At 44.3% G+C, this 288,358-nt stretch overlaps 13 protein-coding genes and 2 long non-coding RNA genes across 39 annotated transcripts; 10 read left to right on the plus strand and 5 right to left on the minus strand.

Annotated features, from left to right (window-relative positions):
• Positions 1-233: 233 nt before the first annotated feature.
• Positions 234-53,128, minus strand: LOC118509614 (putative mediator of RNA polymerase II transcription subunit 26). 3 transcript variants are annotated; one of them, XM_036050440.1, is made up of 7 exons: positions 52,853-53,128; positions 50,308-51,461; positions 36,440-36,788; positions 33,906-34,895; positions 33,554-33,653; positions 3,203-4,203; positions 234-3,121 (listed from the first exon to the last, which is right to left on the minus strand). In XM_036050440.1, the coding sequence occupies exons 3-7, from the start codon at positions 36,611-36,613 to the stop codon at positions 2,810-2,812; spliced, it is 2,577 nt and encodes an 858-aa protein (XP_035906333.1). In that variant the 5' UTR covers positions 36,614-36,788; positions 50,308-51,461; positions 52,853-53,128; the 3' UTR covers positions 234-2,809. The 3 variants fall into 3 exon arrangements, with proteins under 3 accessions (XP_035906333.1, XP_035906331.1, XP_035906332.1); XM_036050438.1 differs by lacking the exons at positions 234-3,121; positions 3,203-4,203 and adding an exon at positions 4,429-11,370 and having other exon boundaries at positions 52,853-53,031; XM_036050439.1 differs by lacking the exons at positions 234-3,121; positions 3,203-4,203; positions 52,853-53,128 and adding exons at positions 4,429-11,370; positions 52,685-52,846.
• Positions 53,129-53,206: 78 nt separating this feature from the next.
• On the plus strand, positions 53,207-54,479 carry LOC118509616 (NADH dehydrogenase [ubiquinone] iron-sulfur protein 3, mitochondrial). The gene is made up of 3 exons (XM_036050442.1): positions 53,207-53,454; positions 53,544-53,612; positions 53,695-54,479. Exons 1-3 carry the CDS (start codon positions 53,388-53,390, stop codon positions 54,348-54,350), a joined length of 792 nt encoding a protein of 263 aa, XP_035906335.1. The 5' UTR covers positions 53,207-53,387; the 3' UTR covers positions 54,351-54,479.
• Positions 54,452-56,152, minus strand: LOC118509615. The gene is made up of 2 exons (XM_036050441.1): positions 55,469-56,152; positions 54,452-55,407 (listed from the first exon to the last, which is right to left on the minus strand). Exons 1-2 carry the CDS (start codon positions 56,015-56,017, stop codon positions 54,538-54,540), a joined length of 1,419 nt encoding a protein of 472 aa, XP_035906334.1. The 5' UTR covers positions 56,018-56,152; the 3' UTR covers positions 54,452-54,537.
• A 664-nt stretch (positions 56,153-56,816) lies between these two features.
• LOC118509782 (eukaryotic translation initiation factor eIF1) lies at positions 56,817-61,080 on the plus strand. Its single transcript, XM_036050922.1, has 3 exons — positions 56,817-57,297; positions 59,307-59,464; positions 59,659-61,080. Exons 1-3 carry the CDS (start codon positions 57,270-57,272, stop codon positions 59,803-59,805), a joined length of 333 nt encoding a protein of 110 aa, XP_035906815.1. The 5' UTR covers positions 56,817-57,269; the 3' UTR covers positions 59,806-61,080.
• A 3,618-nt stretch (positions 61,081-64,698) lies between these two features.
• On the plus strand, positions 64,699-110,065 carry LOC118509621 (la-related protein Larp4B-like). Of its 11 annotated transcripts, none has more exons than XM_036050466.1 (8): positions 64,699-65,785; positions 68,222-69,014; positions 95,642-96,440; positions 96,581-96,830; positions 96,912-97,052; positions 97,137-97,490; positions 97,572-101,304; positions 102,984-110,065. In XM_036050466.1, the coding sequence occupies exons 1-8, from the start codon at positions 65,093-65,095 to the stop codon at positions 103,403-103,405; spliced, it is 7,185 nt and encodes a 2,394-aa protein (XP_035906359.1). In that variant the 5' UTR covers positions 64,699-65,092; the 3' UTR covers positions 103,406-110,065. The 11 variants fall into 11 exon arrangements, with proteins under 11 accessions (XP_035906359.1, XP_035906360.1, XP_035906364.1 ...); XM_036050467.1 differs by lacking the exons at positions 64,699-65,785; positions 68,222-69,014 and adding exons at positions 69,844-69,982; positions 77,514-78,419; XM_036050471.1 differs by lacking the exons at positions 64,699-65,785; positions 68,222-69,014 and adding exons at positions 69,865-69,951; positions 77,514-78,419.
• A 6,996-nt stretch (positions 110,066-117,061) lies between these two features.
• On the plus strand, positions 117,062-117,960 carry LOC118509795. Its single transcript, XR_004905941.1, has 3 exons — positions 117,062-117,649; positions 117,716-117,815; positions 117,891-117,960. It is a non-coding gene; the product is annotated as an uncharacterized LOC118509795 (long non-coding RNA).
• A 1,047-nt stretch (positions 117,961-119,007) lies between these two features.
• LOC118509775 lies at positions 119,008-119,878 on the minus strand. Its single transcript, XM_036050914.1, has 2 exons — positions 119,219-119,878; positions 119,008-119,129 (listed from the first exon to the last, which is right to left on the minus strand). The coding sequence occupies exons 1-2, from the start codon at positions 119,876-119,878 to the stop codon at positions 119,088-119,090; spliced, it is 702 nt and encodes a 233-aa protein (XP_035906807.1). The 3' UTR covers positions 119,008-119,087.
• Positions 119,879-119,957: 79 nt separating this feature from the next.
• Positions 119,958-120,854, minus strand: LOC118509794. Its single transcript, XR_004905940.1, has 3 exons — positions 120,269-120,854; positions 120,103-120,202; positions 119,958-120,027 (listed from the first exon to the last, which is right to left on the minus strand). It is a non-coding gene; the product is annotated as an uncharacterized LOC118509794 (long non-coding RNA).
• A 1,458-nt stretch (positions 120,855-122,312) lies between these two features.
• On the plus strand, positions 122,313-155,422 carry LOC118509635 (mitogen-activated protein kinase kinase kinase 12). 6 transcript variants are annotated; one of them, XM_036050534.1, is made up of 7 exons: positions 122,313-122,782; positions 130,731-131,462; positions 145,025-145,600; positions 147,121-147,315; positions 148,651-149,316; positions 149,390-150,859; positions 152,395-155,422. In XM_036050534.1, exons 2-7 carry the CDS (start codon positions 131,341-131,343, stop codon positions 152,885-152,887), a joined length of 3,522 nt encoding a protein of 1,173 aa, XP_035906427.1. In that variant the 5' UTR covers positions 122,313-122,782; positions 130,731-131,340; the 3' UTR covers positions 152,888-155,422. The 6 variants fall into 6 exon arrangements, with proteins under 6 accessions (XP_035906427.1, XP_035906428.1, XP_035906430.1 ...); XM_036050535.1 differs by lacking the exons at positions 122,313-122,782; positions 130,731-131,462 and adding exons at positions 132,951-133,130; positions 134,387-134,764; XM_036050537.1 differs by lacking the exons at positions 122,313-122,782; positions 130,731-131,462 and adding exons at positions 132,951-133,130; positions 134,473-134,764.
• A 379-nt stretch (positions 155,423-155,801) lies between these two features.
• Positions 155,802-159,213, plus strand: LOC118509690 (ADP-ribosylation factor GTPase-activating protein 1). Of its 6 annotated transcripts, none has more exons than XM_036050746.1 (7): positions 155,802-156,223; positions 156,290-156,415; positions 156,479-157,071; positions 157,142-157,256; positions 157,328-157,438; positions 157,710-157,769; positions 157,935-159,211. In XM_036050746.1, the coding sequence occupies exons 2-7, from the start codon at positions 156,356-156,358 to the stop codon at positions 158,526-158,528; spliced, it is 1,533 nt and encodes a 510-aa protein (XP_035906639.1). In that variant the 5' UTR covers positions 155,802-156,223; positions 156,290-156,355; the 3' UTR covers positions 158,529-159,211. The 6 variants fall into 6 exon arrangements, 5 of the variants coding, with proteins under 5 accessions (XP_035906639.1, XP_035906641.1, XP_035906640.1 ...); XM_036050748.1 differs by having other exon boundaries at positions 155,811-156,223; positions 157,328-157,405; XR_004905918.1 differs by having other exon boundaries at positions 155,812-156,415; positions 157,935-158,872; positions 158,980-159,213.
• A 20,099-nt stretch (positions 159,214-179,312) lies between these two features.
• Positions 179,313-200,778, plus strand: LOC118509636 (mucin-2-like). 2 transcript variants are annotated; one of them, XM_036050541.1, is made up of 22 exons: positions 179,313-179,606; positions 193,778-194,050; positions 194,115-194,240; positions 194,303-194,389; positions 194,475-194,684; positions 194,747-194,947; positions 195,430-195,474; positions 195,550-195,741; positions 195,807-195,923; positions 195,988-196,257; positions 196,328-196,534; positions 196,598-196,744; positions 196,820-197,005; positions 197,074-197,226; positions 197,304-197,501; positions 197,581-197,694; positions 197,757-197,978; positions 198,051-198,170; positions 198,242-198,331; positions 199,559-199,747; positions 199,809-199,907; positions 199,979-200,778. In XM_036050541.1, the coding sequence occupies exons 1-22, from the start codon at positions 179,604-179,606 to the stop codon at positions 200,243-200,245; spliced, it is 3,516 nt and encodes a 1,171-aa protein (XP_035906434.1). In that variant the 5' UTR covers positions 179,313-179,603; the 3' UTR covers positions 200,246-200,778. The 2 variants fall into 2 exon arrangements, with proteins under 2 accessions (XP_035906434.1, XP_035906435.1); XM_036050542.1 differs by having other exon boundaries at positions 193,781-194,050.
• A 1,266-nt stretch (positions 200,779-202,044) lies between these two features.
• Positions 202,045-208,183, plus strand: LOC118509681. The gene is made up of 2 exons (XM_036050724.1): positions 202,045-202,469; positions 206,099-208,183. Exons 1-2 carry the CDS (start codon positions 202,378-202,380, stop codon positions 207,753-207,755), a joined length of 1,749 nt encoding a protein of 582 aa, XP_035906617.1. The 5' UTR covers positions 202,045-202,377; the 3' UTR covers positions 207,756-208,183.
• A 15,097-nt stretch (positions 208,184-223,280) lies between these two features.
• LOC118509742 (mucin-2-like) lies at positions 223,281-227,040 on the plus strand. The gene is made up of 2 exons (XM_036050873.1): positions 223,281-223,498; positions 225,962-227,040. The coding sequence occupies exons 1-2, from the start codon at positions 223,496-223,498 to the stop codon at positions 226,823-226,825; spliced, it is 867 nt and encodes a 288-aa protein (XP_035906766.1). The 5' UTR covers positions 223,281-223,495; the 3' UTR covers positions 226,826-227,040.
• Positions 227,041-231,674: 4,634 nt separating this feature from the next.
• On the plus strand, positions 231,675-232,875 carry LOC118509740 (mucin-2-like). The gene has a single exon (XM_036050870.1). The coding sequence runs from the start codon at positions 231,928-231,930 to the stop codon at positions 232,813-232,815; it is 888 nt and encodes a 295-aa protein (XP_035906763.1). The 5' UTR covers positions 231,675-231,927; the 3' UTR covers positions 232,816-232,875.
• A 2,904-nt stretch (positions 232,876-235,779) lies between these two features.
• On the minus strand, positions 235,780-261,715 carry LOC118509633 (YLP motif-containing protein 1). Of its 2 annotated transcripts, XM_036050525.1 has the most exons (6): positions 261,473-261,715; positions 259,803-259,994; positions 240,754-241,132; positions 239,764-240,677; positions 237,464-239,691; positions 235,780-237,387 (listed from the first exon to the last, which is right to left on the minus strand). In XM_036050525.1, the coding sequence occupies exons 2-6, from the start codon at positions 259,818-259,820 to the stop codon at positions 237,042-237,044; spliced, it is 3,885 nt and encodes a 1,294-aa protein (XP_035906418.1). In that variant the 5' UTR covers positions 259,821-259,994; positions 261,473-261,715; the 3' UTR covers positions 235,780-237,041. The 2 variants fall into 2 exon arrangements, with proteins under 2 accessions (XP_035906418.1, XP_035906417.1); XM_036050524.1 differs by having other exon boundaries at positions 237,464-240,677.
• Between the last annotated feature and the right edge of the window lie 26,643 nt (positions 261,716-288,358).

The raw sequence follows: 288,358 nt of genomic DNA on the forward strand, positions 1-288,358 counted from the left end.
AGCTATGGCAGACCTGAGACCTCTCGAGAAGAAGAAGTTTTGTATATGACATCTTACAAAAAAACACTCTTAAACCCCAATCTACTGAAATACAGTGCAGGACAATAGAATAAGACCACCTAAGGTTTTTTTTTTATCAAAACAGAAAGAAGTGTGTTTCTCAGCTTTGCTAGGTACTGTATGTAAAATATTTTTTCTCTTTGTATAAGTAATAAAACACACACACGACCCCCTTCGGACCGAATCATTCATTCCATAGTTCCACTGTAAACCGTCAGTTTATTACGTGCCAGCTCTCGCCGGTGGAGGCGCATCCCTCTAGCACGTGGCTACACAAATACACACATAATAACGTTCTGCTCCACCAAGAAACCAAATCCCAACCATACGAATGCTGCTGTTCTTATGTTTCATTTCCCCCCCGGGGCTTTTATTTGCTTGGGAACAGATGATTTCAATTGTTTTATAGTCAGATTAAAACACCCGGTCTACAAGAGTGAGAGAGAGAGAGAGTCTTTTTCACTCTACAACTTCCCTGCCGATGTGTGCTATGTTGATCGGTCACATCATTCAAACAACGTAAAAAGATCACATCTTTCCTAGTATTCTCACAGGGTACAAAAATAGGGTTTTGCTCGCTACTTGTTCAGCGTACAGTTCTACGGACATTTGCATTAGTGCGCGGGTGTGGTCTAACGTTAAAAGCATCATTCCGGAAGGGGTTGGTAACAGCATATGCAGTTCTGTGTGTGTGTATATATATAGGTTGGTCATCTATCCATTTAAGCGTCCGTTCAAATCTATCTCGGCGTATGATTCGCGGTTTACATTAGCAGGTATTTCTTCTAAAGCTCCGCAATGCTGGGACGAGGAAACCAACTGTTGAATCTACACCAACACCCGGCACAATCCAAATTCGGATCGCTCTAAGCGCTATCGGTTAATTCGCTCCGTCTGTTTCCCCGATTACAATATGTTTCTTAATTTGTTATCTCACTTGCAATTCATATGTATACATTAGCATCAGTTTCGTCCCGCTCGCTCGATAGTTAACCTCAATCTGATGGCTTGTATTTTGTGTGTGTCTGTGTGTGTATGTATATATATACTCATTTAGCTCTATTTGCTTTTTGCCAAGCCTTTACTCCCACTTGTTATCGTTCTGTATTTAGTATGGACGAAAAATTTGTACGTTCTGTAAACCACACTCACACTCAATACAGTACACTCAATACATATTGAAACTGATAGCTAATAGTACAGCAACGACCAGCCACGTTCTGTTTCTGTTGTGAACCAACAAATCTTCAGGACCCGGGACCCAGAAGGATGAATGAGTGCGCGCTGCATTGTGCGTGGTGTGGTGCCCTAAAGAATTTCGCTTTTCAAAATCGTTTATAAAAATATCCAACACAGTCCTAGTGTGTACGCGGTTGCGAGGACACCGAGGACAGCGGTTGGTGGGCCAGCAACATGGCTGTCCTCTTACTTAACACTTAATCCTCCTAGCTGGATCGTTACCGGGTGATAAGAATGAATGATACGCGTAGACAAACCGCACGCCCTTCATCAGCACGTTTTGCAACAATCTCCTGTATTTCTTACAGACACGCGCACACACACATACGCACATATATACACACACGCATACATTTGCACGTCCGCACAATGCATTCAAATTTTGTCAGGTACTGTTCTATTAAATGGTAAAAATAGTTAGATTTATTCATGTGCAAACGTGTCACGCAGCACATAGCACACGTCGGCATATATATATGAATATGTATATGTGGTATATATCGTATATTTGTTTACGGTATATGTATAGGGGGTTTCTTACTCTTTTTTTCTCTCTCTCTCTCTTTCTCGCTCGCTTTTGAGTTCTTAATTTCACATTCATCCATTTAACACTACAGACATCAACAACTATTGTGGTACGACGGCGTAAAAGTTCTTCCTTCCGAGTTCGAGATATTCATTTTTTTCGTCCAAAAGCACTAGTACGAAATACACGGGCACATTACTACCTACTGCTAACTACTACCACTAACACACTAATAACACTTCCGGAACGCCGGTCAGCATCCCAGCCGGGGTGAATCTAATACAGTGCTCTGTGGACAGAGCAGCACGGCCAATCGCTAAACACGATATGAATGCACCCGGACACATGTGGCTACATCGTTTGCACAGTCGTGCGTTGGTAACTGTTCCCCTGACAACGGGATTTGAGTATAAGCGCACAAGTGGGGCGCAAGGATAAGCCACTCGTACAAACACAATCTCTTGGATCTATAGACAAGATCATCAGAGACAAAAAAGATGTCCGCCCCCGTTGGCGCATCTTCTGAACTGGCAACTCTTATTCCTTTCACAAACCTGACCACACACACGCACACGCACACACAGCAAGACAAACAGCAAGATCCCTTTCGCCCTTTTGCACAGAAGTTGGCCATAGCCTACTTGCTAAAAACATGCTTACATAACATCAATATGCATTCGTTGGGATGTATCTCCACAATAGTCATCTGAAAGGGCGATTATCATTAACAACGCACACACACATACATACGTAAACACACACACACATATGCTTAACATCGTAGCAAAAAACAACACCACTTTAACATCCTACCAAGTACACAATTGTTGAGAATCGAACCACAGAAAGGGTATTGTTCTCCCAATGAAAAAAAAAAATGGCTACACGCTTCGAGGACGCGCTAGTGCCTGCAAAATTCTAACCCGGCAGACCGGAATCCGTTTTGTACCAATGTTCCAAACAAATGTTGTACGCGCTCCACTATTACATCGAGCCCGATTTGGCGTAGTGCCGCAAGCTTGACTTTGTCCCACCGCCACCACCACCACTGTCGTTGGTGGGGGTTGGATTTTCGGCCGACTGCCGCTCGTGGTACTCCTGGAAGCAGGGCACGATGCACAGATTGGTCTGACATTCCGGACAGTGGTACTTGGTTTTGCGGCGCAAGATACGCCCGTGCGCATCGATCGTGTTCCAGCAGAAGTTGCAGCCGAGGGCCGGCCCTTCCCGCACTACCGGACAATGGCTCGACCGTGGATTATCCAACCCCGGTATGTCGGACGAGCGGGATGAGGTCTGCAAAGGAAAAGGGGGGGGGAATTTAGATGGCTGCTGGTCGCTCGCACCGCTCGCTTGCCATTTAGCGGCATCCCTTACCAATGGAGTTGATATCGACCGGGAAAGTTCTTCACCCTTCACCCGGATTGTACTGGTCGGTGCGGACGTGATGGTGGTGGTAGGATTGGGCTGCTTTTCACCGGCATTGCTAACGACACTAACGGGCGTGCCGATCGTTGGTACGGTAGCGGGTTCGGCCGCCGGTACGATCACTACCGTCGGACCGGAACCGGTACGCTCGATGCTCGACTGTAGCTGAATCGTTGGAACGGCACTCGTCGGCGTACCGGCACCTTCCTCGTCCGAGTCCGTCTTCAGCGAGGAGGAGGGTGTTAGGTAGTGCGTCGATCCACTGCTACTCGTGACCAGCGTCAGGGGCGTCGAGCTACCGCGCTGTCCCGTGCCGGGATGGGAGAGCTGCCGCTGCAGGGTGTACGTTTGCAGTGGCTCAAACGTTCCGCCCGTACTGCCTCCGGCTCCGTGGTGGCTGCCGGCGGACGTTTGACTCGGCAGCAGCGGATGCGAATGTTGCTTCACCAGGTACGGTTGCTGGGCGGTGGGCACGGATAGCAAGTGGGCGCCGTGCGACGACCGATCGCCCACACCACCCGCAGCCCCCGGACGGCTTTCGCCCGACGACCCGATCGGTCCACCGATGACGGAGATGGACGACGATAGGGGCAGGATCGGTTCGGACACCTGGCGCTCGAAGCGATGGTGCGACGGCACGGTCAACAGATGCTGGTGCCCGTACTGGGCCGTCGGACTGTTGTCATCCGACGGTGTGTCCGGTTCGTACGGTTGCTGGCCGGTCGAGGACGAATCGCTTTCCTTCTTGATGCGCTGCTGGCGTATCAGCAACCGGCCGCGCTTCGCCACCGGCGCACTCACGATGTGACCGACGGGTGTTGCAGAAGTGCCGGACTGTTCGCTGCTGCCGAGGCTTCCGGTACCGGTGGACGATTCGGATGCACCGCTCGACGTCGACGAGGACGACTGACCGGGCACTAACCCAAGCGCCATACGTGCCATGTCAGCCACTAGCGAGAGGAAAAAGCGAGAGAGAGAGCAAAAGAATGAAATAGAAAAAAGAATAATAAATCTGTCCGTTTTTGGAGTAAAAATTGGAGTAATGAAAAAGGAAGAAAAACATTTGGAAATTAAAGGAAAAGCAGGATGGAAAGAGTTAATTCAGCCTCTTGTTAAATGTTAAAACATCGGTAAAAAACTATAACAAAAAACAGCAACAGCAACAACAACAGATGTAAAGAGACACATACTTCAGTTTGCTTCAATTTATTTAAATTACTCACATAAGTAAATACTTATTTACTTCACAGAACGTGTGTATGTTGTGTGTTTGTTTCTCTTCTAGCGATTCATGCTGTCCTGTACTTGTGTAGTCGTTCCGTTTTTTTTTTCGTCTTCATTTTCTTCCTTTTCCTCATTTTGCTCGTTTTTGTTCTGCTTTTGCTGTTGCTTAATGGATTGTTCTCTGGTATGTTTGTGTTTGTTTTATTACTTTTCCCACTCTCTCTCTCTCACTTTCGCTTTCCGTTTTTTTATCTTTTTGTTTTGTGTACACACTGTGTTTCTTAAACAAACTGATACGGAGAATGGCCTCATGTTTTGTTTACTGCTTTAGTTTACTGCTTTGACTCGACACCATTTTGTTTGCTCTTCTCGCGTATGTTTGTGGTGGTGTGTGTGGTATTGCTTCTTTCCACAGGACCTTCTTACCACCAATCAATTTAAATTAGGATTAAATTGTTTTTTTTTTCCCACATCCCCTCCCCTTTGACTATGCGCACCTTTCCACCACACCGGAGCGTGGAGAGTCGGGGCTGATTTCCTGTTTTTGTTTCCCCACGTTCAACTACTCCCGTTTTGTTTGTTTGACTGTGTACGTGTATTTCACTTATATATTACAATAAACTTACCAGTGGTCTATTGATTTATACAAACGTTTTCTCTCAGTTTTTTGCATTCTTGTCTTATCTTACTTACACAGCTCTTGCCATTTTGTTTGTGTGTGTTGCTCAAAGTCCGCCCCGACTGTATGCCACTGTAAATGTCTTTTTGTTTCGTCACAAAATGCTTTTGAATGATATTTGTTTTCACCTGTTTGTTTTCTTGTGTTTTCCCGTTTTTCCTTTTTCCACTTCAGTTTTGTGTGTGTCTGTGTATCATTTCTTCTGTCTGCCCGCTAGCATTATCGATTGTGTGAATATGTGTCTTCTTGCTCGTGTTTTACTATTGTAGGTGTGCATGATTAGTTGACTACTTGTCCATAAACTCACGCCCAGCAATGACCGTTATGATTTTGTGTGTGTGTGTGTGTGTGTGTTTGCTTTCGTTTGATCGTTTTCACTCGATCTTACCCTTAACTCTTAATTTAGCAAGACTGACTTTATTGGTGAGGCGTATGAACTGGGGTTCACACTTTATCAAACACCTCACAAATATACACGTATAAACTGGCTAAAAAAGAGTTAACAAAAATACTATTTCTCCCATTTGGATTTGGATTTATTTTACTATACAACGGGTTTTCGTTTTATTTTCTGCTTCTTCTTCTTCTTGACTGCTTTCATTCCTTTCGCCTTGTTCGACACTTTCGCTCGTTTTTCCGCTTTCCAGAGCCTTTTTTTTATCTGCATCAGCTTGGGTTTTCATTTGCTTGCCTGCCTTGCCCTTTTTCTTTTCATCTCTATTCGCTACTCCATTATGTTCATTGTAATCACTACTTACTACTATTACTACCACTAATATTACATCTATCCTTTTGCTTAAGTTTTTTTTGTTTATTTTGCTTCCTTCAGCATCCTCGGAGCTGTGGAGCTGGATTTTGAAAATGTTTACACTTGACTTCTTTAATGCTTAAATACATCATGATGTTTTGTTTGGAAACACGATATTTTTCACTCGCGACTATACACTCTCACACGCTTTATACCGGGCTCATCTGTCCGGTTAAGCGTTTCCCACCCATTCGAATCAAGTCTCTCGGTTCTAGCCCCCGTTTAGAATGACAAACATAAATAATATTTTACACGTAAGTGATCACTTGCCTTACACACATACAACGTACAAGAAACACGCACAAACATACATGCACACACGTACACGCACACTCATACACACATATACACATGGAAGAAGCCGAGAGAGAAGAGCGTGCCGTGTGGCAGCCAAAAGGAGAAGAATTCTGCCCAGGAGATACCCACTAGAAAGGAGGATTGACTTACGCAGATGATGAAGACCATCACGCCAGGTCAGAGACCAACGGTCAGATTTAAACAGCACTCGACACGGCAAATGGCTACCAAGTAGGAGAGAGGTCGTATTGCCAGGCAGGTAGTTGTACAGGGGAGAGGGCTGACGTTGTCATCAGGAGGCTAAGAACAGTACACGTACTACTGCGTTGTACTGCGTCCGACAACCAAGCAACATTTGAAAGCTGCCTTTGAGTTGCGACCAGCTCGAATCTGAAGTGGGAAATACAAGCCAATCAAAGGAAGTACTTCCTCGAGAGAAAAAGGAAACCCCCCCCCCCCTTGAACCTGTCGAGCGTTGTATGAACCGTTAAGCTTCAGTGTCTTATCAAACAACTGTTCCCGACACACAACCCACCATCGGTGCTGAGCTTCACATCTCCAGTGTTCCAAATATCGTATCTGAACCGATTACAGTCGACAGGATACTTAAGATCCCTGATCGACCCGGAACGGATGGTCGATGGCAGATGCGTTGGAGAGCGTGAAGGCTTTCCCCTGTATTTGTGCAGGGTACTGAGGAGTTACCTACTCCTGGGCCGCATGCTGCAGTATGAAACGGACGTCGGGGGTTAAAACGACCAACATTACAGCATTCCATGGAGTTCCACAGGAATCAGTTCTTGGTCATCTATCATCTAGAAGATGATCATACATTAAGACTATGCAGACCGCAAACGGATTGAAGTCATTCATCCCACACAAACATATGTGGGCCCAGCCGCAGCACAAGGCGCCTCCAAGCTAAGTCAGAGAAGCAGTTTAAACGAGCTGTTCGTAAGCTGTATTGACGATTGGCCTCGCATGTTGCTAGTGCCTACCGTACTATTTCGTACCAAGCTGCCTTCTCGAAGAGCTTCTGGAAGGCACGTACGGGGGGAACCTATTATTTGAGTTGTGGAAACCCCCCTCAGGGTGAAGACGACGTACAAGCGAGCCCGGACCCAGACCAGGCGGTATAACAGATGTCATGTACTGCTGGCCGCGATTCAACCCAGAGAGGCCATTTTGACCCAGGTTTCATCGTTGGCGTGGCCTCTTCAACCTACTCCATCAGTAAAACAAAGGCCCACCGGATTGGCCAGGTAACTCGGGAAGCTAGTCGACCGTGAGGACGCTAACGCTGTTGCTCAGGCTTTCAAGCCAAATGTTTAACGAAGAAATGTTTAAGGAGGCGTTTACATTTGGCGGTTGTGGGGAATGCTCTAGTCCTGGTAGCTGCCCTGTCCCAAAGGAAACCACCCCGGCGTACCCGTGCTCCAGTTTACTGGTAGAATTCGTCGATTGCAAAGCTGATCAGATTACATGACAGCCCGCAGAAAAGTAGAGCCTGAGAGATGCCCGAGCAGTCCGATCCGACTTGAAAAGAGAAATCTCTCTTTTGAAGAAGAAATCTCTCTTTGAAAGAAAGGTGAGCACTCGGCGACACTTTCTCCAACTATGTGCAGCAGAAGCTCAGAAGCCATAGGGGTGGTTTGCGTTCAAAATGACAATGGACAAAGCAAAAACCCATGAACCTATCGAGCGCTGCCCATGAGGAGCTGTGCTGAGGAGCTACCTTGAAGGACGCAAGCCGCAATACGACACGGAGGATGGAATTAAGATGAAGAGCAGGTGTCCTACAGGGATCAGTACGTGGTCCCACTCAGTGGAGCATTATGTACAACGAGGTATTAACCCTGCCACTTCCTCCAGGAGCCCAGCTTACCGGCTACGCTGACAAAATCGCCCTGACAGTCACAGGCGAGTCTATTGCGGATATCGAAATGATAGCCAAGGATGGTAGTATTGACGAATGGATGAAATCAGCGAAGTTTGTTATTATTGCACACGCGAAAACGGAGTTCATACTCATCAGCAGCCAAGGAGGTGCCGAACACATTGAGTCCACCAGGAGCCTGAAGTACCTTGCAGTCATTATCGACGACCGACTAAAGTTTAAGGAGCACCTAGAGGAGGTCTGCAAGAAGGCTACGCAAAACCTCAAACGCACTGGCGGCATTCACGCCAAATATAGGGGGACCCCGACTTGCACTGTCCATCGTCTTCATGCCGACGTAGCGGTATCAGTGTTGAGATACGCTGCTCCAGTTTGGGCGCATATACTCAATGAAAAGCAGCACCAAAACGCCGTTAGAAGGGTGCCCAGTCGCTTGGTCATGCGTGTTGCACTATATCCTACGAAGCAGTGTGTGTGTGATTGCGGGCATGGTACGGGGGAACCTCTCACTGGAGTGGACAGAAGAGCTACAAGGGCAACAGCAATGGTCCTTTTCACATATCCTGCGTGCCCTTCGGAACTGGAGACGGCGAAACATGTAATGTTCAGTGGCCCAAGATTCCGAGAAGAGCGTCAACAGCTGAACAACCTGTGTGGTATGGAGGTGACGCGCTTCAACCTGGTACAGCTGATGCTACAAAGTAGTGATCAGTGGGAAGCCACCTCAACGACGTTGCGTCTGATACTGACGAAGTTGCAGAAAAGGTGGAGGGAGGACCTGCAGAATGGCCGTGCATAAGTGTTACGTGTAAAGTGTTGTGCGTAAAGTGAATGTTTCTGTACGTGAGCGAACTTCAGTGTTGTTCGTGCAAAAGCGTTTAGTTGCTAGCACGTTTCAGACAGAAAGACAGTAAATGCGCACTGAGTGCCACAGCGCTGCCCCTCCCATGAAGTAATACCGCGAAGTAAGCCCGTGGAGGGTTCGAGGAGAGTTAAGAATCCCATGTCGCCCAAGTTGGGTGTCTAAGAAGATTTTAAACTCCTTTAAAGAAAAATACATACACAGATACACACATGCGAACGGGGGGAAAGGGGACAGTTTTGATCTATTCGAACGATTCTGGAATTTTTTTGGGCTTTGTCATAGGTATCCTGTACAACTGCCATATAGCACAACGCAGAGCGCTCTTCGAGCACCGGGGAAAGATTCGTCACGATTAGGAACTAAATTGAACACGGAGCTATTACGTCCAGATGGAAAATATCCCATCAGTAAAAGGGAAATTGTATATGCTCCATTTTGGAACGAAACAAAACGAAAGGTGCAAATATGGCTACAAAAACATGCACATAACGTACAGTAGAGAATTGCTGAGAAGAAACTTATTCTTGCACGGAAATACAATGATCTCATCGTATTGATCGTACTTTCCACGTTACATAGGAACACGGCCAGAAGCGATCGGAAAAGAACAAGGACAGTAGGACGCGGACCCTCCTCACTATGTACAATACTCAAAGTCTCTTACAGCCTTAGCAATTACACATTCCCTGTGGCTTCAGTTGCTGCGCACCGTGCACTGAAAGGGGGCAGAGTGGTTGGTCTCAGGTTTCTGTCACCTCCGTCGTGTGACAGCCACCGAGCGATAGGATGGCACCAGAATCACCTCCACCAGCGTCACCACCACCACCGCCACCAACATCACCAACCCCATTATTGCTCACGGTCACAACACGAAGCCACCCGTCCCCTTACATGGAGTTAAAGTTGAGACCCTGCAGGTTCACCGCGCCCGTATTCATGTTCACCGTAGCCGTATCCGGATACCGCTGGCGGGTCATCTGATGCAGGCTGGCCGTGGTCGTAAAGTCGACGTGCCGCGTATCGAGGAAACCCATCACACCCATCGGATGACCGTGCGGGGGACACATCAGTGGGGTGGTGGATGAGGCCGCCACGACGGCGGCGGCAGCCGCTGCTGCAGCAGCATTCGTCGTATCGTTGCCCTGCTGTTGCTGCGCTTGCTGCTGCTGGTGTTGGGTTTGCTGTGCCGCAGTGACTTGCTGCTGCTGCTGCTGCTGCTGGCTCGCTTGATGTTGCTGGACCTGCTGCTGTTGCTGCTGCTGCTGTTGCTGCTGCTGCTGCTGCTGCAGGGACATATTAAGCGCAGGGGAAGAAAGGGCCGTATCGTAGTGCTCCATCGAGGCGTTCTCATCGCCGGGCGGAGTGGTGGCCGTCGGCGGTGGTGATATGTTCGGTTCCAGCTTGATGCGATTCTTGATGCTCGGCCGGCTGATCGGGTAACCGCGCTTCTTATACTCTAACCACAGCGTTCGATTGTTTACCCCGTACAGGCGGGCGGCTTTGCAGAAACCGATACCACCGAACCGGACCGCTTCGAGCGCTCGCAGAAAGTTTTCATCACCCTGCGGATTGACGGACCGTTTTCGCTTGACCGGCTGCACCGTTCCGGTGCCGGTTCCGGCTGCACCCGCTCCGGCCGCTCCACCGGCTGCTCCGTTGCCTGCTCCACCAGCGCCACCGCCGCCCCCAGCGCCGACCGCCGTTGCACCATTGCCACCACCGGCCGTACCACCATTGTTGCCACCGCCCGTACCCGTTCCACCGTTGCCATTCCCGCTGGCATTCGTACCGCCAGACGCACCGGTCGGCGTCGCACCGAGCGGTGATTGATTCGGCGTGCCCGTACTGTACACAAGCCCCGTCGCTTGATCGCTGCCCGTTTGGGGGGACGTCGGTGTGGACAGGTTCGACGATTGGTAGCTGTTAACCATATTGTTCGGGTTGACCGATATGATCTGGGGCGAGAACGGATGCTGATAGATTTGTACCGGTGTCGTCGGTTGCGGCGTCGTGGCGTTCGAGTTGGTGTTGGACGCGTTCGCAAGTCCACCATTGTTTCCGCTGCCCGTCCCGCCCGTTCCACTGCCCGGCGCACCACCGTTGGCCGCACTGTTTGCACCATTGCCGGCACTGCTTAAACCTTGACTATCACCCTGGTGCTGTTGTTGCTGATTCGTTTGCTGATGATGCTGCTGTTGCTGGACCTGCTGCTGATGTTGATGCTGTTGCTGTTGTTGCTGCTGCTGTTGCTGCTGTTGTTGCTGCTGTTGCTGCAGTCCTAAATTCGTCTGACACGGCGCAAGGCCAAACCGCGAATAATTCGTATCGATTACCGTCCATTGCCCACCTGGGAACGGAAAAGGGAACAAGAGAGCTTTGATTATTTATTTGTTTTCTATTTAATTTTCGAAACGCGCGCATTCTGTCCTTTCTATCTTCTTTACTCCTCTTCTCTCCTTTCGCTTCGCCATTTTGCTTTTTCCTTTTACCAACTTCATGAAGCTCATACAAGACAAGAGATTAAAGGTTCTTTTTTTGTGGTACTCATTTTCTTCTTTTTTTTTGTTCCTTTGATACAATATCAGTAAACAAATGAAAGCTGTTCATATCCCGGGGAAAAGGGAACGAGAAAAAAAATGCAGATTCACGCCACTTGTGTGAGTGAGTGTATGGGTTTTCTGTAGTAAAAGTAGTAGCAAAACAGTAGCAACAGTGGAAGGAAATGGGGGGTCTCAAACCGTGCGTATAACCGTTTGGGCTTCTCTGTTTGGTCATGTTAAACGGAACAAAAAAAAGCTAATGCTAAAATATAAATTTTACCGAATGCCACGTGGTTTAATCATTAAAAAAAATTGTTTTAAAGTTTAAAAACAAGAATCGAAAACGAAGATCAGCAGAACCGTTAACTAAACAGAATAAAGAGATAAACGTGACATTAAAAATTAAAAACTTTATACCTTTAACGTAAAACGAATTTTACTTTCGTAATATTTAAAAAAATAGCTATAACAATTGTATTGACTTAGATCAAAAATATTAAACCACAGCAGAAGTTTGCTAAACTACCAAGAAAACTTTATTCGGTTCCGGAATTCTATTCATTTTGTACATGCTTTTGCTCTACCGTAAGCAGGAAAAGAAAATAAACAAACAGAACGAACCAAACGGTACACAAACGATACGCTAGGAAAAATATGTATATAAAATAGAAAAGAAAAAAAACAAGTAAACTACTTGTACCGGGAGTGATAGAATCCAAAATTGAAAGAACAACAGTAGTAGCAAACACAACAAACCGAATCGGGAAGGAAAAAAGAAAATTAACGTGCACGATAACGATAAGGTTAACGGTTGCTAATAAAAGGATCAAATAGCAGTAGGACTCGCTCGATCAAACCGCGCGGAAATAATACATTGGACTCTTCCGACCGTTTTGTTTTCTACCACTATTTCTGCTTTTTGTCTGTTTCGTTTCTCCTTTTTTTTAACTTATTGACTGCTTTACAATTCGTCCGTACAATGTCACGCTTCCAGTAATAGATTCGAGTGTAAAATTAAATAAAAAACAAATAAATACAGGTATCGCTTCTGTTCGATTTTCACGCATGGTTTATTAGCCGCGGGTGCAGCACATAAATATGCTCGCAATATCGCGTTGTTTTTCATCATATTGTTATTTTTTTTTGTTTGTTGATTTGATTCCATTTTTTCATCTTTTAATGCGTTTTTTTTTTGTTCATAATACCCGAGCTCTCTCTGTCTCCTCTTTCGTTGCACCAACAAAATTTTGTTTCATTTGTATCATTTAATATAGTATTACACATAGGATTTTGATTAAATACGTTTTTTTGTTTAAGATTTTGTTTGATTTGTTTGTTCTTTTTTTATACACAATACAATTTAAAAACGAAAAATAACAACACCACAACAAAGAGAGTAAGGTTTGTTAGAGATTGATATGACGTGCATTATTTCAGGAGCTATTATTAATTGTGATAATAGGGTTTTTTTTTAATTTTCGCTGAAAGATGGTTTAGCGCGTGTACTTAGTCAGTAGAGTAGAGGCAAAAGGGCACACATTATTGGATTGGTGAGTTGTGTGTGTATGTTTGGAAGGGGCGGCGAACAGTGGTTTACATGAGAGTGAGAATGTGAGAGCTTGTTATATGATTTTAATTTTGCCTTTCCTTTATCTGTATGCTAGTATGTGTAAGTGTGGCTTTAGTTTGTTACGTTGGGGTTTTCTTCTCTGTTTTCTGTTTTTTTATACTTATTTAATCAACTTTTTTCAGCTGCAAAAACGTTTACATACATAGCCGAGAGAACATTAGCAACGATTATGCGGCGAAAAACATCGATCGAAACGATTCTGTTTGGTGGGTAGAATTAAAGTATAAAAAAGCGAAAAATAAATCATGGAAATGTGAACGATACAACAAAGAAAACGGAAGACAAGCCGAAAATTAAAATCACAAAAAGTGAAACCAAACCAGCTAAGCGTATTTTCGTAGCGTTTCGAAAGAACAGCAAAGCAGAACGACATGAGAAAATGGAAACATACAAACATTAAGCCATGCCAACAATTGAACAACAATACAGCTAAAAAAAAACACACACACACACACTCAAAATGCAGCTCGAGATGCAAATGATGAAAGGGCAAACTGTCGAAATCAATTATGATTTTAAATAAAATGACACACGAATCCTCCCCCTTTAGGCGCGCGCGATGTAACGCGAAACACAATAAAGGAGCTCTGTGTGAGTGACGTGGACAATTATTGCAGTGCTGGCTTTATGGTTAAACGGAGGCAGGAAAAGCGTAGAACGGCATACCCCAACCAACCATAAAGTCATAAAATATTCAAAATGGCAAAAACAAAATTCTCGCACACTTTATGCACTTTGGTGTATTGTCAATGAGAGGAGGAGGATGGGTACTACCACTCTTTTCCCCTGATCAACCCGGAATCGAGTTCGATGCAACGAGTTCGGGTCGATTTACTGGTGCAGCGGGTTCTGTGAGTTTCACTCGAGCTACTTGCATCCATGGATTATACCGAGCTCGTCGAACTCGCGGACTCGACTCGAACTCGTTGGAGAATTTGAAACACGACCCGAGCCCGCTTCATGCCGCTTACGGATGGCTCCGACCCGGTAGGTTCAGGACGACCCGCCCATCACTTGTCTGTGAGTCTGCAGAGCCGACGACGATCGGTAATAAAGTGTGCGACAAAGGACACACGGTATGGTAATTGAAGAAATTAAATTAGCAAGGAAACGCCGACCCACTCACAACGTCGAATATCCTTCGCCCTTGGTTCGATCAACTGACTGAGTTCCGTTGAAAGCAAACAAGCAACAAAACGGTGCACCAGAGTAAACGGATGTTCGGTATAGCCTGATAGGGAGCGTTCGGGAACACACGATCAGGTGTAGCTGCTAAAGCGACCGGAACGAATCGGAATAACTGCTCATCCGACCCAGGACCCAGGAGAACAAGACAGACTGGACGCATGACACTGTGAAGACCTCCGGGACGTGACAGATCCGGGCGCATAGAACCGATAAGCAGTAAATCTTACACACATCCACATTCGCCATTCCATTCAACAGGACCAAACCAAACCTGAAGGACCAGGAAGACTGGTGCGCCTTCCAACGGCTGAGCGATAAAATCCAATCCTAATTACGACACACCGGCAACGCTCTCGTTCCGCTCTCCGATACCCGAGGCACATCAACGGTACCAAGACTTTCCATCCGGTTGATTGCACATTCATCTCATTAGAAAATGCTTCTCGGCACGCATACACGACACACAGGTCCCAGCAGAATGGCGTTGTGTGTTGCTTGCGACTCCGCCGAAAGGCTTATCGCACCATTCGCAGTCCTCACCAGATCCCAAGAAATCATGATTAATTTGCTCGGCACGGTGGCGCTGCTGCAAGTAATGCTGGTGTGAGATGGTGGGTGCTGTTGTTTTGGTTCCTGTTCCTGTTCACAATATACTCCCCGGTCATCACCAGCTGTGGGTTGACATTTGGGGGGTGGTCATAAATTACGGACGGACTAATCTCTTCCCTTGGCAACAAAAGCATCAAACGCACAAGCACGATGACAATGGGATGTGCGATGTCCTATCAAAGTTATTATCATAGACTTAGACGTACAGTTGAGGACTAAATTTGGTTTAAACCGTCCAGATCAAAGTCTGAAATTATGTTTTTCATTATTAAAAGTATTAAAAATTCTACTAGCTTCAAAAAAGAGCTAAATGTCAAATGAATTCACTAAAGAGTCTCGCAAGTTTAGAACGTTAAATCGTGTGCATCAGTTAGTCCGGAATAAATACGCACCCCCCAGAGCTGCCAATAAACAAAACAGCTTCCCATTCTCGTAAAGCATTCGAACGATAAAAACACGGAACGAGGACAATCCATTTGGAAAATACTGTGGCAGCTCCTTACCGTCGCATCGTATCCTACTCCACACCACAGCAGAGGAGCTGAGCACTCACCCGGAATTAAGCTTGCATCCTGGAGGCTGATTTTCCACTTAACGTAGCGATATAGCGATTGCGAGGAACCTCTTCGCACACACTCGAGGGTGAAGTTGTCGGGTTGCCAAGTGCAACCGGAACGTCCCATCGAATAGGAATATTGGCGACGACTGGTTCAACGACAGATACGTACGTCATAGGGTAGGTACAGCTAACAGTTACACCGGCAAATGATTTATCGGTTGGAACTGCGTACATCGTAAACATCAACATATATCATAGCTGATTGTAACAACAAAAAAACGACGACGAAAAAAATGATCAAACAACATATCAACTGACAGATTGATGTTTTTCACTCTAAAATAAAAATATTGAATGTTTTATTAAAGGTAACTTAATTATTCATTTCAGTTGATATTCTCAACCAATGACTAGTTATAGCAAATGCGAAAGAAGACAGTGCAAGAGTCCTGATATCATAATTGCACAGGATTAACGTCAAGTTAGTCATGTCTGTCATTCTGATTTCGGACTAGACTAGACTTATTGACACCATGTAACAAGATAGTCAGCTCAGATTTTATACCAGACCTTGCCTTGTGAAGAGTAGTGAAAGGAAAAATTGAATCGCAGTGGGGACTCAATTTTTAAATATCAATTTTAATACGGTCTCGAATGCCAGAATCCGAATCCGAAGAAACTCTTTCTTCCAAGTCCAATCTCACTAGGATTCTATTCGGATCCCACTTGAATCGAAATCGAATCCCAACCGAATCCGTATCGAATCCCAATAGAAATTCCCAATCGCAATCGAATCCTAATCGAATCTTAATCGAATCCCAATCGAAAACGAATCGAATCTAAATAGAATCCCAATCAAATCCCAATCGAACTCCAAAAGAAACTCAATCGAATCCCAATAGAATCCCAATCGAGTCCCAACCGGAATCGAATCTGATTCGGATCCCTATTTATGATCCAATCCAACTCGAATCTAGAGATAGGATCTCGGAATATTCCGAATCTCGAGTCTCACAACACTAGTGAAGACCGTTGCCGCTTTCGTCTTGGACACCAGACCCACCGCTTAAGCACCAAAAGACATCACAAATCAAGCGTTCTCTCCTCTCTCCTTAAGTTCCAATCCTGAAATTGTGATATCATCTGATAGGACTGCGTTGAATGCAATATATAGGTTCTTGTACTTTGATTATTCCAAAATATCTTTATCTATTCACAATTTGTTTAGTGTCCACAAGTTTCAGTACTTGTGTTGTCAAACTGGTTTATCAAACTGAATATTTAGATCAAACAACTTCATGTGGTAAGAAACTGAGAGCATCCTATCTAATCTAAGCTTTCGTTTCACCCACACAAAACACTATTGTTCATTCATGTTGTCGGTGGGTTAGGCAGCTGAATTAACCATTCAAAAATGGTCTCCAGATAAGGGATTAGAAACCTTCCATCATGAATGGATTCATAATCCTACGCTTCGCGGACCGTTGCGTACCCGCTCCAGCCCAACAAACCCGTTTTGCGACGAACCATCCACATCGCCTGCTCATAAGCTGCAGCTGATACCATCTCCAATGATAAAGGTCTAAATTGAGGAAAAATGATTTGAAACCTTAAAAGGCATCAAAGATACGTCGCCAATTGCTTGGTGGAAAAGAAAAGGCAAAAAAAAGGACTTGGCCTAATCCGTTTGCCAAGAGAACCACCACCCGTAACACACATTTTGATCTCGTTTGATAATCTCGTTTGAATCTCAAACAGCGTTCTTCTTGCACTCGCCTGGTCAAGCCTTCTTTAAAGCAACTCGTGTACTACTGACGTTGGCAGACTTTATACAATCTAGAGCCTTGAATGACGCATTCAATGGTGATATGAAAATTGATGAAGGTAAAAATGGAATCTCTACTGCATTTGAAAGGATTCAAAAAATGAATGTTAAATTACAAAAAATCCAAAACAAAAGCAATTCACAGAATAAAATGTTGTGGCGTCGTCTGTGTGCTATTTAATCAACACGCTTCCATTACATACACTCTAACTGAAATTGCGCTAAATGGCTGCACCTTTCATTCGAGCTGGCTAATAAATTGCTCAATCTACCGTGTGTGAAGGCAACGACACAGGCAGCGTTGATGGACTGAGCTTTCATCCTTAATTCTTATTCGCTCGAGAAAAAACACACACACAAGTGTGGCAGAGCTTTGCAAAAACATAAAAAAATCCTTTAATTCATTGCTAAAGCCTTTTCCTCTGCCCAATTTTCACCCTTGCTCGCTGGTCCCAAATTGATGGAGCATTTACTTCCACCAACCAATGTCCTTTTGATTCCTCTCTCCAGTTCGAGGCCTTTCATTCACAAACCCATTCCTCACTCGAGGTAAAACTCGAAGGGGGTTTTCCTCACGCAGAGAAAGGAAAACAGGGTATTCCGGTTCGCTCTACCCATCACCATCAACCACCGTGGCTTGCTCACTAATCAATGCCCCCCCGCCGCTGTTGGAGCCGCGGTGACGCAAACAGGATCCTGGAGAAGAAATCCAACTTCACAAACGTCAACATCAGCAACACGAAACCGGCACGAGCAAACAAACGCTCAGTCCTCTCGGGCTCTCACCGGTGCAAAGTAAAATTTTCATTTCCATCGAAACTGGGGGTTGTGTTCGAATGACATCGCCAGGGAAGAGGGAAGCTGTAGAGGGCCGGAGGGGATTACCGTTCCTTCCCGTGCACAAGGTTGACATTTTGTGCTGGGTGTGTATAGGTGTCCGTATCGGGCAGTATTTGTTGCCATCAATCTGGCAACCCCCCCACCCGACGCCCCCATCTGGATAGGGCGGAAAACTTCGAAACGAAAGGTCGCACGACGCTTTTTCCATCGGTGTGGTAAATGTATGGGTTTCGCTCCCCCTTTAGTAAGTATATGTTTTACTGGGTGCGTGTGTATGTGTGTAAGGAAACGCTTCCACAAAGTGCAAGGATAGCGTGAAGGCAACGGAAAATCAATACTGGAAAACATCAATCAATGTGTCAGGAACGGTGGAGCGAAAATCGAAAGAGTCGATTCAAAAGCAGGCTGCTGCTGCTGGGTCGGTTGGTTGGTATGCTGGGGAGTGTTGAATAATTTTCTCGCCACTTGACTTTTCCTTCAGATTGGTTTTTAATAGTTCTTCCCCTATTTCTTCACTTTGACATTTATAATTCAATTATTTCTAGTTTGGACTGTTCTGGGGTTTGTTTTTTTGCTTAGCCGGTCTGTAATATTAATTGATCGAAAGGTTTCTCCACGTGCAACAAAGCAACTTGCATCGGTGCGTTTCGAATTTTGCATTTAAATGCTTCACAGGGAGGGAGGGTGGAATCCTCGTGCATAACCATTTCATGCATTTATGCTTTTAATATTAGTTCCATTGCACTTCCCGTCGCGGTAAAAGGCGATACATCATCATCGATCAATCTTAGTTTCCTGCTATTAATGTGAAAATATTCTAATGAAAAATCAATTGAAAGTTGCATTTGCATTGTTGATTAGCTCCACTAACATCACTTAGCGAAATTTTTCCAAAGATAGTGGAATATTGCAACAGCTTGTGGAACTTTGCAACCATATAATGGAATCTTGCATACAGTTACAGAAGCTTTGTAGTATTGAAAACAGTATCGGAATGGCACCTGTTACGTAGGAAAATTTGACGAGTGAAGCAATACCTACTTCTTGTAGTTGCATGTATTTTACCAGATACACGAACTAGTAACGGTATCGGTATCAGTACCTGTAGCTGGACATCACATGTGGTTATTTTGTCTTGTCTTGCCCCTCTTTCAAGGCGGTTAATTTAGGCCGGGTTTCGAATCATATAATGGAACTTTTCAATCACTCGGTGAAATGTTTCAACCGCTTAACCGGGAATATTACAACCCCATTGTGGAAAGGGGCAATCCGGTGGCCGAGGCGACAGCGGAGCCGGTCTTCACACGACAGGGCCGGAGTTCAAATCCCATCCAGACCGCTTCCTCGTACTGACTACTTTACTATGGGTAAAATTAAGTCACAGAAAGCCAACAATGGCAAGCTGAGACCTCCCGAGGTTGTAGTGCCAAGGAAGAAGATGAAGATTGTGGAAAGTTACACTCATGCCATGGAACCTTGCCATTTGCAGTTAGGGGAAATTTGCAACTCGGCTGTGGAAATTTGCAACTAGCCGTGAGTTAAGCAAGTAGTTATTAAAGTAACATTTCCGTAAAAGCGACTCAAATGTGCAATGTTGTGATTGAAGTTGAAAATTTCCACAAAAAGTTCCATTCCCTGTATTGCGAACTTAAACTATTAGAACGATTAAACTAGTAGAAATTAAATATAACGTCAGCTTTAATATACAGCAAATTCTAGAATGTTTATTTATTCTCAAACTTCCTAACCAATGTGGCCAAGTTTAAGTTTTACTCAAACAAAAAAATAAGCTGCAGACACATCGTTTCCTCTTGCTTTCCGAAGTATCACGCGAACGACCTAACATTCCATTCCCTGTTACGATGTTACTATCGATTGAATCAATATTTCAGACAGTAACACGTTGCTCAATGACCACAACAACCGTCCACCGGGTGTGTCCTTGTGCCATTGTGGCCACTTTACACAGCATAGAACGATTGGACTATGTGTGTGTGTGTTTGTGTGTAGCGGGAGCCTTGACAGCGCACCTTAGAATAGCTGGGCTGTCAGCAATGCGTTTTTCTTGGCTGGATGGATAAAATCTCGGAAAAGGGTGAGAGAAAGCACGTCCATGCTGCATCCTTGCTGGAGAAACGGCAACCTCGAGATAACATTCCCACACACACACACACACACACACACACACAGAAAGGGAAGAAAGTGATACTAAAATATTCAATTTATTCGTTCAAATCCGGCCAGAAATGAATATTATGCAGCAGCGTGCACCACGGAAAAGCACGGGACAAAGAAGATCCAGATCGGTACGACGATGAAAAAAGGCAAAAGCCGAACCGACCGAACAAAACTATAGCCCCGGTGTGGAAAAGCATGGAAACAATAGTGATTGGATCAATACAAATCGGTGGACGGGCCCGGCCAGTGCAGATGGTAGCAGTGGCAAAGCACGATGAAATATGTAAAATATTTACAGCGGGGAATAGATAGCATCAGGGGCTAGTACATCGGAATTGCATTTGAATGCTATCACTTTAACGAATCTATTACCATTTTACCATTCCCCCTTATGATGGTAAAAATCAAATACTACCCTTCATCCATTTTCCCTCATAATGCTATTTTATTTTACTTATTAGTAAAAAAAAAGGAAATAATGCTCCGATTGCTTCGAGCTTATTGAGTTCGGTTGAATTGATTTTCTTTTTAGTATTAAATCTCTGTCTTGTTATCGAGATACACACGAAAAAAAGGCCTGCAAAGATGTCTTTTAACAGAGAGAAAAAGGTTCGACACATTCCGCGTATTCGAACGTCTCTACTATCGACGAGGGTGAAAAGCTCCCAAAGAAAAAGAAAGGGGAAGGAAAATCAAACGAACGAACCAAACTAATTCCACGCCCGATCCATGCCACTCTCAATTTAAATTGAAGAAGGTATGGTTTATCGACCACCGTTCGCGTGTATATTGAAAGCAAACACAGCATCCGTAATTTGCTTCCCGGTGTGACTTGTAGGCCTTTGACTTCGATTAACCGAACTCTCTCTTTCTCTCTCTGTATCTCTCCCTCTGTCAGCTTCAATAGCGTCCACCAATACCAATCGTTGGTCGTCTGCCGTTTGGTCCCGGTTTGGTACAGTACAGCAGAACCCAATTAAAATGGATGTCCATCCAAACCTATCATCCCTCCGGTGATGTCCTTCTCTCTCTCGCTCTCTCTCTCTCTCGATGTCTCTCTAAACCTGCATCCTGCTAATTCCACCATCGCAAACCGTTGCGAACGCTTGCGACAGCATTCACAGTTTTGACTTTCACTGTAGAATTTTGGTCCAGGACATGCGACCATAACCTAAAACCAAGCACAAAACAAAAAAAGCAGAACACGGACACGATCCATCTTGATTGGAATGGAGACCAGCAATAAACCCTTACAGCTCGTACCGTAACTCTGCTGGTATGGTAGAAGTCGCCGTACAACACTGGCTCGCCCAATAGAGTCGTCCTCCACTGGACACAATGGATTATAGAGCACCAAAAACTGTCGACACACGACGCGACGCACCCGGACACCTTGCGACCGTTCAATTTAAAATCTTCAACGGACGCAACTGCAACTGACAGTGACCGCGCATTCGAGAGGAATCTATGGCGAAAGTCAAGTTCTTTGGACCAATTCTATTTCCAAAAGCATTGTTTCGAACGTTTGTTCTAGTGTTCCTGGTTCGTCGATCCACTACTAGCAACAGCCAGCTTGTACTCTATCGCAACTGAGCGTAGAACAATAACCGGCACACTTCGAGGTATTGTTATGCTGGTTGGTGCGATGGGTTCAAACGACACATCTACGCACTGTAAAGCAAATGAGCGAGCAAAACACCAACTCCTTCATCAACTTGTTTTTTTGGCGTTCCAGGAACATATGATAAATCATGTCAATCCTACACAGGATACTGGAACAGAGCTCAATTGGGAAACATTGGAAGGAAACGTGTTTTTGCTGATGCTCCAAGTGATCCCAGTCCCATATCTTTTTTGGTAGTTCTGATAGAACTTATTTTTTTTAAAAGGTTATTTAAGGGTTTAATTCCTCATTTTTGACGACTACAAGGATCAACATGAAACGGATGTAGATTTCCACGAGCCACCCTTTTTACATATGCAGCTGCAACCGGTTGAGTTTGCATAGCTTCAACAATAGCAAAACGAGGATAATTGCTCGACGGTGGGATAAAGTTTTTCATTGTCGATCATACGTTTGAATCATGAAAGAATAAACGCTTTCCTTAGAAACCTCATTATGAGCTTTTTCTGGACATGCAATGAGTCCTTACGCCGAACAGCTACTACGCAACAGGGTTAGTGAAACTCTGTGACTAGTTGTATGTTTTGGGAGAGGTTAAGGTCTAACGCCTCCAATGTTTTTCGCCCAAAACAATTTTTTACAGGGTTTTCTGAGAACTGTTGACGCTTTCCCAAGGTTTCTTGACGGTGTCCTAAATATTTGTCCCAGGATTGATTGACGCATTGGCATATATTTTAAAGATGATCCAGATGTTTTTATTACCGGATTTTCAGTTTTAAATTTTTTTATTATTCAACAAGAACGGCCTGCCGTAATGCTGATTTTTTCTAAATTTTATAAAATGGAATGAAATACTTGCTTTGTTTGCAGGTAGGATTTTCCTACTTGGTAATAAACACATAAATAGTTTAAAAATATGGGAGATTAATAAAAATATGTATATTGACTGACTAGAACGTCATTATTGTACATATTATCATTTGTTTTATTTTTTGTAGAAGAAAACAGATGTTTCGAAACTTATTAACAAGATTTCAAAAATATTTAAGAAACCGTAAAAAACATGGCACGATCACAAGAAATTATTAAATAAAAGGTTGAAATACCCTGTAAATGAAAAATCTTATATTTGCTCTATATTTTACAACGTCATACCGAAAACCCAGTTTGCTTTTCATAGCTCCAGGTTTATATATCTAGTGGTGGGAGCCGAAATGAAATTATGTCCTCTGAGCCACTCAAACTAAACGACATTGCGTTACAAAGTATTTCGATACTAAAATCTCATCCACGCACACACAAAAACACTCCCGAATCGACCCTGAAACATTTCCATAAATTATGAAACCGGGGCTAAAACCAACATCAGCGGCACCTCACGCTTTACCGAACCATGATTATGCGACAAATTATACGTTCGTCACAAACACCGTTCGCCACCCCTAGCCTCGTGCCGTTTGGTTCATTGATTTTCCATCCCCCATTCGAGGCTTAATTTGATAAGAAGGCCAACCGCAAAGCAAAAAAAAATGGAATCCTTTCCGTCGCTATTTAAACGTTGCTTGTACAGTATAAACCCTACCTTGCGTTCGATGTACAACCGCTAGCGATTGACCATCAACGAGCTTAGCCTTTGTTTTACCTTTAAATATCCTCTCACTGTACTCCTCTTGATATACGCAAAGCTTATTTCCGTACTTTAATTTGTATTTTAATGAGCACTATGTTTGGGCTACTATCGTGTAACGCTTCCAGCAGGAAGACTTTTGCTTTAAACTACACCGGTCAATACCAAAATGGTTGAACAAAACATTATAATACCAGTAATGATAGCGTTCTCAGCGCAAAGAGAAAGGTGGGTTAAGTGGCGCGCCAAGCGAACATGAGCATTTATTTGTCCCCTGAGGAGCAGAGCACAGGAACTGAAAAACATTTCAATCAAGCTTCCAATAAGACACACCCACGCACACAAGACCAAATACATGGGCGGAATGAAATGGGAGCAACGGAACGGCACTGTATCCTTTATCTCACCCGGCAGATGCCCTTCAGTGAGCCATTCCAACAACAACAAAAAAAAACCATCTAGAATTGTACCCTGCGGGAAAGCAAATGGCCAGCACACGGAAACCCGAAACACCCGGAATGGAAATGAATAAAATAAAATCAAATTAAATCCACCGATGGAGGCGCCTGGTGGCGGATAAGAAAAAAAAACGCGCGCGGCTGGTTCTATTTTTCCACTTCGCCGCGACCCCGATTCTGGAGCATCTGGTGGAGGTCCGGAACCGGTGGACCGGTGAAGTTGACATTAATGTCGCTTATTCGTTAGCATTCGCATGGTAGATCAGATCGCGTAGAAGGGCGTGGAGGCGGCCGGCTTCGTGTGGTGGTGTGAATAAAATAAACGACCCTAGCCAAATAATAATCCTTTTCGTGTTTTCGTGCACAATGCGCCAGGTATGGATACGCTACGCTCCGTATTGTCACCTATCTGAAAAGTGTTGATGATGTACATACATCACGAAGCGAGGAATCGTAAGAATAAATTTGGAAAATTGATGAAAAATTGAGCAAGAAAAATAATATCTAAATAAACTTTATTTAATTTGCTGACATCACAAGAGCAATTAATATTAAAAAAATACACCAATTGTTGGATCGTTGGAAATAATTTTTAATCATATGGGATTTAAACAAAATACCGAACTACTTTTGGGGTTTCAACAAAACCGTTTAAAAGCAACGAAACAAGCACTACAACATGGGTGGTACTGTTGCGTGTGTGTGTATCGTGTCTTCGTGTCAGCGTAACATAAACATAATATAAATACACTCTTGAGCCAATTTAATAAAAACGCGTCCATCGACGTCCACGTTCGACGAACACCCTGCCGGTACCACCACCACCACCATCATCATCATCATCAACACACGTGTATCCCGTGATTTTAATTACATTCGCTGGAATAAATTATTATCCTATTTTCCATTTTCCGTTCGCCTGTCCGGCGTGTAGAGGATTTTACCGGGATTTTTTTTCTTTTCCTTAATTGTATATTACCGACCAATCCCATTGTATTCTGATCTCATTTTACGAACGTTAAATTTTAATTGCATTTGGACGTTTTTTTTAAATGTATCACTCAAAAGGTTCATTGATGTGTTCAAATGTAGACCAATAGAATGTATTGTTGCTTTATAAAGTATAAAGTTTCAACAAGATTCATATCGACCGATCGGAGAACCGATTTCAACTCAATTTTTGATGGAGACAACATTCGAAATCAATATCAGAACAATCAATACAATTATTAATCTAGACAAAAAACAGTTACAATTTCCGCGCTAAATCATTTTTCTTTTACAAACAACCAGCTTACAGTGTCTGGCGGTTATGGCTCTTCCATACGCCTAGAGCATGTAAAATTTATCATTTCGAATCAAGGACAGACCGTAACACTGCACCAAAACAAAAACCGTCCTCATTTCCATCACACCCCGATAGCACATAATTCAAATGCACACCATCGTCCGACAGACACAAAATGCACATAACGTTGGAGTTACGGTCGCGAAGGATTTGCCTGACGTGTGTCCAACAAAAGGGGAGACAACAGAACAACAGAACCGCGGTGTGCTCATTTCGTGGCTTCTGCGGCTATATTCGGGCTTGACGGCTACAGGACCTTACTTCCGATTTTCCCATAAGCTCATCATTATAACTTATGGGAGTAGGTTTACGGTGAAGAAGCGAGTTACAATCACCTTTCACGATGTCCTAGCAATTCTGGTATTAATGACAACTTCCCATACGAATGTGTCTGTCGCTCGCGAGATCAGTCACACACACGCCTTACTGATCTTGATATATTCAATATGATAAGTCCTACTGGGAGGAATTAGATTGGAAATCCGCGACGATGGTACAGCAGGTGATAGTGGGAAATTTAAGTACAATTATTAACTATAAAGTTTGGTGACACAAACACCAAAAACAGGACATCACACACAAACCAGAAGAGAAAATGGATGGTAAATTGGAGTATAAAACACGACCACCTTCTCTTGCATTATCGTACATCAATGTCCAACACATCCTGCAACGCATCACCCCGTGCTGACATAGCGCGACACCGTGTACTTATCTATGCATATATTTGTGGGTATGTAGCTCGTTATCTGTGTCCGCACATTACTGCTCCCTCTTCCAACCGTCATCACCGTCTTCGAACAACACCGAATGCAACCGAAAAAACCGAATAAAAAGAATGCACCACGATGATGCATAATAAATTAGTACTGAAGCTATCCATCGTCAAACGATTGGTGCTGGCGGATCGCAAATGAGCTACTTCCGGCGAGGTAGAAATCCGATCGTTAAAAACAAACGCAAACGAACACAATTGCAAAATGTCACACTTCCAATACCACACATACGCACGCAACACGGGAGCGAAGGCACCGGATGGTGTGTCCGGAATTTCAGAACGTATGATACAGGAAGATGACAATGGAACAAAAACGGTGTCCATGTTGTGTGGTAGTGTAAAATGAATGTGCCAAAAAAGGAGTTGAGGTTGCGCATCAGTACGTGGCAGATACTTCCGGTGCTGCTGCGAGTGATGATTGATCGATACGATGACTGAGCGCGATTGATAACAGCTCATTTTAAATATTATCTTATTGGGATATAAATATTTAAGAGAAAAGTGAAAGAGTTGGCAATATAGCAAATGTCTATAATAAAATATTTTTTAGTCCATAACACACACAATTTATGGACTCTTGGAAACTTGTTATAAAATAAAACAATTTACGATTAAACATGGATGTACCGATCTTAAGATAATACAGGGTGTGCAAGCTAAATTTTTGCTAACAGTTTTGTTTACTTTTTACAACCCGTAGTTGACTTAACATATCCAAACAAGCGATAGTTCATTTGGAAGCTAACAACGCGTGTTAACAGTGAGTAAAATGTCGAGTTTATCAAACAAATGGAATTCGCCAAATGACTGATGACTCGTGCCGGACAACCGAATCGGGACACCATGACGTTCCTTGAACACCGTAAAGTCAAATCGCAGTGAGAGAGATATCTGCAACGAGGGTTTTAAGAAAGAAGGACGTCCATTAGATTGCGTTTGACTGACGCATTCCTATTGAATTTTCCGTACAAAGTCCTGAGCGTTTTAAGAGATTCCAATAGAACATCCAGCAACAACAAACTGGAATTAGTCATTAAAATAATATCCGTCTTAGTGACCAGGAAGGTGAGCAGAGATTATTCGAAGTTTTGGAGCCAGATCGATGCCGTTACCGATGCAGAGGGTGGCTATTTCCTACCTGCTACTCTTCATGTAAGAAAAGTGTTTGAAATGATTTATTTATCTTAAATTGGTTTTTGTTCCCCCCGTGAACTATCACATTCGGCTTGAAGACCCTGTTTGTGTATTTTGCAAAGGATTAGTGATGGGAAAGTTAAAAAAATAATGGAACTAGATACTTTTGGAAAAGGAACGAAACGGAACTGGCAGGTTCTGGCTCTCAAATGGAGGGCTCTGCGCGACCTTGTGAAAGGTTCTTTCCTTTCTACAGGATCTATCCTTTCATCAAGTTCTTTCCATTTGCCTAGTTCTTTCCAAATCCTCTTCAGCACGTCTCCCGTGTTTAGAACCCAGACCATCCAGCTACGGGTAAAATGAAGTCAAAGTCCTTTCGAGGTTGTAGTGACAAAGAGGAGGAAGTTCGTTCCTTTTGCTAGTACGATTCGGTTTTTTTTCTTTTTCATGGAAATGAATAATTAGAAAACGCTATAAAAAACTGATATTGCACAGGGATGCGCTCTGAAGCGTAACAGGATGAATATATCAAACCTAATTTCATGAACCTGTGCAAATATTCGAACCTACTTCCGACCGTTCTTTTCCAGGAACGAACCTACCAAGTTTAATTTGGAAAGCACACCATTACAAAATACACACAATTAATTTATTAATTAGCCCATCTTTTCGCTTTCAGGTCACGTTTCATGTTAAAAAAAAACTATTTGATATTTCAGACAGTAGCTAGGAACGAAATTTAACATTTTTATTTTTATTTTACAATAAACATTGTTATGTTATTTTAACAAAAAATCATTAAACATCACAAATATAATCACTAGTCAAAAACAAATAAAGCGAATGTCAGGTAAGCGTCATAACTCTTCTCTCTCTCTCTCTCTCTCTCTCTCTATTTACCACTATTCATTGCCAAATGAAGCAAATATAGTGGATTACGTGCGTGTACCACACGGTTGCGTGCCGATATTTATCACTCACGGCACACGAATCGAACAGCAAATTGAACAAACAAACAAAAAACCATTCACAACAAAACCGTATTGCAAACACTCGAGGTGAAGTGTTTTCCTCTGGTTCCATTTCCCGAACAGTGGTTGGTTCGCTTTTCCATGTCACATTTCACACGATACATTTCTAAAGCTTGTCACATTTAAATTCCTTTTTTACATTTTATCTACAATTTCAATAGCGACAATGTTTTTGTAAACTTTTTTTTCGATTCTATCTTCCAAATGGTTTAATAGCCATTTGATAACAATCGACAATGATAGGGGGAAAATGTTTGCCGTTTTTGCTTTGTTTAAGCTCAATGAAACGGTTTTCATTCGTTTTTCCACACCGAAAAAAGAAATATAGATAACATCGATGATCAACCGTATTGGTGTGCTGATAGATCGCTGATTAGAGAAAAACGTTTCAATTAAAACAGCAAATCGTTTGCTTAATTGGTCACAATAAATAATGTGAATTGAACTGATGACAACGGGTTAGTGCTGCTGCCTGTTTGTGCATTGTTTCATTTCCCGAAACAGTAGTCAATTTAACGATTTCTTTGCATTTCTTTTGCTAGTTGGGTTATAATTTACTCTCAAAAGAAGAGATAATTTACTCTTCTTTAATCCGTGACTCGTTGTGGAAAATGTGTGGACCAGTCTCTATAAGTTTTTCCCGATCCTGGTATACGCTGATTGCAAAGACATCATTAGTTTGTAGCTCTCCTATGTAGAAGAAGCTTACCAAAGGATCGAGAAAGTGGCATTAAGCGAGGAGAAACCCAACATGATTGGTGGCACCACCAGTGGGCCTACTAATAGACGCTGATATATACAGGGATGATGTACAGATAGATGACCGCACCTTCGAAGTCGTCCAAAACCTTCACCGAACTAGGGACAAAAGTCAGCACCGACAACACCATGAGAAGAGCGCCAAACGGCCCAGTTCGTAAGGACGTCCACATGGACAAAAGAAGTGTAGTAGACACACACTGAGATGGAGTAATGGACGTTGATGCGTTCACCAGAATGTCATGACGACGGCACTTGCCGACCGCACGTGAGCAGTATGGAAGACTTCTGAGGAGTTCATTTTTGGTTTGGAGATCTAGAAATGATTCACATTTAATACCACACTTCACATCTACTCAACAAATCGTAAGCATTATTCATCACCTGCATTAATAAAGCAAGTGAAACTCCCGTAAATGTTATACAAATTTGCATTTTCCCTAGCAGTCTTCGCTATCTACTTTTCGGACAAACAAACAGTACAGCCATTACTCCATGGCAATCGTTTCACACGGGTGCATCACTTACATTATTCAACGGTAATGCTATCCCTTACTGTCGAACCAACCGAGTTCTGGACCGGAGCGCACACCAATCGATCGATTCCAAATGCGATTGCAACGAAAACGCGACCTTCGGAGCGCTATTTTATTGAAATCCGATGACAGCCTCACCGGCCACCTTCCCAAACCCGATTGAGCAGCAGGCGTGAAAATGTGCTACTACAGTCGCTACTATCCAGGCGAACGAGGAGGATGCTTGATGCAGGGAAAGGTTATTACAGCCGCCTCGAGTTGACGTAATTTAACCAAACCAAATCCCAAAGGAAGGTTTCGCATCGTGTGTTTCATGAAATACGCCAATCCTGCGGCCAATCAGGATCATGATGACAGTAAACTGGGGGCAATGGGAGAGCGTACGGGGCAACAATTTTGCATTTCGTTTGAGGTGTGTGCGTCTGTGTTAAGTAAGCAGGAACATGCAAGGCCGGCACCACCTACCTACCTGCCACCTGCGCACGGATTTTCCCAACCTGCCATCAACAATCATTTAGGGAAACACCGTTGCAACACCATTAAATGACCGTTCCCTATCCGTACCCGAATTCGAGCGCGGGTTTGGGAAGAGGACAATCGCGGATAAATTCAATCCCAACCATCACCGAAATCGGTTGGCAGCAGCACGAGGCAGCAAGAGAGCTGGGCCGCTTAATGGTGCTGATGACTATTCGAAACGAATTTTAATCAGTTTGCATTCCACGCATTCTATCCAAACAATGCAAAAAACGAATGCAATCGAGGTGATTGTGAAGCGCCGAGGACGGGCGGGAAAATGCAATATAAGCCAATGCCCACCACCACTCTCTTTTCCTTTTCATTTACAAAATTACACACACACACACACACACAGCCGGACGAGAGTGTGGAGTGGAAAAAGGGAAACTTTTAAAATGAAAATTGTTTATCGTGCGCAGTGGTGCAGATTTTGTGGGTATTTTTGTTTATCTTGTTTGCGCGTGTTTTTTTATTTGTCCTTCGTTTGTTTTTCGTTATAGTTTTTATTTTTCCATTACGTAGAGATTTTTCTTATGATAATCATGATATAGGATTTAACCTTAAATCGATTTTCGATAAAGTTTTTTTTAACCAAATATTTACCAAATAGTGCTAACTAGTGGGACGGTCCGGTGGCTGAAAGGATAACGGCGACGGTCTTCACATGGCAAGACCTGGGATCAAAACCCATCCAGACCGCCTCCCCGTACGTAGGGCTGACTACTATACTACGGGTAAAATTAAGTCTCAAAAAGCCAGAAATGGCAGGCCGAAACCTCACAAGGTTGTAGTGCCAAGGAGGAAGAAGGATATTTTATAATGATATGAAATTGGGCGCTATACGGTGGCTCATAAGATGCGAATGAGGTCTCATAGACCCAAAGACTGTATAAATAAATGAAAAAATACGATGGCTGAAGCGGCACTGGTCTTCACACGGTAGGGCCGAGCGTCGAATCCCATCTGGACGCTTATTTTATTTGTAGTTAATTATTAGTAGGAAAGTTTGGTAGTTACATAGTACCAGAGTATGTTTAAATCAATATATAACAAAAGGATTTATTTTTTTCAAAACTACTTTCCGATACCGTGGCTTTTATAATAGCAAAAAATGTCACCTTCGCTTCCAATAATTCGCAAAGAAAAACTAATTAAACTGAATCCAATTGCACGCTAATTAAAATTGTAGCCAATGAAGTGGCAGGCGTAGCATCCACCAAAATGGGATCAACATAATGGCGACTCATGATCGAAAATCATTCGCAGCTTTCACGTTTCCAATCGTTCATTAGTGCATCCTCTTCGCCGGCACTATTGAGAAGGAATTGGTGTGTTTATTTTGTTTTTTAAACGTAACAAAATAATCAGAAATTTTATGGAAGGCTATTTTTTCATAACTATTTATATACATATAATCGAAATTCCAGCAGAGCAAAGAAACAGAACAATGCATATGCACCGTGGAGAGCGACTAAATCAGGTCTTTAACAACACAGACATTAAGGCTCGGACTCGATTCGTGTAACTCACCCCATCAATAGAACGCATCAAACAAACAGTTAAAATTGAATTTGTTTTGTAGACCATATTCATTTTAATGTTTGCTTTTTTTTTGGTGCCATGGAAAATTAATTTTCATCAATTTGAGCAAAAACACTCCCGCTCCTTAAGCTTATTATGCTGCACACATACACCCCCATGTGACACACATGGGTTCCAATCAATCGATGGCCAGTAAGGGAGGACCCCACCTCCCAACCATCACGTCACGCTCGCTCTACCTTACCGCTTAATACATTTTTATAATCTATCAGCACTCCGACTTTCCGACATTAATTGCATTTTTGTGACGAAACGCAATTTGCCTCAACGCCAGCAAGCATTCTCACCTGACAGGCGGATTATTCCTGTCGGGGTACACGCACACACACACTTCAGTGTAAAATGAAACCAAAAAATTGCAAAAAGTCTACTAATGAATGAGTGGCAAATAAAAATAGAATGAAAAATATGTTCAGCAAAAAAAACGGCGGTAAGCACACTTCCATAGCTGGAAGCTTCGACATGCAGGCATTACAAGTTTCTATTATTTTAATTAATAAACTATAAACCCATCGCATTGACATTTTAATAGGAAGCAGTTGGTGTGTGTGCGTGATAGTATGTAGAGATAAGTAGTAGGTAGTGTGTTATAGGGTATATAACTCAATTCGTGGCGTGTACACGGTGTTACAACAGCCAAAAGGAGCATTCACTGTAAGCATATCCATCATTACAGCGTTATCAAATAATTTGAATCAGCTACGAGCTGTTCCATAGTCACGGAACAACAGTTGAAGCTTCCGTATTACGAGTTTTAGGAGGTCGTGCAATCAAACCGTCAATCTTATCCGTCAAATTCCATACAAACTTGTTTGTACGACAAATCGTATACGACCGAGCAACCGACCGAACTGACGATCGTTTATAATCTCTTTACAACGATCTTCTCAATGCTGGAGGAAGATGAAACACCTGGTGACATAGCATTGTGAAACTCTAATCTAATGGGTTGGAACCATTCGTCTAAACAGTGTAAAAAGTCTTCGAAAAAGTCGTCCATATGACACTCACTCATCATTCAGAATAGACTACAGCTGCTCAGACTTGTAACATCTGATCGTTGCACCACAATTATGGTCCTTGCTACTTGCCGAAGGATGCCCTCACCCCGAAAAAGGAATCACTATAAAAGTTTTATGATCGTTGCCATCCGACGTTAAAAATGTCCGATTTTAAAGTCAAATTTTTGCGTAAAGTGTTGCTTTAAAAGTTGTCGAACTATCTCTCCGTCAACCGCCCGCCACGAATGAATTTAAAAACCCAATCTAATCCGTAGAAAACCAAAACGAAACAGAGGAAGATAATATAAATAACCAACAGATGCACACTTGTTAGTACCATAATACGAGCCATGATGAATGTTAATGTAATGAAATGGAAAGTGGAATGTTTAGGTGGAAGAATGATTCAAACAGCTGTAATATTTGACGATACAACCGCACACACACACATAATATCAAACGCACATCCAAATACATCGCATAGCCATTGCCAATCAATGAATGAACGAAAAGCAGCACCAACAAAGAGAGAGAGTGTGTGAGAGGCTGAATTATAATAGAGACGGAAACTAGACGGGCGAGGAGGATAGAAAGGTTCCAGACAGACAGACAGGACGCGCACCGGGAAGCAGAGTATGGTGCTACGTCCAGTGATGCCTTTCCAGGTACACAGATGGCGGCAAAGGATCACAGTGTGTTTGTGTGTGTGTGTGTGTGTGTTTTATTGCAGATTTTCCGACTTACCGGTATGTTGTGATTGCGATTGCGTTATGTTCACGGCGGTCGGTGTCGTCGAAATGTCCATCGGTATGGTCTGCGTGACCCCACTGAGGTCTTCCGTTTTCTAGGGAACGCAACAAAAAGGAAAGAAGGATGCGTTAATGCGTGTTACGTCTCTTTTTGGGGTTGCGATGCGATCAAGCACATGATGTAGCGCGATTCTGATTCTGCTGGTCAAATAGTTTGCCATCTTGACTACTTATGCCGCGCTGCAGCGTAAATAGCAAATAACGCTCGCTAACGACCTGGCCAGACTGTAATCAGACGTAGCTACGTGCCGTCACCACCCTGGGCCAACCCCGTCGCTATTACGTACGATAATGCTCGGCATGTGGTGTCCCGTCTCATCGACGCTTTCCTGCGACGATTCGTGCTGCTGCTGGTCTACGTCGGAGCTGGGGCTTTCCTTGATGATGCGGATATTGTTACCGGCGGCGGCAGCTGCTGCAGCAGCGGCAACAGCGGCTGCAGCGCCTATCGCTAACGCGCCATGCCCCGCCGTCGCCGTACCGTACGATATGTTGTCAACCTGCTGCTGGATGTGTAGATGCGGCACCAGGTTCAGTGTGCTCGGGTCCGCACTCGCACCGTGCTGTTCTTCCGTCTGCTGCTGCTGCTGCTGTTGCTGGGCAGCGGCTGCCGCTGCTGCTGCGGCTGCTACGGCAGCGGCCTGCTGCTGAGCCGCGACAACAGCCGCCTGTTGTTGCTGCTGGTGCTGGAGCCGATCGGTCGATATGGAACCGGACCCAGTGGACGTCTTTCGTAACCGCTTTCTTCGCGCTGCAGGCGACATGTTGGTCGTGGGGGAAGGTGATCGTCTCAGCTGCTGGGTTTGCTGATGTAGCTGTTGCTGCTGCTGCTGCTGGTGTTGGTACTGCTGCTGCTGTTGCGTTTGTTGCTGATGATGTTGTGCCTGCTGTTGTTGCTGCTGCTGTTGTTGCTGCTGCTGTTGTTGCTGCTGCTGCTGCTGTTGTTGCTGCTGCTGCTGCTGTTGCGCTTGCTGCTGAGATTCGGCACTGCCCCATATCGCATCGCCCGTCGCACCGGGTATAACGTTCGCCGCCTGTATCAGCTCGGACGGATCGAGTTTGCTCAGATCCGCCTTACACACGGCGGACGCGTCCGGCATCTCTGCCAGACCTTTGATTTTGAGCATTTCGGCCGTCTTGAGCACCTGGGGTAGCTGTTCGGTCGACACGTTCACCTCCCCATAGTACATGAAGTCTACCATCGTCTTAAGGTCGTTGTACTGCACGTCCTTTAATATCACGATCGGATGTTGGCAGGGATTGGCGGTGAATAGGGACTGAAGAGGCAGAAAGAAAGAAAAAAATACGAAAGAAAGTGTAAGTTATTAAAGATATATGAGGTTACCAAAGGATTAATGCTCTTCCTAAAAAAATATGAAGCAAAATGGTGAAAAAGATTTATCACTAAAAATGTGCAATGGGAACGATGAATCTTTTTGTTTTCCACTTCCGTTCCCAGATGTCAATATCTTCATCACCCGAATGAACAGCAATTCTACGCAACGACGTTACCCCCTGTTTGTCCTTTCGTTCCGTTTCACGCAACACTACCCCCTAGCCAGCCACGGTAGAATAACCCCTTTTAATCTGTGCACCCTTCATAGACCGTTAGAATTTCATGCATTTCGAACCCTGAAATAAACAGATCCTGCTCTCCCTCGGCAACCCTAAGCGGCTGTGTGATTGTCAGTTGATAAAAATTGTACGAATTATTGCACATCCTGGAATACCTTCGGAAACTCTTTGCAACAGACCACTGCCACGGTCTACTCCAGGTGGTGAGGTTGTTGATTAAATAACACGCTGCTTGCAACGCGTGTCGAAAGATGGCACACGGGATAAGGAAATTGAAGGGAACACACAACCCTTAGGAACAAACACCCTTGTCGCTTTTCTTCTTACTTCATTTAGTTGATTTGGGGTGGGAAACAGTGTGCAGCATATTTGGGTGTCGTGAAGGGGCTAGAATTTTTCCCCGCAGGAAACATTTCATATGCCAGTAAAGTTGAAACATAGTTGCAGACAAAATCACACATCCTACTGACATACTGGAGCAGAGAAATGGACAAGATCACAACAAAAATCAATAGTCTGCTGCGTTCTAATGCGTGGGAGGGGGAGAATTCGTTTTACATTTAAATTTAAAGTAATCCTACGAAACAACACAATGTTCAGCAACACTATTTATTATCCCTCGTTTACCCGTCAAACATGCTCATGCGCTCGGAGAGCTAGATTAATTAGCCAAAAGGCTTCCAGCGTTCGTTGTCATATGCTACCCTCACACGCCATTTCTATCTTTGGACAGACAAAGCATGCACATTATCCTGCGCTCCTCGGAGGTTTGTCATTAATACATGTCACGGTTGAAGACAACCACAACGCACGGCGTAACCGGGCAGGCACCGGCATAACCGAAGACGTACCCCAAAAAGGGTAATTGACGCAATTAACCAAAATCAGACAGCCTCCTGGCACGGGGTGCAAGAAAGTTAAATGCCACCAAAGTTGCATGTGTAGCATATTTTCGCATTTATTTCCTCTACCAGCAAGGGTCTGTTGCGTTACGACGTTGAATGTTATAAGAACGATATTTTGATACAAACTTTTTGCATGAAAATGATTTTGTGTTCACAGCCCCTGAATGGCTGCAAATATTTTTATACAGGCCATTCTGGATAGTGTACATCTTCAGTTTGATATTGTAATGGACAACTGTAAAGTCGTACTGTTGATCATGCAAAGTGTACATAAAACGCTCAACTACCCTTAAAATAGTCGACATTAGGGGCGCTTGGGCGAAAGAAAACAAAAATCTTACCTGAAAGTAGGAACTGCACGCCGACAGGACAACCTTGTGTGCCTGCAGCTGCCGTCCCTCGGCGGCCAGCGTAACGTCGACCAGGCTCTCATTGTGCAGCAGCGTCGAGAAGACCGAGATGAAGTTCGGCTGATGGTTGTTCCACCGTAGACAGTACTGCTGCACGGACATCATTCACGAGCCGTTCTGTTGGAAGGCGAAGAAGCAGAGTTTCTACGCTGGCTGACGTCCGGTCGGCACTGCCTGCAGGGTGGTAGTGCTCCAACCGTACCACGATACGTCGTACCGCGGTGTGTTTGTGTGTGTATGGCAAAACTGAATTGTTTATATACGGTTGCGTTTAGCAAATCTGAAATGGGAAGAAAAAAAAAACAAAATTTTAAATAGATAATAACATTTTTATACAGAAATACGTTAAACGGTGCTGATACCTAACGCACAGCCACACTTAAAAATAATTTTAAAATTTCTGATTGCATAATTGCAGGCGTTGATTGCATAAACTTATGTACCCGGTTCGATAAATATGTTGACACATAATTTAAAATGGTTTGCATATTTTATATTGCTATACTACATACCCTAGCCAAATCATACAGTGATAGGCGTGAAAGCAGTGATTAACAATATTTATAATCCATCAGGCGCTTAACAAGACTGCCATCAATCATGCTCCCAACTACGGGCACAGCAATGTGGGAAAATGTCATCCCCCTTCAAATTAATGCGCACTTTTAATTAGTGCAACTCTTTACCACAAAAGAACAAACCTGCCTGCCATTGACATTAACACACTGGAGAGACAGCTACCAGCGCCGCGTCAAAGTATACGCCATGACAACATCATCCACGCAAGAAATCGCAAAGATGACGACATCGGTTACCATTTCTACCGGACGGACGGGATGGTATTTATGTAGCTTTGCTGTTTCCAACCGCCGTGCCGAAAACACGTACACCCATACCAAAACAAAAAATAAGCGATAAATAATATATCATCATCAGCTGCTGCTGCTGCTGTTCGAAAGAGCGACAACTCACGCCAGGCAACTCGCAGCAGCCGCAGCAGTATGCTTCTCAAGAGGACGATGAGTGAGAGAACAGCTTGGCACGCAAAGAAGAGAACGAGTGAGCAATTCTTGGTACAGCAAACGGAAAAGAAAAACACGTTGGAACCCAAACCACTTACTCATAGCACATCCACAGCAATGGGGAGGCTTTTTTGCATGAGAAAAGTGGTCGTAGAACAGAACTAGAAAAAGGCAAACCGAAAACGCACCACACCTTTATGTACCCATCGGGTAGCGAACTGAAGGCCATATGGTACGGCGAGAGGTCACGGCATTTTGAAAGTCAAGGTAAATGCGGCGTTTTCGGTTGGTGGAAAAACGAAATGAAGGAGCCACAATTTTCCCATCGCCAAACGGGGCATAAACACTCCGACACATGATGTCATAGGGGTAAGTTTAGTAGTGGAACTGTTTCTTTTTTTTTTTGCTGTTCCTATTGCTTACCGCTTAACGTCATTGCGATTGCCAACAGAGCTTACACGGGGTCTCGTTTGCAAAGGTCTGACGTAAGGGTGACAGAAGCTCAACCAAGGGGGCCAAAGAGAAGAGCGGGAAAACGGTTCGATTTGAACGAAAGATAAACTCAAAACGTGTCGCACTCGGGGTTAGAGATTGCTATCAATAAATCGTCTGGATGGGATAATCAATAATCCTCAAATTTGAACACACACACACACATATATGCAGCGGAAAAAAGGGACGCGGGAAAAAAGGTGAACGACTTTTGTGAGTAACAGTTCGTAACAGGGGACAGGGAGCGATGTCACGGGTGTTTACACGATCGATCGAGAATTAAGATAAATGTTTTTTGTTTGTTTTGCGGTTGGATTAATTAACTACGTCACCAAGATTACAAATTTTATACTGAAGCATGAATAAGCTTTTCCGAGGGGTGCGATTTTTTGTACTATAATCCTAATTCTTTTTATTTAATCGTTTCCCAAGATAAGGAAACGAACCAAACAAACCTAATCTTTTCATGTTACACCTCTAAGTTAATTGCTGCAATCATTTAAAAACAAACTAAATTGCAGTTCGAATAATATTATGCATTATCGCCACTTATCTATTTCTTTTTGGTTTTGATTTTTTCCGTTTGTTATCATTTCTATCTGCTGTTTAATATTTTTCGTCTTCTTATTTATTCACTTTTTAAACAATATGGCGTCATAACATCACACTCAAAATATAAATAAATGAAAATTTATTCACTTCTTATATTTTATCACTTATTTATTTGTTATTTGTTTCTACAGATTTAATTTACAATCTTTATTTTTAAGACAGGAGGGTTTGTTGTCATTGTTTATTTGTGTTATTGCAAATATCATACTAACTATATAATGTAACGAATTAATTTTTGGAAATGAAGTAAAAATTATTGTTTTACGGTTCATTTTAAAGCGGCTCATATTTTCTTCGTTTTTTCTTTTTGATATTTCGTTTCTGTATGTATGCATTTTATTTTCGTAGAACTTTATTTCGACAAAGTGGCGTTTGCTAATGCATAGGTTCTCTAAACTGATTTTTCATCACACTCTAGTGTTTTTATTCTTTTTCTTTCTTGGCCTCACGACGCCTTAAGGTCATGCCTGCCATTCTGGTTTACTAGACTTATTGATATCACATAGTTGGATAGTCAATCCTCGCTATCGGGGAAGGGTGCAGATAGGATTTGAACCCCGGTCCTGCCGTGTGAAGACTGGCGCCGCTGTCGCATCTACCACCGGCCCGATTCCAGCGTTTTTATTAAGTTGAATGTAATAAAATATTTTCATTTCCATTTGTTTGACACTAAATCTCCAAGAGGTGTTGAGTTATAATGGCATTTTTCCTTGACTTGATATATCCGTAGCTGGATTTGAAATCCTCAAATGAATGTTGATCGGAGTTGGGACCGTTCCATAGATACAGCGAGGTCGATATCTCCAATGAGTGCACTAAACTATACTAAAACTTGACTTAAACCCGGCAAAAATTTCAATAACCCAAAAGAATTAAAACTGTCAGGATCTCTTACAAATTGCCCAGATCCAGTGTCACTATTTCTGTACTTCACAATACATCCCTTAAGACAATCATTAAGTTTTTACATACATAGGAGCTATAAATTTAACTCGGATAAATAACTTAAAGATTGAAATACGATTAACTAAAGCATACAGTGTTAGAAATTCGATTGCTAGTGTGACGACCCAAACTAGTATTACGGATTTGATTGTTCGGTAAACGTTCTCATGACATGACTAATCTACCGACTGTCTTGTTCACTGGGCAATACTCCGAACCTCGTGCAGCTTTTAAAGCTTCTTGTTAGAGTGACTGTGCCAATATCTTTGCACATAAGCTGGAATAAAAAAGCATTGCAATACTTTTCTATTCAGATGGAACGATTTTTGTCAGCTCTTAACAGAGTGAAAGGGTCCAGATGGGTGTATGTGAATCTTTTTTTTCTTCACTTAACGACCTGCTAGGTAATGTGTGTCATCTAATCGCTAACTAGAATTATTAATACCACGCAGTAGGAAATTCAGTCCTAATTACGAGGGGTACGGTCCGGATGAGATTTGAACCCTGGTAATGCCGTGTGTATTCACATTTACAAACATACAATAAAATATCTTTGCTAATAGTGATAAACGAATTCGGATAGCCCTCTCCATATCTCATTATTCAAATTGAGAGTTGATTTAAACTTTGACCACCAAAATCCGTTCCCGCGCGCACATTAAAGAAAACAATCCACAGATTCGCCCGAGTCTGATAATCATCGTCAATTTCAACGGGTGACTAACATCAGCAAAAACAGTCACGATCGCGATGCCGTTCACTGACGATGCTTCTATTACGTTTCTATTACCGGAGCGGACGCTTGCCAGCCGGATGGAAAAGGTAAGGGAGAGCTGTTGACAGACGAGGGACGGTATTTGAACCTTGAAAAATGGACACGGCCACAGTGGCGATTGTGTTGTATGCGCACACGCGAGAACGCGCATACAACAAACTCCATCGCGCGAGCCGCGACTTAAGCCCGTTGACGTCATCGGTATGGCGTCGCGAGCGCGTAGTAAGTCATCATCATCATCATCATCAACAACGGTCCGCTTCACACCGCCATCGGCTACCATGGATGGGGTGTGTAGTATGCGTGTGTTTGCGCATTTGCGAATGAGCGTCCCAAATGGTTGTTAAACAGACGGCTCCACCACTGTAGCGTCGTTGTAGTGTAAAAAAAATAGGCAAGATTACGAGGCAAGTAACGCCACACAAACACACAGTATCGTCGCGTGATAAAGCCTCGAGCTGAGTAAATGCACATTCGTCACGTTATCGGAACCGAACCGGGGAAACCACCCGCACGAGTCAGGAGAACTTGGGAGGATGTATGCAAGAGCGGGAGAAAAAAAGAAACAGCTCAACGATCCACTAAAAACCCCTGAGGGTTTGTAAATGCCGTACGCAAATAATACAATCAATTGATTGTTGTTTCATCATAGGTGCTTTCGCATATTCTCCGTTTTATGTTTAATACAACACACCAACAAAGTAAAAACAAACCTATACAGAAAACTAATCACTCTCTTCTTTTTTTGGCTTAACGACCTCTTAGGTCATACCTGCCCATTTCTGGCATACTAGACTCATCGATACCGCATGGTTGAATAGTCATTCCTCACTACGGGGGAATGGCCCAGATGGGATTTGAATCCGGTCCGATTCTGTCGTGCGAAGCCCGCTCCGGCCCTACTAATCAGTAACGTATGCATAAAAATAAGTAGAGGAAAATCAAAATCTTAAGAACAGACCTCACTGAAGTCTACCCAACACAGTCTTTCGCATGCTACTTAAGTTAAATGGAAGTTCTCATCTATTGAAGTAGAGCCCAACCATGTACAATCAACCGCTCATTCTTAAATATTGTCTAATGCACAAAAATGGACATCTTCGACAGGCCGGTATCTTCTCCACCGTTCGGAAAGATGCTCCTGGGGACTCCTGGGATTAAAGATGCTGAAGCCACCAAGCCTGCAGATAGTCAGCATCAGATTCAGACACATTTTGTTCGATGTTACAAAAATGATTTCATTCTAGACACTCGCTGAAGTACTGGAACAAGCATTTTACTTTACAATCTGTGCATCGTTCTTCGTAACTAGCGTTTTGAATGGAGATGTTTCTTCTGGAGGATCTGGAGTTATTGAGGATGGTCCTGGAGGTTATCAGTTCCAAGCCTCCAATGAGGCTCACAATAGCAACCCATCCTTCTGTGGCTATGGTAGTAAAGGACCCTGAAAGAATTCCATCCTGCGCTTCACCTAACATGAGATGTTAATCGATGTCTTTCTAGCAAATCCGGTAATATTTGCCAGGATACCAAAATAATTTATCTAATCATCATCAACGAAACGATTATTAAAGTGTAGCTGCAGCTCTGCCATGTTCGTCAAGATTTTCAGCATAGTATCTCCTCGACTTAAATCGCTGTTGTCTGTGGGGATATTACTGAGCTAATTTGGACCGTCTTTTCAAGATCCAGGACTATTTTTAATGCATGCCTTCAATGGCCAACAAAATAAATAATCCATAATAAACGCACCAACTGTCTTAAGACTGTTAAGACACTATATAATCATCAATTCCTAATACAGCTTCTTACAGAGCAATTTAGAGCTTATTAATTTTTCGCCACTTTGTCGACTCCTCAGCATTGTTCCTACATTCAATAATCCTTCGAAAAACCTCACGCAATCAGCAGAGTACTCAATGCGGAAGCAATTAACAGCAATAAAATTGCCTCCGGTACAGGTCCCAGACCGAAGCACGATCATGATCTTCCGATGCTCCCTCAGAGCACAGAAAAGCACCAGGAAAACATGCAACAAATGCACGCATCGTCCATTGAACGACGAGCAGACACAATTAATATGAAACCATCGGACAAGCACATCACGGCCCGTAAAACGATAACGAAAATTTCATTACGTATAATTATGCTTTACAACTTGTTACCCCGGCAGCATATACGATAAGAACATACGGTTTCATATTTGTTCGGGCGTTAATTTCTTGTAGCAAACATCTCTTTCTGATCATTTTCACACAGGTCTTAAAGGTTTCTGCACGCCACACCGCACCTGGGGCGAATTTATCGGGCAAGATGCACCGCTCGCACATCACATTAACGCCAAAAGTTACGGAGACGATCACGACGGATCTGCTTCCACGAACGGGGTAGAATAGACTATAAAAATCAAAACTCTGCATTCTAATCTTCCAGGCGAACGATTCCAGAGGCATAAATTGATGTATTTACCTACCACCTTACACTTAGTCTATCCTGCGCCAGCGCATCATCAGCACGGACGCCACAAACCGTTCTGCGCGCGTTGTGATTGATCGTCCGAATTAATAAGTTGAACCGATCTGCCTTGGTGCAAAGTGGCTCGACGGTACCGATATAATAATGGGATAATTATTAAATGCAAAACGGTGCAACGTTACGAAACAAACGGTTCGTACATTTCCCACCAGCGTTGGGCGCGCTCAGGAGGAGGATTCGGACACCGGCAGCACCATTGCTCCCTCGCAGCCCTCTGCACAACAAACACGTTTTGCGAAACAAAAGCACACACCGGGGCGACAAACAAGGCGAACAAGTTTGGAACCACTATTGACATTTTATCGGAGCCGATTAATATCCCTTCGCAAGGGAACTATATAATTATTGCTGCCCCTTTTCTTTCAGTTCAACTGTTCTCTTAATCTTTCCTCACTCTATCTTGCACGCTGAGGGAAGCTCACTGTAAGACAAGATGTTCCTTCTTTACGTTTAAGGGTTTTCGCACGGAACGATCATAACATTCATTATTGCCCGTTGGATGTATCCCATTATTGTATTTTTATATTCTCTTCTCGTTTATCAACCACTGAGAACGCATATCCGCGGCTCTGAAGCATCCATCGTACCATCAATGCAGGACGGCGACCGAGAAACAGGCGTCCCATGTTTATGACGATTGCATAATAAGATCACATAAACGCTTGGCACGAAATGTGTGTGTTTTGAGCATCCTATATTGCCTATCGATTATTTAATACCTTCCACTAAAAGAAGGGAACACATTCTGAACGCCTAGAACCCTTGCGTAGCTTTATAGGTGGAGCTATAGCTAAGCGTAGCTGCATAGAGAATTGGAGAAATCCTTAATAATACTGAATTTCCGAATACAGCTAGCAAAGCTCAACCCATTTTCTGAATTAGATTCCAGCTGAAGTCGATCATTTTACAGATAGAGCTGGAATCCGTTGCATTGTTAGATAAAGTAGAACCTTCTCAGTTATATCCAATTCCGAATTCATGCTGTTGTCTTTGAATCTATTGAACTGTAATCTGTAGAGATTTTCTAAGTATTTGTTTCTTACGTCTTGCATGGCTCTGCAACCTCGAATGATCTTGGTCTGCCATTACTAGCTTCCATGATTTGATTATTCCCACAGCTGAATAATCAGTCCTGTGTACGAAACAAACTACTCTTCTTCCACTTCTGCCTTAATATTCTTAAGAACGTTTTTTATGAATCGAAATAGAATCAATTTTCATACAACTGTGCAATATTTAAGACCATATAATGCTGTAACCCACACAATCTTGTCAAATCTTGCAATCTAAGTGGCAAAGGATGCTGGTGGTCTGTTTTTAGAGGCATGTTTGCATTATTGTCCCTGTCGTAAAGGACTGTACAGAAAATGTATAGTCCCAGTACTTACATACGCCGCTGACACATTAACTTTGTTCAAAACTGACGAAACCCTCTTAGCCGCGCGTTCGAGATAATTGATTGGCAGATGAAGGCGCTGAACCGTGAGCGGTATCGAGGACTGTTGCAGCAGGCCAAGGTCGAGAACATATCAATGTGCCAATAGTTTGATCATTTCCATGTGTTGTACGAGTCATTTTGGGTCGCAGAAGTTTTACACAATTCCACTGATCAATGCGCCTTCGTTGCTTACGTTGTTATCCGAAGTGATGATCGTACTAAGGCAGCAGAACTCCTGTACCACCTCGAGATCGACTTACATCCTGCTTCCGAAGTGGGCTCTATCACGTTCAGAGCTTCTGGCAGCTATGCCTGCGAGACATTGATCCTCCATTCAGACAAACTAACTTAAGGAGCAAAGATTTTTTATTGCACATTTTCTAGCACAAGGACATCTTAGCCAGGCGTCTTGTAACTTCAAGAAAAATAAATGTTATCCCACTTTAACAAAGCTGGGCGTTGCGGTTAGTTAACTGTTCCTAATTTCAACACACTCATCCGAACAAGGTCATCCGCTAAAGTATCTCGGCTCGGCAATGAAAATAGCATACCCCACCAAAGCATCGCTCATCGCTAGTATGTACGAAATTCATGAATGGGTGGTTGAGAAGACCAGCACACCAACAATAAGACGAGTAAAACAAAACAGTACAAACGATAAAAGTGGGTGATTTAATACACGGTGGCCCCGTCCTGACTCATCGGAAGGACCATCACCAATAACATCGTCCGGACCCAACCGAAGGGAAAAAGGGCCGTCATCAGCTAACGAACTCACAAAAATCTTCCCGTGCACAGAGAGACAACCGAAACAGTATGGTAGCGCCTTCACACTAATACCAATGCACCTCAACTGTGTGCCTATACACCGATACAACAGCAGCAGCAGCCATCACCACGCCGGTGGCCACGCGGCGAATCATAAAAAATCCTCCTCACAGTCGTAACTTTTTCTCGCGCATGCTTTAATATAAATTGGAGCGAGTTGAAGAAGCTGTGTGTGTGTGTGCATCTAAAAGAAATTTCATTTGTATTGAAACTGAATGTTTAGATTGTTTTGTGTGGCTGTGTGAGAGTGTTTTTGTTGCAGAACGGCACCACGAAACGAAGAACAAATCCAAGGATCAAGAGAAAATGGATCAATCTTCTCGCTGAATAGAATCCGTAGTCCGTTTATCTCCATACCAGTAAAAACTGTGCGCAGACATAAAACGTGGATAATCAATCATAAATTGGCGTTTGTTTTGAGTCTAGAGTAATGGCCGAAAGGAAAAATCCTTCGCCAGTGGTAGTGTAACAGACTGAGGTGTTTTTCATTTCGCATTTTTAAATTGATAGCAATAAAAGAATCCTTGGGCAGTGAAATTACTCATACAATCTTATGCTAAAGATATGTAAATCAAATTTAATAAATTATTACTTTGAAATTAGTTTCTTCTAAACTTGTTAAGATGCTTCGCTCAAAAATCATAACTTATAGGAAATTTAATTCAATCTGTACAACCTTAAATAGGATTTTTTTCCAAATTTATAATACCGGTTTACATAGTTGTTCCATATTCATCAACTTCTCCTAGCTGCAGGGTAATAAGCTGCAGGGTAGGAACAGGGATCGAATCCTGTACGAATCAATCCATCGTAATGGCGGGGACTAACTATACAACTGTTTGGTATCATTAAGCCTCGTAAGCCATTAGATGGCCGGCTTGAACCGCCGCTTGAATAAAATTGTCTGTCAGGAATGGAACAAGCATTAAAAAATAAAATCAAACAGTTTTATTAATTAAGATCAATCAAATAACTTCCAGATCGACTTTGCAATATTTTGAGAGTAAGATATGAAATATATCTTTGATTATGAGCTTCAAGGTCCACACGATTTTGCGAACACACAATCAGTCTAAGCAAAAACATTACTCACATAAGACTTTTTTTTAAATATTACACACAAAACGAATAACAAGATTATTATCATGTTTATCGTGAGGCATGCAAACAGCAACAGCCAAACTACTGCCGATCGATCATACCATCCCGGTTTGGTATGGCTACCGCTGGATGACGACATCGTACAGCCTTTGTTAAAGAAATCTCAGCCATGCCGCCTTGGGTGACTCATCTCAATCTTGGGTCACCTAACAGACCTAAACAAAACCGAAGCTACAAAACAGTCAATAAAACTGGTTTATTTGTGGGAACTCGTCCACCACTCTCCCCCAATCCCAAACGAGAAAATGAGTCTAAGTTTGGTTGGTGAGGTCCACCGATGATAGTTGTGGAAAGTAAAAGCAATAAGCATGTTCCTTTTTTTATTATAAAAGCATAGATTTGGTCTGCACTTCTTGAAAGAGCCAAGTGAAGGACCAACAATATTTAAAGTGGTGGGTCAGGTTTATCGGTTTTATCAGGTCACTTAACAAGTGTCTAAGTGACGACGATCATATAGGACTTATGTCTATGTAACAGATCATTTGAATAACTTAGGGGAATGATTCAAACGGATAGTGGAATATTGCAATTTCCTGGTGGAAAGAAGAGTGGGCAATCATACAATGGAATGTTGCATTCGGTTAGGCGAAATTTGAAAAGCGACTATGGAACGTTACGATTGGTTATAGCTTTTCTACTGATTTTTTGCTTCAACCCTGTTAAATAGTATGCTGTCAAAATGTGTTTGAATCGTATGTTTAAATTAAAGATGGAAGAGTTTAACGGTCTGAAATCCTGTTTTAATTTCACACAGAAAATTGCAAAGAGCCATATTCGCTTTGCAAATTGCATTGTACGAATCGAAACCTTGTATGAAGCCGCTTATTGTGCTAATCATCAAAATCAAAATCGAATACTATTTTCTAATAATCACTCTACAAAATACAGTTCAAGACGCTCAAAGTTACCATACAAAGTTCATAAAAAAATATCTTTTCCAGCTTCACATCATCCACATTATGATCAACCCGATCTACCACCATACCATGCCCAGACAGCACTCACTCAACACCCCTAGGCAACAACCATCACCACGCCTTGCCAGTGACGTAAAAACCGTTTGCGAAAATATGTCCACCGCCGGCACTCGGCGCAGAATTCTGCCGGTCGTTTTATTCGTGAATTAATTTGCCGCCACCACATCACCGGTGGTAGTACCGGTGGCATAAATCGTGCGAGATCAAACGGAACGTCACAACTATCCATCCAAACTGGTTCCTCCTCTTGCGCTGTTATCTTCTACCGTTTCTGAGTTTGACGCAAAACAGTATCACGATATGATCCGTCCTCGTGTATGCTTGCTGCTGCCGGTGGTAAGAAAGTTGACATCGCAAGTAAAGCATAACGTATGCTGCTCCTTCCCCGCGTCACTCATCCACCGATCGCTTTCCCCCCACACTCGAGAAGCAACAACATTCCGGACGGACTTGAACGCGGAACGGAAAACTTCTCCATCGGAAAGGCAAAGAGACGATGGCCTGTGAACCAAATCGAAGGGCTTTTGAGAGCGTTGATCATGCTACTACATACACACAAATGCGGATTGTCTGTCTGCGTCCTGCACAAAATATATGTTTCTCCCCGGTACTTCATCAACCGTTGGCACTGTGTGGAGCCCGCGCTTTTTATATTAACAATCAAAAAGCCTTCTCCGGCGGTTCAGGGAGCGTTGCCACTGTTTGACCGGACTCGTTGGACTGAATGATGTTAAAAAACCCGGCAGGCAGCATCAGCATGGTGCGCGAAAGCGCCGGTTCTTTGGCAGTCAAACTAATGTGGGTACGAGATAAGGGGTGCACTTGGCCCGCAGCGGAATAATTTGCATCGATAGTGTTTATTGGACGGTTTCGAAGGGCTTGATGCAGGTTCAGATCACGATGCTTGGCAACATTGTACGAAGGTGTGTAAAACAAAAACGTTGATTCGATTTTCGCTGTCGGAAGTAAAAATTAAAACTGCCCCAATTTGCCATTTTATATTTGATCAGTAAAGAAATAATCTGACTGAATGAATAAGTGAGTTAGGAAATTTTAATGATTCTAATCTAGAATTAAAAACTACCAATAATTATGTGAAAATAAAGTTTAGTAATGCTAAATTACATGAAACATTACATTAAAAAGATTTGAAAATACAACAACTAAATACAAGATGAAAATTGCATTCCTGCATCGCTGGCTAGACCAGATTATCCAATTACTTAATTTTCTGCCCTGGTCGACTGCTGGAACTATGATAAAAGAAAGAGTAAAAGACTCCACAATTGCGAGAGAAAGAGAGATAGAGAGAGGTTGAGCTCTTTGAAATTTGTGGCAAGCAGCAACTGCAGCCTTGAGACGGGAAACAGCCAAACAGAACTGATTATATTAGATATGCCATTAATGCAAGTAACGAGACTAGGGCATAGTTAGGGTAGTGAGGGCTAGAACATTATCGGTAAAACCGTTCCAGCTTTTCCCTACCCCGGTTCAACAACTAACGGCCGCCTCCTGCCATGGTCACGAAGTCGTACCAATTTAAAGTAATTAAGATTTTTAAATACACTTCCTCTTGCTGCAATACCTTGCCAGACGCTTAGTTAAGTGTTGCTGAGAGCTTTCAGTTACTCGTTGTTCTGTTCGGGTTGAAATTTACACTTCATGTAAGCAGATCAGCACACGGTTGGCTATCAGACACTAGGCGCACTAGTGCTGAAAAAGGCTTGCCCGAAACCGGATTTGACGTTTGAACGTCGACTGTACTACAATATACTATAAAAGCGTGTTCTAATATACGAGGGATCGAGCAGGATCAGTAAATATATTCTTTTTTCATTTTCAGTAACAGCAACGCCGGAGCAAAAACATAGTGCCTCGAAACTAACCACTATGATAGATCATTTGATCATATCCTGTAGACACTGTGGCAGCTTCACTCAGGAACTTTGAACCTTAAATTGGTTAAAGATACCGATATCTTGGCGGTTAGTCTATTTTAAAACCCGCCCTACTTAAGATGAGATGGTTTATTGATGGTTAAACACCAAACCCATCGAAACCAAAATCAGCCGCCAGTTAACATGGGACTGTGCACCAGGATATTCATGCATTAATTCATGCAGGATATTCATGCACGTCTAGCAAATTGGTGGATTAATATTGTCCCGAATTCGACTATTTAACTTGGCAATTAACTTTTTCATTTAGAATTGGACCTCGTCGCTGGAGTAGAATTTTTTTTATCCAATTTTCCTTCTAACCTTATCAACAAACACATAGCACTGTCATTGATATTTAAACTTAAGTCCGTGTTTTTTATGATCTTGTATCAATACAAATATTGTAGTTAATGGACAAATTTCAACATTCCTTTGCCCTTGCCGGATTGAAAGGACACGAGACCTTTACTTTTTACATGTCTGGTCTAGGATCTTTGCAATGCACTTAATCAGACAGACTTGTTTTTGAAGTCTTTTTCGTGGATTCCATGGAACAGTTGAGAGATGTCAGTTTGCTAAACTAGATGCAAACAGAATTCTTCAAGCTTCTTGAAGACTCTCAAACTAGCATGGACGCAGACGACTTCTAGGTGGGTGACTTGCCGTTGATTTCCATATTTAGCAATTTCATGCTTAATACTAATTTTTATTAACGTGGCATCAATCCTGTTCATAACGCCATGCCATGCGGATGAAAATTTACTTAGTCATTCAAGATAAAATGGGGAGATATTTTTATACATTCTACCCTCATTTAAATTTTGCTTCTTAATTACAAAAATTTGATAGTAATTTATATAATATCTTTTGATACTTATATTTCGTCAATGTTATTAGAAAAAAAAAACATATTAATCATAATGTATCATAGTGGATACGTGGAAACCGGATAAAGTGAATGTTGTGCAGTGCGTTGCTGAACACAAAGAAAAGGGTTTTTTTTTTCTTCAATGTCTTACTCTTCTCTTACTCTCGTAGTGTTTATTCAATATTTTTCAATGTTTGTGCTCTTACCTTTTAATGTAAAATTTTTGTTTGTTTTCTTTCTTCTATAGTCCACTTGGAATTTGTCGCTCTAAGTTTCTTTCTGCCGCGGGGACGTTCCGTCGAACGGCCAGGGTCGTTATGAAGGAAATTTCAGTGTTTCCAAACTGTCGAGATGGTTGGCTTTTGCTTGCAGACATCCAAAGCATGACCTCCCCTCAGCACTCAACAATCTTATACTCAGATTCGTAACAAATCCAAGGATAATGGGATAGTAGTGGGAGCACTATTGCTTCTTCTGCCTTTTTTTTTTTTTTCTTTACTCGAGAACGGTATTTTCACTGATTTTCATTCCTTTTCCTTGTGCCCGTTTTTCCACAAACTTTGCCTGCTGAGCGTGTTGTACCGAGCGGTACAAGAAAAAAAAGGTGCATTCGCACGTTACCTTTTCGGAAAAGCACAACACACGTTTGTGTGTTTGTGTGTGCACACAAGCTCACCACAAACACAACCACGGGCCGCCACGGGGGAGGCGATAAAGCAACGCCAAAACCAAACCACAAAGCACAGGCACACTACACACTACCAGCAGGAAAACGCGCGCGCATACCTTTCTACGCGCGTTCGCGGACACTTTTCTCCTATACCGTCGTCGTGTTGTGCGTTATCTTTCGCAAGAAAACAAAAAAAACACCGCAAAACCACACACACACACACGCACACGTCGGAATGGCGCCACACACGCACGGCGCAGCAGCACCGGAAAACGACGGACACACGGGAACGCGCGCGCGAACACACGGTGCCAAGAGGTACGCACTCACGCACGCACGCGCACTAACACACACTGTGAATCGAGCAAAAAGAGGCTCACCACCTCGTCGTCGTCTCGCACACCGTTACGCTGACCGACGCGTTTGCGTTTGCGAAATGCACACGGAAAGGACACTATTACGTTGTTGTTGTTGTTGTTGTTGTGGGATTTTTTTTCTTCGTTTCTTCCCAACAATGCTTGCTAGATGCGCGACGGTTTCGGCAACACACATTCACACTTCCGTCGCACACTGCCTCACTACGACGGTATTTCCTGTACTGGTGACAATGATATGGTGTTCCCGACACCGTTCCTTCATTTTGGCAATTATCTTTTAGAAAAATAAGCGGATCACTAATTTATCGGTGCGCTACAACGGAACGAAAGATGGGATTAATTACAATTTACTTTTTACACAATTATGTTGACAGCCGTTTCTGCTCCACGCAACGCGACACACAAATAATCAATGTTTGCTGTGATGGTGGTGCGTTTCCTACGAGGGATACGAGTACGAGCAGGAGAGAATATGTGGAGCGACATTTGCGTGCTATTTCCCTCGCTCTCTCGCACTCTCCGTCTTTCATTTTCTATCAGTCTATCACCAACTTGAACCCGGTACATGGAAAGGGTTTAACCTCGCGCACACAGACACACACACACATACGTGTGGAAAAGGGCACACGCAACGAGATGCACACGCGCGTTCTTCAGGTGATACAAAAAAAGCTTCACAATTTTGCTCCAATATCATCAAATCGCTTGGAAAGATTATCCCGATTGTAAAAAATACCAATACATCTAACATAACCACTGTATCGTCACTTTTGTGTTACAGTACCCGTTACTGTTCACGGAGGAAAAGCTGTGCTGAAGGAAAGGTTTCGTTTCTTCCAGCACAACCGTAAAGTAAACAACCAACCGCGTCCTACGCGAGACGTGGATTTTCCCTTTTTTACTCCATCCAGCTAGCTTTTACTTTTGCTTGTGTGCAGCTGAAAAACGCACCCGATTTTCTCCTGATAGCTAAGCTACAGAATCAACCGAGAAAATGCATCTTTTTCCTTGACAGGCGATGAAATTCAGTACATCGAGCACAGAGCCCATGATGCAGCAACAGACACACACACACAAACATGCACACAGTCAAATACGAAGTAAGGCGAATGAATTTGTTGATCCTGCAGCGATCGCCCGTATTGACTTTTCAGTGTTGGTCCTTGCTGCATCCGCGCTCTACTACCGAGCAGTGTAACAACCTTTGTTGTAATCGCTTCTCGCTCTCGCACACCAACCCAATTTTCTTCCGCCGTACATTTGCTTCACTTCCTTTCCACTTCTCGGACACTCACAATCTCTCACCCTCTCTCTTTCTTTCCTTCACTAAACTGCTAAATGGTTTTTTCTTTCCTGTCAGCAAACACACATTTTCGTCCTGCTGCTGCTGCTAGCAGTAGAAACGCATAAATCTGCCACCCGATGAACCTGGTCCGATGAATCCGCACACACACGCATGCACACAGACGCGCGCGCGCACACACAGCCGAACGCGCGCGTGTGAAAAAATGTTCTTTCATTATTTTCACCACCTACCACCGACAACGGTAGCAGCAACCCGTCCGAGGAGGAGTCAAGCACAATACAGCATCGTTACACTGATTACAGCTTCCGGAGATGAATTGCTAGCGCGTGTACTGCATCACGACACTAGCACGGAACATTTCCCATGCCGAATTTTGCTGCCTACACGCACGTTAGTACCTTTTTTCCACTGCAAAAACCATTTTTTCGTCCGAAATCTCACCGACAACGTAGTGCACCAGTGTGAGCTGCTCTGTTACGATAGTGATGGGACAGGCGAGACGGATCGGCCGTTCTTTGTAGGAAACATTTCGATCCGAAGGAGCGGATTGTATCCTACCCAGCTCGGAAACGCTTGGGTAATTTAAGCTTTGAACTGTTCTTATTGAAGCATTGGACACGATTAACGTTTTAAGCTTTAAAATTACTGCATTTCTAGTTCCTTAGCATTGCCAAAATTCTTTTTACATTCGGATCATTTGCATTTAAATCTGAACTTGAATAATTTCACTATTGACCACCTTATCAAAACGTACAGATCATAGTGCACACAACTGTGCAGCTGTCAAAATCGTGACGGCAAACGTCAACCAGTCGTCGGTGACAAAAACGAATTACATAAAACGGAACCAATATCCGAGGTTCTGCAATTTTTCTTCGAAAATCGGATTGGACCTTGCGTATACTTGATCCAGCAAGCGGCCGCTCCGGTTAAATGATGGCCTCTATCTTGCGCTCGTTTGCGACAACGTTCGCTAAAAGCGGAATGCGTAGCACAACTGGTAAGCCTGCTGAAACACCGATGCCAATCTCCCGAAATGGTTTGTTTTGATGTGCGACTGCAAATGTTAACACATCCCCTTTTTTACAGGTATTTCACGTGCTGCTCCGGTAATGATGCTGCGCTACAAATCTACCGAACCGGCAGCTGAATCGAGACGTTAGTGATTCCGACGCGTGTGATTCTCTATGTTGCCAAAATGTTTAACCTTTCCCCCTCCGTTTGGTACGTCTTGTTATAGCCACTGTCCGCAAACCGGATGCCGCCGCCCGTTCGGAACTGTCCGAGTTTGGCAAGTACGTCGCCGAATGTATGCCAAAGTACGTGCAAAAGGTGCAGCTTACCTCGGGCGACGAGCTCGAGGTGCTGATTGCGCCGGAAGGCGTTGTGCCGGTGCTGCAGTTTCTGAAGGATCACCACAATGCACAGTTTGCTAATCTGGTGGATATTGCCGGCATGGACGTACCGTCCCGCCCGCATCGGTTCGAGATCATCTACAACATACTGTCCCTGCGCTACAACTCGCGCATCCGGGTAAAGACGTACGCCGACGAGCTGACGCCGATCGATTCGTGTAACGAGGTGTTTAAGGCTGCCAATTGGTACGAGCGCGAAATTTGGGACATGTACGGCGTGTTCTTTGCCAACCATCCGGATCTGCGCCGCATCCTGACCGATTACGGGTTCGAGGGCCATCCGCAGCGTCGCGATTTCCCGCTGAGCGGTTACGTCGAGCTGCGGTACGATGACGAGAAGAAACGTGTCGTGTGTGAACCGCTCGAGCTGGCCCAAGAGTTCCGCAAGTTTGATCTGTCCGCACCGTGGGAACAGTTCCCGAACTTCCGCCACGCTAATCCGGCGACCGAGGAGGTTGCCACGAAACCGGCGGAAAAGTAGACAATGGGCAGGCTGGAGGAGGCAAGGGCTCACGACACGATTGGGGCCGTTGCGAGGTGCAAATTCGATTCATAGGATGAAATATAACCGGTACACGATGCTGCTGTATGAAGGCGTGAAAGGTTTTAATTTCAGCGGACATTCAATCAATTCACTGCCGTTGAAAACGTTGCCTTGTAAGCCTGTATTATGCCTTGAAGAGCATAATTGAATCATCCGTTAAGTCTGTGCCTGAAATATCCAAATTCGGGTCAGACAAGAATTCTTCTCCTACCCGCAACGGTTCACACTGCCGGACATCCATGGTGTGGTCAGCGTTTTCTTCTGCGGAGCTTTCAGCGCAATGTTCCGTCGCCTCCAGGGTTCGCTCAACTTCCTTCGCCTCCGAACAGCTGTTTTTCGCCTGCGCCATGCGCACCCTTCGCCATATGGTCGTCTTCGGTAGTTTGTAAACGCGTGCCGCTTCGGACAGCGACATACGGCCCGCTACGCATTCGTTCACCGATTCCGTCAACCGTTGCCGAAACGATTCACCCTTGTCACGCTGTGCCAGCGTCACCATGCCCGGCAACGTACCCTTGTTGTAGAGCCGTATCTTGTCCCGGTGCAGCGTCGACAGTGGAATCTCGTACCGTTGACTTACGTAGACTAACTTTTCGCCCGCTTTCAGCGCATCGATCGCCTCCTTTCGCTGGTTGCCAAGTTTCGGTGAGCTCGATCTGACCGGTCGTGGCATTTTCATCGTTCTTCGCCACAGCACGGTCTTTGCGATGTTGTACCGTTCGGATGCGAGACGATAGCTAACACCTTGATTTAGGACTGCGTCGATTGCCGCACTGAGACGAGTTTCGTAGCTGGCCTGGTCGGACTTTTCGGCTGACCGTGGCTTCACATCGTCCAATCGTTCGTTCGGGGTTGAATTGCAATCGGAGACGTTTTCCAGCGAGTTAATCCCGTCCGGTGGTCCGTATTGTGCGTGTTCCGGTTCCGGTTCATTGTTAGCTTCGTATTCAGCCGCGTATTCAATAGAAGAACTATCATTGGGGGTGCCCATTGCCTAGGAATGGAAAATCATTAGCAGCATGTTACACTCTTCATGCATTCTACTACTCATTTACCACAACCGCAGTGCATTGTTGCTGCACGTTCTCTTGTGTGCAATCTTGTGGAAGATTTGCTGCTGCTTCCAACCCGTCACTGTTAGCGGTCGACCCTTCCCGTACTAAGCAATAGGCAGATGTTCCGAAATTAATCCCCACGACACGATCTTCGGCGTACTGTACACCACGGATCTGCAGCAAACTACAAGCCTCCACGAACGGTGCTACATCGTAGGGCAGTAAATTAACTTCCCCGGTGTAGATGAACTGTAGGACGCACCGTAAAGACGACAGCTTCACGTCTGGAATTAGTACCGTGGGAACGTCTGCCGCTGAACCCACCATATATACTGTGCGGGCGAAAATGGTTTCGAAGAATCGTGAAGCCATGCAGAGTATGGTGCGGCTCGCAAGCAGCTCTCCGTCGGGCACGATCAATCGGCAATCGGTGTACCGATGTGTGGCGAGCATTTCTTCGTATACGTGCACCATATGCTCTGTAAAGTTTGTCCACGTCACGCAAGATTTGTTTGCCATGGTTGTTGTGGGTAATGGCGCGGGAAGCATACAGGAATGGCGGCGAAAATCTTAATTTCAGCACGCAACAGTACGAGATGCAGGAAAGTTTGGCGACATTTGAACGGTGATCCAAGTGTGTTTGTAAACAAATGCAATCCGTTGACAGTTGTACGAGGATGCGATGTTTGTATTTTGACAGCGAGCGTGTGCGCGCGTCGTAGCCCGTTTGAACGCGCGTTGTTTCCGGTACCGTCCTCACGAGCGAGTATGAAGATTTTTGCTTTCAAAGCAATTTATAGAAAAGATGTTATTTTCTTCAGGCTAAAATCTTTCATTCTACTGACATTGCATCCCTTCCGGACGTTCTCTCTTCATTTGTAGAAATACTTAGCTTATCGGGACGCACTCCGCCACAATTTGTCTAAACTGGGAAGAGAGGACTGCTGAGGCGCTCTGGTGGCGGGGCTGATTCAAACGACAGGATCGGGGATCATATCCCATCCAGAACGCCTCACACGGATTGTGCGATAAGACAAGGACATTTTCGAGGCTTGGATGTGGCAACATTGGGGTCCAGCTAGTTCTAGTTCAACCATAATCGTGGACACCTTTACCTTGAGGCTCTCCTATGCAACAGAAACGTACGAAAGAATTAAAAGTAGGTTAGAAGCCTGTGTTATCAATTTAGGACAATCACAACATACCATTCAAGTGGCATATTAGTATTAATAAAAAATAGAGGAGTTTAATTAATTTTGCTGCGTATCTAGTTTGCGATGTTTTATTGATTGCCATTGACAGGGTTGATTGTTTTCGATGTTTCGATCTCAAATGTCAAAGCCACTTTCAACATGGCGGCCCAGCAGTGTCAGTGCATGCGGACGACCTTGCCGAAGTGCAAACGAAACGGTCAAGAGTTGGTTCGTCGCAGTTGCCCTTCCATTGTTAAAATAGCACTCGCTCGGAGCGGTACATTCAAGTTGTTCAGTGATTGCCTTAAAGTAGCACATCCACCTCTCTCTCTCTCTTTGTCTGTCTCGCGCGCCATCTGCCGTCGCACGCTAGTTCGCGCGCTCTCGCTCTCACCAACGCAAGCAAACGAACCTTCCAGACCGACGACCATCATCGCAGCAACTCCTCGTGAGGAAGAAACGCGTGAATAGAAAACCGATCGAAAATCGCACGCGTCCCAGCTCCGTGCAGTTAACCCACAAACGCTCCCTCAGCCAAAGGAAACTCAGCGTTAAACGCTAAGCGAAGCGCGTTACTTTTCTTCACTTGTGTCTATTTTGTTTATCGTATGTCCATCCAGAATCTTAATACATTTGGTAAGTATTGTGACCCACTAACCATAACCACACTTTTCCGCAGCTGTCCTCCGTCGCCCGTACGGTCGGCTGTTGAGTAGAGTTTCATCGCGAAACGTGTGTACTTCCGCGTTCCCAGCTATAGCCATGCTGTTGCTATAGCTGTACCGAGAGCCATGAGCCAGAGAGGTGTAGGAAACCTGTGTGTACGGTGTTGGCAATTTGTCATTTGTCAGGCCCACCCATACATGTGCTGGCGTGGATGGCGGAATCCAAAATTATCGTGATGGGGTTAACTTTGCCTAGCAAAGCTTCGGGAAATCTCAATTCTATGTGCCTGTATCTCTGAAATGCGTCTCGCGAAAGTGCGTTTATTGGTCGCAATTTCGTACCTTGAAACCGCACACACTCTTGTCGTTCGCGTGATCCGCGCGCCATTAAAGAGGTGCGACTATGTATGTGTGTGCTAGTGCTTTAATGAAAAAGCACTTTTGGAGTGGTGTGTGTGTGTGTGTGTGTGTGTGTGTGTGTGTGTGTGTGTGTGTGTGTGTGTGTGTGTGTGTGTGTGTGTGTGTGTGTGTGTGTTGGTGCAAGGTGACTCTACCTTTCTTTCTATATGGGAGGGCAGTGAAGAACGTTCGAAACAAACGCGCGCTAGAAAGAGAACGACGGTTGTGATTTTTCAAAATGGCGGATGGCATTTCTCATTCACACCAGCGTGTGTTGTGTTGTATACGCGATTCGTTTTCACGATGTGGTGTGCGTGCACGCGTGTCGAAGATGACATAGCAACGTGCTTTGCTTCGCGAGACACCTCGAGTCGGAAAACTGTGAAAGTATTCACCGTTTTTGGACCATTCTATGCCGATTTTGCACAGAAATATTGTTTGAAATGCGTGTGACTGGGTACCTTGTGCACACAAACACAAAATGCAACGAGGCTCCTTTTTATTTCATTTCCGACACATCTCAAGGCCACCAAAGGGTATGTGTTTCGCTTGGTCATTGTTGTCATACTGACGTCGCAAGCTACGCGACGGTCCTTTTGGCACGCATTTTATTTTTTACCACCACCTCGAGCAGCATTGCCCTTGCACTTGTCGTGTCCTCGATTGCACAGGTTAATTGACCGCGTTCGAGGCGAATCATCTATGTAGGGAGGGGGGGGGGGGGGGGGGGAGGTATTGGTTGCCTGCTGTTCTTATTCAAGGACTCCAGTCGGTGCTGTGTGAGGTACTGTCACGATAACTCCCTTGCTGACCTTTACTTGATCGGTGAACCCCGTGCTGTCGATCTTTGTGCATCGTTGAATAGATGCAGCCAACATTCCAGCACATCTGTGTTGCCGATGAAGTGAACTGCAAGCAAAAAAAGAATCCAAAACCTTGTCTGTCTGCCTTGAAAATACGGAAAAAGACTTCATTGTCGGGGTTAATGTCTCGGAAGAAGAATTTATAATAAATTTATTAATATATTTATGCTGTTGCATTGTTTGGATGTGCGTCGTAGTACCCATCGCCCAGACATTCCACAGCACTGATTGCGAGCTCGAAAACGCAATTAAAACTGTGGGAGCCCCTTTACTTATAGGTGTCTCCCATTTAAGATAATGCTATTTAATTTGTATTTATTTACAGTAATGTGCGTATTGTACACTTATGTCCCTTCTATTCTCGGATGGTTGTCAGCGTAATCATCTCACAACCATTACGAGATTGCTTTGTTTCTCGAAATCCACGGTTACTTGGATGCACCAACACTCTCGTCTTCGGATGACTCACACGCCACATGAATGACCTAATAAGAATGGTGGTGAAGCGCTTTCGAGTATCAAAACGAGGGGGCAAATTGCACATTCACTACTACTTGTATCACGCCACTAGTCGACTACTGTGTGTTGGAATGAATGCCGTTTGTCGGCCAAATTATATGTTTTTATTATGAAAGTTTTTTTTTTTGTTGCCGTATATAAATTAGGAGCGTTGCTGAACTGTTTAACTAAATATTGCCATTTCTTTTCCTCTTTCCAGACCCATTTGCTGATGCAATAAAGGGTGCAGACTATGATGTGCAGGACGGTCTCGTGCACATAAGAATTCAGCAGAGAAATGGTCGCAAAACGCTAACCACTGTCCAGGGATTGTCGGCCGAGTACGACCTGAAGAAGATCGTGCGAGCATGTAAGAAGGTAAGCGCGAAGCGTTCGCGACCCTAATAACGGGGACCGCACAAGTGTTTTAAATAGTCACCCTTTTACTGTTTGGTTTACGGAGGTGGAAATAAAATATTTAATAATATTAAATTTGTTATAGCGAGTGCCTGTACCTGTATTATGGTAACTTTTTTGTAACTATATTTTTTTTCCATTTCGTTGCGTTTCAGGAATTCGCATGCAATGGCACAGTAATTGAGCATCCCGAGTACGGCGAGGTGCTACAGCTGCAGGGTGACCAGCGGGAGAACATTTGCCAGTGGCTAACCAAGTCCGGGCTCGCAAAGCCGGATCAGCTGAAGGTGCACGGTTTTTAAGTCCCGAAATTGTTGCCGCCGCCTATCCACCACCACCACCACCGCCACCTTCCGTTTGCGCGTGCTCGTGTGTGTGTGTGTGTAACGTGTGAAGAGCGTGAAACAATAGTAGGAGGGGAGAAAACAAGAAGAAGAAGGCGAACCAAAAACAACCACACACACACACATATTGGAAAAGGATCACACAGTGCTGATTGTCGTCTTTATCGTCGTCGTCATCATCAAGCTATATCCTGCCCAACTGCCTGACCTTTCCTTTGGTGTGATAGCCATTCACCTTTGTACCTCCCGACCGCTTGTGGCACCAGCGCCGGTTTCCTACTGCTTCACATCGACATCCGTGGCACCACCGCTACTAGCCGCCACCGTGTCCCGTGCTAGATGATTGTAAATTCTCTCGTCCCAGATTCTCATCTTTCTCACATGTTGTCTTACTAAACGGTTCCAAATTACAATTGTCATCATCATCCACAACTCGATCCTTGAACACCGCAACACGATCCTTCTCCACCAAAAAACACGTGCGTCCTTCCCTCTCTCGAACGGTGCTTTCCAGTATAACACACAGCCGCTCCTCCATCTAGCAGTTGTCGTTTTCATCCAATGCTTGTTCCCATAGCGCGTGCAGAGCTATATCCGGGTGCAGCGCCAACGGTCGGCCAGTGGTCGCCGAGCAACGGTGGTCTGTAGTAACCCGGCGCGTCCGTTTGTGCCAGCAGCCAACAGTGGCGTGAAATTGATGTGGGCCGCGCAGGCGGCCTACTCAACCATGACCGCTTACCGGTGTCCAGCCTCTGTCCGATGGAAACATAGGGCAGAGGGGTACCGAGTGCGCGGCGTACGGGCGTAACCGAGCGAGCGAACGGGCAGAAGGGAGAGAGAGAGAGAGGTGCATGTGTGTTGTGGTGGTTGTGTGCCGCGTTCGAAGAGAGCGTGTGCTGCTGCGGCCAACATACATAAAACGAAGAACATCATCAGGGCTAATTATTGAACGTCGTTATTAACATCAAGTAACAGCAGCAACAACAGACGCGGGGTGTATATGTGTGTGTGCGGGGTGTGGTGTGATGAGGATGATGTGCGCAACCTTTCCGTCAGCAAGCATCGTCGTCATCAGGCCTTTTCCCCCACCCATCCCCAAAAGGAGAACACTGTCTTCAGGAGTTTGCCGCGCGTTATACACTTTTGTCACCTTAGGATCGAAATAATATGATGTAAAGCAAACGAACACATAAACAAAATACAATAACATAGCCAAAATCAGAAAAAAAAAAACCAGTCAGTGTGTTGTTTGCTCTGGTCTTCATCCGAAAATGATTATTTCACCTTCGCAGCAGGCGGGAGAGAATGTTTTCGATCGATATAGTGGAATCGATCATTCTAAAATGTGTTGCAAAAGCAGAAAGTCTAAGTATACTGAAACGGAGCTAACTAAGGGCTCCATCGTATTTGAAGTCCTTTAAACTAACTAAGATCGCCCAGCCCGTGCACCTTGTTAGGCGGCTTTCAAAATGGTCAAAAGAAGCTTGGTAGGCATATCTTGCGAAGGAGCCCGGACCATTGGATTGACAGACGACGGCGATTGGCTGCGTAAGCGGTTCGTAGGATGTCTGCAGTTCGTGTAAGTAAGTAAGTATTAGATGTGGTTTTGCTTGGCACAATAACTACGATTTTTATTTGAGCGGTACTGTGGCAAAGCCGATGGTGGCGTGTCGGTCTTCACACGACAAGATCAGACAACAAACTCACGAGGTACCGGAGGCGATTATTGCACAGGTCGCAGGACAGAAGTTTTGTGTTTTCTGATGAGAAGCTCGTTATCTTGCAAATAATGTCTAAAATGGTCGGTTGAGGGCACCGATGTTGGCCAACATCCATCGGCCCGTGCTACATGAACATAACAAAAAATTCAAAGTAAGAGTTATTCCAGATAGCCAAAACTTGATATAGGACCGCTTAAGGGCGTCTTACATCATGAATCACATGCTTCCTAATAGAGGCAATTATAATAGACAAAATGATGACCGGGTCCATCGAGGGAACTAGGACCCACAAACAATACTGTTGATTAATTTAGCTGTAGATGTAGATTTTTTTTTTTTGGATCGTTAATACTTTTGACTTTTGTGTGGAATAGACTTTTTTTTGAGGAATAGAATTAATCACTTAAAAATCTTCCTTTTTGAAAAGATGTTGAAACAAGAAAAGCAAATTTTTACGTAGCTTTTGAGTTAAAGACTGAATAAAAAAGTATACTGTTGTTTTCTCAAAGCTGGAAACATTGTACTGGGGATAATGCACTGTTAACTAACAAAATCTCACAGTTCTATCGAATCCTAGTTCCGAGATAGCTCCATAGTTCCTCGCAGTTCCCCCATTATCTTCTTAACCAGCATTCAAGCTGCACTAGGGTTCCATTGTTTCTGAAGCAACCATCAAGCAGCCGCAGAGTTCGGGTGAGTTCCTTCAGTCTTCAGCTTCCGCTCACCATTTGCTCACAGGCATGCAAATACCAGGCGTCTCCATCGGAACCGTTTTTCAACACACAAAATACCAGGCGTCTCCACCAGATCCTAATGGAGTCCGTCTGGTATCTGACGTAAATAGAGTTTTTATTATATTTGTAGCAATTGTTCCTTTTGTTATTAAACTCCCGTACAAATAATTTGCTCGTCATCATTTTAACGGCGAACGCCAATTTTGGACACCGGCGTTGCGCCAAACGCCCAACGTGCAATCGCAACTCATCTGCGCGCTGTGCGTATAGTACCCATCGTGTTTTGCTCGCACACCACTCCGCAAAATGCAGCACACACAAAGTAAAACGGTAACCGCCAGCAGTGGCCAGTGACATACTCACTTTGTTTGTCAAACCGAAAACACGCGCGCGTACTGTTGGTTCCCTTTGCACCGGTTGGGTGGGTGGCGGTGGTGTTTCTACTCCCCGGCCTAACAGGGGACCCCCACACGCACACGCACACACACACACAGTCAGTGCACAGTCGGTGTCCTTGGCAAACGCAGATTTCGGTACGGTACGGTGGTGCTTTTCCATTCCGCGTTCTTGTGGCAATATTGTTGTGCAGGAAAAACTAGTGAATGATCAAGCGTCAGGACACGTTGGTGACAATGATTCTTGCTGTGTGATATTAAAGTCTTACTTTATTTTTTCTCTGCTGTTTTTTGCAAATGCAAATGTCAGTGCCGTTGTTCGTAGCCTTTTTTTTGTTTCGCTCAGGGTCACGCGAAAGTGTGCATTTTTGCCGTACCGTATGGTAGGGAAAATTGCACTCCGGAAGCACACACACACATACTTCAAGTGCGGGGGTGGTTAGCTCCAAACCAGCTGTGGGGAGTTGTGTGTGCATCAGCAGAACGGACAGGGTTGGTGCTGGTGCATCACGCAGCGGAACGCGCTGTAGTTGGTTGCCGGTCGGTGTCAGCGTCTTGCGGACGCGGAAATTGGCAACAGTAAAGTGTATTGTGGGTGAAAAGTTGTTATTTTTTTCTGTGTATGTGTGTGCGCACGCTGGTGTGTAAGTGCGATCCTTTGTTTGGAGCTATTCTTTTGCCTTTTGACCTCATCGGTAGTTCATCGTGAAAGGGTTGAAGAAGGAGATCTTTAATGAGAGAGAGAGAGAGAGAGAGGTCACCCTCTCAGGAACCGCTTCACATCCCCATTCCTCCTTCTTTGAAACATACGGAAACTACGTTGAACCTTGCTGGACGCCAGTACGAACCAGAAACCCATTCATACAGCCACTAGTCAGCTGGAATTAGCTCTCCCACCGTATGTTTCGTACGGTGAATTGAAGAGTTTTTCCTCTTCATTAACTGAAACCCCATACCGACTGACCCAGTGAGGTGAAAAGAAAACACACACACACACACACGCGCGAACGTGCAGGGGTGGCACGAACGCGAAAGGACACACGTGAGAGTAGTGAATTGAGTGACCCGCGCTCGTTTGTCCTGTCCTGCGGTCTTACGGTGCGGCGTGTGCTTTTTTTTTAAATGCAGCAGCAAAGTGGCCCTTTTTAGTTGTTAATTTCATTTGCTATCTCTACAAGAGAGTTGTTGCGGACAAAGCCAACGCAATGGTTAAAAAAACACTCACGGCACACCGCGGTACGTTTATAACATATGGTTCGAGAACATTGCTCCTGCTCACAAAAAGTCGCTCTCTCACTTTCTCTCTTTCTCTTGTGCGCTCTTCTGTCAACTGTGTGAGTGTTTGATTGCAATTTTGATTGCGTCGCCCACTATGTGCTTATCACCATCGTGGCCGGATACATCGCCAGCACCCACACACATGCACACACAATGCGTGCGGAACTGTGTAACTGGTTGTTTGGGTTTCTCCGCATCCACCGCGAAATTGTGTCGCCCTCTTCCGGCCACCCCCCCCCCTCTGTGCAATAATCCTTCGAATTCCTATCGAAGCAATCGTTGTACCGTGCTATCGAAAATTTGCGTGCGAATCGATAGCACGAACAAAACAAGGCTCTATCATCATATAGAAGTGGTAGGTGTGTGCGTGTGTGTGTGCGGGTGGAAAGGAGAAAAAAAACGGTAAATTCCTAAATGCAAACAAAAAAAATGCATCCGTTGGTAAATGTCACAGGATGAGATACCCCTTAAAGTAGGCAATCCATATTGCACGCACCGTTCTGAGCAACCTGCTGCTGTCGGAGAAACGTATCTAGCGCCGAAAAGATCTGCATTGCAAATGGTTAGAAAAAGAAAACGAAAGCCGTCCCCTGTAATTGTGATTGTGGATTGCATTGGAGATTGGCAGACATCTTCACAGCTAATTTTCGTTAGTCCAATCGTTACCTATGGATACAGATCCGTACACTCCAGTCAATATCCTAGGCCTACTGTATATAAAACGTGATCCAGAGACAAATCAAAGTCGGCCCGGTCGGTGGTCGTGTGATCTGTGAGAAGTAAAGTGAAGTTAAAGTTTCGAAGAACCTCAATACGCAATGTGTCAATAGATGCGCGGAAACGATACCTCGGTCGTGACCGTTCCATATGGCTACAGTTTTCGAGTAGTGTGCGGGTTCCGAGCCGTACGATGGGAGCCGCAGTGTACAAGGCGCTGGCTCACAGCGTTCAAAGCAGTGGACCCTTGCCCCGAGCGTAAACGCTGCTGTGTAGTGCAAAACCGTGCGGAAAGCCGGCGGGGGTGGAGAAAGCTAGGGAACGTTCCCTCACCCTCCGTACCCGGTTCCCTGTCGTCCCCTAAACCCGCCCCCACGACTCCAACGCATCTTGTCGGATAATGCCATTGCGAAAGTATCGACTCGTCTCGTCCGTGAGCAACAGCGGCACCAGCATTAGTAGTGGTGGTAGCAGCGCCAACACCTACAGTGGCAGCTCCAGTAGCGGCACGTTCACACTCACGTCCACCATAACGACCCTGGCTAGTGCGGCCGGTGGTGGCGCCAGTCCGGTGGCGTCCATCGGACATCATCACCACCATCATCTGCACCATCAACAGGCGGCGCAACAGCAGCATCCACACGTACAGCTGCAAACGGCCAACGTGGCCGTACTGCAAACGCGTCCACGACAGCAGCAACAGCTCACCAACACCCACCATTATCATCACCATCATCACCACCATCATCACCAGCAGCAGCAGCAGCAGCAACAACAGTTACTACAGCAAGGATCCATCACTACGGTGCAGGGACAAACGCGACTATCGACACATTACACCACGCACCAACAGCTCCAACATCATACACAGCAGCAGCAAGAGCAGCAGCAGCAGCAGCAGCAACAGCAGCATCAGCAGGCGGTTACGCTTGGCACGCATCACCACCATCATCAGCCGGTACCGGTGCAGATCCTGCAGACCGTACCGGCGGCAGCGGCACCACCCATCGTGGACCCACTGCCCCTTTGCCTCGATGCTAACGGGACGTATCTTTGCACGTCCTACAATCCTCGCTGTTACATCATTCAAAAGGTAAGCGATGGTTTTCTGAGCAGTACGGGAAGGATGAGGTTAATTGATCGCCTACTTCGATTGACGGGTTGTTGTCTTCGCTATCGGCAAAGCGCCTGAAGGTATGCAAAGTTGGGTTTCCTTTGGGTAGGCGACAAACGATGATTGCAAAACTCGTTCAACTTCAAAAGCGTTTGGAGATTTAATGCTGAAGTCAATTATTCAATTTTTCAATAAGTCAATTTTTTTGAATTGCCTTTCTTTTGCTTAACCCGTGTATCGGAAGGGGTTCGAATTTAAAATATTAAACATTTTTCTCTTCAATTAGAAGTTGAAGTACATTCCAGTTGCGCTACCATATGGTGGGAGTTATGCTTAATGCTTCGTGAGCATTACCGGTCTGCAATAGCCATTTGGGCGATAGTTGCGTCCCCGTCCAATTTACCGAGCCACGACTGATTAATTGGATTTCTTGAATTTAAGCACAAAAAAAGAAATGAAATGGAATTGTTTGTTTTTTCGATTTTGTATGGCTTCCGTTTGTGATTTCCAAAAGTTATTATAGATTCGGGGACGGATGGCTTTGGAAATTGTTTATGACCTCAGCTTTCAGTATAATAAATTTAAAAATCAATCGATGACCAGTATCAATAGCCACAGTTTCCGACAAATATTTCAACACCAAATTCAGTTTCATCTGATTGCGAGCCTAACGGTGGCACTGCCATATGGTTGGCAAGCGCTCTGTGCACCATTCAAACAGTACGCGATAGTGTATGTTACGCACAGTAAGTAATGTGTACGCATATGTTTGCATGTACGGTAAACCGAACCGCGAAACGCACTGAACGGTCTAATGCATTAGAAGCCTGCTCCTTTAACACCGTGGCAGCTTCAGAACTACACAGTAACTTGCGCGCGTTCACTTGTTGCATTTGGCCGCCTTTCCCGCGGGAAAATCGATTTCCTATCAACAGGTACGCCACTGCAAATATTTTCTTTGTTCGTCGAAATCTGGATTCGAAGTGTGTGTGTGGGTTTTTGCTGTGCCTCTCGATTGATTTGATTGTTCAAAGGACCAGTGCCCCATTTTCCTTTATCGTGTAATCTTAATACGCTCGGTGAGATTTGTAAGGGCTGTAGTGTCACGCTGCCGCCCTGGTGCGGCATGGCGAACTTGGATTGAGCATTATAGTTCCTAGCGCCGGAATGTATGCAATCGACATATGCAGTTTTTTTAAACTGGGCAAAACAATATAGAATTACAATTTTTAAATACATTTTTGTGTAATATGAAAAATAAAATAGTTTAAAAAACTTTGTTAGAAAAAAACCCGTTACCGAAGACTTGCTAACGTTTTATTTATATTTTGACTCATGACCCAATTTTTATAATTTTTAAAAATATAAGCTTGAAAAGGCTGTATTTATGAAGATACTATGTTATTTTATTTCGTGTAGTTGCTTGCTAAGAAAAGCTTCCTTCCATGCTGTTCCATGTAGCTATTTATTGGTAGTAAAACTATAAAAATGCCACTAAAATTATTTTAGTTTTCACTTGAAATTATTAGTTCCAGGTCTCATAAACGTTATAATTTAGGACAACTACAAGATGCATTTTTTGTGTGAAAATGTTGCGAAGCGTTTAAATAATTTTGGTTAACGTTTCTCAATTAAAGACTCCAAAAAAAAGAGAATTCATGACTTGAAAACGACTTAGAGTTGAGATAACGTATTTACATCAAAGAAAAGAGAAAAAGTTAGTATATTTTTTATCAGAAATTTACACCAAAATTAGAGTTAAAATTCCAATTCTATAAACTCCCAAAAGGTGCTGACTACGTGGAGGTGGAAGAAAATAATTCTCAAAAACAAGTCTTAATTTAAAAAAAATCCTGGTCAAGATAGTCGGAGCTAATGGTTTCATATAGCAAAGTTCAAGTCAATCGGATTCCTAGAAAATGAGAAATAAGCAATTAAATTCGGTTTCGCTACCTGTGTGGCCGGTTGCCCGAAATAGGGTTAACTTATTTACTTTTCACGCCTCGATGGCGTAGCGATCAATTTAATTTAGTGTCCTGAATTTTATGTTTGAGAGAACCTGCAGGCTCAATATTTGTTCTTGGGAACTATCAGATAGATTGTAAGACCGTAAAAAGGCATCAGGAGCTGATGAGGAGTAACAGTCTGTATTAACAGATTGGAATAACTAGATAGTCCACAATCCAATCTGTACGTGTCTCAGGAGTAGACTAAAACCTATGACAAGCGAGTGTTGAAGATTATGACAAAATATCCCTTACCTTCTCAATGCAAACGTTACCATTTTTCTAACGTCTCTTTAATTTTTTCGAAGCACATGCTTTAAATACTCCATAGAATTTTTCATGGCCTTCCCCCATTGCGTTTAGCGTGTAATTAGTAACACCCGGTTCAAATTTTAATTTCCCTTTTCAGCTCACTCCAACACCTGTTAGCTGCATTACGTACGAGGTAACACCTGTCCCAGCACCGCTCGTTGCTCAACCCACAGTACTGACCGCTTCTAACCTATCCGCCACGACGGTGGCCACCGCTGGACCGACCGTTCAAACGCTCGCTAGCGTAGATGAGTTGATCACTACCTACAACAAGGCTACTGCTACCATTCCGCTAATCAGTACTACGGCAGTTCCTACGGCCGGATTGGAACTGACAACTGTAACACCTGACCGTTACAGCAACAGCAGCAGAAGCAGCAACAGTGGTGCCAACAGTAACCCGCATTACACCGTCGGTGGCGATGAACAAGCCTCCTCATCATGTCTGGTGGCAGTTGAAACGGGTGGTGGTGTACTATCGTTAGCAAATCGTGTGACCAGAACACAGGAAAAGGACGCCACCGATCGAATAGCCGGAGCGGCCATTCGTGGTACGAGTGATCTTCAGGCTGTCGTTAGGAGTGATGCGCGATCTTCGGGTTTGCTAATGGCTGGCACTGAAATGGTTAATGCCGTGGAAGCGGTCGGAACCGGTGTGGATTTTGACGCAAACGTGGCAAAGACCAGCAGTGATAGTGTTAGTGTTGTTAGCTGTAGTCATAGTGAAAGTGTAATATCTTGTGCCAATACAATCGCCAATCAGCAACACTACCCATCGGGTGGTGACAGAGCGCATCGCACCAGCAGCTTGTTAAAGGCGAAGGTACAATGGGCTGTGCAACCGTCTGGCGCTAGCGGGTCCATCCCTCCAACTGGTGGACGTACCGATGGTAAGTGGGAATTGTTTTTCTAATATTAATTTAAGGACGTAAGTTAAAACATTCAAAATTTATTCAGAATCCGGTTTAAAATGTAAAATGCATAATTTTAATCCTATGTGCGTTTCTGATCCACTTAAACAGCTGTAATACAGCTTGTGTAAACATAAGTGTTTGCTTCAAATCGCAACAAAATAATGCTTCAATATTCAAACGAAAAATGTATTTATATGTCCATCCTAAATCATAATTTAGTAAAAGGCGAGGAATTTTGATAGCTAAAAAAAGCACTTATAATTATGACATGTTCGATTCCTCGTACGTTCGTGTAAGTTTCCTTTCTTTTTAAATAAAGGAGAAGAAAAAATATCTGCTATGCAAGCTGCATTGTTTTCTTAAGCAGCTTAAAAGATGCATAACAGCACTGTGGTGCATTTCATAAGCAATTGAACTCAAATGCGATTTATACAAAAAATCGTGTCTACAGATGTTAAGCCAAAAACTATGAAGGAACTAATGCAATGAAGAATTTAGTTTAAGTTGTAGCGTGCGAGTTCCCCATAAAGCTCTACTTCGCCGTTTTTACACTTTCTATTATAGCCATGAGCATGATAAAAATTTTGATACTCTAAATACTAAGCAATATTCGTATATTTATCATTTTCTGAACGCAAATTTTGACAAAAATGCTTGACTTTATATTTGTAACCCACACATGAAAGCTGCTTAGGAGGACGGTACTCCACTGCAACCAAAATGCTTATTGGGTCCAACGGGCAAGCCAAACGTCACAAGCCGCACGTGTGAAATGCTGCTTGGGCGAATGGGCCGAAGCAAAATGGGCCCAACTGTCAGTTCGTCCGTCACAGGCGAAGCGTTAATTGGGTACTTTGCTCGGAAGGTGCCGTGCGCGACGAGTGTGTTTTGGAAGTTTCTCCATCGAATTTCGGTACGCCAAGAAGGCAAAAAGACAATAATCGGTTAGTAGTTTTATAAAACGGCTGTGTGCCATTAATGTGTTTTATCGGTGGTAATCGATGCCTGCTACACGCACGTAGTATCCGCTCGCGAAACAAGTGTTGAAAAGAGGCTGGTAGTAGTGGTGGTATTGGTGGCAGTGGTGAAGGAAAGGGGAAAAGCAATTGCACTGCGATTGCCACGATTGAGCTGCAATTGCAACGGGTAGCCATAACCAGAACCAAAGTCACACACCGTCTGTGTACCATCTAGGCAAGAGCTAGGCAGAGCGACGCGAGAGCGAGACAGTAGATGAGTGGTGAGTGCGCACGTGTACGTAGCTGTGTGCGTGATGTGATGATTGGCTGCTGGCAAATACGAATCTCGCTCTGATATCCGGTGGAAATACGGTTTACAATTTTAACTACACCGTTCAACAAAGTGATTGGCCAAAAAACGGTCGAATAAGGAAAATCGTTCCCTTTGCTTGGTGAAAATGTTGGGCTCGTCTACCCGCGGTCCGGTTTTTGCGTTTGCTGCCATTTCGTAAACGGACAGCAGACAAGTCGTCTGACAAGCGGGCAGTTTGCCATGAGCCGCCATGGAAAGAAATTAGTAACATGTTACAATCGTGCCTGAAACAATTATCATCTCGGTAGCGTCTCGCTGCCTGCCGCTGAATGGAACTGTCTGTGGGCTCGAGGATTGTCTCGAGTCTCGAACAGAAATCCGGTCCTCTGTTTCGAATACTTTGAACCAGACAGCAACGACTGTGCACACACCACTGTAGCAACGGTTGGGATGCGTGTGTGTGTGTGTGTGTGTGTGTACGTGGCTGAAGCACCTAGAGGCAGTGCGAGCGATGGTACAGTTCACACTCCTCACACGGACTGTGCGCGAGTGAGTTGCTCTTTCTTCGTGGCGGTTTTGGCGACCATCGATGGGAGCTTTTGTCGTGGCAGCAACCCGATTATGCAGAGTGTTGAGTTTTCGGTGCGATTTTACTTTTATTATTCAAACACACACACACATACACCCTAAATCTCGTGCGGATGTGCCGTCGTCTCGTGAGCAGGTTGTGAAAAGTTCAGCTGGAACACTGCTATATTTGAAACAGGATATGACGGTGATACGATGGTGTGTATGGTGGTGATATGCACAAGTGGTGTGTGGCCTATCGGTACGAAGGAAGGAAATAGAGAAATCCGTCCTCTGGTCCCTCCGTGTGTGTGCTGTGTGAGCGAAAGAGAAAGCAAGTGTTGTCGGGGTTGGTTCGGCGACGGAAAGTGTGTGTAGTGGTGAATTGTAGTGTGCATCATCGAGAAATCGAGACACACAGAGACGGAATAGAGCCAAAAGGCCAACAGCCAAAAGAAAAATTACAATCGTTCAACGCTCAACCACACAGTTAACAAAAAAATCAAGAAAAAATCGTCTATCGATTGCTTTAAGGGATATTGCAAAAAAAAGAGAACAGTTCAAACCATTCGTCTAAATTTATCTTCCCCACACACAAACACACACACACACATAGTCGGTGTGAGATGTCAAAAAGGTGAGCGTACAATGCTTCTCACATCGCGACCACACACTCACCTATGCTCACAACCTCAGTGTGAATTAGAAATTTTCACCCAATTTCCGATGCCACCTAAAAGGGAATGTAGGATTTTTCACCAGCAAAGGTACATGCGTGTGTGTACTGCTTGCTGGTGGAAGAAAAGGAGATAAACTAGTGGCCCGTAAAAGGGTTACATATACTAGTCCCTTATAATAGCAGAGAAATAGTGTGCAATTCGCTGCAGCCGTTGACCACGAGTTCGAGAAGTCGGGATGATGGTGTGTTCTCTCGTTTCGCATTCGGTATACGGCAAAGGAAATGGGAATTGTGGAACGAACCCATTCCAAATAACATTTGCTACAACAGTCATCAGTAGAGCTTTTTTCCACATTTTACTTTCATATTTGGTCAGCTAATTCGCATGCATGCGATTGATGATGTGTGCGTGCGTGTACCGTTGTGTGTGGCATGTTCTCGATCGCCCGACATCCCAACATATCAGCTGTAGATGTGGTTGTGTGAGTTGAACGGTCGAACAAGAGTTGTGTGCTAGAAAGAGAGTGCGAACTATGGTTTGCAAAAGCGCACCAGAATATACATACATACACATATTCCATTCTCGACCTGTTTCCTTTAACCACATCTGCGTTTTCACGTTGTTTTCCACACCGGAATGAAGCAGTGTGCGCTGTCGTGTGCATGGACCACGGTGTACCCCACGTTGCTGGTGGACTGGTGTGTGAGTGTCAGGTCCTACCCGGTCAGTGTGTTGCAAGAGGAGAAACTGTATGCACAAACACACACTTACACACCCGCAATCGGAACGGATTTTGAAGTCTCCGCTTGCTTTGCTGATGAGTTTTTGATATGTTCAACCAGAAGTGGTTGTTTTACTATTTTAAGCAGTTATTTTTGTTACGTTTTTTACTGCCTATTCATTTGTCATTTGCGTGTTAAAATTACTCTGTGCAATTTTCCCGAAAATGCAAATGTGCATTCAGAGGAGACAGTTCAATGGACAAGGACACGAACAGTGTGAAAATGGCAACATTACTTTTATCTTCGAGAGAGCGAGAGAAAGAGAGAGAGAGAGAGAGAGAGAGTAAGAAAAACTGACAGGACTCTTAACCTTGGCGTGTCGTGTGATATCGTATAAAAAATGCCGGTAAAAAAAGAAATAAATACACCCTTGCACACACGCACACGGAAACATCCCCCACCGTGTTGTTACATGAGCGATCCTTCTGTCTATCTCTGGCAGCACTGCTAGCTTTGTGGGGGGCAGTGTAGAAGTGGTTGGTCAAATCGCTAAAAAGATATCAGCAGCAGCATAATGCAGACATCCCATCGCGTACGGCCTGTACCGGACCGGGCGGACCGTGTGCGTGTGTGCGTGTTTGATTTCGGCAGGGCGACGAAAGTTCACCGGTCACACTGTCGGCCCACAAGAGGAAAAATATTAAAAATGTTATCTAACAACACTTTACCAACCGTTTTTCGGATTTGTGAACTTTTCAAAAAGCTATGTGCCACCAAGGTGAAGAATGTGGTTTAGTCAGGCAGTATAAAAAAAATCAAGAAAGTCTCACTGTAATAGGACCCAAAGATTCATTGCTGTATGCTATGCTCTACTGACTGTACTCTACTTACTTCCAAACCATTTGACTATAATCTTTGCTTAATATCCCCATTCCCGTCTAATATCAACTTCCTAGAACTTCAAACCCAGATAATGCTGCTTTCATTTGGTTAGGGATAGTTTCAGCTTTAAAACAGTTGTAAAGCCATTTCTTTTTTTCGTGTAAATTTACACCTTTATTACACACCAGCAGGTAATATAGTTGAACTTCGATGCCACTGGTATGCGGATGATGCAATGATTCTTTTTCTATGGTCATGCTGCAACAGTTTGGGGAAATACTGCAAAAGATTATGTTTAAGTTGAGAAAAGGAGTTACAAAAAAATGATACTGAATTTCTTACACCAAGTCAGGTTAAACTTAAGCCAACTGAAAACAGCTCAGTTTGTACAATGAAACATCAATCTCTTTTCAAAATTGCAATATGTATTAGTTTGTATCGTAAAATCTGGATGCACTTACACAACAGTTGATAAAAGTTCAAATTTTGTTAACAACAATCGATATTTCAATCATCCCCGTCATGTCAATCAATAGCGACAGTCCCGGCTATAGAATACCGGCCGAACCGCCTCCCTTTAAGCAGAACTGATTCTATAGCTACGTGGTAACTATGTCAAGATAATCAGCTCTTGAAGTAGCGGACCCAAAGAATAAGATTGTTACTAAGATTACAAGTAAATTCTTCACCTTATTGGAATGCACTGTTCCATATTGTTCTAGAAATTTAACCTTTTCTATCTACGGAAAGCTATTTGCGGCTGTTGATATTAATAATCGAAAAAGGAAAAGTCCCCAAAATAATGGGAATTGCACTCTATCTCTAACTTATTTCCAAACGATATGCCTAGGCCGTTAAAATATGATTGATTAAGTTTAGATTTTTCGCTGAGCCTGGAATATGCTGGATGTATACCACATCTCATCCTAGGAAGATGATCTCGGTCGGTTAGTTGACTTCCGGTAGAGGTTTAGAACACTTGCGGCTAGTTCATGGTACAGAACGGATCCAATCTTATCTATCATATTAGCGAAACTGAAATTACTTATCAGCACCGAGTACACTGCATTCTGCATTCTGCATTCATTCTCAATGTGCATTGCTTATTGTTCAAGCGAACTTCAAAAAGAGAGTGAATTGGCAGTAAGAAGTTCGACCTCACGTTTGCTAACGTTTTTTCGGAACGTTGCTTAAATAAGCTTATCTGCATCGGTCAACTATATCTGGCAAATATGCATCTCCGCGAAAGAAGACGATAAAGAAGAACTGGCTATTACGACACCTTCTTTTAGCTCATTTTAGTGCTGCTTATGTCCAAAATAATAAGTAGTAAAGAAAGTAACTTTACCCTTTTCTAACCAAACTTGTCCACAGTGTTCAGTGCATACAGTATTTCACGACGGTGCGTTAGTTTTGTGGTGTAGCTCTACACTCGTCAGTACTAGGTAAAAGAGAGGGGCTTAGTATTCTTCTGCCACGTTTTCTGATGGCATCATCGATCTCGTTTCAATCACTGCACACAGCACTGTAAACTATATCTTCATCATCATTTTATTGCAATCGAGGACAGCGCGAGTGTGCGTTTTTGACTGATTGCAAGTTGGGTAGTTTTATTGGTATTGTTTTTGTTTCCCCTGTCATCCGTGGGCTAAATGTCAGGGTGTGTGCAGCACAAAGAAGATGTGTGGCAGAGCGAGAGAGCGAGAGACAGTATAGCAAAACGCAGGCTGAATGTTTCGGTGTTGTCTTGCTCATTCTCTCCTTCTTTCTCTCGCCAATGTGCTGCACCGTGTGCAGAGTGTGTGTGCGCGTGTGTGTCGGCCACTCTTTTTCTTGCTGTTAATTTTGTTCAATCATTATTCGACCGTGTTCGTTCGTTCGCCTTTCGGCCATATTGGCTCCCTTGGCTTCTGTCATTTCGGTTGTGTCCTCCGTTTTCCGGTTATTTTTCACTTCTTGTTCACCCTCCGCACCATCTCCCCTTGCCTCTTCTTCTTCCTTACGCTTGCCAGACACATCATCGTGGTTGAACTGCTGTGGAGCATGTTGGAAGTGTGTATGTGTGTGTGTGTGGGAATGGGGAGGTTCGCGCTTGTCGCCTTGAATGTATGTGAGCATAACGAGCAATCGTGTGCGCCCCGATACGAGCGGGGTCTGGTAGCGGTTTTGTTCAATTTTACCGAGTTTCGCCTTTTTTTCTTCTTCTTCTGACACACGCTAACGGAACGTAAAAGAAGAAATAGTAATGGGTTTTTGGGTTAGTATAGGTGCGCCTTCTTTGGGGCTGGTCAGAGGTAGTGTGCGATGCGTTGCAAATAATTCGTCGTCTCGGTCGCCGTCGTCGTGTTGTTCCATCGCAGCAACTGTCGAAAATGGATGTTGGGATTTTGTGCTAGTGCGAGAACCAGGAATTGGTAGTCTATTAGAACGCGCGTGTGATCGTTCGTTGTACAAGTATAAAATGGGTGGCTGTCCTAGGAATAAGATGCCGATTTTGCGTCAGGAATTGTGAAGGGAAAATAATGTGGCTGTTACATAAAAGTATTGGTCTGGTTCGGAAGCATTGTACATGGGGCAAAACCAAACGATAGTTGGTTGATTAATGATGACCCCTTGCTTTCATTCTCTCGGACACGGATCACACACAACACCGATCATTCAGCAGGCGAAGCGTGAATTATCATTCGGAGCAATTTGGATGAATTAACAAATGGGTGGAAGAATTGAAGAGTGTGCTCTAGAGCGTGTGGGCCCATCTATGGGTGTTTGGTGCCCATGAAACATCACACGATACAAATAGGGTAAATAGGGGAGAACACAGGAATGCAAGGTTGTTAAAAAGCATGGTAAGACTCTCCGTTTTAAGGCACACATTTTGAGCAGTTCGTTCCCAACAACGAGAACGGAAAGCGACCGCTCGCGTGTGTGTGTGGCTGGTGTGTGAAAAGGAAATTAGTGTATGAAGTAGTAGTGTGATGCTGTCGTAATACTAATCACCCCGTTATCAAGGGTTAGAGCGATAGTGAAAGCAGCAGGTTGTTAAAAAGTGGCACCAGAGAGCGCGGTGAGAAGATGGATGTTTTTTTTTGTGTTGTATTTTGACGTTTATCTCGTACTATCTCTTTTACGCCACAATGGAAGAAGAAGAAAAAAAGCTGTCAAACATTCTCTAGCAAGTGCGTGAAAGAACAGAGACAGCATTCCACACACACACACACCCGGAGCCAGACACGCAGGAAGATTCTTTTGAAGAGAAAGAGAGAAAGAGATGGAAATATGATCGGCGGCACACAGTGTGCGAATTTGAATTGCAATAGTAGTAGTAGCTGTGCAGAGCCATAACCGCACTTCATTTCTGAGTCCTGTTTCTGGTTAACTAAAGCTATTTTTCTTCTCTTAAGCCTAAAATTAAGTGAGGTCCCTTTCACGTCAAATTCTACGTAACATATACGGGTACGGGTAGCTCGAAAAAAGATGGACGTGTATATGTGTGTGTGTGTGCTTACGTTAAGACGTGTATTATCATTTTCTTCAAGAGTAGTATGACCCGAAGGTGAATCGGTCTCGTCACGTTCTGAAGCAACTAAGCTGAAAGTGTGTGAAAGACTTTGTGAAAAAGTGTGCTGCGAAAACAGAATTCTTAGTCGTTAATAAGATACAGTAAAGAGCCACACCACATGCTCCTCTGTATACGTCCCATAAGAAAATTTCAGAAAAATATTGCCTACTGCGATAAGTTCCTCTGTGTGTGTGTGTGTGGTTTTACCGGCGTTTTTTTCCTGGTGTGTGGTGCGGTAGGTTACCGTAGCGATAAAGTGTGTGAGTGTGAGTTAGCGCTTTCTCTTTCCTGCACACACACGCACACGAGTAAGCTGTTGATATCGCAACAGCAAGTGTTTGCATAAACGGCTATGGGTGTGAGTATGTGTGTGCGAACCAGCGAACGACGGCAGAGCACTGGCTCAATCCGTGGTGTGTTGTTCAATTATTTGTTTCCGGTTCGCATTCGACGTCGCCGTTAACCCATCAACCGGGAGTCCGTCCAAATGGTGGGCACGTGGAGTGAAAGGCCAATCGGAATTGATCCGACCGTTTTCAAGCGTTAACCAGTCCGACCGGGGCCCGAAAAGGTTATTGGTGAAAATAAAATTTTCATCGTGGCTATTGCGGGACCGCGAGTGTTTTATAGTGTGTGTGTGTGTTGTGTACATGTACTACACTCGAGTAGAAGAATAATTTATCAGAAGAATTGTGCAGTGTGTTGTGTTGGGTGTACGTACGTGTGTTTGCGAAAAAGCGAAATAGTGAAAAGTGAATATTAATTATTTGGTTTTTCTTCTTTTTTCTTAAAGAAATTGATTTTCCTTCATTCACCGCCGCTAACTACGATTTGTGGTGTGCCCTGAAGTGTGTGCTTTTTGTGTACCGTGTGTGATGTGTATTTGTGTATGAGTGTGTGTGTGTGTACTAAAAGTCGACGACGATTTAGTAAGACACCCGACCGTTCCACACGTGAGTGCAATTTGACGTGTTCAACCCGGTGTGTTTGCTGGAATATGTACACGTGTGCAAGACCTACTACTACTACGGCACATCCATTACATCCGGCTTAGAGCGTGAGCCAGAACGAGAGAAGAGATATCGAGAGTGTGTGGTGAGAGCGAGTGTGTGCGAGTGCGAGAGCTCTGAACGCGCACAGCCACCAATCGTTCGAACGGTTTCGAACAGGTTCGGCGAGGTATCCTTTGGAGGTACGAGTACCAGCAGCATTATTGTTGAAACTCTGCCCTTTTTGCAGTTCGGTGCAGCAGCAGAGACATAATCACACACAAATAGACAAAGTCTGTGTTGTTTTTGTCTGTTCCGTTTCCGTTGGGTTTTTTTTTGTTGCGCCACACCGTGTAGTCCCACAAAAGAGTCTGTGCGGTTAATATCCGGTGATCACTTGGCAGCGAGTGACAAAACGGAGCGCTTAAACGTGTAGTGCGATCCCCCGGCAAAGGAAGAATCTGATCGCCATACAACCCTCGGCTGTGTATTCTCACCACACGTAGAAAATAACACACACCCACATACACACTTCCACAATAACGACGAACAACAACAGTACGGAGCGACGGCGGCGCCTTTGACGGCGACCGTAAACTCGCCGACCGTTTGCGACCACCACCGCCCCAGCGCCACAACCCATCCCCGGTGGGTGGGCAACAGCGCGAAACAAATCCAAGCCGAGAGCCGGCAAAGAAATATGGATACTGGTAAGAGGGCCACCCATGCCATCCCTTTCCATCTAGCGATAAGTTAATTATGTGTGATAAAAGTGTGTGAGGATTTGTTCTCTGTGAGCTATTCCCGCGGGACGGTTAGGGAATGTATGCTTCCTGGGTCTTTCTAAGTTACACCGCTAGTATTGGGAGTTGCCGAATTTCCTCTTAATATCTACTATTGGGCTTGCAACTAGTGGTCACATGCCCTGTGAAAAGTTGGGACTAATTTGCTAAATATAATTAAGAACGAGCAAAACGATATAATACTATTAATGATCGCCAAAACTTGACTTGAAATGCCAGAAATACTAGGAAAAACTCACTTAGACTTAGTACTGGGCAGAATTTCGAGAAAGACCTCCACAGTTTGGCCAGATGGTAATAGATGCGTCTACTTCAAGAATTAATTTTCACTTAAAAAATCCTATCTAAAAAAAGAATCTGACTCTTAGTTGCTATCATCGGAAACAAGCAATCGATTAGGAGTAATCGAAAGTATTCACAGTCTACTGTTAGATAGTTTTATGGAAACGGTTTAATAATGATTGGGAAGAATCTTAACGTCTTTCGAACAAATTGGTTAGGTTTACGCGCTGATTGTATCCGATCTGACCTATTAGCGGACATTGGGTACGAGACATCTGGGGCATTGAGATAACATTTTCCTTTCTCTATCAAAAACCTCCTCGATAGTCATTTTTATCTTCTTCTTCTTCCCTGAACCTTGAAAGATTTCGGACAACCATTTTATTTTTTTCTATGACTTGATTTTATCCGTAGCTAAGTAGTCAGCCTTGCGTACGGGGAGGCGATCTGGATGGGTCTTGATCCCCGGTACTGCTTTGTGAGGATCGACACCGCTGTCATTTGGCCACCAGACTGTCGGTGTCGGTGATTTTCCCTTCCGATTTTTATGATATACTAATGGTATGTACCAAAGCTTTGAAACTCTCCTAGTCTCTCTGTGTGTAGTTTTGTTGCCGGCTGGAACGGTATCACAGCAGATGTCTTCAATAGATTACCTTTTGGTCCGTAAGCCCACACTGGCTACAACAAATTTTCACCCAAAATAGGATCTTTAAAATGAAGTATGCGAGTAGCGGTCACATCTTCCAGTCACAGTGAACAGTCATATAAAACAGTACAATGAGATAAGAATAGTGTACATTGTAGTACCGTAACACGCCCTTTTTTCTTCAAAGTTGACTAGACCACTTTGCTAGAAAACAGCTTATAGAAACCATAAGTTTTAACGACCACCGACTGGGACATAAAATCCTGCCGCCGATGTTCGATGACGAATCCTCCCTGGCATTCCGTAAATGCATTTATAACGGCACTTTTTAGGTCGTTAAATGAAAGATGCACAATTAATTGCTTCTGTCGGCATCACGTGCGCTGCCTGTTGGAAGAATACAAGAGGCGCTGTCTGTGGTGTTGCATTCAATTCATCTACAAAATAGTTTCGCTGGTGTTGTTTTAAATGGGTTTTTTTCCCTATAACTTAAGCTAGCGAAGCAATGTGGTGATTCTAAGTTTAATCTGTTTATGTTCTTCTGACCATGTTTTATAAGTTACGATTATAATACCAAACTCTGTGGATTGCCTTCAATGCTCTAAATTGGGATAATAGAATGTGAAACAAGTGAAAACCAACAAGATAACAGTCTTCTGAAGACTCGTCTCTGAGGCTAATATCATATCACCATTCTACTCCCAAAACCTTTGGAGCCCACATAGGGATTCTTATCTCGGATCTGCTTAAATGGCCCACAAAAGTCGTCCCCTGAATGACGAAAGATTAGAAGCATAGTTGCGGAAAGGCTGAAATCAAAATTTTCCATCAGCAGTTCTCTCTTCCACACGGGTGGAATCTCCCCGGGAATGAAAAGCTGATAAATTTCCATCGCTGTTATCTCCGGATGACATTTTGAAGCGTTTCACGTCGGTGTACGTTATCGTTTCACACTTTCGATCTTATCTCGCACCATCATCTTCTTCTCCTGTGGTTGTTGGTAGAGGGTCTCTTTGGCCAAAAGGGAAGCATCATTCTCTCTTCTCGTGTGTATGCAAAAGAACACACGTTGTAGGAATTAAATAATAATCAAACATTTGTTTTCAAAAACATCGAAAGAATGTGGAATGTCCCGTCAGGCTATTCCGCAATACTTGTCTACGATTTTAATGCACAATCAGCAGTTAGCAGCAAATGGTGGCCTTACACTTGCTGCCGCTTCTCATTCTTATGCTCACACACTGATAAGATGTGGTGTGGGGTGTGTGGTCTCATATCTTGATGGATTTACGGCGGGGGGAGGTCGGTTTTGGTTGGTTGGTTGTACCACAAAATCACATGCTCTCGAGCAGCAGCAAACGCATTTTTCTCGCCCAAAAATTTCGGTTTCATCGGGGCGTCTGGTTTTTCTTCTGGTTTTCTGTGGTCGATTATCTGTCGACAATGAATGAGTGGTTTGCGCTGGGCTGGGGGAAAATATGTGTGCGACCTTCTCTTCAAGCAGTTGGTGTGATATGGACGTTAACGAGCAAGCAAGCACGGGTCGGTATATGCGTTGTTGACTGATAAGAAATATTACACTTTTGCGCCTCCCGAGATGAAGCTGTAAGATCCAGCCAGCCGTACAAGAACGATTTTCTTAGAGTACTGTTTTTAGAATATGGAGTGCATACCTAATAGCGACTTAGGCCTCAAGGGATATAATTAGTAGTATTTCTTAAAGTTGAAGTAATACTTTACTACACATTACACATTTAGGATTTTGACTAGATCTAATGTTAACAGCATTCCAGTAGTCGAAAGTCAAAATCCATATCAAAATCGCTTAGCACATCATATCATACCTTTATTAGTGGATGGTAGCTTTTTCTTCTCGAAAGGTCTCGGTCTGCCATTTCTGGCTTTCTGTGACTTGATTTTAGCTGAGCAGCTGGATGGGATTAGACCTCCGGTCCTGCTGTGTGAAGACTGGCGTCGTAGTCGCCTTGGCAATCGAATCACCCCCTGCAGTTCAGGATCAGTTATAAAAAAAACTCAAGAGGACTACTTGGCCAGCCATAACTGACTTCCTTTCCTAGTTTACCCGGTGAGGAACGTCACCGCGAACGCTTCGACCATCGCACAACCTTTTTCTTCTTCTTCTTTATTGGTCTAACCGACCTCTTAGGCCTTGGTCATGCCTGCCATTTCTGGCTTACTAGTCTTATTGCTACCGCATAGTTGGATAATCAGTCCTTACTATGGGGGACGAGACCCAGATGAGATTTGAATCCCGGTCCTGCCATGTGAAGACTGGCCCCGCATTACCAATACCACCGGGCCGATCGGACTACCAAGACCATCAGAGCCTACGTATGCTCTACATAATGGAGGTAAAGATAGGTTGAGGGACTATCAGAATCAACTCCGACCCACCTGTTGATGACTCTGATTTGTTAATGTGGGGAGTTCGGATGGTACTCGAAGTCGTTTATTGCTGGCCCATAGTTCCTTGTCGATATATCAGACAAAAGCAAATTATTTGCTTCGACATGTTGTTCTAGTTTGTCTTACTTGCTTAATTACGTTATCCGGCTGAGATGCGCTCGATCAAAGTCTATGGGATTGTGCCTGTCGCATGCTGCCTGCATGCAGCGCCCAGCTAGTTAGCAATATTATGACTCACCTGCTAAGTACGCAATTGTCGTCTGTGCATTCATCAACTGTGTCAGCACTAGTGCACTGCATCCGCGGTGTTGCGGTATGTGTCATCGAAATCCAAAGAGAGATCGTTAGCGTTGCTCCGTTGTGTTAGGTGATGATGTGATTTCAAAATTCCAATATATTGTAAGACAAACAAGCTGACATAAATGATGGTGTCCCCAGGTGTCATCAAGGTGTTTCTGCTCCACCACCAAACAAAAAAAAGGTGATTCTCATTGTACTTTTCAGAGATTAAACCAATCGGTAAAGTGTCTTCCTTTGGAGTAATTTCCCGATCGAAAAGACCACTTCCGGCATTCGGTAATATTGCAAGCAGCGGTTTGCAATTGCTTATCAGCTTTTGTCCTGTTTTACTGCCGTGGCCACGGGTTAGTTGCAGAGCATTGCTGTATCACATGATAGTGTGGCGGTTATTATATCGCTTGGAGGTGGGGGAGCTGTTGGTTCGATTGCTGGGGACGATAATGAAGAGGAAGCATTAGCTACGATCGGTTTATATGTGCTGTCCGGTGGGGGAATATTTTTAGTTTAAACTGTAAAATACTATTAATTTCATGCTTGTGAAATAATTTGTTTCCAAAGTCAACCGTAATGTGTTTTAAAGTTGCATTGGTGTGCTTTACCTTCACCCTGCATAATAAGCCTTCGATGGGTGGGATTTCCCTAGCCACCTGAATGCTTTTCGAACGTTACTGTCCACAATTGCTTTCGATGATGTGTGCGTGTCTGTGTTAGCAGCAAAGTCGATTTAGCCAGCAGCAGGCAGTCGGTCCTCACTCGGTTGTGTACCACGTAGACGTAGTTGGACACACACACACACACACCAGCACTTGTGTCCGTGGCCAAAGAGAAGCGAATGGTAAATTTCCGTCAAACATTTATTTTTTTTTCGATTTTTGCGTGTTCACACCGATGATCGACGACGGTGTGCGGAGTCTTCCTTCCAAGGCACCGAACAGCCGCAAAAGACGATTTTTCGCTGTTGAAGCTTCCTTCCTTTGGCCGTGTACCTGTGCTTGCTGTGGGGAAGCTCTCCAGAGCCAAAAACGACGACGACGGCGGGGGGTGTGTTATAGTGGCTTCCGACAACTTCCACCCAGCTCTCTCTCTCTCTCTCTCTGCTGCTCTTGTACTGCTTGACCAAATATTAGGAGGCACGGGGTTCGGTTTTTTTATGGTTTTCGGTTGAACTGGTGGCGCTGTGTGGCGTGTATCTTATATTGAAGTTACGTATCGGAGATAAATACGCCGGGGTCCAGAAAAAAAGGTTCTCTCCGCGAAGTTTTGGGTGGGGGAATCGGCGCGGGTGGTGGGGGAATCGCTACAGCAGTTTGGGTGATTTTTGCGATTTTTGAATCACACAGCCTATCGCTGCAGTTCGGGTGTGTAGGGGAGCATGGGGCATGATGCTACGCCGTGTGAAGAATTCTAGTTCGAAGGAGGTCTGAGACACACAAGAATTAAAAAATTCAGAAAATCTGAACCTTATACTCAAATGCATAAAGTAAAAATTGAATTTAAATTTGTTACCCGTTTTTAAACGTTTACACAGATGGCCGGGCCTGGTGGTGGTGCTATAGCTAGCAAAACAAAATGTTATTTCAGTTCAAATCTTTGAATTTTTTTTTGTCTTAAAATGTTGTACAAGAGTTGTGGAAACTCACCACATGTGCAATGTGGTGCATTTACTGTCTTTGTTTGCATACTTACCAGACAGAGCAGCTGTTTTTGAGTCGTTGCTTGTGGCCGTAGTGTCCACAGTCATGAAACACCTTCGTAAACATATTATTCTGTCCTTGGTTTAGCCACATCATCAAACGAAATTGCTGGCCGAGAATATTCTTGCGATTCTTATGGGTTGAAAATATAGGGTATTATATGTGCCTTGAAGAGTACTCCACACTATTCTGGGAAGATTATTTTAAATGCAATAATATTTGCAATCCTCAATTTGACTTTTTTTTATTAAAGAAGTAATTTTGAAGCAGTAATAGAGAGATAATTTAAATGAGCTGTTGCACTTTTAATAATTTATACTGAATTAAATATTGCAAAATGAGACTAACAGGAACGCTTTGCCCCCGTGTCCCATGAAGGAAAAAAAAATGTTATAGCAATATAATCACGCCAAGGTGGAATGATTTAGCCGGTCCAAAGGTTGATTAGCAGAAACACAGGTAGAATAAAAATGCGAGTAAAAAGAATAAATAAAACTAACGTTCTACTTTGGATTATTATGACCTTCTAAAAGCTAGAGGAAGAGGTTTTCCGCCACTTATTGGAATCGCTGGCTGCAACGCATTTTTAAATCGCTCTCTTATTGGGAACTTTTATGATTTCACTTCCTTTCCAGTGATTAACCATTCCGGTGATGATACTGTAGTTTAACCCCAAATCGGGTTAGCTCTTCTCCAAGCTCAAACCAGCAGATAATATGCTTTTCTCAGATGGGTCGCGGAACAGTCTACAAATTGGTAACCTTATTTTGGAAGCAAAAGTGAGCTCAAGTTCGAACGAATTACTGTATAAAGGTAGATAACTTGGGTGAACTAAAGATTGGGGAGACATAAGCTCTTTTTAATTTCTTATTTCTAGCTTAACGTCCAGCAAGATAGGATATCGATCGATCGAGTTTGAACTCTGTTCTTTTTGTTTCGTTTTACCTGTTTGAATGGGTATAATGCGGCTTGGTGATGTCGGCAGAAAATCCAAAACTTATTGCAAAGTTCCACAGTAACGATCAAACCTTCCCTAACTGAATGCAAGATTCCATTATATGATTGCAAACTTGCACAACGGGCTTGCCCAATTGAAACACTCCCCTAACGAAATGAAGTAATGGTTTACTGAACCTATTGACACGGACATAACCGTATAGCAAGTCCTTGCTACAGTAGAATGATCAGCATTGGATTGGCCACTCGGTCCTGGACCATCTAGATGTCAATGTGATGGCAAAGAAGCTTGAAAATATATTTAATTTGTTAGTTGATTCTGCTGAACCCCTGCAATCCAAATAGCTAGATCGATATCTGCTTGAAAACATCTTATGTTTCTGGCGGTGACTAGTTTTGGCTGTCTTGGAGCTGTTCGGTGGCCGAAGCGATAATGGTACCGGTTTTCACACGACCAGACCGAGGTTCAAATCCCTTCCAGACTACTTTACTATGGGTGAGATTAACTCACAGAAATGCCAGGCCGAGACCTCTCGAGGTTTGGCAGTGCAAAGGAAGAAGAAAAAGTTGTGGCTGTCAGTTTCTGTGGAGAGAGAGAGCGCAGTATTTCACCGGCTGAACGTTAAATGTATATCGTGGACCTCTTGTAATTGATATCTTGTGCTGTTGGTCTGTATGTACCGAACTAACAGAGAGGAATTACTTGGAAGATGGTATCAAAACAGTTGTTAAAATATTATTATTATTTAATTAAAAGTATTTAAAATACATATTATTACTCCACAATTCCTGAAACCCCATACACAGCCCTCATTGAATTATAACTGAAGCTCTCTCTCTCTCTCTCTCATATCAATGTTAGGACTTTAATTTGTGTGCTAATTTGCGACGTTTCACGGTGGAGCGCTTTTAAAAATGGAAATAATCGAGAATGCAGCGCGTGTGGTGTGATTCGAATCCGTAGAACCAATTCCAGCTCACCACGGTTGAGTGAATTGAACACACACGCTCGCTTTTAACCTTGTTCATAACTTCCCTTAAGTTTAAAGCACAAGCTCAACTTTTAACAAATTCTTACGACGGCTCAAGCCCAGTTACCACTGCTCCCCATTAAAGTTGTACCACAGTCAACAGCAGTTTACTTTCCACTTTTTTGCCTCCTAATCGATAGCGTCTCTGCTGCACATGCGATGCACTTATGAAAGCGAATGGGGGGTTAGGACGAACCTGGGTTGGTTGGTTGTGGGCCCTGTAGCGTGCATCGTTTTATTTGATTAAGATTGATTAGCGAGTAACCAAAGCGTGGCTCTCCCCATTTACACCTTCCACCGCACCATAATCATCCTCATTAACCCACTGAGGAAGGAAACTCGGGTGCGATTGTGGTGTTGTGCTGTGGTATGCAAAGCGCTCCAATCCCGCCGTCGATCGAAAGCGGGTGGGAAAGTAAAAGTGTTCTAGATTGGTTTTCTTCTCTCTTCGCCTTCTAACCTCACAATCCCTTTTTCCCATCGATTGTTCCACTGTTCTCGCTTGAAAATAGAGATTAGAAGGCAGTGGTAGCAGTAGTAGAGAAGCAGTAGCAGCTCCAGTAATAACTGTCTAACAGCCTTCACCACCCTTCTGTCGCTCTTACAAATGTCTTTCGTGGAGCGTTCGAGGCGAAAATGAATATTAAATTCGCTCTGCTAATAATAAACCACATCGCTTGCGGTGTGGTGCAGGTTGGAATGTAGTTTTAGAATGCTGCTGCAGGGGAAGGCTCGCAAAAAACACAACAACAAAACCACCCATCATCATCATCATCGGGGGTTAGAGCCAGGAAGGAACGGGCAAGTTTAAACTTTAACCGCCAGCCGATCGCGTTCCAGGCTGTCGGGTTTTTGACGGACGCAAGACAGATGGTGTGCGTGTGTTTAGCTCGCCCGCAGCACTCTCCCGATGATGGTGGGGCTGGTTGTTTCTGATAGAAAATCAATCGACATTTGATGGCAATCGATTTGCTGCCTTTGTTATGGACGACCTGTTTCCATCGGCGCACGCACAGAGAGTTCCATGGAGTGTGGCGCGACGGGGCGTGCATTATCGCCAGAAGGGTGTGTTTCTTCAAGGTGGTGGTGTTGCTGTGTGTAATGTGTAATGTGGGGTTTGGGTGGTTTTATTTTTATTTTTCCTGTGCAGCATTTATTTTACGCAAGAATATGTTAGCCAAGCCGATTATTGCAACATCGGTTGCCATTGCTTGGCTAAGCTTTAATATGTTGCAATTTTAGGATATAAAATGCTGTACTTTTGGCATATTTTACTTCAAAAACTGGTAGTTGTTTTTTTTTTATATTCCTTTCAAACCCCCTACTGAACTTTCTTCTTTTGCTACGTTCCAGCAGTTCCGGCGAGTGAGATTGTCGTCTCGTACATTTACACGGGCAAAGCAATTTTATTCTCCCCTTGTGTTCATCCACCTAATGGGTTTAAACTTGAACGGTTTGCGTTTCTTGTTAGCACCTGCTTTGCACCTTTTTACGATACCACCTCGCGGGAGTCGTCAACAATCGGCAGGGAGGACAATTATCCATCCATGGGCTGTGAAGCATATTCACAGCACAAACCAATCCAATAGCCTTTAGGCGTGGGGTTTTAACGGTAAAGCGATTTAGCCACTCTCTCCTGCTTTTGCTGCCAATGGTTTAAGTGTAAATAACAAGCAACGCACTTGTTATCCCCGATCGGGTCGATTGTTCGGCTTAAGGTTTTTGTTCTTGAAGATGATGGCCTACAGATATTTGCTTTACTTATGCTTCAAATTACGTTTTAAGATTTAAAATGGATTATAGCATCACTGCTTTTGTCTACTGGAAGGAAGGTAAACGAGATACAGGTTATACCTCGAGTATTGGAAAGCAATGATTAAGCTACTAAATCATGTTCGAAATCGACGGCTAACATATCATCAAAGTTCTGAACTTAGAAAACTTTTATATAAAATATTAAGAACAAAATTGTTGGCTTGGAAAACCGATAAGCCATTGCAGCACAGTATGCTACAATGTGGTCCTGAGTCAATTATTTCCTTTTGTCGGTCTTGGCCTGTAGCAGAAATCCTCGATTACCGCCTACAGTCTCCAGTCAGTCCAATATGTTGGGCTTTCTCCATCTAAATATGGACCTACCAAGTCTATACTCACTCTACTGTGTTTATGTTGATGGCATCAAAACACTCCAGGTATTAGATCGCCGGGTGCCATTCTTATGACAATGACTAGCCCATCGCACCTTTGTTAATCTACTTCGCTTAAGGAGGTGCTTGTACACTATAATCATCCACTGAGCGTTTATGATGGAGTAGAGTTGGGGTGGTCCGGTGGGAGAGGCGATAACGGCGCCGGTCTTCACACGGCAAGACCGGGGTTCAAATCGCTTCTGAACCGTCGACTCCCCGTACGTAGGGTTTGACTACTTTACTACGGGTAAAATTAAGTCACAGAAAGCCAGAAATGGCAGGCCGAGACCTCCTCTTGAGGTTGTAGTGCCAATGAAGAAGAAGAATAAGAAGATTGCATAAAATATCGTCTCAATTTTGTTTGTCGTCTATTTGGGGAAATCCTGGAAGAGGTCCAGAACATCTCTTTTGCTACAGAATTTCTTATGAACTTCTTTATCTCTATCAAACAAAGTATTTTTTTACTAAGATGCTTGAAATTGATTTGATGCCAAAAATATAATTAAAATAAATTCTTGTTAAGTAAGATAGCGTAGATCTTTATACCTATATCATTCTTAGTCGTCTTAGTCTGTCCCATAATCTGGATAAGAATCCTGTGTGAAAAAATCTAGGATTGTTTTGGATTAAGACTTATGACTATTTAAGTGTTAGTAAGTGCTTAAAAAATATAACCCTCTCTTTCTCTCTCTCTTCTTGGCCTAACAACCTCTTAGGTCAGGTCTGCCATTTATGGCTTAACTAGACTTAATGAAACTATGTAGTTGAAGTCAGTCCTCACTACGGGGGAGCGGTCCGGATAGGATTTGAAACTCTGTCCTTCCGTTTGAAGACCAGCACTCTTGTCGCCTTTAAAAATGGTTACTGGAGGTAATTAAAACTATGAGCCTATTTTATTATAATTCTCGTGATCGGACTTATGAATTATGCCAAGAATCCACCCAAAGTTCCTGCCTCTGTAGAAATTTTGGTACAAAAGGATAACTTCTGCTTTATGTCACCATTGCGAAGATGTAACGATGCTAGTGCCATAAGAATATAGCAGATACATTACAAAAGTGACACATGCAACTAATATTCTGTCATAGATCATTTGCAATCCCAATTGTGTGATATATTTCCTGTTGACCTAGGACTATCCAATTTGTGTGCCCCCGTCAGATTATGCCAAAACCTACCCATACTTTAGCTATGTGAGGGATTGAACTCCCAGCTATCACACTATGCCACTACTATTGATGAGCTCTTTCCACCTACCGACATAAGCTAGGCTAATGGAAAGTCCGCTTCTACTTCGTGCTGGCTTGTTCAATTGCACGGTATTGTTGTTACATCGGGTAGGATGATGCAGAAAGTGGGTGAGAAAAGCTGGTGCCAAAAATTCTTGCGCATCACCTCGTTTGATCTCTTGAGTGTGTGTGTGTGTGTACACATTTCGGCGCAGGCCATCCACACACCACCCAGCTGGGGTGTTGTCAGAAGGAGATGAGAACTATCGGGGCCCGGGCAAGCATAAAGAGACGGTTTGACGGTGATATCTGATCAGGTGCCAATCGTTCTTCTCATGCCAGGAGGAAGACGCGGGAGTGTATCGAACGAAGCGGAATGCAGTAGTGTGGAGCACTTATTTGACAGCAGGAATCTCTTGGCGCGGAGGACACTGTACGTTCCCTGCCTCTCTGTGTCCACTGATTGCAATCGTACCTGCGGGCGGCAAGTATCTTACTCAGCCACATCACGGAAGGAAAGGCAAAAGGTGGTGGATATCACTAACATGATGTACTTCTTCCTTCTTTTTCTGTTGTTGTTGCAAAGGAATGCAAGGCCAAGTACCTCTTTTCTCTGTGCCTTTCCCCTCTGCTGCCCGCTGTGAAACTCAATTACCGGCGACATCACGCCGAGGCCTGGCAACAAGCAAGGGTTGTCCACACCGGTCTTTCGCTACCTCGCTGCTGTGTGTCTCGTGACACAAAGGGTTACAAATCGGTCCGCGCGGAATGACGCGTGATATGATGAGTGTTGGTTTGGTGCACGTCGTTTTTGTGACAGCGATACGCGCAACCCATTTTTGGCCACTCGTCAAAATTCTGGCTTAACACACGAAAGAAGAGTTTAAATAGTGGTAAAATGGAGGTCTAATATTGGCCTATCGCCGTTCAACCATGTCCCAATGTTGGTCTTTAGTTGCTGTAAAAGGGCCTTATACCTTTCACTTTCGTCGGTTGTTGGATAGCTTCATTTACGAAAGATGCTGATACGAGTGTGACCTTTTACCGGGGAGAGCTGAATGTTCAACGATAGGGGCGCCGTATATACATATATTTCTCATCTCCAAGACTAGGTGAGAGCAGTTCGTATGCAATATGAGTTCAGTTGTTTTAGGGAACAGAAGTCCCCCAGGAACTTCTTAGGACACGTTCACTTATGAAAACTCTATCTCGTTTCACTATACACTCGCACGCTTTTAATGTAGTTCTTCAACTTCGCCAACTCTTAGCAGCTCAGATTTTGATACCAATGTTTTGAAGAGTATTATGTGGAGCAGACCAGAATCTTCACATCTCGTCGACTGGGGCGCTGCACATTGCAAAGACACACACCACTCTCACGAGCTCGCTTCCCCCCGGCTCTATTGTGGACCTCCCGCTTAAGTCTAAAGGTTACCACCACCTTTTAAACCTTCAAGATTGTTGTGGGCACAGCATGAACCATCGGCTCATCTGCTTGCCATAAAGTTACCCATAGGCTGAGGAGGACAGTCCTCCTCTCTCCCTGTGTATGCATTGCCTTTGGGGGGGTAGTCTGATATACAAACGTCACCATCTCCCCCCCCCCATGTGAGCAGACAGAACAGCGAAGGGGATTTGGTTTGAAATTTACCGGTTTTCGTTACTTTGTCCATTCAGTTCACCGGTGATCTTTTGTAGCTAAATGTCAAACACCATAGCATTATTTGACGGGGAGAGCAGTTGTGTTTGTTTTCATAATTTTCTGCAATAGTTTTTATCTTCAATGGTTTTTTTCTTCTAGCTCCCGCTGTAATCATCACCACCGCGATGAGAGAGAAAGATTTTACAGTTGTTGCAAATTTTTTGCAACATTGACCCGAATTTTGTGATTTTGATGTGATAGTTAAAGCGGGAGAGGGAGAAAGCCGGCAGGGAGATACTGCGGCAAAAGAAGGCCACAACATGTGTGTGAATAAACCTGTTATGTTTCACCCCGAAAATGGACTTAATGATGAAATAGTCCTGCGTGTGGCGCGGAGTTTGGAGCATCACATACACACACTGCTGCTGTGGAGGTCTCGGAAGGTCTTGCCATTTTTTTGTTGCCTATTTCATATTAGAAAACGGCTGCAAAATTATTGTCCACAACAAAAAATACCATGCTATATTTGGAACTGTGCACAATTTTCTTTGTGTGTGTGCGTCCAGTTAAGCAACCAGAGATAGACGACGGCGGCCCCATGGGGTAGCTATTTTAATCCACGCGGTTAATATAAGTGGCCGCAAAGATTGGGGCTAGCTGATGGTTGATTTGATTTGTAAACGATTGTCAGCCATTTCATATAGCATGATGAGCTGAAAGAAATGACTCCAAACCTCTGAAGCACGTGGTGGTTGTTCTGGTTTTGGTGGTTCAAATTATGTTTGCCCGTGCAGGTGATGAGTTGAACCTACCATCTACGTGGTAGTCCATATTTATGGGCAATTTGTAGCGAATCCACCTTCAGTCGTTATTAGAATACTGACTTAGTCACCCAATCACCTTTTTTTCTACAAATAACCAATAATTCTACCTGTCTACAAGTAAGTTCTACAAGAACTATCCGCCAAGACTAGAGTAGCCTATTTGACAGTCTAGAGGCACTTTGGAGCTCCTGTTTTTTATGATCAATTTCATTTCCATCGATCCGGAACGCTACCACCAATTAGATAATGCACTAAAGCTAGAGGGATAAACCACCCCAAGCAAGGCCTAAAGTTCCTCGCGGAGGAATTCGGTGGACCATTGTTGGTAGTGCGTGACAACACTAGCCCGCTTGATTAAACGTGCAAAGATACGGCTCCAACATCAACATGAAAATAATGATAATGGCTCTAACATAATGATCAATTTTTGTAAATCTATTAGCGTTTGATTAGTTGGCCCTCAACTGGGCCATGGATGGGTCCCAGTGACATGCACACCGCATGGATTGATTGGCGTGGGGCTTTGGGCTGGAACACTGCTGTAAAGCTTCACACCAACGACATTGCATGTGTGTGTGTGTGTGTGTAGTGTGCCCCGCGGATGATTACTAGAAAGACCTGTCTCATTAGCACCGGTTACTTTTCCCTGAGATTTCTCCGGAAAGTTGGCGGTAGCGCGAGTCTTGCCACCATGTACACGCAAACCGAAGGAAAAAGCAGATAGGGAAGAGGAGGATGGAGGGGTTTAAGGTGTAAAGCGAAGAACTCTAAGACTACCGTTAAAATGTGAGGACCGTTGTGCCTTGCTGCTTCTGGTGTGTGTGTGTGTGGTTGGGGTGGAAAAGCGGAACAGCCCCCCGGGAACATGGCTTATGGGTAAAGGCCAATGGCCAATCCCCAACACCACCTGATCGGGTGTTTGAAAGTGGAGCACAGTTATGTTGTTTTCATCATTATCCGCTTATTTGGGATTCGATACAAAGTTGCAGTTGTGGTTGGTGGTGGCATTGGGAAAATGAACATGTGGGAAAACACTGCATTCGGATGTGTTTGGACGGTTGTTTTCTGAAATTGAAACAGGATGCGAAATGCACACACCTTGACCTAAAATGGAGGGAACTTACGAGGCGACAACGTATATTGTTTTGATGGGAAGAGGCAGTAAGATATCTCTGAAGTCTCACCAGTTTTTGCTTTGAGGAAAATTTGTTATTCTGGTCCGTGGTCCGGTTTTAGAGGCGTCGAGGAAATCGAGGACCGGCTATTCAACTACGTGGTATTGATAAGTCTAGTTAACCCATTAGATGGTCGAAATGACCTCCAGGTTAGATCGTTCAATCAAGAAGAAGAAAATGTCTGCTTAATATCCAACCAGCTTTTCTTCATCATATCAACACTCCATTGTAAGACTTCCCAATCTTCATCATGGACGATCAGCATCGCATCTCCCAGATATGTCACTGTGCCCCATAGATCGCCTGATCTTTTCTCTGCCTCTATCGCATGATGATCCAAGAACGGCATTCAACCGAACCGAACCGTGGCTGGGCTAGTGTATGTGGAGCGGGAACTTCTAGCGGATTGAACTTTCGCCCGTCGTCTCATACTGATTACGGGCAAAAACCTGTGTCTCGCGGGTATGATCCCGTCGCGTGTCTACATCACAGCCGGCCCAGTCCGTCGTCGTCTGCCCGCGCTCTGCCCGCTCGTCCACCTCTGTCGCTAAAGTTAGGTTATGTCATCGGCTACTTGCTGCCGCCGGTCATTCTCACTGGCGCGCGCGCGCTTGCGTGCCTTGCTGTTTTTGCTGTCCGCTCACACCCCACCCCACAAGCAGCGGCGTGCATATGATGGTGTGCGCTGCACTGGCGAACCCCTCCCCCCCGGGGGGAATGGTCTTTCTTCCTCCACCCGGAGATTGGGCGTGTTGGCATGCGCTGAGCGCTTGCGAACTGGCGAACGAAAATAACCTACGAACTCTTCTCTCGCACACACTGCTGCACTACCGCCACCTTGCCGTGCCCACCAGTTACCGCGCGAGTCACTGTGCGCGTCTATCTATTTCGGTTCGCGACTTGACTCGGTGTCTCGTTGTGGAAGAGGGGAGGGGGGGGGGGGGGTCTGTATCCTGCAAGTGGACAAAACGGACGAGTTCTGTGCTCGGTGAGACACAGATCGCACGATACCGCTCCCATCTTTCACGTGCCCCGTGATGACAGATGGCAGTGGAAGCCCAGAGCCTGACTTGACCGACTGAGATTTTAACTCGAAATCGACGTCAGTCCTCCCAAGTGAGTGTGTGTGTGTTTCTATTGGACAAACCAAAAAAAAAAAACAATGATTCTCCTCTATGCTTCGAGCCGGGCATATGTCTCTCGGCTGGTGTCGCATACTGGCGGCGGCTCCCACAGAGCACAGATTTGGATGACGAAGGCGTCCGTCGTGTCCCGCACGCACAGTTCGACAGTCCCACAACGTTGTTTTACTCGGAATCAGATCTTTAAACGTTGGCGCTGCACAGCTGGGGCATATGGTTTGGCAAAACACAGCAAAACACACAGGTTTAGGAGGAGGAGAGGTATAAAGGGTCTTAGTCTTTGCGCAAACTCCCGTCTCGCGGATGACCTCCAGGGCGCGTAACAAGAGTAAAGGAAATGGGCTGCGCTCCTGTGTCTTCATTGAGCGTTGAAACGTTTTGCGAGCATTAGTGGCTGTCGAATTTTACATTTATAGTTTGTAGAAGTTTAAGAAAATATGTCCCGTTGGTTGAATATTTTTAATGAAGGTCCACCATTTTCTAATTCTAATACTGCGAACCTCCGAAGTTCAGAGCACCAAATATCTGCTTTTTTGTCCAATTGTCCAATTGATATGTTTTGAGTTATCTGAAAAGGTTTCCCCCTAATGAAGATGTTTTGAAGAGTCCAAGAGTCGGGTTGGTTCGGTCAATTCGGTTAAGAAAATTCTACACTTAGTCTTTATTTTCCCCTGTGTATTTCATAGCCTAAAGGGAAGTTCTCCTAATGAATTATTGATGAAGTTGTTGGTGAATGTGCCCCTCACTTTTGCTTGCCTGCCGGTTGAAAGGCACTCACACAAATGTTCTCGCTGTAAGGTTAAGACACCGATAGCGAAGAGCCGCATGATGATAGTCCACAAAGTTAGCTATAGCATTATGGCTACGCAGCGAGACAAGTCTTGGGATTCTGAAATCTTCAGACTTTTTTTTCGTACGGAAACATCTAACGAAACTAACGAAATATCTTTCATAACAGTCCACTTATATTGGAAGATAATGACTTAATGAGATACCACGTGGTTGAATACCGTCCGGATGGGATTTTGGACCCCGATCCTGCCGTATGAAGACTGGCGCCATTGTCGCCTCTACCACAAGGACCATCCGCCGTTAATTTTAAAATTAATTAGACAAGTTTTGACAGTTCAACACTCAACAACAGCTGGAGTTAGCCAGAGCATAGTTAGTGGTAACGTTCGGGTTAACGAAACAGGCTGGTCATCTTGATTGAACTCTCTGTATGGGAATGCTGTATAAAGACGAGGGATAGAACAAGATTAACGCTTTCCAAGACAATCCATTCCAAACGAAGCATGCCGTAGCAGCTGAACTGATACAGAAATAAATTCTATGCACGATTGGAATAAAATGAACTGAAAATTCAATCACTTACTCACTACTATGATGCTGCACAATGGAAAAGGAAAGTGTATTGGCTGCAGTGAGTGAAATGGGCGCTATTAGATTTGCTTTAGACCATCATTCCAGATGTGTGTGATCAATACTAAATAAGTACTCTGCAGGCGCTCTCCCCATTGACTGTGCCGATTTTAATCGATTTTCCTCCTTTTTTTTCTTCTTCTCTGTTTCGTTTGCGAATAAACAGGCTTCGTGCTGATGAATGGTGGAGACAACACAACAGGCAAACTGTCCGCAATCGTTTCGACATCGATTTATACAGCTCCCGGTGTGGGAGAGGTCGCCGCCACCACACCGACAGCAGCAGCAGCAGCAGCAGCAGCAGCAGCAGCAAGCACAATCATAACCGGCGGAATGTCCAGTATGACGATCGTTCCCCAGCAGCAGCAGCAATCGCTGCCATCACAGCAGCAACAAACTCCACCACCACCAGCGGTGGATTACAGCACCCTGAACGGAACCGGAACCACCTCGGTCGGTGTTGCGAATGATACAGCTTCGGCCGCCGCCACACCGGAGTACTACGCCGAAGGAGGATCCAATGCACCACCGGCAGCCGGCAGTGCAACGCCGTCGCCCGTTACCAATGCTGCTGCTGCAGCAGTAGCCTCGGCAAACACTAGTAATAATAGTTATAGTACTCCTGCCCTCGTCAGTAGCCATCCGCCGAACAGCAGCAGCAACAATAATGGCGCCAGTAGCAACAGTACGCAATCAGCGATGGGTGACGGTAGCGCGATAGTCACTGCCGCCGCCGGCCCAATCATCGCCCCCGACGCCGTCGGTAAAGTGATGTGGGGGGATGGGGGGATGGTGCCACCACCGGTGCAAAACAGCATCGGTGGCGGCGGCGGCGGCGGCAACATTGTATCCAGTGATAACAACAATCCTACTAATAGCGGTAGCAGCACTACCGAACACAACGGGTTGCCTTTAGAGCAGCTGAAGCAGCAGCTACAAAATCAGCTTGATTACTATTTTTCGCGGTGAGTTCCATCCTGGCAACTGTATTTGCCCCCATTTACGGGGACGGACTATAGCTTTTTTGATAGAACACCTTCCAGCCAGTGTAGTTTAAAGCGAAGTAAAACCTAATCGTCCTAATGTTCGCTATCTGTCATGACAGGGAAAATCTTGCGAACGACACATATCTTCTGACACAAATGGACAACGATCAGTACGTGCCAATCTGGACCATTGCGAACTTCAATCAAGTGAAGAAGCTTACCAAGGACATCAAACTGATAACGGAGGTGCTGCGCGAGTCGCCGAACGTACAGGTGGACGAGGAAGGCCTAAAGGTGCGCCCGAACCATAAGCGGTGTATCGTGATATTGCGTGAAATATCGGACAACACGCCGGTCGAGGACGTTAAGGTAACGGGGGAATGATTTTGTTTGTGCCTCCTTTTATGTACTGTCGACAAATTGATTCATTTTTTCCCCTCTTTTACACAGAACATTTTCCAAGGCGAAAATTGTCCGCGCTTCATTTCCTGTGAATTTGCCCACAACAACTCTTGGTACATTACGTTCGAATCGGACGAAGACGCCCAGCAAGCGTTCCGATATTTGCGTGAGGAGGTTAAGGAATTCCAGGTACCGCTGTTCGATGATTTTCAAACTCAAATTTCTTCACTCATTTCACAACACTTCCCACCATCGCTCTCTCTTTTGCTGCAGGGTAAGCCAATCATGGCGCGAATAAAGGCCAAACCAATGAACCGGTTACCGATAACGCCGGTCGGTGGCGTACCGATGAAGAACGGGCTGAACGGTTTCAGGACGACACCGCCACCGGGTACGGCGGTTACGGCAGCAGCGGTGGGCGGTGTCATCCAGCCGACGGCGGCATCGGCAGCGGCAGCAGCGGCTGCCGCAGCGGTGGCGGCCGGCGTGTCCACCGCGACCTACGATCCGGTACAAACGGCGGCAGTCAATGCCGCCGCCATTGCCGCGTACACCGGAGGACAACGTTACATACTGCAGCACAATGCTCCGTTGCAGCAGGGGTACAACCCTGCCGTTCATGTGTTTGTAAGTGATTTGATTGATGTTGTTTTTTTTTTTATTTTTCTCCCAAAGCCAACGAGTACAAATGTGTGCTTCTCCTTTCAGCCATTCCAGCAGCAGCCACTGTACAGCGGATTCGTGCCATCGTGGCAGCCCGCACAGGGCAACTATTTCGATATGAGCCCGTACATGACGAATGGAATGCAGCCGGTGACGGTATTTTCAACCGGTGGCAGTACGCCGGCGGCTAGTGGGGGAGGTGGCGGCGGTACGGCCGGCGGTGGCAAACAGCAGAACGGCAGGTACGGCGGAGGAGTGCCGGGTGGTGGTGGTAGTGGCGGTGGCCACCGTCAAAATCCTCGCAACAAACGCCAGCAGCAGCAGCAGCAGCAACAGCACGGAGGCCTTGCCAATAACGATGGTCAATCGGTTACAACGAATAACAGTGTCACCGGTACAACTGGTGGCGGTGGTGGTGGTGGTATGCACCGGCAACAGTCGAACTATCAGACGCAAAGCGCCGGTAGTGCCGGTGGCGTTACCTCTGCCACCGGTGTACAGTCGCAGGTGGCCACCAGCTATCAGGCATCTGCTGCCGGGGCAGGAGGCAAAAGTGCTGGGCTGCTCGGTGGCAAACCTGCCACGGCTGGCACGGCCACCGGCATGGCGACAATACCGGGCACGGTGTTCGTTCCCCAGTATGCGCACTACGTCGCTGCGGCACCGCTGCAGCATCAACAGCAGCAACAGCAGCAGCTTTACAGTGGCCAGCAGCAGCAGCAGCAGCAGCAGTCGGACGGTGGAGCGATGGAACTGATCGTGCGAACCGATATGCAGCAGCGACAGCATTTGTACGAGGACGACGGTAGCGCATCGGTCGGTGCCAACACGGTACTGGTGCTGCCTACCTACGCTGCCAGTGGTGCAGGCGGTGGTGGTGGAGGTGGTGGTCGCAAGAATTCCAACACCAACGCCACGAATGCGTCCATCATGCCAATCGACGGCTCTCAGCAGCAGCAGCAGCAGCAGCAATCTTGGGTACCGAATCAGCAGCGGCGGAACCCTCGCCGAAGGAAGGACGACATGATGATGTCGATCGATGGTGGCGGCAACGGTGGCGTTGCGAACGTTTCCGGCGGCATGTACGGTACTACCGGTGGCAACATGCGTCACACTACGGCCTATAGTAACAGTAGCAGCAACAATAACGGTAGCAGCAGCAACAGCGGTGGTGCAGCCAGTGTGAATAATACCAGTAGCAATAAGGTTCTCATGCATACAACTAGTCTCAACCAATTGACGCCTTCCACCGGTGGAGGAAGTGGTGGCGGTGGAAAGTACCAGGGCCGCGGGGGTGGTGGACGCGGCAGTGATAATAATGGATACGTCGGTGGTATGATGGTGGTCTCCCAGGAGCATCACGGCGGTGGTGGCTACCACGGCTCGCACCATCAAAGTCGGAACGCGGCGGGAGCGAGCACGGTGGCGCCATCTGGCGGATTACTCGATTCTAGTTCTTCCTATCAGCAACAGCAGCACGGTGCTGGTGGCGGTGGTCATAATAAGCAGCAGCAGCAGCAGATGCAGGATATGATGCATCATCAGCAGCAGCAGCAGCAGCACCAGCAACAGTATCACCAGCATCAGCAAATGAACCAACACCTTAGCCATCATCAACAATCGCACCATTCGTCGTCGTCCGGTGCGAGCAATCATCAGGCGCAGCACAACAGCAACAGCCACGGCCATCATAATCAAGCGCAGGGAGCGGGGCAGTCGCAGTCCCAGCATCATCACCAACAGCAGCAGCAACACCATGCGTTGCAGCAGCAATCTTCTCACCAGCACACGCAGCAACAATCGCAGGTCTCCGCGGCATCGCACCATCCTCATCATTACCAGCAGCAACAGCAGCAGCATCCGCACCATCAACCATCGGCAGCCGGAGGGTCGTCAGCGGCGGCGAACAGTAGCAGCAGCAGTAGTGCGGCCACCAGCTCCACCAACACCAACCACGCCTCTTCCCACAGCAGCACCAGTGTTCAGTTCGATCTCGAACCGGCGGCATTTCCGCCACTGCCGGGCCACGAAGGCCGTAGCCTCACCGCGACGGGATCGTCCGTGGGTGGTGGGTCCGCTGCCGGCAGTAACGCTTCGCCCGGTGCGGGAGGACGGTCCGGTTCCAAGGGTGGATCGGGCTCCGCTGCTTCAGCTCACAGCCAAACGGCGACCCATCCGCATCCTGCCGGCGGTCTTGTCCCAGTGAATGCTTCCGGCGGAAGTTCCAGTGCCAGTTCCTCCTCAACCGTCGCCCATCGGAGTGATGGGTCGGCGACGGACGGAGGACTCTCATCCAATGTAGCCACCGCAGCCGCTGCTGGTTCTGCGGCAGTGTCCGGTGGTGCCGGAGTGCCATTAAGCGTCGGCACCGCACCACCACCGCCAGCACCGGTCGTATCGGCCTGGGGGGAAAATCATCGGCTGGCGGACGTTGTCAAGGGTACGGCGAAGGCTGTCCGCCCAGCAGCAGCAGCGGGTGCTGCAACGGCGGCCGCAATCGTGGCCGGCACCGCCACCGTACCGGTTGTGTCCGCCAACAGCAGTAGCAGCATCGAGCTTAGTAAGAGTAGCGGTACGGTGATGGAGGCGAAAGCAAACGAATCCGGTCCAACGAATGGTGGCGGCACTTCCGGTGCGTGTGGAACCAATAGCAATCCGCACCAGCAGCATAATCAACTACCTGTGATAAAGGGCAGCACGAATGCCTCAACGAACGGTGGTGGTGGTGGCAGTCAAACTGCTGCTGCCACCTCGTCCACCTTCTCCTCCACCTCCACTTCCTCTCCAGCTGCGACACCTTCGGTTGCTTCAACCACTGCTAATGCTAGCGTCACCACCGCTACCGCTGCCACTACTACGGCTGATAAATCTACCAAGACTGACGTCTCGTTGTTGCAGATGGCGCCCGCGTCAACGACGAGCCGGGCTACTTCCACCACTACCACTGCTGCGCTAGATAGCGCTACCAGTAGCGGATCGTCGTCGTCCGCCAAGGGAGACCACCCGGCGACTGTTCCTTCCGCACCCACAACGGCCAATGCAGCCACTATGACATCGACTGATTTCACAACCAAATCCTCCACCTCCGTTACGTCGTCTGCCATCGCCGCGAAAAAATCGACCTCAGCGGCCGCTGCCACCAACCATACCGTTCAGCAGCAGCATGCCGGAAAGTCGTCGTCGAGCGCGGCGACGTCTGCCCAACCACCGCCTCCACCGCCAACCTTTTCGCTGCAAAACCACCCGCCGTTAGTTCCGCACGACAGTAGCAGCAGTAGTAGTGGGAGTACGGCAACGACGACGGCCAGCAGCGCCCCTCAGGTACGGTTAAGCTACGCCCAGGTAGCGCAACATTTAGCCGAACAAAGCAGCAAGGACAAGGAACAGCAGCACGGTCACAGCGAGAAGACGGTCGGCAGCAGCACTACTACACCTGCCGCCTCATCCTCCTCGGGTGGAGCGGGAGAGAAAGAGAACGGCAGCAGTGGTAGCAGTGTAACGGCGGGCACGGGTAGTTCTTCGTCGGCCTCAGAGAGTAACGCTTCGGTGTTGGCAGCAACGTCGACGACAGCCTCGTCCACCACTGGAGCTACTACCGTTCCGCACGGTACTACCGGTGGTGGTGGTGGCGGTTCGGCTAATGCAAGTAACAATAACTCCTCCGGTGGATTTATTGGTGTCGGAAGCAGGCGTAAAGATTCGGGCGGCTCGAGAGGTTCAGCGGGCACGGGCGCTGCGCATCACCACCATCACGGCGATGGCTTTCGAGAACAACGAGGTAAGGAGAATAGACTTAAGTACCATTCACAGTTGTGTTTGTAAAAGACTTGAGAAGGCCCCCCTCCCCCCCTGACAAAATTTGTTAGGCACTGAAGGATTTACGCCTAAATGTATGCAATCTGCAGTACACGTTGCGAAAACTTCACAGTGTGCTTTCAGTGTGGTCAAAAATGGTTGAATAAAGTCGAATGAAATATTGCTTATTATTCGATCAAATCCCCCTTTCCCCTATTATTATTTTTATTTATAATTCCAGTATTACGGCATGACGCCGTATTGTCAACACCGCATGTGTTGACGATTACAAATTCACAAATATTAACAAGGCATTTCCTCCCTGTTATTCTGCCTTATCCCGGGCATGCTCGGTTACCCCTTTCCCCTATCCTGACCATTTATATTGGGTTACAGGAGCTACGTAATAATTTTTGGTCACGCTAGGAGTGACCAATCAGGCTTACAAAATACACGGTGTTTCCGGACTGTAACGGAACATTGGTTCGATGGATACTTGTTAACGGGCATAGATATTCAGCAAAGGAGGAAAAATAAGAATAATAACATTTCAAACTACTTCTGGCTAAAGTCTGAATAGATTTCCCCCCCCCCCCCCCACGCACGGACACTCATTTTTGTAACTGAGTTACCCAAAAGGGTATATTTTTCAGACTTTTAACTGTAAGTATTAATTAATTAATTATTTATTTATTATTTTTAATTATAATAAATAATTATTACAACGATTTCTCACATTTTTGCTTAACTTTTACCTGAATTTAAGGCAACTCAGTAGCGAAAAGTAAGTGCCGTCAGTGGGGGGGCCCTTTAGCCCTAAATTTAGCTAAAGTCTGAATAGATTACCCCCCCCCCCCACTCACGGACACTCATTTTTGCTACTGAGTTACCCAGAAGGGTATATTTTTCAGACTTTTTATTGTAAGTGTTTATTTATTTATTATTTATTTATTATTTTTAATTATAATAAATAATTATTGCAACGATTTCTCACATTTTTGCTTAACTTTTACCTAAATTTAAGGTAACTCAGTAGCGAAAAGTGAGTACTGTACGTGGGTGGGTGGGGGGGGGGGGGGGATCATCTATTCAGACTTCAGTCTCACTTCTTACAATGTATATTATCTTGCTCTACTCGCTGTGGCTAAAGTCTGAATAGATGCCCCCCTACTGAGTTACCTTAAATTTAGGTAAAAGTTAAGCAAAAATGTGAGAAATTGTTGTAATAATTATTTATTATAATTAAAAATAATAAATTAATTAATACTTACAGTTAAAAGTCTGAAAAATATACCCTTTTGGGTAACTCAGTTGCTAAAATGAGTGTCCGTGAGTGGGGGGGAGGCATCTATTCAGACTTTAGCCCTCGCTGTTTAGTAACAGTATTAAAGAACAACGCACAATGTTTATATCAAACGAGTTATGACCATACAAAAATCGCACTGTGCAATAAAGATGACAGGCCACAGTGCTGCACACAAAAGATTCTACGGGGGGGCCTTCTCGAGTCTTTTACCGTAGTAAAATATTCCACAGAGATATTCAAGTAGTTTTGGCTATACTTGAGTACTAATACAGCTTAGTAAATAGAATGAAAATATTGTAAACAGCCACCCAACACTTCGGTAAATTGTTTGTAATCATATTACTTTTTTTTTGTAGATACACGCTACAGTCAGCAACACGGTGCAGGTGGAAACACCAACGCACGCAACTCCAAAGATTACCGTCAGTCTTCCGGTGGTGGTGGCGGCGGCGGCCACACCAACGCCGTTGGATCTTCCCTCCTCCATTCCGGTACCGGCGGTGGTGGTGGTGGGCTGAGAAATGCCACCTCCTCAGAGCAAAACAACAACAATCACGCGCATCACCACCAAGGAGGCGGAGGTGGTGGTGGCCGAAGTGCCGGAAATAACAATAACCACCACAATAACAACAATGGCGGTGGTGGAGGAAATGCAAAGTCTCTTGCTGCTGGTGGTGGTAGTGGCCGGACGGTACGCTCGCACCAGCTGAAGGACTACCAACAACCGCACCAGCAGCAGCACCAAACTCACCAGACACATCCGCGCAGTCCCAAATGATGGCGCTTAATATGGATCTAAAAGTGTGCTTGATGATGACACCCGCCTGATGAAAGGAACGTTCTTTCAAGCACAACCCCAACACACACCACCACCAGCATAGCATGCAGACGATGATGCGGACGTTGGACATCGATGTGCATCGTAATTGTAAGAGACTCCCAAGGGGATATATATGGTAGCGGTACGGCAGCTGTTGTTGTATTGCTAGTAGTAGTGGTAGCCGTGATGAGCGCGTATAGGAATGGTGTGGTGTATGTGTGTATTGCGAGGATAATAGCCGGATTAATGGGATAATCAGCGAAGCGCGAAGAGTGTATAAGAATGCTCTTTCTTTAGTGACAACGCTTTCTTGTCATTACTGTTAAGAGCAATGCGTTGAATATTGATTTCGTATTATTTTCTTCTTTTTGTTGAGGGAAATGTTCAGCATCAGCATCGTTTTGTGGAACAATTATTTCATTTGCCTGTATTTGAGGATACGAATATCAGAAAAAAACCGTGGATTTAATGGCACACACACATCCCTTTACTGTTTATTGCTTGTTTGGATGTTTTATTAAGTAAAATTTCAAAACTTCACACTGAATAGTCAGCACAAATAGCGTTGCTCGATAGGCAAACCTTAATGCTCACGACTGCTGCACCGAGGAGAAAGAGAGGGAGCGAGAGAGAGAGAGCGAGAGATAGCGAACGTTATGTTGATGAATCTCACCGGCGGGGAAGGAAGCAAATATGATATTGGTGATGCTGTTTTGCAAGTTGTACAACGCGTTGTAAAGCGGTCGCTATTTGGAAAATGCACTCCCATCATCTCTTCTGTGTCGTGGCCGCCCCACACACCAACAACACGCCGTCTTCGGTTAGTCTATTTGTTCGCCAAGTGAGGGAAGTGAAAGAGCGGTGTTTAATCACAGCGCCAGAAATAAATATGCTGCTAGCTGGCAGGTGTTTTTAAGGTGGCCAACGCTTTGCAATATACACAAATACCAAAGCCATACTACTACCATCAAACGAAACCGGGGTTGAGCTGTGCGAGAGAGAGAGAGCGCGTGCATCAGTGGGGTGGGCGGGCTTTGGGTGGGTTTGTTTGTGTCGATTTGTTTAATTGTTTTTGTTTGCTTGTTTGAGTCATTGCAATGTGTTTGTGTCGTGTGTGTATGTGTGTGTGCGTGGAACAGGATAACGTGTTTTTCAACACTATCGAGTCAGCAAAAGGGAAAAAAATCTAAAAGCTTCATAAAATTTGGATAGCAAATTGTATTTCGATCGACACACACATACACATACACACATACACTCTCACGACCTATATGAATGAAAATATTTGTTTTTTTTATCTAATTATTACTATTATTTTGTTTTTTTTCTACCATTTCCCTGTTACGTTTTGTTTTGCCTCCTTCTCTGCGGGCGGACATGAACGCGCGCGCGCGCGCGATGACCTCTAAAGAGGCCGCACTCGAACCGAATCCGCGTGTCCGCCGCCAACTTATCATTATTGACTTTATTAATTATTATTATTGCTACATTTCTTAATAGTGCGCGGAAGCAGGATAGCACGCGGTTAACATGTAAGCCTATTGATAGCTCTTTTTAACTGCAGTTCTTTGTTAATTTGTTGATAATCGATTCGTGTGATGGGTATATATTGGGGGGGAAACACAAGCGCGTGGGTAGAGATAAGTACCGGAGGCTTCCTGACCCTCGTGGAGGGAAAGCTGGGAAGAAGAAATACAGGCATACAGGAATGATGAACGCGGAAGGGAGGAGTGCGGTGTGTTCCAAAAGCACAGGAAAAATCTGTTACTAAAAAGCTGTGTATGTGTGTGTGTTAATAGTGTTTGCGTGCTAGAGTGCAGAGTGGAAAAGGGATATGAAGGTGGATAATTTAAAGCACACACACACACACACACACACACACACACACACACACACAAACACTAGCTATGTTCTCTGTTCATTAGACCTGTATATAATAATAGCGCAAACGGACGGGGGTTTTGCGGTGCGAAAACTCACACACAAACACACACACACACAGAAACATCTCGATCTCGTTTACGCGGTCACAAACCAAGTGCACTAGGGAAGCTCTTTGGTTTAGTTTTATGTTGAGGGGCTCATAACGGATTTCGGATGCAGATGATGGTGGTGCACTGTGTGGTGGATACGCGGACAGTTGGTTTTTGCTGATAGTGACAGACTCGCGGCACCCTCCATTAATGGTCCCAGGGAAAGAATCGTCGAATAGAAAGAACAGTTCGTGGTGCATTTGTGTCGCCTCAGGGCTATCTGACATGACTAATAGCGAATGCTGGAGGACTTTGGTAGCCAAGCGCTGTAGCATTATCATTATCGAGAGTCCTTTTCTTGTGACTCCAGTCGCTGGACATCGCATTGATCCTACATCCTACAAAGCTGTCCAACTCCTCGGTCGAAACTCGGTGACTTGTGACCTTACACACGCATTGCTCTCGGTTTGACTTGAGAGCCTCCCGGGGAAGCAAAGGAGTGAGCTAAAGAATCTGTTGCCATCAGCATAACTAATTGTCCGTCCATCGTATCTGTCGCTGAGATAGGAAAGTCGAGGTAGCGTGATAGCAGAGTTAGGGGTCTAGGCAAGCTTATGCCGTCTATTTTGCTAGTAATGAAATGGACTGGAGCGTAGCCGTAGAAGCGGCGGATAGCTACAAGCTAGTGGATCTGCATCTCTAACGCCTAAAAAGTAATAGAGACCGATTAGAGCCTTCGGTTACTAGCTAGGAAAGCGTGTAATAGGTACGCCTAAAGTTAAGAAGCTGTTGTTGGTGAGGGTTGTAGAATCCTAGCGAGAGGTTGCGAGACACATGCAGAGAGGCACCCTGTTTGCCATTTCAGATAGTTACCGCCGTCCTTTGTCCTAACCTAGTTGGCTTTCAGATCAACCGACAGCCCTACACTACCACCGGTATCGTCGATTTTTGGAAAAAAATTTCCTAGAAAAGCCTTTCCGGTCAGCCGCAGGGACGAATTTTATTGAACCGTTTTTACCAATTTCTTATATTGACAATCCGCGGCTATAGTAGTGGTGATGATGTCCTTTCTGTTTCTGTTCTGTTCAGCTCCATTCCAAGCACACAACTTAAGCGAGAGTTCTTTGCCGCGCCGCGGATAACAATCCTGTTCTGTTGTCTCCCTCTCGTCGTTATCCAAGACAAGCAACGTGTGTGTGTGTGTGTTTTGTGCGCCGGGAGGGTGTGTTACAATGCAATTGAATTGGTTATCATAGGAAAGTGCAGCATGCACACACACATACACACTCGCGTATAGTAGCTTTTAAGAGCGCCAAATGTGGATTTCATTTTTTTCGTTTCGTCCTCTCGGGTTACTCGCTAAAAAAAAACCCGTCCGGGGGGCCAATTATATGTACATCAGAATTCCCAGCGATTTGTGTGGGAAGACGGAGAGTAGGATTCTGTTTTGCTTCTGGCAGTCATAACATTTGTTACGCGCCTTATTACCGATTGCCTATCATCTGGTTTTGTCTGTTTGCTTGCTCGTACGGTCCCCCGAAGTAAATGATGAAGACGATCGTAATGATGCTAAGATCAACTTGCGATCCTTCGCCCCGTGCGTCACTCCCGGGGTGTGGTAGTAGCGAGAGGGTTTGGTAAGCGTTTGTTTTTTGCCTTTATTAGTAGTATGCCGTTTTATTGTCTAATGGGTTTGCTCCGTCAATGTTTGTACTAGCGGGAAACTATTTTTTAAATCGATCATCATCAATGCCTTAGATTTTCTGACCTTCCCGCGGAACTTTGGCGTGTGCGCAAAAGTGTAGCAGCAGCAGCAGCGCATCGTCTCCTGTTGTCTGGCTTTTGTTAACGATCTTACTTAAGATACAAAGAGCCACACACACACACACAGACACAATCCTTGGAAGGATGAGCACGTGCAGGGGTCCCTCTGCTCTCTGGTAGTTAAAGCTTTAGTAAAAAGGAATGAAGAGAATGAATAGAAAGTTGTGGCGGCTCATACGATTTGCGAACGTTTTAGATAGATAGACGCGCTACAAGGATATACATACACATAGATATATATACACAAATATAAAAACATATTGCCCCCGCCCCGGATCTGTGGGGGGTGATCCGCATGAAGACACATTTTAGAGACTGCAAAACTTAACAAAACATACAACACGACGACAACGCCACACCGTTCGGTACTTGGCCGGCGAGGTGGTTGAGAATGCGAATCAATTCTCAATGCGCCTCGTTTTTTTTTGGAATTGGAAGGAATGTCTGCTGCTGGTGTGGTGTGGTGTGTACGTGGGAAAGAGCGGACAAGAGCGATGAAGCGGATGAGCTACACAAAACAACTATGATATACAACCGTAGGTTAGCTTTGTAATGGAAATGGCGGGAAAGGCGGTAGAAGACGCTACGGCAAAGCTACACGCGGTAGTAGTCCCTTCCGGGGTAGTCCTGTCCTGTGCGTTCGGCATTGAACCGTTCGTTACGCAACACTGCAAAACAAATCGGGGAAAAAAGGGCCGTTCCCCCGAAGTCAAGTCAAATAGGGCATGCAATTGCTGGTACTGCAATAGTCGGAAAGAGAGAGAGAGAGAGCTGAGCTGTGTTGTGGATGGGCTCTGAGCGTGTGTGTGGAGCGCCGGTAAAGTGTAGGATACTAAAGAATACTTAGAATTAAAGTGCGCGAAGTTAAAGAGCAGGAAGAGAGCGAGAGAGGGAGGGAGAGAGGGAGAAAGAAAGTTACAATATCGATGTAGACAAGAAAGATATATGGATTATATATATATATATATATATATATATACATATAAATATATAAATGTAAGGGAAAAAAAGTATATACATTATATATACACATTACTATATACACAACTCTAATGATAAACGAAACAAAAAAGAGAAACAAACAAAAACAAATGGTTAAAACATAAGCGGGGGGGCACCGTTGATTTAGAAGCAAAGGAAACAAAACAAACAAAAAAAGGAATGGGATTTGTTAAAAATGCGAAGCAAAACCTTTGCCCTCCCTCCCTCCCTACAGCGCAGGGTTTCTTATACGTGTGTGAACGGATTATCGCAAGGGCAGAAAGTAGTCTCTTCTGTGGGAAAGACTGAAACACTATTGTCGGACCGATGGGGTGAGGTTGAGAGGGGGGGGGGGGGAGTGGTGGGGGTAAACAAACCACTCCTTTCATCCTTGGTGAACAAGGGAAACGATACAAACGTGCTGCCACAGATACTAGTTCGGTAGTCGGTAATGGTGATAAAGTTACTGTTGAGAAACGGAAGAGGAAGCGATAGAGGAAGACAATTGGAGGATATGATGTTAGGAATAAAACAAAAAAATTAAGCATGAGAAAACCTGCAACACACACACACACAAATGCATTAGAGAAAATGAAGGGAGAAAAAGAAGGAAATAAACACACACACACAAATACGCAAACAAAAAAAATTATAATAAAGCACGGGGAGTGATTAGAAGCAACCGTATATTGATCACATGATATGAAAAGATGTGGCAGAAAAAAAGAAGAGAAGAAAAAAAAACTACAAAAAACAAACCAATTGGCATAGAAAGACTGCAGCAAAAATGGGGGCGGGGGAAGAGAAAAAGTAACCCCTAAGCCAGGTGAATTATTGGCCACATACAACACATTGGCGTGCATGTGCGTGTGTGTGTGTGTTGTGTTTATGTATGCAAAATGATGCCCCATTGATGCGAGGATGGGCCGGAACCAAAATATGTTTAAAATATATGGTAGCTTAAAAATCAAAAAGTATATAGGGAGCGAAATGCGGTGTGAGCGAGAGGAGTCTAAGTGACTAAAGTCCTGTTGAATGCCTGTCTCCTACCGTAAATATCTCCACCACAAACAAACAAAATCCCCCAACCACCACACAAACTCCCAAAATGTGCGATACTATTAGAACGACCAAGCCGGTGGCAGGAAACGGACGTAGAATGTTGGGCGTGTTAATGAGACAATGTGACAAGACCCGAAAGCCTTGAGCTCCACGGTGGTGGTGGAGGGCAGGCAAGAGTATAGTAGTGAATCATGATGGTTAAGCGAATTTGAACGTTGATAATACCTACTCTAGTTGCTAGCAAGGAAAATGTAAAACAGAAACACCGACACAACAAATAATTGGGTGAGACGAGACAGTGATGGGTGGCGCGACACGCGCAAAAATAACAAAAAAGGGTAAAAGAAAAATACAAAAACAGTAACAGCAAAAGAAAAAAGAGAGAAAATAAGGAGCAAAAAAAAAATCAACAGAAGGAAAGAGAAAACAAACAAACAAACGTTGTTGTAAAATAAGTAACACAGAAACACACGGGAGGAGCAAAGAGTGTTGTAAGTGGGGTGTAATACACGCGAACCGGAAACCTCCCCCCCCTCCCGTGCTATTGTGAGGAGTGGTGGGGGGGAGGGAAGGATAAGAAGGAGAGAAGAAAAATCCCCCGAGAGGTGGGAGGAGGAGGAGGAGGAGGTAGTGTAGGAGGATCCCGGAAGTGTGTGTGTGTTAGTAGGCGAGTGAAGCAACCGTCTACTAACTACTACACGCGCTGATATGAAGTATAAAAGTAAAAAAAAGAGTAAAAAAGCGAAACTACAAAACAAACACAAAAAAATACAAAAAAGAGAAACAAACTTCTTCTTTTCGTTCTTCCTGCGTGGTTTGTATGGTTTTTATTGAATCATCTGTCCGCTTGTGTGTGAAAGAATTTAATGTGGTTTTCGTTTTTATTTTCAGTTCGCGGTTTATTGTGATATGTGTTCCGTGTTGTGAAATATCACTTGTAGAAGAAGAGTTGTTTGTTTAGAGTTGAAATTTCGATTGGAACTGGAATCGGGATCGGAATTCCATCACGAAGGAAGCCGACGTTGAGCCACATGTAAGATATTGGGAGGGAGTGTCTTGAAGTTGACGGATTAGTAACAACAGTCCCTCGTTGAAGTCTCCAAGTCCAACTCTATGGAAGGTGTCATGCGAAGCGCTCGAACTTCGACATGAGGGGCAGTGGTCTCTCCATTCCTTGGTTTCGCGGATGACATCGCCATCATACGACGGGCATCTGCGGTGGTATGCGAGGCGTACACCCGACTGAAATGCGATGCCGATAGGATTGAGGATTGATGATCAATGCGACGAAGATGAAGTAGATCGTTACCGGAGGCTCTGTCCCGAAAGCAGAGTATTAGTTGACTTAGGCGATCTTGAGCTAGTAGAGGACTTTTGTTACTTTGGCACAACGTAAAGCAGTGAAATCCGAAGTCCAGGGGAATCGTGCCTGCTACGGGCTCCACAACCTCCTGAGATCCAGAAGACTCCTAACACGTACGAAACGCGTGCCGTATATCGCACACTGATACGGCCGGTAGACCTTTACGGACACCATTCCTGGACTATGCTGGCAGAGGAATCCAATGCACTCACCTCATTTTCCAGCGGCGGGTTCTACGGACTATCTTTGGCGGTGTGTGCGAGCGAAGGCTGTGTGGAGAAGGTGAATGAACCACGATCTGAGCTGAGCTGTTTGACGATGCAGACATCGTGACGGTTGCCAACACGCTGGTTAGGACACGTGAGGAGGATGCTGGACTCATGTCCTGCCAGAAAGGTGCTCGTCAGTGACCCGTTCGGCATGAGGCGTAGAGGCAGTGATGGGTCAAGATATTTGAAGGCCCCGAGCGGAATAGCATTTGAGGAACCTCTAAATCAGGAGGATCAAGTGGAGTCAGACCGGAGGGAGATCGGGTACAGCCATGGACTGTGTTTCCTGGAACACTGGATTGGACACCACGCCATGTATTTTAGACGTGCGCCATAGGAGCAGACCAAGAAAGAAGGAGAAGATCAGCATCACATATCAGGTGAACGTGGATGGAAAACTCTCAGGGTGGGGTTTGCCAGCTCAACCTGGCGCTAGAGAGGACCATTCGTAACTCGGAGGTGAAAATTTTGGGGACCATCTTGTATAAGTCAATTCAGATCCTGGCATACGCAAATGACGCATAGATATGATTAGTTTGAGATTTTCTTACCTAGCATCAAAGTCAGGACCAAAGATTACTAACCTAACTTAATATAAAGCAAACGTCAATTTACGCTGGGGTGGTTAGCTCTTAAGACTCTTTTTAAAATCTGTTTAAAAATCGCGTGTGTTTTTGGTGTGGAATAGACAAGATCGGAAAGGATATAAATGTTAAAGTACGCGGCTCTCGCCTTTGATCAACTGCTCATATGTGTAGGATTACTATACGGGCTGGGTCGTTTGGTGTCATTTTCATGACGTGACCAGCTTACCGGGCTATGTTTCTTCATAGTCCCTGCTCACATATGGGGCCAAAGAATCCATTTAACATCATCTTCTTAGTTTTCGACAGAGCCCATGTCTCTGAGGCGTATGTTAATACTAGAACTATAAAGGTTCTATACAGTTTCGTCCATTGGGACAGGTTTTTTGAGTGGAGAGGTTTTCTGCGGCGTTAGTATGGCTGATTTCTGAACAGTACCGTATGTCATATATGTAACTCTATTTTGTTCTGTTTTACATCTATTTTGTTATCAGTACTGACAGTAGACCCTAGATAGGGATTTTTGAAAGGTGCGATCACCTATCTGTACATCACATCTGCGGAAATCAGTGTTTGTTAGCAGGCTTGCTAGAGGTGAGGTTAAGAGTCAACTGTTCGATCGTTTGGTAAGCTTCTCCTACATGGGAGATGCTTAAATCAATGCTTGTCATCAGCATACCAGGATCTAGATTGTTTTATAGAAGATTGTCCCCAAAATTTCCCCGTAGAGTTTCAGATTGTCCTCTCTAACCAAGGGATTGAAGAGAAGACAGGATCCCTGCTCAATATGCTCAAACACACTTAAACCTTATGGGTCGCAGCAAAGTCACTTCGAAGAATTATCAGTAGAAAAAGGTTCCGAATGTGTAGAAGGACAATAACGAAGCCGCTACAACGCTACTGAATGCTGGAAAATGTATAAGGGCTTTTGAAAAGCCTATCTCATGTGGCATACCGGAGGACTTTCCCATTTAAAGAGGAAATGTACTAGATTAAAATTTAGATGGAGAGTGATGGCAGTGATATGTCTGTTCGCCAAAAAAGCTAGGCCGCAGATGTTTAGATAATGTTTTTTCAGGTCCTACATGTCTAACTTATATTACCTTGATGCCAATCCGTTTTTTGGAACGTTTGTCGATACCATCCGCCAAGCCGAGACCCGATAAGAGTCGAATGGTTCCGCCAATATAGTTCAAAACTCTAGCTCCGTCTATTATAGCTCTTATTATTAGTCCCACCGGACAAGTCCAGTATGGTCACTAGGACTAGGAGTTCCCAATGGAATCCGTACAGCTGTATCAATTTGTAAAGCATAGTCCGTTCTGAGGCATCGCAGGCTACCTTGAATCTATGGTCCAACGTTGCTTATTTGCCTAGCGTGTTTTCAGGACTCGCACTGATCACTGTGTCAAGGCAAAGGATATTGTCATTGTGTCTCTTTAGTGTAACAACGTCGGAAACGTCCAAAGGAATCCCATACCCACCTTAGTACAGTTGAGCGTCTCATCGAAGAACACTGGACACTAGAGGCAATATGCAAGACAGGTGTCCGATTATTTAGTCTTTTCTCTGAAAGTTCTGGACAGTACAGATGAGAATATGCTAGAGCGGGAGCGTCGAATCACGATACCGAGGAACCTTGTTCAGTATACAAATATCATCCAGATTTGGAGCATGGCCAAAAGCGCTTACCCTACCGATCAAATGGCATCATCATGAGGTGATCGTGATCAAATGCAGGTGATAGAGGTGATCCCTATGTTAAGAAAATCATTATCGTGTCATGCACGTTGTGATGTTTCTTCTTCTTCTCAAAGTCCACCACCGGCAAGAAAACGCAGTCGCGTAATATCGTCCAATTTCCGCTAAAACAGGTTATTTTACGACGCTCGTCAACAAGTCCCCCACCCTCCCTTCCCTGCTACAAAACCATATTTGGCTTGGAAATCGGGTACGACCACCGTAATTAGAAGCCCTGAGTGAATCAGGTTCTCGGTTCTTGTGGTGCGTTTTTCCCGTGCTGTGCAGCACCACGCACCGGGTGTGTTTCTGTTTGAGTTAAACGGTTCCACGTGAGGCTTCGGGCTGGGCTGACCCGAGCCTCATGGCTACTGCGTAACATATCGCGATCGTGGAAGAAAGCGTTCTGAGCGGGCTGGCTTGACGGATTCTTCTTTGGTCCGTATCTTCTGAGCAGGATGAGTCATCGTACAGCATCGAGGAAAGACCACCATACTTTCTCTCTCTCTCTTTCGCGGTTGTCGATACACAATTTCGAATTTCTTTTTTCTCTTTTTTATTTAAACGATGCTTAAGGGACGACGCTCGATGTATTATTTAATATTCCACCAGCGAGCAAACACAGCACGAGAACCGTCGCCTGATCAAACAGCGAAGCGATGGCCAAAGTTACCGAAAAGCAGAAGAAACGGATTGAAGGAAGATAAAAGTGAGAAGAAAATAAAACACACACATTCAGGTCCGGTAAACAAAGAGCCCGATAGTAAAAAAGGCAACCGAACCCGAAAGCGAAGAGCAAACATGCTTGCAGTCGAAAAAACAACACCCGAAACCGACGACCAGAAGATCTTTCAGGTGGATTCCTTGCTGCGAGTAGAAGGTCCTGCCTCCTCATGGGGTAGGTGACTCGAGAGAGAGACAGAAAAAAACACCTTAAAACCCCGAGAAAGAACCAACCCGATCGAGTTCGACAGCAACAGCAGCAGCACTGGCAGGAGAGACATATCCTCTGCTTTCGCGGTGACCACCCTTGGAATGATTTCGGTGAGTGAAAAGTGACGAACCCGACCGGTGGAGGAAGCGCGTTTATGTTTTGGTCGATCGTTTGCAATGTTCGGATGCGTCCGGTGGGGGGGGGGGGGGGGGGGAGGATCACTATACAGGAGATTCGAGCGCATGAGTCATGAGGCAAGCATGCGTGTATTGTGTTGGCCACAGCAGCAAGTGGAAGCAAGGTGTCGATCTCGTGCCTCTTCTTTTGGGGTGTGTCTTTACGAACGGTGATCTTTCGATAGTTGCTATGGGCAGTGAGCCTGGGGGGTTTGTTTTTTTTTTATTTGGAATAAGTTATGCAAATTACTACTCGGAGGGAAAGAGACAGAGAGAGAGAGAGAGAGAGAGAGAGACAGAGAGAGAGAGAGAGCTGGAACGAGATATAGATTTGTGGAGTGATCGCATGCTTTTGATTAGTCATCACGAATAATCTTTGTTTTAGGGAAGAAATGATACCATTTTCTTTTTTTTATAGATAAAATTCAGTTTAAGTTAATTGAATGTAGGTTCACTCGTTTTATAGTTAGTTATGAGTAGCTTATTCGGCTTCAAACGATTATTTGATTTAATTTTTCTTCTATGAATAAGGACTTTTTTGTTCAAATTGTTATTTGAATTAAATTTGTACTTTACTACTCTTTTATTACACTTTCTCAAAAAAAGTAAGTCAACTATTTTTTATTTAATATTTTTAACAATGGAAAATAAATATTTTTTTGTTGTTTTTAGCATAGTTTTCTAAAAATTTAAAAGTTGTTTGAGCTTTAAAATGTACCTGATTTAACATTTAACATACCTAATATACCTATCCGTTTGAGTACTATCAAGCCGAGGTTTCAGTGTATTTTTCATATGTGTTAAATTCATCAATTAACATTTCTAATATGTTGTTTTATAAAACATTCTAATCATATTGATCATATAAAGCCATAACTTTGCAATATCATTGGTAGAAATGAGTTTTATTTTCCACTTTACTTAAACATCTGAAGGGTCGACAACGGCGCCGGTCTTCATACGGCAGGACCGGGGTTCAAATCCCATCCGAACCGTTCTTCCGTTGCGGGGACTGACTATCCATGGTATCATGTTAAGTCTAATAAGCCAGAAATGGCAGGTATGACCTTAAGAGGTCGTTTGGCCAAAGAAGAAGAAGAAGAAACATCTGATTTTTTTTTATAAAACATTTATTTACAAAGGTGTTTACAAATAGGAACAACGATGTAAAAAATACATTTAAACATTCACTAACAAAGAGTGACAAAGAATTTCAATGTCAAATTCGCTTTGCTACAGTAATAGACAGTAATAGGGCATTTTCAAATTTTAAACAATTCAATTGTATAACAAAATGTTTGTTAATTATCTACAATCAATGGAAGTTGTTTTTAATTTCTTATAATGACTTTAACTTTAAATCCGCGGTGGTTCGGTGGTCGGGGCTATAACGGCGCCGGTCTTCACACGGCAGGACCGAGGTTCAAATCCGCCTCCCCGTACGCAGGGCTGACTACTTTGCTACGAGTAAAATCAAGTCACAGAAAGCCAGAAATAGCAGGCAGAGACCCCTCGAGGTTGTAGAAGAAAGGAAACCAAGGAAGAAGAAGAAGATAACTTTAAATAATTTTTAGTTAAAGTAAATTACTAATAAACACTCTTATTTACTTAGTTTTCATACTTTGCGGTAACAGTTTTGCATACATTTAATTGGCTTTTTTTCTTTTTGATTTTGCCTTTTCCTTTGAACTACTTAAAACCCCCAAGTGATTTAGTTTGCTATGAGATTTTTTCAATTCATTTAAATTAATTTCAATATAATCATAATGAATGCTAAGCGGAACCGCGGAAGAATGCTCTGAGCATCAGCTGACGCTGCAAAACATTAAAAAAAATTAACCACAACGGGGAATTCTAGTTCAACTATTAGGCTTAACGTGTTTTGGAGGTGATCCGATGCAGTATGATCTTCGTCATAAATTTTCAACTATTAAGAAAAGTGGTTAAATTGAATTTATGTTTTTTTTTTAATATTCTATCAGTAATTTTGCGGCTATGAACCGACTTATTTGGCCATGCCGTTATAATTAAAATATAAAGAAATGTCTTACTTAATTATGAATACGATCAGTCATTCAAAGTTTTGTTGGTTTTAATTATAATTTTAATATATTTTATTTATTTTTACTTTAATGACATATATAGTCTTTAAATTTAGTTTAAATAGTCTCTTCGCTTATTTGCAGTTATCTTTTGTTGATTTTCATTTCATCACATGCTTTCTTCTTATTTTACAGCTTTTCCATTTTTCGCATTTTTGAAACTAAAACGCTCTTTTGTGTTATCCTGAAAATGTATACTCAATCACGTTTTCCCATGCTACACCAATTTCCCTGGAAATGGTCCTTCTTTGAAGCCATCGATGCAACCCTTGTCCACAGTCCTAATGCGCATGGTCAGGCCGTCTTCCATCCCTTACCAGCGACGGTGGTAAATATCCTTCAAATGTTCGTATTTTCCCACCCCGCTTCTCACCGCCCACCACCACCCAGCCACACACACACGCACACGCAACCCCATAAAAGAAACAGTGAACAAGTGAAGAACAAAATACACCTTCTTCCGGTCATCAATACCGGGGGCGATGGAAACCGGTTCCCAACCGAACCACCGAACCCCGAAAATCGAAACGATAATGCACCTTTTCTTTTAAAACGACGAACGTGAACGTGACGGGAGGACGAGTGCAATTTTGGGCAATTGTCTTACAGGGTTCACCGATAGATAGCATACGGCGAGCATACCTTAGCGGTTCGCGCAAACGTTTAAGATATCTGCGGCCATCGATAGCGATTCGCATGTACAATTAGCGACTGGCCCAAAATGGATAGCGATTCGCGTGCACACTTTAGTGAATGTCAGAATTCGGCGCGGTTTGAAAATATAGGTTTATATGACCCAGGTTGAGGAGTCGAGATTGGAAAAAAATCGTTTAAATTTCGTTTTTTATGTAATTGGAAAGTTGTTGCGCACAAAAGTGATGTGAAAATTAATGTTCATGATTATAAAGCATAAATTTATTGATTTTCAGTGTTGGTTAAAAAAATAATAACAAAACTATGTGAAACATGAGAAGAACAGCCATGTGGAGAATTCAAACATGGACGTATATACACGAATTCAAAACTGATGCGATCTCGAAAAAAAATCCGTTCAGGTAATGAAAATATTTAGCATATTGGTCCAGCAACCGAAGCGTTCACAGTTTTACCAAGCGATTAACAATCAGAGCATCATTTGCGGTTTCATTATACATTCCTTCGTTGTTTTTGGTTTTGGCAATCATCCTTTTAAAGGTACGAATTTCAGCACAATTAAAAAGTGCTACAACTAGAATTCTAATTGAATTTGAGTGTTATTAGGTGTTTGGCTACGATAGGAGCTCTTGCTTGTTGAATTGCGCCCGTGCAACATTTTTAATGTCGGTAAATTTGTTTTATTAACGCACCGTGAAAGAATACAGTGAGTTTCAATAGCGGTATGTGCTGAAGCGAAACAACTGAGACACACATCGTTATTTTTACTTTTTGCTTGCAGATATGAATTCCAGCCAAAGCTCTGTACAAGAGGAAAATGCAAGCAGCGCTATGCAAGCACCTCGCCGCCGCAAAACTACCAGCAACGAAGATAGAGAGCGCGTGGTAACGGCGTATGAAAACGGAGCCACTGCAGCTACGATTAACGAAATGTTTAATTTGAAAAAACCGACTGTCCATGGTATCATCAAAAAATACCAAACCCAATGGCAAATCGAGGCAAAGAAGCGTGGTGGCAACAGATCTAAACTATTGTCGCAGCAAGCCGTAAATGATGTTCGGAACTGGATCGACGAGGACTGCACGGTGACGCTTAAAGCACTCGCAGAGAAAGTGTTCGAACAACACGGTGTTCGAGTTTCGTCCACAACCATAGCGAGGGAAATAAAAGGATTCAACTACTCTCTGAAGATGGTCAAACTGTTACCGGAGCGATGCAACACACCAACGACTGTCGAAGAAAGGAAACATTACGCTACACAATTTTATGAAATTGCGCGCGGAATTCCGGATAATGGATTAATCTATTTAGACGAAGTAGGATTTAACGTCAGTATGCGTACGCTAAAAGGACGATCGCAGAGAGGAACACCGGCCACCATCACCGTTCCACAGTTAAGGACTAGGAACATCTCCATCATTTGTGCTATGCATCGGTACGGCGTGCTGCTTTACACCACACACACTCGATCCGTAAACCGTGAACGGTTAATACAGTTTATTGAAGAACTAAAGCAAACCCTGCGATCGAAGAACATTAACAGCAGCTACTTCATAATGGATAATGTAGCTTTCCACAAAACACCCGCAGTAACATGTGATTTTGAGGTGATTAGTACGGCCAGGTCAGAGTGATTATAATAAAAATGCCAATAATTTTTTTCTTACACAATCGGAACGGTATTCGAATAGCATGTTCGGATGAGATAGTGATTGAAAGCAACGGAAATGTTATTTTAATTCGTCCAGCAGCATTATTTACATTTCATCTTTTTAAGAATCGTCAGTACAATATGTTACACATTAAAACTAAAATCTTACTTTCTAATCTTATATATATTTATACATAACTTAATCTAAAATTTCTTCGCCCCTCAAACAACGGGACATGTATTGCCTCATATTCGAAATGTAGCCATCGCAATCCTGTGCGGTTATTAGCCTGGATCCATTCCGAATCGCTTCCATCAATTGATCCTCATTTGAAGGATTGCTTCGCCTCACAAAATTCTTCCACTGGCTGAAAAGATTTTCAATAGGATTAAGGAATGGTGAGTAGGGTGGTAGATATAAAGGTTTGTCGCTATCATTTCCGATTGCAACTCTTACTGCGGGTGTTTTGTGGAAAGCTACATTATCCATTATGAAGTAGCTGCTGTTAATGTTCTTCGATCGCAGGGTTTGCTTTAGTTCTTCAATAAACTGTATTAACCGTTCACGGTTTACGGATCGAGTGTGTGTGGTGTAAAGCAGCACGCCGTACCGATGCATAGCACAAATGATGGAGATGTTCCTAGTCCTTAACTGTGGAACGGTGATGGTGGCCGGTGTTCCTCTCTGCGATCGTCCTTTTAGCGTACGCATACTGACGTTAAATCCTACTTCGTCTAAATAGATTAATCCATTATCCGGAATTCCGCGCGCAATTTCATAAAATTGTGTAGCGTAATGTTTCCTTTCTTCGACAGTCGTTGGTGTGTTGCATCGCTCCGGTAACAGTTTGACCATCTTCAGAGAGTAGTTGAATCCTTTTATTTCCCTCGCTATGGTTGTGGACGAAACTCGAACACCGTGTTGTTCGAACACTTTCTCTGCGAGTGCTTTAAGCGTCACCGTGCAGTCCTCGTCGATCCAGTTCCGAACATCATTTACGGCTTGCTGCGACAATAGTTTAGATCTGTTGCCACCACGCTTCTTTGCCTCGATTTGCCATTGGGTTTGGTATTTTTTGATGATACCATGGACAGTCGGTTTTTTCAAATTAAACATTTCGTTAATCGTAGCTGCAGTGGCTCCGTTTTCATACGCCGTTACCACGCGCTCTCTATCTTCGTTGCTGGTAGTTTTGCGGCGGCGAGGTGCTTGCATAGCGCTGCTTGCATTTTCCTCTTGTACAGAGCTTTGGCTGGAATTCATATCTGCAAGCAAAAAGTAAAAATAACGATGTGTGTCTCAGTTGTTTCGCTTCAGCACATACCGCTATTGAAACTCACTGTATTCTTTCACGGTGCGTTAATAAAACAAATTTACCGACATTAAAAATGTTGCACGGGCGCAATTCAACAAGCAAGAGCTCCTATCGTAGCCAAACACCTAATAACACTCAAATTCAATTAGAATTCTAGTTGTAGCACTTTTTAATTGTGCTGAAATTCGTACCTTTAAAAGGATGATTGCCAAAACCAAAAACAACGAAGGAATGTATAATGAAACCGCAAATGATGCTCTGATTGTTAATCGCTTGGTAAAACTGTGAACGCTTCGGTTGCTGGACCAATATGCTAAATATTTTCATTACCTGAACGGATTTTTTTTCGAGATCGCATCAGTTTTGAATTCGTGTATATACGTCCATGTTTGAATTCTCCACATGGCTGTTCTTCTCATGTTTCACATAGTTTTGTTATTATTTTTTTAACCAACACTGAAAATCAATAAATTTATGCTTTATAATCATGAACATTAATTTTCACATCACTTTTGTGCGCAACAACTTTCCAATTACATAAAAAACGAAATTTAAACGATTTTTTTCCAATCTCGACTCCTCAACCTGGGTCATATAAACCTATATTTTCAAACCGCGCCGAATTCTGACATTCACTAAAGTGTGCACGCGAATCGCTATCCATTTTGGGCCAGTCGCTAATTGTACATGCGAATCGCTATCGATGGCCGCAGATATCTTAAACGTTTGCGCGAACCGCTAAGGTATGCTCGCCGTATGCTATCTATCGGTGAACCCTGTACCCACCACTTTAGGGTCACCGAAGGAAAGGCAAAGGCGCATCTTCAAGATGTGAGTATGTTTTTCTTTTCCCTGCTTTCTTGCCCGCACAGCTATTGTGGGTCCGAAATTGATTCCCTTTGAGTTCGTGTGTTTTTTTTTCGGTCCTTTTTCTTTGCCTTCGGCAATCGTTACGCGCACCGGCTTTTGGCCGCATTGTACCTGCTGCTGCTGCATGGTGGGGAGGTATACAACGTGCCGTTACTACCCCCTTTTCATGAGGAACATCGCACAATAGCGCAAAGGAAGAAGGATCGGCGATATTGTGTGGAGGTCCTCATGTTCCGAACCAAGGCACAATGGGGACGCTATTGGACAGTGTTGGAAGATTTTGAATTGTTCATTCTACGAAAAGGAAAAGCTTTTTTGTTTGTTTGCCCCTTTATAGTCCGTGTGGTATTGTTTGTTCGGTAGTTTTATTATTGTTTATTTATTTTTTATTTTACTTATTTGAAATTAAATTAAAGTAAAATTGTGCTTTATTTAACTTTGGTCTTTTTTATTGTAAATATTAATTATTTTTAAATATTTTATTTGTCTGGTTTGTAGTTTCAATATGTTTAATTATTTTTTTAAAACTTATTATAAACTCTCTTTATCCCCTGTTTTTAAAAAAATCATTAAATATAATTTCAAAAGATTAAATGACACTATTTTAAAATATTATTATTTATTTATTTATTTAATCTATTAGTCTAATCTAGTTTTAATATAAGAAATTTTGCCAAAAACCTAATCTAACAAACTAATTTATTCTATCATTTATAATTTTAATGGATGTCAATTTATTAAAAAAGATGGACTTAATTGCTAAATAAATTGTAGAAAAGTACATTTGTGATATAAGATCAAAGGTGAAAAATAATGAAAATAATTATTAAGAAAATTAAATAAAATGAAGCAAAACAATATTTCGAAAAAGGTGCAAAATTTAACAAAACATTAGCAAAAACACTTTGCCCTTTAAAACTGTAACGAACAATAAAACGGAAGGACAAAAATAGAAGTAAAACAAAACAACAACTGCACGCGAGAGAGATAACGAATGAGCTTTTTACGACCGTTTTTTTTCTCACACACTCGCACACATCTCCGAAATACACCATCTTTCGTACAGCTTCTCTCAGCAGTACGTTAGAGCGAGAGAGCTAAGGATATCTAACGGAAGGGATGGAAATTGTTCCACTTTCCACAACCGTTCCTTAGCTAGGTTCAAAGGGAAAATGGATGGAATGGCTGCATTAGTGTGCGTGCCCGTTTTTAAAGCCACCGCTGTAGCTAGCGGTCTCTCTTTCACGCGCCGTAAATCGCGCGTTCGTGCTAATAGCACCTGCGTGCGTGTGTGTGTAAAAGAGCAAGATAAATCGTGCGCATCTCGGGCGTGATAGCTTTTTTCGACGCGCTTCCTTCGGATTCTGTCGCGAGCAGTCGATTCGGACGGACGTGCGTGCAGTTTACGGGCGTCGCGTTGTGTAAAGTGTTTTTAATTAATCGCACTCGTGAAGTGTCCTCTGTACGGGTTTTAAGCAAACGAAGGAATTTGTCTGAAGTGTGTGTGTGTATGTGCCGTTCAGGTGCAATTAAAAAGGATTTCCCTCTTTTTCCGGATGGCTACAGCAATAACCTGCGTGAAGGCAGTAAACGACGAACGTGTTTTAATGCGATTGAAGAAGCCTTGAGCAAGTGTTGTTTCGGTGTATGTGTGTGTGTGTGTTTGCGGTTCTGCACATTGGCCGACGGCATGTGAATGTGGGTTTTTGGTGGTAAAAAAAATATAATTCCAGTGCAAACATCTCTTTCCCATCAACGTTCTAGTAACAAAAGTCTTAAGCAATACCTCGATGGAATACTCCAAAATCTTCACGTGAAAAAAAAACTTCCAAACGGTAAGCGAACGGGAACGGAATGGGGGCGACTACAGCCGCGTGAAGCTGGGGCCGAAGCTTTTGGCAGCCATTTTGAGCCCCTTTTGGCGTAAGGGTAGCGTTTTGTTGTTACTGTTGTTGTAGCAGAAAAAAAAACTGGGGGAGAATGATGCGCACGCGCACCGTCTCTGGGAGTGAAAGAGAAGGCGCCACTCATTAAAAAGCCGATACAAAGCCAAGAAATAGGCGCATGGTGGGCACAAATGTAAAGGGAATTTTTCAATATACTATAGCAAAACAAAACCTCAAAACAATACGATTATCTCTCGCTGTGCGCTAGTGTGCGTGTTTTTGGTGTGAATGCTGGGTTACTAGGCAGGACAATTTGGTTCCCGAAATCCTGTGGTTGCTTTTCCTTTAGCAACGGCAATAAAGGAATATCAGGAGTGCAATTAATTCGCTGTGAATTGCTGTGTTGACAAATTGTTGTCGATTGCTGTCAGATTGACAGCTTTCAAAACAAGTGCAAATAGTAAACAACACGCACTGCGGCACTGTTGTATATCGTGTGTGTGTGTGTGTGTGTGTGTGTGTGTGTGTGCGTGTGTGAGTGTTATGGAACGATTTTCATCAAAAGAGGGTGAAGTTGGTTGGTGGGAAAACGGTGGCAACAGCTACTGACCATCGGAAAACACTGTGATGGTGTGCGTGAATGTTTTTACTTTGCTGCGTACGGCGGTGGTGTGTCGCGCAAATACACACCGGGATGGGTTTTTCCCGGCAGTTTTTTTTTTCACCCAACACACTGAACCACATTTTCATCTCTGGCGGCAAGGGGCCGCACGACGCTTGAGTTTTTTTTTTTTTAAAGTGTCAAGGAATCTTTACCGGAAGTAATCAATAGTCGCTTGGGTTAAACATTTTTTTTTGTTAAATTATTGCGGACTTTTGTTTTATGACCTGAAAAACTTGAGCAAAATGAGTACGAACATTGTGATACTTACAAAAAACTGGTTACAGTCTTGTTATTCTTTGTTCAATGGGCTTTTTAAGTGCTGTCGTCTAAATAATAGCTTAAAAGACTTTTTTATTCTAATTAGCTGGACAAAAAAGATACTATGGATAAACAAATTGAGCAAGGAATAGATAAATGTAGATTACTGGCTACAGCTTTCAGCGATCATTTACTACAAGATCTCCGCATATGTTTTCAATTGACACGCTCTGTTTTTTCTTTGGCACTACAGCTTCAAGAGATTTTGGCCTGAGATTTCTGATTTTCTTGGTTCAAAGTAGGAATTGATGTCTATGATACACTCACTACTTAATGGTACATGTGCCAAATATTTGGTCCATTTCCTTGGAAAAAATGTCACTTTTGGCCCTGAATCTTTTGTCTAGGAAAAGACCATTATTTTTTTATGTAAAGAGATTCCAAAAATATTTGAAATTTCCCTCTGAAAAAACTTATATCAATATGTGTAGTAAAACTTACAATAATGGACAACTGGATAAGACTACCTAATTCAAAGTCGATTTTCAACGAACCAATTTAGCTTTTTTTTGGTAGTTGAAGATGCTTTGAAAATAATCCTGTCGTTAGATCAATTAATAAATCGATTTTGAGCTTCTGTTCTGGAATTCTCATTAAAATATTAAAATAAAAAGAATAAAAAAATCAAACAAATTTTGTTTTATAATTATGGCCATCTTCTCATTCTATTTTTTTCCACTTTAACATAGTCCAGCTTTGATTTAGGATTTTTTATTGTGACGCAATTTTTGCTTCCTATCACTTTATATTCAATGAGAAAGCTACGATAATTATAGCAAAGCTTATAACTCAAAGTAGCTCCTTATGATCATTCTCCTATTCACCTATCACTATTTATGTTTCCAATCATTACATTCCAATGTTTGTCTACGCAAACGTACACAGAACGCTTGTTGCAATACAGAAGCACCCGCTCTGAACCACATTAAAGTACGCGTGAAGTGTAAATAAAAGCACTCTTTCTTTAAATCACTCGTAAACGCATACATCGCAACCACAACTGGGTCCGGCGGGAGACATCCAGTTGATTGGCCTGATCAACACCGCCAAGCGACAGTGTGGTGGCGTTAAGCGACGAACCGGCCTTCATCGTTCACGGTGCGTAGTGTGTTGGTGAACAAACCGCCTCGTTTGGGATCGTTGTGTTGATTCAAGCTTCATTCGAACCTCCCCCCCTCCCCCATCACCGATCTAGATGGGGGCTAGAAGGGGAAAAAAAGCTTACTTCAATCTCGTGTGTTGTAGCTGTGTGTGAGCGAAGAGAAGACAGCAGCATTGGGTTTTCTGTAACCTTAAAATCGATAGCCATAAATGTCACTTCGCTATTGTAAATGTGTTTTAGGGGTTTTAGGATTTGCTTAGCTGTTTTATATTTTAAAGCTGAATGTTTACAGCTAAGTAGCATTCTACTCAGCAAACCGTTTAGGCGTTAAACTGCACCTTGATACATTGTCTGCTTTTAAGAGACTTTTAAATAACTCCTGCAAGCGGTCATGTAATCGTTCGTCTCGCGTCAAACGATCGATCGTTGCCTTGCCCATGACAACAACCACCTCTAATGTAGATCGCCTTTTCCAATAACCACCACTACGACCATCCATTAAGGTACGTACGTGCGCGTTCGGCATCCGCACGCATGTCGCAGCCTAGCTCGCCACTCTGCACCCCCCTTTCTCGTGCGTCACAATGTCATCACAAGCTTCGTGGCTCGCGGTTAGGAATGTTTGCTCTTCTGCTGCTACGATTTCTACTCTCACCTTGAGTTCGAGAGCGAATCGCACGGCTTAGAAAAACCCGGAGCGTCCTCTGTAAGGTCTGAAAATCCGGCTCCCGCCGAAGAGTGTCCTCGATAGCGTACACTGCGCTGCTTCTTATTTCTTTCGTCTATCAGAAGGCGTGTTGGGGCCTGCGTATGATGGGGCCTTTCCACCGCAACTCCGATGTGATGCAATAAGTAGTAAAAACTGAGAAGCGAAGACAGGAGAAAAAAAAAACCACATGGTTACATTTGCCAGATGCCATTGGCCGGGGGTTGAAAGCTTTGAATGCGCGCTCGCGGATCTGGTGGCGCCTTGACTGTGTCTGGCTGTGGCGGTCTGAGTGGTGCATTGGTTTTGGGTAGAATAATCGTCCGATCGTTCGGTGCCAATTCCATTTTGCATTCCATGAAAGAAAAAAACAGTGGAATGAGATAGTGGTGGTTAGGTTTAAATACGCAAGCAATTTATTTAATTTTGTTATCTGATTTATGATGTAGAATCCAACATATGAAAAGTTAAGTTTGCTAAAAAGGGTATTACTTCTTAAGCCTTGCGACTTACTTTTATATTTTTAATCGTTTAATAACTATACAACTTGATACGAACCATATTCAATAGATCTAATTATGACTCTGTAAAATTGAATCAAATGACTCTCTGGGATGGTAGAGGCGACAACAACGCCACTCTTTATGCGGTAGAACCGGGGTTCCAATCCCATCCGGACCGTTCCACCCATAGTGGGGATTGATTAACCCATCATTAAGTCTAGCAAGCCAGTAAATGGCAGGCTCGTACCTTAAGAGCCCCATAGGCCAAGAAGAGACAGAAAGTGAGAGAGACGCTGTAAAATTAGTTGCAAGAAACCATCACACACTGGCCTTTTGCATTGACTCGACTATTGAATAAGACCGGTAGAGCGATTCGATCTATTCCTAGTAGGAACTTCAGCTCAGTAATTTATTGTCTACTTCAACGAAAACATTATATTCTTCTATATTTAATCTTATCAAAACTTTTCCCTTTTGTTTGATCTTTTCGCGCTTCTCGGCCATACGCAGACCTAGACTATTCTACCACACGGGTTAATGTCGTCATGGTAGCCAGAAATGCCAGGTCAAGACCTCTCGAGGTTAGGACTTCAAAGCATCAGAAATGCATATATTCGTTGATTGATTAGCGATTGATTCGATTAGTGGAAATTAAGTCATTCGAAACCCCCGAACAATAAGAACGTACTGTCTTGTCTTTGCACCGTTCCATGAAAGGTCTCTATCAAGTTCTTTACCTACCATTTAAATTCTGGGAAAGCTGGAAGACCTGCGAAACATCAATCATCATCTAACCGATTGCATTGACGACGACCTTCACAGGCGCATGGCGATAACGGTGTCAATCGTGGTTGAGATTGGCAGAATTTACCGATTAACGAGTGAATGTATTGGGGAATGTGTACTGCCAAACTTAACAATATTTAGGGTTAAAAGTCGTATAGCGATAGTTAGGACAGGGATTATATGGAACGTTCGGAGGACTGGCAAAGGACTTCCCGGAACGGTTTTCTAGTGCTCCACTAATGAGGAAACAATTGGAGAGGATTCAGTACAGGGCAGCATATCTGCTAGGCTAGTCATGTTATTAGAATGATACCGAACAGCCCTAGTCTGGAACAAACAGGGAGCTTTGCTATCGAAGGCCTAATTGCGAAGGATGTTAATTAGAGCCTAGGCAACATTGTACTCAAATTTTAAGTGTCAATAATTTATTGCACAGCACCATATAAATAATTTTATTTGACAGGCACACAATCAGTGGCACACAATTTGCATTATCGGAAACAAAATTTGCATTGAAGGTAACCCCTTTTATTTAGACACTCTCCTCCCCTTTATCCTCCTCCACGCTCCACAAAAATCCCTAAGAAAACACATAAATCATGTTGCAAATAATGTTTCCCCTAACGTCCTCCAACTTCTCTTCATTCTTGCCGTTGGCGTGCGCTTAACAATTTTTTGGCACGGTTTTTATTGTTTTTAGCCTCATAACTTTGGCCTCCCTTAAAAAGGGTGGTCACTGCGCTACCTTACGTGTGTGTGTGTCGTCCAGCAGCAAGCATTATTACTTTTGTGTTGCTGTCCGAATCGTGCGCAAAGAAGGAAAAGCGTTGTACACGTGCGTGCACGTTGCATTCTAAGCCGACCGCTGCCTCGCACGATTGCGCTGACCATGCAAACCCCTTCGAACCATGTGTCCGCAAAACCCGCCGAATGTGTCTCCTCCGTGTTGACACGCGTGTAGGGTGTCTCCACCCTTGCGACCAACACGTGCGACGGCGAAACAGCTGAAAAATAGAAACCCGGCACGGCACGAGGGTATAGGTACGGATCGCGTCCGAATTAGTGGAGACCCTTTTGAAATGCGTTTTAACCTCCCAGGTGTTCGTTCGGATGGATTAGCACGGCGTTAGCCATGCGGCAGGCAGCGTTCAGCCGTGGTGAAGTTGTGCTGCTGCAAACCAAGAATCGATCATTCGAGTAATAATAACAAACCACTAATGGGGACAATCGAAGGAGGGGTGAGCTGTTTTCTTGCTGTTGGTGTGTCCTCTGCTTCGTTAGACAAGGAAAAACGATATGAAGCTTGACCGCGAGCCATCTTTACGAACCCGAAATGCAATTACTTTCCACCCCAGGCGGCCGTTGCAGTTGCAATTGCGTGTGTGCGATCGTTATCGAGCAGCACAATTGGTGTGTGTGTTTTTGTTTGTGGCGCCCATTTACTAGGCTGGGTTATGGTGGTGGGTTGTTTTGAGAGCATTGTGAAGTGGATGGTGGTGAGAATGTGGGTTTTTTGAGGTTTTTTTTTGTTCGGTGGGGAATTTTGGTTGCTGTTATGATGTGACCCGTTAAGGTTGTGAGTTATAATTTTAAGGAAAATGGGCTTGAAAAACCTTTGGAAAATCTTTGGAAAAATGGATAGTCCGGGAAGTTTCATTGATGGTCGTGGTCGTGGTTTTGGATCAATATTCAAGTATTTTGTTTAATTTTTATCAGCCTTCGGAATTGTCTAAAATTCCATTGAAACTACAATTAAAGCTTACAGTAACTTAAAAGGTCTTTATTGAAGTATTTACTTATTTATATTTAATTTATATATTTCGAGTTTCTTTAATCAAAGGCTTTAGAGTCTGGTTCGACTGCGGCCTCACCTTTGGTCCTGGATGTTGATAGCTTACAGAATCGTTGGCATTCTCAAGCTTCATCGTGAATTACGGTGCTCTTTTGAACGTTTATCACGTCGATACTGGTCGATAATGGGCCTTCCACAATATGGATCCACATCATGGGTGTCGAATGAGGCTCAGAGGTCCTTGATCAGGGTTGTTTTCCGTAAGAAACCTGACTATTTGTATTTGTATTAAACGAACTTTTTAGCCACACGGGTTTTACCAAGTATTCTTAAGACCATTTTCCATAATCCTATAACTAGCCCTTATCTAAACAAAGGATAATCATCATCATGGATCAAGTCATGGATCATTCGTCTGGCGTCTACCCGAATCCTGGAGACGTACCTGGCGCCTAGAAACGTTGGAAGCTCTTCCCACGATTAGCCAATAGCCTTTTTACTATTCTACTTTGCTCTAGCCGGCATTAAGAATAGTCGTCACATGGCACTGTCGCCGATTTGCAGACGTTGCGGAAGAACTGTCGCCTGCGTTTGGCTCAAGAAACTGAATGAATTGTACTGCTTCCAATTATTTAAAAGTTTTTAAAAGTAAAGGCATGACCTAAGAGGTCGTTAGGCCAAAGAAGAAGAAGAAAGTGATCCACCACAACTTCGAAAGGCCTCGGCCTGTCATTTCTGGCTTCTTGTGACTTGGTTTTACCCGTAGTAAGGTAGTCAGCCCTTGACGATGTCAAATATTTAAATAATACATATAAATAAATTAAAAAATTCTTCATGCCTTTGAACGTCTTTTCTGCTATGCAAATTTCAAAAATTGAACTTAGAGTTGGACTACTTGGTATATATTTCTCATGACCCTAAGGCCCTGAAAGCCATATTTTTCTCTGATATTTTGTAAAAAATAGCGTTTAAAAACACTTTTTTTCGAGTAAAGAAGAAACAAACGGAAGTGCGATACGATACGAAGACTGTGGCATTCTACTTGTTCAGAATAATTTACTCTTGGTTGGCGAGATGGTTTTTGGCAGCTGGCCAACCTCGGTGATTTGGCGCATCTTATCCATACTGTCTACTAGACATCACCAAATGACACCAAAGTCATTGTACCCCATACCAAGAAACCAGTACATCAAAACGATTTGAGACAGAGTGGCGTCTGAAATACATACTGTTCCTGTATTGATTGTGGCAAAGTTTCATACTCGGGTGTAATCTATAATTTCTTCTTTGCTAACGACTTTTGATGATGTTGCAAACTTTCAACGGAAGGAGCTTTTGAGGGAAAAAATTGTAATAAAAAAAAGTTTTCTTTCAAATTAAATTGCGGAAGAAATTTTTGAATGGGTAACTTACTTACTTGCATACTGCTGAAGAAGTCCTTGATATCGAAGACGACCACCTCCGTCTATCAAACCAATTTTCCTATATTCATCCTTGATAACTAACAGACTCTAGTCTCAGGTTAGGCAGGCAGTTGGAGAAGGAGATTGAAAAGCATGAGGATCGAAAGCAGACACAGGAAGAGTTAAAATTTTATTGATGAAAGAGGCGAACCTTTACCAGCGCCTTCATTTCTAAAGAGGCGAGACCTCATTCTCAAAGACCCAAAGCCTCTAAAAATAAATGATATAGAAAAAAACTATTTCAAGTTCTGCCAGAAACGTGTCTTCTGTCCATGTCTAACGGCTTCCTAAGACTATGCAGACTTGGTTGTCCGGTAACATTCTCATGACATTACCAGCCTACCTGGCGAATCTAGAGAGTCTAATTCTCTCTTTTCAAAATAGATATAGAAAAATACAAACTATTATAAAATAAACCGATTCACTACAATTTTAGCGTCTCGATCGCTCCCTTAAGCCTTCAACAGCGTATATGCATTAAAAATGATAAATGAATTGCTCCATCCAACCTATTTTGCATACTAATATGTTTCCCTCTCTATCTGCCGTTTGTTTGCTTTCAGCACGTTGAATTCTTAAAGGCCCACTGCTAAAACACTCACGTCAGCGAGACTTACAAAACAAACAAAAAATACGTTTAATACGCGTGAGAACAACGAAATAGAACATCGATCGCGATCATCATCATCATCATCATCATCGTCGTTGTACAAGCTGATCATCAGCAAGTGTTGCTGCGTAAGCAATTGGAGTGGATAAAAAAGTTTAACGCGAAGAAGCATTGCACGTGCGTTCAAAGGCATTTCTCCTTCCAGCTTATGTTATATGAGCGTTTATTGTTGTGCGTGATTAATATTGCATAAAAAAGGAAAAAAAAACCAGGTGTGAAGTGCGTGTGGTGTATTGATGGCATTACTGGCCGTATCGTGAGAGGAAAAGCAAGGTGCCGCCAGTTTCCGTTTCGCACGTCAGAAGGGGCGCAAAAGTAAAAGTTCTAGCGTCTTTCCATGCCTACGAAAATGAGTGATGGTGGATGAAAACACTGCTGGGCCAGTGGATAACGGGTTTCGAGAGTGTGTGTGTGTGTGTGTGTGGTTGAAGTGATCGTGGAAGAATTGGGAGTGAACGGGGAGGAGTGAAGTTTCCGGAAGCAAAGTACCTCGATTTAGGAAAATGGATCTTGCGGGTGAAGCTGGAACTACCTCGAGACAGGCACGGTTCGAGGACTATCAGAAGCTGAGTACGTCGCAACCGAATTTGGCCACCGATCAACCGGATCATCACCTAAGGACAAGGTAAGTTTTTTTTTCTCAAGACGACCAGGGGTACATACTGTTTCCGTATTTCAAACACGCATTCGACTTTCGAGCCCGTTTCGATTCGCGGTTGTAAACCGGGGAAGGATCGAGAACATGAACGAGCCTGAAGTCGTGAACGTTCGCTTAAGTCGAAATAACAAAGGGAGCGAGAGAGAGAGAGATAAGATGAGAGAATTCCACGCGTTTAAGTCAGTTCTCTCTCAGCTTCTTTCTCTCTCCATGTGACTTACGCATTTCCGCTGAGCAAATTGCAATGGAATGCAGGGTAGAGCAACTAGGCGCTTCCTCGTCACTTACTTTTATCTACTTAGTGTATTCAGATGGATGCTGTAGTAACGGTTGGAGTGGGTAAGAATCTCTGAGATCACGCTCCTTTTATTGTACAAAGAAAAAAAAATGTGGAAATATTTAGTAAGGCTTTACTTAAGATTACTGTACACAACGAGAGTAGCTATAGGAAAAAATAAATTAATTGGCAGCCTACGACGTTCTACAGTTGATGCTGGAAGATCTTTATATTAACTTATTCTTCTTCGGCTGTGGATCTACATCCTTGAGAGGTCTCTGTTTGGTACTTCTACTTGCACCTTATAATTCTTTCTTAACGACCTGCGTGCTCAAGTCGGCCATATAATGATTTACTGCTTTAATTTAATTTAATACACTGGGCCTTAGTTGGATAAAATATCTGGGCATATTGAGGGACGATCTAGATAGAATTTGACAGTAGTCGCATCGTCAATTGACGCCTCTGCCTACTAGACCTCCGGGTCTGCGCCCGAGCCTGCAGTAGCACACCAATAAGATGGTGTAAAATATTCTCTTGCTCAACTGACGAGATCGTCTGAGTCTGAGCTATACAATGGCGTGATGACTCGATCGAGATGAGCTATCAAGGTTCCTAAAAAATAGAAGGTTTTGAGCATCGTTTTTATTCTAAAAATCATCTGTTAATATCAAAAAGATTTTCTTAACTTTAACAAGATCGATTGTCGCTCTATATTGTACTTCAAGGTTTAATGTACTGCGAGATAAAGCGGTGGTCTGTTTGACACAACAACCCCGAAAGGTCTTTGCCCGCCATTTATGCGGCTTCCTTGACCTTTTTTAACCCTTGCTGAATAGACAGTCCTGCATATGCATGCAACCGATCTAAAGGCGATTTCATACTGGCCCTTTCATGTTTGCTATCGATCGGCTCAATCGATCCAAAAGAGATCGTGCTGTTCGCAAGGGTTTCGTGTTTGAGTGAGGTAGTAAATTTAATAAATTTAATAAAACTAAACCGGTAGAATGCATTTCAAACAAAGAAACTCTTTTAAATCCAAATTGTGTTTGCGCTGCGGGCAGGTTGTTTACCCCTGCGCGTGAGAGTAACGACCGCGTAGTCTCCCACCATTCTCTCCACCACGTAGCATATTGGTGCTCCAGAGCATACACACGCATTGAAGCCTGCATCCCACCAAACAACAACATCCCCAGCCCAGTACAGACGAGAGTTTCAACAGCGGAAGACGAACGATGCCGTTCGTCGTCGTCGACATCGTGCATTAAAACGTCGTGTGTTTGTGTGTATGTGTTTGTTTGTTCGCGCTTTCTGGGCCAGACGTGCGTCTGCTGCGCTTACGATTCCACCCTCGCACGGTAATACGACAGACGTCCCACGACGGATCAGCCGCGCAACCACGACTTTCTCTACGCGGATCGCGGATTTTGAGTGCTCGCTGTGTGTGAGCGTAGGGGAGTGTAGAGGTGTTTTGCCGTTGGAGATCGCGATACCCTTGACGGTGGTGTTGCTCAAGGCCTTCCCGGTTGCTTTTGGCTGTTGTGTCGTTTGTGCTGGAGAGATCCGCCTGCTGCGACTGTTAGTGGTTAGTGTGGTTGGGCTGGATGTGGTCTCTGTCTCTCTGTGGAGTTTGCAAGAGTGTGTTAATCGTGTGGCTCGACATCACAGACAGCCGTCACCTGTGCGTTGCGGAACGCTGCTGTTTCGGTGTGTGTGTGCTGATATGGTGCGTAGCCGAATTAGCAGTGCGTGCGATTTGACAAGTGGTGTGATGATGCTAACAGGTCGTCTCTGGCCGCTGATGTTAAACTGACAGGTACGGTTCGGTATCCCCGTGAGCGCGCCCTCACACACAACAAACGAAGGTGTGCGATTAAGTGCGTGTGTGTGTGTTTTATTGCCACCCTTACGACGGGCTACTGAGATGATTTATAACGCCGTAAAACAACGAAAAATTACTTGGTAACGGGATGTTTCGTGACCCTTACGCCACCCCATCAATGTCCGGGGGTTGCGATAAACCGTCCACCTTTGCCTAATGAAATCGAACATCTTGTTTTACATTCCTTGGAGCCCACGCAGAAAAGGGAACAAAGTGTGAGTGAGAGTGAGAGAGAGAGAGAGAGAGCGAGAGAGTTATCGCAAAAGGTATTGTCCAAAAAACTGCGAAGAAAAAAAGGCTCCCCAGAGCTATTGCTTTTGTTTCGAGTATGTGGTTTGCTGTGGCAGTGTGTGTGTGTGTGGATGTGGCCTAGATTAAGTGTTTCGATGGCTTCGTTTCGCGCGAGTGGCAGCTCTGGGGCGACCTTTGGGCTCTGTGAAGACCTTGCGTGAAAAAAGACGGCGAGCGAGAAGCTGGATTCGCGAGCTCCCCTTTTCGAAAACGGTTCGACCTTCCGAATGATCCTCTCCTGATCGATCCTTGCTTTGCGTGTGTGTGTATTGGGATTGGGCGGAACAACTGTCAAATAGAAGGATAGTATACACGATCGAAACGTCAGAATCTGACGCAATTCGCTTAGTAAATTGATATCATTACTAGTTGATCTTAGGATCACAATGTAGTCAATCAGAGGGAAAAATTTAAAGATCTTTTAATTGTCGTTTCTTATAGTGTGCTAAAATTAATGGAAAACAAAATCTCGAAGTTATTGCGACTTTACGAAACATAACCTCACATAACGAATTTGTATAACTAAGGTGTACAGTGCATGAGCTCCCGTCTAAAGTGCGTGTAAAAGTGTTCATTTGTGGCCCTTGTCCTAGAGTGCAGGCATCAAAACCACCCCACGTCCCGTTTCGCAAAACACGCAGCAAAATTGGATAAACAACAGTGTAACGCGACGATCATCCGACGGCAACCGACATCGATCGCGGCCATCAACAACGACTACAGCACCGGCGGTACAATGGTGTTTGTCGGATCGTTTTTCGAACGCTGCTGTGAACCACCGGACAAGCCAGCCCTCGAAAATGTCATCGTTAAGCAAGGGTGTGTATTACTTACAGCCTCTCCTGGTTGGGATTTACTCCCGAAAAAGGGGCAAACTTTAACCCCGTTACGGGGATTCTTTCAACCCGGAAGGGTTTTTGTTGTTGCGATGCTCGGATACACACTTATCAGACGGCTAGAGCTGCTTCAGGAATCCCCGATATCGCTGAGGGCCATCGGTTGCCGTTTTATCGCCTGGCCGGGCCCGCCCGCCTAGCGTTTCGAATTGGGTGTACTTTATTCTCTTAGCCCACGTGGATGTGGAATTGACTTTGAAGAGTCAATTTTTAAAGTGACTCTCCGGTAAGGCGATAGCGATGCCAGTCTTTTCACGGCAGAACCGGGGAGATCAAATCCCATCCAAATCCAGCTACGGGTTATATCAAGTCACAGGAGGCAAGAAATGGCAGGCCCGACAGGCATTTTTAGGTCCGCCTTTTGATCAAAGTTATTGGAAATTTTGAACGACTTTAAGGGCTCTAACACCTATCTGTACATCATCTCTTCGTAAGTCAATATTGGTCTTGATCGTGAATCTATAAACCCAGCTTTACTGCTGGCTACTTGGTGTCCTACCCATGGGGGATCCGTAGAGGGCGAGCCTTAACTTATGCAAGGAACTTCATTGACTAATGGCAGATCGTTTGGCAGACGATGAAGGATTGAAGAGGCTTATCTAGCTCTCTGACTAAAATCCTTGGTGATACAAACACAAAACTCCTACACGTGGCCTATGTAGTAAGCTGTAATTATTCCTAGAAACCCGGTAAGGTAATCGGAACTCGAGTTACTTCTCCTCCTCGTTTAACTCTCGACTCTACTAATTATATACTATGCTTCTAATGAACCACAAATAAATATTACTGATGATATGGTGGGAATCGATTCGAGGATCTCGTCATGTAACCTCTTTGAAACTGGCCCTAATGTAATACCTTATCGCAGTCATTTATCTTCCTTCCCTAAGCTGCTGTCCACACACGTGCATCTGCAACAAAGAATAAACAGCTCTCGATTTCTCCCTTTCTTTCGTGCCTCACGGGTGGCGGAAACACTCTGCCCATATGGCGACGATCTCGGGAAATTCCCACCTTCATTTGGTTGGCGTGTGTATTTGCACAAACCACGCAGCCAGACACGTACTGCCGCAATAAAAACTTCCATAAAAAGCCGTACCGCTGCAATTCTTGTAGCGTTTTAGCTACACAAGATATTAGATATAGCTAATTTAATACTCGCTTGCTCCATCGCAGGAGCTTCTCGTCCTAATCCGCCACAGCACAAAGGAGTGTCGTACGGTGCCGCACTTGAACGGTTCCGATCGAAACGGTGAGGACGGGTGCAGGTCAATCAACCAATTAGCTTAACCGTTCCGAATGCAAATGAGCTGAGGCAGCGATAAGAGGCAGCCATCATCTTTGCCTCCCACCATCCACGTCACTTCCGTTTCCGACTGTGGTGAGTGGTGAGAGAGAAAAAATGGTTTCCGGAGCTGTTTGGAAATCCGATTAAACGTAAAGGACGTGGCTGCTCGACCGTTTCCTTCCCGTGTTGGCCGCACGATGCAACAGAGAGGAATGATTAGCCGAGGTCTGGTTGATGATCTTCCAGATTGAACTGATATTGGTTAATGATGAACAGTAAAGCTGCCATCCGCCTCCATTACGTTTTCGAGCGCCATTGCGATTGGAAGCTTACCTCATTTTTATCAACTTGTTTGATCAACTTCAAGTCGTCAAGTTGTGCTCTTTTGACTGTAGTCTGACTTTGTTTACTTATTTAATGATTGGGATATTTATTTTTCCTACGTTTCACAACTTTTTTATTTTTATTCTCATATTTCAAATAGTTTCCTAGTTACTTATCCCTTTCCACCCTCTATATAAGAGGCTCAAACCGTGTCTATGGCAAAACCGACAGGTTTCAACATTAGTGCCACCTTCGGCAGAGGTGATGCTCTTGTAGATGCGCAACACACCGCCTCGCAATCACCATTACGGCCCGTCGTCGTCGTCGTCCTATTCGGTAGGTGCGGACTATTTGTTCGCGTTCGACTGAAAGTGGATCGACCTCGTCAGCTCAAAGTTCCGCATTATCTTGTTAAATGTGTGTTGTTATTTTGTGTCTCTCCTGCGGGGTGGCCCTCCATTCCTCTCGCACTCGCACCGTTTTCGTATAGAGGAAGGTTTTCTGAGCGTGAGATTGTCCCGTCACTTCCGACTGATAAGAGAAATCCCGTCCGCCCTAGATCCCATGCGTCCACCCGTGCCGCTTACCTTTTCCCCCTTTAGTTCCCGGAGCAAGCTCTGAGCCCTGGTGCCTTTCCCGTCGGGGCAAGCATCTAATGCAACTTCAATCATGTGTTTCAATCGGATTATTCGATGGTTCGCAGGCTGGAATTCGAGTGTGTGTGTTGGATGTTTGATTTTAATGACAGATTGTCGTAACATGTAGCACAGACAGCTTTTTAATTGATATAGAGTGGTAGAGAGAGAGAGGTACTTCAGAGTGCTTTTTGACGTGTGAACTAGGCACTTTGCGCGATTTTTCCCTTTAATGACGCTTGAAAACAGAACGAGGACCCTCGTATTGTTTTAATTAAAATTGGAATCAAGTAGGGACGCTGTTTCCCCGATCACTGACCAGTCCTTTTGAATGACAGAGACAAGCAAATAGATCCCTAACAGCACCGAAACCGAAGTGGGCAATTTTTTCCCCAACCTTCCAACCGGAACTAAAAGTCCGCCTATGCGTGCTGGTTTTTTTCCCTCAAAACGTTTTCTTCAGTCACCTTGCCACGATAATAAATGCAAAAACCCATTTCAAAACATAACAAACCCCAAACCTTTAACGAGGTCGGGGTCGCGGCGAGCGTGGCGAGCGAGTGGAAAATGCTGCGTGAGGTTGATTTTTGATGCGAAAAAGGAAAATATGTGTTTTTTTTTGCGCTCCCTCCAAAACGGCACTGCCGATTGGACACGGCATTGGTGTTTCGCTTGGTTGGGTTTTGATGTCTCGCTGTTTCGAAAGGGATCGAATTTCAGCCGGTGGCATCGAGTGATGTTGGCTAGATTTCACTTAAGTTAGTCGAAAAGGTTTCTACAATTTAGTTAAGCTTGTTATAGTTTTAATGCGTTAATTTTTACCTTCATGCAGGAACACACATGTCGTTCTAACGTTGAAGAAGGTCATTCAACCACCTCCCCCCAGGCGCGGTGGAAAATCTGGAACATCGGGTGCATCGGTTTTGGCAACCGATGGAAGACAGAAATGCATCTCACTGTAAAAGAGAGACGGCATTTGAGGACGGGCGAGAGTTGGTGGGGGCATATCGAAATATTAGTTGCGGGTGCATGCACACGGGCGAAACAGCTGAGGGAGACTGGCTTTTAGATAGTGTGATCCGCCACTGTCACACTGCAATGCTTCGAACCCCGAGGCACAATTTATTCAAACATCGGGGTCAAGTGCATCGGGGTGAAGTTTGCCTGGGAAAATTAATGGAGTAAATCTCCCTTTTCATAGGAGGTGTTGAAGTGGGGAACGAATCTATTAATCCTACTGTTATGCTCAATAGTTTGTATGCTCTTTTTATCGTAATTCATATAATTTATTGCATCGAGAAGACTTCAGGTTGTTTGAATACTTTAATCATTAAAAGCAATATTCGGATTTGCAATGAAAAGTGTAGTGATGCCTCTACTTAAATTTTGATCGACGAAAAAACGATGTAAGAATTGGATCTGCAAGGAGTTTGGTAGCGTATTAGCAATATTGAGCACTATAGGAGGTTTCAGTTAAGAATGCCATGTCTTAAGTAGAAAGCAAGTGTATCATACTGACTGGATCTTCAACTTAAAAGGGGCATAATCTCTTGGAATGACGATGGAATGACTATCTCGTAACGTATAAAATCAAGTCAAGGAAGCAAAATATTACGTCAAGGAGGTGGACCGGTGATAGAGGCGACAACGGCGCCCGTCTTCAAATGACAGTGAATCCGTAGTGATGACTGACTATCCTAGTATGTGATTATCATTAAGTCTAGTAAGTCAAAAATGGCAGGCATGAGCTAAGAGCTCCTTAGGCCAAGAAGAAAGAGAGTGAGAAACTAAAAATGGATAGTCTCTATACTTCTAACACCTCACCTGCAGCCTGCAGAGCCATAAAAGAAGAAAAATGTCCCGGCCTTGTGTTGTCATTCCTTCATAAGGATTAAGAGAGGCCATCTCTTACTATAAAATTATTTTATTATATTAAGAACGGTTTTTTCACCCTATAGGGGGTCCGGGACCGTCCGGTGGCAGAGGCGATAGTGGCGCCGGGCTTCACACGACAGGACCGCGGTTCAAATCCCATCCAGACCGTCTCTCCGTACGTTGGGCTGACTTGTCTAATTATCAGTCCGCCACCTTTTGAAATTGTAGTGCCAAAGAAGAAGAATAAGAGAAGAGATATTATTGCTGAGAGACGATATTCCAATACAGCAATTTAGCTACGTCGTCCCTAACAAATAATAAAAAACATAATATTCCAATATATCCTACTCATGGGAACTAGAGGAACCTCAATTCCTATCCAATCTACTTCAAGAACCGGCTTAACCAACGGTAAAGTTAAATGCTCTGCGTATGGTGGGACAAGAAGGATGTCGTGTTCTATGAACCGTTTCCAGATGATTTTTTTTGCATTTTTTTTATAAAAGCTTTGGATCTTTAAAGCCTTATTCCTCCTTTTTTCTATACTCTGTTCAAAAATTCCCTATTTCGTTATAAAAAATGTTGGAGTATGAACCCTCCCCTTAAAACGCTAGAACTTCAACTTATAGTTGCCTTTCACTACATAGATTAAGTTATTCTTAAGATGATACTGGCTTGTTACATGTCTTACCCCGTGTTTCTCTTTATTTGTAAACGCGTCTCGATATTGTTATTGAGCATGACCATCCACAATGGTCAATGAAAACGTGATCTCAATTGCGTTGCGCTCTCGACGAGTGTTTTCCTAGCAACATAAAGAGTGTTTCCGTACGGTCAAGAAACGACCGGCAAACAAATAAACACGCATAATCTAGCCCCGCCGGGCCTCGGTCGGTGGAGCTGTCGGGTGCGCAAAATGCACGTTCAGGTTTCGCGTTCGATGACCGATCCCGGCGTGTCGTGATCACGGTTCCGCCGTTCCGCCACGATTCTGATTGCCGCAAAGACAAAGAGCCGTGCTGGCGCAAGGTACAGAACGCTGCGGCGGTTGCTGTCGTGGAGCTTGGAAGCAAAACAAAACGGAAAATCACACATTAGATCGCATGTCAACGATCGTAAAATCGCGACAGCATCAAGGCGGCCGTTGGGTGGAGTGGTAGACGAAGACCGATTGTCCGTTGCCATATTAGCTGTTTGCGCTGAACCTTGGTCGAGAATCAGAGTTTGCTCGACAAAGAGACGTACGGCGTATTTTCACTCTGTTCGATCGGAGTGGACAAATTGTGTAACTAACGGTAAACTCGCGCGGGGCTTAGAGTTCCTGTTCCACCGTCCAGCATCCGCTTATCGAGCATTATTGGCAGAGCAAGGGAACGAATGACGAGATTGAGAAGTAAACGTTAAATAACTTCTCTATATGGAGGCGATCTGCGGTGTTGTAGCCTCTCCGGAGGTGTTAATAAAATGAGGGACAAAGAACTTGAATCCCTCTAATCCCCAGGTGGGGCCATAGAAAGAGCATTGAGGAAGTAGGTTTTATTCTGTAGGACTTTGTTCTTTTGAGACGATTGACGAGTTGCTAGCAAGCAGCGTTTCTCATTTGATACTGAATTACATATCTCGTGCTCTAGCTTTAAGGTGATCTTTGTCTGCTCTTAGGGTCCAGGTTCCACGTTAAAGGACTATCGTCAATCGTAGGGTATCAACACTAACTCACAATGTTTTAAATCAATTATTGCCTTTCATGATTTCTCTTGTGATATAGACGACCTAAACCGTCTTTAAAATAAGGTAAGGTTGTCCGGTGCCATTTTAATTACCTCACCTGGCGAATCCAATCTTAATACAGCTTATCACAGTAGAGGCTCCTCCAGATATGTTTTAATATATACGGGGTCGGGAGCGAAATTCTCGTCAGATTCAAGAAGGAGGTCAGGAGTTCAAATCCCATCCGGACCATTATCCCGTAGTCAGGACTATCTAATTTCTTCTTCTCCTTTCTTGGCCTGCTCTTATGGAGCTCGTCTAAGAGACATGGCCATGGATCTCCCCCAGGTCTGACATCCACTTGATCAAGCCAACGAGCTCGCTGTGCTCCTCTACGCCTCGTGCCGAACGGGTCGCTGACTAGCACCTTCATGGTAGGGCATCCTCATCACGTACCCTAACCAGCGTATCCTTCGGGTTTTGGCAATCGTTAATCAGGTTGTCTGCATCGCCAAACAGCTCAGTTAGCTCGTGGTTCATTCTCCTTCTCGCGCTCGCACACACCGTCAAAGATAGTCTGTAGCACTCGCCGCTCGAAGATGGATGTCCTCCGCCAGCATAGTCCAGAATTCGTGCCCTTGAAGGACCACTGGTCGTATCAGTGTGCGATATATGGTGCATCTCGTGCGTTGTAAGAGGTTTCTGGATACCAGGAGTCAGGAGTGTTGATCCCGTAGTAGAAGATCATGATCATGGCCGTCAACCAATACTCTGCTCTCTTCCACGGTCAGAGTCTCCGGCAAGCAGACCGTCCAACTACGTGGTCTAATAAGTCTAGTAATCCATAAAATGGCAGGAAGGCCCAAGAGGTCGTTAGGGCAAGAGCAAGCAGAGAATGGGGACAGATCCTGTCTCGGAGCACTGCGATTGCTTGTTGACTAGGCTCTACTGCAGGCTGATGTTGCAAGAATTGTCTTTAGACTGTATAATCGCTGCTTGCCTGCAAGAGCTCCTGTGCGCTGTTTGAAGTTAAATATTGTTCGTTTCGGTCTCAGATACTTCCTCCGACGATGACGAAGTGTTGTATATAATGCGCAATATGCTTTTCATAGGGCTCAAAGCCTGATGATCTTTGCTGTATCCATTATATTCCTTGTAAAAGATACAGGGTATTTCTTAGAGCTGGCCTTACAATAATTCAATCTGTAGAAATTTTTCTCATCTAAATGGTGCAAGCGTCAGGCTGTATTTCTTCTCCCATGGCCCTACAACCTCGAAAGATCTCGGCCTGCCAATTTCCGGCTATCTGTGATTTGATTTAACCCGTAGCAAGGTAGTCAGTCTGGTGGTCTGGTAGGGGTTTGAACCCCGGTTCTGCCGTGTGTCGCCTCGGCCACCGGATCGCCCTAGGTTGTATACACCTCGCAACATAGTCTAATATGTTGTTAGTACATGCCTTTGATAAGGCTTCCACGCAAACTAGAGTCCCACCATGCGGCTTTTGACAATCTTGACTAAATCCCATTTCCACACTTGGCAGCAGTGCCCTTCACGCAAGCCCAAAACCAAACACGCTCCCTTTGGCTCCACCAGCAAAAAAAAAACAGACCGCTGAATTGTTTACTGCGTAAAATATGCCCGTAAAAAACAAGCCAGCACGCACGTAAGATTGACGTACTCAGTCCCGTAAGACACGGGCAACCAAAATTTGGCGCAGACGTATCAGCCTCGTACCTTCGGGTTCGGGTGCGTGTGTGTGCGATCTGGGGGGTTTCCTTTCGATTTATCCATCGCATGATAAAATGTGTATTGCCAAAGCGCGCCTTCACATGCTCGCAATTGCAGCAACCGCAGAAATCGATTCGGCGGCAGCGTCGTTGGGCTCGTGTTTGCGTTGCTCCGCTAATAAGATTCCCCGTCCCGCGGTGTGTGTGTGTGGATACACCTTGCCGGCAAGGGGGGTAGTGGAGATTAGGGCAACCGACTCCGAAGAAAGCAACTCACAACGCAAATCAGACGCTTTGGTGGCGCCTTCTCCCATGGCTTTGGTGGCAGCGAGTGTATGAGAAAAGGGGGAAAGTCATTTATGGAAAAATAGTTTTCCCAGTCGGAGAGGGTTTGCCAAAAAATGGCACTCAACGTGATATGTAGCCACCGACGAACTTCCGCAATGTCTGGCCTGCAGACAGTTTTTGGCGTATAAATAATCGCTTTTATCCTCAAATTCGTGACGACTTCCCTATTTGCTCCCCTATTTTGAACCAATTTCGTTTCTATGTATTAAGGGATGGAAATGTATCTTTGGGGTTAGTTTTATTGGAGCAGGTTGTTGTGACAACCACCTGCAGCATTATTTTTTCTTTTCAGACAGTGGATGATTAAACTGGCTCGTCCGAAAGCGTTCAACGTCGTATTTGATTGAATTTTAAAAATCCTACCTATTCGCTTCACACTGGCTCACAATGAGATTCATTCAAGAACGTGTGCGAGTGTGTGTTGATTGTAGCTTGTTTTGCGATACGAAATAGATGACGGTGGCATTCGAAAAGAAAAACGCTATCGATATACGCGGCTGACCTACACTCACAGTCACGCCGACAACCTGTGCCTTGCTGACGCGCGTTGGTTGTTGCTGTTGCGGCAAACAACCGACCGACCCACCAAACCGAGCACGGCAAATGGCAACTATGGACGGGGCTGATAAGATAAAGCCAACATCATCAGCGCCCGGTACACGTCGTTGAAGAGTGTATGTATGCGAGCTTCTTTGCGAGTGATGCGAATCGATGCGGATATTTACCGATGGGTCGATCGAGTGATGAACGGGGAACTCTTTGTGTGTGTGTGTGTGTGTGTGTGTGTGTGTGTGTGTGTGTGTGTGTGTGTGTGTGTGTGTGTGTGTGTGTGTGTGTGTGTGTTTTTCCTGTACGCCCGATATAATTTAGATGAGGTTGACATTACGAAGGGCTTTGAATTCCCAAACTAGATAAGCAATGGCTTATACAAAATGGCTAGAAGGTATTATAGGCTGCGCCTTATTGACTCCGTCACGTCTAATTCTTACCTTGAACGACACAAACGGTCATCTGTTTCGCATCTTACTAGCCCAATCTCCGGGCCGTTAGATACGGGAGGAAGGCCGTACAAGATTGTGGTTCAGGGTTGTTTACTGGTTTTTCTGGATACTGGCACTGACTCTATTCGGGGGTAACGTCTATTTATAGCGCTCGTCACACGTTTTTTTCCGGTACTCCGGTGGCCTTCTCCAGCTCTGAGTGAGTTGCCTGGAGAGTTGCCACCGAAGGTTAGTGGTGGTGGTGATAAGATTTTTATTGCTGTCCGTGTCCCCGAGCCATACAAGGAAGTGAGTATATGTACGGCAAAGAATGTCTCACTTGGTCTATCCGTCAGCCGTCACGAGCATGTGCCGGGATGCCGACAGTGTTACGATAGTGATTGTATGGGGTGAGAAAAAACGCATTACTGAAAGGGTAATGATTATTTGCAGGTTTTTTTGTTCAAAAGACACATCTTGAACAGGAACAGAACGTTGTCGAGATGATGTTTCGTTGAATTGCATCATAAATATTCTCCACAACTAGTTAATGTAGCTGTACCTAATAACCTTCTCTAGTTGTCTTATGGTCTAATAAGCAAAGCTGCCCAATAGTACCTGTCACGATGACGTCTATATAGCCCACTTATAGTTCTATTACTCCCATACGACATACGACCCCTGAGACATGCACTCTGTCCTATACGGATGAAGTTCTTTTAACGGAGTTCGAAAGGAAAATGTTCAGAAGGTTTTTAGGCCAGTCTGTGAGCTGCACTATGAACGTACCATTGTAGATCGAATCAAAATCTTGGGTTGATCAAGTCATTAAAATGACACCGGACGATCGAGCCTTCCGTGATGTAAAGTCCTCGAATGCCTAAAGCCCCTTGGAGGTCGTTCTCATGGCAAAAGAAGACTATGTAGGCTAACATTGAGATGATGTGATGACGTTGAAGTATTCGTCGGAGAGGTCGAGATATTGGGTTGGCTGAGGACGACGGCGCTAGATTGTGAGAGGCATCGAGTTTTCTTACGTTAATCTGATTTACATCTTTATTCTGGCATTTATCTGGCATATTGCTGGAAAATGTTCTGCTTAAATTGTCTCTTGAATTCAGTGTGTTCGCGGGTGAATCCAGAGCTCTATCAGATCTTGAACAACTAGACTTCAAATGAATTTCTCTCTCTAAAGAGTTTGAAATGCAATTTTAAGTGTTTTAGAAACTAACTTCTACCACCTGCTATTACTAATATGTTTCTAATTGTTTCTGTATTCGCTCTCTCTCTCTCTTGTAGCATGAAGTCCATCCTGGAGGAGGTGAACCAGCTGGAACTGAACAACGAGCATCAGCAACCGGCACCACCGTACCCGCAGGTCATCTTTGGCAACGAGTACCATCACCATCAGCCGTCGGGCAACACCGTCGACGGGCCGGACTATATGCACCATCCGCACCATCACCACCACCTGCACCCGGCGATGTGTGCGAACGGGTGGGCCATGGGTATGGTGCCGGCCGACGGTCCCGGTCTCGGGCCGGTCGGTGTCGGTATCGGCGGTGTCGGTGTCGGCATGTCCAACAAGCCCGCCACATCCGGCTGGATGGATGGGCTGTTCGGTTGCATGCGACCGGTACTGTCGCTGATCGGCAAAAGCCACATCATGGAGATGAAGAGCAAACAGACTGAGGATTGGGAGATTCCGTACGAAACGATCACGGACATGGTGTGGCTGGGCAGCGGTGCGCAGGGTGCCGTGTTCTGTGGCAAGCTGCGCAACGAGCTGGTGGCGGTGAAGAAGGTGCACGAGCTCAAGGAGACGGACATCAGGCATCTGCGCAAGCTGGATCACGAGAACATCGTCAAATTCAAGTGAGTGTGGAATGTGGACGCAGGTCGTGAGACGACGTACCGTCACGTGCGCTGGCTGTGCGAATCGGTAGCGGGAAGTTAGTGTGCAAGTTCCGGTCGCCAACCAGGAGCCAGGTCTTGCGCTAGGTCAAAGCTATTTATAGCCGGCCTTCTGTCGCCTCCATGTTTTGCGGGCCGTTTTTGTTGTCGTTGTTGTTGTAAAACACACTTTTGTTCTACAATCCTATCGCTGGTTCTTTGGATGGGTCGAGAACGATGCGCTATTATGGAACCCTTCAGTGAACGGCGTGGTTTGATGAATTCAGATGGCGTCTGTTATGGTCGGCTTCAACACAACATAGCATCTATTTTGTTACCTTTTCACCTCGTTTTAATTTTTACTGGAAATATTTTTTTTCTCTGGATTTATTCATCGTAGAAATGTGCTGAAGGGGTCAACTACAGTATAAACATTTTTCTAGTGAATTTTAATTGGAAAATGTAACAATATTTTCAATCTATATGCTAATGAATTAACAATTTTTTTACCTCCAATCGTTCTGTATGGCAGTTGGGCGATTCTGGATAAATTTTAGCAACATCAACTCAGTGGATGGTGGATCAGGTTTAAATGGCATACCTTATAAGCAATTTTAGGTCAAATTGATTAACAACAACACAGAAGAAACACAGATTTTTTTCGCCAGATTCCTTTCATATTTATCAACCTTTTTTTACGTTTTTTTATGTTGGTTTTTTTGCTCTAAAACTAGTAAAAAAATTATTTACATTTAAAACCACATTTTAAAATGAAGGGAGGCTCGATGGGAAATGCCACAGCGGCACCAGTCTTCACACGGCAGGAACGGGGATCAAATCCCATCTGGGCCGTTTTCCCATAGTGAGGGCTGACTATCCAACTATGCGGTATATTAATACCGACTTTCTCAGATAAATTGTTTCACTCAAAATACGTTGCAGAAGCTTTTAAAAGCGTAATTCATCGTAGTTTAATTGATCCAAAGCCTACGCGATGTTGTGCGGTCAGCTTTTACGTGTCTCTGTATGATAAAACAATGAAAATAAGCGCTCTAGAACAAATCGTCTTTAGATTAGATTAGAGCTTATTTTAGATAGGATTTAAAGTAGAAGGGATATGTAAACTGGTAGAATGTTTGATTAAGAATATCTAATAGGAATGGATTTACAATCTTTTTATTATAAATCAATTCCCACATCGTGTCCCATGTGGATGTTTACACCGTTGCCCCTTGAAGGGTTAAGCAAAAGCTGACCGAATAGCTGCATAATTTATGGAACCCGTGTGGAACTATCGTACCTCGCGTGACCTACCACTCCATCCGATGCACCTGCCTGACCATCTTCACTTTATCCTAGTTCTGAAACGCCAACTTCCGGTTGGAAAAACAAAACCCCACATGCTCCCCACCGGTACCACATTACTTATTCTATTTCTGTTCTATTTTCTTGCTCACTTGCCATTCCGTCCTGCCCTGCCCGCTGGATCCGCTGACCGACAGAGGAGTGTGCACCCAGGCGCCAGCGTTCTGCATCATCATGGAGTACTGCCCGCATGGTTCGCTGCACAAGAAGCTGAAGGACAGTGGCGGGATCATATCGCCCCAGCAGCTCGTGTCCTGGTCGCAGCAGATCGCACTCGGCATGCAGTACCTGCACACGCACAAGATCATCCACCGTGATCTGAAAAGTCCCAAGTAAGTAACATGGCCACCGCCACGTGTTTCACGCGCCGGATGGTAGTAGTTTAAGACTTTCCAAATGAAGTTCCAACCCGACCTGAAGGTCTCACTCGTCGGTAGGCGCTTCGTTTTGAAAGTTTGGTTCCATTCACCAATAGCAAACACACACATACACACACACACCCAGTGATACCATTTTTAAAGGCGGCGATGTCTTAATTAGCTTGTCTTTGTTGTTTTACAAATCCGTGCCGTTGTTAGTGTCGGACAGCACAGCAAACAACCCGGAATTAAGCTGCGCGAGGGCAGAGAGTGTGCAATTTTATGGGCTTTTCGGTTAAAGTTTTCGCCATCACCCCTTGTTGGCGATGCTGTTTTGTCGGTAAAAAGCGAGGAAAAACTTAATGAAAGTACAAGCTTTCATTTCGCGCGCCCTCCCCGGGTTGGAGATTTTCCCTCGCAACGTTAAGTTCACCCGGCAAGATACGAGGTGGGATTGTTTGATGAAGGTTTATAGGGTTGAAATTGCGTACAAAAAAAAACTGGAGATGTTTAAATATCTTTTCGTAGAATGTCTAGGACCTAAAAGTTAGTCCAATCTTCTCGGGTGGACTTCACCATATTCTCCAAAAAATATTTTTGCTTTAATAACCACAAAAACCCCGAAACATAAACGACTAAGTTAACCTTTCCGAATCGGTAACCTTCACCACCGGACCGGTATCCGCTAGTAGTGGCACCACGAGCCCAATCTCCAATCGTGCGTCGTACGTGCTATGACGTCTTCCAAGGCCGCATCCATTCGAAAAAATAAATGTATTGGTATGTTTGTGTGTGTGTATGTTGGGAAAATCCAAAAATTGATCCACCCGGAACTATGAAACTCCCGGCATGTTTTTTCTCTTCAACCCCCCTCCAAAAGACCCGGCAACTTGGGTCACCGGCCATCCTTGTACCGCATGATGCGTGGTAGTAGACAGTACGCAGGGAGTAATAGAGAGAGAGAGCTTCTTTACTGCTTTCGTAATGGAAAAGGGAAACGCATGCGTATGGAAAGCTCGCTGGAAAGCACACGAGGCACACCATCATCGCGTGCTGGTGGCGAAGAAAGGGAAACCAACCAATACCAGGAGGATAAAGCTTCTCCAGTTGGTCCAGTTTCCAGCGCGTTCCTTGCGTGTAGTATCGTAAGGATGACGTCATGAACATGCGTCTTTCAGTGGGGTGGGATGTTCTTATGCAATGCCACTTCCAGCATAGTGACGTAATAGCGGAACGGTTCCTTGGCACTGTGATTCATTTATTAATTTCATCTATTTTTGTGCTGTTTTTTTTTTTTCTCCACCACAGCATTCTGATCGGCGAAAAGGATGTGATTAAAATCAGCGACTTTGGTACGTCGCGCGAATGGAACGAGATCAGCACGAAGATGAGCTTTGCCGGTACGGTGGCGTGGATGGCACCGGAAGTGATCTGCAATCTGCCCTGCAACGAGAAGGTCGACATCTGGTCGTACGGTGTCGTGCTGTGGGAGCTGCTCACCGGCGAGGTCCCGTACAAGAACGTTGACTCGTCGCAAATCATCTACGGTGTCGGTAGCAACTCGCTCTGCCTGCCGATACCGGAGTCGTGCCCGGAGGGTTTCAAGCTGCTGATCAAGCAGTGCTGGAGCACGAAGCCCCGGAACCGACCGTCGTTCAAGATCATCCTGACGCATCTGGACATTGCCGGCCGGGAGTTGCTGGCGGCGTGCGAGAAGGAACAATACGAGGCGTACTATCGGTCGCAGCAATCGTGGCGCGAGGAGATCCGCAGCCACATGCAGGAGATAACGAGCAACCGGATGAACATCCAGAAAGTGGAGCAGGATCTGATACAGAAGCGGAAGGACGAGTGGAAGCACGCGCAGCACGTACGGATGACGTACGAGCGGAAGCTGGAGCGCACGAACATGATCTGCCGGCAGCTGTCCACGTACATTGCGCAGCTCGAGCAGAAGGAGCAGGAAATTATGAAGTAAGTAGCGCTGTACTAATAGTGCAATAAGATCGGTTTCTTATACCTGGTACCTTACTTTATTCGATTTCAGACGGGAAAAGCAGCTTGCACCTCAGCAAAGAAAATGTGGCTTCCTGAAACGCGGCGCGGCGGACAAATCAAATCGCAAACGACCGTTCAGCTTTCCTTCGATGGCAACGACTCTGCCCGGGTACGGTGATTCCACCACGCCCAGTCCAACGGCGACCGGTGCAACACCGGCCAAAGCAACACTGTACGCCGAACTGAACCCTACCGGCCATCAGGGTGCCCGGTCCGTGGTGGTGACAGCAGGCCCCCCGCCACACTACAGTACACTGGCGCCACTCGCGCAGGCCTCTGCTCCTGCGGCAACTGCCACCACCAATGCGGACGCGTCGACGGTGGCCGTTGTCGCTTCGCCGATGGCTCCCACGACAACGTCTTCCGGGAGGGTGAAAAAGCTACGCCATCGCCGGGTTGGCTCGGGTACGATCAACTGCAGTCCGAAGTGTAGTCCGTGCCGTGATCGGCGTGTGCAGAGCGAACCGGAAACGCGCCAAGTGAAGCTGGTGGACACGGAAACGCAAACCGAACCGATGGACATTAGTGAGCCGGATGTGAGCCCGAGCCCGAATGCGGCCACCAAACGCATGTCGGCCAGTTTGCGCGAAGAAGCGGAGAAGGAGGAGGAGGAGGAGGAGGAGAAGGCAGACAGTGAGGTGATTGAGGAAGCGTTGCGACGGCTGAGCGTGAATGAGCGGCTCGCCGGCGAACGGACGGCGGGAACGGATGTGCGTGCCAGTGCGTACCGGTGCAGCAGCAAGCCACAGTCGGAAGACGACGGGGAAGTGCCTGAGGATGAGGAGAACGGCAATTCGATCTCGATCTCGACGATGACGAACAGCCGGAGCAGTGACATGATGACGACGAGCGGTGGCGGAGTTCCGGTGGCGGGCGAACCAAACTATCGGTACCTGCGGCGGCAGCAGAGCACACAGCACCACCAGGAAGACCTGCAGGAGGAGGAGGCCGATGGCGATGTGGAGGAGTACGACGACGAGCGGGAAGATTCGAGCCCCGACCCGATCATGGACGCGATGAACCGTAACGAGCGGTTCGATCGGGTGTGCAGCGATGACGACAAGATCGATACGCTCGATCGGAAGGTGAACATTATCTCGGAGAAGCTGCAGCAGAGTGCCGCGTACGGGAATCTCCTGAACGACAACAACGTCACCGTGTACCGGGCCGGCCTGAAGCAACCGGGCCACGGTGGAAAGACGATCCTGCTGAAGCATCCCGGCGCTGGGAGCAACCTCAAGCCGGCCGGTGCTGCCGGCGCCGGCATCGGTGTGTACATGTACAGTGGTCCGCATGCCGGCGGGCTAGTAACGGCGCCACCGGGCGGCAGTGTCGCGGAGGCGAAGATGCTCGGTGAGATCACGGTGGTGGACCACGAGCCCCGGGAAGATGAAAGCTGGACCGACGAGGAGGGCGAAGAACCGGACCAGAACACGTACTATGTGCTGCGTCGCAAGAGGTAAGTGTGTGTGCGTGTGCGTTGTTGGTTTGGTTGAATTCCGGGTGACTCACCGACGCGATAAGAGAAGGCTAGATGGGGTGATATGATCATGATTCGCCCCCTCTGGACGTTTCTCTAACAATGGATGGTCCAGCTTGCGAAAAAGAAGGCGAAAAAATGGTGCGATTAGATATTTTTACTTGTTTTAAAAGGAATGGTGGCCGGGTGGTGTTTTGTTATCAAACTTTTGCGGCATGTGATGATGACTACGTGTGGGCAATCCCGTGCCTTGTAGAAATGCTATTTTGGTGCGATATGGTGCGATTGCGAGGCAGAATGGAGACGAACTCCTCGTGCTTGCTTGAGTTGTTTTTAAGGGTTCAGGGTATAAGTAGGTGAAGATTTTTTGCTTTTAATGCTTCATATACGTAAACAAGCTGCAATTCGGCAGGAAAATGATGATTTAATTTTATTATTGCTAAAACTACAAGTGCGAATGTATAAAACAGGGGTTTAAAATTCGAAAACTGAGTATACCAAGCCAATAGGGCCGGGTGAAAGTAAACTACAGCCTTTTAGTACAACTTTTAGTACAGATGAACTCTTCAATATGGAATGTTGGTCATTTATGTTTTGTACAAGTTTTGTTCAATTCAGGGTGATGTTCTGTAATTAAATGTAGTTAAATCTAGATGATCCATCATATTTCTATTTCTTGTTCTTGGGCACTATAACCTTCGGAGGTTTTGGATCTTAAGCAGCCAATTACAGCACACTAAAGCACACTAATCTAATACACCTTTTGCAGTAGATAAGCAGCGTCATAGTCGTTCGACTCTTAACCGGGCCTTAAGCAGCTTTCGTATATCGAGCTGTTGAAGAAAGTTTTTATGAGCTATTTATTTTCATGCAAGGCATCTACAATACGGCATCGGACCGTAATACTTAATAAATAAACAAATATTTTCATGCATATATCGATAGGAACATCAATTATCACGCAGTCGTCTTCGTTCTTAAATATTTCACGCAAAATTTAAGTACGCTTGATATAAAATTTTCCCGATTTTTTTACACACTTTCAACACATCTTTCCACACAATGTTTTTCGCAATGTCCTATTGACATAATCCTGTAAACAAACAACTTGAAGGGCCATCTTTCACTCTTAAATGGGCATAAAGTTCCAATGAAGTACCGTATGCTTCTTAATAAGCTGCATAGTTCGGATGAACACTATGCATGGTTTATAAATAAGCCTCATAGTTCCATCGAGTTCCAAGTGCAAGTAGAAAAGCTTCATAGTTCCATCAAGTTTCACGGTCTTTTTAACTTGCCTCAAAGTTCAGCGGTGGTACGTTTTTTCTTTACGCATTGAGGGCTGCAGCACGATAGTTCGATTTCATTATTTTTGGCTATTTGGGTCTTGACTTCATTTTACCCGTTACTGGTTAGCATGCTGTCTGTTTGGACGAGCAAGAAACAAATTGAAATTATAATTAAGGAGAACAAATGATATTAATTTACTTTTCATTTCCCCTCCCCTCTCGCAGCGTTGGCCGTCTTCCAATAAAGCGTGGCCGGCGGATGAAGCATTCGGTCGGTTCGGGCCCATCGGTATCTCCCGGACATCATCTCCATTCGATCGTCGGTAGCGGCACCGTCGCCAACGACCATCTGGTGATCGTGCACCGCAAGCTTCACTCGAACGTGACCATCTCGGACGAGGAAAACACGTCCGAGTACAGTCACGCACCGTCCAGCCAACGATCGACGCTCGAATCCAATCCGGATCTACCATCGGTCGTGATGATGAAATCCGGTCGACGAATGGATCGAATCGTGCAGCAGCAACCGATGCACAAGAGCACCACATCCGCAAAGGACACGGACGATGATGACGTCGAGGACGACGATGACGACGATGGCAACGTGCCGGATAGTGATCTCGAGCTGCAGGACTCTAGCGACAGTAGCTCGGACGAGGTGGAACGAGTCGACCGGCGGCCGCCGGTAGCGGATGTCGTCAACGGAAATCGGGTGTAACCGGGGAGGTAGTGTGTCGTCCCGCCCATCGAAACCACTGATGCCATGTTGTGGAGGAGTGCAGGAGAGCGTGTATGAGATTATGAATGGTGGTGCCGTGTCTGCCGTTCTCTACATTTTTGTAACATTTTTTCTTTTGGCACGTTGTCCACAACACGCGCCCATTACGTAGTACATTTAGGTAGTGTCCAGTTATGTTTTCATTTGCTCGTATTCTGTTACCGATTCCGTTCCGTCCCCGTGCTGTTTTTGTTTGCGAGATTTTTTTTTTCGTTTTGCAGCGGGCTTGCTGAAAGCGGCTACCTCCATCTGTAGACACGGGTAGAAGGTATGATCTTTAAGCTATTACAAACAAAAAAAAAAACAATCCAGTCCAGTCGCGAGAGAGAGAAAAAAAATCGAAAGGATATTATACTTAGTGTTAAGAGAGGTACGCTCCGGAAGTGGCGTATGCGTGTAAACGTGCGTATTTGTGAACGAGAGAGACTGAATCGATCGATAGAGCTCTGCTATATGTTTTGTGTTTATGATGTGTGCTTAATGCTGGTGTGGAACTATTTATTCGGAACTCACTTCCGCGCAAAAATCATTCCCCGGGCATGCGTTTAGTAAGTAGTAGTACAACTGCACACCCGGAATACGACGGACAGATACTGAACGAAGGAGAGAAAAGAAATGGAATTTCCAACACGTTTTCCCCCGCTCGTAGTGGTGTACAAATAATGGTGGCCTATACAAAACGGACGAAATCTGTCGTATTTAGTTGTTAGCTGTTAGAATACACTGGTAGGATAAGAGAAAAAGGCTGCCTGGCTCGGGTGAAGTTACGTCGCCTAAACTCAGGTCAGCAAAACTTAGGCCAACGTGCTTAAGACTTGTTCAATTGTACATGTTTGTAATTCAATTTTTCCTTCGATCGATGCCGTTACAACTTCGATTTGGTTCAGTTTTGGTTTGGTTTTTGTTAGTTCCTGCTTTGTGTTGTGCTTTTTTTGTTTTGTGTGCGCTCCTCTCCGGGGCCTTGTATTTACTCATTACTTGATAGTCTCAATTCGGTTTATTGTACGTGTGTTTGTATACGCTTGTGTTTCTTATTTTACACTTATGATATGTACCATATTTATTTGCGGCATTCCTATCGCAAACGGAAGGCAATGAGCGACAAGAGGAAGAACACACACAAAAGAAATTTACAAAAATAATGTGCAATTTTTGGATTACAAAAGGCCCAGGAAAGACACGTGTCTGTACTCTCTAGCTTTCTATCTTTCTGCAAACATTCCAACTATTTATAGCTCATAGTGCAGTTGATAACGTAAAACAACTATCCTTGACTATCGTTGCGCATGTATAATGATGTAAAGTAAATAAAAGAAAGCAATCAAATATTCAGAGGGAAACTATAAACGAAAAAACACGCCTCAGAAGGATGAAAGTGAAGAAACGGTTTAAAACATAAAAAAAGACGGCAAATGGACGTTCAATTCAATGTTCGCTTCGCACGTGTTTGATGTCCTTGCCGGATTCGCGATAATGCTGTTGCCATTTGCCTTAACTGTGGCTAGCCCGCAACTTTCAACTGCAGCATTATTAACGTTAAGAAAACTGTGTGCTCCGTTTGTTTGCATGTAGAAGCAGCAGCAGCACCCTACAACAAACTCATTGGTACCTGGCTAGAGCGTTCATTCAGCACCGATCGGAAAACAGTGGAAATAGAAAGCCACACGAAAGCTTTGCACCACGTTTGCAGCTGCAAGAGATATTATTTTTGATGCATTTTACTCTCCATACATGTGACCCGCGCCGTTCGCCACAGCAGCTGTAGGACGGACGGTCGCCGAGTAGTTCAACCAGCAAGCAAGCAAAAGTTTTAAATTTGCAATCGGTGTAAAATGCAGGAAATATATGGACAACTGTAGCGTGTGTTACGCACGCAAGCTTGTACGACAACAATGTTAGGCCTTTTTTCAGCCCGCCGAAGAGAGAAAAACACGAATACTGCTGATAGCACAGGTTCGGACAAGAGATTAGTTTATTTTTGCAACGACAGCAAACAGCGTAATCGTATCGTGTTAGTGGTCTAACGTATGGAAGAAAAAACACACAAATACAAACTCCAATTAAGCGATAAGATTCCCAGCAGTTAACCAGCTGTTTAATCTATGATAATCGTTGTTCAAAATTAAATATTCACTATGCAAACTGGTAGTAGCTCCAGCACCAGTCACGCTTCAATATAGAGTCAAACACAAAACAGGACAACATAGAAAAGGGGAATAAGTTACAGGAATATGCAGGACGCAAAACAAAACAGCCTATAGGAATGGTTTAGTGAACCGTGGCTTGGAAGAAGCAGATAAACCTCGTGTAATAAATCCACTATTATTAGTAACGATACTTAAAACCAGACTCGTCGGGAAGGTGGGCGGTATGGGATGCCAATAGAGAGCAAAGTTTGGTGACCGAATGTTCAAAGCGGAGGATTGCGAAAGCGAAGATTGTCGCGCGAAATAAAGAAACATAAGAAAAGGTAAATTGTGTTGTAGAAAACCCTGGATGGGATTTAGTATGAGAAATACTCACTAACAAAACTCAAATGTAAAACCATGAGCACGTGGTTCGCTTTTGGAATGGAGAACCCTGCTTGTACTAAAAATCATTTTCCCAAAGCACAGTGGGAAGTTTCTTCGCCCAATTAGTTTTTTTTCCAAAATAAGGCTATAATGCAACATTCCTTGTATCATACTGCCTTATAATAAAGAAAAAAGCGATCTAATTTTTTTTCCAACCATTACAGTTCGAAAAATCCACTAAATTACCATTATTTACATGAAAACATATTTTCTCCTCCAGCCTCGCTCGAGTGCCCGTTTACACGACCCGCCTCCAGTGCTCGAACCACTTTGACACGTCGTTTGACGTTTCGGTGTGTTCGTGTTCCAAGCAAGCTCCGTCCGTCGTGTTGTTGTGTGCGTAGAGGAAAATTGATTTTTTTTTCCTCCGTGCCACAAAACAATCTGTGCGGTCGCGAAAACGTTAATGTACCATATTTTAGGAAAAATCCCTTCCCGCCTAGCATGACCGCGAACGGAAAAAGTGCTTTCGCAGGCGTTCGGTGAAGAAGCGTGCGTGCGTGCTTGCTTGGGAGCTTGTGGCCGTGTTTGTTGGTGTGCAGCAGCCGTGGTGAAAGTGTTCGCTGGCGTGAAGATCCCACCTCGCAAAACTCCCGTGGGTAACGAACGGCAGCATCTTCGTTCAACCGCAACTTCCTGCCTGCCTGCCTGCCTGCCTTGGTGCTGGTCCGCGGTGGTTCTTCGCTGGCCAGAAGATCGAGTGGTGATTGTGATTGGGACTGTGTTGTTTTGAGTGTTCTGTTGGGAGCTGTTTTTTTTTTTTTTGCAGCACCGTGTTGTGTGGTGCAACGTGTACAAGTGTGGCAGAGCTCCCGTTTAGATACCCTCCTTCACCATGGCAAGTCCACGTACACGTCGCGTTCTGAGCGAGCTGAAACCATCGGACGGAAACAATGTAAGTCGCGCATTATCTGGTGACAATCGCGCCATTAATCCACGGATTCGTCTTTCTCTTTAGAAATGCTTCGAATGTGGTACCCACAACCCGCAATGGGTGTCCGTGACGTACGGCATCTGGATCTGTCTGGAGTGTTCCGGCAAGCACCGTGGCCTTGGCGTGCATCTGTCCTTCGTGCGGTCCGTCTCGATGGACAAGTGGAAAGACGTCGAGCTGGAAAAGATGAAGGTCGGTGGCAATCGGAAGGCGCGCGAGTTTCTCGAAGCGCAGGACGATTGGGACGAAACGATGCCCATCCAGCGGAAGTACAACACACGTGCGGCCGCCCTTTACCGGGACCGTATCAGCACACTGGCCCAGGGACAGCAGTGGGACGAGTCGAGTGCGCTGGCTCGCGTGAAAGGTTCGGGCTATGCGGGCACGGGTAGTAGCAGTAGTGGTGGCGGAGGAGGAAGCGGCGGTGGTTCGACCGGTTCGATGACACATTCCAGAAGCAGCGGATCGATGGGAGGCGGAGGCGGAGGATACCAGAACGGGGGCGATACGTACTATCAGGATGGGGGCAGCTATCAGCAGTACCAGACGCCAGAGTTTAAAGCGCAAAAGGAAGATTTCTTTAGCCGCAAGCAGGAGGAAAATGCGTCCCGACCTGAGTAAGTGTGCAGAAGTGTGGGAGATTGGTGGACGAAAAAGTACACTGTCTCGATTTCGATCATTTTCCAGAAACTTGCCACCGAACCAGGGCGGAAAGTATGCCGGCTTCGGTTACACGATGGATCCACCACCAAGAAGTCAATCTCACGAGCTATTCGATACGGTGCAATCGTCGCTTGCTACGGTAATGGGGTTTTCGGCCTCCTGCTCATGGCATGCTAATGTATCATGTTCTCTCTATTCTTCCGTTGCTAGGGCTGGAATGTGTTCTCCAAGGTGGCAAATGTGGCGAAGGAGAATGCGCTCAAGTACGGGAGTATGGCATCACAAAAGGTAGTTGAAGTTTCTAGCACCGTTTCCGAGAAGGTAGTTGTCGCACCTAGTTTTTTGTTTCCGTTTGTTCTTGCTATTTCGTTGTCGGAACTTATTTTCTCTTATTTTGGATTTGTTTCTTTCTTATCCCTGTTTTCTTTTTGTTTTTTTTTTGTTGTGAATTTGTGTTTTTTTTTTCTTCTTTCCACCGCCATATGCACCTACATTCTCACGATCGAATCTATGTGCGCCTGTGTCCTTTGCGGCATCCACCACCATCCGTTCATTTGTGTTTGTGTTCGTCTATTGGTGTTTACTGCGCTAGGTTAAGGAAGGTTCGCTGTTGGAGGGAGTCGGCTCGCAAGTGTCAAACCTGGCGACGAAGGTTCGTATATGGTTACGTTACTAGGGACAGGTACAATTATGCTCCCCGTTCTTATGTGTGCTTCTTAACCCACTCACCACTCTGATTCCTTCCATCTCTTCAAGTTAGAGCGGTATGAAAGCTTGGTCGGACACTAAATGTCTTAATCCTTTCCCCCTGTTGTAGGTTACCGAGGTGGGACGCAAAGGATGGGGAGGGTTCGGTGCACCGGGCGGCAGTTACAGCACCCCGTCCGGTAGCAATGACCAGTACAGCAACATTTCGCCGGAAAGTGGCGTCAGCAGTCCGATAAATGGGCGACAGGGTGGCGGTGGGTACCAGCAGCGTGGCTCCACCGGTTCTGGCCGCCGGGATGAATCCTGGTCCAACAACGGTTGGTCGAACGATAACAACTCGAACAGCTTGCCACAATCGTACCAGAACGGTGACAACGATGATGACGGCTGGACCGGGTTTGAATCGTACTCGGGGCCAACGTCCGGCAATCGGCCTAGCGCGTCGTCCGAGTTGATGGGCAGCGTGAGCGATATGCGGAACGATAATTTCGACCGCCAAACAAAATCCGGCGGATCGCGGCGCGCGAGCAATGGGACGAGCAAGCAGTCGACCAAATCGCCACCTTCCAGCATCGATCAGGACTTTGCTGCCCTTGATATTAAAAGCAACCGGGCTCCGAAAAGTGCCGGCAGCACCACCACCTCTTCCAAGAAGGCAAACAACAACCCGGAGGACGATCTGTGGAACATGCTAAACAATTAGGCGCACGGTCTGCGCATCCCACAACACATCCAGGGTGGGGTCAGGAGTTGACGGTGTATTTTAACGAATCGAACCACTACTATGAAACATTTGCCAGATATGACTTACTGCGCGGAGGGGAGGGGTACTGTGCTCCCCTGCCTCGTCTTCTTCTAATGTACCGCGCATGCAATGTGAATGTGTAATCATCCAATGTATTATAAGAGGTTCAAAACCGGCCAGCAACGGGCTATATCCTGGGTAAGGGAAAACCGCTCCCATGCAGATCTGGAGACAATTATATTAATGGTTAATGGAAGAACACGGTCCCGGAGTGAGACAGCGAGGAGCAAGCAGTAACACAGGTAATGGGAGAGAGAGACAGAGAGAGAGAGAAAGAGATATACATATAATATGAACGAGACGAGAAAAGTAGTGGAATATATCTATATACACATATTCTATATTGTAGTAAAAATCCTGTGAGACGTTCGTCGTCGGAGTTACGTCGACGGTGCTGATCGTTTTCGGTTCCCCCCTTCCCAAACCACTTATTCCACTGTCTCCCGTATGAAGAAAAGAGAGAGCAAAAAAAAAAGATCCTTCTCCTTTAGCAAAATGACCTATGATAACGAAAATGAGAAAAGAGCTGAAAGCATCCTACGCGACACAGATAATAAAAGTGGTCCTAATTGTAATCGCAATACTGCAAACGCACTCAAATGAAAAACAAAAATGGGGAAAAAAACATCCGAAGAATGAATCGTGAGGCTTGTGAGACTCCTGACTTGGAGAGCAATCTTGTTTCTTGAGTTGGACTACCCTCGAGGAAGTGTTTTGCATCAATCAAACTTATCACCACGCGAACTACAGGCCAGGCTCCAGCAACTTCAGAACAGTCATCGTCCTTTTGGGCACAAATGGCCGACCTCAGAAGTTTGCAGAAGTATAGCAGAAGTGACTCGAAGGTGTAATTTTCTGGGATTATCATCTATATAAGTCAATCCAGATCCTGAGGCTCTTCGACATGGCAGCAGAACCTTACCAACGGCTCGAGCAGGCGGCACTAATCCTTGGGTCGGAAACCCAACCACCAGAGGACTGACGAAGCTGGAACTGTATAAAAGGGTAACTCCAGTACTCACAAATGTCTCTGAGACATGAACACTGTCCAAAACTGAAGAAACCGTCTTAGTCGCGATCGAGATGAAGATGTTCAGAAGATTTGTTGCTAAAATGAAAAGCTCTACGAACTGAACGATGATCTCGTCATCGTGCGGCAAATTCGACTCGCCAGGCTCCGGGGGGATGGTCAAGTCATGCGAATGGCACCAGACGACCCTTCCCATAAAGTCTTTAGAGGCCGTCCACACGGACATGGACTGGTCTACAAATGGGGATGACTGACTAGTCGAATACCCATACCAGGATGGCTGAAGACACCGCAGAGGATTAACAAGGTAAGACATTGGTGGAGGATATAGAGTATAATAGTTAATTTTATATACAAGAAGGGAGATAGGCTAGAGTGTAGCAAATTCCAGGGGTATTACGGAGTTGAATACCGCCTACAGGACCTTCTCCCTAATCTTGCAAGATCGACTTGTCCCATTCGTTGAAGAGATAGTCGGAAACTATCAGAGAGGATTTCCGAAACGGAAAATCAACCACTGACCAGATCTTCACGATGCGGCAAATCTTGGAGAAGATGGCGGAGCAGCTGCTCCACTCCTACCATCTCTTCATTGATTTCAAAGCCGCCTATGACAGCATAGCCAGGGTAAAAGTGTACGACGCAATGAGCTCTTTTGGAATCCCGGTCAAGCTTACCAGGCTTGCACGAATGACAATGGCCAACATCACATGCCAGGTGAAGGTGGATGGAAAACTCTCAGGGTCCTTTGCTACCACCAAGGGCCTGCGCCAGGGAGATGGGCTTGCCTGTCTCCTTTTCAACCTGGCGCTAGAGAGAGCCATCCGCGACTCGGAGGTGGACACTTCGGGGACCATCTTCTATAAGTCAATCCAGATCCTGGCATATACTGATGACATAGACATCATTGGTTTGAGGCTGTCCTATGTAGCAGAAGCTTACCAAAGGATCCCTTGAAAACCTTGGGTCGGAGATTAACGAGGCGAATACCAACATCATGGTGGCACCACCAGCGGCCCTGCTAACAAACACTGATTTACGCAGGGGTGATTTACAGATGGGTGACCGCACCTTCGAAGTCGTCCAAAACTTCACCTATCTGTGGTCAAAAGTCAGCACCGACAACAACATTGATGTTGAGTTACGCGTACGGGTGCTGGCTGCCAACCGGTCATACTACAGCCTGAGGAAACTTCTTCTGTCGCGACGGACGAAGCTGGGACTGTACAGAACATTTATAGTTCCAGTACTCACATACGCCTCTGGGACATGTACTCTGTCCAAAACTGACGAAGCCCTCTTAGCCGCGTTCGAGAGGAAGATGCTCAGATGGATTTTTGGCCCCGTATGTGTGGAAGGACAATGGCGGAGACGCTACAATGTCTCACCATCGTGCAGCGCATTTGAATCCGGTGGGCTGTTCACGTCATGCGAATGACACCGGACGACCCAGCTCGTAAAGTCCTTTTAGGCCGTCCACACGGACAGAGAAGGCGTAGTAGGCCCAAATTGAGATGGAGTGATGGCGTTGATGCGTCCGCCAGAACGGCCGGGATAACGGATTGGCAGACGACTGCGCTAAACCGTCGTAAGACCCGTAAGACCGCAAAGCGGTTGTAGCGCCTGATCAGGAAGTAAGTAAGTTAGTTTTAGAGAATTATAATTCTTAAGCCAAGTCTAAGTACGTTTATCTGATTTTTTGTTAACTTTAGAGAAGGCCTGGCCCTATTGCGGTATTCTTTATGATATAAATCAATGTATAATTGCTCCAGAGGGTACAGCATTAAGCTACTACATTAGAATAAGTTCTGCAGCTTTATGGTTTTCTATCCCTAGGATTGTTGTTTAAGCATTTGAGTTTTTTAACCATGGATGAAATTTTCCGTTAACTGCAGAATCGTTACTGGCTAAAACCACCACTTTTGCATACTGCCTTGCTCAATCAAGAGTACAAACGGTGCGGTACAGTTATGTGCTGATATTCTGAACTAGACACAGTACCTCCTGACTAATGCTAGAACCGACACGCATCTGTGAAATGATTAACAAATTACACGGGAACACTGAAAAGCGACGCGTGTCGGCTTATCTCTATAACCCGGAGATTTCAGACATTGCGACTTTCTGATGAGTTTCATAGACAGACTGTTGGCGCGACACTTAACGTTCCAATGTTTTTTTTTGTGGCACAACCCTGGAATCACAAACGGAATTAAGACACCGAACGACGCGTCTAGCGTCCTTCGAAATGAGAGAATAGAGTGAAATGATCGCAGCGATCGCGGAGCATGAGTCATGCAAAGATTTGACCAGCGGTATTCTATCGTAAGCGAACGATCAAGTGATCAAGTATAAAAAAGGCCAAATTTTGGAGGATTTCAGAAATTATTATGAGAAAAAATGCCTTCCAAGTTACATAAATGAAATTAAAACGAAAATGCTCTCACGTGCGTGCCTATCTACGCGGATCATTATCGCTACTACGTGTCGCCGCCTGTAAGCGTAATTTTTATGTGAGCCTTTGAACTTGGACTTCCGAAGTACGGTTGGCGTTGCCCCGTTTTGTTGAATGGAATGGGCCGCAGCATTGATGAGGGGCTGACTGATCGTGGCTAGAATATTGTGTCTTGTTTTTATTAAGCGGAGGGCGTAGGTTAGTCGCGTCATGCTGCTTGTACGTTAGGTCCGGGTACGGAGCTTCAACGCGAGCTTTGCATTCATGACATCGAATTAAAGCTGACCTGCTACCGTGTTGGCCCCTTCCGAGCCGTTGATGAGAGACCGAACGCCTACCGATCCTCCTACCCGGTGACTCGAGTGTAGGTGCTTTATGGGAATAGATTGCTCTTCAAGCAGGACCGCCGTGTTCCGAAACTCCGATCCGTCGTAAATAGATGCAGTTAATGGGGCTTTGACTGATCGCAGATAGATCTCACGACTGTCTGTCGTACCGGTGCATTCGTCATCCCGGAACTGGACGATTCGAAATGCGTTAATGTTGTGGATCTGCGGGGTTTTTTGCGGACAAAAAAGCGAAGCATAGCACCGCTGTTCAAACATTGGCAAGCAGACAAAGCATGGATTTATTTTATACCGATCATTGCAACGACGTGTGACATGGTTTGTAGGCTGTAGGTCTTCTGGAAACCATTCACATCCTCACTCTACGGTCTGGTTCTTTTTCTGCAGCCTTACAAAGCCTCTCATAAAGGGCCATTAAATTTAAAGACACCCGTAGCGATGAGTCCAGCAGTAACTTAGCGGTGATTGGGGTTGGAATCGGCGCTGAAGACAGGTTTTTATTTCCCTACTAGTGATCAATCGTTTGATGTGGCTAGTAGTAAGGTGGGGTGCCTTTATTTAATACTCCAAGAGGTTCCCGTTGTCCACGTCGAATGATCCAAAATTGATGAAATTTTGCTAACCACTTCTGGCACCTGGGGGGAGAAGCTTCGGTATCGAGTTTAGTTATGGCTTTGATGAGCCATAGCAATCGAATGGTCGTTCTGGACCCCGGTGGTGGTTATTGTAGAGACGCTTTTATGGTTGCTCGTCTACCAGCGATACTGTGTCCCGCTGTGTGGTGATATTTAGGTTGGTCCATCGGGCAGTGAGACTGCGATTGATTGTAGAGTGCTTTCGGTAGATTCGGTTCGTCAAGGTATGAGGTCAGCTTCCTTCTATCATCCTCGTTGGTGGTTGGTGATAGCGGATTAGGCTTTGGTAATTGTGGAGGATTAGCTGGAATGATTAGCTATTATCTAGGATCAGTATTGGGGTTTGGGAGGTGCTAAAAGAGTCTAAACAGAGAGAGAGAGAGGGAGAGAGAGAGAGAGAGCGAGAGGGAGTCTTTTAAAAGGTTGAGCAATCCGACTCCTTTCTTTGAGAGGTTGTGCCTCTTTAGCATCTTTTACGCCAAATAAGCACGAAGGAGTTATCTACTTAACATTCTAAATCCATCCTCTTCTCAAATCCCACCATAACTTATGCATCCTGTAGAGCCTAAATATTTTGCTAAATATTTAGCCGACAATATTTACCCAATGTTCGTTATGACTTTTTAAAGAATTACAGCTTTGGTGAGTAATTTTATCCAAAGTTTACTTTTTGATCGGAATATGTTAGAATCGGAATTAATAATAGCCTTAAGTTGTGTTTGATTCTTTTGGACTCCTTTCGTTTTATGAAATTAGTTCTTTTTAACCCCTTGACTGGTTGAATCTTCGCTTGCTCTCTTCGATCCGTGATTTACAGAGTATGCATTTGCTCATGGTTTTTTCATATACAGTGATGGGCAATAGAATAAGACCCCATCGAAATATAAATTGACATAAATTTTCTTGGTTAAATTTAGTTCAAAGGTAAAAGGTTAAAAATATTTATAAACTTTAAACTGAAATTTTTTAAGAAGATAAAATTGAAAACATAAAATACCAATTTTATATTCTAACAAAATGTTGTTCGTATTTTTGGACATCCTCTTTTTCTATTTTTAAACTTTGATACAGTCCAGCTTTGTTACTAAAAAAAATATATTTTTATTTAGATTTTATTCTTATTCAATGAATTGTTAATTTTCGAACCACACCAAAGTTGATCGAGAAATTTAAGTTGTTGCGGATGCTTTTGCCTTATTTTAGGTTTGATCATACCTAGTAAAAGTAACGAAAACAGTAGTTTGAAAATCGAATATAAAAGTGCTCATGTTATACTGCCACTCACTGTGTGTTTTTGTTTGACGCGAGATTTTAGACACGTTCTCATTTATATTAACGTTTTTATTAACATACATATTAATGTATTTCATGTATTGTAATTAAATACTTTAATTTTTTTATTAATGTAATGTATCCATGGTTCGCATCAACAAATCTCGAGACGTGAATAAACATATCTGGATACACGTCGAAAACCTCTCGATACCTTGTAAATCTTTGGCGATTCTTTATTTTTGTTCTCATGTATTAACTCGTGATGTTGATCCATTTTATTTGATTTACTTTATTGTATTCGTGGATGAGCTGATTCACTTTTAACACTTGATTTCATCCATGGTTCGATTAGATAATTTTAATTCATTAATCGATTGTTGACTTTAGTTTAGAATCTGCTTGATTCGGTTTACCAAGATTGATTTTTGAATCTTTGCTGAATCACTTTTGACTCGTGAGTTCTAATTATGTTGGTTTCAATTTTTTTAACCTTTTCAATTTAGATTATTGGCTTTTATGTTTTTGATTCACTATGGAAAGATCATAATTTTTGCAGATTCGTCGATTGATTTAATTCTTTCGTACCGACGCCTAACGCTTTATTTGAATCTCGCTCGCCTTTGGTTCTTAATTCAAATTTGTGTTAGTGCTTAAAATCGATTTTTAGCTCTTTTTAGCTTTTTTATCCTTTTTATTTGCTTTATTTATGGGATAGAAAATTGGCCAAGCCATCCATTATGAATAAAATAGTTAATCCTGGACGATTCACTTAAGAATCTTGATATGATCCTTTGTTTAATTTGATAATTTTTATTCATTAATTGGCTAATGATTTTAGATAACAATCTTTTTGATTCGGTCTCCGTAGATTGAGTTAATTTTTTGTAGTTTTAAACCCTTTTTACACTTATTGGCGTTTGACTCTTTGATTACATGGTTTCGTTTCGAAACGAGACACTTTCCGATTTGAATCTTTGCTGACTCGATGATTGATTCAAGTCTCTTTTATATTGTGATGTTGTAATTGAATCTCTTATCGTAGATGAACGGTTTTTTTCATTCTCTTTCGGTTTTAAAGATTGGGGAGTTGAATCTATAGTGGCTCGTGTATGTCTATTCATTTGAATATATCGATAGAATTGATTTTTAAGATATGCTGCGGAATATTTGTTACTCTAATATAATCGTTGACGGATTGTGTGTTTGTTGCTTTGCTTACCACCACTGGGCACCTGGTTTGAACCATGAGACAAATCACTCCTAATTACCAATTGAAGGTCTATGAAAGCAGTCACGATTCTTCCAAAACATACTCACTCTCTTCGTTCATATCGTATTCAAAGTTACATCGTATACAAAGCAATACATAGCTTTATGAAAAAAGTTAGTAATAATATCCCGTTCTTCTCTTTACTTCATACCGATTAATGGAATAATGTCTCTACTCTACTGCCAGCACACTTTTGCTTTAAAGTTCACCTACTGCCCCTGGCCGTGATACGATCTGATGAGCCACCGCAGAGTTTCGAGACTCTAGAGCCCCTTCGTAAAACCGATGATAATAATATCCATAAAAATGAGCCTTTTTGACACGCAAATGGTGGGCCGCCGCCGCCGCGACTGTTTAAATGTGCAACAATAACGTCGTGCAGCAGCAGCGAGGAAGATCTTCATCCGAAACTGGCCCGCCACTGCGCGGCTCCATTATTGATGACCTATCTTTTGTCGAAGGTTGGTTGGTTGGTCCTCACTCTACCCTTCCATGTCTCCGTGTCCTTGACGGTGTCGGTATGCGTTCGGCACGATAAAAGTTATAATTTATCGTCCGGACCTACAACAACAACTACCAAAACTTCACCGCGATCGTACGGCAAGGAATATCCGGCGGCATGGAAATTGCTTGCCCGAACGAAGAAGGTATTATGGAATGAACTTTCGAGTGTGCGACCGCAGCTATCACCCTTGACCACCGACCGAAGAGAGCTCACAATCTCTTCCCGAAATAGATGGCCGCGCGCACCCATCAACTGATGTCGGTGATGATCGGTTGATAGTGGAGGTTAAAGTACATAATCGAGTAGTGACAAATTTATCGGTACTTGAGTCACTCACTCTACATGGTGTTACGGTGTCCTCACGGTGGTGTAGCTGAGGGACATCACACGGCCGCACCAAGATTGGTGACTTTCGCCAATATTCTTTTTGAACGCGGAATAGCTCAAGTGGCGACCGACCTTGATGGCCGAGGCGCTTCTTGTCGATGCACTTGAAGCTGACGGAGGTTTCAATGTCTGGGGATTGAGTAATCAGATGTTAGGAGGTTCCATTCCAGAAGCGTATTCGGAAGAAGTTATGATTACACGCTGCGCAAAGATGATATCCATCATTTGTGAGTAAAATTCGGCTACGGAACCAGTTTGATTAGGATTGCTCCTCCGATGGCTCAACGCTCCGGTCATGGTCTCTCGGTCATGTTGGAAATGATCTCGATCTCCTTCGGCTTTAGAGACGCACGAAAGTGCGTACGACGACGCCCTGTCGTCTTGTCGGTGGTACCCGCGGCCCCGAAAGAAGGCGCAGATTCATCTCACCAGAGACAGAGGCTGGACCGGTTAAACGGCAGAAGCGACCCACATGGTAGTGGCGAGACGCGGTGGTCCCGAAAAAGGTCGCCCGGTTTTGTAAATTCCATTTCTTTTCTCAACCGTGTGTCCAGTTGCGAAAGTGCTGTGAACCGAACGGTTTCGGACGGTCGCAAGTGTCACCGAAAAATTGATCTCGATTGTCACCGAATTAGCTATCTCGATAATTGTCGAAAATGTGCGAACTTGCGTGCACAGCCGAGAAGCAGTTTCGCTTCTCGTTGGAGGGGACGAATTCTTCGCAGTAACAAATAGCTAAATCGATGATAGTAAGACCTCAATCCGGCAAAGCTCCATCAAAATTTGCCGATAAGAAGCCGAATTTTGATGGTATTAGAAAGATGTTTGTAAACTAATTTTCTCTTAGTGGATTAGACGGTCAAGCTGTGATCGTTCGCGAGATCTTCTTCGGCTGGGAATTGGGGAGGTGTAGCTCTTGCGGATGTTGAGGACCGTTGAGGGCCGTCGAATTTATCTCGATGCTGTTGACGGATGTGGTCGCTGCTGGTCAGTCAGTCGCTTATGACAAATGGTACCGCCCTCCGTCTGTTTGTTGGTTTGGGGCGTAAGGATTAGCGGGCAATGATTAGCATAAGCCGCGAACGCAATTTATCTCTTTCCGCGTCCACCCAGTAGGACGTCCAATGGGCGAGATTGATGGGACGCCGCCGAATTGTGTGCGCTGTCCTCGGGGCGAAGATGCGAATGTGGGCCCATTCCATGTGGATCGCTTCTGTGCGGACGGTGCGTGTTTTGGTAGGGTAGGGAGTTTTAAATTATTATTTAACGTTATGCATACAAACAAAGTGATTCGTAAACGGATGTGTGTGTGCGTGTGTGTGGCTGGGTGCAGATTTTCGATCATTTTCGTATGATTTGCCACCTGTCAATGCTACACGATTGGTCGCGGCCATAAATCATGGAGAGTATAATTTATTAAATCTGCACTGGAAGTGGCATTGACAATATCGTAGAAAGGTTGAGGTCGAGAAGGTCAGCTTCAAGAGTTCAATGGAATGCATTTCACCGAACCGACATTTTTGTACCTAAATATCTGAAAAACAAAATTAAATATGTCATTGCTTTGCGTATTTACGTTTTCTTTGCTGATTTTTGCGAATCTTCCCCACAAACATGCTCATGAATATGCATATTCATATTTATAGAACGAATCGCTTTAGCAAACCTTTCCGCGCTATAAACATGCGTCGTTCGATCAGAATTTTTAATGCAAAGATTATTGGCCGCTTTTCGGTTTTTTTGTTGGGTATCCGCAGTTCGCAGCTTGGAAAGGAAAATTTGGTTTCGTTGTGGGCAAAACTGCACCGATTGGCTGGGGGCGTGCATGAGTCAGCGGAAGCTATGATTAAGTTTCACACCTTTTGTGACAAACTAACACGAATCAAATTAAGTCGTTTTTTAAGCACCTTTAACGTTGTTTTTTTTTTCTAAGGTGTTGCTAATAAATTAATATGTTTTCGTTTTTTTTTGTATGAAATTTGATACCGGATTTAGATTCTTGTAGTGACATTTGTTGAATCGTCAGGGGTTCAAAACCTATTTATTATTAAACAACAATAACTAGTGTTAGCAACATTTCCAACAGATTTTAACCCGTTCAAAAATGAGTTTACTATGTAAACTTGCAATACAATGCCATATCGCTATTTGACAGCTGATTGCAAGATTCCATTATATGAATGCAAAGCTCTACAATGGGCTTGAAATATTGCATGATCTATTTGAAACATGATATTTAAGTGTTTTAACTAATCAATCAATATGGACTGAAATCCTGTTTCTTAAATAATATTATTTTGATTAAAAAGAAAGTTTTTTTTGCTGTATTTTTAGCCGAATGCTCCAGTATACTATACTTGCGATAGGATTAGTAGGAATTCTAAGTCATCTGCCTTGAGTTGTTAAACCCCGTTTCTATGAAGGAAATTGATGGAAGATCTAAACAAATTCAATCGATGTCGAGGTAGTCAATTCTGCGCTACGGTCCTTAGACGTTTTCCAATCATATGATGGAACTTTTGAATTGAACTTGGTGGATTGTTTCAAGTGGATAGTGGAATATTGCAATCATACTATGGAATGTTCATACCATGCAATCTTATCATAAAATCTGCAACTCGGCAGTGCAGATTTTCAAAAAGCTATGAATTAAGCGAGTGGATTTTTTTATTCATTAAGGACAGCCTGGCCATATTGCTTTATCAGTGTGTTTATCTAAACAAAATTTTTGTTTAATTTTCACAAAAAAAAACGGTTCGGATGTACATGACAGGGTGTGGTGATTAGGGATGGGCAGATTCGAATTTTTATCCGGTGCACCCGGTGGCTGATCCCGTATGACCCGTATGATCTGTGAGGTAGGCGAAAATGCACCATTACCGAAGGTAACACTCTACTGCTTGCATTACTAAAGCCTAAAATCATTATCAGCCCTTGGTTTCACCTCTTCACAATAAATCAGTAAAAACTTATGCATCAAAAATTAAGTATCAATTAGAGAAGAGAAGAAAAAAAATCAGCTTCAAAACAAAGGAAGGAATCAAAACGAGTCCGGAATCAAAACGATTCGGAACTGGTCGGAATCGTGATTCCGGACCGGAGCGCCCATTCCTAGTGGTGATCTTAACTAACGAACCAATGACATTTTATAATTATAAACTTAGACACATTTGGACCAAACGCTCGGCAGAATTTCCCTCAAACAATTGCAAAGGTCCACATCAGAGTTGCAAATTTCCCCTAACTGAATGCAATACTCCTTTGTATAATTGCAACCTTCCACAACGGAATTTCAATATTCTACTGTAGGAGGTCCTCTACTTCATTATTCTTCTGGTTGAAGCATTATACCAAGTGATTCAAAAGTTCCATTGTATATTGATTTATCCTCGGAATGGAATATTAGCTGATCGAAGTAAATGAATTAGAGCGCTAAAAGAGAGGCGGCCCGGAAGTGGATGCGACAACGGCGCCAGTCTTCACACGGCAGGACCGGAGTTCAAACCCCATCTGGACCGTTGCTCCCCATAGGGGTGAGGACTGACTATCCAACCATGCGGTAACAATAAAGCTAGTAAGCTAGAAATATGGCAGGCAAATGACCTTAAGAGGTCGTTAGGCTATGGAAGAAGAAGAAGCTATGAAAGAGAATAAAGAGGACGAAGACATACTTACTTACTTAATAGGCGCTACAACCGTTTCGCGGTCTTGGCCTGCTGCAACAATCCTATATGAGGACGAGGATATGGATACTTTTTTATTATATTATTGAGCTATATGTTGAAGATGGGTCATGGGTTCCTTTTTTACTATTATTTTTTAAATATCAATTATACATCCTATAAGTCGTCCAAAAATTTAGGATATTAAATAGTAACAGAAAATTGATATCCGGCTTTCACGGTACAGAATCCTCTTTCGTTTGAAGGACTTTCTACCCAGGAAGACGTTAACACGGTCAAAGAAGGCTTAAACTAGCCTGGACTTATAGGGCTTTATGCTTTAAGACTTGTGATTCTTGTACCAATAGAATCTGAATGAAATTATTATATTTAATAATCAAATTTATTGTAAAGAATAACCTTCACTGTTCCTAATAACCAACCAATTATGAATATAAATTCTAACAGCACACGAGCTGGATTTCCGTCTGTCCGCGTCGCTCAAGGAAATCAAACTCGCTTTCAATGCTGCCTTTTCGAACGCAGCCGCTTCGTGTTCCAGTTTCCCCCTGTACCATCTGACAATGAACATCAATAGGAACTAGTTCAATGTTACCGTGCTTCATTTGTCCCTGCCGTCGGTGGGGCCGGCAAAAAGTGTCCCTTGTTGCTCGCGAAGGCTCGATCGATTTGCTTAACCGTAATCTCTCATCGCCTTACTTCTTTGTCAAGGAAATGTGCTGAGCTGGAGCAATAATTTGTTTACTACTTTGTTCATAGAAATACGCTCAATTCAATCATCTCAAAATAGGATTTAAAAGATTCTTTTCTGTTCCTTTTTGGGTTTTTGCTACATGTGTAAAATCACATCTTCCCCAAATATTCTGCCTGGCGTCGTGCTACGCGCAGCCAGCACTTGCAAACCGGTTGCCGGAACTTCTACACCCAACACGACTGCCGCCGGTCTAACCACTCTCCCTGACTGGAATTTTAAATTTAGCAGCCAATTTTAGATTCTCTTCTGCGGTCGGCTGTGCTTTTGTCCCAAAATTAAGTCTGCTCAAACCAACCAACGGATGGCCAAGAATAGAGCCGAACAGAACCGGTGGAATTTAACTACCGCCACTCCTTATCACCCGGAGCTAGAGCCGGAGTTCAGAATATCATCAGAAGAACAATCTTGTTATTTTAATCCGGTCGATATCGGTCGGTATCGTGCTCGCGCGCTCGGTGGTGGTTGTAAAAATGCGTAAAAATGTGCCTTTTTTTGTTGCTTCAGTCGAGCCGGTTTTCGCACACGGCCTTTGCGCAGCTGGCCAGAAACAAACAACCACAACAGGCGGTAGGCGACAAGCTAGACGACGTGCTTTACGAGTATGGCGGGGGTATTTCCTTCTACGAACGTAAGTTCTTTGGTATGGTATTGATCATCTTTCCGGCAGCCTTCAATCCGAACTGCGGATGATCCATCCATGTGAGAGCTTACGAAAGAAGAGACGATGATCTTATCTCCTCAAAAAAATACATTCATAAATGGTAGGGAAATTGTTTCGAAAGCGTGCGTGCATCCTTCAATATCCTTGGTGGCTGATAGTAGAAACGATTCGCTTCTTAACTTAGAAAATGGTGCTCAGAAAAGGCAATTATTGTCAACAAGAAACGATCACGCATTAATGGCTTTTTATTGTCCATTTTCCCTATCTTCAATTTCTGAATCTGAATCCCTTGTGTTTGCTTATTCCAACACCCCTCACTCATCCTTCTGTGAAGGTAAACAAGAGTTACATTTTTGTAATTAATGTTTCCCTGCTATTAACCACTCGATCGATTCTCTTGCGATTTAATTTTCTTGGAGTGATAGCGAAGAGCCGAGACGAGACGCAAGCCGTATGAGCCGATGGCAGTTAGTTTGCCCACCAAGGACACCCACCGCTGGATGCTGCGAAGGATGTGCGAAAATTTCGTTACCAACAGGTCTGAATTTAGGAAATCCATTTTACACCGGCAGGCATATTAATTAACGATCGTATTTTTAGTAGCGCATGTTTTATTTGCGGTGCGTGCGTAAAGATGATCCACGCATAAAAATTCAAACGACATTCCATCGGCGACGTTTGGCACAAGGACGAGGATTTTTCTCACTCAGGGTTCGTCACTTGATCGCGCGTCGAGCTCGTCCGTCGTCGTCGAGTGGGTAGCACGGCGTGTAAAGCCACTCTCCAGCTCCGGTTCCGTTCGTAAGCAAAAGAGCATCATCTCATTATCATCTCAGACCGAACGATCGTTCTGTTGGGTGGTTTTGTTTTAGTGTGCCTGTTTATCGATACCGCGACATTGTCTCGTATTTGCATTTCGATTTCTCGATCGAAGCCCTGCACAAAAAAGAAATGAATGGATGGGACTCATGGGAGCATAAAATGTCGATAGTATCACCTACTTCTTGCCAACCTGACCGGGTCACCGGCAGTGTCGGTGGGACACAAAAAGGCACAAAAAAGGACATTCCTGCACCGGCCCACCATATACAACCGGTACGGTTAGAAGAACGGCTGTACTCCTCCCGGCGTTCCGTTATCATACAACAACGCACACAAACGCGCGGACACACGCGCTTCGTTCCATTGACCGATTGACTGGTCGGGTCGGTAGAGCTGTGGTTCGCAGGTCAGTGGCGAGCTTGGAACGGGTTTTTCGGCCTGTCGGTTGGCACATTATGCCGCCGCCAGCTCCCCAGATGGTTCGAGGTCGATCGCTCTGCCTACCGTTGCATAGGTTGAAGTGGGCAATTTATAGGCGCACGATAATTCACTTTCAACATTTCGCGAAATCGAACGATCGGCATCCTAGGAACGGGGTGATGTTTGTTTATGTTTTTTGTTGATGATGGTTGCAACATTTTTAAGGGGCATGCACGGTGCATCCAAAGCGACCGATTTCGGTCGATCGACTAATAGTTGCGGCGCTTGCGGACATGGAAATGGTTAATGATCGTTACATGGTAGGAGACACTGGAGGATGCTGTTACCTGTCCTTGTTATAATTAATCACCCTCTGTTAACATGATGTTCAGCAGCATGATCGAGTCCGGCGCGGCGTCCGTGACATTCGGGGGCCATTTTTTGGTGTGGATTGTTCAGTTCCAATAATTGGTGTCAAATGCACCTGTTTTGTTTGTTTTGGTTTGGCAAAAAATGATAGGCTTTTAAAGCGAGACTGAATCGCCATCGAGGACGAAAGAGGCATTGGTTTGAGTGCCGTGATCAGGATGCTTCTTCGGAAGTATTGTGACTTTTATGTGATAAGAATGATTGGGTTTGAAGATGCAAACAAATTTAGTACTACATGAGAACGTTTTTAATAGGTTTCTTCTTTTTCTTCGCTATATGAGTGAGATATACACATCCTCCTATGTTTAGTGGCAGAACCATCTCTACATAATCAGAGGTTTGCCTCTCTCTAGTTTGTCTTTGACTTCCCTGAGTCATATCGACGTTTCAATATTACTATTAGTTTAGAGTTTGGGTTTGTGTTTTTTTTTAGTTTCTGTTTCTCTAGAATTTGATCTTGTTTTGCTTTACGAACTTTGCTATTTGTTTGATCATCGTTCCGTCCTTATCATTCCAGTGTACCTTAAAATCTTCAGTGGTTGAAACTAGCGGTGGGTCGTATCTTTGACATTCGAATATTTTTAATAGGTTTAATGAACATTTATGCTAACGTTTGGCTAATGAAGTGGTTATGAGATTTTTGTTAGCTCAAAATACATCCAAGTAGTTCGTGAAGCGTGTACATCGAAAGTGAATCGCATCGGTGAAGTTCTCTCCTCAGCATGGAATGTCCGCCAGGTTGATTGTTCGCAATCCGGTACGTACCATCAGGAAACTTGGGAGGTGAAATTTCAGGGGTGCTGGCTTGTTATCTCTGGGTTCCTTAAATTAGTTTATCAGTAGTTGGAGAGTTAGTCCTGTGCTTTTCTTGATTTAACTGCTCTTCTTGATTTAACGTCCTCTTGAGTAACGTCTGCTATTTCTGGCTACCACTTACTTGGACAGTCAATCCTCATTACGGATGGTCGATCCGGATAGGATTTTGTCCCCATCCGTGTGGTCTGAGCTCGACTGTATCCTAACTATTTCTCTTGAACTTGAAGGTCGGTTCCAAACACAGGTTCCCATGCCTATAATTCGAATGATTTTCTCCAAGGTTTTGAAAATCTTGTTCTTCCCTAGGTTAAAACAAACTTAGTCGGACGCCAAATAGGACGCAAACGATTGCTGATGATTGGCGGTCCGTTGACTTAGGCGATAGCGGCACCGGTCTTCACACGAATGGAACGGGGTTTCGATACTCATCTGGCCTATTCCCCCGTAGTGAGCACTGACTATCCAATAATAAGTCCAATTAATAAGTCTAGTAATCCACTAGATGGCCGCCATGATCTAGTAGCAAGCCGATAAGCCAACTAGAAGAAGACCACTGAATTTGGCTCCCTCCTTAAGGATGTCTGTTGTATGCTGACGATGTCGACTTCTCTCTTCCTGTGTCCTCGTCGCAAGACTTCCTTTGCCTTCAACGCTACGCTGATGCATTTGCGGATTGGTGCTCCTCTTCGGAGGAACTCATCATGAGTGTCTCTGGTGAAGGATCCTTGGTGTGTGGTTCGATAACAAACTGTCTTTGGTGCCACATATCAACTCAGTCCTCGAGCGAGCCAACAAAGTATTGGGCTTCATCACTTGCTTGAGGGCGTTGTATTGCTGCTGCTGGGTCCGTCCTATTTTGGACTACACCAGCGTCGTTTGGTCCTCAGCAGGTGTCACCTCCAAGGATAGGCTGGAGAGGGTACAACGGAAGTTTACTAGAATCGTCATAAGGCGCTTCCTAAACGACCCTTTAATTGCCAACAACCTTCTTGCCAACATTGACTCCCCTACCCTCCTGGCAGCCATTTCCATCTATGTCCCATCCTACCGCTTGCGCGTTCGCCCTCCACGCCCTCCATCCCATTGCGGCGCACGCGGTTTGCTCAAAATGACCCTTGGATGAGCGCATTATCTGACTTCCATGCAGTATGTGTTTTGTTTGACCATTTGTTTGAAGTTAAGCGTACTTAAGTTCTCGGCATGCCAATTTTTCTGCTTTCTGCGACTTGGTTTTACCCGTAGCTGGATAATAAGTCCTGCGTACGGGGTTGGAGTTCTGGATGAGATTTGAATTCCGGTGCTGCCGTGTGAAGACCGGCGCCGCTGTCGCCTCGGCCACCGGACAGCCCCCCAAAAATGAGTGTCTCGCAAGAGGAATTTGATCTTAAAACAACCAAAGAGGCATAAATTTATCCAACATTTTGGTGGAGTCTCTTAAATTTTTTAATGTTTTCCTGCCACGCCCTGTACATCACTGTTGCAGATGTGAATTGGTGCCATCACCAGGATGCGCCAGGTTATTTCAAAAACCCCAAAACCATCAACACGATTAAAAAGGAAATTGGGAACGATTATTGTTGCGACTCGTTGCCATCTGCCACAGGTGAATCTGGTTTCGGCACTCCACTGATTAATGAGCCGTTAACATATGTCCGACTAGACGTTGACCACCCGTCCAATGTCTGGAGGAAAAACGGGGTGTGCGCGAACAGGCTTCTTGTCACCTCGTTCGAAATGTACTGCGGCGTTCCCGCAGGTCGTAGGGAAACAAATTAATGCCCTCCAAATGATCCACGGCCAACGGTCCCTTAATATATCGTACGGTTAAGGCAACACTATAACGATGGAACGATGGAAGCACACAATAAACGCCATTTATTGGTCAATTCAACTGACAACGGCGATGAAGTGTGTGTGTGTGGTGTGGTTATTGCAGTGATGTAATTTTACAGCTCTTCGAAGGAAGAGTTTAATCCGAAGATGAGCAACCCACAACGCGGTTGCTCTCGTGGGACGTGTCTTCCGGGAGTGTCCCCAGTGCTCACGTACTGATCTTTGATTGCATTTACAATTCAATTACAGCGGCAGCCAGGACATGCATGCTAATGGCGTGGAGTCAAGTGCATCGTGTGTGTCTTTTGCTTTGCATCAGCATGAGTTCTGCTTTGTTCGAGTTTATGATAGTGAGATTAAATATTTCCCACGTCTCAGAATTATTATATTACAGGTTGTTATTTTTAACATAAATGTCACCATCTTTTCGTGATAAGTATGAACATCTGATTGAAATTAAAACACAGACAGGGCACGAATATTGATAACGCCTTGCATAATTGCAGCTGTGCGTTGCTGTCAGTCAGACTTCCTTCAGCGAATGATTAACTGATTGGCCCTAATTCGATGATAAACGAATCGATCATCCTCTCAACACACGCTAATGTCATCTAAAATCATTCAGTGGCCTTTTTTACCCATTAAAATGTCATCTGCCATATCGAAATTGCTGTTGTAGTACATTTTTATGGGTTTTTTTTTGCTTTAGGTCGCTTACCGATTCGGCATCCGTCTTCCGTCGGTTGCCCTGGTTGACCCCCCTGCATAGACACAACACAACCAGCAGAAAATCGGTAAGAAATAATGATTTTACGGGTTAATCGTAAACCGGTAAGCCGCATCTGCCCACCTTCGGCTGCACACACCGGTCGCCAGCGAAGAAAGAACCTCCCCGTGCAGGCAGGCAGGCCATAAACTTTTCTGCCGATGATGGCAAAAGGTGCTGTTGAGGTTCAAACCGCAAACCGAAGGCTACCGTTTGAACTTGAAAATGGTGTGTTTTTGTGCTCGCTGTGTGTGGAAGCGGTGTTGGGGTTCCATCGATCGCTAGAATGGGGCTGTTGAAGCATCGCATCCGTTTGTTGGATGCTGGGTGGCTAAGGCGAGCCGTAGTAGCAGGGTGACAATTCGCTTATGGACAGTGCAGTGAGTGTTTGTGTTGTTGATGATGAAGAGATGCTGCGCAACAAATGGGTGGATGTCACGCGGCCGCTTAGGCGAGAGTGAAGTCGAAACGCTATGCGTTGTACGGGGATTTGCTTGAATTATTTAAGCCAGCTACATCACTGATGTGTTTTTTTTTATTCGGATTCAATTTTAACTAATTCTTTATGAGTTTAACGAGATCTTGTCGGTCATGAAGTTAGCTCTCAGCACAATGGACTTATATTTATTACTAAAAGAAGATAATTCTTCTTTTCAAACATGAATGTATAACTTTTTACTTATTATAACATAGTTTCTTAAACAACAAAACTGTTTAATAATTATTTTTAATTCTTTTAATAAATTTCAGATACATGTCAAACGTATTTGACTTTGTGGATTACTATTTAATATCTGGTAAGCTTTTAAAACTTCAAAAAGGACTTTGAAAAACAATACCGATAAAGATAAAAATGAGCTATAGAATATTCACATACAGAAAATATGAAATAAGGTTCTATTTTTTATACATTGTTACTCGCGGGCTATTAACTGTTAACTGTTGGAAATTCTTTCCAAAGCAGTTGCTCAATTTGTTTGTAGCACAAACGCCTTAAAAATCTCAAAGCAGTGCTTAACAAAAAATACAAACACCTGTTTCTTAGAATGGAAAATAATTTTGAAAACTCGGCGTTAAGCCATAATATTTATTAAACGAAAATAATATTAAATGATACACATTTTGGAACAAAAATCATAATTGTACGTACACTGTAATATTTTTTTAAGGAGTTAGGAAACATTTCACCATATAACTTCTATGCTTTTGAAGCTATTTTTCGTGACGAGTGCCCAGCTATCACGGGGGATGGGATTAATTTAGTGATATTTTTGCAATTTTCAGATAATTCTTAGCTTTTAAAAAATAGATTCCCTAATTTTGCCTTTTACACAAGCGTTGTGATTTTATCTACCCACGTTAAGTGAAGTTTACTCGTCATATGCTTATATTTCTATTCTTCTAGAAGCTTCTTAAATTCTTCTTAGGGATTCAAAGCAATTGAATTAGCGGAGCGATATATTTTTCGGATTTATATAGTTATAAAATATCGTATGTACAGGGATTTTCAGTTGATAAGGCAATTTCATCCATTTAGTTGAAATGGCAAACAAAGCTAGTTGATATGGAAACGGCTTCGGGCGATAGGGAAATCAAATACCTTTTATTGTGATGTCCTAATATAACATTGTCATAGTAGCCGTTGATATTGTACACGTCCTTTCAGCCCTCGAGTAAGTGCCTGCAATATCAACGGCTACTATGAGAATATCGTCTGAAGTTGTTTCCATATCAACTAGCTCTGTTTGCCATTTCATCTAAGAAGCCTGCCATAAAAATGGAAGTTATTGCCTTATCAATTGAACAACCCTGTATAAAGCTATTTATATAGTTTTGTTACACGAAGGAATTTTATGACAAAAATGAGCAAAAAAGAGTTCAAGTGTTTTTAAAAGTATAATTTTTATTTTAAAATGTTCGTTAAAACTTACTAAAATAGCAATTTCAGATATATTATCTAGTTTTTTAAAATCCAAAATGATAGGTGTTTGTGTAGCTTTGTTAAGCACTGTACAGTGATAAATAAATGGAAGGAATGGATTCCTCATAAGTCCATGTTTGTCAGTGAATTCCGTAGTGAGAATTTATGATAAGATTGTGAAGCTTCACATTGTTGATGATTGTCGCACCTTACGCAGTGAGATTTCATTCGATCGTTGCTGTCGATTGCTTGTTCACGGTGCTTACTGAATGTTGTTCCATTTTTTTTATTTTTGAATTACAAATTAAAACTCTTCCAAGTCTCAACACTCTTGCAAAACGCTTATACGGTATAGAAAATATGTTTTAGTCGATCTTTCTATATTTTAAATGAAAAAAACGTTAATGAAACCAACCCCTAAAGCTTCCTGCCGCTTTGTTTTTTGTCACAAGCACCGGGCTACACAGAATGTCGCGCGACACAGCAGCACACGCGCGCGCTCTTAGCGACCACGCTTTTCGACTCGACTCATCTGCTCACCATAGTGAGAGCAGCTCATCATCATCACCATCATCATGATCGTCGCCAGCATCTCCCGCCGTCACAGGCCACCGTTGCGATGGGGCTGACGGTGTATAAATAAGCCTTTGAAATTCGCAGCGCATTTCAGTCCGCTGTGGATTTTGGCGCGTTTTGGATCGTGTGTTCTGGTGTGACCGGTGTTCGCTGCACGCGTGGGACATCTCGTGGCGCGCTCGTGGTGCGCTGGTGGTGCACAAATGGTGCAAATGAACAACAAACCAGAAGTGAATTTATGAAACACTGCCCTGCGGAAACGTTGGTGAAAGAATTGTAACTAACAGTGCAACAAAACACAGTGCCATTCGTGTAGTGTTAAGTGACATCAATTGTATGGATTAATTGCTGCGCAAGGATCAAACAGTTCATCCCCGTGTGCTCGAAAATGGTGAGTTGTGTGATTGACGAGGATGGTGGATGTCTTATGAAATGGTAGGCTGAAACTTAACTCGCACGCCCCTGTATTTCGAGCACGTCCATCGACGTGATCCCCTTACGAAAGTGCCTTGTGGAAGAGCATGTGGTTCTGGTTCGATGGAACTCTAGGGTGGTAATCTGCAGTGCGTCAATCCTGTGACATAAACGCAGGACACGGTCCGGATCCGCGATCGCGAGGATCGTCTTAAAGGCGCCTCGGCGAACCAAGTCCGTTCGCACCGATCGCATCCGGATGCTAGACACGATGTACGAGTGGGACACCGACTCTGTGTGGAATGCGTGCGTGCGTGCCTGTTTGTATGGTGGTGCTTGTGTGTGTGTGTGTGTGGCTGTGCGCAGATTCTTGAAGATCTGTCATCCGTTTCGAAGGGAAGAATGTTGATATTTCGTGACGACTTCCACTCCATTATACACGCGCCGCTCCAGACCCACCTGGTCTGAAGTCCAGTCGTGTTGGCGTACCGTGTGCGACACTTGCCGATTGCCATAGAACAAAACCGTCATTATTGCTGCAGTGTGGCCACGCGGGTGTCGCTGCTCCAGCGCTGGCAGCTAGAGGCGTCTCCTGCAGCACGTATAGAGATAAAAATGATGGATAAATTGTCATGATTTACGGTGAATGTGTTGCTTATGCAAATGGGGTTTTGCTGCTAGCCGTCGGTGCGGTCGATTAGTACAGATTGTGCGCAAGAGAAAACGATTCTATTCGATCGTGGGGCCATTTCGTACCGTCCAGAAAGAAAGAACAAACAAAAAATTGACCAGCTTACCATTCCAATTATTTTGCTAGAACGATGAGCCACCAGGTGCTATCAACGCACGCAGTAGGACATCACCGAGATGATTCAGTTCTCGGTGGGGTTTTTTCTAGCTTCTAATTTTATACTAAAATCCACCTTGCTGGAGAAGGATGTGTTGCTGAAGAATGCATAAATTTCGAACCGATTCATATATCCTTGAGGGTGATTCACCGGTTCACAGGAGGGAAAGTTGTGACATTGTAGCTGATGATGGCTTACCGCTTACTACGCTGGACGACAGCACGACTGCCCACGCGAGGGGATTCTAGGGAGGAACCTTCGGACGGACGCTAATTAGTGATTAGTCAAGTTACGGTTAATAATGCGCGTAGATCAGGTCTTCTTCGTGAAGAAATACTCATTAGAGCAGATCGATCTAGGTGCGGGGAAAAAAGCTGTTGATGTCCCATAATGACGTTGATGCAATTGCTACTAAATATTTAGTTTTTAGTACTGGGTGTGATTTTTAGAAGCTTCCAATTAAACCTTAAAATCGACCAAATTTTTGAAAATTGTTTTCTAATTAATTTGCTAGTTTTCGAATAGGTTTTAGAAAAATTTTGGAAGCTTAAAGTTTTCCCTGTTTAAATGTATGTTACTGCTAACGTTTGCTGGCTTTCTATGACTTGATTTTACTTGTAACCCCCTACGAGGAAGCGATCTAGATGGGATTTGCATCCCCGGTCCTGCGGTGTGAAGACCAGTGCCTTGATAGCTTCGGCTACCGGACCGCCCCAATATAATAGTATATCAAACATTTTTTAATTTTAAATTTAGGAAAGCCTTAGTTCAAGATGCCTATTAAATTTTGGTTTGGTTTTCATTATCCTGGTGGCTAAGGTATCTAAGAACAGCTTAAGTTGCCATTCTCTGATATTTTTTTCGAATATTATCTATTGCTTGGAGGTGAACATTGTTAACATTAACTTTTTTTAAATTTTGTTATGAAGATTGCCTTCGTTATCGTTTAAAGCCTGACATTTTTAGCACGCTAGACAAGCCAATCACAGGCACTTCTTAGAGCTTTTCAAGACCGCCCAGTGACAGGTGCCAATGAGACAATCTATATCAGCTTGCTAATTCGATGCTTCAATATTGATGTTTGTAAAATGCTAGCTATGAAGTGGTTTAATACAGCGCCATCTATTGATTGGACTGCCTATTGCAAAGGGATAAAGGTTGCTTACCGACTCCCGACATGTCCTCGCGTAGAAGTCCTCGATGCTGCTCACGGTGTAGTGCCGCCATCTGCTCATCCAATATAGGTTTATTGATAAGGGTTAATGGTGGATTTAAAACTGAATTTATTACGAGCTTTCCTGAATAATTAAAATTAGTTCTGTAGAAAAGAAACATCTACAAACAGTGCTTCTCAGGTAACAAAACAAGTGTCTCCAAGTTAACACAATGTACGGATCGATACGTAAGAACTATACAAGGTTTCAGACCGTATAATGGATCATTTGAATCACTCAGAGGGATGGTTAACAGTGGAATATATCAGGTCCATTTTGGAAATTGGATCATGCAGACAGCCATCTAGGAGACCCTTCCAATGCGACTATGGACTCATGCTAAGGAAGTGATAATTTAAATAACATTTACGACTAATTTTGCGGCTTAAATTCAGCCGAATGTGAACTGATAGGACGTGGTAACTTGGCAGAAAATTCACAGCTTATAGTAAAGTTCCAGAAGCATGATGGAAATCTACCCCAAACTGTATGCAAGCTTCCTTAATATGGTTGTAAAATTCCACTATGGATTTGCAATATTCCACCATCCATTGGAGAGCTTTCCTTGAATTGGATAACTTGCTGTATCGACCCCAAAATACTGTGAATCCCCATCTTTATTTTTTTTACGATAAAAGTTAAATAGCTTTTTTTAAATATCCGGTATGATAACTTTCCCATACTATTTGACTAAATTCCAAGTGGTGGCAAAATGGGATCAACTTGCGATTGTTTGTTCTATCACATTTCCTTATTATCCAACTGCAGCTTTCGCTCACCCCAAAAGCCATACACGCTCATAGCGAGCGATTGCATTTCTTTAGCCAAACAAGTGATCTCGAGCGATCGCTTGAACGGCACAGGAAGATTTGTTTAATTTTTCCTTCAAACCCCTCCCCCCCCTTTTCTATGTTCAACTTCCTTCCCTCTCGCCCCAAAACAATCCCGAGCTGATTTAAACAAACGGTTCGGTACGGTGGATGTCCCAGCGCGGTAAAACTACATAACGAGCTCATTGTTTGATCAACCGAGTCCAGCCCGGGGCGCCAAACTGCCCTGTGATCCGCAAACGTCGAAAAGTTTGATGACAAACCGGGAGGGAAACTGCAAGCAGCGGAGCGAAGGTAATGTTGCACGATGCACACAATCATGGTGGAAAGCGGTGGAATGCGAAATATGATCGCGTCTTTCGCGGACCCCGAAACATGGAAACTTCATTATCATTTCGGCCTGCAGATGACAAACGTTGGCGGTTGTGGGCTGCTTGGTGACGATCGCGCACTAGGATCCTTTGCGACAGGTCGCAAGAAAATCTTGAGCAATACGACAGTTGTCCACCTATTCTTACGCTACACGCGGGCCCGGGCGGGTTTGATCGTAGAGTAGGCGACAAAGTGTGCTGAAGACGAAGATTTCGGACAACGCGAGCGGTGGTATATGTTGTCTCATAAATATGGATGATTGATATTTGGTTATGTTAATGTTTGTTCTCCCCCACTACAACCTGCCGTCAGTCTTGCCCGGCATGACCGGCCAGTGTTATCAGTGCAGCGCGGGCTCCGGCTTTTATGTGCCCCAGTAACCGACTGGAGATGTCCAATGGGAGGGGGGGTTTTTGTTTCGGGAGGCTTCATCCACTGTGGTAGACCATGGGACGGTGTCGTGTTGCATTTCCCGATGACTCCACACACACAAACAAACCCGAACCCCAGATTGCAGCAAGTGTGTCGCCCCGATTCCGGCAGCCCATTTCTCGACCTCAAAAGCACCTCTCGAGCTGGAATCAGTGCAGATTCGTTACATAATTGAGCCTGAGGACTGGAAGCGATGCATGACCAGAGCGCGCTGATGCTAATAAACCGTCAAGGGGAGGACCGTGAACGTGCGAAGGGTTTGGTTAGGGAAGATGCGCCGACAGGTCAGTGTGACATCTCCCTACGCTGGACAGGTTTTTGGGACGCACTTTGCCTTTTGAAACTGGATCGCCTGAACCGGCCTGTGGCCGCAGGACGCATCGTTGAGAGTGGTAAGGTCATGCTGGTGGAGTGTTGTTTATGAGCAGTTTCGGATGCTTACGGCTGGGTGGAATTGGATTTTGTCAATCACGACGCTCACGAGGCGCTGAACACACGCTAAACAGTGCGTCATTCGACACGGTAGGGTTAGGTGTTGCAAGCTTTTTACCGTGACAACATTTTTTTTTGGAGGCGATTTAACGATTGGAAGGACTGGTTGATTGATAAGTGTTCTGCCGGGGGAATGATTAGTTAAGGATTGGGTGGTATAAGTGTTTATGACATTGTTGAAGTTGTTTATTTAAATTTTTAAGAAACATCATTTTAGATATAAGTATGACAAATTTTTGATAAGAAAAATGATGATGTAGATCTGACTGGTGCTCACCTAACCTACCCTGATAATAGGAACAAATTGAACGTTTTCAAACTATCATCGGAAGTAATACCCTCTCAGTCAACAATACACCAATTAGACTAGATGGAAATGAGTCATTCTTCATTATCTACCGCACAAGAAAACAACAATATGCATTGCAATCTGGCGTTGTAGTGAAACAGTTTGCCACCCCTTATTTCGATGCAATCAGTCTGAAGTAATCGGCTTGGCTTGGCATATTAGTCGCATGCACTAGCGATGATGCGGGTTTGGCTGAAATGCTGCATCTTGTTTGCTCAAGTGTAACTCATGCATACCTCTGAGTAACTACTGTCTATATTCTAGAATCTATATTATATTCTAGAAATTTGACAAGAAGAGGATTACAGGGCAGTCAAAACCCATCCTTCCGTTATGAACACTGACCAAACAAACTACTTGGTTTCATTAAGTCTAGCAAGCCAAACATATGGCTGACCCGACCTATGAGATTGTTACTTCTTCTTCCCGTCTTGGATTTACAATTTAGAAGCTATCTGGCCTGCCATTTCTGACTTCCAGAGACATGATGGGGCCTCTGATCAGTCCCGCATATTTTTCAAATCACTATTAATATTTCAATCATTTGGCAGAAAATTCCTGCGCTTTTAACTAATTCGAGGCGGTCTGATGGCCGAGGCGATATCGGTACCACACGGCAGGATCGGAGTTCAAATCCCATCATGACCGTCTTCCTGTATGCAGGGCTGGCTAGGCCGATTTTATAACTGAAAATAGTATCTGAAAACCATTACAAAACTGTGGGAATGTGTGAAACCATCACAAAACTGTGTACAAATCTGTTCGAATATAAAAATATTTCGAAAACCGTGAAAGCTCCTCGGGATGCAGCAAAACATATTTGGGGCACTGTTAAAAAAACCCATCGGGTTACTATCAGCCGTTCGGGCATCAGGAAGATCTCCCGCGGTGCCAATACGCGACATCCTGGGTCAGAATGACTACGAATACGAGCGGATCCTGTTCGGCTTAGCCAAAGAGATGGGAATCACCATCTGATTCCTTCCCACTTCCTATCCCGTAGTAGTACGCACTATTGACTGTCCAACTTAATATAGTGTGCTATGTGTTTGTTGTTCCTCGTTTGATCCGCTCAATAACTCCAACGTGCGCCAGGTCACATTTTTGGCCTTAGCTGGTGTCAAAACAGTACTCGAGAGACCCGAGGTCGCTATTGGCGGCCATGGTGCCGGCGGAGTGAGTGTGTATGTCTACTACGACGATGGCTCAACTCTAAGCTGTTGTGGTCCTCGATCCCAGACATTCTGCTGGCGGGATGGTCGTCAGTGGCGACATCAGCACGCAATCCGGAACAAACGGTTAGGAGATTCGTAGCTTCATCGAGAGAGTTCAACGCAGAGGACGGTGTCATCAAATTCCCGAAGCGCCAATACCACAAAGGCTGCCCCCCGTCCCGAAAACACGTGACGACAACCTGACGACGCTCCTAATTTGTGTGTTTAACTGTATACAAAATTTTATAAAATAATTAAAATCTTATCTAATTGATTAACTACAAATTGACAGGAATTCAATTATAATTTGAGCAAGTGAATTTACTTTTAACAAAAATCAAAGCTTTAAATTTTATCCTCTATGTTCAATCTATATTCAAAGAGTCCAATCATTTATCCTATTGAACTCACTGAATCATTTCATCTGCAAAGCTTATGACTTCGGCTGTGATCGCTCTGCCTCGCTTCGTGTTGCAAGCTGCTCATAAATATCCATTAGAGACATTTTCTCCGTTCGTACCTTTAAATATTATTATATATTATAGCAAATAATGTACATACTGTGATTGCTTCATCAAAAGAATTTAAATGAAGGTAAAGACAACGAACCTGAAAATTCATCATCTTGCACTCATAATTTCTTTAGCAAGAATCGATCAGTAGGAAGACAGCGTTTAAGCGTTTTCTAACTAATATTTCGTTCCAATTGAACGCATTTCATTCCGATTAGTCTCATTACCTTCTGAAAGAGAAATATTTTTTGTGACTAATGCCATGTAAACCAGAGCCCCTTTCTTTCGCTTTTTTATTCTTCTCTTTATTCTACTGGCACGATCACTTCTAAAATCGTTTGTCGGCGTACTAATCCTATTATCCTAGCAGCAGATTGCTCTCGCACAGCAAAAAAAATTAAGCTAAGAACATGAACACACCCCTGGCCACAAGGAACGATCGTTAACTTACTTTACTCTTTCGCCCCGTTTCCTTTGGGTTGGGATAACAGCCAGCAATACGTTTGTCAAATAATTGTGTAAGAGCGGTTCATGTGCGTTTTATCCTTCTTCTTCCACCACACCCAACATATGGCCGAATCTGGATGCAAAAGTTCGCGTAAAAACGTTAAGGTTCTTCATGGCACACAGTTGACGTCAGATACGCGTATGCTGTTCTGCGAGCGATCATCGGGTCGTCGAACTTTGTGGTGAGGAAAGGGTTTTCTTTATAGCTTGTTTTTGCTGTTGGCCGTTTTATTATGTTAGAAACATCAACAAACATACGACAGCTATTAATATTGCCGTCTTTCCGTCAGGCGAAAAGTGAAGAAACAGTTAGATTAGATAGCGCTCTTTGTCGCGGGGTCCTGTTTTTCATCCGCGTGCGTGTCGTTGCTCCTTTGCAACGATCATTCTGTTTGCCATTTTTTTCTGGAAGTCTTGCCCAAATGATCATCGAAAACGAATTGTCACATTTGTCACACAGTTTGGGACTATCGAGGTGTCGAGTATCGTTTCTTTCCAATAAACATGATCGACTGATCATGACTTCGAAGAGCTGTGTGTGAGAGAGAAAGATGGGAAGAATGCAATTTTTAAAAAATTCTCCTCTCAAATGTACAAACCAACTTCATCGTTTTGGGGATACAAATATGCGAGACCTGCTGCAGGGCTGGACCGTGACACTGTTCCGCTCGTATCTCTTTTGCTCAGGTCGTCACCGATGGTGACAATGTTTCCCACGCGATTACATTCAAATGCCGACCTATGGCGGCCCGGGCATTTGAGACTTTGCTCGCTTCTTCAGCGATCCAGCGTGGTGTCACACCACTGGTGTGGCTGCAGTTTTCCTCCTAACCTACTAGCCCACTAGACGAGTTCGCCCAGCTTTGCATACCAGTTGGATTCCGTGGATGTTGATTGTGCAAACCATTCCTCCGCTTATTTGGTGGAGCCAGTGCCCAACTATCATGTCAAAAGGTGACAAAGATTAAGCGTGCCTTGGTTTGCCTCCGTTCTGCGCAATCTGTCGCCAAAGACCCCGTCATCAAACCACCGAAAAACTTCCCCATGTTCCGGCTGCTGGATGCTGGTGGTCGTGTCGTGTGACTCTTGCGCAGACACAACAAGGGTGACACATTGCCTTCACCTCCCTTTTTCCTATTTTTTTAAAGATAATTCAATTAAGATAGCAAATCGTCTCAGCAATTTGTCGGCCAGCTGCACAAGTATGTGTGTGAGTGTGTGGCTGTGGAGATATGTTGCGTACGCACATCAGGGGCTTCAAGTTGACGTAATTTGACCAATGACCGCGTCTTGCAAAAGGTGCGATTTGTTTCTGCTCGATGATGTTGAGGTAGAGCACGGTGCAAAGGAAGCCCGGTCATGATTTAACTAGGATGAGGAACAATGTGAGGAGATGGTATCGCTTGGTTAGGCGTAATTAGTTTTAATTGTTGTGCTTAGCGGAGTGATTACTCTATGAGGCTTATTATAGTGCAGATTTAGGTTATTTAGGGCGACTGTTTCAAATACATATTTGTTTGTATTTGGTAAATGGTTGACAAAATCAATTTAGTTCCTGTGTTGTTGTGTAATTGGATTATGATTTTTTTTATTCATAAGAAACGGCCTGGTAGTATTTATTTTAGAAAACAGTTCTGTCTTATTTTGTGTCCGTTAAATTTGTCTAGCTTATACTAGTGTAATAGTATTGGATTCGATCGTTTAAGGATAACTCATGGCTATTGTCATCGTATAGGGTTCATTGATATTTTGGATAAGGATTTTTTCATTGATAGAGATTTTTTGGATTACGATTGGGCATGGAGGATCAAACTTGAAGTGTAGTTACGATTAGCAAAATTTGATTATTTTAAAAATTAAAATGGAAATAATAGCTTAATACATGTTTATGATTATCTTCCAGCATTACTTAAACCTCACGAGATCGAACATTCTCAATTTTACAATAACATATCCAAAGTTTCGAGTTTCGATCCAAAATAAGGTTGCTGAAGAATTGTTTATGAGTTGTACCAAACCAGTTGTATGGGTGTTGTTGGTTGGTCCGGTGCAAGTGATCTTCACTTACCCTTAAAACTGCAACCGCAAGACGATTTAACTTCACTACTTTATTATTTTTTTAAATTTTTGCATAAATATTATTAGAGTACTTTTCGTTGATTGGATAATTGGTTAATTGGTTGTTGGAATTATTAGGGGGCGGTTTAGTCTACCACAATGACGCGATGGAACGTATATTGGCGTCCTCTATCAGGACAGTCCAGGACTTGTGATCGTATTAGATCATCGGACGTATCAGGGTGCGTTATATTGTGCATTTTTTGGAGTTATCCTGTTGAAACAGAAAATTTCATAAAACTTATATGAAATTCAGAGATTAGGGCTGCAATTTTGTGTGGCGTGACCAATGTCGATATCAATGTTAGAAAATCAAGCATTTCAAAGGAACGGTTCTTTATTGCCGTAAAAAAAATCAGCACAGCAGCTTGTAAAAGATCATCAACCAGTGCAGGAATGGTCTAATCAAAGTCTCAGAGGTGTATATGAGTATCTGGACTATAAATTTAAGCTACAGTCCAAGTTTCGTCCGTCCGGGCAGATGTTTTGAGTGGAGAAGTTACCCCAAACTGGAGCAAAATCGGTTGGAAGCAGTTTTTAACCATTTAAATTATCAGCCAACACATAGCTTAGTTAACTGTGTTTAATAATATATATTACATCATTTAATTAAGTGATACGATTGAACCAAATGAATATGAAGAGTTAAGCTAGCTTAACCTGCTCGCGACCTTGATCATAGGCTTCGGCCAACCGACCCACCAACCTTCGAGATGAGATTAGATCCACGCGCTTTGGTAAATTTAGTTGAGCGTTGCAGGAGCACAATTGACACTTTCCTGTCAACCCTCTTCGTAACCTTGATCAATTTCTTGTTGATCAATCGGTGTTGATCAATTGTGACTGTTCCATAACTAAGTTAAATTTTAATATTATTTTAATAGTTTAACTTCAGCTTTCTGTGTAATACTTCCTACGAATTTCGGATCAGTGGAAGAATCAGACAGAGATTCTCGAAAAACTTTCCCTAACGCAATTGATTTCATATTTTCACCTTCACTTCAAAAAACCCCCGTTCAATATCGATCGATCGATCGCTCGAAAGGGAAAGGGAAGCCCTCGGGCCCGTCCGATAGCAGCACACGTGCTGGTTCGCTCGCTCGCTTACTTGACAATTCCATTAGCATCTTCCATCCGAGGCGACCTTGAACCGGTATCATCGCTTCGCCCGACCACCGGATCTGGTTCGTTCTTCACCCGTTGTATTGCTCGAACTCGAACGCGTGTTAATTCCGATCCGTTCGTCGATCGAGCACGGTCCCGAAGCGGGGTAAACAGAAACGCACAACACCACACGTCGCCTTCTAAGACGCTTTACGAACCCCCTGGACGAGCGGTGGAAAGCTTCTGCCATCCGTCTTCCGACGGGCCGGGCAATGGGCATCTCAATCGATCGAAGGACAGTTTTATCAACCCTCCTCTTGGCATGCTTTTGTCATCGGTAAAATCGGCGCACTTCAATCAAGCAGTAGTTTCTGTCGGATTATGGTTTTGTCGTGGCGTTTCTTTGCGATCGTCCTAAGCGCAGCAGGATCATTAGGTTAATGTCTTTTTATCTCGCATGATCACGCTTGTGAGGTGAGTGAGAAGCACGCACAAGCGTCATTATGAAAATGGTAAAGATTATTTTATTAAATTAAGATATCCCACCCAACGTTAAGCTAATGGGTGCCATCTTCTCAGGCAAAGAACGAGCATTAATCCAATCATATTTTGTAGAAGAAGTTTAAAGTGTGCCGTTCGTGTTTTCTTCGTCTGCACCAGCAAGCAATCAATTTTGTGGTGGCCATTTTATCAGAAATCGATTTATTATACCACCTTTCGGGGAAGGCAAACAGCTCGTCTTCATCTTCATCTCATCGTACCGAAGAGCAGTGGGTGAGCTGCGGCAGCGACAGTGCCCTTCGAGGGTCGCGATCTGCGCGTCGAACCAGTTATAAATGAAATGCGTCCGTTCGACTGTGTTCGATGCTGTGCTGGTCGGTTGCGTAACGAGCCTCATCTTTATTGAAGGCTGCGTGGCACCGCACGACGATGATCGTTATTTCAACTGGTTTTTGATTCAGCCTGCCGTTTTGTGGTGTGTGGTGTGGAGTTTAACCGATTATCCACTCGCAGGATGTGTGACCTTCGCGATCGAATCGTCGGGAGGGTCTGGCTGGTAGAGGGACTGACTTAAAAGATGGAGTAGGAGGTTATGTCCTGTGCGATTACCATCGACCGATCGGGTAATTGTTTCATATAGAGGCTGTACAATTGTAGCAACAGTGCAACAGGGGAATTATCGAGTTCGAGGTTAGATCTAAACAGCGGACGGTGACATACACAGAATCAACTCTTAGTGTCCAATTCGTTGCTTCCTTTAGTGTCCATATAGATGCAATCTAGAATGATCGTCATTAGCTCTCCCATCCCGCAGTGTAAAGCAGTACAGAAAGTGTCCTGCTAGTGGTGCCAGCTGTTAGATGAGTTAATCACATCCACCCAGCGATATCCTCTTAATGGGTTGTCACCTTGTGAGAAAAAAATGGCAAAAACAAAAAAATTGGCAATCGTGTTGTGCTACATCACAGCGCGCGTTGGGTTCGTCGCTTTAGGCAGCGTTGAAGTCTTTCGGTTTTTTGACACCCTTTCTGCTGGTTTTTTCTGCTGGCTTTCGAGAGCTAATTGCATAGCAAAAGAGGTTAGAGGAGAGGGAAATAAGTTTTATTAGGCCATGATTTTAGTTTAGAAACAGTTGAATTAAGCTTGCAGACAAAAAAATCACTTATTTGAAGGGGTTTATTCTTAATTCTCGGAATGAAATTCGGTTCGAGTAGGACTGAATCAACAGTTCTAACTAAAACTTCACAGCTGCTGCATGCAGATGATATTTTTTAAATCCAGCCTCAGGATTATTTCGGAACTCCACAATCCCATGGCGAGGGTTGCTCGCCCAACTGAGCAGCAGCTCGGAGCGGGCTCGGAGATGGCAGTAGGGGAAGGAAATGGATGGAAGGCAAACATTGCCACAACCACTCCGAACCACCGGCAAAACATACTCATAGAACCGTTCCAGAAGTGGGCCATTATTTGCATAGCTTTCGGCAAGAACAACACCTATGCGAACCAGGGTCGCACCGCGACAACAGCTTTTGGACAATCATGCACACGTACGTGTACTTGATGACACCTACGTCGGGCTGATCCCGTTCGCCTGTCAGACGTCGGATGCCGTGTGCGCGACATTTGCGTGTGTTTGGCCGCACAGTAATACACCTGTGACCCTCGTACATCGGCTGCTGCTGCTGCTGCTGAGTAGCCGCGGGCACCCTTACTGTTTGCTATTCATAAGTGGTCGATAATCGAAAGTAATTAGTTATTGTTGTGGTCGAGCGATGTTAATGTTCTCGGTGTTGTATGCTGTGACGAGCGTGTGCGATCTGCAAGCCGTACAGCAATGGCAGAGGATCGTCAGTTGCTTGTGTCAGAAGCGGTGGTGATGAGCTACTGGAATAAAGTAACCTTTTCCGTTACCATCGTGTAACTGCCAGCTGTGCCGTGAAACTATAAGTGATTGAATAAATAAAATCGAGCTCGGTGAGGAACCTGTCCGAGAGTTGGAGAGTGACATACGCGACGGCAAGATAAAGGCACGATCGATGATATGCGAATGCTTTTCTGCACACCTGCACAAGCCTTCAGAGTGCTGATGAGTCCAACCACTTTGATAAAGCGTTCAAGCAGCAAGAATTTTCCTTCTGATTTTTTTTTATTTATTTTGCGCCAACGATCTGTCGCGATCGCGTACACCGTTGATTTGATTAATGCCGTCATTATCATTATCATTGGATTGGACTGCAACACGTGTTGCTCCCCGCGGTATTCGCGCTTTACTTTGTATCGCCCCGTATGTAGGTCAGCGTGGCGCATCCCTTCAAGGTGATCGTGGGGGACTCATCTCTTCGAAGAAGATTATCAATCAAAATTAATAACAATTAAATGATAATCGCACACATTCACATATGTACTTAGAAGTGGAATTTTCGTTCTAACAAGCCAGCACATTGGAGGTCATCTTTAATGAGTGCAACATGTTCTGATCAATGGCATGTTTTTAAGATAAGTTGGAATATTCCAACAATCGATATTGGATATTGGGATTGGATCGGCAAACTGGAAAGAGAACAGTCTTCAGCCCGTTCAAAACCGAGTCCTGTCGATCGCAAAGTTCTAAACAGCGCAACGCAAACACTTACTAGCTCTCGGTGTACAAAGTAAAGATAAAGATCACGCAGACTCGCGCGCCGACGTGTGGGATATTCTCTCCAGATTTGCAAATAAGTACACGATCGTACCGGACCATTACACAATCGATCATTCCTTGAAACGAGCTCGGACGGTCCGCGAATAGAGGTGGAAATCGAAAGTACGACACCACGCGAAGGATCGATCAAGCGATGTCTCCGCATCTCGTCCGGCGCGAGTCTGGGAGGTATTTGTGATGTAGACCTTGAGCAAATTAATTTCATTCCGTGCGGCGAAGCGTGGAAGCTAACCGACGGGACATACTGGCACCGTAGTTGAACCCGCTAAGTACTCGGTGAGTCGTTTAACGGGGGGAGATTCCATTTCGACGATAATTCCACCAGTCCAAATAAGTGCAAATACGATGGCGTGGATGCTCTTCGACCTCACCGAAACCCGCGACAGAAGCTGCTGGATGCTGGGTGATCGTAAATTAGACAAATAGTGACGCACCTCCGCGCACGGTAGAACCTTGCCGCTGGACCTTGACAGACCTTGACGCTTGGCCTTTCGGTGGGTCTCTGCAAAACTACTACTTCCATGCGTCCACACGTAAGCTCCATACACAACGATCGTTAACGGCGTTAAAGTGAAACGCATCATGTCCATATCTTCCTTATCGGTGTGATGTGAACCTGTCAGCGGTGCGTTACAAATGGCTCTTGGGCCTGCTATGACATCGAGCGTGGCCTATAACCACATAACCTTCCTACGCGCGATGAGTTAGCATCCCTGAGTCGCGGCGCTAGGTAGCTAGGAGGGCTCGTCCCATATCGGAATGACTTGGCGGATCGCGTTCGCTTGGCTCGATTAATCACCGGCCGGGTCGAGTTAACCCTTGACTTTGCAGTGGCTGCTTGGCTTGGCTACCGAGCGATCAGCTGAGAGGTGTTATGGGTTTTAGCTTCTTCTCTTGGTCATTAATTTACCACGCTAACCTCAATTCTTTTCTCACTTGTTCTATTTCCTTCAGAAGAGCACTACCATATTGCTTGGTGTGCTGCTAGCCGTCGGAACGGCAAGGGCGGACATTTCCACCCTCCTGCGTGGTGGCTACTCGAACAACAACATCCTGCAGGACGATGGATACCATTACGACAAACCAAAGGTACCGTTCGAGGAGCCAACGACACCGCGCAAGTGTGCGGTATCGGATCAAAATCCGGACGGAAGCTGTGGCTACGATTACCCGAAGCCGGATCAATCCTTCACGCTGCCCAACGAGTATCTGCCACCAACAACGACGGTAAGTAGCGACAATTAAGGCCCCCTAATTGTATTGTTGCTGATCGTATCCCTTCTTGTTGTAGACGACACGCAGGACAACAACGACAACACGCCCTACGACGACGACAACGCGCAGAACCACAACTACTACGCGCCCAACGACAACCACCACGCGAAGAACTACAACCACAACACGTCCAACAACGACGGTGAGTTTGTCCGCAATGGCATCCCATCAACTGTACAACTATATCTCGTGCCCTTTCTGCAGACTACTCGCCGAACTACTCCGGTTCAGGAATATCTCCCGCCGAGCACTACCCGTCGGACGACTACAACTACCCGGCCCACGACTACGGTAATTGCGGCCGTTTGAGGGGCAATTATTTCCCTTTTCTTATGGAGCACTACTACAATGTCTCTGTGTGTAACCTTTTCCCTAGACCACCCGTCGTACGACAACTACCACCAGACCGACGACGACAACCCGAAGAACGACTACACCGCGTGTCGTAACAACGACGAGCAAGTGTCCTCTGTCGGCTCAGAATCCTGACGGTAGCTGCGGTTACGATTATCCGAAACCGGATCAATCATTCACCCTACCGAACCGTGTGTCCACCACGACCACCACTCGCCGACCTCCAACAACGGTAGGACTTTAAGGCACTCTTCCACAGTAAATTTAGGGGTAAACACTTTCAATTCCTTTCAGACGACAAGACGAACGACCACAACCACGCGTCCAACGACTACCACAACGAGACGTACCACCACAACGCCGCGGGTCGTAACCACTACCAAGTGTCCACCGTCGGCCCAGAACCCTGATGGAAGCTGCGGATACGACTATCCGAAGCCCGATCAGTCCTTCACCCTGCCGAATCGTGTTTCAACCACCACGCAAAGACCAACGGTAGGCATTTCAAATATGGTTCATGTAAAGGTGTTTACTCACGACAAACGGCCGCGTTTACTCGGTTTGTACACAATTTTACACTTACACACACACACACCGTTCGAACGGTAAAAAGATGCAGAAGCAAGTTAATGTTTGCTTTTAACATTGTTCGACGAAACCCGAATTCCAACGCCATTCGACGCGGAACAGCTTGGCGTGTCCTTGGCGTAGGGATGGTCAGTGATTTTGGCGTCGGCTCCACACAGATGGTGGTACTGGGGCGGGTTTGAATATTTAATAAGGGAATAAATTAACGTTTGTTTTGGGTGGGAAGAGACAAAGAGCATCGCTAAAAAAGGGTTCTTGGGCATAGGACGCCTCAGATTGTGGTGTAATAAGAACTAATCGAATTCGAGAGTCTGTCTTTAAACGTCGTCTGAAATATTTTACGATTATCTAATGATGCCTTTTTATTTGTGATTTACATTGCTTTTTAGACAACAACTCGTCGGACGACAACGACCACAAGGCCAACGACAACGGTGAGTTTGAAATGTTCTGTTTTTGAATTCGAATCACAGTGAATCAATAATTACACCTGTTCTATCCCACCGAAGACTACGCGCCGTACGACCACTGCCACCACACGACCAACCACTAGAACAACGCAGCGGATTGTGACCACCACCACAAAGTGTCCTCCGTCGGCCCAAAATCCGGACGGAAGCTGTGGTTACGATTATCCCAAGCCGGATCAATCCTTCACGCTGCCCAATCGAGTCTCAACAACCACGCCTCGACCGACAACGGTGAGGATCGCTTTAATTGTTTTGAGTGTCGTTTTGATTAATTTTATGCATTTCATTTATCATAGACCACGCGTCGTACGACTACAACACGCCGGACAACGCAACCTCAGGAGTATCTTCCACCTACGACGACGACGAGACGAACGACGACGAGACGAACGACGACTCGGCCCACAACAACGGTGAGAGATGCTGGTTAATTTGAGGGAAATTAAATTCTAATTTTTCCATTCCATACTCTTGCAGACAACACGTCGCACTACCACCACCACCACCCGTCCAACGACCACAACCCGTCGAACAACGACACCGAGGATCGTAACCACTACCAAGTGTCCTGTTTCGGCACAGAATCCTGATGGAAGCTGTGGCTACGACTACCCGAAACCGGACCAGTCCTTTACACTGCCAAATCGTGTGTCCACAACGACCACAACCCGGCGAACAACACCGCGCCAGGAATATCTACCGCCAACGACAACGACCCGCCGGACGACCACGCGTCCTACAACGACGGTAAGTTGTTATAGGAAATGGAAATGATTGTACTTTACTAATCTTATGTCGTTTATCCGCCTCTAATCAGACAACTCGTCGCACAACAACCACCACACGCCCAACAACCACAACAACACGGCGAACCACCACGAGGCCCGTTGTAACGACGACCAAGTGTCCTGTTTCGGCTCAAAATCCTGACGGAAGCTGTGGATACGACTATCCGAAGCCGGATCAATCCTTTACACTGCCCAACAGAGTATCTACGACAACAACCCGCCGGCCAACAACCACTGTAAGAGAGTGTGAGAAGTTTTCTTGTAGTAGTTTTTAAATCATGTTTGCATTTAAATTGTAGACCACTCGTCGTACGACGACTACCACCAGAAGGACTACACCCGCTGTAGAGTATCTGCCACCGACGACGACCACACGTCGAACTACCACACGGCCACCAACCACTACCACACGCCGCACAACCACCACCACCCGACCGACTACTACGGTAAGGGACAGGATGTCCAAATGGAAGGTTGGAAGAGTTCTTTGAAGTTAATTGTTATTTCGGTTGATTTGGCAGACCACAAGAAGGACGACAACTACCACGCGCCCAACAACCAGAACGACACCGCGTATCGTAACGACCACAAAGTGTCCTCCATCGGCGCAGAATCCGGACGGAAGCTGTGGGTATGATTACCCGAAGCCGGATCAATCCTTCACGCTGCCTAATCGTGTATCGACGACAACTCCAAGACCAACCACTGTACGTTGTAGCATGGTACGGAGCTTTAGAACAGGAAAACTTAATGTGATTTGTTTTTTGTCCTTCAGACCACTCGTCGCACTACAACGACCACACGTAGAACAACTCCGGCCCAGGAATATCTGCCACCGAGCTCCACTACTCGTCGCACGACCACAACAACCAGGCCAACGACTACCACCACGCGGCGCACAACCACTACTACTCGTCCAACAACGACGGTGAGAAGCGGATTGCTTAGCGCTAGTAACTGCTTACGAGCTATGGTCGGTTAAACGCCTTGTTTGTTGCTCCACAGACCACAAGAAGAACGACAACTACCACAAGGCCCACGACCAGGACGACACCGCGTATCGTAACCACTACGAAGTGTCCACCGTCGGCACAGAATCCGGACGGAAGCTGTGGATATGATTACCCGAAGCCGGATCAGTCCTTTACCCTTCCGAACCGTGTGTCCACTACCACCACCACCACCACAAGACGGCCAACTACGGTAAAGCATGATCTTTCTCAGGGAGATCTCATCGTGGATCGATTTATTTCATTCCCCTGCTTATTATTCTGTTTCTCAGACAACACGCCGTACCACAACGACTACTCGCAGGACGACTCCGCCGCAGGAGTATCTGCCACCGACCACTACCACGCGTCGTCCAACGACAACGACCACTCGCCCAACTACTACGGTAATAAGACTTTGAAAGAAAAACAATTGTTCCTTGTTTACTAATTGATTTTCCTATTTTAGACAACGCGTCGTACGACCACCACCACTAGGCCTACAACCACTACCAGGCTAACGACTACTACCACTCGCAGAACGACAACACGACCCCCGCCAGTAGTGACGACCAAGTGTCCACTGTCGGCACAGAATCCGGACGGTAGCTGCGGTTACGATTACCCGAAGCCGGATCAATCGTTCACCCTTCCGAACCGTGTCTCTACAACTACACCACGAACAACTACGGTATAGCGCTTGATTCGGTTTTGTTTTAATTAAGGGACAGATTTAATTGTTTGTTGTGTGTTGCGGTTTCAGACTCGTCGAACAACTCCACCTCAGGAGTATCTACCACCAACTACTACCACAACTACCCGTCGGCCAACAACGACCACTACGACGCGCCGTACAACGACCACCTCACGGCCCACGACTACGGTAATGTATCGAGAAGGAAGAAATTACCGAAAGAATATAATTTAATGAGCCTTTTCTTTTACTATCGATAGACTACTCGGAGAACCACACCGCCAGTGGAGTATCTACCGCCAACGACAACGACCCGACGTACCACAACCACCACACGTCCAACGACAACGGTAAGCAACATTGTGTACATTTCAAAAGTTCAAAATTTCCCAGTTATGGCCAAACAGTTCAGGAACTGTGTTTGAAGCTTGCTCTACCCTGTTGCCCGTAGCAATTTTCGATTGCACAAAAACTTTTCCCTTCTGGAGGTACATCTAAAAACATTGCATTAGGGTAAGCTACCGTATAGGCCATCCCATGTCCAGTAGCGGGGAGAGGTCTTTGGAGGTCTAGAGCGGAATAGCAGTTGATACCCCTTCAATTGTGACACGTTCGTGAATAAGACCAATAGGATTTCCCTCGCTGACGAGGCCCTCCTAAACAATAAGGCCCCGATCGGCCGCTCCTTCCCACTACCACTCTCTCTCTCTATCTCTTATCTTGGTCTAACGACCTGTTAGGTCGTGCCTGCCATTTCTGGCTGGTAAGCCTTACTGATACCGTATAGTTAGATAGTCAGTCCTCAATATAGGGGAACGATCCGGGTGGGATTTGAACCCCGGTCCTGCCGTGTGAAAACCGGTACCACTGTCGCATCTACCACCTACCAAAGTCCCACAGATAATTGGTCCGTGGACCATAGATGTGGTCTAAAACTCTTCACAAACTTCCACCAAGAGGTCAGAGCATCCGTCCATATGGTGTAGATTATCCTGCATAAAATCGGGATAGTTACACGAAAACCCGATCAAATCATTCAAATAAAGCTCCTAAACGACAAATGCGCCATCGATGCAAAGAATGTTAAACTTCATTTTACAGAAATCAATAGAATTTTCAGCTTCAGAAATGTAAGATCTGAGCCAAATTTAATCCAATGAATTATCAAAGTAAAGTTAAGTTAAAGTTAACTGTCGAGGTTAGATCAATACACTATATACATTTCTGTGTGATGCTTTTCTGATGCAGATGGATATTTAAGGGTTAAATTGCGTATCGTCGTAACTCAGTCTCAAATTTGGTGGGGTGAAACAGAATTTAAGTCAACCAGGCTTCAGTGGCTCACTGCCTGTCAGTCCTTGCCACTTGGGTATTATCGCTTACCAGCGCCACTTCTACTACGCTACAAGCGAGTTCTCCTATGATAATCTTATGACTATCGATCGAGCGATCGCCATAAGGTATACTTATCGTATGGAGATTGACTTTCTTATTTTAAATGAAAACAATCACATGTAAATTTAAGACTTATTCGTTGGTTTATACCACCATTTTATCAAACCTCTCTTTCCTTGTAGACTACACGCCGAACAACCACAACCACCAGGCCAACAACGCGCACAACGCCTCGCGTAGTGACAACGACCAAATGTCCACTGTCTCAGCAAAACCCGGACGGTAGCTGCGGTTACGATTACCCGAAACCGGACAATTCGTTTACGCTTCCGAACCGTGTCTCAACTACTACCACCCCGAGACCCACCACGGTGAGATCGAATGATCGTCGCTCGATTTAATAAAACTAAGGTTCCTTTTTCCTTTTGGCAGACAACAACACGACGCACAACGACCACTACTAGGACCACTACCACGCGCCGTACGACACCGCCCCAGGAGTATCTGCCACCATCGACCACCACAACGAGAGTAAGAATTCAGTAGTAGCACTTGCGAGGAATCGTTTTCATCCCATCTAATGCATGTAACTCTACCTGCAGCGCACCACGACCACAACGCGACCCACTACGACCAGGACGACGTCAACCACTACCACGACAACTCCACGGCCAACCACAACCACGGCGAAGGGGTGCAGCGATGGGGAGCTCAACCCGGACGGTACCTGCGGTTACGATTATCCGAAACCACCCAACCCGCTCACACTGCCACCAAAGATTCCGACCACGCCGGCACCCGAATATCTGCCACCGGACGAAACGACCGGCTACGATTACCCCAAGCCAGCCATACCGTTTAACTTCTAGAAAACTGTCCTTTGGGTCTCCCCCCCGTTTCATCCCTTAATTCCTTACTATCTGTTTAGTGTGTTTTTGTGTGTGTGAGTGTGTTTTTTTTGCGTATGTGCTGTGTACATCTCGGTAAGGTCGTCGGGGTTACCGTCTGTTTCGTCCCCATAGTTTAAGGGCACCCGTAGTTAGTAACAATGTCGAATCTTGCGAGTCTCGTGTTTGGATTTCTTAAGGTACAAAATTTACCATGTGTGTGTGTTTTTTAAAGGTAATTTTAGCGAAACGGAAGCTCACATGTAGGGAAGTGTGGAAAATACTCATCAAACACCATAAGTTAGTCAGCTGATGAAGATTGTTCCCAGTGCGCATTGGAAGAGTAGACAGTAGAATTGTACCAATCCTATGCTCTCCTAGTGGAGCAGCAGCAGGGGGAGCGTTCGATATCGTGCAGAATATTAATGTACCGAAAGGGAGGAAAGCGATCGGGCAACAATTTGAGGTCGCGGAATAAAGCCAACCACAAGTGAGAAAGCGAGGTATAATATTTTCTTATAATATTTATGCTGTGTTTGTTGTTACCTGTTGTGATGTGTCACAGTAGTACCGGTGTCGTTAACCCAATTTAGCTTTTCGCCTGAAATTTAATAGTATATACTATTTTATGTTTATGTTCCGCTGTGTGTTGCTCCAGCGAACGGTCACCTCACTTTGCTTATCGGTTTGCAGAAAATCGGTCGCGATCACGATGATGCAAGCGAACCACGGGACGAAACCTGCTCGGGGACATTAATATTCTACCAGCGAACTTCCCAACCCGAACCACCTCTCTTGTCACCCCCCCCCCTCCCCCAGTCCGTGGGTTCCATCTGGATCTCGAACGAAAGCGCAAGTAATGGGGCGTCGTCGCGAATCGGCCGAGAATCAGCGATAACCTAAGCGAACGTACGTAGAAAGCATAAGTAGAGCCACGGTCGCCAAGAAAGGCAAAAATTGATGTCACCTGGCGAGGTGCGCGGTGGTCTAACAAACTCATCGAAAAAACAGCGCCGCGAGCCATGCGAATTGGTTGACGGTGGCGTATGTGTGTGAACCGATCGTTTTGAGTTTTGGAAGTAGAAAATGAAAACAAAAGACCTTAGACTAGTTTGCCTGTCCGGCCCTTGCGGATGGAAAGTGGCCTCGAAGCACTTTGGACAAAAAGCAACTCTTTGTGGGGTGCTTTATGGTAGCTGCAAACAAACAAACACCCAACCAAACCCCATTGGCATCCTCTGGAGCAGCCAGCTCGAATCGCTGGCGACACTTTTCTCGATGCGCAGCCACGATTGTTGCGGAGGTAATTACGCGCTTCACGGTCGCTTACAACGAGCCTACCGAATGTGAGGGCACCATAAACAGAGGGCTGAAATTGAAGTGTCACTTCAAAGATTCCTACCACAGCAAAACCCCGACAAAGCTACCAGACGATTACAGCGGTGCGATAAACAGGAACCACCGGTGTGAGATCCCTCCTGCGCCCGGAAGACACACATGTGTTGCTTCCGTTTGTGTTGCGAAAGCGTAGCAACCACCTAACAACACCACGCAGTAGGCGCTTACCTATATATTGAGATGGAATAGAGATGGAAAATGGTAGTAGGAAGTTAATGACGGCAGGAAAAGTGTTTGCTTTAGACGCGACAGAACCGCCCCCCCCCCCCACGCCCCGGCTGATGGCATCATGCTAGGGTGCGTTTGAAGATTGCGCGACAAGTAAGTCACGCGGCCATATCGACAGTCATGAATTAAAGCCTCACCGACAACCGAGCGTTGGCGAGGGCGACCGTTCGCGGAGGCCCGTTTTGCATGCATGCGTGCGTGCCCGGCGCAAAGAAGGTTGCCTTGTGTCCCGAATTGTGGAACCGCTGGTGACAGTTTCGAAGTGACGGTGAACGCGGTTTGACGGTCTCCATTGGTGATGGGTTGTGGTGTCTAGTTTGTCCGTGTATCATATCGAAGCCTACTTAGTGAAAGAGTTGGAATATCGATTGTGTTCTTTGGTGAACTGTTCGTAGTGATGTGAAAGGAAGGATCAAGTGAAGGATCACTTTGGTTTGTGTGATTTGTTGGGGCACGAAAGAAAAGGTGTGTGAAGCAACAGTAGCAGAATGTTCAACGACAGAAAACTCACCGGCACTGGGCACGGGTTCGTGAAGGCGTACAGTAACAATTGGCTGTCGCAGCTGGGAGCGGTGTATAAGTAAGTTTAATTGTGATTGGAATATTAAGGCACTAATAATTCTAACCTCATAGAAAATCTCTTGATGGGCCTGGAGCTAGTGGCAATATTTTGGATCGCTTGACACTTGGCTGTTGTGTGGTCACACAATTATTCACTCCAAAATTTACTCCAAAATTTACGATCAAATTCTGTGCTTAAAGTATATGGAGCTAGCTGAACGCGATAAATAAAGAGAAGCCATTCAAAATACTTAGTAAAATAACAGATAAGGATCTTCTTCCGAAGGTCACCATTCTGGGTCCAATTTGACTTACTTAAATGCTTGAGTAGAACGGCCCGAAGTAGATCGACGGCGATTCCTTCTCATCAAGGGTTCGATACCAAGTCTCATCGAGATCGTTTCTCTATAAGTACTACTAATAATCATCTTAAGATATATGCAAAAACCCGGAAAAAACCTGAAATTTTATAGGCCATGACCTGTTGAGGCTGTAGTACTTTTGTAGATAACAGAGACGTCCATTAAAAAAATCCTGGTACCAGCAAGCAATAAGATGCATACGGGATGCATTTTGATGAAAACAAATATGTGTACGCCATTGAGCAACGAAACCTGCATGATTAGGAACCACATATTGGTTAAGTGAGGGAAGATTATAGGGCATTTTCTTCTTCATTGGCCCAATGCCTGAAACGCACATAGGCATAGCATTTCTAGCTGCCTCGATTTTCTTTTTCATTGCTGGATATTCAGTCCTGCATACGAGTGAGATCGATCCAAATAATCGGCCGCGCCATGGGGACTAAACCTTTACTGACTGGTCCTTTCGAGTAAATATATAAAGACATTTGCTCAATAATTACTGCTTCTTCAATCAATTTAATTTCTTTGTCGCTGTTTCGACACAATGATTGAAGCAATATGGGTTAGTTTTTACTATAACACTTTATTTACTTGTGTGACGCGTAACCTTTTCTATACCCTTTTTTGCTTAGGGAAATTTTTGAAGCAGTGCAATAGAGACCGCAATGCAATAGAGAGTCAGCATGACTAGTTACGCACCTTGACCGATTCTAGCACACACACAGCCCAATTCTCGAGAATTGTTTACGATCGGTCCGGATAATATTTTGTTCTCGCTTGCATCCGGTCTTCCTATATGCATGTGGTCAGGGTAAGCATATATTTGCAGATCGGATGTTCGAGATCGGAAAGCGAGACGGACTATATGCAACTTTACAGGCGGTTGGTTTCATTGAGGGTATAAAAGGGAAATGGGAGTGGAAAGAGGAACCTTTGCTGTTAAAGATATACATAAGCCTTAACAGTAGCCAAGTGATATTAGTTAGTAGTTTTGTTTAAAGATCACCCTTAAAGGACTGTGACATTGTATCGGTGAAACGATGGCAAATGAGGAAGGAATTACAAAAACAATCTGCTAAAATTGTAATTAATTATTTATTTATTTATTATAACGGTTCTGAAGCCGTATTGTCACCAGCGCGTGTGGTGACTGCGAATCATAAATTCACATAAAATTTTAATTTTCTTCATTACCACAATAATTAAAAAAAAAAAACATTGTACCTGAACCTGGTAGTAATAAGAGTTCTTTACGCTAACAGAATGATCTTCCAATCGAATTCAACAACTGCCATTGAAAGCGTTATTGCGATTAAAGCGATATTCCAACTTATTCATACCTCTCTTGTGGTACAATTTGTCTTTAGCCTCGACGTAGATCTCTGTAGTGGTGATTTCCTTTCCAGTAAACATTTTTTATAACCGTTAGAACAGGAAAAGTCTGTGTTTGAGTCTGGTTAATTGTAAAGATGTGACTACCGAAGCAGATTCCACCGATGTTATCGCCGGTTAGAGCGTTCCCACTCGGATCGGACGTCAGGCTTCTTCCTGTATTAACCAGGATTTAACGGTGGACCTCCGTTAGTAAGAATTACTCTTTTTCTGGAGATGGTTTTCCAAAATTTGTTTCGAGTTATTAGACTGAAGGCCTTTTTCCTTGGTACCAACCAGTACATGTTTCCAACGGTGAACTCCTACGGATTTGCTGGCAAGAACATAAGAAGGAAAACTCCCGAGACTCGACTATAACGATCAAAGTTTAGGATACAAGTGGAGTTTATTACAGTTTTTTAAGTCCTTATATACTAACAAAGTTAATTGTATTGGTGAAAATAAATACATGATGTATTCTTGTGTTATTACCGTCCTGTGTTGGAGGCTGTACCTTTAGAGGTCTACGCGTTTGTCCCAACTTAATAACGTCGGTTCGAAGATAACGTTTCACGCTGCGATTTATTTGGACCACCTTAGTACTGAAGCCGGCCCCCGGTGGTGGAGGCGGCGACGGAGCTGGTCTTCATACGGCCGGATCGGGGTTCAAATCCCATCCGGACCGTTACCCCCACAGTTAGGAGTGACTATCTAACTATGCGGTTATCATTAAGTCTAGTAAGCCAAAAATGGCAGGCATGACGTTAAGAGGTCGTTAGGCCAAAGAATAAGAAGAAGAAGTGTAGTGAAGTTTATTATTACCATGCATCGGATGCGTTTAGTGGATCTCCTAGTCGTTAGCCACATGTTTATCGAACGCGTGAGTCTTAACCGATATTTTAGGACGCGTGGAGGTTTATTGAGGCGGTTCGGTGGTCGAGGCGATAACGGCGCCGGTCTTCACACGGCATGTCCAGGGTTTAAGTCCCATTCAGACCGCCTCCCCGTAGTCAAAAAAGTAAAATCAAGTCATAGAAAGCCAGCAATGACAGGCCGAGACCTCTCGAGGTTGTATATTGCCAAGGAAGAAGAGGAAGAAGAAGGAGGTTTATTGGACACCCAAACTCTGAGCAGGTGTGTATTGTCGCCTCGAGGACGCCCATCGTCCTCTCTCCTGGTTGATTCGGATTATGATGAGGTTAACGTAGCTTCGAACGAAATTATTTATTTGTGATCGGATCTTCCCAAAATGCATAAGTTTATTTAGGTCAGCGACGGCGGTTACAGACGATAAGTGACGATTGTTTAAACTATGTCATTGCCTATGGACATGCATATCGTTATGATAGCTAATTCATGTGTCATTTATAATCGCATAAACGGAAGGTACGAACCTTCTCAGATATCACGTTAATCGTGTCCGCTCTTTGTAAGATCCTCTAAATGTTTATGATCTGTGGCTAGAAGACACCTTTTTTATCTAAACTAAAATGGCCGCGTTCTCAACAGTACCCTTTATCAAACCATTCGTGCATTTCATCCTGATCGTAGTACTTTTTTCAAAATTAATTTCTAACACCTTTTGCCGTATTTTGCGATCGATGATACTATGTTTATCTTCTTTCCATTTTCTCTTTTGGATGTATTTTCCTTTTTTTGAATTCCTTACTTCCTCATTTGAAGTCTATTTTTCCATTTGCTCCAACTTAAAGAGCAAACAACAACGGTTGAGCGCATTTCGAAAGTTGCTCGCTAGGCGCATCGTAAGCACTTACTCTTGCTGTATCTGATCTTCGTTTAGTGAATGAGTAAGAAAGTTCCACCGTCACGGAAGCTTTCCGCCCAGTGACAGTGGCTTCCGTCCGAAACTAATACTATCTTGTTTATTCTTCTCCTGTCTCCATTCCCTCAGATATGAATCACCGAAGGACGTGCTCCGTAAACCGAACCACCAGCACCGGAAGATCGCCCTGTACAGCATCCTGGCGATGGCGTTTGTCGCCTTCTTTACGCTCTTCATGATTGTGCACGAGGCGGACCGAAAATCGCGCCAAATGTTGATCGACGCAAGCTTCACCAACGAAACGGCCATCGAACCAAGCGCCGGCGGATACAACACGATCCTCACAACGCCTCTCTCATCGGGAATCGCGTCGTCCGGGAACACAACGTCCCAGGAGGAAGACGAGTCGACCTCCGTGAAGCGTACACGTCGCCTAAGATATTACGGGGCAGAACAAAAGCCAGTGGGACGGGATCGTTTGGTGCTACTTCCAGCTCGGTTCCTTAAGCCACCCTTACCACTTGCCCCCGATTGGTCCTCTTGGGAGGAGGCGAAAGCGAATCCGTCCACTGGTGAGGAAGCCGAACGTCGGCGCGACACACTCACCGTCGAACCGAAACCCTTCCAGGTGGCAATGAGTGGGCTTGTGCCGGTCGGCTTCCAACAACCGCCACGCGCAAACCGAACGACGAAAGCTCTCGCCAACGATTGGACACCATCGAGCGTGCAGGACATCGTACGGCAGCTGACACTGGCCAAGCGAAAGCAGCAGCAACAGCTTCAGCAGCAACATCTGCTCTACTACAACTACCCGTACAATCCGTCCCTGCAACCGGCCGAGTTTAATCATCCGGTACATCCCAATCATCGGGTCAAGTTTAGCGGAATCTATCGACATCCGCGTAAGGAGGGTGACATTACGACGCTGTTCGGTGCGGCCTCTCAGCGTCCCCGGGAAGTCCACCTTCAAGCACCGCAGCTCATAAACCAACAGCTTCAACCCGATCGTCTGTACAACTTCAAACCATCGAACCCGAGCGAAGTGAATCTGCTGGCGACCGAGCAGTTCCGGTTCGCACCGGCCACCGGCACATCCACGCCGGAAAGCGATGAATGGCCCACACGCGGTATGCCGTTCTCGGTGATGCTCAACCTGGAACCGATGCCGATCGTGGGTCCTCCGGGAACGAAAGCACTCTCTCCACAGCGATACAGGAAGCGGCTGCGAAACCCGTACCGGAATCCGTACCGGCAACCGGCATGGCCAGAGCAAACGTTCGCCCAGCTCGCTCCCTATCAGCAGCGTGCTCGACCGTCCCAGCAGCAGCAACCGTACCGGGCGGCATTTGGCCAGGCCGGAAGTGAAGAATACGAGGGTGAGAACTATTTCCGCAAGGAGGGACGGGTGCCGCCCCGCATTCCACCCTTTTCCGCACCGTTCATTGCTCCCGGCCGTTTGATGGTGCACTTTAACATCTATCCCCGGCATCAACCGATCTCACAGGTGGCGGAACGTAAATCGGGACACGATTACACCACGCCTCCGGAATCGTTCGGTTCGTCCGAACTGAACACGGGTGAGACACCAGCGACAAGCGAAGCACCGACGATCGTAGCGCCAGTCACATCGACGGTGGAGGTGATAAAATCGATCGAAATTCCAACCAAGATCAACTTCGATCATGTACCGCTCGGGCGCAATCCACCACCGCCGTTGCCTTCGTTTAGCCGATGGACGAGTGACGATCGTAGGAACGGAGGGTGGAACGGAGCATTACGAGCGTGAGCAAGCGGTGGTGCATTTTATGTTTAAGCGTAGGAAGAGAGGGTGTGTGTTAGGGTAGGGTAAGGATTGTAGGCTGGGAGTATGTGCATTAGAAAGGAGTAGATGTTTTGTATTGGCGGGTTTTCGGGATTGATTCCGAGTAGATTGCCTTAAGGATTGTAGATAGTGTTAGTGTATCCGCCTAATACTTAGTACTTAATCTGTTTTCGTGTGCATAGTGATGCGTCCGGGAGATATTTAGGCGGCCTTCATACAGGTCCAATCGTTACTGTAAGTAAGGGTTGAATTCCGACTCTTAGATGAACCCTGTTCAGCAGGTTCGTCGGGATTAAAGTTGTACTGGTACATATCTCCTTAACCGGAACGTAGTTGGATATACTTTCATAGAAGGATAGGTGGACTTGTCTGGTTATGATGTCCATAGGCTCATGATTCTCTGTTTCTAGTTACTGTGCATTTGAGCTAGTTTCATTGCGTAGTACACTAATTGCACATTTGCTTTATCCATTGTTAGGATCACAGTTAGTCTGTTTGGGAATTGTAAGTCCCCCATACTGGCGAGATCGTTCGATCGAATGTTTGGCTTATTCGAGTAAGTTGTCCTCTGCATAAACCAGTCCTAGGTTATGTTTACGAAGGACCATGCTTTCGAGGTGTTTAGCCCCAAGTACTTGCTTTGTCTGGCGATATCGGTTATGAAAACTCCTGAAATGTGGGAGCCTGTATGTTACTTGAATCAGTGATGTCGAATTTACCCAACATCAAATGCGCTGGATTGGTGACCTTAACCCGTCAGCGTACTACGTACTATAAATTGAACAGTCCAGGTTATTTATGGCGATCGGTTATCCAGCGATACTATAACAATCCACTAATTCCAAGTCGTAGGTTGTACGGCATTAATCGTACGATCCTCGATACTTTTGGATGATCTTACTTTAGGGGAACCTTCACGAGCTGCCTGATGCGTATATCAGCCAAGATGCCTTAAGCAACTTTGGGCGAATTCTTGATAAGCTCTAGTAGTCTTAGTGGCTCGAGAGGCAAAAGTCGATAAGGTAACTCTTTAAGGATATCCTGACATGTCCCAGATCAAGCTACACCAATACACAAAAGATTCTTTCCACAAATTTTTCCCCCAACTGTTATGGGCTTACCTGAACATGAGCGCATTTTGATGCTAGTTGTTATTCAAAGAGAGCATCTGTATAAACGAAATTTGCAAATAGTTGCAAAAGTGGACTGTACTAGTACATTAGACGACTAACCCTTCGGCTAGGGCTTCCAAATCCCGTAAAAGGAGGGTTAGGCGTATGTGGAATGGACTGAGAAGTGGGATCCATTCCGTGTGCGACTGGCAGAAGAGAAATTGGAGTTTGGAAATTAATCTTAAGAACTACAATACGGTTGAAATCATTCCAAAAGTCCTTATGCAACAAGAATATTGCATAAATATTCAAATTTAGTGGAAGTTAATCTGAGTTAAGATAGTTTTAATTAAAATGAAACTATAGTTTAATTTTAAACTTCTGCAAAAAATGCCCTTTTTTAGATCCCATGTGAAGGAAAAGGAAAATAGGGAAGTGTTTTAATTTAAAAAAAAATAAGAATTTTATTTAATTTGAAATGCCACTAACATCTTTAACTGTTCGTTCTTATTTGTTGTGCAAATTTTTAATCCTTTTATGTTTCTAATTTGATTTAAAAACTAAAAATTATATACCTTTCATTATTCCATATTGCAAGACCGGTTACTAAAGAAGCTTTGTAACACGATTGTTTGAGAGTTAAATAATCTTCAATAAAGATCATAAAATCTACGAATCAAATGAAACAAAAGAGAAAAAAAAACATTTCGTTTTACGTCCGAAAATCATGATCATGTCCTTCCAAACCACATTCCTTTTTCGCTTAGGGCAAAACAGACTGAACGAACAAGGTCCAACCGTCCCAACGTTGTACGAGCGCATCCGCACACCAGGAGAGCAGGCGAACCTAGAGGTGCTAGATGCTTGCCCGTTACTAAGCACCAACCCATCCCGTTCGTCCGGTTTGCGTGAGTGAAAGAGCGTATCGGTCAGCCTACTACGATGCATGCTCTCCTGGTACCACATTTCCAACTACAGAGCAGCATTTCAAAAGAACGATTGCGCCAGCTGCGCACGCTTCACGCACCATGCGCACGGCAGTTTAAATTTCCAGTATCGGGAGAGCATGCAAGAAAGGAGTACGCATTTTGGTGGTGGATAAAATTTGGAACCAGCTGATAACGCGGTGGTCTCTCTCATTATCTCTCATTTGACCGATCTGGTTGCAGCGTTTTCTCTCTCATTATAATTACCATCGCATAAATGCGTTGTTATCTTCTCTGTGGTCGGCGTGAGAGCACATGGCAGGGGTTCTCTATAGGTTTTGGATATCGAAACTTTTTTTTCTGTGGAATAAAAGATACATCTTTCCATACAAACACATTAATAAAAAACTACGTAAAAAACTTTAGGAACTAGCTAAAAATGATGGAAAAATCATGAGATATTGTAAAAAACGTATTTTAATTTTTTTTTGCACTTGCGCCCATAACAAATACTGTTTTTTTAGATAAATTACAGGGTTTTGCAGTTGATAATGTTAAAGCATCGATCTTTTTTGTAGGCTCCTTAGATGAAATGGCAAACAAAGCTAGTTGATATGGAAACGAATACATATGACAGGGAAATCAAATAACTTTTATTGTGATGTCCTCAGATGGTATGTAGAAGTTAAAACTATTTTTTTTTATCATATTTATCAACGTACAGGCTCAAGCTGCTTCGGACGGGAATTCAGAAACCTTGCAGTTGATCAATTCCTTTACTTTGGAAACGATTGATCAGCGAATCAATCTAAAATATTGTCCAATGATCTTTTGCTATAATATAGAAATACATATTTTGTTTTAGCTTAGAGCCGTTTACTGGTGGACCACGGGCTTTTTTAAAATAAATTGTATAACTATAGATGTTGTTTAAAAAAGATTTTTCGTTACTGTTTAAATGCTTTTTTTTTAAAGAATTAAGTAAAGCTAAAAAAATATGGAAAATGTATGTAAGATTGTTCAAATATAATAAAAACGAGGGATAGTTTTATAATACACATCTTACTACTACTAACTTCCTACTTAATCATTCGCTGTCCATCTCCTCCATCTGCTCTAATAGATTCTTAAATCTTATTCCAAAACTACTTTTTGCAGCTTGCAAAAATAAATTCCTTTATAGCAAAGGAATAAATTGACTAAAATTCCCAGCATTTATAAAACTCAAAAATATTGCCTTAACTACCTAAAATTCCTAATAAATTATGCCTCTTGCCCCCTATCAGTTTTAAAACTATTAAAAAAGAGCCCAAAATTAATTACACCAATAAAACGAAACATTTTCCGCCTTCAGCACATCTAATCACACCACTTCGCCAACGAACGAAGGCACTTGAATCATTTATTATGCCCCAGCCAGCCCTGTTTGGTCATCTACTTCCGTACTGTTGTGCAGTGTGTTAATGATGGTCAGTGTCTCTAGGCCCTGTAGAAAAAAAAATTACGAGATGAAAATAACCATCTCCGGCTGACGGTCAGATATTAATCTTTTGACGCCCCAAAATGTCAACCGATTTGGCCATTTTTTCTGTATTCGGTTGGTTAGAAATACTCTCAAACACACTCCCTTTTGGGTGACACTCCCTTTTGGGTTAAATAGCTTCGCATCCGCGCATCAACAGCAGCACAGACGAATGGGTTCAAGGTCGTGATGGGGAAAGATGGGCCAAGCGGTGCTTCCTAATAGAACTATCGCTGCAGGTCGATTAGCTGTATTTTGTTTTCAAGGAAAATCAAGTTGTTGAAAATTGAGTAGTTCAAAGCATTATCAAATAGCTGGATCCCTTTATCGACTAGCCCTTGACCTCTTCGTTCGGGCTTCGGTTTAACTGAACGGGTTTAAATCGTCCATCGACCATCTGCAGCTCTATTGTTGATGAGGTGCGTGACGACCTTCAAGAAAGTGCGATCCAGCCCGAGCGGGTCCTACGGAATGGAACCTTCACCCTTTCTTGTCCGGTACAGGACGATCGTTACCTTTCTTTTGGTGCATCCCACATCTGTCCTACAGCCTGGACACTGCACACACTGGACATTGATTTATGATGACTTTCAACACCGGAGATCATCGGCATTCTTAAGCGACAAACATAAAAAAAGCATACCACATTACATTATAATCGCTTCTGATCGGCAGAAGGAAGGTAACGCAGGGTATGAAGACGCTCATTGTCTTTTTTTCCTCTGTGTTGTCGTTGTCGCTGATGTCGATTCGTCATGGGATTTTATCGAACTTCCGTATCCGATTATTGCAGGGGTGTACAACTGCCCGATGGAACTGATCATCACCGAGAAGATCGTAACGTTTAAGCGTTATATAGCAAAGCGTCACAAAGTAGATCTTTCTATTCTTTTCATGGAAATTTGCTAATCGAACAAACTTTTGCTATCAATCAAAGTTTTGCACCAACCGCTTTAATTTAATTTGCAACTGGGTTATGATTGTCCTTGACAGAATTTCGCACTGCTTGACCACCGATCACACACGGTTGACGTAGCCGTTGATAATCCGGTTACCAGTCCGGGGCTTAAACCGGACGGGTTAAAATTCCTAATCACTACTGTAGCGTGCCCGAGTTAGTCGCCAGTCAGTCGATGTGACGTTGCAGACGATTCTCACTTGGGACGTGCCTTCTAACAGGGGTTGCGAGATAAACCCCTATGATTATGATGCAGATTAAGGGGAACTTCATCAGGTAGAACTCTAAAACTCTTTTGCAATTTCTCTTCTACTTTTAAGATGTTGTTATAACTTTGGCAAATAGTTTTGGCCAGAATGGACTCGAATATTTTTTACATTGAAGGACAATTGTATAGAAGATCACTTAATGTTTTTTTAAATCGTAAAATTGAGGTTATAACGCCGATTTTTTGAGTGAATTGAGTGAAACGAGATATCGATGTTGAGTATCCGTTTTGTTATTCTCATAAAAAAGGGCCCGTAGCATATTGTACAATAAAATTTCTGGATGAAAACGAAACTGAGTTAAAAAAATAAGATGTTGAGGACAAAAGCATTAGTTAGTTAGACTGGTAGAATTGTATCGAAAGCAATAGTTTGAAAATCGGATATAAAAGAGGGTCTTATTCTATTGCCACACGCTGTATATCCTGGAGTCCAGTCTTATTATCTGTCGATGTTCTATTTCTTATTAAATATTGTATCGATAATTGATATATGGCCTTGACGTATTGCTGTATTTATTTCCGTTTTAAATAAATTATTTCAAATGGTTTTGTTATATTCGAGTGTTAAGGCTTGATTCCTGAATGTTGTTTTTTTATATAATTAATTCACATTCCCTATTGAGTATCGATCCTGGAGAATCATAAACGGTACAGGGTTTTACGCTTTAGTTTATACTGACAGCACACTGTTTAAGTATTTTTTGTTAATGAAGTATATTTTTAAATCGATGTTCGTACTATCTATGAGGTGATAAATTTTAACCCGTGGTCTTTTTCGCGTGACGGTTCAGTTCGAAGAGAATTTGGTTCGAAATTGCTATCACCGTTCTATCCTATTTATGTAACAGATGGCTTCCGCTCACCATCGGCGAAAGCCTACCTTTAGGCTGACCAGTGCAAGCAGTGCGTTTTTGAAATTTAATTATGAAAATAAATGCTTAGGATAAAAAATCTGTACCATCTTGCACCTCTCAGTAAACCGACTGAAGCGCGTTTAAAATGTTGTCCTGTCAGTCAAAACTAATTCGTTAGATAGGGCGTCCTCAATCTTCTAAGCGCCGAGCTATCTCAATATGTAAGTTACTCTCAATCTCTCAATCAATCTTATTAAACAAAATAGAGGAAGGGGTGAATATGAACACTAAAAGAACAAGGTATAAATGCATAATATAACATTTGACAAACATTTACAACACTAAAATTGCTGCAACTTGAGATGTTTTGTTTCAAGGAATGTTCGTAGTAATTAAAATTAGTTGAAACCCAAACAGACAGCCCTAACGGTACGAACCTGTAGTCCATTTAATGTGAAGGTGATCTCAAAACAGAATTTGGCGATTTTCTTGCAAATAATCGCCTGGATTGATCCGAAATTATTCTACTCTGCCTGCAAGCTTATTTCCCCTGGTGATTGTGTTAAAAATGTTTTATAAACCAAAAATCTGGCCATTCGGTCACTACTTACTGTGGTCGTGCTAATCTCCGGCTCCTGAAGATTGATGATCCCTGCCTGGTCGGGATTGTCCCTTTTTTCGAGGCTCTCCTTCACCAATCGGCGGTCGTAATTGCATTGTGTCATTAATTGTAAAGCACCCCGTCACAGGCACATTAAAATTGTCTTATCGACCTCTCCCGATGGTCGCTGTGATGGTCACCGAGTTTAAGTCACTTTCGTTGCGTCTTCACTCGTCTATTTGTGCCTTTTTCATACAAACAACTTTGCTGGGCACAACGATTCGGTGCTGAGGTGCAGCATCGCTGATATCTTCTGCAACCATATAAATGGCAGCAGTCGTGTCTGGTTTGTGCGAGATGGTAAGGCAACCTAAAGAAAAAAACAACGAGCCAGAAGAGGAAGAGAATATTAATTGTTAGTTGATTGTCAACGTCTCTGTTTCGTGGCTGTGCCCGCGCTCATCGTTCTGAATGATCCAAGGGAGCGTTCGGGGTGCACACCGAAAAGCTAAAAATGGAGCCAGGGATTATGGCCAGTCAAACACGCACAAAAAACGACCATCAAGAGGCGAACCCGTTAAACCGGGACCCCCAGCCAAACTTTGCATACGTGAGTCATTTTGCCGTTGACGGTGCCTTCCGGCGGTTGATCGGGCCGATGTTCTTTCGATTTGCATCTTTAGTGACATGTTATATCATTCTGGGGTTGAAGAAGGCGAGAGTTTTCGAGTGAAAAGAACTGAGGAATCGTTCTGAACATCCAGCGATGTACATTGAGCTGGAAGAAAGGAGAGAAAGAACAGAAAAGGAACATCACAGCCATTTTAGTACAAGAACACCTTTAGGTGAGCTTATTTTTAGGAACCACCTTAACCTTAACATAAACTTAAAGGCTTTACTCTATTTTAGCAGCGATCCAAAATTCACAAATATTTGTCGCGTGTAATAAAAGACCACATCACATTGGGAGGATTAACCAAGCTTTGATTCGATTCCACTTAGTATTCCATATTTAGACAGGAATACTGGAGGGGAATTCCCCGTTCGATATGTTAAATAAAATTCGCTTATTGTGAGTGAGTAAACAATGAACGACGTTGTTTGTTTTGAGCTGTTTTAAGCGGTTGCTTTTAGTGATGGAGGGTTAGGTTCAGCGGTGACTTCGCATTATTTCTACTCTAATGGTTAAGTTTTAATGGAATGCTACTTTCGTTGGTTATGCATGACCGTCCATTAGAGCGATCTACCAATGATCACTTCTCCAGGATTGCAGCCTCTTGCAGCTGCCTTCATATGCTTAAGGAGTTGCTGTTTCACGAGCAATTTCTGCGTATCGTTGTGACGTAGTTGCCAGCGGTTCTCGATCCAGTGCTGTTTTCATTTCTTATCGCATTTCACCAATCTCTTTCTTAAGATTTCACCATTCTTAGTCACCATAGTTTGGGATCGGCGCTAAATTAGAAATTATCTAGAAAAATATTCTAGAGTTCGATGATCTTAAGCATCAAACAGGTCAGTTCTTCTTCCTTCCTTGGCACTACAACTATTTGTGGCTTTGACTGTCTGACTTGATTTGACCCGTAGCAAAGTACGTGGAGACGGTATGGGTGGGATTTGAACTCCGGTCCTACCGTGTGATGATTCAGAAGTGATCGAGATGGGCGTCGAAAAGGTAAGCTACAGATGGCAATAAAAGGAAGGAAATGTCCTCAACTTAGGTAGGAAATCAGCTGTAACTGTTTAAAAAAATCCATAACAGTTTTTTTCCGGATCCGTTCAGAATTTCAGCTTCGTGTTCGGTGCTTCATCTCCTCTGATGTTAGCCGATAAAAAATAAATATGTAGTTATGTCCGGCTGACCTAACGCTGTGCCATCAACACCTTCATATGCGTCAACGTTCGGCAGCGAGATCGTTTGCCTCGTCCCGTCAGCGCTTATCTCGTCTCATGAAGATTAGATCGGTTTTAGCACTCGAAGAGTAAAGATCGAAGCAATAAAGCAAACGTGGTTCCAAATCCTAACTATGTATTTATAAGCCAATTGGGTCTTTTGATCGAAAATCTTCACTTTAAACGACAGCTGACCGTCGAGAAATATTTTCTACCAGCTTCACCGGCTGCTCATTTTGAATGCCAATAGCCAACTTCTTGTCTAGGATATTCCTCATAGTTTAGACGCATGTTCTGGCTCCTGAACTCAGCGGTCAGTTAGATAAAACGGCCAGATAATAAATCTTTACCTTGCTCGTATTTTTTTTGTCATATTATAGGGTCTTACATTTTTTTACCTTTGCCTGTATTTTCCATTTTGCCAACATTTGGCTGAATATTATAATTTTACGTCTTATTTTACAGACTCTAAGCGGTTATAATTGATCGCCTGAATTTACTTCAACAATTTCCTATTTTATTGGTCCGAAATAAAATTTATGAGATTGCAGTTCCTCGACTATTGTGGCCATAGTTGCTCAAAATCATTTGATAATGGTTAAACATTTTATCTGTAAACTGAACACATCATAAAAAAGTCAATGGGTAGTCGAGTGGATCTAATTAGATTCTCTAATTTATAGATTTTATAATTTTATATAAAAAATTAGAGCAATACGGCCAGGCCGTTCTTTATGAATAAAAAAAAAATTATATAAAAAATTAGCTCAAATAACCAACTAGTTTAAGATAATGTTCATTAAAATGGATCTTTTCCACTCGATTCACTTCTTCTTCTCGGCCTAACGACCTACCATTTCTGGCACTCTAGACTTAACGATACTACGTAGTTAGATAGTAAGTGTTCTCAACGAGGGGATGATCCGGATGGATTTTGAGCTTCAGCCATGCCGTGTGAAGAAGGGCACCGCTTCAGTCTCTACAACCGGGCCGGCCTCCTGGACTTAAATATATGCTTTCAAGCCAAATATCCATTTACAAAAGAATTTGTGAAAAGTTGTCTTAAGGACTTAACATGATCTCCTTAATTAAGTATACATCACAATCTATTTTACAAAAACTCCAAGCCGTATGTGCTGATGAGTTAGAATTAAAAAATATTAAAATTTACAATGAATATCCTCTATTTTACACTCGGCGTTACAAAACAAATTTAAATAGAAAAAGATATTTCAAAACAAAATTCCTTAACACATAATGCAAAAAAAAACTGTTCCACTGATCTAATTGCACGATTACAACCTCAATCTAGCAGCAAATACAAACAGTTCGTCGCATAACGCTTTTTAAAAATTCAAATTAAAAACACTCAAAACCTACCTAAAAGTGTAACAAAACACTTTAACAAATTTCGTAAAGCCGGAAAAAAGACAGCAAAAATCATGGACAAAACCCGGTTTTCCCTTCGCTCTACTGAAAGCCACAACATCTTTCAGCGCGACCAATCAAGCTCAAACGGCAACTCGCCACCAACCGATGCTACCACTCGACCATGAACCACTCGAACCACCCGACTGGGAGGGAACGCAGATAAAGCACTGCGTGACCCACGTGCCGCTGGTGCAATTGGCAAGAATATTTTAGAAAGGTGATCCCCTCGACCAGCGGGCCCGAATTCTTCTCACAAACGGCGCAAGATGTGTGCCGTCCACTGTCCGAAATCCGGCTCGTTGTAATGCCGATGGATGCTGCCAGTGTCTGATGGGAGTTTTCCCAGCCATTCGGGTAGAGTTTGTGCGTCCTTCCTCGGACTCGGACCCGTCCGCCCTCCCCCCAAAAAAGGCCTCACGGGAAGCAGCAACACTCGATAGGTGTGAAGGTGAGATTGAATATAATTTTCCACCAGCGCAACCGGGAAACTGCATGCACTGGAATGTTGGTTGCGCCAACGAGCCCATCCCAGACAAGGGTGCCAATGCTCCGATAGAACTGATAGAACAGATTCCACTGGTTAATAGTCTTCGCCAGGTCTTTAATGCGTTAATTAAATACGCTTTGCATAGTGTCTTTGTACGGTTTTATGAGCCCGCCAGGGAAGGATGTGAACGAAACGGTTGATCGAGTTCCGCCCCGTGTTTATGGTGTGCTCTATAACTGTACTCCGAAAACACCAGTACGCACTTTTCATTCTCAGTAATTGCTCGGGTGGAGTTAGATTCCGAGCTACAGTCCGAGAAGATCAACCTCCAATGTTTACGATCGACTTACGAATTTTCCGACTTGGAATGGACGGTTCAACCCACGGCTTAAGTTATGACTACTCGGAGCTTCTACGGTATTGTTTCAGAACTGCACTGCCCGGACGGTGTGGTGGCCCCCGTTTATCTGTTTTCGGGCTTTATTTAGCCGAGAAGATAATTGTTACCGACCGGCCGCAGTTAAATTAGCTGACGGTCAAATTAAATTTCCAACGATTGCCAGGTGGCCGGGCCGGGCTGGTGGGAAAAGCCAACATCGTTGCAGGAAAGGTGCAAGGGCATTTATGCACCGCGTAGATTGCACCAGTGTTTGATTTAACATACTTGATTAACGGTCGGTGCGTGGTTCAAAATGATCAACCAAAGCACGGGCAGAATGGGGTTCGTCGCTTGAAAGCGGTTCAAGTCTTTTTTTTCACAGGAAATTACGCACAGGAGATTAGTTAAGGGGTTGGAGTGCTATGACTGGCTGGCGTATTAAATAGCCAGTGTTTGCACGATTTTGACGTTTATAGTGCTGTAAATTAAGCGATGCTAGAGAAAAAATGGTGCAGAAAATAAAACTTCTCCTTCACGTTCCGCACTAGAGCTAACGGACTGAGATTAGAGCCACATAGATGGCTACCGATTGCTATAATAGAAACAAACCGTAAAATTCTCTTCATGGAATATCACTTGTGGTATTATGTTGGTAAAATTGTCCAGGTTAAATAAGAGCTTAGAAAGATTGTTTAGAATTCATCACGAGTTGAAAATAGTGCTTCTATTTCCTCGTTCATACTCATTCTTCTCGCCGTTGAGCTTCGATATATTTTAAGAGGACCGTTATATGCATCCTTCTGAGTAGCCATCCGTGCGATCGATCTATTATGGATCTTCGTTTAAGACGCAAAGATTCATCAGAGAGTTAAGGAATGGTGATGTTCAAAAAAGCATGACCAAACAGCCGGCTCCTGTACTCGCTACAGGACAGAACTGGGGAACGATCGTTAAGGATTTTTTGGATGGTAAACATGGTAAAAGGTCTCTGCATCCGCTCGATACGATCGATGTAGATTTTGACCAACAGTGACCAGATTAGTGAGCAATACTAAAGGAATGGGGAAAGAAACAGGGATCAGAGAGGGTACAAGCCACACGCTTCAATACTATAAGTGATCAAGACCTGCTGACTATGATTTCAGTAATATGGTGTGAGAAGATGAGGATCGTGCCAAGTCAGAAGCCCAAGTCTTAATTGATCAGTACTCAGATAACTTGAACCTGAGTGAAACTGAAAGAGGTAGCGAGGATGCTTCGAGGGATCAAAGCTATTTTATTTTTATCAAACTAATACATGCTTTTTGGAAAAAAAATCATATTAGTGACAATTTGAATACTGCGTCGGACTTTTTCTATAAATTAGTTAAAACGAAGAATTCAGAGAGTTCCTGTAAATACTTCAGTTCAACCCAGGCACGATTTTTAGGCATGCTATTTGATCGGTTCTGTGCAGATCATAGTTATATTTTCTTTGTCATTTATATACATCAAAATGGCATGTGGTTTATAAACCCATAAAACTAACTTATAATGAATGTCAACCCTGTTTCATGGGTGATATATCGACATATCGAATCATGAAGTGTGCTTAGAAGAATTCATAAACTTTTCGATCTTAATAATACTTTTTATGTTTTCTACGAGGTTAATATTCTAAAACAGTAAATTAACTCATTTTCTATTGAGTTCGATTTGACTTAAGCGAAAACGACCTCGATCTTCACACGACAAGACCGAGGTTCGAATCTCATCTGGGCCGTTTCCCCATAGTGAGGCTTGACTATCCATATGCGGTATCAATTAGCCTAGTAAGCCAGAAATGGCAGGCATAACGTAAAAGAGGTCGTAAAGCCAAGAAAGAAGTAGAAGAAGATTCATTAGAGAAAACTTCACTTTGTATAAAAAAATATGAATCCAGTGATGATTAAAAGAAGTTTTTAATTGGAATGATATGGATAAATATGTACAATCCGTTTTGATGGCATAAATTTAAATTATTAACTTTGACAAAATTTTGTTAAAATATATTTTCAATTTTTAAGATAATAATGACTAGCCTCATCCTTAATTCGATGCAATATCTAAGAAAACAACTATCTGATTATTTATTGTAGATCTCTTCTTTTCGATTCAGATATTCAGATTCAGAAGAGATTTGATGTCAGTATTTTTTTCGGTTTTGATATTTTCTTATTTAAATATAATTATTTTAATCATTTTCTAAAACAGTCAAAACTATATTAGGACATGTAAACAATAAGGTTAGATGTGTAAAATAATTTGGATTATTTAAATAATTTATCTCTTTCAACTCTTAATGTTTTAGATAGCGAAATCTTATATTCTCCGATCATTCAGAGCAGTTCAAGTAGATGCGTTTTAAATCACGTTTAATATATTTCGTGGTCATAAATTAGCTCAAACCAGAAAAAAATCCACATTCATATCTTATATCGTTCAATCTCATCAATCGCTTCTCACACCAACCAATCCATCCGATTCCAAAAATTAATAAAATGTTCTCATATAATTAATAATTAATAACACCTTCACAAATAGCATAGCGAACCATCATCCCAAAATTGACATTATACTCACGACGCCCCGCTGAAGTGGGGGGTTTTTGCTGTTTTCCTACGCGACGTTATCGCGACCCACCATCATTTCTAATCATTATGCGCTGATCCTATCAGTGGGCAAAGCAAAACCAAGTGGTCTGCAAACGAGAAGCGCAAAAATTAAATAAACACAATACACACGGGTGAACTAACTGACTGAGAGCTTGCTGTTGCATTGCCTATCTGTTTCGGTGGCGAACTGCTGGAAAAGTGGACCCCTCCTGTCGCGAAATGTAGGGACATTTTCTCACCTTCTAACGAAACTAACTGAGCCACACACACACACACACACAAACGGGCACGACCGTCAGCATATATTTGGCAAACATTTGCGTTGATTTATGGAACAGAGGCAACCGTTGCAGGTCATCGTGAGGTAAGCCGCCGTTTGGGGCCGTTTGACCCGTCGGACTGGTTGTGGTGGAGAAGAAGAAGAAGAAACCCCCATTTCCGCCCAAGAAGAAGTTGGACACCAGTTAAATGTAATGCAAACCAATGCATCTTGCTGTTTTCGAGGGGCTTAGAAGCAAGATAAATTTTAATAAAATTGCTAAATACAGGGCTCGTCGCTTAAAGTGCGTTGAAGTCTTTTATTCAAATGAACAAAATTTGACATCAAAACGAGCTCGGCTTCGTTGTTTAAAATGTATTTTGCAATAGTTTCCTAGCGTTTGAAATACTTCCTTGCGCAATCTCTTAATCTTTGGCTTTTGATTGATGATTTGTACAGCAGGAAGTAAACGATACCAAGGCAAGCGCCAGATTTTGATTGACAAAAAAAAATCCGGCCAAAAAGTCCCCAATATTTTGCAGCATCTTATTACAGCATGGACACATGAATATGAATAAACCTCGTTTGTAGAGTTCCCAATTTAATAGCCTCAACCAAACCAACCCAACCTCTTTTTTAGGCCAGCCATTACAACAACCAACACTTTTCTCACCCCGGCTTTGGGGCCGGTTCGTTTGTAAAATTAGTGTTTTTAATAACCACCAAACGGACTAACACTGCAACTCCACCCATCGTGCCAGAATAAAATGTTAGCGAAGATTGTGGCTTTCCTGGTGTAGTGCAATAATCACTTTACCCTGCTCGGAAAACGAATACAGAACTACAGAGCCGTAAATGTCGAGTGGAGGTGTGTTGGAGCTGATGTCGCTTGGGAGGATCGCTTTAGGGCGAATCGGTCAAATTTGCCATTTTGTTCTAAATGAAATAAAACAAAACATCACGCGATGATTAATGTACCGCATCCGTTCTGGGCGTTTGATTTTCGAACGACGATGCGCAAGACATCACCAGCGTCATAAGGAAGCGAGAGAGCGGCAGGGCGTTGAAATCGTTTCCATCACCGGCCAAGGTCAGTGGGCCATGGCATAGGAATTGTTTGATAACGCATCTGTCCTGGAGGAAAATTTACATCCAACGCTGATTATCCCACGCGCTCTATCTCGGTTGCTGCTCGTTGGCGTTTCCTAACGTCACACTTTAAGCTGATGAGTGATTTTTGTGAAAGGGAATGAATGTTGGTGAGGCTTGCAGATGCGTCGGCTTATCGGTGGATTTAAATCAACGTGAGCGTTGCAGCGTTCGAGAGAGCCATTTGCCCAATAGTTTTGAGGGATTTAAACTCGCTGGACTATATTTTGACCTTATCGTACCTTCCAACGACGAGAACCATCCAAAGCTTTCGGTTGGCTTACCGGCTCCAACAGTCGGCCACCGACACTCAAACACCGTCCCCAACTTTGCTCGCAATTATGACCAATAAATCACCCGGTACTTGAACGTGTAAAGTACATCCATCTGGGGGACTGGGCGTGAAAAAACAACTATTTGAAGTTGGATTTGAAGTGGATGAAGCTCAAAACATGGATGATTTTTATAAACCAACTTCATAATCTATTTCGCTTCGAGCTTCTACCATTCCTAACCGCAGCTAGCTTTTAGCTAAACCACCAAAAATCACTTGCCGAAGACCCTAAGTACAGAGACTTGAACGAGAGACCACAGAAGAGAGAAAAAAAGCACAATGGGTAATAAAATCGAAATATTAAAAGTCTTGTCCGGCGGTGGAAATGGCTTGCTGCACCCACCGAGGCAGTGCTGCTCGCGTCTCTTCCCTCGTACGGACAGAAGATTTTACGCCCGACTGCAACGATGGTCAAGTCCGGGCTCCCCTTCACCCGGACTGCACCACTAAGACACGAGAGCGGCGAGGTACGGGGCAAATGAAAAATGTAAACAGAGAAAGACGGAATGAACGGATTCGCACATATTTTCTTAGCATTGCACACTGGTATGGTACCAACTCTGTCAAACCAACGGACTCGAGTGGGTATTGGCCACTGGCCGGCTGGAGGTTGGCTGGTGGTCTCGCCCGAGATGATTAAAACCAACCGTGCCCTAGGGTGGCCAGCTCAGTTTGGCAGACAGCCGGGCAACGTACAGTCGATTCGGCTTGGCTCTTGGTTTCGCGGGTTTCAAGACGTGTCGCTGACATCGCATCGCAACAACTGTTGGAGTGGTCCAGATCTTTCTTGGATCCATCTTCTAAAGTGTAGTGATAGTGAAAGGAACAGTAAAGTGTCCAGGAGATTGGTTTTCGCAACCAGAAAACTACAGATTGTGATTTTGATCCAATTATTCCAAAAATGGTAAATGAAGTTGTGATGATAGCTAGTGGAACTGTGGTATTAGTAGCCAAGGGTGCTAATTTCCCTATTATTTAAGAAGTGAACGGTCGGATAATTAAACAAAGTTAAAATAGACAGTTGAAATAGAAAGTGATTCAAGAACAATCAAGCGGACATTCAAAACGATTCGATCTCGACGGTTGGGATAAGTTCTAGAAGAGACGTTTTGTGGGAAATTTATGTTCACTACGCCAGTGATGTCAAACTCGGATCAGATTATGTGTCCGTGTTGGATGTTGTTATCAGTGATTTAGTCTGTTTTGATTTTGCTTGACAAAACGTAAGGTTTTAACCCTACAGCACTTGGTAATGAATGCTGACCAGACTGTCTCCTCGTCCCCAGGACTGAATATCCATAAGCTACTAGTAATGGAAGGGTTCTTGAAGTTGTAGAGCCAAAGAAGCAGATAAAAAGAGACACTGGGTCTGATGTGGCGAATAGTTTACCAGCTTGAAGCGTATAAGATTATCTATTTTGAGCTGTGGAGTGTTTGAAATGAGTAACAAATCGCCCAAGGCCAAAATAATTTGTTTAAATGTAATATGAAGGAATTTACATTAACAAATTTAAACCCTCATTTGGAAAAAGCGTTATGAAAGGTTTAAAGTAACATTTGCTAGTAAAAAAACCAGTGAGAAAAAATATCAATTTCCATTTGATTTGGTTGAAAAGGGCACAAGAATATGGCTAGCTTAATTTTGAGTAGGTTATTAATTTACATCCCATCAAACTTGTCCCTCTCATAATACAATATTTCAAGTATTATTGTCAATGTTAACCTGCTACATTGTATTTTTTAACAGTACAAATTACAAAATACCGACTAGCAGAGGGGATAGTGGTCTATTACGCTTATTGGGACGATTAGTAAAAATGAAAGGAAGTCGAATTTGCTGGGGCTCAGTGGTGCATTTACCATCTCCAAGGCCCTTAGCAAAGCGCAATGCAAGTTTGAGGTTCCTATCACAACAAATTTGCTTATCGGGAGGTAGGTTCTTCCCGATTTCCTGGCCCCTCGTGAGCTCGAGGCCTCTTTGCTCACTCAGCCAGTGTACCATGCTTGGGACTCTGGAAAAGACGTAGTTCGAAAATGGAAATCGAAGCATTTGTATAGAGGAAACAATTCTGATCATGCGAACTGTTGCTCTGTACTGTAGTGATCTTAGCTAGTATAAGGTTCTATCATAACAGTGCTTGTTACTGACAGTGTCTTAAAGTAAAGTATGTAAGTTGTGAATCTGTCAAATCATATAAAATCCACAATTTATCAGGCTAATTTGGTAGTGGTACCATGGTTTCGGCCAAGGCATTCGATTTTATACGTCAAATATTGTTCAATCGATTCTAATCTAGGTCTTTAGAAGATCCTTCGCAAGGATACCTCACTATCCATCTCCGTCAGATTACAATGCCATTCAGGTTACAAGAGCCAGCAAGATCAAGAGCCGTGGCAAGATTTGAAAGATCATTAGAACACGTAAAGGAAGTGATGGATAGCAGTAAACAGTACAATGCCTTGTACTTTCCACCACAACAAATACTTGCATTGAACTAAAGCTCTCTAAGCTCCATAGTTTTTCAGTCCTAGTAAGAGCTATGCCACATTTCAGAGACCAAATCGCAATAAAAGTAAAAACAAGAGCAGATTTCGGCAAGCGTTTGACATCCCTGGCCCGGTACACTCGCGTAAAGCCAGTGCTGAAAGATTGACGGATCGTTCCGTACCGAAACTGACGACACTAACGGGCGCCGTGATGGATGATGATGGTCAGCGTGTGTTTGCTAACCTTAACCGGTGGAAAGACTGATGAGTGGTGCGAGTGCGTGCGAGTGGTGTGTGTGTTTGGGAAAGAAATGTGGCAAGTGTTTTACGAAACACGAGGCCCTTCTTCCGCGATCGGGGACCTGTGTATTCTTACACAGCTGCAGCTGTAGCGCGTTACGTTCCGGTTGGTTTTGTTTTTGAAGATGGAGCAGCAACAGCAATACCATTTCATCAAACATCCGCGATCGGTGGACTTTTCGAAAGCCGCTCCTCCGGGGAGATTGGAAAAAAAGCCCAGAAGAAAATATTCTTTCACACTTGTACGTAAAATTCTTGGGCAGAGTTTGGTCTGTGGTGTAACGATTTTGAATTGCAAATCACGCCAACTCCCTAAAACAGGTTGTTACGCTTTTGGGCGATTCCACGCTCTAAGGGTAGATTTTTGATAAACGGTTGCGGTTGGCTCTTCAGGGATAGCTTAGGGTATCTCGCACGCCCATTGGAATCGTTTTATTTCCGCATTAGCATAGGACGGTGATACTGTTCCCGTATCGGCTGGAATTCATTATCGCAGCACGGTTTGGTTGATGATGGGACAGTTTAAATGTCACGCTGTTAACATAGAATTCTCCTATAGAATCGTCTTATCTCCTTACAGACAACTACGATGCTGCTCGTCCTGATCGCCATAGCCACAGCAGTCTCGGCCGAAGGACTACAGGGACATTCGAACGGTTACAATTATCCCACTCCAACTCCACCATCGTCGTTCAATGGCTATGATTACCCAAAGCCATCGAAACCATTCCACGGAGGATACAACTACAAAACCCCTGACTGTCCGCTAGTGCTTCCTAGCACCACTACTGTCACCGAATATAAGACCAAAACACTTCCACCATCTACAACCACTTCTGTGTTGACGTCCTACATTACACTGCCGCCCGTTGTAAGGACGGAATTTTCCACCATTTTCAGTACGCGTACCACGACAGAGGTTAGCGTGTCCACGACGGTCCAGCTTGTACCGACGACCGTCACCTCCCTAATCAAGACAACGTACTGTCAGCCCAACACATACCTCCCTCCACCGACGCCACCACCACCGAACCCACCACCAAACACGTACCTGCCCGTGGAGCCACCGTCCAAGGAATATCTGCCCCAGCACCAAGGAGCAGCAGCAGCACCCAACACAAACGTAGCCGGCATCTCGACCGTAGTGCGACAGTCGGATACGTCCGGCAATTCCGGTGGATTTATTTCCACCTTCGTTCAGCAACAGTCGGGACCGATCAAACGGGCTACGGTCGGTGATCCAGCCCGTCTCGAACCAACGCTGTCCAGTGAGCGTAGTGAAGCAAATGAAATTATCCCCAGCGAAGAATCATCCGGCCAACCGGCCATCAACATCATCTACATCGACCGTAATGGTGTGTCGGAGGGAAAACCACCGGCCGGTCTGATGAACTGGTTGCTCTGCAAGTTTAATCTTTCCAGTGGATCGTGTTCGGACAACTGACCGGAAGGAAGTCGTCAGCCGAAGCTCACGGTGCACGGGCTTCCCACAGGAGATAGCTCACGGTGGGAAAGATGTTGTGATACTGAAATTCAAATCGAAGAAAACAGGTGTAAGGTGTAATGCTGCTTAGAAATTATTGTTTTCATCAAATGTTTTGGGTTTTGTTTCTATGTTTTTCGTGAGAGGGATAATGTTGGTGAACAGTCTAAACAATATGTAAACCCCTCGGTAAAATATACTTAATACTATTTATATCAAACCAAAGGTGTTTCTGTATGCGTTGAAAAAATGGCAAAGAAAACTTAAGGTATAATTTTTCATTTCATATGAATTTTCGGAGTACTGAATAAAATATAACGAAAATCGATTAGAGTTAATCTTGGAGAAATTCAAACACATCAGGTAAGCAGGTAAGATCTTTTTAGTAATACGCTTGAACCTTACCTGCCAAGTGTTGAACACGTCTAATAGACATGGGTAAGTTTAAAGGACTTTTAAAGGACTCTCGTTTTAGGGCTGCATTCCGTTGATGGCTCCGATCCGATCTCCGCTAGATCTGACTTCACCTCATCCAGCAACCAAGCTCCGAGATACACCTCTACGCTTCGTTCCGAGCGGGCCGTTGATGAAAACCTTCCGGCATTCTCATCACGTGCCCCAACTATGTTATCCTTCCGACTTTGGCCATCGTCTCCGCTTAACAGCTCATTATTCATTCTCCTTCTCCATGCCCATTGCAGTCTTCAGGATTGTAGGACTTTGAGAATCCTTATTGTAGAAACAGTTCTCCTAGACGATGAGCCTCCGGATGTCACTGCTTACGTTGTTATCGGAAATTACTATCGTTCTAAGGTTGCTGAACTCTTCTACCATCTGAAGATTGTCGCCGTCAACTGATGTTTTGCTTCCGAGGCTGAATCCATCACAGTCAGAGCCTCCGTCAAGCAGAAACTATGTCTTAGTCGCATTGATCCTCGATTCAATTCTTCGGGCCTTGCATTGGAGTCAAGTATACGCCACGCACAATGCCCCAAATCTTCTGACGACTTCCGAGTAAAAACTGTGTCCTAGATGACTTCCATCGATCGGTCTGATCTCAGTGGCCGGTTTGAAGTCAACGCACAGACATTGCATTGGGAGCTGTTACTCCTGACATTTCTGGGGGATTTCCAGTAGCGCGAAGATTTGGTAGGTAGTAAATGTTTTGGCTTCCGACGGAATCTGTAATATACTGGACTGTGATGGCTTGGAAATTGACACAACCCAACCAGTCTTTTCTGCACCAGGGTGGTTGAGAACCAGTTTCCGGTCGTTTTTCTTTGGTCCTATATTCATACATGTTCTTATGCTTCCTTCGCCTGTTATTATTCAATTATTGAATCAGTCGACTCCAGTTGACTTTGTGGTATTTAGTTTGCTCAATATGGCATTCGATATCAAATAATGGACTTGGGAACTCTGCAGTGCAGACGAGTCAAAGTGTAGGCTCTATTAGTGCTACCGAATCCGATGCTACTGACCAATGCTTCTGATCTTCTTCCTCTTCTACTTCTTCTTCTTCTTCTTCTTCCCTGGCACTACAATCACGAGCGGTCCCGGTCTGCCATTGCTGGCTTTCTGTGACTTGATTTTACCCGTCAGCCCTGAGTATGTGGAGGTGGTCTGGATGGAATTTGGACTCCGGTCCTGCCGTGTGAAGACCGGCGCCACTATCGCCTCAACCACCAGATCGCCCCCGATGCTACTGATCTTCTGTCCTAAATCCCATTCTCCCCGAGACCAACTCGTGGTAAGAATGTTGTCTTTGTCGTCTAGTTTCCAACCTCGAACAGGCACCTCGAACATTCCTACTAAATTCAAATACATAGCCTGTCTCCTTAATCTACGGTTTGATCTTGGTGATCTTACGAGTGGTAAGTTAAGTATCGTTCACATATTTGTAGGTTAGTATCTACGTGGCGTTCTAGGTTTAGTGTTCAATCGGAACTGTGGAAAAATATTGAATACGGAATAATAAATTATGGAAAGCTAATGTTACAACCTCTAAAAACCTTCGTCGGAGTTTAAACAAAACAGAGCATTAATTCATCGTGTATCAGCTTTGAGGCGAATGGCGACCCAAGGCCTCTATAAATAAAGAAAAAAGTCGTGTATCAGACCTAAAACTCTATGCAATTGTTTTTCAATAAAAGCAGAACCTCCGATAAACTATTTTTAAGAATAATATTGCTAATTATTTACTGCCCGGATAATTATTAATTTACTTCCCATTTTATATTGTACATTGTTGTATGTTCTACGATATGCATGTATGTTGTGTGTTAGAAGGTAAGGTAGTTAAGATACATCGCGGCCCAGTTTTCCAGACCTCCTTCAGAACCAGAGAGACCTTCACGGAATGCCAGAAAAGGCATGCAAAGGAACCTTTGAAGGTTGTACTGCCTAGTGTCCAAGAGTATGGAAAAATCATTCTCTCCGATTTCTGCAACAAATTCCATAGAAAATTATGGAAAACGTTAGAACTTGTTGAAACAAGTGAGAACTTTTAGCAACCGACCAAGAAGATTTTAAACCAGTATAAGCTAATCAGTGCGAGTTTTAATTTCCATAATTCCTAAAAGAATGATTTTAAATTATGTTTATTTACCAGCTACCGACCGGTTGGCCGAGACTAGTCAGCATGGGAACATAATTTTGTCCGTACAACAATGCGTCTTGTCACGCAGCGAAGACGACAAAGGAATTATTAATTTTTTTCACAGCTTCTTTGCGCTACGATTTCTGAAAAGACGTGACGGAAATATTGATCATAACAAGCTAATCCAAGTTGATACTATTTTCCTTGATTTTTTAGAGGAGTTAATCAAATCAGGTTCAAATTTTGAAAGAGGAAGCAGAATCATCACTCAATATACATCTGCAACTATCTGCATACAAACTTCCTCTAGCGTAAGCCCTCCAACCCAAACACTTCACGTTTCATCTAAATTCAGACCAAAGAACAAAAATAAAACCCCACCAGTGCCACAACGTGAATCATGGAGAGGCGGCGGTAATCTCTAATAACTTACGATGTGAAGCAGGAAGCTTTAAAAGAAACACTTTGTGTGTAAGTGACGAATCACACGATGAGTTCTTTTGCACTTTACCCTTCCAACACAGAATTGCATTCAATGTTGCATTAGGAGCTACCACTTAAAGGTCTCCTTTTTTCCCCGAATCTCGGTAGGATTCTCCATCCCCCAAAACACGTCCAACAATTCGATACCACATTTAATGATCGCTAGCAGGAAGAGGAGCCCATAATATCCCAGTCCCGCTGGCAATTAGGAGTGGATTTAGGCTCTGTTTTTTTTTCTTACGTTCTTTTCGTGGTTTATGTGAATTGTACCGGCGCGAAATGCCAGCTGGTCATGAAACTGGTCCGAGCGGCCAACAATATCACACCAACCCCGTAAAAACACGATGAAAGCAAAAAAAACTTCGTTAAGAACAACAGAAAGCAAGAATCAAACCCCCACGAAGACATCACCCGCCTGGCGAAACGTCAATGACCGTCGATCGGGCGAAATCAGAATGGGTTCTCGTCCACCTCCAAGAACCAACAAAAAAAAAAGCCACGATAACATCTTGCGCACACCAACGCCCAACGGAAGAATTTGAATTTGTTTCGCTTCCCGATTTCAAACGCATCCAGCTGGCCGTGGGGACGCTCACACACTCCACTCCAACGCTTGTCTGAGTGGACTGGCAAAAATGAAATCCAGCTTTTGGGAGTCCGCTGCGTGTCTTAGATGCTCCACTGATACGAACGGCGAACAAGAAGTGTCATTTTCGTTGGCCCTCTCTCCCTGTTGTTCCCCCCTGTCTGGAAGGGAATCCCAAAAACCGGATCCTACAACACAAGCCGGCATGAGCCAAATCCAAAAAAAGAAGTTCAACAAAACACGAAGCAATCGATTGTAAATTTAGATAACTTGCTGGCGAGATGATATCTTTCCCGGGCCCATCCCTAGACCATCCTCCAGGAAAATCGGCAGATTATTTTTGATATACTGTCGACGGTTTTTAGACCCACCAAGAAGAAGAAGGATTTAGAACGTTCTTAGTCGGACGGAGAATTCTGAGCGAGCAACTCAACGCAACTGCACTCGTAAAGCCACCCAGGCACCCGGGGCCAGAGTATTACGTGTGTAAGTTGACACCGCTCCGCAAAAACCCGCGCTATCATGCGATCTCGAACACAGCCTCGATCCTCTTCCCTGCGGCTAAAAGCTGCTTCTAACATTGTTTCCATGGTGTTTCGCTTAAATCTGTCACGGGTTGCTTCGTTTGGAGGGTTTGGCGCTCACACGTGTTCCACTTCATCGCCGTCAGATTCACTTTCTTGATCAAGTTTTCATCGATATTGCATGCAGTTTGTACGGGGACAAGTGGATGAAGTTACGAGGCTAGGGTTTTTTGATCGACAGAAAAAGATCATGATCATCATGATCTCGCCCTCCTATGCCCTCCCTAACCCTCAAGCCTCAAAGTGTGGGAAGACTAATCTGTTGGAGACGCAATCTCCCCCGTTCTCTTCTCCAGAACGGACTGGGCGACGCTCATTAGGACGCGAGCGCTAATAATCCATAACGTCAAGGCTTCTCAGCCTTCTAGCCCCACGTCCGTTGAACTAGTGTACAAACCCTAGATATCCACTAGGGCGTTACGATCGCCGAACAGCAGTACAGCATCCGAATGCGCAACGAGGCTCATCCCCAACGCTCGGGTGAGGTTCGGTTTTACATAACGAATCGGAATCGGCGAAACCGCAAAAGGAAAGGATGTTCTCCGATGCGGCCGGTCTGTCCGATGGTAGGACAGGTTCTGTGCTCATCCGGCGGTTCAGTATAAAACTGAACGTTCTGATGCGCACCAGTGACAGTACGGTGCGAGAAGTGACAAAGCTGAGATCCAGAAGTTGATCTCTGTGCCGGTCGATGCGAGTGGGATTCAAATTCGTGGAAAAAGAACTTTACCCCCCCCCGTACGCCACGGGTACGGAAGTGGACTAGTGGAAGTGAACTGAGTGTGATTTGTGATTTGAGTGAGCTTGTGCAATGATGATGCGATCGCTAGTGTTTGCAGTGAGTTTGGCGCTTCTTCACGCGCACGTGGAGGCGAATCCACGCTTCAATGGATACACGTACGATACGCCAGAATTCACTGGGTATCACTATACGACGCCGTCCTGTGGTTTGCCGCCACCATGCACAGACACCACCACGGTCGTCCAGCCAACCTACATTACCAAGACGTCCGTGTCCACCGATGTCCGGACCCAGATCATCCCAACCACCGTCACTAGCCGCACGACGCTCTACACGACGAACGTGCTGACGGAAACGAAAACGTTACCACCCGTTACCGCCACCAAAACCTCCATCCGTACCAGCACCGTTACCTCCCGCACAACGGACACAACTTTCCTCACCGAAACGGAAACGGAAACGAAAACCAAAACGGACTACCTAACCAAAACTTCGATCTCGACGAGAGTCATCCCGACGACCATTGTCCTGACCACGACGGAGCCGCCGGTCACCGAGACGCAAACCAAAACGGAACGAATCACGTCCACCCGTACCAGCACAGCGATACGCACCAGCGTCTCCACCACAACCGAGCTACTGCCAACGCCAGTCTACACCACCCTCACGGACACGACCACCGTCACCAGGGTTACGGCCACACCGCAGCCAACTACGATCGTACGAACGCAAACCGTACCGATCACGACAACGGTCACGCTATCCTGCACCCCGACGCTATCCTACCTGCCACCGGTACCGGCGACCTGTCCACCGACCAGGGAGTATCTGCCACCCGCGAATGACTATCTGCCACCGCCACCGCCAGCAGAACCACCAGTAAGCTATCGTGCCGCCCAGCAGAAGAAGGACGTTTCGTATCTGCTATCGCGCAAGAACCTATACCAGCTGCTGTAGAGAGTTTGGTGAAATTCGCTTTACAACACAATAAAACACTACCATTACCGACAGTGAGCACGACACGAGTTTTTGTATTAGGTTACCCCGATGACACACCACTACTCACGCACCTTCTATTTTGACAGTGAAGACGTAACGCAACTCGAGCAATGCGTAACTTGATCGAGTCGTCCAACGGCGACTGCAACCTTATCACCATAGTAACCTTTAACCAGCATCAAGGACACCCGGTGAAACATGAACTTAGGCCAAGGTTGATGTGGTATGGGGGGAAAAAAAAGCTGTCCACCCGGAGCCTACCCAACGCCACCCGGAGCAGTGGAAAATCCGTATGTCTGCACGATAAGGACTGCTGCTTTAAAGCGTTGCATCACCAGACGTGATGTGTTTATGGTCGTGTTTTGCATCTGTGGTCCTGCTGCTCCAGGTGGCCCTAGTCTTTGGCTGTGAGAGAACGTGCGCACACACACTGCCTAATCGAATGATTTGATAACAGAGGACGCTACTATTATTGGTGCACCTCTTCAGCGGATAGAATTAGCATTAATGGGTGTTTGTCTCGCTTGCATTTCGCAACACGCACTGTAAGCTGCATTCCATAGCGTGGGCCATCCAGTTTGATACGAACCACGGTAGCAAGGTGACAGCAGTCGGACGAGCGTCCCCGAACTAGAGCCGTGTGGAACAATCTTCTTGTTATGCAAAATCTATCTCATCAGCTCCTTATTACACATTAGAGCACGGCCTAATCCTTCAGCCGTTTTATGGATCATCGGTTGCCGGTAACAAGAATGAAAATGAGCCCCAAAATACATCACCAATTAGTGATCTTTTTGTAGCAGCCGACTGGATCTGATCGAATTTTCGCTTCATAATTGAAATACCAATAAAGACAGTTTTGAGCCTGCGAGTTCACTGATACGCGGCGCCACGCTTCTGAAGATCAAGATCAAGGCTACAAAAATAGACGCACCAGACCAGATTGGACCGGTGGTTGTAAAAATTGGATTGGATTTGGTCTGATTTGAATTTGAATCAATAATCATACCTAGCGAACATAGGGGTGGATTTGTATTTTTTATGCTTGGGATTTGTGATTGGTAGCATTGATAATGATGGGAGCGAGCACGAGAGTAAAAGAAGATTGGCGAAAAACATTTTCTTCTCGCCATTGTTTTGCTTATGTTTCCTGAGGTGTGTAAACTTTTTATGGCCTATGCCAAGTTTGTTAGTCCAATACCCTTTCTTAAACCGATATGTTAAGTTTTGCAAAAACAACCAAAGGTCAGAATTGTTGGGAGTAACCGCTCGGCTGCAGAAAACAGTGCTGGTAATAAACATGAGAATAAATTCAACCCTTAATGCTGATTTATGGTTTGATGTCATAATGATAGTTATTAAGCTTTCTCTGAGTCTGTGTTTTTTTTTTGTAAATAATAATCGTTAAGGATTAATAAAGAATTATTAAGGCGACCGTAAATGTTGTTCTCTTAATAACTCGCTGCTGGGAACAGTGAAATTTGTAACTCTTTGCCACTATTGGTTCTCTTAATGTCAGCAAAATAATTGCTTCCTTCCACAAATACGCTTTTCAGTCCTGGTTAACGGGGAACGGTCCCGATGGGGATAAATACTAAATTAAATACCGTCCAGTAAAATTTGTAATATTATCGAAAAAATTAAATCTCATTTTAAACTGAGATCCCGCAGTTTTTTTCAACACATTTCAAAGTGTGTTTCAACCTTTCAAATTTTATAAATTATTTTGACACCTGGCAATTATGGAATAAAGTAATAAAAAGATAAAGTTAAATTACAAGACAAGATAAAATTGTCTCCTGAGTTGCTAACCTCTGCTTTGAGGCATTCATAACAGCACGTGCTACGGCTGCATTCAAAATGCTCCAAAGTAAAGCGCCTAAATGTAGGCAATTGGGTGTCTTGCCTCTTATTTCGCGGATTAAAGTCGAGAGAAAATTATAATTTTTATATTTTGCTCTAAATGAAGGTAATTTTCCTTTAAATTTAAATAGGGCAAGCGAAATCTATTGAATTTGAAATATTTAATACAAACTGTTATTCAATTAATCACTTGCGGAGTTATGAGCATGGAGCGGAATACTGAGCATTACTGAAAACAGTAAAAACAATCAGGCATGAACTAAGATATTGGAATGGCAAATAGGAGAATGCATCGAGAAGAAAGTTTGCTAACACACAATGTAATAGGATTCGTGCAGTAGAAATCCAATAATATATCCTTAGAGGACAATGTGATGTCTCTGCAATCTTTCAAACAGGGTCTCAGGTTGGCTTTAGATGGTTAAACACGGTTGGCAAGCTTGGAATAGCAATGTTAGTTGATGGTAGGCCATATGTATGGCAGTAAAATTCGCCTCTTGCGCCGAAAATTTCTGCGAGTACATCAGCCTAAATCTATGACTTCCAAACTACCAACACTTTAACTCATTGGACTTATTTTAGTATAAGAAGCAATTGAAAAGGAGATCAATTGTACATCCAGTTATTTAAGAGCACGGATAATGTATAAAATTAGAAAAAAAGGAAATACAAATTAGAGAGATTCAAGCACCATCAATCAGGATTGATGCAAGGGTCGATGTTTCTTTCTTGGCCTGACGACTACTTAGGCCATGCCTGCCATTTCTGGCTTACGAGACTTATTGATACCGCATAGCTGGATAGTCAGTACTCGCTATAGGGAACCCCGGTCAAAAAAGTCTATTTATTCCAAAACATTCTACCATATACATCTATCTCATCAAATTTCTCATATATAAAAATCTATCAGAGCAACCGACAAGCAAACAACAGTACTAAACAAAACAGACAAACGAAACACTTATTCCGGGGAAAATAAGGAACAAATAAAAGCACTAAGCAAAGATGATATAAATTCAACACCAATTTCGGAACGAAACACACACAAAGTCTTACACATACATTTGATACTATTAACATTTATTGAAAAAATAGATTCCATTGTCGCGTGGTAAAGAAGAGAGAGAGAGAGACAGAGGGTGGAAGAGTATTACAGGTAATGGCTTTCGGGTCCATAATTTACAACATGCAGGACAAGTAGCAAAGGTCTCCTTCAGGCGGAGCAGAAACAAAAAGCGGACACAACATTTCACAAAAGAATAAGGTAATAAGGGCAATCAGCGAAACGTATTGTCGTGGAACCTACTGCTAGCACAGACTACTAACTGCTAGTGGAAATCTAATAATTTACATAACGCTCGCATGTCGCTCGCATCGACAGTAAGGATCGGATTTTGTTCCTCTTGGCCTAAAAATTTTGGAGATTATGCGGTTTGAGCGGTTACATTAAAATGCGATCTGCGCTGAGCGTCAAACAAACCGCAGCGTCAACAACAACAACAACAGGAGTTTTATAGTATTAACTGTCCACTCAGTGTTTTTCACCTCCTTTATATAATTATAGCTAGGCTAGTTACGGCATTATTCTCGCAAAAGTTCTTCGATTGCAATCGGATCGATCGGTGAACGATTCCCTCGATGAGATGCAGGTGGTTTCCTGTCCGTCCCAAGCGGGCGCACCGATCGTATCGATCGCGATCGAACGAATTCTGGCAACTTGGAAAATCTGGTTTTGTTCGTTTTAGCTTTGATTTTTTTAAACGTACATCAATTGTCCTACCTAAGATCGAGGCGCGGTCGGAACGCTGACCGACCACCATCCTCGACCGTGCACACTATTTACAGTTTTGTGAGCGCCTTTACACAATTCCTTTTGGCCCCGGCTTCACTGACACAAAAAAAGGGAACCTAATGTCCTCGATATTCTCAACTAGCGATTCGCATTCCACCTTGAAGCCCTGGGTGCCTACATCTCTCCTTCCGAACGCTACTGCCGAAGAAATCCATCGATTGAGAGTCAAACGAAACACGTACACAATACGTACACTACTGCAAAATGGACGCAAGCTGGCACAGGCCGGGATATACTGACTGATAGACGGATGGACATCAACCACATATTGTAAACAATCTCGCTCACCTATCCACCATTCCACATTGGTCCGTGTCCCCGTCGTATCCCTCGTGACTCTTCTTACTCTTGTACTGGCAGCAGCAATTCGTCGGACCGGACATCCACGGAAACGGGGCATTAGTTTCTAGCAACGGTGTTTTGAACTTTCTTCTCTTTTCCTAAACCGGAACCTCCCCTCTCTCTCTCTCTACTTCTTAATGTTACTGTAGCCGGAGTTTACCTCCAACCCTCGGTAGTTTTCCGGATAGACGTAGATTGCTTTCCGCTCGGATGCTTGCGCTTGGTCGTCCTGCTCTTCGGACGATGTTAGTGCGTACGAACCGGCGCCATAGTCTGGGCTGGATTCGGACGATGACTTCGTTTCCATCTGCTCCACGATACCACTGTCCACGATCGGCACCTCGTCGAAGTTTTGCGTTTTGGCGTTCTCTTCGGCCACCTGTACGAAGGCTGCCGACAGTTCACCGCTCAGATGCGTCACACCTTTGGTGGCAATGTCGTACATGAAGATTTCCTGCTCATCGTCATCGTTCCTGGAATTAGGGAAGTAAAGGACACACACACATATAATTAGTATTTTTTCACAAACAAAAATCTCAACATTCCTACCTCGTCACCAACAGTACCACGCTCTGCAAATCTACGTCCGTTTTGCCCTCGCGCTCCAACCACCGGCGGAAGTTTTCTCTCGAAGGCTTCTTGATCAGCTGCTTCAACGCTTCGCCCGCAATGAACTTGATCTTCTTCGAATCGAGCAACACATCACGCTCGAACCGTGACTGTTGCTGATCTTGCTGCTGCTCGTCCGTCGCATCGTCCTCCGCGTTGATCAGAAATCCGCTCGATGAACCACCCTCTTCGCTACCGCTTTCGCCATTCTTGCCTGCTGCCGCCGTCGGGCCATTATCTACCGGAGCCAACACAACGACGCTCGCAATCTTACGACCACGCAGCTCCGCCACATCGGGAATCGGGAACTGAGCACCGTTGATCTTCAGCGGCAGATAGCGATTAAACACCTGATCTGTCGCACCCGACTCATCCTCACCGGTCACATCCACCGAGGGCAGAATGGTCGAGTCTTGCTTGATGTAGCGATCCGTCACGTTGCGCTGATTGTTCGAATCGAAGCGCACCACCTTCAAATCCACATTCTGTCGTTCCGGCATCGTTACGATCGTTGGTTGATCCTCTTCCGCTTGTGCAACCGATTCGCCCTCAGTTTGGCTCGGTTGCGCAATTTCGTACCGATCGCGCTCATCACGCTTATCCTTGACGTCGTAGTTCTTGGTAATGAACTTCTCCGCCAGCTTATCACCGTTCGGTTTCAACACGGACAGGACGTTGTTCGAGCCGGCCAGCTGTGAACCACCGCCAGCGTTGAAGAAGTTAGCCAAATGCTCTGGCGGAAGGTTCTCCAGCGCTGTCTCACCGATCTTGTCGTAGTCGAGCACGCTAATATCGGCATTCTCCAGAATTCCAGACGAAAGCAGCTGCTCCCTCAGATCATCCGGTACCTCGTCGGGCAGTTCGAACAGGGCTTTCTGTTTCTTCTCATTTGCGGCAGCTTCTTCGGCGGCCGAACGTGGCGCAGGTGTAGTTGTCGTGGTGGTCGGTGGACGCGTCGTGCGGTACGGTGTTGTCGTGGGTGATGGAGGTGCCGTGTAGCGTCCGACGGTCGTGCGCGGTGTGGTGGAGAACGTGGGCGAATAGGTAGTGCGGGTAGTGCCCACGGTCGACGGTGTACTGCTTGGACCCTGAGCCGTTGGTGCGCCGCCCTGGAAGTTGGAGTTGAAACGGGGGTCCACGCGATAGTTGACCGGTTCCGAGTTCGGAATGATTTGGGCCGCCTGCTGGCTGACGTACTTCTGCGGTGTCGGCAGCGGTCCAATGTTCGACACAAGCGGACCAATGTTTTTGTTCTGCACAGTTTCGATCGTCGGTTCGATCGAGTGGCTGATCAGCTCTTGCGATGGCTGGATGTTATAGAACGGGGGACGATTCGATGGATCGTTTCCGGATGCCGTTAGCCGTAGGCCGGACGTTGGTCCATTCACGGTCTCGGTGATGTGTTTTTCGTACTTCGACACCGAGGGTACAAGCTCTCCGCCAGCCGGTAGCACGTGCTTCAGGTTGGCCAGATGCTCGTTGTCGGACAGGCTCGAATGGGGAGCAGCTCCCTTCAGCTGGTCTGGTGCACGGGTCGGTCCTAGGTTCGGAGCTGCCTGCTGCACGAGTCCTCCCTGCACGGGACGTGGCACGTCGAAGAAGTTCGTTCGGACATCTACGTTCGGCCGTTCATTCTGGAAGGTGGGTTGCTGTTGGACCGGTGACTGTGGGCGAGCGGCCAGGAAGGGTGGCTGCTGCAGATTCGATGGCGGTGGTGGTAATGGCTTGCGGAACTGCTGCTGCTGCTGGATCTGAGGTTGCGGTGCCGATTGTGGCTGCTGTTTGTAGAAGTTGTTGAAGGGCTGGTTGAACTGTGGTTGAGGTTTCGGTGGCTGAGCAGGCTGAGCCTGGAGCTGCTGGGTTGAGTACTGCTGTCTTAGTGGTGGCTGCTGGTTAATGTTGTGGAGTGGGATCGGAATCGGTTTTGGTTGCTGATACTCTTGCCGCTGGAACTGAGGTTGTTGCTGTGGTGGTGATGGCTGCGGTTGCTGTGGCTGAGGTTGGTAGAAATTCGGCTGCGGCTGCTGCTGCTGCTGCGGTGGAGGGAATCGAACTTGCTGAGGGCGTGGCTGAGGCACTGGCGCCGGCTGGTTGAAATACTGTGGCTGTGGCTGTTGCTGTTGCTGGTTGAACTGCCCACGGTACTGGAATGGTTGTTGAGAGTGCTGCTGCTGCGGTTGTGCCTGCTGGTACACTACGCGCGGCTGCTGAGGCTGCGGCTGAGGTTGCGGTTGTGGTTGGAAGTGTTGCTGATGTTGCTGCTGATGCTGCTGTTGCTGCTGGAAGTGTTGCTGGTGTTGCTGATGCTGTTGGAACTGAGGCTGCGGCTGTGGTGGTGGCGGTGGCGGTGGTGGAGGCTGAGCCCGGTATGGCTGTGGAGTGGCCGGAGCAAATCGTTGTCCAAAGTTCTGCTGCTCCTGATGTTGCTGCACAAGTGGCTGAGCTTGTGGCGGTGGTTGATGATGGTACTGATGCTGCTGCACCGGGGCATTGAACTGCTGATGATGGTACTGCTGTGGTCCATGCTGCTGTGGCTGTTGTGGCTGAGGTTGCTGCTGATAGTGCTGTCTCACGGAGCGATCGTGATGCTGCTGCACAAACTGCTGATGCTGCTGGTAGAACACATCCGACTTGGAACGCTGATCGACCAGATGCTGTGGCAGTGCGACAATCGGCTGCGCAACCGACTCACTCTCCGTCTCCGACAGCTGATGGCCGGACTGGTGCTTATCTTCCACCCCGAACGAGATACGAATGCCACTGTTACTGTGGTACTTCTCCGAATCGGGATTAATAACGGCACGCAACGTCGTCGTTTTCAACGGTGGGCTGGGCGTCACGATGATCGGTTCCTGCGACAGATCTTCCTCCTCTTCACTTTCGTCCGGAATGGGCTTGATGGCGGGCAGCGGATCATCCAGCACGAGCTGACCATTCTTCTCGTCCTTGTGGTACTTGACGTAGAATACCTGCACCTCCTCCTTCTTCTTCTTCTGCTTCGGCAGGATCGTCTGGGCGTCGAGCGGCAGCGAATCGTTGCTTTCCTTGATGATAATCTCAATGATCGGCTCCGGCGGTTCGATGTAGTGCGGGTGCACTACCGGCGGAAGTGACTGGAAGCTACCAATGCTGTTGGAACTATCTCCATCAAATCCTGTGAAACGGAAATACGGTTTTGGAATTATGTTATTGAGCTAAATATGAAGCCTCCCGAGAACTCGCTTGCCTACCTTGATAAGAACCTACGGGACCGGGACCAGACGGAGCAGAGTGATGGTGCTGGTACGAGTATTGCGGCTGAATGTAGTTGCTCTGGAAGTGGCTGTACTGACCCGGATCTTGGTAAGCGTGTGACACGCGACGCTGGACGGTGTGCGCCGGTACGCTCTGGTACCGGTTGTAATTGGCATAGTTGCCAAACTCGAGCGTTCGCTTGCCTCGAGCCTCCCGATCGCTGCCCGGTTGCTTTGTCTCCGTCGGTGAGGGCTTTTTGGTGGACACGGTCGTCGGAGTTGAGGCCGATTTCGTTGTCGGGGACGATTTGACGGTGGGGTTTGTTACATTCTTTGACTCCACGTACCCATGGAGGACCACCAGGGCGGCGATCGCCTGTGAAGACGAAGGAAACGAACAAAGAAACCTATTTAGCATGGCAATTAGCGAGAAGGGTGTTCGCAAAATTAACAAACAGAACAATTAAAGTAACAAAAGATTAAGAAATTGTAAACGAGGGATCGATTCTCACTCGATCGACGTTTAGCTCGGAGAAGTTTAGTCGAACAGGAATGATGGCTTAAGCCAGACAGACATTCCACCTTCGTTAAGCATGAAGAGTTCTCTCACTCGACTTAAACATTGCGCTTCATAATTAAACGTCCAGAATATCGCTTTGTAATGCTACCCGTGTCCAGTGATTAGAAGATAAGGTAAATTATTTTCTCACACGTTAATGCTGTGGAAGTTATCCCTGGCACGACCGCCCTGTTATCGGATGACTTTCACTTTCCCCATCGGTTGGTTCTTCGGTAGCGGGAAAATGCAGTACAGAACATGACGAGGATGGTTTCCACAACATTCACGCACATCTTGCATCGCATAACCCTTCAATTTACGGATGAAGGCATAACAGTGTCTATCCCCTATCAGAACGATCGTTCTCGGGGCAAGCCATACGGTGAAGATGCGCCAGCTGGACGGCCCATCCCCCAGATGCGTGTGTGTGTGCGTTCTGTTCACTTTCCATTTCACGCCCCTTCCGTAACCATTAATCATCCTTGGGTTTGGTGAAAAGCCTTCCTAACATGGGCGCCACTCCAAAGTACTCCTCCACTCCTTTCGCTCTCCTTCTCCCGGGACCATCTCTTATCTTTCCTTTACGCTCGCCAACAAATGACGACAATAATGTCCAATTAAAAATGAGTTAAACTTTTTAAACGATCCAATGATGTGAGCCTGCGGGGCTGCATTGCTTTCGCCAGACAACAGCACATCAAGCAGCCGTACACTGCGACACCTTACACCGAAAGGGAGCGCTAACAAAGAGCGCTCCCTCGTGCACATTGCCGCATTGTGTCCGCGATAGGAATCTTTCACTTGTGTTTGGTGTTTTTTTTTTGTTGTTGGTTTGATGCCGGACCAAAAACGGCCCGGCAAGTGGAACATGTTATGCGGACTATTATCTCGATAAGCTCATCTGGCCTCAGCTGGCCAATGTAGAGTGCGCAACGCTTGGAAGTGCGCCACGAGTGAAGGATAAGAGCAGTGCGTAATGGATAATTATACACAAAGCTGCAAAGCTTTTATAAACCCCTCGCGCAAACATCGAATTGTTCCAGAGCGGCTGTGGGCACACCATACTGGATGTGTGGTGTTGTGTTTTGAAGAGTTTCTGTCAGCTTTCAGGAGTTAGTCTTAAAGATGTAGCTACAGTTTTGCTCATCGAACACCCTTCATTGCTAGTTCCGGGCTTGTTGTCCAATAGCTTTTTTTTCCCACACGCATTGGAATTCAGCATTCGTTTACCCATAACCACCACACAGCTGATCATGATCACGTTTGATGATCGCTAACAAACCGTGACCTGAAGCTGCTGCACGCGATCAACCGAAGATGGTACTGATCTTTCACCTCTCTGCGGGAAGGAAAAGGAAATGGTTTGTCTGCTACTAACCACACAAAATAGGGGTCATCACTTAGCCAAAATCGGGTGATCTTACCAGCTTATTAGGGGAGTTTTAAATGAGCTTCACCCACGAGCATGAGACGAGCTGTTGGTTTCGGTCACGCTTCATACAGTCAACAGTGGGACGTGCTGTCCGTCACTCGTTAAGCACCTAGCCGATTGAGTCGTGAGTTGAATTCATATGGTTGATGAAGACGTATTCGAAAAGATGCTTATGCAACTTCCTGTCGAATTCTGGAAGAGAAACAGCCTCCAGACTTTCAGGAGAATCTATTCTGTAATGAAGACACCGACAGCTCTTACAGTCCCTTGGAGTCATCAGGAATGAGGATGCTTATACAACTTCCTGTAGTATTCTTAAACAGAAACAACTCCAAGACTTCCAGTAAAAAAGCGAATCTATTCTGTAATGAAGACACCAACAACACCGAGAATCCCTCGAATTCTATGTGGCGTGCGTGGCATCAGGAATCATCATCATTAAATCAACCAAAACCGTGTGACATCGAACAACGAACCGAATGATCGTTAATCACACATAACTCTATTTTCTTTCGAATAGTGAAAGATTACAGATTAAAACCACCGATTGATGAGTGAACAAGCTAATGACACTGTGGGCTCACCGGAGAATCCCTTCAACGGGCGTTCGACCGTGGCTGTGTGAAACGAACGATTTCACAGCTGGAGATCATAAAATGCTGGACAGAATGTTTACGACGCTCGTGGACCACCATCGCACACCGATTGGACACCGATTTGGACACCCTGGACCAGAGTTACGATCCAAGTTGGAAGCGGCCGTGTACAGGAATCGATTTATTTCACTACTGCTCTGGCAGCTCTGGCAAACAGCAATTTTGTACAACATTCTGGACAACGTTTTACATCACACGGGTTCAATAAATCATCATACACGGTCAGGCATTTCTGGTAGCCATAACTTCGGATCAGCCGTTCCACCTGGTCACCCGGTCCAGCACCGTTTCGGACGCTCTTCTTCACTGCTTCGACTCGCACTGTTCGAGCCCCAGCTCGCCAGCGGAACGAACGGGGTGTCGAAAGAGAAAGTCGTCGTCTTCATTTGACGCGGTGTTTGTTGCTGTTGTGGCTGCTTTATTATTTCTTCTCGTTCGGGGGAATGTTTTTTTGTTGCTCTTTCGGAAACCTGCGGGAGCTAGCAAAGGTCCACGTGACGATGCTGCGATGTCCAATCGAATCGATATACGAAACCGTCAACCGGCCAATCGCTTCTCTTAGGGGCTCTCTCATACAGTGAACTTAATCTGTAAATTTACACTCTTACAACCCTTTTTGGAGGAAATTTCGGGGCTTCGATACCGGTGTTTGATGTTGATTTAATTACAGCTGGATGACTGTAAGCCACCTTTACAACATCCCTAGTCGCCCCCACTTTTTTCACATAGAACAATACGGTTCTTTCTCAAACTGAATGAGCTCCCAACAGATCCCGGTTTCGTGGGGAATTACACGAGAGAATTATACTCATAAAATTGATAGAATTTTAATGAACCGAGAACATCGGCTAAACCTCATCAAATGTAAGGGACGATTCTCTTGCCCGGTCGGTCCCTTTCTTTCACTTTCACACACACACACACACCGGCAATGTGTCAATTGTTGTGCTACTTCAGAAGGGTGGTGTGATCATTATGTCTTATTTGTTTGTCCCTTCGCCGTGATCGTCGTCCTCTTGGCGGGTAAGCGTTGTTAAATGTGCGGGAAAGTGTTTAATAAGCTTTCCCGATTTCTTAGGGGCAGGAAAGGATTGGAAAGCTTCAAGGTTCCCCATCATCGCCGAAACGCCTCACAACGCGTGTAATCGAATAAGCCAAGCATGTGTAAGTCTATAAAGTGATCCTCCTAATTTACGACGAGTGTGCCATAAAAAAGTGTCATAAATCGGGTGATCTTCTCCTGGGTAGGAGTTACGTTTTGCCAATTAGTCTTTCGATTTGTGGTATTTTCATAAAAGTGTACAATAAAATCTTGGGGCTTCATTTTCCCTATGAAAAATTTGGCCCGTCAGAGCAGCCATACTGTACCGAGCTGAATCATTGCGCACCAAGTAAACCTCCTGCAAGTTGGCAAAGGCGACGCCAACCGAATGAAATAATCATTACGCAAAACCCACGTAAAGGAAAAGCACGGGAAAACGAACAGAAAAAAACAATCCCGCAAATCATCATTCGGCATTAAACGAACCACAACGGACCGATAAGCGCAAATCACCCGAGATTATCGTCGAGACTGGAGGATCACTGGAGCAGCAACAAAGAGAAATGGAAAACCGGTGCCTTTAAAGTCTTCTGTTTTTTGTGGCACAATCACAACACCCAACAGGTGCGCGGTTAATCGCAATTGAAGTCTTCCGTCTACGCCGCATCCATCCAGCCAACCATCCATCAATATTTATTCGCGAGTACCCGAGGCTAAGCTTGCTCCCCAAGGAAGCTCAAAACCCCCCGCCGACGATCCAAAAGTGGAAAGTGATGTTAAGTAACGCGCGTTCAAACGGGATAGTAGTGCGGTACGGTGGACGTGGCCCGAACTGGCACCCTGTGCATTACTGACCCACTAGCCCTTGCAGGGATAATGGGAGGCCGCGCGAACCTGCCATCCATCAATTGAAGCGCATTCGCAAATCGTTACGTACTAACGCTCGTGCGTCGGACTAAAGCAACTGGCAGACCGCCGGGAAGATAACACTGCTTCTTGCGCACTTGGGCCCACACTGCAACAACATAATTAACGTCGGGAAGGCTCGATAGACGTCAGCGTTCATCCAGGAACACCGTAACACCCGTATCGAATCGGTTCAGCTTGGAAAGATTTTTGTTTCAGATTTCTCCCTTCCCGAAAACTAATCTCACGCCATGGGTTAGGTCCCTTTGCAACCATCGCTTGTCACATTAAAAGTTCCACCGTCCACGTTTGCGTTGCGTGTCCCGATCGTAATGTGTCACTTTATCACCAATCAATCGACACATGTTTTGTTTCTTTCTGGTCGGTTTTCCTTCTGTTTCTATTGTACCAGTGTGATCAATTTGGAAAGGAAGGAAACAAACCACGTGGGAACCGCTGGTGGATTAACCCAGTCAATCATCGACTCAAACTTCGAAAATCGTAAAACTGAATTTCGTTCGAGCAGTCGTCGATCATGCGGCCCCGGCGAACAGAAATTTCGACTTCAAATTCGACTGTGTCACCCGGGGTGCTTCGGGGACGGAGGGGGAGGGGGGGATCTTCCTCGAAAACTAAAAAAGGAAAAGAAAACAAAGGCACCAAACAACCAGCAGGCCGGTCGGTCGGTACCAAACTTTCACTTTCAGGGGGGGGGGGGGGGGGGACCGGTACTGCGGGAAGCGTATGGTTCATAAAGTTAGTTCATCTGATTTGAATTTTACGTTATTCCTCAACGAGCGCGCGCCCTACCCGGGGTGGAAAAAATCTAATATCAGCCAGCATTCCGGAGCCCGGATTTGCGGTTTTAGCTCGGAATGTGTGTGTGTGTGTTGTATGTCGTTCAATGCGGGAAGTTGTTATCTCGCTATCCGCAAAATAAAGGGAAAGTTCCGTGCCGAGCAACAGCGCCAATAACACTAGGAAGCTGAAATTGAGCTTAGGAGGATATCGGGTAGGTCCTCGTTATCAAAGTGTTTCATCAAGCCGCACCACCCAGCTGCTAGTGGCTCGAAAGCTCGAAAAGTGCATAATAAAGTTAGCAGCGGTGCGGTTGTTTTATGACCATATTTTGGAGAACCGGGATAGATAAGCGTGAGGCGGTTAAAGAGGGAATTTATAGAGCTGCCCCGGTTTCAGCCGACTTTCGTTCGACACGCCAATGCTAGTGGACAACTTCATTAGGATAATTAGCTGTCTTTAGTAGCAGCCAACCAACGATTTTTTTTAATCTCTTCCCATAACCATCGATTGGAATGTAGTTTTTTTTAAGGGAAAGGGCTTCAAATGTGTCGACTATTAAATCATCCCTCCTTTTATCAGCTGACTCAGTATTACGTAGTGCGAGCTAATTGATGATTCACCAGGGTGTTTGCTGTCTAGTTTCTGCACACCGTACACAATCTGCACGTAGCTCTTTCGGCGAGGACGTTCCCTGCTTCGCTTGTGACTTGTTACCCGGGTAGCTGTGTTTTTTTATTATTATCAACCACTACTGTCTTTATGATGGGGGCCAATATTCATCACCAAACGCCAACCGAAGTGAAAGGCTGTGCACCCCCGTCGAAGGGTGCACGTGAGCTTTGTACTGATGTCTGCTCGTTGCTTGCGATGCTTGTACCGTTACGCAAAAACAGTGTGTAATTTTTGTGTGTGAATAAATAATCGTATTAATCGAAAGGATTCGGCGGGATCCACCGTATGTGGTAATCGCGGCGCGCGCACACGTTGGCAGTGTTCAATTAAAATGCACATCAGCTGTGTCAGCGCATTGCGCGGACACATTTTGTTTTCCGTTGGGGGGGGTCTATTTTCCACCACCAATGCTTTTAACCTTTGATTGCAGCACACTGAGGTCCCAAACAAGCGCGCAATCAGTACCATTGCTGTTGACGCGGCAGACAGCGAAGAAGAAAAAATCGTATCGAAACAAACTGAAGAAAGGCGCGAACCGAAGAAAGGCGCGGACACACACACACACACGCGTGTACATTATCATGCCCGAGGCAGTACTTTCCTTTGGCCGTATCATATGACGCCGAGTCCCGGGTACGAAACCGGACTACAAGCCAGCCGCGGCGGGTCCGGTTTTGGATGAAATCGAAAGACTGCAAGCGACGAACCTCCTTTCCCGATCGAGCCCCGATGAAGGTTAGGCGTGCCATTTGATAGGATTTTGTCGGAGGGGAGTTGGAGGAGCATGGGGTGTAGGAACATGGTCCGGAACTTGATTTACCTCCGCCCCCCCCCCCCTCCGGCACTTGCCACTTCTCCTCCCTCCACTCAGTCTATCTAGACATTTTATCATCCTTCCGAAGAAAGTACCTTTTGCTTCCGAAACAGCACACATTCACACACACACCTCTGCAATCCGGATACCGGGAACCCTTACAGCATCCACACCGGAGCCGGAGAAGTGCAAATGAGGAATCGAGTGAGGAAAAAATCAGACACATACGGTAGAGATGGATCGGATCGGAATCGGATCGAAACACCGAGATAAGAGCTGCGACCCACTCGATCGAAGCATCCTAATCCGATTCGAATTCGTCGGAGGTCGTCGAGCAGATAACGCCGATGGCATATTCCCGGTTTGATAGGAACAGAAGAAGAAAAAAAAACCGGCCCAACCAACTCGAACCCGTTTCGGGCGGGGGGAGGGTCTTCCGCTGCATGAAAGTCTGAAAGTCGCCCGATGACGCTGCTGCTGCTGCTCTCGGTGGCTGGTGAAAGACACTTACACTTTCATTCGTACCACCGCCACCGGAACCGTCGGAATGTTGTCCTTTTGCGTGAACGGTCACTACGCACGGCAGCGACAAGGAAGGCCACCTCAACCTTCAATCGCAAAGCCCTTTAGAAAAGGGAAGCAGCGATGAGCCAATATTAAGAGGAAGAGCTCGTTGGTTTCCTTCTAGCTCACGATAGCGAGAGGGGACATTGGCTTACAAAAAAAGCGAGGCAACGACAGTACTGAATAACCTGATCCACACGAACGCGAACCACCGTGTAACTCCAGGTTGGACGGGTTGTGGACCTTTCTCCTTCGCTCAAGGATGCAATATGGCGGTGGAATGTTGCAGCTGCAGCACAAGAAATTGCATTACCACGCTTGCATAACACATCCATCATCCGTACGGTGAGAAAGCCCGGCTAGGCATAAGGAAGATGGCTACGTGAAATATGTCCCAAGCGAAGGCTTTCGGTGTCTGCACTGGGCATGAGAGTTTGACCACAACCGGCCCGACCGACCGTCTATTAGCATGCAAATGAAAGGAAACTTTTTTCCCTGTTGCTTCACAGGTTCTGCTGGCTCGGGTGAGCTCTGGCCACACATTCCCGAGATTGTTATCGTGCGGACTCCGGGGTCCATTCAAGTGAGGGTGTTCCACCATTAGGGAGAACAGATAAAATGAATGACCTCCTGTAGATGTCTTCCAAATTGGCAATGGAGGCTGAACTGTGGCCGGCGTCGCGCGTGAGTCTTGTTGCCGAAGCCGAAGATAAACGAGCGTCTTACTGTTTTCACCACATTTTCTTGGTGCTTTTAAAGCTGAACCGTCTAGCTGCGGAAGAAAAGTACCAAACAGCGCTTATGGGCCAATGATGCTGCTGGGGCTCCATCTCCCATGCATTAGTGGTGCCGTATTTTAATTCGTTACCCAAATAAAGACACTCGCCGCAGGGGGTTCCATCTCTTCCTTCGAGGGGGGTGATTTTGAGTTTTCCCTTTCATTGAGAGAGTGGATCACAGATAGGATCCCTTATATCTGTCCCTTGGTCGCGCTGGCATACTCTTCAGTTGGACTGCTTAATTTATTAATATCGTACTTTGTAGTCATTATCGTTTTCATCGTTTTTCGAGAGCTGAGAGGCTCGGTTGTGGCTCTTCTTCCCACCCCCGGTGGACAGGTGACAATCTGCCCGCTGTGTTTAATGGTTAGAAACGAGGAAGACAGAGGAACCTCGGTAAGGTCGAAGACCGAAGACGCCACACATCACCACACCAGGGGCGTAACATTATCTAGTTTAAGTTTATTCCCTTCTTTTCGACTGACCGACATAAGCTGGCCCCATACGAAACGATACGACTTTGATGCTGCTTTATGAGGGCACTCTAAGCATGGATTGTTTTCGGTGCAGTGAGATGACTTGTTAGGTGCGTTGCGTCTGCGAGCTAGGTGGTCATCGGGATGTTAAGAGTGGTTTTGTGAACAGAATGAGTGTGATCGCAAGCTGCTTTTCAGTTTAAATTGTCATGGTTTTGTGGTAGAAATAAAGAAAGACTCATAAGCTGTTTAAGCGACGAACCTTTTTATAAAATGAAAACGAAATAAATCTCATTTTTTCATATATATATTTTTTTTATTCATAAAGAACGGCCTGGCCGTATTGCTTAAAGCTAAATTACAAAAATAAGTACAATTCACGATGGTTTGGAAACATTTCCTTCTCCAAACCGTGAAAGGGCACCTTATCCCGGGTGAGCTCGGTTGACTCATTTTTTCATATCAAACTCAATGATTTAATAACCAAAATCAAATTCAAATATTTTGTTATAATCGATTCACTATTCACTTTGCCATATCGTGATTCACGATGACGGATTACGGGTTTACGGTAGCAAAGTGGCGATTCGTTAACACATTTAGACGGTTTAAGATGACCGATTGGCTGTGTAAACCCTTTAAAGACTTTTTTGTCTATGTATTTGCAGTTGGGAACGAAGCTTATTTTAAAATTTAAAAAAAAATTATTTAAAATTGATTTTGAGGATTCACATGATCTGTTTGATCTTCTTTGATCCCATGACATACTGTTTTGATGAGATGATCACTCGCACAGCAGGACTGGGAATCAAAGAAGATCGCTGTAATATTTGACAAATTCCAACATTTAATTTAAGTTGCTTAAAATGATCCAGAACTGCCCAATGAAAGGCAACTAAAATTATTATGTCAGCCAAAGATCAATCAAACCCTGGCTGCCAAATACAGCGAGCTAAGACCTCTCGAGATTGTAGTGCCAAAAGGAGCAGAAACTAGATCATCAACTCAATTATTTTAAAATAAAAGCAAGCAAAACATGATGCAACACACCAAACATTTCACCACTATATAATTCAATTAAAAGCTTCGTAATCCTCAAGCTATGGCATTGAATATACCGATTACATTGCTTCATCGAACTGTTTCCATTGCTTCACACCATCAACCTTGTGAGGAACTCAAAAACACCCCATATAATCATGCCAACAGATGGGCTTGATGCAAGCTGGAAAATTTGCAACTCGAACGTCAATTTGTAAAAGATGTATAAATACACTCATTTCGTGGCACATACCGGTAAGCCGGATGAAGTAATCGGCACAGTTGTAGAAATATCTCTTCTTACAACCGAGCACCGAACAGAAAAACGAGAGCATCGACCTTACCCTCCACGGTTCCTCGCGGGGGTTGGTGAGAGTGTGTGTGTACAGAGGCAGGCACACATCACGATCATGGTCGGACGCGATCCTCCCCCGGAATGTCACGACCTCCAAATGTCACCTCATCAACGCCGGCCCGTCATAGTACACACACACAAACACACCTGGCAATGCTTGTCGTATCTGTCATCGTGCCGTCATCGTGATCTGGATGGGTGAAAGCAATCGACAAACAATGCTCTTTCCGTCACCCGGACCCTGCGGTGCTGATCGTGCTCTTGATTATGATGTGATGTGTGTGTGTGTGTGTTTCCCGCTTTTCCCGCTGGAGATGATATGGCTGCCGCCCTGGACGGGCACCGCAACCAACCAACCGACCAGCCAAGATGGAAAGTGATAAGCCGGAAACGGTGTTTTGCAATTGCGCCATCATGGTGCAAGGTGACAGACCTTAATGCAACGATCCTTGACGGTTCCGGTTACGGCGGGGGGAAAACCGTTCCGCCAGATCTAACCAACATTGCACGATTCTCACACATTCAGCGAGAGTTGCAGCATTTAGATTACATCTATATGATTATTCTCCTTCTGTCTTCCTTCTGTTCGACACACACGCGCACGCCGTAACGAAAGTGAAACTAAAGCACCGTCGCTGTGACGTGTCCCGAACCTCGAATGGAGTAAGATATTACTTGCCAGAGGAAGTAATCGTTGATCGTTTCAACAAAACTGCAACCGCGTATAATAAGCTGATCGCAGCTTCACATTATCCCTCCATGCGATGGGGAGAACAGAACGAATTCGTCCGGGCCGGGCGCGGCAGACAGCTTTTAATCTCATTAGGCAGTGTTTTTTTTTTCTGTGGCTGACCTGAGAACCCGGTCCCAACACCCAACGGACGAGTATTATTTCATGTTTCGTACTATTTTCTTCACCCCGCTTTCCTGTCTGATCTTATGACCTCATCCACCGAAAAACGAACCGATTAGAAGCTAACCCGTGTCTGCATGTGGTCCGCCTGCGTCTATAAAGTAATAAATCTTGGCCGGCAGCATCCGTCCGGGTTGCTAGCTGACCCTCGGTTAGGAACTCCTAGTTTCCTTCTTTCCAAAGCGCTCAAACGCTTTTCCTTGGTTCTAGCGTCTTCCCAACTCGTACACCGATGCCATTGACCCGTGTTCTGGACGGGTTCGTTACGGGCTTCAATGAGAGCAACGAACGATTCCATTGACCTCGCCGTGCCACACACTTACTTCCGTCCCGAATGAAAAAGAGGACCACGCGAGGAAGTTGAAGGAATAAAATGAGATCTTCAGCTGGGTAAAGTAACAAACAAAAAAGCAATGGTCGGTCACAATGGTTCGTCACTTGCCCGCCCGTTGAGATCTTTTGTGCATCAAGCGATTCCGCTTAGCAATTCCGGTATCCGGGTGAGTTCGTCCGAACGGTTGGTTTTTAAGTGGTGATTTGCATTTGCTTCCCCCCTTATCCCCACCTTCCCTAGCTGGCCGTGATTTACTTTGCCTGCATTGTGTGCGGGCATCCTCTTCCCGCTGGTGACAATCTAATTAGCAGCTAGCGCGAAGTGAAAGTGCCGCCTTATCGGGTTTAATGACTGCCAGTCCGGCTCGTCGAAGTTCGAAAATTCACTTGAGCGATTCATTTACATTGTTTGTGTATGTGATTGAAAACTGCAAAGCGGGTTCTCTCCTCCTTCCTCTTCCCCAAGCCTCCGATCTCCTCCGATACAAAGATAGCCACCGCAGCCACGGGTAGCCTGATTTTGTGGAAAGCAAATTGGCCCGATATTTGGCCACGGCCAAACCATTATTATGCCAAAATTTGAACATCAATGTAAATCTAGCGCTGGCTCAAATGCTTGTGATACAGCTACTTGGCGGGGCCTGCCGCGCAATCACGATTAGCGAGCGAAATCGTTCCAATTAGGGTAGCGAGAGCCATCAAACCGAATCACGGCCGAAAATAGCACCCCCTTTTCTATTTGGCCCGGTACGACAAAAGCATGGGCAGCGCGTGCCAAAAGTACCGCCGAGCCGATCACCTGTCGCAGACATCCGTTATTATTTCATCATAAACGTGCAGGGAAGAAGAAAGGCAATCGAAAGGGTGGGAGATGGTGACGTGCGTACCGGCAACGATCGCCTGTTCCCAGGGCCGTCGTCGATGGTAAAGGAAAATGAAAGTGTTTTCCCGCCGCTGGATGATAAAGACGGACCGGCGGATGGTCAACAGGCGGTCGATCGAGCAGCGAGAGATTTGCGATCGATTCCCAATCGGATGCGGTAAATTATCCCTTCGCGAGGGGTGGGGGGGGGGAAGGACAAGGGCTAATGCTGATGATTTTACTGCTGATGCTGCTGCTGCCGCTGCTGCTGGTGCCGCTGCTGCTGGTGCTGTCAGTAGTGAGGAACAGTGATGTAGATTACATGAGCAGGCGCATTAATCACCTGACGGATGGACGGGCCAAAGACAGCAAACAGACATTTATCGATAAACTGTTTACCGTCCCGCGTGGAAAGCACCTTGTGTGTGTGAGTATGGGGTATTTAAGTAAAGAGGGAGTCGAGCTTAAAATATTGTACCAAGGAGGACCTCCGTGAAAAATAAAAAGTAAGTCTATTGTAGATTTGTATCTTCAATACAGTAAGTTGTACAAGTCAAGTATTAGAAGAACAAAAATACATTAAAAGGTTATAACTGAGTCATTACTGAAGGTAAATGAAAGATGCTGAAGCTAAGCAAAAAAATAACACATCAGAAAACCTCCTGAAGACTGTTTACAATTGTTTTAAATTGTGAAACAGATTCTCACTTTTAGAGAAATCTAGTAGTGGACCGATCAGGACCATCCTCATCTTGTTGGAGCAGAAAAGCTCGAGTGCTTCTAATGCAGCAGATATATTGGAGGCAAGGCCAGGGCTTTATTGTCTGTTGCGTTGGGTTGGACTCGATGCATTCGTCTGGACGACAATTAATATCAAGATGGTACTTTTTAAGCCCAACTCATCATTTCATCAGAAACTTCCAACTGTCCTCAGAAGTGTTCGTTCGATTTTTTTACGAAAGCTCTGATGAAAATCCTTTTCCAACTGACAGCCAGCAAAAGTTGATACATATATGAACATTCAGCTTAAAGACAGCGATAGCTAAGGTCCGGGGTGGTCCGGTTGCCGAGACGATAGCGGCACCAGTCTTCACAACGCAGACCCGGAATGCAAATCCCATCCAGATCGCCTAAAAGGCCGAAACCTTTCGAAATTGTAGTGCTAAGGAAGAAGAAGAAGATTAGCAAAATAACCAAAACCAAACTTTTTTTGTTTTAAGTAACGTTTGCAACAAATCCCTCCCGATTCTGCAAAAAAGCACACTGCAGCGATCAAGCAAATTGATTGCACATTATCACGAACAGTTTTCCAGAAACCGATCCTCGTCAAACCACAGCGTCCCTGTTAGCTTCCTACTGTTTTTCCCATTCCCGGTGGGTGTGCAAATACTATCCCATTTCGCGTGTGCTGCACCCCTTTTCGAAACATTCATCTTCGATTCGTTGCGCTGCTGTGCACTGGTGCAACCTCGCTCTCTCTCTCTCTCTCTCTCTCTCTCTCTCTAGCTGACTCGAATTTACGATTTTCTGCGATTAATTTTCTCTCCACAGGGAGGATAATGCCGCTGTACACAGCTGGCCCTTTGTGTTTGTTCTGTGTGCTTCTCATTTTCATCTTCATTGACCGCCAATTAGCGGATCCAATCATCAACTCGTCCACGCTCACTATGGCGATCGATTTTTTCCCCGACTCCAGCCAACGCAGAGCAGAGAATGGCAACATTTCGGACAGCAGACACGGTAATGTTGCTTACTTTGTTGAAGCTTTCGGTCCGATTTCGCCTCGGTCACGATGCTGAAAACGAAACGAAACCTTCCAACGCCCCAATCGATATGGTCAAAGGTCAGGTCGGGCCGGTATATACGTCGGATGTATGGTATATAGATCTATTTTCGATCCGTACCGCACCGGTTCCATTCTCGCTAGTAAAGCGTTTGCGAGAGAGATTACTTTCATTGCTGCGATGCTTCCACCAGCCCGTAGCCCACTGCCCTTTGCTAAATCGAACAAAGATGCCCAGCTGGGCTGGAAGGAATGGAGGGCCATTTACAACTCTAATGCGCCCGGTCTTATCGAACAGCCTTTCCTTTGCGGCCTCCCATGAGCGATTCTTCACGGCGACCCCTTGCGCAACGGCGATTTGGCTAATTGAATTTATTGCGAAGGAAGAGTTGTGGTTGAAGCGAGCGTCCGAGAGTGAGGCTTTATTTCCGCTACACTTTACGACCGAGGCCTGTGGACCGAAGCTGGCACTAGGTGCATCGAATCGATTTTGGCAGTATTCGATACGGGCGATAGCTGTGACTCCACTTGTGGAGGATGTGGAACTAAAAGCAACGCGGAAATTGCTGTTTAGATCCTTTTAAATAGGTGGAGATGAAAGGCTGGGAAATGGTGAGCGATCGCTTGTCATCTATGCGATCATGAGAGAAGAGACACATTAGGTCATCGGTTACTAAACAGCGTTGTGATGGGTGATAGTTAGTAGATCGAGCTGTCAAAACATTTATTTGAATTATTTTTAGAAACATAAAAATGCCAACAAATATTATTCATGAAACTTGTCTGTAAACATGTTTCCATTAAACAACTGAGGTTCAAATACTACCACAATTCCTCGTCCATCATTGGTGCAAGTACCACAAACACTCCCAAGCATTATCAATGGCATAACAGAAATAGCTCGCTGATAACGTCAGCTTTTTCGTGTACCGGTTGCCGGTGCAGAAAGAAAAGCGGAAGCAAGCCACCAACCAAAACACACCAATCTGTGCAAGTGTTCATGAATGGCAAACTTGCGCATACCTAGTGGAGTTTCATGGGAAAACGAAATGAATCATCCCAAGGCGTGTAGCGAAACGTGCGGAAAATGGAAATTATGTAAATCCGACGCCAACGCCTTCCAGTTTTTTTTTTGTAGTTGCTTTTAACTCTTTGCTGCTGAAGATGATGCGTACGGGTGGAGAAACGAACAGTTTTCTTTGAAGTTTTTTACAGTGCAGAAGCAACATTTGCTCTCCGGTAAGATATTAGAGAAAAGCAAGACAAGGTTTGCAACTAATAAACGCTTATTTGGTTAGTTTCCTCACTAGTGTGCGGATAACAAAATAAAGCTCTATTTCCTTGCAAAAGTTTATTCCATTCAGCAATTTTTGCCAAAACAGATATCGATTATAATTCAAATTCCAATCTTCTTAGCAAATGTCAAACGAAGCTGACAGCTCGGTTAGACACTAAGCTGTCAGGATTATTAGCGAATTACAACTAATCGCGTGGATGACTCTTGACTGCAGTTGTTTTAGCAAAAGCTTATGTCAATGTTTAAACTCGTGCAATCTTCGACTTGAAAGTCTCGAAGCGCCGGCTCACAACACTCATTACACTCCAGAAGCATTATAGCAAGAAGCCTGCCAACACCAAACAAACCATGCTCTAGTTCCGTTCCACAACATCTTACCTAAACAAACCTTTCCGCCGCGTAATGGGTTGCTCTTACGTTGGCCGGCCTTTCCCTGCCACCGGTAATTGGTTGCAAACCGGTACAACGGCGGATGCGCAACCGTGCTTTTCTTCTCCCAACTGCGCTTTATCTCAACCCACCGGGAGGAGGAAATGCTGGTGTGCAATGCACATGTGCACTTCAGCACCCCAAACGGAATCACGCAGCAGTGTAGATTAGTTTGTACGCTAGTTTTACTTCGCTACATCTTCGCCAATGCGGTTTCCCGAGCCGACTGAATCGGGTGGAGTAGGGCCATTTCTTTTATTGTCGGTGTATTGTTTGTTAGGTTTTTTCCCCTAGCCGCTTTGGAATGTAATCTACCCCGGAAGTTATGGCGGTTTGCAATGCCAAGGTGCTGAAGATTCCCTTTCGGTTGCTCAAACCAAGCTCAAACGCTCAGATTAATGGTGGATTTTAGCGATGACAAATTGGTGAAACGGTGTCCACAGGGGACGACAGCAACAAAAAAAGTGAAACTCAACGTCTCAACTGTCTCGAAAAGAAATCAATGGGCTGCCACATCACATCTCCCGTTTCATATCGATAAAGCCGGCGAGAGAGCAGAAAACGGTCCCTGTGTTGGCGCGTGGTGTAGGTAAATATTGATCCGGCGTGTTTGGACGCGGTGTTAATTTCTCCTGCCTGCCAGTACGCACTCCGCACGACACACCTGACCGCACACGATGGCACGCAGTTGACAAACGTCGGTTGGTCGATCCTCTTGCATTGAGCGATCTGCGATCCAACACGCAGTGCGTGCGACGATCGAAAAGCACCACCATTGACTTCCCCATCCCGGTTGATCGGGTGGCTGGCTGGCTTTTTTTGTCTTTCTGCCGCCACGGACAACAACAGCGAGCGAGGAGATGGGGGAAAAATGTAAATAAATAAATAAATCAGCATTTTTGGGGCGATGGACCACGGGACCGAGACCGGACGTGGCGGACGGATGCTGAGGTCATGGTAAGATTTCTCTCACGGCTGCTGGTGCTGCTGCTGATGGTTCGGAAGATGAACCATCAACGCGACAGGTGACTGCAGATTCCGATGGTGAAATACTTTCTAAATTTCGCTCTTCATCCTCCAACCAGACCCGTCCCGCCAGCCTTTCCCCCTGCCCTGCCTTCTGTTGTAATGTCTGACCGGGAGGGTGCGTGCGTAATCCGATTGTGTGAAGTAGGCGACAAGAGTGTCGCACAGAATGATGTTTGGAATTAATTTTCTAATTATTGTTTTGAAGGAAAAACAAAAAAGCTGTTAGCCTAACAAGCTATTACAAAGATAGAAAGCGTTGGTAATTTAATAGAAGTTAATTATTTGCTTGGCTTTTTACAAACTAACATAATAATTTGACTTCTTTCCCCAATTTTATACTATTTTACAATAAAGTAATTAATGAGTATTTATTTTAAAAATGTCCAACTACACAAGTTCGTGTTCTGCTTACTTCCAAGTCTTTTGTATTCCATTAAAGCAACTAGTAAGAATTTGTTTAAAATAAATGATCATTTACTGTGACCCAGTGGTAAATGCGAAAGCAGTTCCGATCTTCATACGACAGGACGGGGGTTCAAATTTCATCTGGGCATGACCTTAAGAGGTCGTTAGGCCAAGAAAGAAAAAGAAATGATCCATAAGATTCCTGTTCGGTTTGATTCGAATTCGCTTATGCGACTGGCAAGACAAAAAATTTAATTTTAACAAGCATTAAGGCTCGTTTCCTGCTAAGCATTGAAGTCCTATGTTTTTTGATTAGTGTCGCATTACTCTCCTATTGTAATGGATTCAAAGAATCCATTCAAAAATCAACTTTAAAATCAAGATTTATTCAACGCCATCGCGTCTAGAAAGTGTCAATTACAGCACAATTCCTCGTCCTGAAGCGGGGACCACATTAGTGCATAATATACATCAGGCACTGGCATCGAAAGTGAAAGAAACCCGTAACCCCTAACGTAACGCCGGGATTGGACGCTGATCTGGATGCAAAACTTGTATTTCTCGTCCCGACTGCTGTAATTGCACTTTAACCATCCGTCCCATTGGGACTCACCCATTTCACTGATCTGATGGAAAGTGATATTGCGTCCATTTCGCGCGGGCACACACACACACACACACCCTTTTCTTGCATCCTACTCAAGCAGGGCTAGTAGTGCTCTCCGCCCTTTTTGATTTCCTTGTGTTTGTTGATTTATTTTGAAACAGCTTCGTCATGTTTTTGACTTTTTTTGCCGTAAAATATGATCCATTTAAATGCGCACGGGAAGATTGATACATTTTCTCAGTACATCCCCTTTTCGGTAGAGAAACTTTCAGGGCACAAATCAGAGAAGAGAATAAATAAGACCTATCAATCAGTCAGTTGCAAACCAAGCCAAAAAAACGTGGAAATGATTGAACAGTAAAGGGTAGCCCTGGAGGGTTTTTTTATCGTTCGGGTTAAGTAGCTTCAAGTATGCTGTTTGCAAGCTGCTTAAAAAGCTTTCTAAAGGAAATTTTGGTATTGTTGTGTGTGATTTGGAATAAAAATTGAGCAAGTCAACGAAAAAGTATAAAAATGCTTATTTAAATTATGGTAGTTGCACATTAAAGAGAATTTTAAATAAAAATGATTAGTTTTTCTTGTAACATTTGTCAATCATTCTGAGAAGAATCTATAGGCAAATACTTTCTTCGTCATCAGTAGGATTATTGAACGTTGAATGAAACCTAAATCAGTAGAACAAATTGTTGAAACGAAAGTGAAATTGCAAACCATTTTAATGATCTGCCCGAATTCATCCAAACAGACCCGTAGGCATCTGTCTAGTTATGTTTCAGGTGTTGAAAAAATATTTCCACCAAACAAACAACTCATTCGCATGCGAATGACCACAACCGATGGCGATCGACCATTGCAATCACGCATCGAGAAAAAAACCCCCCCCAAAGCATCTGCGTTGTGTAATGAAGCTATAAAGATCGAACACCAGCGGACGACCTCGGTGCGTCTTCGTTGAGCAATTCCGCAACATCCAACCATCCAACCATCATTACTCTCACCAATTTCGGTTCCTTCACAAGTTCCTCGACTGGAAATAGTGTCTGCGTGCGGTTTTTCATCGAACGCCGTGTGGGCGTGAAGAAAAACGTGCCCAGAGATTAGGAAACATGTGAGCTGCTGATGCATCTCGCCCGGCAAATTTGCCACTATGGTGGCCTTACAGATGATGTTAGTAAACAAAATGACCGAAAGTAGTACGTGAGATGAGTTTGACTACCTTCGCAAGCTACTAAGGTTTTCCTTTTTCTGTAGTTTATTAGTAAATAACTACTTTAAAAAGTTAAACACTTACCAAAACAAACAATCTCATCGTGGTGAGATTCAAAGAACCGTTGTCCTACGAATATTTGCGAGCTACGGAAGCTAAGCAGAACGCGACTCGTTTTCGGCACCCGTTATCCGAACCTTGCGTTGTAAAGCACAACCACTACACACAAAATGAAAGTTATTCCTCCCGACGCCGAACGGCAACCTGTAAACGGAGCTGCAAAAAAAAAAGCAAGGGGAGGATGAACAACCACTTTAGCATAAAATGTAGATCACACACAAGGAAACACAAGATCACTTAACATAAGCTACAGTACGTTACAGTTGTTCGCAATAAAGCCGAGGGTTCGTGTTCTGTTGCCGATTGATGTCTTTCGTGGTGAAATACGTTTTTTTGATTCTTTTACTTTGCACGATAGTTTGCAAACTGTACGAGTGGTTTAAGTAATGTGTTCCGCACTTTAAGCTTCGCACTTTAAGCATACACCCAGCACTTGTTGCGATCATCCTCCGGTCACGATTTGGAACCTTCCTTCTTTCTGTTCCATTTAAAGCAGCAGTAGCACACGGCCAAAACCAACTGCAGGTGCAGGTGAAATTGTTGTTGTCGGAATGTTTACGCGTCACTAAGCTAATTAGTCATGTCACGAATATTCAGCCACCTTTGCATTCAATTCGCACAAGTCGAAATATCACATACAGGTGGAGCTAAGCCTTTTACTAAATTCAAGCACTTGTATTCTAAACTGTGTTCGAGTGAACACTTTAAGCTACTCGTTCCATCCAGCGGGCGGAAGTTCGTCGCTGGCTCGCGCTTTCTCTCGTTCTCACGACCCTGCTACTCGGCTACAGTTTCGCACGTTTTTCTTCGTTTAACACACAATCTGAGCTACTTGGAAGTGTTTTTCTTCTGCTAGTCTCCTGCGTTACCACCAAGCAAAAGCCAACAGGACCACTGTGTGTGCCGCCGAGCAACATCACACGCACCATGCCGAAAATTCAATCAATCTTCCTGCTTTTTTTGCTGTTGCACGTCTCCACGTATGTGTCTGCCCGCTTCCGTTCCGCTCGGTCACTTTTTCACGCTTCCCTCCCAAGGGGAGTGCTTCTGTCGGGAGCTTAACGACACACACGTTCTGTGTGGTTTGAAAGTAAAACCCGGCATGCATCACTGTCACTGACCGGTCCCACCTGGGCAGGAACCATATTTTTGCAATGCCGGAGAAGGTGGAAAATTTTGTCTTAATTTTCGCTTCCCGTTTTGGCAAAACTCTCCACTATATCACACAGAGACACGACGCACACACACACACACACTCCGAAGAAGCTTTCGGTATTATTTTTTGTACTTTTCGTTCGGTTTTTTTTTTAAAGACATTTCATAAAATTCGATTTTGAGATTGCGAATTTTCGTTTCGTTCGCTACTTTCACTCTCACTTGGCTTGGCCCGGTTTGGCCCGGCACAGTCTACCGAGTCCTGTGAAGCTCGCCGAATCGATCATGCCGCGTCACGAATCGCCCCGAGGCGCTGTTTCGCGGCATGACGGCCTTACGAATGTTGTGTGGAAAATAAAGTGGCAAATTGCGGCACCAAAAAAAAAAAAAACACCCGGCAGGAAACGTATGTATGCAAAATCACTGGACACTGGTGTGGGTCACATCGGTTTTAACTAGCAGAAACTACCGCTTACTACCTTTCGACGCTGACTGAGGAACGCTGGCGCGCGTCTGTCTCGCTGGACAGTCCGTGATCGTTTGAGCTGCCGGTCGGTTGGGGAAACAAACTTTTATAAAACCAGCGTCTCCGACCTTTAGGGTGGACTGAGAGTGGTTTGATGAGCGGAACCGAAGAAGCTTCCACACGATCTACCAAAAGCTTGCTCGCGGCCAGCGTGAACACACTCTCGCTCTCATTTGGAGTCTTTTCCGGAGGGTTGCGAGAGTGAAGCTTTCGCCCGGTGAGTTTGTATTGCTGATCCGGTACGATGAATGCATGCATGCAAATGAATGCATGTTCATCCTGGATGGTCTTGTTAGGTTAGGGCAGGAGTGATCAGTTGACCAATAGCGTGGATGCAAATGTTAATTGATGCAGAAGATCTGTAAGATGAAACGTGAAGAGGAAAAATGGTTTAAAATATGTTCTATAAATCGTTATATTTTTTATAAAACTAAAACATATTTAAATCTAGATAATTATAAATGAACATTCAGGTTAATAAAAAAACATTATTAAAGACTTAAAATAATATTTGAAACAGTTCATTCTGAAGTGAATTTTTCCTCGCATGGGAAACCAAAAAAAAGCACCAGAAGAAAATTTCATTCGATCTTCATTCATTCCGATCACCAGGTTCCGAAGATCACTCTCGCTCTCATCGGGTGTTCATCCTTACTCGGGGGGTTTTTCCACTTGCTCTTTCGATACGCTCCCGTCGCGCGAGAGCGTTCACTTTCATTTGCTCTTTGAGTAGCGATGGGGAGCTTTCGCTTTCTTTGAGCAACGACTAAAAAAAAACTTGCTCCTCTTCCCCACAGAGGATAGCGCTCCAGCTAAAATAAAATATTTCAAATTCTTTTTTTTCTTCTTCTTTTCAGTAATCAATCGATCCGAATCGAATTTGGAAACAAAAATGTTAGCCAGTAATACGATAAGATAAAAAAAACTGCATCACGCTGACATTAACCTGCATCGTTTCTACATTTCACCGCACCGCTAAACTGTGCTAAAAATATCCAAAGCCCAATCCCAAACGCAGCATGAAGCAACATCAGGTCAGGATAAATTAAGGCAACGTTGGGCGTAGATCTTTCGGAGTGACACAGTTTCGCAAAATCGCTCGAAACTGTCTATAAGTTTAATCGGACTCAGAGATGCGATAGATACCCCTGCGGGGAGTTTGTTGACTTTTTCGCTGATGCATCATCGACCTTCACCCGTAGCTTTTGTAGGGTTGGTTGACAAATTTCGATGCAAAAAACGAACGCATCATTTGCATATGCAGCTGGTGAGGTTTAAGGCGATTCACGCTTTCCTGCAGTGAAAAGTGACATTTCTGCATCCCGCTCGTTGCTACCAATTCCTTAACCGAAAGGTCATTGGAACCCAAATTTGTGTGTGGTTCGTTTCACAACTGTACGAAATTATCTGATCTCGTAAAGGCCTATCCATTTGAAAGTATCCTGCTCACCATACCAAACCCTGACAAAGCTTATATTAATATCAATCCAATAAACGGCATCCTAATTTGATAATACACCACAATACACCCGCTTGTTCAATTAATACTTCGATATAGTAATCATCCACCGTCTGCGCTGTCGGTGAAAGAAATTTGTATTTCTCGCTTTCAACCCTTAGCCGCCTTCGAGTGCCCAACAAGGCCCAAATAAACCACTCCTTGCCTGACACGCGTCACGCGCAGGCCGCGATCATTCACGATCGCCAACGAGCGTCTGCCAGCATCCTTCTCCAATTGCCTATTAATTGGCGGCCCCATCGAACACCCTTGGCTGGAACCGTTTGCCGGTACAACAACGCCCGATAAACCTACAATCAACATCGATTGTCCGACGCTTCATAATCTATCAAATACCCCAACATGATGGACCAAGACAGACGACACACTAAAGTGTTGTGGCGATGCACAGAAGCTCGCAGCCGCACGAGTGTATCCGGACGCCCTAGGAACACTCTATCATTATGGTCCCTTTCCCGTCAGTTCCACTGGCCCTTTCAAAACCGAACGACTCAACGGTTCCGGAGTAAAGTTGGCTACACGCTCCATTTGCTCACTGATCTCCATTATTCATCATTCGAAGCCTCGAATCGAACACTGAGCCCGCGTACAAAGTCGCGTTAGACCCGTGCTCGCGACGATACAGAAAGGGGCTATTGCGTGCACCGTTCCCGATCGTTCAATTTATCCCACGGAAAGGGCACGCGCGTACTGAGATCGATTTAATCCCACGGGCGATCGAACGGAAGGGAACAAACGTTGAGTTGCTGTTAAACTGCTAGACAGGCTGGCTGGTCATCGTGATCATAATGTCATCACGCACGGGTATATTTCTTGTCTTCCTTGTTCCTTGCATGAACGATCGGTCCACTCCTGCCACCACCTAATCGGGTGGTGTCGAGTGGGTTAGATTCAATCGATCATTATGCGGCGTTGCGGCACGTGCCACTATTGATCTTTCTGGAGCGAAGTTATCCGGAAGAACCGGGGGAGTATGGTAGTATTGCACTCGAAAAACCCAATTATTGCATAATGGAAGATCGGGTTAACGGATCTGTTAATTGTATCACGATCGACTGTGTATGAACAAATTTGTTTAATTGAAAGCCAGCATTTTTTTTTAGGAACATGACATCGACATTATATAATACGGCGTCAAGCCGTAATCCTAAAAATATAAATAAATAACATCGACATTATCTTCTTCGTGTTTGACTCTACGATCTTGAGAGCTTTGGAACAGCCATTGCTGGCTTTTCTCTATCTCTCTCTCTATTTTTGGCCCAACGACATATTAATATTTCATACCTCCTTTTTCTGGCTTACTATACTTAATGATACCTCGTAGTTGAATAGTCAGTCAGCCCTCACTAGCGTGGAATGGTTCGGATGGGATTTGAACCCCGGTCCTTCCGGTGTCGTTGTCAGCTCTACGCCTTGACTTCTTGACTTGACTATACTTATTCATATAAGTATCTGGATATTGAGTCTATCCGGGGGAATGGTCCGAAGGTTACCAGAAGAAGACAATTGCTTTAATTCGAGGGCTGATTCTTCATGAAATCAATTATTTTGGACGATTTCATCTGAGACTTCATGAAATCACGATGAAAAAGATCTTTGATTGTGGACAATTTAACACTAAATGCAATGGTCGCATCTGACTATGTCACTTGTATGATCAGCAATCTTTATTACATTCATTGCTTAAGTCCCACAATTTCTTCTTTGGCACTACAATCTCGATAGGTTTTGGACTGGAGTCTCACTCCATCTAGGTTCCTTACTGATTGTATAAGGCTCTACGTCAGTGGATTGTCCAAAAAACACCTATTGGATAGTCTATCATTCAGAGTGATTGACGTCAGGAATCTCAGATATGATCATTGAGATTTGAATAACAATGTATGTCCTTTCCCGGACATTGTTCACCGTTTAGACAGAGTGTTTGATCCTTGGAATAAAATTTAACAAATTTAAAAAATACCGAAAAATAAATCCTTAGCTACCCCATCAATTTCTGTTACATTACAAGGATCTCAAACATTGTTGGATTGTAAGAATCGTGTACCTCTCTAATTTATCCGTCTGTTTTAGTAGAAGAAGATGTTGTACATAAAAAATCTTAATACAAATAAATGTTGAACTGACCTTTGCAAAACTATTTTATCTGTATTTAAGTAAAAAAATATGTAAAAGGGTCGATGGCTAGGACCCGAAAAAAATTTAAAAAAATAACTGTTGTCTATATTTTGGAATAATACAAGGTCCAATTGTGATAATACAATAAAAGATCCCGTGCGGTTATTCTTTATTACATCATATTCTCTAAGATAACTGCAATCCACAACAAACCTCAAATTACATCACAAAGGATCTCCAAGCATCAAATATGGAGTCCAATATGGAAAATGTAATAATATTTATTTCGAAACAAAATACCTTTTATAACACCTTCAAAATGCTTTTAATAGACAAATGTTGTTCATAGTATCATGCACTTTAGATCCACTCACCGTCCCAAATTAAGCGCTTCTTCACTTCAAACGAACCACAAAAGCGGTTGCAAATTGGTTGTACCAAGGCCACCCCAATGGACACCGAAATGTCAAAACAAACGTCCACAAATGGATCATCTTCAGCCTATAGGCTGCCTGCCTTTTTTTCTTCTGCTTCTTCTACGTGTGAAGACAATAAAAGGTGATCTTTCATCAATGCTACCGTTTTCCAGTGTCATAAACGGGATCATCGTAATACGCAAATTAGTAGCGCAATAGCTTGGAGGCGACCTTGTCACCAACAACCGAACGTTCATTATTGAGGTGGAAATTAGGGTCGGGAAACGCTAAGGCTGTCACCATAAACGAAATGTCAGCTGCTAATGTGGAGTTTAAAAATGTCGATGTTGAGGTTAGGAAAAGTGTTCCGTTTTTCCTCGTTCGAAGTGCGTTGCCTATTAGCATCATGGTGGTACAATTGCAAAGTGAGCTAGAGATGGACGCTTTTCATAGCAAGATGGCTCCACTTTTCGCATTAAACTCACAACAAGTATGGAGGAAAGAAGGTGCTATTTTTTACCGTTCCGACCTCCGTCCATTCGTTTCGCTTCCCTTTTGATGTTGGGCCAAAACTTTCTTCTCAATGACCGTGCGCGACCCTTACACTCCCGCAAAGATCATTGTCCTTCAAAGGTACTACTGCTGCCTACACGCCCTCACCGTTGCCGACATTATTCATGCAGCTTACCGATCGCGCTCCGCTATTTACTCGACCGTACACCAACGTCACCTTGCTCGTCACGATCGGACATTGATGGGCTCCGACCTTTAACCTTCCCTGCGCGAGAGCAGCTCCGGCGATCCTACCCCGGGGGAGAAAGTCCGCCATGGAAACGTTGGGGCGTTTGCCATGCCTCACAATCGATTCCAATCGGTTACCCTTACCGAAACACTCCCCCCATCATCGGGATGAAGCTCGATGATCTTTTGCAGGATGCTTCTTCTTTGTCAGCTGGTTCCCATGCTAAGTGAATGAACACACACATTGGACGCAACCTTGAGCGAACATGAAAACCGAATTTATGTTTCTGCTTTTGATTTCCTTTTGCTTTTTTGCTTATGCTTTGCGAAACATTTCTTGAAGAATATATCTAACGAGGCCAAACATAAACTTGTCCATTTGCCAGATGGCGAAAAGTTCAACGACATCCTGCCGTTAGTGGCATATGCGATCGGCGGATATTTTGCAATCTCTCGCAATCCTTTTTCTCCCGCGGTTCAAGACTAAATTTTTAAACTCACGAAACCTAAGAGATCCCCAGGTGTGCCAGACCTAAGCAGAGCCCCCCGAAAATAAAAAAAGTTTACACTCGGGACGTTCCATAAGACGAGTTCGATTTCGATTTCATTTCGACACTCGCTTTCTAGCGTGAAAATCTCGGCATCCGCCAACAACTCGTTTTGGGGTTTGATAAGAAAGAAAAGAAACCTCGGGGCGTGTGGCCACGCCACACAAAAATGTTAGTCCGTCAGGGTAAAAAAAAAGGAACCAAGGAGTCAGTCGGTGGATGATCGTGCTGTGACCCGCTTTTTATGCTAATAAGTCACCAAACACTATCACTGCCCAAGTCCCGTGGTTCAGTCGGTGATGCACGAACCGGGCAGGATCAGGTTCTTCTGAGCTTCCAAAGGTGGGAAACATCGAACTTGTTTGATTTATTTCAAAATCCATAACCCACATCTCCCGGAGCAGCGCTTAGCGCGCACGATACCTCCTGCACACATGCACTATGTTGAAAAGTAGCCGCCTAATTTGCATTTAAAATAAACAAAGCCTGACAAAGCTAAGGGGTAGGTAGAACAGGTACTATTGAAAAGTGAATCTTCGCTTGGAGGAGAAATTTATCACTCACTGGTGCAACCTAAAAGACCGCGTCAGGATAGTTAGTGGATGATTTAAACTGATGCTTAAAGAGCGATGGCGATGATGATCGTGACAGATTGGGTGGTCGTCGGCATGGGGCTTGCTTTGACATTTACGGACCGTAAAATTAGTGCTTTAAACGGTGTATCTGTTTTGCAAAGCGCGATGATGTCGTACCGAAACGCATGTTGTTAGATGCGATGTTCATCGGAATCATTGACAAACATCTACAAAACATGACAAACAATGGTACGGCTTCGAGCCGTTGAATCACAGATCAAGATCTTAATCGATTAATCAACGCCCGAATTCGAACGCAAAATCATTCATAATACTTCAGCTTCAGGTTGAAACGATTGCACGTGTTACTCAATGGGCATGAACTCGCTCCGGTTAGTATTGTGCCATGCCCAGCCTCTCAGACTGATACATAGCTCACTGATGATTGCACTGTCTTCTTCTTTAGCTCTAAAACCTCGAGAGATCTTGGCATACCATTACTGGCTTCATTGACTTAGCTTACACGTATACGGGGGAGACGATCCGGACAGCATTCTGCACACTTCTTCTTTAGTCGTAAAACTTGGAGAGGTTCCGATTTGCCATTTCTAGCTTCCTCAACTTTATCTGTCACAAGATAATTAAATTTTCGACAGGGTGACGATCTAGACGGGATTCGATACTCGTTTATCTCGAGTAAAGATCAGCATTGATAACACCTCAACGACTTGTGAACTACAAAGGTCTTACAATTGAGCTAATCACCGGCTTCAATAGGAAAAAATAAAACATTTAAGGTATTCAAACGTTATCCCATAACCAATAACTTTTCCTTTGACATGACAACCTCGAGAAGTCTTGATTCTGATCATCGCTGGATAGTCAACTCGGACGGTCCGGTGGCCGAGGCGATAACGATGATGGTATTCATACGACAAGGACCAGAGTTCAAATCCCATCCAGACCGCCTCCCCGTACGCAGGGCTGACTACTTTGCTACAGGTAAAATTAAGTCACAGAAGGCTAGTAATATTAGGTTGAGACCTCTCGCGGTTGTAGTACACAGGAAGAAGAAGATGGATAGTCAATTCTGTGTTCTGGATGGGATTTGACCCCCGGTTCTTCCGTGTGAGGATCATAACGCAATAACATAAACCATAATTTCGGATTCGTTTATGCTCATAAGATCGTTTCAAGCAAAAATAACCTATGGGCCCCGCATAAGGCATCGTTAGGTCCAATTTGAAGTGTAATGCAGCGCTTCATCTTGTTATAGGCCAACTTTTCGAACTTCAGAGAAGTTGATCTACTCAGTTGGTCTACAGACCTTCGCTTTCCAATGTTCCTAGCATAGGACTTTTCCGTCGAGATTGTTTATGCAAAAGGCTGTGGTCAAATATGCTATCACACATGGCCTAGCGATTCCCAATGGTGGATTCTGGAATGAGCAGTAGACTCATAACGACCTCTCTATTATCTCGATACCGCTTACGGTCAACGCTCCATCTCAGTTTGGGCCTACCACGTCATTTCTGTCCATGTAGACGGCCAAAAAATATTTTACGGGCTGAGCCGTCCGGTGCCATTCTCATGATATGACCAGCCCACCGGATCCTAGCGAGTCAAATTCGCTGCACGGTAGTAAGAAACATGTGAGCTTTTTGACCGAACTTCTCACAATGATCATAGTGCTTCAAATTGAATCTTAGTCACGGTACCCACTCAAAAAATATAATCAAAAATAAATAAAGAAAGACTGATCGCACAACATCAAACTCCGTAAACAATCTACAGCTCCCACTTCCGTGCACTTCCTCACGCTATACTTTTTCTTATTTTTCCGCGTTTGGTAGCCTTCACACCAGCGCCAAACGCACACAACACGCGCGCACTTTACCATAACCTTGCACTGAAAGCGAAAATTATTTCCCAACGCCGACAGAAGCCGACACAGGTTTCACAGGTTTTTTGCAGCATCGGTGTCTAGGCTTGGTTTCCATTACCGAACAACAACATAATTGCAGCCGTGTTTGGATACGATGAGATCAATTTCAGTTCGTTTGCATGCCAAAGATCGAATGCCAAACCCCTGCGCAATTCAAGTGCAATGTGAGCTTACAGCGCATAGTCAATATTAGCACTCGTCACGTACCATTCGTGGTGCGTGCTTTCGTTTGCCAAATTCTTAACCCAAAACTCAGAGCCAGCCGAAAGGTTTGACGCTTTAGCGCGACAAATGACACTCATCTGCATAACAAATGCACATTGTCCTTCTGTGCGTTTCCGTTGCCGGCTTACAGCGTGTGCAATCAATTGTGAGGCGAGAAGCAGTGCCGAAGAGAGAAATGTTAAACAGAGTCAAAGTGGCGACGATCTGCTACAACCACCCTACCCTGCCTTTCGTCCATATCCCAGTCTGCTTCTATCTTACCTATCTGGGTCGCGCATTCGTTCGCAAATTTTGTCTCATTTTTCACGTCTTAAAGTGGTCCAACAGTGCAAAAAAGAAGCACCCGATCTATCACCGCACCTCATTTGCAGCACACGGCACGTTCGCATTCTCGAAAGTCGATCCAATATCGGCCCCGATGTGGTCGTCATCCTCCTCCTCCTAACCCAGTGACATTAAAAGTGTCAAAAACAGCAAACAAACGCTGCGCGAAAGAAGATGCCGTCCCGCGGCATCACCGGTTCCAGCCGTCCCCGGGATCATAATCGATGGTAAACCGACGCACGCGTACCGAAATTGGGGCCATCACATCGAGCCAAATTTAGTAGCGGCGATGAAGGTCGTGAAGCAGAAGATGTGAATGGACAGACTTCATAGGGGGATTCAAATGCTTCGTCGAGGAAATGGCTTCCTAAAAACGATTGGAGCTCAATAATGGAGATATCATTGAAGGTCGGCTAGCTGTACGGTGGAAGCTGCTACCGAAGACGCAACATAGTACACTTACATTCGGAAGCTGTCTTGACATGTAGCTGAGGAACTTTCGGTTTTTAACTGCAGCAAAATGTTTGTGGAAGCAAACCACATAATCGATTTTAATTTGATAATTGACGCTTAATTTTGAAATAACATTGTGATAGGGGAAACCCTGTATTTTTATAGTAATTTGAAGTATTAAACCAAATTTGAGTCTTTTGCTGGCTCTGGTGTAGCTACGAAACGAAATCGTGCTTCTGAGAAGCGAATCTGGACTGTAACTAAACCAGGACAACGTCAGGACGGTATAGACAACCAGTTGCATGTGACAGAAGGGTTTAACAAGCAGCTCAGCTGAGATAGCTCAATTCCAGCCAGGTCAGCATCGGATTCAAGAATGAACGGCGAGTTCCATCCCGTAATGGGGAAGAGCGACTTCACTAATCACAAGGAAGAGCTCATAAACCCCACCCAAACCCAACGCGAGTGGAGCGATACTAATTATGCTAAGCCTCTAAGGACAACAGTACAATAAGCCTTTTTTCCTGTTTACGTTACTGTCGTCGTTCCCAGGAATACTGTTGCTCTACCAGCGGATCATCCGTATCACTAAAAAAACGCAGATAACAGAAAAGGAATACTAGACCATAAATGTGGATTGCAAGGATAATCGGGATACGAAGTCATTGGATAAGACCGTTGTCTCTGGTGAATTGGTAGAAGACTCTCATCAAGAGGAGGTGTTATATGGGGGGAACGGTCGCCTAGTTACACGCGGGATCGATCGGTCTTTTATGCGACGGGGCGTTGCGCATATGCGATTTGAGTAACGTACCGTACTAACGTGGTTCATTCGGATTTCGAAGTGAGCGACGAACAACAACTTGCTGAGCGAACCAATTCTTCCATCTATCGACTGTCTAGGCAATCGTGAAGATTATAGATGCGAATCTTCATTACTGGATTGTTGGAGACATCGAGGCCTTACCTTTGGTAGGGAGACACTTGAAACTCATCAGTGTTACAGGGTTTCCGAGAAGAACTAACGATGTGCGAGCCATTTCTGGGCAATGGCTAGGATGAAGTAAACAACTGCCAGGTAGAACTGGCGATCTGTTGCCCTTTCTGGACTATGGCCAAGTTGATCTAGACACAGGCTAGGTTGAAGTGGACGATGGCCAGGTTGAACTGAAATGTCAAATTTGAAACGATTGCTGAAGCGTTCGTAAACGGTTGGGGTAACGCTTGATTTTAAAAAATATTTAAAAAATGACCGGTAAAAACCATATTTTTTGTAATAAATTTTATTAAATGATGTTAATTGAAGAGAACGCTTCAATTGCAACGCAGCTCGTATGTAATTATAACATTATTATTTACTGCGCTTTGAGCTTTAGAATTCGTAATGGCTTGCTTCAAGATATTATATTTATTTAACTCACCTAAATTTAGCGTATATTGCTCAATTTCACTGCACTTGGAAAGCAAAAACAACATTACAAAAAAAAATTGTTTATGAGCATTGCAACATGCTCATGCCATGAGCCAAGAAGTTGCTAACCATCATAAAAAAGTCTTAAAAAGTCTTAAACATCATAAAAAAGGCTTCGTTGTAAACAAAAGAATCAAGTTACCTATGAAATTTTCCTTGGAGGTAGTTGTGGTTCTGTACGATACTGTTGGTCTGTATGCAGTCACAGGGCCACTTGCGGAGAGATCGTCAAGAGGTTTCTTCCGAGTTCATCAACATGCTCTGCAAGCGCGACAGGAAAAGTTGCTACAGCAAAATGGTACGAAAGACGTAGGAATTCTTAGGACGAGATTAGACGTTTTTAAAACGAGTATCCTTTGACGATTTTGGTCAGAGAGTATGCCTTCTCATTGCCGGGAATTCTACAATGCAAAGGTACCCATATCAACAAAATCCTGATCGTCTTATCGAACATTGAGCGAAGTAGTTCAATGATTTTGATGATTAGAACATCCTGATTCTTAACCTTCTTAAGGGGATCTTAGCGTTTCAATAGCACTAAGGCTATCTGTAAAAATTAACTACTGATCCGAAGCTCTATCTACTACCAGCAATAAGCAGCAGCTAAACTCTATACGGCTGTCGCAATTTTCAAATGGGCAGCCTCGGTGGAGTCGCTAGAAACTCCAAAGCCTGTGCCCTTCTTAGAGGATTGTCCATCAATGTAATACTGGCTTATTTGGTCCAAATGGCCATACCAGTTCTAGAAGAAACCCGGAACTACCAACGGGCGAAGAATATTGAGTATGAGTGTCTTTTCAGTTTGTTCGTCTGTTAAGCGGCAGCCCGGTGGTAGATGCGACAGCGGCCCCGGTCTACACAGTGAAGAAGCAGGGGTTCAAATCTCATCCAGGCCGTTCCCCCATAGTTAGAACTGACTATCTAGCTAGGCGGTATCAATGAGTCTAGTAAGCCAGAAATATGGCAGGCTTAGCCTTAAGAGGTCGTTAGGCCAAGAAAGAAGCCAGAAATGGCAGGCATAACTTAAGAGGTCGTAAGGCCAAAGAATTTAAGAAGACTTAAATTTTTTGACTAAAGAATATAAACTTGTTCATGAGAATTCTGGCTTTCTGGGACTTAATTTTTCCCGCAGCTGTATGGACTATCCTGCGTACTGACAGGCGGTCTGGATGGAAACTCCCATCCCCTTAACCCTTAACTATTTTGCATGCATTCAAATGAATCTATCCCAAACAAAGTACCTTCTAAAATTAATAACCACTGTTAAATAACGATCCCATTGCCTAATATCATCGCATCGCATCTGCTGGAAGATCGGTACACATGTTAATGGATCCGCCAGAAAGAGAAGAGCCCCGTCATGTCATAAGTGTATGACATTATCTTCAATTACAGCGGGAGCAAAATAAAGCATAGATAAAGCTACGCTTTGGGACCACAAATGGACTACTATTAGCCCTATTTTTCGCGGGACCTGTGGACCACCTGTGGTGCTGTAATTCAATTACATTCAAACGTCCCCAGCGAGATGACATTATCTAATGCCGCTTTCAACACGTACACGGTCGGTCAGTACTTCGAACCCATTATTCTCCGAGCTCGAGCCGCATGATAACTGTTCTCACGCTCCTTCCTGCACCGTGACACTTTTCTACTCGCCCGCTTTTCCCATCTTGTGTGGTTTTCCGTTCCATCTTGTGAATTCTTGTGCACGTGACTGCATGCAACTGCGTGTGTATGTGTTTGTTTATGTGCAGTAAGTGAGGTTAAGTAACGTCCTTTAACCGAGTGACCTGTCTCTCTTCCACCTTTCCAATTTTCTTTGTTCACTCGGGCTAAGAGGCTGTGCCATTTCACCTCTTGACCCGAATGGGACCAGAACACGATATAAAGTGCATTCCGATTCGCTTGCACTCACTCTCTCTCTCTCTCTCTCTCTCTCTCTCTCTTTCTCTCTCTCTCTCTCTCTCTACTGAGGAGGACGGATTAGTGTGGCCTGTGCGGGGAGTACAACAACGATCGTGTACGATGATGTTTTATTTATGGCCATCACGTACGCGACCACCGACCACGGCAGGAAAACCTAAATGTGGCAACTTTGAGCAGCGAAAATTTCACGTTCGCTTCGTTCCGAATGATAAAATGGAAAACAGACAATACGCATACGACAAACCGCGGTACAAGAGCAACATTGCGCCAATTCGGCTGGTTCGGCCCCAACCCGAGCGATCTCAGGTGGACGTCGGCGACACAAGCGTGTGTGCACAGCCGCATAGCGCTGCAACTCGTTGCATCGACAAATGCAAGCCGCCGACACCACATTTTACACTCTCGGTGATGCAATCCGGTGCATTTGGGGATGCATCAATTCACATTCGTGCCCGCCGGTGCACGGTTGCAACCACTGACGAGCGGAAAGCTCGCCTCGGAGCGGGTGGAAAACAAAAACACACACAGGAAGATGGCAGGCCGGTGAAGATGTCTGTAGGGGGGAGATTAAGTTTTTCTCAGTTCACCTCCGTGCCGTGCCTCCGTCTTGACCAAATCACACCTTGATAGGGGGCCGAAAGCGACGGCCGATGTGTGCAAGGTGATGCACTCCAATTGCATCGCCGTTTAATAATCGGTGTAGCGCGATCGTCCGGGTGTCGTTGCGCACGTGGCGTAATCGGTTTAGCTTACTTCCAATATCAACCAGCTTTGCACAATTCGATAAGTGAAGGGACCGAGAGAAACGAGAGTCTGCCAAGCAAAGCGAGCCAACAGGTGCTGACGATGAGGATGCACACCGCCAAACAGGTCTACAACGAACCTGTCAGAAGTTGTACAGTTGTGGGCAGAACTTTAGCATCGAAAGGAATCGCGGTAAGTGAATGGACTATTCTTGCGCAGCGGGAATTCATCATTCACAAACGGGAGTGATCGTGAGTGTGAACGAATTGCTTTACTGCATTTGCGAATTAAAATTTCATCACCTGTTGTTTGCTGTTTGTTGCCATTTGCCGGATCATAATGCTAACGAGAACGGGTCAATTTTGTGCGGTGCACTTTGACTTTAAAACAGAAGCAAACATGACATGCAAAACACGAGTTCACCCACACGCAAGCTGGCCAAAGCTTAAGATGAATGGGCAAAACAGAGCATGTGTTAATGTGAGTTGTTGTGTTTGTGGTAATCTATTTTACTTTCAAGTTTTGAGTCGATTGATGTCGTGGGAAGCGTAATCTACATTGGCAAATCAAAGCGTTTGAGAGTTAATGGGAAAGAATGTTCCTTTCGCTCTTAGCACTCTTCTGGATGTTTTAAAAATCGATGAACAAACATTTCATTGATCATTATTGGGTTATTGGCATTAAAAGGCTTCTGTGAGGAATGTTTCCTTCCTGTGTAGAATTATTGGAGGACTATCGCAAAAAGTGTGTTAATCCATGCTGCCCTTTGGTAGTGGTGATACGGGCCCCGTCTCCACACGCCAGTAACCGGGGTTCGAATCTCATCCTGACCGTTACCCTTTTGTAGTGAGGACTGCTTTTTTAACTAAGTGGTATCAATAATCAGCCTAGAAAGTAAAAAATAACAGACATTACTTTAGACCCTGAGTAATTGTATTATGCCATATTCTAGTGAGCTTCGGATTCATTAAGTCATGAGTCATGAGTCATGCAGCTGGGTTGTCTGAGGTCTAGGTTTTGAGGGGATTTTTAATATTCCCTTTAATAACCTGCAGATTCAGACCATCTGACGGATAACGAATATTTTCAACAGATGGCTTGACCTAGACTGCTTCATCAGGGCATGATAGAGTTTTCAGCATTGTGGGGAAGAAACTTCACTCCACTGAGGTGGTTATCTCCAAAAAGATTGCTCTTTTCGTTATGGAACCTGTTTTAGAGGAAATTCTTGACCGGCTACAGCAGTGGGCGTCTCAACATGACCATAAGCAACCGTAACTGTTTAACTTTCGCGTACGGTATGCTACCGATTTTTAGCTTTTTAAACTCTAGTTCGATCTAGTTCGATTACCATCACTTTATTAGATCTCTCAAAGGCTTCTGAAGATGTTTGGTACCAATGTTTTGATCCACTAAGCTATATCTTCATGATCTTAAAGTTACCGCAAACAAAAGAAGTTCAGGGTGGTATTGCAGTTCGCTTTGTCGGATACAATCGCTGTACTAACAGATGTCTCCCTGGTATATCCACTGACACCTTTACTTCACACCTGGTACAGAGCTCTTTCTTTCTACGTCCTTTTTCCTGCTACATCTAAAAAGCAGGCTCAGATAAATCAACCTTAATAATACAAAGGCAGACATTATTCCTCATCACGATGGAAAATCACTAGCCCTCTCCTGCTTATTCTAGACTGAAATAACCCAGAAGTCGTCTGTTTCATGATCGCCTACAAGTATCTTGCCGAGTTAGCTACAGGACATACGCTATTAGAGTATCTTCATCCATTAAGGTACCGTAGACTTTACCAACTCTAGAGACGGTCCGGTGGTAGATGCTACAGCGGCGCCGGTCTTCACAAGGTAAGGGCCGGAGTTAAAATCTCATCTGGGCTGTTCCGCCATAGCGAGGACAGACTATCCAACTATGTGGTTATCAGTAATTATGTGGAAGCCAGAAATAGCAGGCATGACTTGAGAGGCCATTAGGCCAAGAAAGAAGAAGAATACTATACCAACTCAACAAATAAGTAATCTGGATTCATAAATTTGTGGATTGCGAACTACTAGATGGTTACAATGCTTCATTTATCGAGGTTTGCGGACTTATTTCTTTTCGTGCGTCCTGGCCCGGGTGCGTGCAAGCAGTGCAAGACAAATCCTCCTCCTAGCAAGATCGGCGCATCCGATCTCCTAATTAGATCGACGCATCTGATCTTCCCTAACGATCGTCGCGCCACGATCACTACAAATATTAAAACTCTACTGTTAGGATGTGTAAAGACATACTTTATGATTCTGAAGTCTTGCTGAACAAATGAATTCAAAGTATCGATTCTATTGACAAATGCAAAGCTTACTCATATTCCGTAGTGCATGATGGCAAGCTAATCTCTCGATATTAATCGATACAATATCCTTAACTCGTCATACTTACTTCAATATTTTGTAACTCTTGTGATGTTACGATTAAGTTGCTTTTGAATGTGTTTATTTAAAGCATTGTTATTGTGCAGTCACTCAACACTTAACATCCCCCCTATTAGAAAATGCCAAAAATATTATTCCACCCATAAATCACCGCTTAATTCATTCCAGCTGAGCTACCACCCAAAAATTAAGAGATAGGTTTTTAATCGTCCCCAAACGACCGATTCCTCGAGCACCGTTGTACGATTGGTTAATAAAATTACATCAACAAACATACCGGTACGATTCCCAGCGGCGCACGCAAGGGCCCATCACAACAGGATTGTGATTTAATTTAACATAAATCTTTCCAACCTTTCCCCGATGTTCGGATCGGATGGTATTTGTTCGATGCATTTCCATTTTCCCACCCCCAGGTGGAATGCTGGTGCCAATGCAGCTTGGCGACGCACCTGTTGTAGCCATAAGCCTTAGTTTTAAAATGCATCACACAAACCGGGGCCAGCAATGCGTAGCAGCGAACAACATGCAGCTAATCTTCACCCAAAATCCTTCCTTCCGGCCTCGTAGGATATCCTCGCCCCTGCCCGAACCCAGCCGATGTTGCATCGAATTTCGTCGAAAAATCGATTGTCCCGCACGTCGCTTTCGGGGTTGGGCCGCTCACCATCATCCCCGGGGCGGCGGCCTTTGCATTCAGCCGTTAATGCACTTTCTTCGAAAGCATTCGAGGAATGCGGCGTTACAGTCGCGCGAATCTTCAGCTTCAACTGCCCTGTCAGCCCTACTGCTTCTTTGGCCAAGCCCGGGCTTCGTTTCGCATTTTTAAAATGCAATATTTTTATCCTACTCCCCCTTTTTTCCATTCCACCAGCATTTATTTGGTTATTCAAAGCTGCCAACCACCACATTCAATGGTCGCGTCAATCAACCACAGCCAGCAAGAGACGAACCCTTTTTATTGCGTGGCGACGAAACAGGAACCGCGACTCTTGTCACCGTACGATCGGGGTTGAATAATTTCACAGTGAATACAATGTTCAGTGTATCGATACGCCCGGTCCTAGTGCCGTTACCGATCGATCAATGATGCACAATTGAATGATGCACTTGCCTTCAGGCGATGACCCGCTGACTCTTCCAACAATCTCCGTGTTTCGTTTGAGGCGGTTTCCCCGAAAGCAGTGTGCCAAAAATAAAAGCGAAACAAAAAAAAAACAAACCTACCTGTTAATTGCTTTGACCTCTCGAACAGCTCTTCAATTGGCGGGCCACCGAAAGGGAAACCGTACGCACGCAAAGAGGCTCGAACTAATGGGAAGCCGGAGAAGGATTCATCGAGCAAAAAGGAGAGAAAGGTAAGCGGTGTCTTTGCGAACTTACTTATTCGACGCGCTGAACATTCCGTTGGACCTGTTGGCAGAGTGCACCACCGATTCACCATGACCTACAGAGTGTATTATAGGGGGGGGGGGGGGGGGGGATCGCAAAAAGGTGGAGAAGAACGGTTCGGTGGCAATGAAAAATTGCGCCGAAATATGCGACTCTTTGGAAAAATCGACCTAAAACTTTCAACTCATGTTTAGGACAGAGATCATTAAGCAATGCAGCGGATTTTTTTTAACTACCAGTAATTAGTAAAGCTAAAATAAAATAAATTCAAGAAGCTTGGGGATCATACTTCTTGTTCTTCTTTCTTAGGTTATGGGTATTGGGAAACAGGCCCAGATTAGGTTTGAATCCTGGTCCTGCTGTATGAAGACCGGCACCGCTGTTGCATCTACTGCTGGACCACCCAGAAGATCATACAAAATATTCATTAAACAGCCAAGAAAATAATTTATTTTCATTTAAAAGACTCAATTGAATTTTTAGACTTTTTGTACTAAAAAGTTTTAAACACATTATAAAGTAGGGAATTAAAAGTAATAAAAAAATGCTAACGAGATTTTATACAAATAAAAAAATTGTTTCTCATCTGTTATTAAAATGGCGTGAAATAACCAAGCCCAGCGCCACTCACTACCATCCGCATTAAAGAGATTTATTTAATTAATGTTTGTATTAATAAAAGCCTAACCGCTGCCGTTCCACGAATGCAAGGCCGGAACGCCGGCGAGCAACCTTAAACTTTTGCTTAGAACGAATGGAAAATTGGCCATTTTGTTAGCAAATAACGAATCATAGCAAGGTTGTGAGGTTAAATACGACCCATGCACCATGACAGTGTATAGAGACAGAGTGCCATCCCATACGTATCATTTGCTGCACATTCACCTTTCGCTTCTTCGGTAGTGCTTCTTGCAGCCAGACAAATTTTACAAAACCAATTAGTCATGACGATCAGGCCCAAGCTCACCTCAGCTCCGAAAGCTCTTTTTTGGCAGAGAATACACCATCATCAGGTGAAGAAATAAAACAATATACCCCGGCGGAGCTGGACCCTTGGCAGAGCTCACATTATTTTAAATGCCCTACTCGTTCGCTGATTCAACCGCTGGTTGGCTATTGCAGTCGAATTAGCCTACCGGTCTCTCTGCCGAAATGAAGCCATTTCCGGTCAACGAGGCACCTTCGAGAAGAGAAGTGCCGAAGGCCACGTGCGTTGTTACCCAAACCATCTTCAATTTCACATCTTCTTGCTGGGGAGGAAAAAGGTACTATTTTCTAAAAGCAGCTCGCTATGCTCACGCTGGGAGATGTTTTAATTGAATTAAATGTCTTACGCAGCTTTGGCGCTCTAATTTATAGGTTCAAACAAGCATGCTCGGTCACTCAGAAAATGGGTACTTTTCCTTGGGTGTCATCACGGTTTGGGCAACTACCGCTTGGATGCCGCTCGGTGGATGATGACGATGATTTACATATTGCCGCCTAAACCGCAACTTCAACCTAGTTCCTTTGCTCCGTTGGTTTATGTTTTGTTTCGGTTGAGATCGCGATCGGTGTCCACCATGGTTGTGCCTGTGCGGTCAGACGATTTATGAAGATTGTTTTGGGGAGCTTTTATAAACGCATGATTGCGCCACATAGAAGCATCACATTTTACCGTCAAGATTTGATGGAGGGACTAGCAAGATGGGATGTGAAGGTATGTGAACTCTTTGCGCCTCGTTCAATGTTTGGTGAATGGGACCCGTGTAACGATTGCGATGACATTGAGAAGAAGCTGCTATCATGCATGCTGGAGATATATTTAAATCCAGGTTTCATGCTCTAAAGCGAACGGTGTTGTCCTAGGCTTTCAAGCTTCATTATGTACCAGGATAGCATTCTAAAAAATATTCGACCTCGGTGTGAACAAGTTCAGGTGCAACACCTGGCAACAAAACTTTGCTAAGAAGGTCTCATGTGAATCGCACTTTTAACACCCATCGTGTAAACATTATTCTAGTAACTATAGTTTTATTCGCGATTTTCACATGCCATCCCATAAGCCTCCTGCATAAGTAACACTTTGTTTTTATCAAGTACTTTACCGGTTAAGTACATTCACCACTTGTTAGGTGACGGTTGACCCCCCGACGGTGAATGTTGTGAGAAATTGTATTAGAGAACTACTCGTATCTAGCCCCTCTAGGCTATCTGTGAGGCTCTCAAGTTACGTGGCACATAAGGTTTCGTATGAGAAACACGACCTGGTTTGTCCCCGGTAGATATTCGCTTTGGACGGCCAACTTAGTCTTTTGCTAACACTAAGAGACTAGAATCTAGTGTCATCAGGACAGTTTTTGCCGTGCGCTCGATAAGCGATCGAAGTCATCAAAAAGTGACTAATTGCAGCAATTGTACAAATTTAAGACCATTGAATGAACAGTAAATTATTTTTTATCTAAATAACGTGCGAAGCGGAGTGGTTGTAGCGCTGGATACGTAAGGAGTAAGAATAATGTGCATTTCTTATAAAGTCCTTAACACAACTATACGAACACCTGTAGCTATTTGTCAAGTAGTGTTCCTAGCCGAGTTAGGCCATGCGATGAATTATGCTATATTTTTCCAATATATTTTAAAATTTTACCTTTCTGCAAAATAGACGGTTATATTTTTACACAAGGTTTTAAATTTTCTGTACCCGTGTAAAGCAACGTATGTCCGATCTTTGTCATCTCTTCACTTTGCTTATCAATTTCTTTCAATGCTTGTGGGTGTCGCATATCCAATACAATCATCATCAATCAATCATTTAAAAGGTTATCAATAATGCCTTATTTTATAAAAAATGGAATGAATACATGCGATATCAAAAATACTAAAAATCAAAATGTGAAAAAAATCGTGTCTTTCCCGTAAAAACTATATGACAGGAAGCTAAAATGATTTTCCTGCCATATGAAGACGTATCCATATTAACTAGCTTTTTTTGCGATTTCATCTAAGGAGCCTGCCATAACAATGGCTATGGCAATTGCCATTGTAGCAAAGGCTATTGCCTTATCAACTGAAAACCCCTGTAAATGTAATCACAAATATCTTTTTTTTATTCCTACACATTCCTATTCCTAAATTATCTAATATAAACCGGAAGCTTGCTATCAAAAAAGGGTGTCAATAGTTTAAACCGCAATTTTTAGGCATAATGCAAATATATTCCAACTACTCGTACTATCCACCTTCACTCTTCAAAATCTCCTCAGTACAATAGCAGTAGCAGTAAGCCACCTTTCTGATGAAGTAATAGTAAAAGTCTTCAGCATGAATCAGACGCAGATACAGCAAGGTAGCTAATAAATTCGAAAAATAATCTTAAACTGCGATCAATTCACCATCGTAAGATGACCTTCATCCTTCGCGTGAACGTTGCTAGAAAGGATCTTCCAACCGATCTTCCATTCATTTTTTGACATTTTACCTACAACGGTATCTTCACATATCTACCAAGCAAACGACATACTATGAATGAATAAAGATGGGTTTTTTGGACCGCTTTTCCGCTTAATTTTGCGGTAAACAGGTACCAAACCAGGTCTAGGGATGTCGAAATGGGAACGATGCTCTCCGAAGCAACTGAACCCATCCGAACTGAACCGTGCGGATGATCAACGTGCTCCGATACTTTGCTCATTCAAGGTTTCAGCAACAACCAAAAAAAAACAAAAAAAAACCCACCGTCCCGAAATCCTAACGATTGCAAACGATTGTGGGTTTTAGGGTATAAATACAACAACCGTAAAAAAAAAAAATACCAACGGACACTCCCAACACACCATCGATGATGCGCGAATTAGATATACCTTTGCCCATGCATGGATACGCACAAAGCGCAAAAGAAAAGGTTTAATCTGAGACTAACAACAACTAAGCCAAAGGAGTGTAAGAAGAGAAGACAAAAAATCTACTATCAAATCGATGATATAAAAACAGCAACAAAACACACATTAAATGTTTCCCAATTTGCATAATTATCAATCAGTTGCAGCAAGCCGTTTCGACCGATTCGCTTCTAAATGTCACGTCTCCCTCGGTTGCATCACCACGCAAGCTGGAGCTGGAGACAGTTTACTAAGCTGTCGGCCGCTCAATCGAAGCTCATCCGTCAACGGTGTCCATTACTCATCGCAAGATTAGTCTGTTTTTCACTGTGCGCGATGACAGATCCGTACTACCACGTGGCATTTGTTAAGGCCAACGCTGTGAGCTGTGTCGGTGAAAGAGGATGCCTACCGTTGGCCACCGAACGCCACCCATAAATCTGTCACCGCGCGACGGATATAATGTGTAACGGTTTTGCAGTATACATCGCTTACTGATTCACACAACGTAATTGCACTTTAGCGTGGAAGGGTAGCAAACAACAAGCAAATGGTGTAATAACGATTTGTTTTTGCTTCCAAAATGGAAAGATAAGCCTCGCTGCCTCGGTCGGTTACGAGCGGAATTTTTTTAAAACGGTAGGAGATTTTTTTAGGAAAATAGTGAAGCGAACATGAGGAAAGTAAAAAGCAAAATCATATAAATCACTTCCGCTTCCCGATGCACCACTCTATTAAGACATCAACAAAACTGATTAAAAGTTGAACTTTAAGCATCGGATAAAAGAGACATCAGCGAAGGTTCCTTCCTTTCCGTGTGTGATTTAATTAATATATGATCCATTTCTTTTTAGCTCACGCTTGATACGTATTGTTTGGGTTTTAACACTAGTTGTAAACGTCCATCGTCTTTATTTTATATTAAATCTAGTTTCAAATGTAGTATTTTATATTTTTATTTTCGTATTCTATTTTTTATAGCTGAATTTTTCTTTTCTTTTTTTTAATACTTTCTTATTCAACTCTTTTTGTTTATTTTTCATTTGGAATATGAAGGACTGAGTATTCATTTCTTATTCGTGTTTTATATGTATACAAGATTTTCACTTTAATTTGTATATAATGTTTTGTCTATTTATTATTTTACTACTCTTTCTTACAAGCTTACCATTTTCATTTTGTTCTATGAAACAAAGCGTCTTCTTCACTCTATGCCTAACGACCTCTTAGATCATGCCTGCCATTGCTGGCTTACAAGACTTTTTGTTACCGCATAGTTGGATAGTAAGTCCTCACTATCCTGCCGTGTGAAGACCAGCCCCTTATCTCGCATGATGATGAATGACTGGATAAATGAATGAATGTATGAATGAATGAGTACGATGAATATGCTTAGTATGGCATAGGTAAAATGTCTTAAATCCTCAATAAAGAGCACGCTACATCGCTGCAAGGAAGAAATCACGGTGGAGTACTAGAGGAATACTAGCTCTACAAACCCATGGAGGAGCATAAAAAGAACACATAAAAAAGCAAACATATCCTCACAAAAACCTTCTTTGTCTTCTTATATGACACTACAACCTCAAGAAGTCCAGGCCAGCCATTTATGGTTCTCTGTGACTTTATTTTACCCGCAGAGGGATAGCCACTCCTGCATCTGAAGGTCTGGATGGGATTCGAGCCCCGGTCCTGTCGTGTGAAGACCGGCGCCGGTAGCATTTCGGTCACCGGATCACCCCAAACAAACAAGACCACGAATTTGGATGAAGGATCACAATCAACAAATCATTCAAACTCAGCATACGGTGCTCTGTTACGGTTTGGAGAAGAAAATGTCTCTTAACCTACGTGAATTGCACTGTATTTGTAGCTTAGCTGTAATCAATATGGCCAGGATGTTCCTGCTTAAACAAATCTTCTTCTTCTTCTTCCTTGGCATTCTTCCTTGGCACTACAACCTCGAGAGGTCTCGGCCTGCCATTTCTGGCTTTCTGTGACTTGATTTTACCCGTAGCAAAGTAGTCAGCCTCACGTACGGGGAGGCGGTCTGGATGAGATTTGAACCCCGGTCCTGCCGTGTGAAGACCGGCGCCGTTATCGCCTCGGCCACCGGACCGCCACAAGAAACAAATCTACATCCTACTAAATAAAATTTGAAAAAAAAAGTGAAGCCGGTTCTACTGAAAAATTGGAATTGGTGCCTTAATGCAGGAGTCGGACGACAACAACATTATCTCTTGTCCTTTCAGGTTGTCCAAGTTATATACAGAATTATATTTTAGTTAATATAATTATTTATATTTTAATTATAACGGCTTGACACCGTCTAAAAAAACAAAAAAAAACAAAGAATTAAGAAAACATTAACAAGGCCTCCCTGTTATTGTGCCTTATCCCGGGTATGCTAGGTTAGATTTTAATAATCATTATTGCTTATTATATTTAGATTACATTTTAAACTATTTATTTGTTTATTTATTTATTATCGTTCAATTTAAAAGCTTTAATTTTTAAAAAACAGTTTCTTATTCCATTACAGATGTTTCTTTATGTTTCGTAAATTCTTCCCCATTTTTTGATAGGTTGGTTTACCAAAAATATTTCCCCCTTTAACGAGCAACCAGTCACTCTAATTCAATTTTCCAATGAAAACTAATAAACCATCACTCTCCCTTTTCCATCCATAGCCCACCGTTAATCAATGTCCGGCATACGGTATTGAACAAAACGTCACACAATCTCCCGATCGGCGGCCACCGACAGACCAACCTAACCTTTCGCGTTCGCGTATTGGGTAACGGATCGGATATATAAAAAAGGCAAACCGCACCTTAACAACACAAACATCACCACCTTTCTCTATTTTCATCGGATTTCGTCCGAAAAATCGCGCACTCACTCTTCGAACTCCCAAACTCCTTCAATTTAGTCATTCCGCACCGGAGGTGACTTAGTTTTATGGAGCTTTTAAACGAGTGCAGAAAACTGGTGCCAAATTGTTTTCTACTTCCTGTGGTGTAAATTGGAGTGGTGCTTTACGAGACGGGTCCGTCCGTCGGCAGGGATGGTATTACATCGGCGATAGCCTTTCCTTCCATTCAAGCCACGAACAAAGCATCTCAATTAAACATTCATTCCAGCGTTACCTTTGTCCTCGGTGATAAAGACTGTCAAGGCTTGTTTGCTGAAACTGGTACACTTTACACTTTGTTCTCTCGAAGTAAATTGCTCGATCGCAAACATTAACACAGCATGATCGATCGATGAAAATTTGATTTTATCTTCTTTTTCGTTATGTGCCATGTATCCAGCACAAAAGCTCGCCCAAAATTGCGCAATGTTGCACATTCGCGGGCAATATAATTCGTTCTCCCTGCCTACCTTACCTAACCTCAACGGCCGAGCCATTTTCCTACCGCAAACAATTTAAACAAGCCACCAAATCAGTAAACCAGACAAGTCAATCAGTCGCAAAGATCAAAGAGAGGCGATAGGAAGCGTACGAAACGGGCAAACCGTAGCCAGGCGAGCTGATTGCCAGATTTTCCGTGTGCAAAACCTTAAGACACACCTGTCACATGATGTGGAGCGTCCGATCCTCGAGCGTGCTTTATCTTTCCGGCTGTCATGCACTTTTGAATTATTTATAAGGGGGCACAGCAATCGGAAGGAAAACCCAAAACAAGAGCTCAACACTCGATGGACAGCCAACGTCACTCGGCGTCGTGGTGGAATTCCGAACAGCGAACAGCAACGTCTTCGGACGGTTGATGGGTTTGCATTAAAAATGCGGATACAATTGGTGGTGATCACAAAATGCTTGCCGTGAGTGAGTGGCCATTTCGAAGGCAAGATGAAACCAAGTGCCCAAGCTTACTGGAGCCATAGTAAAGAGGCATTTTTTAACACCTAATCTAAAACCAAGCATAAAACTTTGGCAAATATTTTACCAGCGTAGTATTAAATGCTGGTAACTAATTAAATTTTTCATCACATGCATTTTATGCTGCTTATTTCCACTTTAATTACTCTATTCCGAAAAGAGTGAAAAAAGAAAACAGTTTCTCTCTCAACCGGCTACCGGTTTTACCCCCCAATTACCCACTGTAACACCTATCGGACCGATCGCGTCGAAGGTAGGACTTTATCGCACTCATCTTCACGCCCATAACACGTTCGGAAAATGTGTCAAACTGCTACTTCCCAAGATCCTCCCACTTTGAAGGTGATCATTTTTGAATTTCCATCGTCAATCATCAATTTTCCCCACCGATCGTATCGACACTTCTAATTCAATATTATTTTGCCAACGCGGTTCGCTGAGCACGATGATTCCGGGCTGTATCTAGTGGCGCTAATGCGATGCGATCCACCGCTACTGCCCAGAGCCACCGGTGGGTGATGTAAATGATGTAAGCATGTTAATCGACGGTTTAACATGCCCAAACAAGCAGTATGCCGCAGGAAATATTATAAGCATAATGATGGGAACATTGAAAGGTGATGCGTTTCACGCTTCACAGGAAGGTTCGGTTTGTAGTTTTGTGGTTGATGAATTATGGATGGTTACAAATTAGTTTGTTTAGGCTTACAAAGCAAAAACAAGGAAAGGAGAAAAAGGAGTGTGGCACGACGCACTGTACATAACTTTTGTAAATGTACATTACATTATACAAAATTGGACATGGAGTATGACGTGTTAAACGTTGCAGTTCATGATCTATTAATTAGCTTGGAAATATGTGTCTTACGACGTTAGATGCATGTTCGGAGGCCAAGATTTTAGCAAATAATTAGAAATTACTTGAACTTAAACACATAAAATAATAATACTAAAAATTTTAATACAAGTTGATCATGTCTCAGAATTGATCACCTCAACCTTCAGTGTCAAAAGCGATACATTTTTGTGTATTTTACTTATCATAAAGCAATTTAGAGCGGCCCGGTGGTATAGGCTACAACGGCGCCGGTCTTCATACGGCAGCACAGGGGTTCAATTCCCATCTGGACCAGTGGCGGATCAACCTAGGAGCGGAAGGCGCGGCCGCTCGGGGTCTCACCGATCAGGGGGGGCTTCAACGGTGAGGAAAATTTGCCGTTTCCTTCTAACATCACAACTAGAGGGGCCTCAACTGCCATTCCGCTCGGGGCTCCACTGATCCCCTGACCCACCACTGGTCTGGACCGTTTCCCCGTAGTGAGGACTGACTATCCAACTACTTGGTGGCAGGCAGGCATGACCTAAGAGGTCGTTAGGCCAAAGAAGAAGAAGATCGATAGTCAAATAGCGTGCAGAATAAATTGAAAAAAAAACGGAACAAATAGAAAACCGTCATATTTAATAAATAAATAAAGATGCACAATCACGCAAATACTAGGTAAATGTTATTTTAAATTAATAAATATGATTAGTTATAAGATTTTTGAGCTAACAAAACAAAACGGAAGTAAAAAAAAAAAACAAGAACACAAATAACATATTTATGATAGAAAGGAAAAGTCATTGAAAAATGTTATAGAAACTCTACACAGAGCAGAGTAAACGGTCGTTCGAGAAGTAAATTCTTTGGAAAATCGTGGGAAGAAATGAAGATAGTAATTGAACTTTGCATTGGTTGACTATAAAAAAGTAATTGCATGAGTAAAAACAAAACAAAAAATAATAAAGACAAAAATAGAAAACAAAAGTTAACAAATGGTCAAATTTATGCAAGAGATGGCTTAAAAATATGAAACACAATAAATTACACTCAAGTAATCTATCGAGAATGCATCGGTCCTTATAAAGAAACCTTTGAATCTCTCTTTCCAATGGATAATGGAGCATAGTAAGCACAATGTTTAACTTTACAACCATATAATGGAATCTTGGAATTAGTCAGACTGTAGGTTTTTGTAACCAGCCAGTAACCAACAAATTTTCGCGCCTAATTGGTTTGACTGTGAATGATACGCCTTAGTGAGGTAAAGAACAAATGAATTGATAACATATTCCACTATCCATACGAAATAAAGAGGATTAAAATAAGTTAAATACATTGAAGCTCAGCATTACAGTTCAATAATGAAATAAAGCTCAGAGCAGCAACCGTTAAAATATATCCTTAATTTCTCATGAATACGTTCTTCCCACCGACTAC

This window comes from Anopheles stephensi, chromosome 3 (genome assembly GCF_013141755.1).
Source record: "Anopheles stephensi strain Indian chromosome 3, UCI_ANSTEP_V1.0, whole genome shotgun sequence".
In the NCBI taxonomy this organism is placed as follows: Eukaryota; Metazoa; Arthropoda; class Insecta; order Diptera; family Culicidae; genus Anopheles; species Anopheles stephensi.

Coding starts and splice junctions, on each gene's coding strand:
- LOC118509621 (XM_036050466.1), top strand. CDS start 65,093: ATGCCATTGCGAAAGTATCGACTCGTCTCGTCCGTGAGCAACAGCGGC. Junction 69,015..95,641: donor AACTGGTGGACGTACCGATG/GTAAGTGGGAAT, acceptor GCGAATAAACAG/GCTTCGTGCTGATGAATGGT. Junction 96,441..96,580: donor CTTGATTACTATTTTTCGCG/GTGAGTTCCATC, acceptor CTGTCATGACAG/GGAAAATCTTGCGAACGACA.
- LOC118509690 (XM_036050746.1), top strand. CDS start 156,356: ATGGCAAGTCCACGTACACGTCGCGTTCTGAGCGAGCTGAAACCATCG. Junction 157,257..157,327: donor TGCAATCGTCGCTTGCTACG/GTAATGGGGTTT, acceptor TTCCGTTGCTAG/GGCTGGAATGTGTTCTCCAA. Junction 157,439..157,709: donor CTAGCACCGTTTCCGAGAAG/GTAGTTGTCGCA, acceptor TTACTGCGCTAG/GTTAAGGAAGGTTCGCTGTT.
- LOC118509635 (XM_036050534.1), top strand. CDS start 131,341: ATGGATCTTGCGGGTGAAGCTGGAACTACCTCGAGACAGGCACGGTTC. Junction 131,463..145,024: donor GATCATCACCTAAGGACAAG/GTAAGTTTTTTT, acceptor TCTCTCTTGTAG/CATGAAGTCCATCCTGGAGG. Junction 149,317..149,389: donor AAGGAGCAGGAAATTATGAA/GTAAGTAGCGCT, acceptor ATTCGATTTCAG/ACGGGAAAAGCAGCTTGCAC.
- LOC118509740 (XM_036050870.1), top strand. CDS start 231,928: ATGATGATGCGATCGCTAGTGTTTGCAGTGAGTTTGGCGCTTCTTCAC.
- LOC118509614 (XM_036050438.1), bottom strand. CDS start 36,613: ATGATGTCCGTGCAGCAGTACTGTCTACGGTGGAACAACCATCAGCCG. Junction 33,654..33,905: donor ACCACATGCCGAGCATTATC/GTACGTAATAGC, acceptor TGCGTTCCCTAG/AAAACGGAAGACCTCAGTGG. Junction 11,371..33,553: donor ATCGCAATCACAACATACCG/GTAAGTCGGAAA, acceptor TTCCGTTCCCAG/GTGGGCAATGGACGGTAATC.
- LOC118509775 (XM_036050914.1), bottom strand. CDS start 119,878: ATGTTTAATTTGAAAAAACCGACTGTCCATGGTATCATCAAAAAATAC. Junction 119,130..119,218: donor CTTTCCACAAAACACCCGCA/GTAAGAGTTGCA, acceptor AAATCTTTTCAG/CCAGTGGAAGAATTTTGTGA.
- LOC118509681 (XM_036050724.1), top strand. CDS start 202,378: ATGTTCAACGACAGAAAACTCACCGGCACTGGGCACGGGTTCGTGAAG. Junction 202,470..206,098: donor CAGCTGGGAGCGGTGTATAA/GTAAGTTTAATT, acceptor CCATTCCCTCAG/ATATGAATCACCGAAGGACG.
- LOC118509782 (XM_036050922.1), top strand. CDS start 57,270: ATGTCCATCCAGAATCTTAATACATTTG. Junction 57,298..59,306: donor CCAGAATCTTAATACATTTG/GTAAGTATTGTG, acceptor TCCTCTTTCCAG/ACCCATTTGCTGATGCAATA. Junction 59,465..59,658: donor TCGTGCGAGCATGTAAGAAG/GTAAGCGCGAAG, acceptor GTTGCGTTTCAG/GAATTCGCATGCAATGGCAC.
- LOC118509615 (XM_036050441.1), bottom strand. CDS start 56,017: ATGCTTCCCGCGCCATTACCCACAACAACCATGGCAAACAAATCTTGC. Junction 55,408..55,468: donor AACAATGCACTGCGGTTGTG/GTAAATGAGTAG, acceptor TTCCATTCCTAG/GCAATGGGCACCCCCAATGA.
- LOC118509633 (XM_036050524.1), bottom strand. Junction 240,678..240,753: donor TCCCGTAGGTTCTTATCAAG/GTAGGCAAGCGA, acceptor TCCGTTTCACAG/GATTTGATGGAGATAGTTCC. Junction 237,388..237,463: donor GTGGTACTGTTGGTGACGAG/GTAGGAATGTTG, acceptor CCCTAATTCCAG/GAACGATGACGATGAGCAGG.
- LOC118509616 (XM_036050442.1), top strand. CDS start 53,388: ATGATGGCCTCTATCTTGCGCTCGTTTGCGACAACGTTCGCTAAAAGC. Junction 53,455..53,543: donor CGGAATGCGTAGCACAACTG/GTAAGCCTGCTG, acceptor CCTTTTTTACAG/GTATTTCACGTGCTGCTCCG. Junction 53,613..53,694: donor ACCGGCAGCTGAATCGAGAC/GTTAGTGATTCC, acceptor GTCTTGTTATAG/CCACTGTCCGCAAACCGGAT.
- LOC118509636 (XM_036050541.1), top strand. Junction 194,948..195,429: donor CCACCACGCAAAGACCAACG/GTAGGCATTTCA, acceptor ATTGCTTTTTAG/ACAACAACTCGTCGGACGAC. Junction 196,745..196,819: donor CCACCCGACCGACTACTACG/GTAAGGGACAGG, acceptor TTGATTTGGCAG/ACCACAAGAAGGACGACAAC.